At 40.1% G+C, this 261,538-nt stretch overlaps 4 protein-coding genes across 5 annotated transcripts; 3 read left to right on the forward strand and 1 right to left on the reverse strand.

Annotated features, from left to right (window-relative positions):
* Window positions 1–383: 383 nt before the first annotated feature.
* DAGLA (diacylglycerol lipase alpha) lies at window positions 384–48,767 on the forward strand. The gene is made up of 20 exons (XM_063289195.1): window positions 384–504; window positions 10,182–10,320; window positions 13,279–13,490; window positions 15,843–15,944; window positions 16,526–16,664; window positions 21,355–21,442; window positions 23,609–23,743; window positions 25,005–25,082; window positions 27,126–27,250; window positions 28,032–28,188; window positions 28,969–29,052; window positions 29,196–29,273; window positions 32,356–32,436; window positions 33,658–33,800; window positions 38,326–38,394; window positions 39,872–39,944; window positions 41,506–41,702; window positions 42,512–42,641; window positions 43,278–43,459; window positions 43,658–48,767. Exons 2-20 carry the CDS (start codon window positions 10,226–10,228, stop codon window positions 44,580–44,582), a joined length of 3,093 nt encoding a protein of 1,030 aa, XP_063145265.1. The 5' UTR covers window positions 384–504; window positions 10,182–10,225; the 3' UTR covers window positions 44,583–48,767.
* Window positions 48,768–70,666: 21,899 nt separating this feature from the next.
* On the forward strand, window positions 70,667–192,055 carry MYRF (myelin regulatory factor). Its single transcript, XM_063289202.1, has 28 exons — window positions 70,667–70,972; window positions 122,070–122,157; window positions 122,543–122,917; window positions 134,878–134,939; window positions 139,911–140,232; window positions 141,458–141,630; window positions 142,024–142,150; window positions 156,449–156,644; window positions 158,407–158,483; window positions 158,719–158,829; window positions 161,063–161,153; window positions 162,093–162,158; window positions 165,397–165,597; window positions 166,655–166,763; window positions 167,873–167,982; window positions 170,057–170,217; window positions 171,718–171,790; window positions 172,577–172,668; window positions 173,438–173,506; window positions 174,223–174,303; window positions 175,344–175,432; window positions 182,184–182,342; window positions 184,323–184,619; window positions 186,152–186,239; window positions 186,905–186,979; window positions 188,443–188,548; window positions 189,321–189,395; window positions 190,312–192,055. Exons 1-28 carry the CDS (start codon window positions 70,927–70,929, stop codon window positions 190,396–190,398), a joined length of 3,606 nt encoding a protein of 1,201 aa, XP_063145272.1. The 5' UTR covers window positions 70,667–70,926; the 3' UTR covers window positions 190,399–192,055.
* A 6,443-nt stretch (window positions 192,056–198,498) lies between these two features.
* TMEM258 (transmembrane protein 258) lies at window positions 198,499–203,104 on the reverse strand. Of its 2 annotated transcripts, XM_063289197.1 has the most exons (5): window positions 203,023–203,104; window positions 202,192–202,301; window positions 200,511–200,660; window positions 200,279–200,331; window positions 198,499–198,633 (listed from the first exon to the last, which is right to left on the reverse strand). In XM_063289197.1, the coding sequence occupies exons 1-3, from the start codon at window positions 203,023–203,025 to the stop codon at window positions 200,534–200,536; spliced, it is 240 nt and encodes a 79-aa protein (XP_063145267.1). In that variant the 5' UTR covers window positions 203,026–203,104; the 3' UTR covers window positions 198,499–198,633; window positions 200,279–200,331; window positions 200,511–200,533. The 2 variants fall into 2 exon arrangements, with proteins under 2 accessions (XP_063145267.1, XP_063145266.1); XM_063289196.1 differs by lacking the exon at window positions 200,279–200,331 and having other exon boundaries at window positions 203,023–203,101.
* A 153-nt stretch (window positions 203,105–203,257) lies between these two features.
* Window positions 203,258–206,028, forward strand: FEN1 (flap structure-specific endonuclease 1). Its single transcript, XM_063289198.1, has 2 exons — window positions 203,258–203,493; window positions 204,472–206,028. Exon 2 carries the CDS (start codon window positions 204,520–204,522, stop codon window positions 205,666–205,668), a length of 1,149 nt encoding a protein of 382 aa, XP_063145268.1. The 5' UTR covers window positions 203,258–203,493; window positions 204,472–204,519; the 3' UTR covers window positions 205,669–206,028.
* The last annotated feature ends 55,510 nt before the right edge of the window (window positions 206,029–261,538 follow it).

Here is a 261,538-nt window from a genome sequence, read left to right on the forward strand (position 1 = left end):
CCTTATTTTTAGCACAGCTCTAGAGTACCCTAGAGCTTGCTATTTCCTGTAGAAGAGGCAAAATAGCTTCAGTGCTGTTCTTTCTCTATTGGCATTTTTCACAATATGAGTGACAACTCTACATCATCTCATTCTCTTTCCTTTACCCTTTATCCCACAATTCATAAATAGTCTTTTAGCTAAATAAGGATATAGAAAGGACTGGAGAAATGACCTCAGTTTCACATGCCTGGAGAAATCCTGGTTGACTGAATGAGGCATGCATTCTCGAACAAACGGGTGGTAGCGGTGATGATGGTGATAACAGTGATGATGAAGTGTATCAGGAAAAACTCACTGAGCTGTTTTTTTCTTCTCCTTCCTGGGATTTTCAGTGGCTACAGGGTGAATATGCTGATTCCTCCTTCATTCACAAAGTCTACATCCATGGATACAGGCTTTCCCAATAAAGCTTCTTGTGACAGAAGAATGTGCTTCTACTGGATTACATGCTCTACATGCTATGTAAGCATAACTTGATCTCAGTTTTCTCTTTCTTCTGTTTGAAGCTACAGTTCTGCATGGTTTTCTATTCCATAACTTCAGATACAGCTGTTCATAATCTTGTTGGTGCAGATTTATGCTGAAAAATTAGTTACATAACTTACCCTCTTAACCCATTTTTACTGTGTTCATAATTGTTGGACTCCTCATATACAAAACATGAATGATGTGTTCCTTCTAATGACATGCTCCTTTCATTTAGCTGTTACCCTGTCTTTGCAGGTAGGCTTGCTTACTGCCTCATTCAGCAACCATTCAAAGTTTTGACAGTGCTATCCCTCAGTCAAATTATCACCATTACAGTCAGTACACATTGTCCTGTGCCTGACCTGTTGTTTTTCTTTTTTCCCCCCTTGCAGAGCAGAGAGATTGGAAAAGAAGGGATTACAAGAGAGTAAGCAGGCACATAATGGGGAATACACATCAAAAGCAATGCAGTGGTGCTGACAGCCACTAGAGTCCCACGCCAGCAGCCCAGTGTATTCCCCATTGTGTGCCTGCTTACTCTCTTGTAATCCTTTTCTCTCCAATCTCTCCACTCTGGGGGGGGTGGAGAAAAAAAAAGCAAGCAATTTCTGTAGGCAATCTCTCCTGTGTCTGACCTCTTTCTCCCCTACTTTCACAATGAATACAACATTAATGCTGTTCTTGTTAATTATTCCAGCAATGGGGTGAGCATTCCAAAGGGCAGGGGAGTGATGAGGAAGCAAACAAAAGCCGAAGGTGTGAAACTAATTACTCTTGTTAGTTTTGAGCTGGAAAGCACAGTCCCAGTCATGTGATTTCCCACTTAGTGACTGCTTCGTTTAGCAATAGTGTCGCTGGTCCCAATTGTGATCACTAAACAAGAACTACCTGTATAAGCAAATCAAATACTTCTTCATGACTAATGAAGTAATTATGCTTATTCTTGATTTACACAGTAGATGTAGTAGTTTGAGCATAAATAGATTCAGAAGTTAGTTACATAGAGAACACTATTTCTGTAATAGGAAAAGGATATCCTATATTAGGTTTGCTCTCAAAAATGAAGTATTCTTGGCTCTTAATCACCATGTGTTGTCACTGCTGGAAATGGTGCGTGATGCCAAAATGCAAGATAATTGAAAGATTACAACTACTTATTTCTAGTAATTGCAAATAAAAACTAATACCTTATATGCTTATAAAGCAAGGAGCACTAAAAGTCAACATCCTGATTTTTAGCATAATAGGAAGGAAGAAAAAGTTAATAATGCGTGCTGTCTTCCTTGGTGAGAATTGGAGCAATGAAGTTTAAAGAGAGAATAAGAGAAGATCTGGGAGATTTGCCAGCTGAGACTGTTTTGGAAGTTGGGGCATAGTGAGGCTGTACTGGCCTCTTGCTCTTGTGTGAGATATGAAGGTGGGGGGTTGAGCCCAGCCTGCTAGATCTGTTTTGTGTGAGGTCCCCTCTGTGACCTGGATGAGAGTGGGGTGGCGGTAGGAGGAGGAGAGGGGAAGAGATGTATACAGATGGGATGGAGGAACTGCCCCAGCCACAGGTGCTGAATGTGAGACAAAAGCACTAGATGGCTGGGTTGAGGGTACTCTCCCACAGGGAATGAAAGATGTTTGGTAAGACTATGATGGGCCATTAGAGTTGGGGGTGGAAGGGAATATCAGGGGATGGAATTGGGGGAGGGCAGCATTGAAGTGGTGATGATGAGCATGGGGAAATATGGCAGGAGGAGGAGTTCGGCCACTCTCAGGGAAGGTGGCCCTGGTGTTTAACACCAGTATGGTATTCCATTCCCCTGTGCTCGGCCCCAAAGCCTGGTCTCCAGGGTTGCTGCTGCTGCTGCTTAATGCCAGATCAGCCTCCAACAAAGCTCACCTGGATGATCTGATTGTGAACAAGAGGGCCAACTTGGTGCATGTTATTGAAACTTGGTTGGGTGTGGAGGGTCTCTCAGAAATGTGTCCTCTTGGATTTTAAGTGTGGCACCAGTTGCAGTTCCAGGACAGCTGTTATCCAGGAGTTTCTACTAGCCAGACATAGCCAAATGGGAGACCCTCTTTGTGAAATTGGGCTGTAGGGATCAGTTGGGCTTACTGCTTGCTTCCCTCCCTCCCTGCAGGGTAGCAAGGGTTCTGCCTGAGCTCCTTGACTCCATGGCTCAGTTGGCGGTGGACTTACCCAAACTAATGGTGCTGGGGGACTTCAATCTGCCTTCTTTGGGCCCAGAGTGAGATATGGATTGGAAGTTCATGGACACCATGGCAACCATGGACCTGATCCAGCTTAATGATGGCCCAACGTACAGTGGAGGTTGCATATTGGGTCTGGTTTTTGTCTCAGGGCAGTGGCAGAGTTAGCTGGGGTTGGGGGATGTTAACATTAGTCCCTTGCCATGGACAGATTACTCCCTCTTGGCCCTGGAGTTTATAGCCAACCCCCACTGCAGGGAGGTTGGCCCTATTCGATCAGCCTGCCCTAGGTGACTGATGGACCTAGTAGGGGCTCAGAGAAAGCTTTGGGTTTTTCCTTTTTTTTTAATAGTAAATTTTATTAGGTTTCAAAAGAAGAATAAAAGCTACCAAAAAAAACCCCCAAAAAGCTACAAAGCTACAAAGAAAGAAAGAAACTACAAAAGTGTGGAAACACCAAGAGAAAATTTTTTCAAATTTACAAAAAGATGTGGCTTCCGACTTTTAACAGCAAGGATATACAAAGATTTCCATAATCAATCTCTATATTAAACCAAAACAACCACATTGTTTCTACAAGTCATTCCACTTTAGCACATAATAAAAATCACTAAGTGCAGTTACTCCTTCCCCTTATATTACAATAAAGAAAAAGTGTTCATATAAATCTCTTAAACCTCTTTCTCCCCTCCAAAAGATTAAACATAGTTAATTATTCCCTTCCTACCACTATTCTATACAGCTCTGTCTACTATAATAAGAATCAGATTAAAAAGCAGATACGTTGTCTGCTATTATACTTAATAGTACAACAATTTTAATATTCCCAATCTTAATAAAACCAAAAAAACAGACAATTCAAAACAGTAATTCCATATCTTTAAAAGGGAGTAACATCAATCAAACCCTTAAAGCAAACCAGATGAACATTCTTCAATCCTTATCCCACTTCAAAATAAACCAAAGCAGTTATCTACAATGTGCACAGAGCTTTCCTCTTGAAAGAGTCAAACAGCCCAACTCTCCCCCTCAAAGATTCCAGGTTCTTTTCATGGCATTCCACCAGGAGATCGATTTTACTTATGGCTTGCAGATCACTCTCTCCCTTAGATTTCTCCAACTCCATTATCCAGTCTACATCCAGCATCTCAATAAAAATCCCAACTTCAGTCTTAAAAAAACTTTTCTATTGCTCTTAAATTCCTCAGTTTCATCCACCACATCCCCAACCTGATGGCATTTTAGATCTCATATTTTCCACAATGTCCTGGATATCTTGCATAAAAGTTTGATAGAAGTTGGAAGAAATCTGTTTAAAATCCTGGTGAAAGTCAGAAAGAATCTGTTTGAAATCCTCCATGTCTCATGCAGTAGATTATGGCGCCCCCTGGGAGCTTAACTAATGAAAGTCAAAGATATGGAAGCGTTCCAAAGTGTGTTTTCATAAAGTGAGAGTGAAATAGCAGACAGTTCTCAAGGGAAAGTGAGAACAGAAAACTGAAGGTTCAAATCAGCCTATTCAACATGTAGGAAAATGCTAATATCTTCAAATTTAATACAAGAATAATAACAGGAAGACAATTGTTTACTCTCAATCTTTGGAATTTCCTTTGGAAGGAAAATGAAATCCAAAACTTAAAAGAATTTTTTTTTTAAAAAAGTAATCTTAAAAATAATGTTAAGCACCAAGAGAACCAGCTTCTCCTCACTGTAGAAAGCCTCTCTTGGGGTACACACTGTATACTTAAAAAAAAAATACAAATGGGTGATTTAGAAATGGGGTGGCTGGTTTTAGTGTCCCTTTAAGGCTACAGCGCCACTTGGAAAGTGATGAAGTCCTTGCTCCCAGCTGGCTCTTACCAGTCGAACACGAAATGCTGTTTGCAATCTTCTGGCTGCAGACAGCCTTCCAGGGGACAGATGGGATGATTCCAGGTATTCTCCTTGATCTGGAGAACGTTTCTGGGCTTCAGGAAAACCTGCCTGAGCCCAAAAAAAGTTACCGTGTTGTCAGCTCCACCCGCTGAATCAGCAGGCACAGCCATTCAGTCTGCCATTCCCAGCTTTGGGTTTTTCCTGAGGCTCTGGTGCACAGTTCAGCTGAGGCCTTAGTCATGACTTCGAATGAGCACACGATGAGGGCTTTGGATCGATTTGTGCCTATGCAGACTCTCTGCGATCATGGATCCTGTAGAGCACCCTGGTTCACAGGGGAGTTCCAGGACATGAAGCAACACAAGAGATGCCTAGAGCGTCACTGGAGAAAGACAAAGGACAAAGCCAACTAGGCACAGGTAAGACCCTTATTAGGACTTACCTTGTGGCGGTAAGAGCAGCAAAGCATGCTCACCTCTCTGCTCTTATGCATCCACAGATAGCCAGCCAGCAGTCCTGTTTCAGGTGACTGGGGCCCTCCTGGATAAGGAGGGACTGGGTGAGCCCTTGCAGGGTTGCTGTGACTATTCTAGGCATCTGTCAGATAAAGTTGGTCGACTTTGTTTGGAGTTAGATTTTGGCTTGGCGGAAATTACTGAAGTACATCTTAACTCAGTTATCTGGAAGGAGGGAATATGAACTCCTTATGGACATTTTGGGTAATAAAATGATTTTGTGACTTATGGTTTTGATGATTAGAAAGAATAGGTTTTAGAAAGAAGGGAATTATAATGTAATGTTAGAGAGAGAGGTTTGATTAGAATTATATATTTAACTGCTGAGAGGAAGATCAGAAGCCATTTCTTTCTATTTCTTTTCATGTTTTCTGTTTTTATTTTCTCTTCCTTTTTTCTATCTCCTTTTTTCTTTGTCTCTTTTTTCCTTTCTTTTCTTTTTTTCCTTTCACATTTACTGTATCTTTTTCCTTGAATGTACTTCTTATTATATACTGTATGTAAAATCTTTTAATAAAAACTATTTTTTTAAAAAGGGAGGGAATATGACTGAATATAAATGGTTGAGATACTCCATGTACAACTAAAATAAAAAAGTGTATCATTTATTGTTACTGTAAAAAAGAAAAATTGATATTTTACTCAGAAGAGGGTTAGCTTAAGTTCTCAGACACTGTATATTCGGTGAATGAAAGGCTTTATGAAATCAAGAGGGATATATGCATTATGTTTGGGAAGCAGCAGCTTGACCTGAGTAGATAAAATGAAGCAAGTTAGTTAAAAAGTACCTTCCCAACAATAGCCTACATTTTTTTAGGTAAGCACACCTCATAGCTGAAATGGGACAATATTTTACCTACTAGTTCATTGACAAATTGTATTCTGTACAAGGGTAAATAAAATGCTATGTGAAATCATTGGATTTATGGATTAGATTCAGGCTCCATGAGGGTCCAAAATGCAATTAATTTAGTCTGGGACTTGTGGCTTGTTAAATAGATACAAGTAGTCCTCATTTAGTGACTGCCTCAGACAGCAACCAGTTGCAGTTACGACAGTGATGAAAAAGTAACTTTGCAATCAAATGCCTGCATTTACAACCTTAGCACAATCTCACTCTCAGTCATGTGTTCACCATTACAGTCAATTAGTACATGTTGTCCTATACCTGACCTTTTTTTCCCCCTCCTTGCAGAGCAAGGTAAACAAGCTATCTCTTCCTGAGCTGGTTTTCTCTGCAGCATGTCCTTAAAAAGTGTTAACTGCAAGGTATCAAGCTCTGTTCTGTGACCTTAATTAGTTGATTAGAACCCTTCTCCAACTGCAGCTGCTGCCTGTAACTGACAAGACCCTAATTAATTTCACACTAAAGGCTTTTTTGCCTCCTAAGCGGCTCACCCCAATGCACTAGGCAAACAGCCAGTGCATCCCTTTCAATATATATTCCCCATTGTGTGCCTACTTACTCTCTTGTAATCCCTTCCTCTCCAATGAATGTAAATACAAATTCTCTTCTTGCTAATTATGCCAGTTGAGCATTCCAGAGGGAGAGGGAGAGGGAGGGGGAGGGGAGGAAAAGTGCTATAAAATGTTTACCCAGGCTTCCTCGTGAGTTGAGTTCTGGAAACCTCCTCTGCCATTTGGGCTCACCCAGCTGTTTGGAGTCATATTCTTCTGATGCTGTAAAGCAAAGGAAAGTTGAAGTAAAATCATTAGCTCAGTCGCGGTCATATGATTTTTCACTTAGCAATCGCTTCCCTTAGTGTTGCCAGTCCCAATTGCGGTCACTAAATGAGGACTACCTGTATCATGCTGAGTGGTGAAGGCACTGATAATTTTTGAAATGAGTAACATAAGAATGGAGTGGTTTTATTAATTAAGGGTTTTCTGATAAATATTTATTTCCTTTATTTTCTTGTAGGTAACCTTTGTATAGAGAGCATGTTTGGCATAGTGGTTATGGCATCAGGCTAGAAACCTGGAGACTGTGAGTTCTAGTCCCGCCTTATGCACGAAGCCAGCTGGGTGACCTTGGGCCAGTCCTTCTTTCTGAACCCTAGGAAGCAGGCGATGGCAAACCACTTCTGAAAATCTTGCCAAGAAAACTGCAGGGCTAGTTCAGGCAGTCGCCAGGAGTCAACACTGACTCAAAGGAACCAATCCCGCCCCCCTGCCCACACTTTGTATTAGAGTTCAGATCTGTTTGGTACAGTTTGGAAACTATCAAGGCTTTGTATTAGATATGGATAAACTGTCTCCCCGGTCCACATTGCCAAAGCAGACTTAAGAAGGTTAGACAAGTAGATTTCTTATAGAGAATCAGGAAGCAATGTATGCAAGAACTTCTCCATTTAACACACCCAGGAATCCTGCCCTTTATATATGTTAGTCCCACAGTTTGAAACCTGGGTTTCTTCCTGCCTTTTTGAGTCAACATCCATATGGGTACTTAGTTCCAGTGTTGAAAGTTTCTACTATCCATCCCTTATTTACAAAATATCTTTTCCTGGAATATGAACCAGAAATACCCACTTCACCAGCTTCAACCCTTACAGAAACAAATCCCAGTAAAGATCTAAAACAGGAAAGTAATGAGTCTATTTTTATGAAGAATGTTCAGATTGAAAAAGAAGAGAGCAGCAATCAAACCGTGTACATTCTTCGCAATGCATCTTTAGCTGCACTGTATTCAATAATAGCATTTTGAGATTCTGATGCAACTTCACATTTAGAGCTCATTGTGGAAGATTACAGATCTAGTGAGAGTACTTAAAATGGAATTTGAATTTAGTATAAAACAATATCTCTTTTGATAATATTAGTATACGTCGCCAACGACCAGAAGAGTATACTGTGAAACTAGTCCTAGTTGTAATGCATAATAGAAATTAGATGATTTAGGTTTTTGTTCTTTGCTTAAGAGAACAATGCTTGTTTAATATTTGAAAAAACAATGGAGGCAAATGGGGATTAGGGCTAAGATGCATCGATGCAGTACTGTCGGTGCTGCTGGGTAGCTTCATGCTTAGGCTGCTGGAAAGTTAAAGTGCAGGAAAAAGCAATAGATCAGTTAAAAATTCCCAATAACTTTGTGCCTGGTTGAGACTTACTGTAGATCATTAACTGTTACCAGATTTTCAGCAATAGCTGCAAAAATTTATCAGTACTTGTGCAGTTAGTTTATATTCCTCCAGCAGCTGTACAAGTAGTGAATAAGGAATGACCAAATATCACAGTTGCCATTTGTTTAAGGACATTGAAAATAGGCCCACTAGACACTGAAACTGAATAGACATCTTTGCTAGTTGTGTTTAGACTGTGTATAGAACAGTGTGCTATATCAGTTCAAGTACTTCACTAATGGATATAAAGACATATCTTGAGGATGGGCTTCTGACTGTGTGTCAGCACACTGTATGTACCTGCTATTTGGTGGGATGTGGGCAACAATATGTTGGCTTGCAAGGTAGTCTCTACATTATGTGTTAATGCAATAAATCATCCATAATAAAATAAACTCAAATTAAATAGTAAGAAAAAGGAAAACAAGATGCTAGAGGATTTATCTTTTCACTCACTCTGCATGTAGCAACTGATCCCTAGGGGAATCATGGCCTTTCAGAGGAATAGTGACACAAGCAAACCTCAAAGTAGAGATACAGATGTGGCCTTTGCTGCACAATCCTGCAGAGTGCTCTAGGCTGAAGATGTTAACCCCAGTGGCTACTTTCTGTAGGCTCTATTTTTCTGGTGATAAGTTTAACTTACCATGAAATATCCTTCTTGTCTGAACAGAAGCATCACCTGAAGTAGCACATGTGTAATCCAAATTAAATCCCTTTATGTTTTACTATATGGATTTATTTTATTGGTTTACAAGAAACAAAAATATAGTCTATACAGCTGAAGTCAAGTCCTATGACTAAAGGGGACTTTCTATAGAGTCAGAAGTACAGTTCTGCTTGGCCCTGCCTTCTTACTTGAAGAGGAGTTGATCTCTTTGTTTCAGACTGATCATCGGGTAATCAGAAAAATGCTTCATGGTAAGATCAGCTACTGATCCTCCAAAGTTTTATGGACTAATGGAAATGACATGATCAAGCTGCAAACAATTTTAGGTTTATGCAGTTATATATTGTACAAAATAGAAGTTGTGGCACTTTTTGCACATCTCTTTATGTTAAAGACTGCATGAGTGTGCATGTGATTACTGTAGATATGAATCCACCATGTTATGACCTGAGGTCTAATATAATTTTGATATTTTATTAGGTCAAACCAATCAAATAACAGTGTGTGGTGGTGTGTGTGTTTCTGTCTTTCCTTGTGTCTATAAATTGTGATAATGATGTGAGTTATTTTTTTTAAAAAAGAAGAAAAACAAAACTTGAAATTTATATGAGAAACAAACCAAATTGTTAACAGTCCTCTTCCTTTCTTTTTTACAGAAATCCAAGCCCCAAAACAAAACAAAACCTAATTCAAACATTGACAACACATTTCAAACTTTCAAAATAAGTGGATATAACCAACAAAAATAGATGCATTTTTATAAGCAGCAATCAGTCAAGCCATGTTAACACCCAATGGATTCTACTCAAAATGTGCCAGTAGTAAGACAAGCCCAAATCATATCAGTTAAGTAACCAGCTTCTGCTGATCTCCAAAAGCAAGGAGATGCACCCAACATCTACTAAACATTCTCTGAGGAGTCAAATATGTAAAAAACACATTTTCTGTAATGTTAGCATCATTTTAAAATAAAAAGAAACCAGTTTTACATTTTTGGTGTAAGCTTCTACTGATTTACATGAATAGACCACTGAATCAGGTTATTCCGGAAGTAACATAAACAGTATTAATTTAATCTAAATCCTTTAACTTCTCATAAAAATGGGTTATGAGTTCAAGGGTTGCAAATGATTCTTTGAAGACTTTCAACAAACAGAATTTTAGAAGCAATGTGTCTAGAATGTATGTATGTATGTATGTATGTATGTAAGAAATTTATAGTGACAATGTTGATATTGTCATACCTGGAAGCAATTTATGTTCCTGCTGTTTGTGCTTCTATTATAGAAAGTTAATATTGTGCCTGGTGACCCTTTTCAGACCCACTAGCCATGCCAGGCATTGTAGTGTTCCGTCGTCGCTGGTCTGTGGGAAGTGATGATCTTGTTTTGCCAGCCATTTTTCTCTTTCTCCTTCATACAACTTGGTAAGTGAAAATATACGTGAGAAGTCTTCAATGTTTTAGGTAATGAGCCATTGATATTTGTTTTGCAATTTTCATTTCCAGGTATTAATATTACTTTATAATTTAAAATATCCTGTTAGAGTTCATATATACAAAGCAATGTGAAAGTAGATCTATTCATGTAGATGAATCCAGGTTCAAATCTTCCTTTTTAAATTTTTTGTTCCACTAACGTGGCTCTGTAATGCCTTTAGGGAAGTTGTTGGAGTATACAGTTTATCCTTAAATCAGCTAAAAAGGATTGAAAAGCAACATAATAAACATTAAAGAGAGAGGGAGCCACAATAATGATACCCATAGTTGTAGTAGTTGATAATTAATATGATATAAATCCATTGAAATCATACTGTCAGTGTCAAAAAAAAAAAAAGAATTGGTTTGAGTAGCTTCTGTGTAGGTACTGCCACTGAGAAAGCCCACCAATATGCAGTTCTTCCGTATTAACCCATTAATATTTTTGTAATTAAAGTGAGTCATACTGATTCCTAAGGGAAAAAAATCCAATATCTACAATGAGGTGTTATCTTTATTAGAAACAAATATATATAAAACCATAAACACATTTTTGAAATCTCCAGATCTTTTTATTATACAAAATGTTACAAGGAGGCAGTAAAAGTGAGAAAGTATTGAAGATGAAGAAAAATGGTTGAGTTGATATTAAAATCACAAAATTAGACAGACTGACTGACTGACTGACTCCCTCCCTTCTCACTCAGAGAAGAGTGACAAGAGTTAACAAAGAGTGGGAAAAGTGGGGCAGACTTAAATGGATTGGGCTCTATTAGGTATCATTATCTTCAGGTTACATCAACTAACTAGATGGCTGAACTGTGGACCAGTTGAAATTATCTTGAAAAACAGTCTCCTGTTTTTAATATTTAGTGTGGTTGCATAAATACATAAACTTGCTTTAATAAAAGGCAGTCATAAATCCCTTCCTGGATTCCAGGAGCAGAAATTTACTAACTTCTTTTAGTTGTGTATGGCTGAGCGATAAAAAAACTGGAATTGATTATGACAATTATATTTGGTTAGACTATCATAAATGCCTTGCCTTGCTTGCTAGCTGTAGTATTAATTTTTGTCATATTCCTAATAATCAATTTGGTTATAACCCAGGTGATTCAACTGAAAATTGCTGTGTTCATTAATATTCGCTTTATTCAGTCATCATCCCTTTTTTGTAGTAATTCTCTCATAGGCCAGTGGGCTTTGTAGTAATGAAACAGTATATTTGTATGTGTATATATACAATATGCCTTCAAGTCAGACTCAACTCCTGGCAACAGATGCATTTTTGGCAACTTTTTTGGAAGTGGTTTGCCATTGCTTTCTCCCTAGGGCTGAGAGAGAATGACTTGCCCAACATCACCCAGCTGGTTTTGTGGGAAAGGCAGGACTAGAACTCACAGTATCCTGGTTTCTAGCCTGGTCCTTTAACCACTACACCAAACTAACTTTCTGTTGCTGTTTTAGCCTATTTCAAAACCAGTATATTGTGAGAATTCCTTACAACAAAGATTGGCAAGATGGGAATCTACTGACAGATCTTTCAGTGATTTGCAGTAAGTCAGTAATAATTACTGAAGCTTTTGCTCAAAACTACAAATATCAATATATTTCAGTGAAATTGAAATTAAATAAAACAGTGTTTTCAGGATGCAAGAGTTTTTTATGTGAAAGGATGGTGGCCTCTGCTCAATTCTGACACCTAAAATTAATATCTGACCTCAGAATGCTTTTGCTGTGATACTGAGTTTCCTGTTGTTAGATTTCAAAGCTCTAGTACAAATTAGTACTTGCTAGGCCAATGTCTGTTCCCCCAACTCTGCTGTTCATGGATAATTCATTCATTCATTGTTGCTGGTGATTGTATTTGTGTGTCATCTTCATATTGTTGGGCATGTTTGTTTGTTTGTTTGTTCGGTTATTTTTCAAATTTCTATTACTGCCCATCTCTCCCAAAAGGAGAGATGGGCAGTAATATTCATGTTCCTCATGAGCAAACAAATTTATGAAATTTGGGAGGCTATGATATTTAAGATGCATTGGCTTTTATTGCATAGGCATGCTCTTGTATTTTGTATATATGTTATGTTGGCAAGCATGGTAAATACCATGCTAGGATAGAAACATTATAATTTGCATGTGGGATTCAAAAACTGTGTGCCTGATACATTTTCTCCTGCCCTCTGCTGACTACTGAAGTATGTGCAGGTTTTTACTGTTCCCATTTCCAGACCTCCTGACATAATGTTGAAGCAGATAGATCTGTCAAGGGGATTGAAGCAGCCTTCCTTTTTTTCCCCTCTGTATTGCAGAAGAACACAGAGTGTGTTCTGGGACCCCATCCAGAAATCAGCATGTGGGCGGAAAACAACTTCATTAGCTAACCACCAGCATTTTACTATTAGAGCAGTACCAGAAATGTATAGCATCCATAAACAAATGATATTAATGAAACACAGCTTTGCTGTTAACTCAACTGATATTTTCTGTTATCTGAGAACCCCACATCCACCTGTACATAAAATCACTGTGATATTCCATTCAGGGCTAACCCAGGAAACCTTGTCATACTTACTGCATGAGTCATATCAAAATAACTTCTCTGTGAATAAAATATTACACATGCTGCAATATCTTAGAGATAGTAAGTTTGTTATGGGATAAGCTTTTATTGTCAGCAGTTAATTTCATAAAGCTGCAAGCAGTTTTGATTATTTATATAGTACTATTTCCAGAAATTAAAAAAGAGGTACTTCTTTTCTCAGCCTACGTAAAAACAAAACAAACCATAACAATTTAAAAAAACTAATAAACATTAGGCTTCTGGTTCCTTATACGGCTGAAAGTACTTAGCCATGTATATACTGTCTCAAGGTTTGTGAAGAGAATGTGGCTTATGTACGGCAGGTTCATCATCCTTTCTGTGGTGCTCTTCGGACTGGCCTACAATCCCAATGAGACTTGCTCTCTCAATCTGGTGGACCATGGCAGAGGCTACCTGGGCATTTTGCTCAGCTGCATGATCGCCGAGGTTGCAATCATCTGGCTCAGCATGCGTGGCAGCATCTTGTACACAGAACCCCGGGATTCCATGCAATACGTGCTGTACGTCAGACTGGGTAAGAGGCAGTGGCCAAGGGATTTTATTAATGCTTGATCTTGATGCAGCTGTCTGTCATGCTCTCAGAAGACTCTCCATTCATCACATTAACAAACACAGACCTATCCAAGGACATTTTCAGTAGTGGTTAAATATAATTTGCAAGTGTAGTCACTGTTTTACTACTTTTGCAGATGTGGGAAAAGAAACTCTTATTTTCCCAAATGCCTCTATAAAATCTGCATCAATTTTTCTTGTGTGAATGACCATTTGTGATTTTTTTACTGTTAATTTTTTTAAATCTGTGCCATGTTCTCAGCTTCATTAATAAAATACATATACTTTGTTTAATGCCTGGACAGCAGTGCATGTATTTTGTTTCTTATATTCAGAAAAGGTACAGATGTTAGTATGACACGTAAATAAGTAAATATAGTTTAGTAAATATAGTTTACCATTCTGTGAAGATAAACACATACCATAATTATCTTTCTCAGGCTTACCATTATTTCCTTTGTTCACTTGCCATGATCTTTCATGTTTAAAAAATCTGATGCCCACTTAGCCCACCCAAAAGTTTCTGTATTCCTCTCCTCACACCCCATGTGTTCCTAACAATTATGGCTGATCGTGGATTGATTGATTGAGCCATCCATCCATCCTCTCTCCATGGGAAAATATGCTGTAGAGATACTTAAAGGCCTCATTTCCATTCATATTTGAAAGGATCTGGTTTGCAGAGGGCACAAACATCATACAATATCCATTTCTTACTCCTCCCTCCCCATGAAATCTGCATTTTCTCTTCCTCAGTACTTTTTGTACTGGTTTTCCACGTATAGCACAGAAATATATTAAGCTCTCCTGTACTCTGATTAGATGCATACGAGACTGATTTTTCTTAAAGCAAATGCTACCAAAGAATTTGGTGGGAAAAGCAGTTTATAAAGGAAGGGGATGACAAGTCAAAATATTGCTACTTATTGCTATTCAGTGAATGACTTCTTTCATGTGTATTTTTCATCAGAAAGAGATGATTATTCCTTTTCTGAACATTAAATACAGGATGTTATTGAGAAAAAAGTCTGCCCTTTTTTCTGCTTTGATATACATGAATCTCCCTAAAGAAGTCTGAGAACTGAGCAGATGAGGGAAACAGAAACAAAATTTTAACCCTTTAAAATCAGTGGCCAGTAAACAAGAATGAGAGGAAAATCTGAAATACTGAAATAAGATTTTGGATTATCCTTTAACTGATCATTCAGTTAATGCCTTAAATGTAAAGTATCCATCCATCTTACTATTTCAAGTACTGAACTATATTTTATATGCTTATGTATGGGGCATTTGTTTCCATTACCGTTCTAAAATGCGTTTTTAAATTATTTATTGCATTTATATCCTGCCCTTTCTCTGAAAAGTCAAGATGAAGTTTCCTCTCATTTTTTCCCCTCATCAACACTCTCATGAGATGTACTAGATTACAACTGGATGACTCAGTCACCAGTGAGTGGGAGCTCAAATCTGTGTCTCCCGTGTACAAGACCGACACCTTAATCACTACATAATCTTACATTACGCTAGCATTCCCAAATGAATGCCTCAAAAAAAGTCCAAGCAGATTTATCAAAATGGCACAGGATGGACACCTTGTTGATAGTTACGCGCTTTAAGATAGATACATAATTTGGGGGAAAGACAGTATTCTCTCAAGAAATCACTAGCAGCACTTTTATTACAATGGGGAAAAAAGCCTTTTTGAACTGGCTGGGCATGAATTATTTCTGCAGAACGTTATTTCTGCGACTTTCCACTCTTATGTTATATGGCCTGATCTAGCAACTGTAGCTTCATAACTATACAAAAATAGAAATATGGCAGGAGATCTGGAAATGAGAACTCCTTTGTGGAAGATACAGCTTCTGTGTTAGATTATGTCATTGCTAGAGGAAACTCTGCCATCCCTCAACAAAACAAAATGTTGATAGCAGGGTATTACTGAGAGGTGAATGCGCATAGAGTCTCGTTTTCCACCTTCCTGAAAGAATACGGGAGTGTGTGTGTGTGTGTTTGTATGTGTGTGCGCATGTAGATATATGTAGATATATGTGTACTATATAGGGATAGGAGATAAGAGATTTTTAGATGCTTTCCTTATTCATTTTTATAGCTAAGGTTCCTCAATATCATTCTTTAATATTTTTATCCTAGAGAAGTATGTTGCATGTGCAACTGGGCGAGAAATGTTTTAGAGTGACACATTAGAATGGATATTTTTCTCATTGCCTGAGAACTGCTGCTAAGAAATATGGTGAAATCAGTTGCTGTTATTATAATTATAATGTTGAATACTCTGTTCTTACTGTTGCAGCAATTTTGGTGATTGAATTTGTCTATGCTATTGTGGGCATTGTTTGGTTAACCCAGTACTACAGTTCCTGCAATGATGTTACTGCCAAGAGTGTCACTTTGGGTATGTATTTAAACGTTTCAGCCTGAAATCACTTATTCCCACTATAGTGCTTTGAGATTTAACCTGTTCACAGGCATGAACAAACACAGTTTTTGAGGTCATGCTGTTTCACTGTTGAAATTTAGTTTTAAGTTTGCTAAAAACTTTCATATACATTTATTCATAGGCATAAACAATAATAATATGATGACTAGAAAGGAAATCATTCTTGATGCCTAGCTGGGTTGTGCTAAAATCTGCTCTATATACATTTATGTCACGATCCTGGGTACGAGCAGAGATGTAGACTGAACAAAGTGGTAATGCATATGTAACTATTTCGAGTCACTGTTATTATCCATAGTATTTTTGCTCATTAATGCTTGCTTGATATCCCTCATTAAATACATTTTATGGTGCAACAAAATCTCTAAGAAGGTCAGAGGTGGTACACAAAAACTGTCTTCACTTTGTCAAAGAAGGTCAAACAGAGGGTGTTACTCAATTGAAAAAAGAAGACATAAACACTAAGCAAAGAGTGCAACTTTTGTATGTGCCGTTTACAGCCTGGGCCTTTGCATCTTTCCATTCTGTGTCACTAGGAATGGTCGTCTGCAACTGGGTAGTCATTTTGAGCGTCTGCATCACTGTCCTATGCGTCTTTGACCCAACAGGACGGACCTTTGTTAAATTGCGAGCCACAAAGAGGAGACAGCGTAATCTGAGGACATATAACCTGAGGTAAGAAAATTGTAAAATAGATTTTTGTATTCATTGTGTATCATGCATTTGTTTCTAACTCACTTTAATTACTGGGTTGTAATCTGGTCAGCCTGTATGTAGAGGTTGGTCCAGGGTCTTTATAAAATAGATTTCCAATTTAGATAAAGGCAACGTCTTGTTTTCAGTGTGTTGTTGTTTATTCGTTCAGTTGCTTCCGACTCTTCGTGACTTCATGGACCAGCCCACGCCAGAGCTTCCTGTCGGTCGTCAACACCCCCAGGTCCCCCAGGGACGAGTCCGTCACCTCTAGAATATCATCTATCCATCTTGCCCTTGGTCAGCCCCTCTTCCTTTTGCCTTCCACTCTCCCTAGCATCAGGATCTTCTCCAGGCTGTCCTGTCTTCTCATTATGTGGCCAAAGTATTTCAGTTTTGCCTTTAATATCATTCCCCCAAGTGAGCAGTCCAGCTTTATTTCCTGGAGTATGGACTGGTTTGATCTTCTTGCGGTCCAAGGCACTCTCAGAATTTTCCTCCAACACCACAGTTCCAAAGCATCTATCTTCCTTCTCTCAGCCTTCCTTATGGTCCAGCTCTTGCAGCCATATGTTACTACGGGGAACACCATCGCTTTAACTATGTGGACCTTTGTTGTCAGTGTGATGTCTCTGCTCTTAACTATTTTATCGAGATTTATCATTGCTCTTCTCCCAAGAATTAAGCGTCTTCTGATTTCCTGACTGCAGTCAGCACCTGCAGTAATCTTCGCACCTAGAAATACAAAGTCTTTCACTGCTTCTACGTTTTCTCCCTCTATTTGCCAGTTATCAATCAAGCTGGTTGCCATAATCTTGTTTTTTTTTGAGGTTTAGGTGCAAGCCAGCTTTTGCACTTTCTTCTTTCACCTTCATCATAAGGCTCCTCAGTTCCTCTTCGCTTTCAGCCGTCAAAGTGGTATCATCTGCATATCTGAGATTGTTAATGTTTCTTCCAGCGATTTTAACTCCAGCCTTGGATTCCTCAAGCCCAGAATGTCGCATGATGTGTTCTGCGTACAAGTTGAATAGGTAGGGTGAGAGTATACAGCCCTGCCGTACTCCTTTCCCAATCTTAAACCAGTCCGTTGTTCCGTGGTCTGTTCTTACTGTTGCTACTTGGTTGTTATACAGATTCTTCAGGAGGCATACAAGATGACTCGGTATCCCCATACTGCTAAGAACTTGCCACAATTTGTTATGGTCCACACAGTCAAAGAATAGTCAATAAAACAGAAATAGATGTTTTTCTGAAACTCCCTGGCTTTTTCCATTATCCATCGGATATTGGCAATTTGGTCCCTAGTTCCTCTGCCTTTTCTAAACCCAGCTTGTACATCTGGCAATTCTCGCTCCATGAATTGCTGAAGTCTACCTTGCAGGATCTTGAGCATTACCTTACTGGCATGTGAAATGAGTGCCACTGTTCGATAGTTTGAACATCCTTTAGTGTTTCCCTTTTTTGGCATGGGGATATAAGTTGATTTTTTCCAATCTGATGGCCATTCTTGTGTTTTCCAAATTTGTTGGCATATAGCATGCATTACCTTGACAGCATCATCTTGCAAGATTTTGGACAGTTCAGCTGGAATGCCTTCGTCTCCTGCTGCCTTGTTATTAGCAATGCTTCTTAAGGCCCATTCAACCTCACTCTTCAGGATGTCTGGCTCTAGCTCACTGACCACACCATCAAAGCTATCCCCGATATTGTTATCCTTCCTATACAGGTCTTCTGTATATTCTTGCCACCTTTTCTTGATCTCTTCTTCTTCTGTTAGGTCCTTGCCATCTTTGTTTTTGATCATACCCATTTTGGCCTGGAATTTGCCTCCAATGTTTCTAATTTTCTGGAAGAGGTCTCTAGTCCTTCCTATTCTATTGTCTTCTTCCACTTCCGCGCATTGCTTGTTTAAAAATAATTCCTTATCTCTTCTGGCTAACCTCTGGAATTTTGCATTTAATTGGGTATATCTCCCCCTATCACTGTTGCCTTTTGCTTTCCTTCTTTCTTGGGCTACTTCTAGTGTCTCAGCAGACAGCCATTTTGCCTTCTTGGTTTTCTCTTTCTTTGGGATGTATTTTGTTGTCGCCTCCTGAACAATGTTGCGAACTTCTGTCCATAGTTCTTCCGGGACCCTATCTACTAAGTCCAGTCCCTTAAATCGATTCTTCACCTCCACTGCATATTCCTTAGGAATATTAGTGAGCTCATATCTAGCTGACCTGTGGGTCTTCCCTAATCTTTTTAGTCTGATCCTAAATTGTTCAAGAAGAAGTTCGTGATCTGAACTACAGTCAGCTCCAGGTCTTGTTTTTAACAACTGTATAGATGTCCTCCACCTTTGGCTGCAAAGGTTGTAGTCAATCTGATTTCGGTGTTGTCCATCTGGTGAAGTCCACGTATAAAGCCGTCTCTTAGGTTGTTGGAAGAGAGTGTTTGTTATGCAGAGTGCGTTGTCTTGGCAAAATTCTATCAGCCTATGTCCTGCTTCGTTTTGTTCTCCCAGGCCATGCTTACCTGTAATTCCAGGTGTCATTTGACTGCCCACCTTAGCATTCCAGTCTCCTGTGATGAAAATAACATCTCTTTTAGGCATGTTGTCCAGTAGGTGCTGCAGATCCTCATAGAACTGCTCTACTTCAGCTTCTTCAGCATCTGTGGTTGGGGCGTATATTTGGATCACTGTGATGCTAGATGGCTTGCCCTGAATTCAAATTGAGATCATTCTGTCGTTTTTTGGATTGTATCCAAGCACTGCTTTCGCCACTTTACTATTAATTATGAAGGCTACTCCATTTCTTCTGTGGTCCTCTTGTCCACAGTAGTAGATCTGGTGGTCATTTGATGTGAAGTGGCCCATTCCGGTCCATTTCAGTTCACTGACGCCCAAAATGTCTATCTTTAATCTTGACATCTCACCAATAACCACATCCAATTTGCCCTGGCTCATAGGTCTTACATTCCAGGTTCCAGTGGTGTGTTGATCCTTAGAACATTGGATTCGCCGTTCACCACCAGCACCGTCGGCCTCTAGCTGTCCTTTCGGCTTTGAGCTAGCTGCGTCATCACGTCTGGGGCTAGTTGAACTCATCCTCTGTTCCTCCCCAGTAGCATTTTGACCATCTTCCGACCTGGGGGTCTCATCTTCCGATGGTATACCGACATATCTCTGGTTGTACTGATCCATTGAGTTTTCACGGCAAGAATACTGGGGTGGGTTGCCATTACCTTCCCCAGGGATCGCATTTAGTCTGACCTCTCTGTCATGACCTTCCCGTCTTGGGTGGCCCTTCACGGTTTAGCTCATGGCATCATTGAGGTGCTCCAGCACCGCAACAAGGTAACAATCCTTTGCTGAAGGTTTTCAGTGTAGATGAGCACAAATGAATGTATATAATATGGCAGCAAATAATGCACAGTTTACATGTTGAGGAAGCTTTTTTTTGAATTGTGAATAATACAGGCCTTGTAATTTCCAGGTGTATATATATTTTTTTTTAAAAAAATATTTTACAACATTTATATTCTGCTTTCCTCTACAGCTGAAGGTCATATTGATTTTCCTTCTCACAATAATACTGTCATGTACGTTAGACTAAAAGGTACTGATTTAGCCAAGATCATCCAAATATAAATGGATGATCACCTCAGGCCACAAAAAAAAAATGTGTATTTGGTTTGTAATAACTGAATGAGCCATGAGTATTTGACAGCAAAATGGTATTTTCAGCTGTGCAATTTTCTTTTTTTTTTTAATTAAAAATAGATATGCTAAGCTTTTATTTTATACAGTCATATGGTTCCGAACCTAAGAAGAGTGCCGAAAAATACTGAGTAATTAAGTGGCAGAACCTCCCATTTGAAAAATATTCATAATGTAGTAGCCTTGGATGCAGAGTAAGGGCTTAGTCCATCTGTTAGTAAATGCTAATAGACACTGATCGTATTTCAAGTAAGAACTAGATGTTTTGAGAAATCCATGAAGACAGAAAAGCCTCACTTCTATCTAAACTACAACTTGAAGAGAGGAACATACAAAAGAGAAGAGGTTTCCTTTATCTCTTAAACATAGAGACTCATTTAACCAACGATGAGCTGGGTGAGAAACATGAAGACAGCATATGAAGACCCTCCTCTCATCTGGATAATGCCTAACATCATCTTTCTAGAGCTACTTAGGTATCTCTGTAACATGACTGTATTCCAGCAGGTGGCAGCACCTAACCTATCTTGGCTGAACTTGAAAAAGCTAAGCAGAGTTGGCTCATCTACTATATGGATGGGAGACCACTGGGAAATCCCAGGGCTGTAAACTAGACTGGGAAGTCAAACAAAAAAATCCTTGGAAGAAGACAATGGGAAACTACTTCTGTTTTGTTGCAAAAAGAGCATCATGTTCATTGCCTGGAGCTGAACTGTACTTGAAGGAGACTTTACCTTCTAAAGTCACTGTAGATTGTAATGAAGAGTTCTGAATCTGCCACTGTTCAGAAAATTGTGTGGAAACATTAAGACATATGAGTTTCAGAAACTCTTCACAATTTCATTTCATATTATTTCAGTTTCCATGTATTCCTGACGTTAATGTGGCTTCTAGGTTTTTGCTGGTTTCTACTGTCATTTTGATCAGATGATGTGCATTTGACTATTTGTAATTTTTTTTTCCCTTAAGGCATCGCTTGGAAGAAGGGCAGGCTAGCAGCTGGACTCGCCGTCTCAAAGTTTTCCTCTGCTGCACACGAACAAAAGATTCACAATCAGTAAGCAGCAACTATCTTTTCATAAAACAGCAAATATAATTCAGGACTCCGATAGTATTATAATATGAGAACTATCAAGATCAATAGCAAATCTGAAATTCTTATATACAATATGTTCGGCCAGTTCTTCTGGAGATGGTAAAGTCATAAATTTTCTAATTTCATGCTTAGCAGATTGGGAGCAGTCCCTGGTATCCAGTCAATTTACCCCTTCAACAAGTTCATGTGGCTAATGAGAGGAAATATGGTACAAGTATCCTGTTGGGATATGCATGCTGACCCAGGTGTGCTCTGTTATAAGGAAAGGAAAGCGTTTCATATTGTAGTTGGTGCAAATTAAACTTACAGCTAAGCTGTTCGTGCTTGCTTAGTTGCAAAAAAGGAAGTCATTTTTAATGTAAGAAAATTACTAAAGCTTGCAACAGGGCCTAAATCTATTGAGTTGACTAATTTTAAAATGTATAGTAACATTTCATTATCTTTTATTACCAGACAATGTGATTAAAATGGAGTAACCAACTTCTTAGATTATTTTCAGTCATGAAAGTTTTGAAAGGATTTCCACATTTCACAATGTTAGGCAAAAGTAAAAGTATTAACAACATTTCTCAGAACCATCTAATCTTAGCCTATTCAGGGCTGTCAGGCATCATATTTAATATGTAGTATTTGATACATAATACTGAATTGTGCAGATTTGTTCACCCATAATGTGTTTGCTGAAGAAGATACTGCTTTGTAAATGTGAAGCTACCTGATCTACCACAGAAATCTTTTCTGTCTGAATTCCAGAGGCGAGAGACAAGAGAGATGTCTGTTTCTATTAAACCTTGCCTGTAAGCTTTCCAAGGGTTAGGGCGAGGGTTAGGGTCATTAGGTTGGTTGTTGCTGGAGGGAGAATCCTAGCCTAGATTTTTTTTTCTGCAAGTGTGATATAGTAGATAATGTGTTGGATAGGAAATGAGAGGCCTAATTCAAATACCTGCTCTGCTATTTTGCTTAATGACTGCCCTTCAACAAGTCATGTCACTGGCCTGATTCTGTCATGAGTCAGGATGGCGAGCAGGGGGCTCCCATCCAGACTGTCAAGCGCATGCATAGCACTGAGGAATTAGGCGGCCATTCAAAGAGACACAGATTGGGCCCGCCTTAACCTTGGGGTTTATATGTCTGGGTTTTCCCACGCTTCTTCAGTTTGTTAGGATTCCTGTTAAATACTAGCAATAAATATTAGAGACCAGTTCCTTGTCTCAGTGTGTTTCCTGGCTGTTAGGACAGATTCATGTACATAACATTAGGACAGAAGTCTAAGTGGTTTATTGAACAAGCCACAGTGGCACGATTCACACAATGTTTTCATAATGAGAGGGTTGTAACATCATGCTAAGCCAAAACCAAGCAAACCACGTTATACGTTTTATCTATCTGGCCATAGTATTTCATATTAGTTCACCTTATTGGCTTGTCTGCCACATTATATGGATTCAGCCACTGTTTCTCTGACTTCCTTGCCACACGGTGTGAGGAAAAATTGAAATACCCTTATGTATATTATTCTGAACTTCTTAGAGGAAAAGTTTAATACAAATAAGAATCAGTACTTTGTGGTGGATTCTGGCACAGCTGCTGGTTCCCAGGGCGGGGGGGGGCGGGGACCCATTGCAGACTGATAAGCAGCTTCAAAGCCCAGACTCTGCTGCTGGGAAGGTTAAGAGGTTCAAGGTAGCTCCGCCCTAGAGCCCTTCTGGGGTATTTTCTCAGGTTGGTTGAGTAACCTTTAGTCCAGCAAGATTCTGTCTATAGGGTGAGAACAATAAAAAAAAGCTAGAGTTGAAGTAACGGCTCAGTGTGGTTCTTGGCCTGATTTGCTGACATACTTTCAGCAAAGTGCTGTTTCCGGATAGAATCAGAATCCAAAAGTGGCTGTATTTATACATATTACCAAGGCAGGATTACTGTTTCTTCAGTAAGCCTAGTGGCCTGATTCACATATAAACTAAGTTATAAAGGATTGATTTACATACCGTATTAAATAAAAAACAAGCAAACTGCATCGTGCTTTAGTATGATGCCTTAAGCAATCCAACAAGCTAAAGACTATTTCTAGCTCTTCTCTCTTGCTTGTTGCAGATTAATTTTTCACCTTTTCCTCTTTGGATTTTTCAGGATGCTTACTCTGAAATTGCATATCTCTTTGCTGAATTTTTCCGAGATCTTGACATAGTCCCATCTGATATCATAGCAGGCCTCGTTCTACTACGTCAACGACAGAGGGCAAAACGCAATGCAGTATTGGATGAAGTGAGTATGAGGAATTCTCTTAGTGCATTTTAACAGTAAAAAGTGCACAAAGTATATAAACATTACTTAAAGTCACCTACTGTGATACGTTTCAGTTTTGAAAACTACCTAATCCTTCATCCAAATTCACTTCCCAGCTACTTACAATTTCACTGATTTTTATTGACAAGACTGAATTCATAAATATTTGGCTTCTGAAATGGGGAAAATCATAATTTTTGGAAAAGCATACACAAGTTTGGTCTAGGGGTTAAGGCAACGGGCTAGAAACCAGGAGACCGAGAGCTCTAGTCCTGCCTTAGACCTGAAAGCCGGCTGGGTCCCCTTGGGCCAATCACTCCCTCTCAGCCCAACTCACCTCACAGCGTTGTTGTTGTGGGGAAAAGAGGAGGAAGAAGGAGTATTAGGTGTGTTCACCACCTTGAGTTATTTATAAAAATAATAAAGGTGGGATAGAAAATGTCATATTTTAGTTTGAGAGATAATACACCATAAAGCATCAATTCTCATCTTTTTTTTTAATTAGCCACTTGATAGTTTAATTTGTTCTGAGTACTAATTCTAGGAGATTCATTGAGTGAATTTCTAGGACCAACTGAGCTGTGGCAAATACTGTAGTCTGGATAATGAAAAGATTGTGATTGTTATAAGATATTGCTGCAAATATGGTATTAAGTATTCTTTTCCTCTTTCTGTGTCTGGCCATCCACAAGACTGAACATAGCTTAATGTTGGCCAAGCGTCTCAACTCTGCAATATAGGTCACGACTAAAGCTGTGTAAAAATAGTGTGACTATGACAAGAGAGGCAAAATAGCAGTTGTCATAGGGAAGTTCAATGACAATTAGTGGTCATGAGTTACATAACAATATTATGTTAGTTTCAGTAAAATGAAAGAATCTTTTAAAAATTTCAAGACTGATAATTATTTTAATTAAGCCTAAACTTTTGTGGATTTGAGTCTACTTTATCAGATTATCTCATGTGTATTCTAGTGCATAAAAATCAAGCCATAAATGTATTGTCTATAAGATATTACAAAACTGACAGTTTTACAAATTTCTAGGCTTCAGCTTGAGTAAAAAGAGTAAAAACCTCCAACATTCAGAGAAGACAGAAAAATAAAGAAAATGAAACTGAAGCATATACTGAAAATAATGTAGTTCCCAACTGTATTAATTCAAACAAAGAGGTGTTTACTTTCCTTGAGTACAAGTTGAATGTTTTAATGACAGTTTTTTCTAATCTATATTACTTATAGGCAAACAATGATATTCTGGCTTTCTTGTCGGGAATGCCAGTTACCAGGAACACAAAATATTTGGACCTGAAAAACTCAGTAAGTTATCAGACCATTTATTGCAGAAAATATGCAAACTCAATGGATCAAAGGAATCAGTTGTTCTGTCTTTCCCTTGATAAACTCTTGGGCTGATCTTAGAAGTCAGAGATCTATTAGATCATAACAACACCCATGCAGTCAACTTGCCAAGGCAAACAGCAGATGCTTTTTGACTAGTAAATTACTATCAAAGTGCAGCTATATCAAATTTCTTTTATGTATCAATGAGTTATTGCTGTACTTTAATCGTGTCTTGAAAATTCCTTCAAGTGTTGGCCAGCTCTTTAAAAGAGGAACTGGCAGCATAAATTGCCTGGTATTTAAATTTCCCTCATAATAATATGACTTTCAAGACTGTAGCTCTTGAAACATTGGAATCTTCTAACCTGGAGTAAACACTGCTTTCCTATTTCCTTCAGGTCTCTGATATGGTTCCTATGATTGGTGTAGGACAACTGTTCTCAAACATTGTGGTCTCAGGACCCCTTTATGTTCTTAAAAATGATGGAGGGCCCCAAAGAGCTTTAGTCTAGGTGGGATATATTTATAGATATTTTTTGTATTAGAAATTAAAACTGAGACATTTTAAAATATTTATTGATTTGATTTTGCAGACCACCTGAAGGGGAACCACTCTGAGAACCACTGGTGTAGATAAACCATTTCTGTTAGCAGTTATCTGTACAAATGAGTAGCTGATCAATCACTGAAATCAGTTCTCTGTAGCACTGACTCTATTTGTGTTTATACCTCAGTAATAAAACCTTCTGAGATTTTCTGGGGCTTTTGTAAGTCTTGTACTGTTAAGTAAATAGTACTTCGGAATTAAAGTTGTAAACCTCAAATGTAGACATTTTTATTGCTTTAGTACAGAAAGAAAAGTTACCAAAATGAAGAAAATGAATAAAAGAGAGACAGAATACGTATTTAAAAAACTGCTCAGTTTATAAACATTTATTAAACTTTACCAATCAAAATAATGTGCCTCTTTCCATTATATTAATACTGAGCTAGTTTATGAGCAGCAAGCAAAAAAACATCATCAATCCAGGATTGTAAATCTGTATAGTGCTGTGTTTTATCATAAAAGAACACTGTTTTGGTACACTCTACACTTAATAAATCAGTAATTCTTCATATGCTGATAAATTTAAAAATTTTGGTATGTAATTCCAAATCACTTTTGCATATGTAAACTATATAGCACTCTTCTCAAAACCATATCAGCAAACAAACCCAAAGGGGACAAATGTGGCATGAGTACATGTCATCTACATAAGTCTCCCTTCCATTGTTTTACACTTCCAGCATAATGACGTTGGCAGGCAACTCTTTTTAAAAAGTGTATGAGGTATCCAATAAATATAGGGGAAAAAATCATTGAATTAGTCTCGTCTTAAGATCATGAGATCTTAATATTCTTTAAGACATTTAACCATTCATTTGTTAAAACAGGGTATTCCAACTCTTGATTTACAAATTCTCTTTGTCTCTAAATATGTTGTACATTTGGAATTATGCATGAATTTGTTTAATAATGTTTTAGCAGTAGGGGAAGGATCTTTGCCCAGTCTAGTTTTGACTTCTCTCCACTTTGTCTGCTATTCCTGTTTAGGTTTTATTTCCACTTTTAATTGATGAGAGAGCTTCATTTTGTCAAAATGCAAGAACTTTGTTTAGTTGTTCAAACAAGCCAGAATCAAATTAGGTATTAGGATCTTGGCTTGTTAGTAGACCACAGGTTACAAATCAGTTTTCTTAGTTCAGGTATACAGTAACAAGGATCTCCAGCAGGTTTAAAAATGGAAGTCAGAATTTCTCATCCTCTCAGCAGCTATCCCAGAGAAGGGTGCTAATCTCAGGCTTGTACCATCAAACAGTAGAATTGTGCTGTGTCTGGAGGTGGCTATTTGCGGCTTAATTGAAAGGTCAAACAGGCTGTGAAGACCTAATTAGAAATTACCATTTCTTGATAACTAAGTGAGAAGAAGACACTTCTAATTATGCCATCATGCCGTTACATTTCTTTGTTCCCTTCAGCAAGAGATGATGCGATATAAAGAGGTGTGCTATTACATGCTCTTTGCTTTGGCTGCTTATGGCTGGCCCATGTACCTGATGAGGAAGCCTACCTGTGGACTCTGTCGCTTGGCCAGATCCTGCTCGTAAGTATTGATCCAGACTGTTTTTAATGTCTTTTCCTTTATTGTCCCATCATTTATTTTTTTCTTCCCCTCTCTCCTCATGCATTCTTCCTTTACTGACTCTTTTTTGTGTTTCTTGGATCTACCATGTATATATGTATTAATATAATATAATATAATATAATATAATATAATATAATATAATATAATATAATATAATATAATATAATATAATATAATATAATATAATAATGTATTAACCACTGGCAATTATTGTTTAGATTTTAGTATCAGCTGTATTTCATTTTTAATCTTACTAATTTTACTAGGGATCTTAAGTACTTATCTGAACAGAAAGGAAGGATATATATCAAACAAACAAATAAATAAATATCCATATCATAATACAGACTATATAAAATTCCCAAAAGAGCAGTGCAAAATATTAGCTTAAAGTTTTGTTTTGCTATCTGCAGTTAGGATTCCATGGTCTCATTGTTCCTTTTCTTTTTTATACATACCTGAGGAATCTTGACTTTTAACATGCTAATAGCTGAGATGGGCATATTTCATTCTTTTATTCATGTGGTAACGCTAGAAGTGGTCAGCGGAAGAAGTTGCCACTAAAAGTATCTTCCAGGACAATGAGCAAAGGATGAGAATTTTGGACAGTTGCAGTCTAATAGTTTTAGAGCTTGCTTATGAAACACTGGAGTGGAGCTAACATGTAAAGAATAGGTAGCGTAACTTTTTTTTCCTTTTTGCTTACCAATTTATAGTGATTTATGCTTTGTTTTTAAAGTTGCTGCTGCCTCTGCGCTACTCGGCCCCGTTATGCACCTGGTGTCACCATTGAGGAAGATAATTGCTGTGGCTGCAACGCTATTGCCATTCGGCGCCATTTCCTTGATGAAAACATGACTTCTGTGGACATTGTATACACTTCATGTCATGATGCGGTAAGGGCTGTATGAGAAATAACTTGTGTTGGAGAATCCTGCTAAAGTGCTTCAGAGAAATGTACTAAGGCAGGAATAGGAAAGCAACTTCTAACCCCCTTATGTAAGAATTTATTTCAGACATCTGATAAGGGCTTTTGATTGCTTTTCTGTGTTTACTGTCTTGAAGAGAAGAAATAAGGTGCCAGAAATTGAAAAAAGGGGATGTCAAACAACCTAAGTATTCCCACTGCTTTTGGGTCTGGCCCTACCATTGCTTGCTTCAGCCCTGTATTCCCTCCCCTCTGCCCCAGGCCATCCCCAACAGATATTATCATCGTGAGAATATGCCTTTGACAATAAAGAGACTCCTACCCATGTTGTAAGATAATGGATCTGGTAACATCTTGACTCTCTATCAGATGTGAAGTTATAAATTCCAGAGTGGAATTAGCTCAAAAATGTTGCTCCTCTATCAGGACTTAACTGTTGATTAGGAAAAAAAAATGAACAGCATTTACATAAGACTAAATAGAAAGAGCCAGTTTGGTGTATTGGTTAAAGCACCAGGCTAGAAACTGGGAGACTGTGAGTTCTAGTCCTGCCTTAGGCACAGAGCCAGCTGGGTGACCTTGAGCCAGTCTCTCTTTCTCAGCCCTAGGAAGAAGGCAATGGCAAACCACTTCCAAAATCTTTCCAAGAAAGCTACAGGGAGTTGTCCAAGCAGTCACCAGGAGTCAACACTGACTTAAAGGCTCTTTAAAAAAAATGAAATATTGTAACATACTTTATTACTTTTAGGTTTATGAAACCCCCTTCTATGTGGCTGTAGATCATGAAAAGAAGAAAGTAGTCATCAGCATTCGAGGAACTTTATCTCCAAAGGTAATATTTTTTCCTGTTTACTTCAGTCACTGTGTGCTGTTTCATGCTCTGATCCTAGGAATCTGCCAATATGCAAGTGAATTAATAAGATTTATAACAGTGACTCAGCTTCCTATTTCATAGAGTGTTTTTCTCCCCCAAAGGATGCTTTGACTGATTTGACTGGAGATGCTGAGCGCCTCCCTGTGGAAGGTCACCACGGAACATGGCTCGGACACAAGGTATTTATAGAATGTTTTTTATTATAGTTAGTTAATATATAATATATAATTTCAAATCATTCTTTCAAAATTTCTCTTGAAAGCATATAATTTAAAATTATTTGTAACTCTTGTATGAAAGCCACAACATGAACTGCAGTGTGTTGGCACTGACAGTGGTATAAAAACTCTTGAAGCGACTTCATTCAAATTATTACCCCCCTAAAAAACAACTGGCAGTTAAAGAAATAGGACCTGGTAATAACCCCGCAAAACCGATGGGAGTATGAAATGCAGTTCTGTGACAGAAAAAGATTTTGAAATTCCAAGGAGTGCAGGATATTTTATTATATATTGATATGCCTAATAGTTAGAAATTTCTTTAAATGTATTGCTTTGGATTATGGAAAACAAAAACGTAGGACATATTGTCAAGCAATGTTTCATTGTTTTTGTTTAAATACGTTTTAAAACATGTAGTAAAAGTTCAACTTAGTGAGTTTGTATATTTTTGATAGACAGTACTAACAAATATGGTGAGAACAGATCTAGAATTTCTGAAAACATTTATGACACCAGGGTGCCAGATGTGTCATTGTGCATCTTCTGAAGATGCATCAGCATGCATACTTACCCATTACACCTACATACCCATTACTCTGTTTGCTTTTGGAGTGAGCATTATGCTGAATACAGAAAAAGAGTAAGAAAAACTAAGCCAAAAATTTAAAAGTCTGAGATAAGAAAAGCAAACATATCTACAACTAGTTTACAAATAATAATATGTTTGACAGTATTATGGCACAAGTGCAGGCAAAAAGTAGCTCAGGAACTGCTTTTCTTTCTCTGGATAATTTGTGGTGGATCAGCAAGAACTTTTTACTCCCGATAAAGTTTTTTCCCCATCTTGAATAACAGTGCTGAAAGCCAAGGGAGGGATTCCGGAAGTGGGTTTTGTGTAGAAGGGCTTTGAGTTTCATTAAGTTCTTACATTTTAACAAAAGTCTGCATTCAATTTTTTTTTAAAAAATCTAAGAATCTACAGATGCTAGTAGGATACCAGTACCTATAACAAGGTTCTTTAAAAAATAATACAGATTTTGCAAATCTGCTGACCTCTGCTACACAGTCAGTAAATCTGAAAGGATTATGTATAAACAATTACAAACCACCATTTCAAGTGATGACTGCTGCATGCACTCACACAAATCTTAAATTACTTTTTCCATCTTTGGAATTTGACATTCGTATGCCAGCCAGTGCATTCCTATGTCTTGATAATTGATTCCATCTGGTAAGTGTATTCTGATATAGCTTTCTCCAACCCTTCTCCTTATCCTGTGGAAGGCCTTGCTATCACCACATAAACCCTTTTGAAGGATACAGAAGGGATTTATATTTTTTAAAATAATTTGCTATTTCATATATGCAGTTTACAGAAAATAACATGTATCATCTGAATTGTAACAGCTGTCAGCTCATATTTCAGAGTATAGCCATTCCTTCTGATTCTTACCATTATTAGCACACAGCTTCCAAGTTAACTATCTAACTTCCCAGTTCTAAACACCATTCTTACTAGTAAGTTACACTGAAAGCAAATGACTCAGCATAGTTTGGTTAGCACTCAGAAACTGCAATTAGGACTGAATGCAGTGGTCCATGTGTAGGTCTCCAGGAGCACGTAGCACCAGTGCTGCGGGCTCTGCTTTAGTTGTCAACAGATTTGAGGTGCAGTTAAAAGTGCTGGTTTATACTTACCAAGCCCTATATGGCTTAACCTTATCCAGGGCTGCCTTCCCAGCCAGAATCTATTTGACCAATATATTCATGGCAGGAGATCTATTGGTTGTCTCCCACTTCCATGAAGTAAAAAAGGCTGAGGCCTGGAGTTATTTTTATTTAGCAAACTTATATGCTGCCTATCCTAGGTGGCTTACAACAACATGCCATAAAAACAAGATAAATATAACCCACAACCCTCACAACAAGGTCATATGATCCCATCACAGTTCTACATTTACATTTGCATTTGCTGGGCTCACTTCCATCCTAGCCCAATGCTTGTGTTGGTGTTTTTCTACCACCACCCCAGACTTATGGAACAGCTTCCCCTCATTAGTTGAAGTGGCCCCAGGTAATGGTGGAACTTTTCCAGAGAGAACTTAGGAGTTAATTGGTTCACCATCAGTTATAATTAGGACTGTTATTGGGATTAGGCTTTTTTTTTTTCTGATTATTCAGCTGGTTTAGTGAAAATGGCTATATTTTAATTTAGTTTGTACCGTTACCAGTAAAATTATTGTTAGTATGTTGAATTATCAGAATTCTTACTGTGAATGTTTTGTTGATACATGGTTGTAGATTTCTAATTACTCTAGATTGTTATAAGCTGCCTGGAGTGCCTGACAGACTCAGTTGCATACAAGCATACTGTAATAAACTGTAATAAATAAATAAATAAATAAATGTTGCAGTGCAACACTGTGCCCTGTAGATAGGTGTCAGAGGGGATTAGGATGAGGCAGAGTGCTTCTCCACCTGGGCAGAGGAGGCTGTCTCTAAGTTGCTACTGTTCACCTGTAGAAAGCTCTTTAAGTACAGGTCTACCAATGATATTTTACTCAGTATTTATTTAAAACATTTATATATTGCCTGTCACAATGTGCTTCACCAGTGTACAGGATTGAACAGATTTTATATAGTCAAAAGAATATATAAAAATAATGTCTATTAAAATGTATAAAACATGAAAACAGTGGCCTTGAGTATCAGAATTGGAACTGGCTGGGCTCTGGGTTGGTACTGGAATTATTCCATCAAAGCTTCTCTATTTCCTTTAGAGATCTCCCAGGTTCTTTCCCCATTGATTCAAACTATGGGGAGGTCCAAGAAACCTGATTTTTCTTCCTCTGACCAGCATGAGCTAACTAAGCTTTAGAAGTGGTGCTCAATGTGACATGCCTCTTTGACCCCTTGTTAAGATTGAACTTCCTGTTTTTACTGAAGAAGGAACTGGTCACATTGCCTTGGTCATTTGAATTAATGGGGCAGAGCTCAGCTTTACTAAAACTCACATTTCTTCTTTGTTGTTTCTTTTTAGGGGATGGTGCTGTCTGCTGAGTATATAAAAAAGAAACTGGAGCAGGAGATGGTGTTGTCTCAGGCTTTTGGGCGTGATTTAGTAAGTTTTTGTTTTTCTGTAATATGTTCATAAGGTGGAGTCATACCTCCAGCCATGTTTTGCTATTATATATTGAATACTACGTCCAAATTATTTGTAGTACTGCTAGTATTCAAAAATATCCAGCAGATTTTCCACTGCTCTGAAAAACGATTCCTGAAAGAATTATTTTTTAAAAATAATTTAAAAACCATTAATGATTTTTAAAATATTGCTGCCAGTAATTTCATTAATTAATTAAACACACTTTTTCAAATTAATTAATTGAAACTAGGAAATATAATGGATGATAAAAAAGGTACCTTATTACAAGTTGCTAAAAATAAAGCAAAATGTATTGATAACTTATAAAAACATTGTTACTAATTAAGAACCCTTCACATGTGTCCATCTCCCAAACAGTGTGATTTCTCATTCATGTTACTGTCCTGTTTAGAATATGAGAAAGTGGCCAGTGGCCTGCATGTGCCTCCCAGGCTTTTGTGCAGCCCTGAATATTCCTTTTACATTTGCTACTAAAATTCAATACCAACAGCTGAAAACAGGTTTTTTCCCCTATAAAGCTGAGTGGTAGCTATTGAAAAGAGTTAGGAACATTTTAATTTACTTAATCAATTTAATTTAATCAATCAATTTAAATTAAATTAAATTAAATTGAAGTTCAGAAAAAAATGAAATTGATTCATTTATGTATTTTAAAGATAAAATTATTGGCAATTGTAGCAGATTTATTAGAAAATTACATTATTATATTTGCTAAAACTATGAGGCCTTACTTATGAATGTTTGGTTACTACAGAAAGCAATATATTTGTTTTATTTAGTTTTCTGTTTAATTTCATAAATATCAGTCTGAGTCCCACTTTTTTCCCTTTGTTCTTCCCCACTTTTTCATGTTGAATGCTATCTTCAGCATGCTATAAAAAAGACTGAATGTAAAAATGACAAAAATATACCCTGCTGATCCTTGTCTTAGATTCACCTGTGAATTAGAATTAAAATTAGCATTTCTTTGAATGTTACAGTGCAGTTCATTACTAACAGAATGGCATGTTTAAATAGTATTTTAAGAAAAAAAAATGCATGTTTCATTGCAAATTAAAACATACATTTTAAAATGTGATTTAAGAGAAATAGTTTTAAAAAGAAATAGCAGATTAATCCAGAAATAGATGGAAATGCCTTACTCCTTCAAATATCTAATAGGCTTTTGTTTTGTAGGGCAGAGGAACAAAACATTATGGCCTGATTGTAGTGGGCCATTCCTTAGGAGCAGGCACGGCGGCCATTTTGTCCTTTCTGCTACGTCCACAGTACCCAACTCTAAAATGCTATGCCTATTCTCCACCAGGTGGGCTTCTAAGGTAGGTATTTATATTTAGAAAATAAGAGATTAGGGAGGTCTAAATTCTGAGATCTCATCAAACCTCGGCAACATATTTTCAAGCTCTCATTTGTAGTTTTAAAGATAAATATTTACCTTTTTAACTCCCCTGTAGTAATAGGATTGTTATACTACATGTCAATTACTTCATTAGGTACTATCATGCACTCACTGATCCTGACCTCAGCAACCTATCTCTGGCGATAATCCCCAGGTCTTCCAAAGACATTCTGGCAGTCTCTTTGATTCTGTTCATTCACCTTATCCATTATCTTCCATTTCTATTTGCCACAGCTTTGCCAAGTACAGTTGTTTTTTCTTGTCCATCATGAGCTTGCATCCTAAGCTAGCTAATGTGTCATATGAACCTCTGGTAAATCCATAGATGAGGAGGAAGAGCTTTTGCTGGAGCATGGCCCAGAACAACCAGACAAGGCATGGCCTCCAGATGAAACTGAGATTGGGCCATCAGTCCTCCTGGAAATGGAGTTAATCAGGAAGACCTCCCAGATGCTGCCTGCCCTTCTCCCCCAGATCCTAAGAAATTCCAGCCTCTGAGGATGCAGGAGATAGTGTAAATTCTGCAAAATGTGGGGCCCTATCATAGCAGCTACCCTCTGGAACACCAAACCACGCAACATTAAGTTAGCCCTGACCCTCTTGGCCTTTTTGAAAGCCCGTAAGACCTGGCTCTTTTCCCAGTCATGAGGGTTAGATGAGCCCAGATGGATTGGTTGCTGATTTCCTTTGTTGCCAGAATATGTTTGTCCTTGTCTTTGGTGATTGTTTGGTTCCTACAGTTTTAAATTTTATTAACCACCCAGAATCACATTTGGGAGATGCATACCCATATAAATGGGTTAAACAAACAAACAAAGAAACATTCTTAGGCAGTTAGCAAAACTGCATCTAGAGGAGCTGGCACATACTAAACAATTTAAGTCTATGCCTGGCAGTCTTTTTGGCAATGCCAGGAACTGTAGCTTAAGCTGAAAACAGTCATGATCAGTCCTTGCTGTGATACGTTAATTTTCCAACTACTCACCTTGCTGTCATTTCAGATTCTCTCTTTTCTTTTTGATTCTGAGTTTGTGAACAGTAATCTATGACCAGTAGATAAACCAGAGTATGATCATCACCTTAACTGAGCAGTCAGTCTTTCTTTTTTCTGGGGCCACTGACAGATTCTTTTTGCTGCTCTGGGTATTCATACTAATGATTTCCAGAGCCATCATTCAGAGATGTCCATCTTGCTCTTATTCTTTCATTGCTTGAAGCATTCTGTTTCGATGGCGGTGGGGGGGGGGGGGAGTTTCACCACAATACTGTATCGTTCTTCTTGATCTTGTCTAAGTTTGTCACTGCCTTCCTCCCTAGGAGTAATCTCTTCTTTACTTCTCCATCACACTATCCAACTTTATTTTTGAGCCCAAGAAAATTAAAATTCCATAAGTTTACTAAGAATTATTGATTAGATTACACTTGTGTTCTTAATATTTTTCATTTTCCATTTTTACTTTCAAAATTAGGTCCTTCAGCCATTCATTTTCAACTGCATATCCCAATTATTAGTGTTTCAACCTCCAATTCTGAATACATCTGACATCTCTTCCAGACCTGCCATTTGTATATTTGCTATACAGGTTAAATAGATATGGGAACACAATAGAACTTTCCCTTCCTCCATTCGGAAACACCGTTTCTCCAAACTCGGTGGTTGCAATAGCTTTTTGTTCTTTATAAAGATTCCTCAGAAGAATAATCAGGTGTTCTGACACGCAGGCTACTCTTAGCATGAACTACAAAAAGGCTTTGCTGTAGTCAATGAAGCAAAGGTAAACATCCTTCACCTATTTTCTTACTCTGTCCCTTATCCCTTTTATGTTAGTCATTGAGCTTGTATCTCCCCCTTTTTAAAAACCTTCCTGTTCATTTGGCATTTCTCTTTATTTGTGACACTATTCTTCTCCGTAAGCTCTTAAGCAAAACTTTGCTTGTGTGAGGAATTAGTACAGTGGTTTGGTAATCTGTGCGTTCTCTTGCATCTCCCTTTTTTGGTGTACGTTGGTCTTCTCCAATCTCTAGGCCATGTAGTTTTGTTTCATATTTGTTATCATAGAGGTGTTAGCACTTTAACTGCCTCTTCTGCAGTTTTAAACAGTTTGGCAGATGTTTCATCTATGCCTTGGTACTTTCCTGTTTGTCAGCTAGTCTAATGCCTTTGATAGCTTACTTTTTAATGGAATTGTCTCCTGAATATATATTCTCTCTTCACAGATCTTCTGTCATACTATAATCCTATGTGTAAAGTATTTCTGCATTGACTTTCCATTTTCTTGTAACTTCATATGCCTCTTTTGTGATTTCTGTTCAGTATTCCTACCTTAGCTGTACATTTCTGTATCTTATGACTTCTCCGATCTTATGAAGAACATATTTTTCTTCTTTCTTCTGTTGACATTCTTGACTGAGCCTTTTCTTTTTTTTGCCTGACTTGAATGTGTGCATCAGTCATCATACATCTTTCTTGTCACTTAAGTTTTTCATCCTCCATCTTTTCCTTGCTGTTACGATAGCTTGTTCTAAAAGCCACATGGATCTTTTCCTCTTTGACATTTTGGGAATTTTTTCTGCTTCAGTTTTCACAGTGTCTCTTATCTTTTCCTATACCTCCTCAGCTTTTCTTTCCCATAAAATAAGGATACTGGATCTGTTACATTGATCTTATATTCTGACTGTGTCCTCCATGTTAATCTTAATTGGATTGCAGTTCTCCATCTTGTCTTGCCTATTAGTAATTGTTTTGATTCCAGAGTTGTCCATCCTGTGATGTCTAGGTGTAGAGGCTTGTAATTCTAGGTTTCTCCAACTTGTACATACTAATTACCCATTAGTACTACATCCTTTCTGGATGGTGCATTTAGCAGTTCTTGCAGTTTCATATAGAATTCTTGTATGCCTTCCAACCATTTCATCTGTAGAAAAAGAAACACTTGTGTAACTTTGACATGCATTGAAATCCATTAAGGCATTTATTGGGTGATAGCTGAGCACACACTTGGCAATGCTCTTTTTGAATATCATTACCACTCTATTTCTCTAGGTTAACTCCTGCCCTGAATAGTGTAGCATGTAAATTTCTGATTTGAACTGGCCCATTCCTGTCCATTTCAGTTCACTTACTCCTAAAACATCCAATTTAGTTCTCTTTATTTCTGCTCTGGCAATTTCAGTTTTTTCTAGGCTCATGCTTCTTGCATATTATGTTCTGATTAAATGTATCCTTGTAAAACGAGAAACTTCTCTTTCAATACTTGTACAATGTAGCAATGAGACTTCCTTGCAGCATGAATCTGGCAAAGTCATCACCTCTAGATCTACTTATGAAAGTTGGAGATTCTTCCCCACTATGGGAGGAGTGCTTCCCAGCCTGGGAGTTTTACCATCTGCCAAGTAAACATGTACAATTTTTCAGCCATATCCCTACAGCTTTCTGTAGGGCAGAAGTACAGAAGTGGTTTGTCCTTGTCTTCTTCCAAGTTAGATTTAGGAATTCCTTTTCCTGGGTGGCAGAACCTCACTACCTCTGTTTGGATTATCCTTGGCCTCAGCTCTCCCTTTCATGTTTACCAGCAAGGGTGACCCTCCCTGGAGCTCATGCTCCCATTGGCATGGCTTTCAACTCATGGAAGCTACTGAACCCTCCTGTTATTTTAAGGTAGCAATCCCCTGGGAGGAATATTGCATGAACCTCTCAACAACTGTAAATGTAAATGTAATTGTATTATTATGTTTTATTTACTTGCCCCTTCCCTTTCAGTTTTTTTGTTTAAATGTATGTATTTAAGCTGTGATCAGGGGCTTCTTCTGATGAAATGGCAAACACTTGATCTGCTGGGGTTCATGTTAGCCTCAACAACTTCTAAAAACGGGCTAAGAGAAATGCAGTCTTTTTTTTTGGGGGGGGGTGTAGTGGTTCAAGGCATCAGACTAGAAACCGGGAGACCCTGAGTTCTAGTCCCGCCTTGGGCACGAAGCCAGCTGGGTGACCTTGGGCCAGTCCCTCTCTCAGCCCTAGGAAGGAGGCAAGGGCAAACCACTTCCGAAATTTTGCCAAGAAAACTGCAGGGACTTGTCCAGGCAGTCAACCAAGAATTGGACACAATTGAATGGCAGGAAAAAAAATACAACTTTAAGAACACCAGAGCAAAAATTTTCCTGGTTTTATACAGAGGTTTTGCATTCCTCTGTATAAAACAACCTCTTTATAAACCTATGATGTAGACTTTTGATTCCCAGAAGTAAATTTTATCCATGAAATTAATTCTCCCCAAGTTGCTTTTATCTTGACATAGAAGTTAACACTGTCAATAATACAAACTTGGAACACTGATTTCTTACTTGTGATATTAAAAAAAAAAGATAAAGGTATTGGATTTATTACATATTGGCTATTTTTACATAGTTAAGTATTGGGACCATTTTCTTGTATCCTTTTCTTACAGTGAGGATGCTATGGAGTACTCCAAAGAATTTGTGACTGCAGTTGTGCTAGGCAAAGACCTTGTTCCCAGGCAAGTCAGTTAATTTGGAATTCTTTCTTTTTTCTTCTGTTTTATACCAAGCTATAGATGCCTTGTCTCAGTTCCCAATTAACATCAATTTCATTTTCCCATTTTACAACCCTCATATACTTCTTACTTGACACTTTCTTCCTAGCTACCTATCCATTTCACTGTATCTTTTACTTAGACACATACAGTACTTTAATGTACCACATACTGGTGTATTGGCATATCCCTTCCCTACCTTTCAGCTGCCTGTATTACTGAAACGGGTGGATATTCTTGTTCCACTTGTACAAATATGTACCGACTCCTTAGTTATTTGTGCTGTCATTGACACATTTGTACTTTCTCCCAGGTCACTTCTCCTGAGCCATCTTACACCTGTGAATTATCTCCTGGCTATATCTTCCGTGCCATCTCCCATCTATGCACTTTATCTTGATCTCTGAGTGTTGTCATCTTACTCCTGTCTAGCATCTTTGTATTATGTGAGCTGTGTCATCTTACAGTTGTGTACAGTTTATTGTTTTATGTATATTATCATTCCTTGCTTACCTGAACGTTATGTCACTTCAGATGTGTGTGTGGTTCCTTGCTATTTTTTATAGTCTCCTTGTCATTGGTAGCTAGAGTGCAGTTATGAATCATTGCACAGTATTTTTTAATTCACAGAAGTAAGAACAAATCATTCTCAAGTAGTACAGTATATTAGGAATTTTGACAGTTAAGGAGAATGAGGGGTGGTGAGCAAGCAACTTCACTATAATGGAGATTACAGTGGAGACAAGAGAGAGACTCTGTGTGAAGGGAAAGTTGTGTAGCAAATCCTCCCAGCAGAAAATTAGTGAACAGCACATTGATATTTTGGTTCTTATAAAAAATCCAGGATATTGACAGGAACAAATGGCTTCAGAGAAGAAGATTCGACTGACTTTCGGTAATAATCACATTTATATGTTTCACTTTCCTAATAGAAGCAGAAATATTAATACTTGTCATTTATTTGTGTTACAGATGAATTCTGTGAATGAAAAATACTGAAGCATACTTTCATAATTTTATAGAGAAAAACCTCTCTATATCTGCTAGCATGAACAATGATCTGTTTCATTTTCTTGCTTAGTTCACTTGTGATATGAGCTCTAAAATCTCATTCATGTCCTAGGGCCCATAATTCACCTCTCTATCATGCAGTAACTCTTCCTGCATATATTTGGTTAACTATATGTTTTTGGATTCCTACTGTTAGAATAGTAAGCAAGTGTTATTTGCTTAGCCTTTGAACTCTTGTTTGGTTATAAGTAGTGTATCTAAATATAGCCACCTAATGGATAATGGATGAAGTCCAGTGTATTTGTAAACTTTATCCTTACGTTGTGTCATGGGTAAGTTATATCTGATTCCCTCTCTCTTTGCTTTTCTATTTATGATTCTCATAATAGTTATACCTGCATCATTGCATCTGATACTCTTTATCATTCAGGATTGGCCTCTCACAACTGGAAGGATTTCGCCGGCAGCTTCTTGATGTTTTGCAGAGAAGTAACAAACCAAAGGTAAGAAGTTTTCAAATCTATCTGAAATGGAAGTATTTGCATTAAAACTGCTTTTTTCATCTTTTTTTGTTCAGGACTTCATGTGCCAACTGTAATTGTCTTGATCTGTGATATGTTTTTGATATTGGCCATTAAGAGAATCCCACACTCTGGTTGTGGTACAAGTCCATCTGCAGAATGATAATCCATAAATTGTTTTCATGTTAAATTAAATTCAGTATCAGATTTTTTTTAAAAAAAATACAAAGTTATTTTTGCCATTGGTTTTATTTATTTATTTAATTTATAGGCTGCCCAACATCAGTCTGGGCAGTGTACAATATAAGGATATTTAAAACAATACAACAATTCAAACTCCCATAGCTTTGTCTGCCATTCTTCTAAAGAAGGAATTACATGTAATTTCAAGTAAGAAGTATAAAGTATCCTAGCAGCTGTTATGTGCAAAGTCAACTGTATATACTTTCTAGGAATTTGAGGCTTAGTAATGCTTAATAGAAAAACAGCTGGGAAGAAAAAAAAGTTGATATTTAAAATTTGTTTCATTCTTCGGCAAATCTTCCAGAATTATTGAGTTTGATGACATTGCCACCCAGTATGAAAAAATGATTCAACCTGATTGCATTTCCAGCAGTTTTTTAAAAATATGAATTATCTATTTTGGCAATCAACACTGGAGTAATATACCAATGAAAAACATATTGTATCAGATTTCTCTAAACATTTGCAGTAAATTTGATATTTATCTTCCATTGGTATTCCCATTGTTGCTCTTCTAGTTTTAAAAATGTTGGCATTCTTAACTGGACCTACTCTCACAGTGATACATTATTTAAATATGTGTTACTTGCATAGTACTTCAATTGCACTAATACACCATTGACAGAAGATAGTTTGATGACCTACATAAATGTCAGGTCCTTTAAAGATTAAGGAAGTGAAGAACATACAAACACTTAGCACACTGCTGTGGTACGTACATATGTCTTTATATATTTGTTAGATGTATATCCTGCTTTTTCTCCAGTTCATGAAAGCCTATATAGCACTCTCTTTTCCAGTATTTTCCACAACAACCTGAGGTTACATTGGGCAGAGAGAAAGTGACTGGCCCAAAATTATCTAGTGAGCTTCTGTGATTAAGGGTGGACTTGAACTTGGGTCCCTCCAGTCCTTATCCAACATTTTAACCACCATACCACAGATTCTGTGGAATAAACCTATATATATATATATATAGATGCAGGAATAAAAGAACGTATGAATTAAACCAAAAAATGGGGCTGCAGCTGCAGTATACTGTATTGATGGATTTCTGCTATTCTATTTGCTAACACATTTTAGTTGAATAAAAGCCGCTGTGTATGTGTGTGATGTTAAGTCTAGATGGACAAAACTTTCATTCTGCCAAGCTGAGTTACTTTGGCTTCTGTTTTATATATATATATTATCATTTTAAAGATAAAAACCATGAGAAAAGGTATGACTGCTATTTTTTTTTCATATGCCAACTTTTAATAGTGGTCATCTCACACTCCATTCCTTTTTCTTCCTTGGATAGTGGAGAATCATAGTTGGTGCGACCAAATGCATACCCAAGTCTGAGCTCCCTGAAGAGCCTGAAGGGAACTCAGTAACCAGTAACCGCCTCTGGACCCATCCTAGTGACTTAACTATTGCCCTCTCAGCCAGCACACCTCTCTACCCTCCTGGGCACATCATCCATGTGGTTCACAATCACCCTGTGGAACAGTGCTGGTAAGTGAAGCGGGGAGTAATGATTGGCAAAGTTATCGGCTGCAGGGTGGTGGTGGTTAAGAAAAAAAATTGTCTGTTTTTCAAAAGATCTCTTAGAGCTTTTAATATTGGTGATGCTTACTGATGGTGCTGTATATATTGCCATTGTTACTTCCCAGGGAATTGTGCTTTGATTTTACATGTTCTAAACACACTGCAAAATTAAATAATTATCTCTCCTCCTCCCCCCCAAAAAAAATCAAGCACAAGGGAACAATTTTAAACCTGGATACAGACAGCACACACACAAATCGTTTGCAGGGAATGGTGTCAGTCATTTCAACTGACTAAAACTGAAAAGTTCTTAAACAAAGGCAGTTCACTCTGTATTCACATCTAAGGAGCAGCTCAGCATCCCTGCTTTACTTGCTGAAAGATCAGATACAAAGTTGAATTTCTGAATCAGATATAATTACAGTTCAGCTAAGAACTAAGATATGGACACGTTCCTGACACTTTTTCATTAGTTTTTTAGCTTTGCAGTACAGTTATGCTTTGTGTCTCCTGACAATCATGTGTGTAAGGAAATACATTGTATAATGTTGGTATATAGTTATACAATAAAGTATATTGTTATACAATGAAATAGTTTATTTAGCATCTTGATTCTTGAATTAAAAAGTTATGTAAAGGAAATGCTGTAGCTACAAGGCAGAGGATTTGAATTAATTCTTAGTGTTTACTCTGCTTGTATCACACAGTAGCCTTACAAATTGGTAAAGCAATTAAAAGTGATGGTTAATGACTGCCTCATCTGATATCTTTTATAGTTGCTGTGATCAAGAAGAACCTACATACTTTGCCATTTGGGGAGACAACAAAGCATTTAATGAAGTGATAATTTCCCCAGCAATGCTGCATGAACATTTGCCATATGTGGTAATGGAGGGTCTTAACAAGGTAATAATCAGTCTCTGATTTGGGGGTTGAATGATGGGTGAATTAGAAATGTCATGCTGAGTGTCTTGATGAGAAGGACTAACGTTGATTCTGTGGTTCACAGATATAGAAAGAGAAAGACATTATGTAGCAGAAAGTTTTCAGGCATGTATCTACTTTTATATAAAACCCACACACACAGGCATATATACACACATACTGTATACCCAGTCCTTCTGTTGAGCTCATGTGCTGAGAAATGCTAATGCATCCCTTTTGTAAAACCAGACCAAGATACAGTGGTCTTTGCTTACGTCTACTTACTTACATCTTCCATAATACCGTACTGAAAACTACTTTGGAATTCCACTATTTACTATTATTGGCTAGGGAAAGGGAGAGCTATTGTCATTTGAGCAACAAGCTGAAAGTCTACTGATTATATTGAGCTGTGGTGCTTTTCTAGAGTATAATAGTTTCTTATCCATGTTGCCACTGGTAAGATCTTAATTATAGTACACTTCACATGATCTATTATATTATACTTCAACATGATCTATATCAGTCTTGGCATTTGTTTAACACTACTCAACAATAGAGGATAGATTAGAAATGAAAACACAGCAAAGTTATTATTCACTAATTTACTTTGCATAGGTCCTGGAAAATTACAACAAGGGCAAAACAGCTTTGCTTTCTGCAGCCAAAGTGATGGTGAGTCCTACAGAAGTGGACCTCAACCCGGAATTAATCTTCCTGAACCAACCCCTGCCTAGTAGACCTTCTGTGCAGATTGGAATTGGAGACATAACAGTGGACAGAAGGAACAGCAGTACTAAGTAAGGATATGGCTCTGATTTTCTAGAAGGGCTTACGAGGGCTGCTGGTGATCTTATTCCTTCCTGCTGTCCTGTTGGTGAATATCATATTTTCATAAATAAAGAGTCGTGCCTTCTGTATGCAATTCTGTAGCTTGTTCCAAGAAATTATAGTGTGGCCTTACCTTAGTCTCACATATTTGTATTCTCCTTTTGCAGGAGTAAGGCTCACTCTGAAATCAGTTTGGAAGGGTTTTATGAGACCAAGCTTCTGTCTCCAGTGCAGAAGGATCCTGTGGAGATCCTGCTACTAGATACCAAGGAGCGCCTATCTGTAGAACTTCAGGATCGGCGTGCTCCTCTTGCTACAATGGAGAGCCTATCTGATAATGAATCCATCTATAGCTTTGATTCAAGGCGTTCCTCTGGTTTCCGTAGCATTCGTGGCTCACCCAGCCTCCATGCAGTCATGGAAAAAGATGAAACTCACTGTTTTTATATTGATCCAGCAATTCCTGAGGAGAACCCCTCCCTTAGCTCACGGACAGAACTGCTTGCTGCTGACAGCCTCTCCAAACACTCCCAGGAGACCCAACCTCCTGAGGGCCTGCAAAACAGCGGAGGCACCACTCCTCAGCGGCGATGCAGTGATGAAGGCGCTGGTAGTGATACTGACCATGTTTCCTTTACTCGGGAAGAATTGACCCTTCAAAATGGGAGGCTAAGTGATGCCCCCAGCCCACAAGTGTTGGAGTTTGCAGAGTTTATAGATAGTCTCTTTAACCTGGACAGCAAAAGCAGTTCCTTTCAGGACATTTACTGCATGATGGTATCGGACAGCACCAGTGATTTTGCTGAGATTCCCAAGTCAGTCAGTGACCAGGAGATCTTGCTAAGAGCACAGTACGAACCCAACTTAGTCCCAAAACCCCCCAGGTTATTTGCAGGCTCAACAGATCCTTCCTCAGGCATATCCGTTTCCCCTTCTTTCCCTCTGAGTTCTTCTGGAGAGCTTATGGACCTCACTCCTACAGGCATGAGTAGCCAGGAATGCCTAGCCACTAACAAAATCCGGACTTCCACTCCAACTGGAAATATGACCAGTCCTGCCAAACAAGAAGACCTTGTGATCTCAGCCCTCTAATATAGGAGAGAAGGGCCAGAGTAACTAATCCTATAACAGTGAATCCTAGGGTAGCACTTGGAGGAGCTGGTCTCTGGGCAAGTGAGATTAGGTGAAAATGCATGGGGAAGCATAGTTTCCCTTCCTGGGTGCTACATTAATGGCACTACAAAGGATTTCAGCATGAAGGATGCCACATCTTGGGTCATGTTCTTTAGTTAGGGAGAGAATCACTGCCTAATGCAGCTTGCTGCTTTTTCAGGGTCTCGTTCACTGAAGTTAGATGATTGGTTTCCCTACCTCAGCATATTTCTTTAACAAGAAGGCAGACTCATTACCTTTCCTGCTGAAATTATGAACATACTATCCATGGGCTAGATGATTAGAGTAACTGAAGCTAAAAGGTCTGATAATGTCCAATAGTCATGTCAAAATCAAGGAAATTGTGACATTGGGCTTTATTGCACTAGTGTGTCATGTTTGATCCAAGTACCTGTTTATCGTTGTCATCATGATTTTTTTATGACATGCTCTCCTGTTTTATAGCCATTGACTGTATTCCAAAGGAATGCAGCCTCCCACCTCTAAACCCCAACTGGGTACAGTGAGAATTGGGATGGGGCAGCCTGTGCTCCTCCAGTTAGCTCTGTGTCCAGTGATATCCGCACTTCTTCTAAGAAGAAAAAAAATACATGTACTGGAGAGTTGAAGGGCATTTCCACCTTTCATCCACCCACTGGAGGGGTGAACAGTCCCTTGGGTCTCACATTGTTGCACAGCTCCCAAACCACTATGAAATAGAGACAATCTTGCTCTCCAACATAATTGTCATCTCTGTTTGCATGGATTGATTGGTTTAAACTAGCTTTTGTTTTTCAAGAAGCTTGCCAATGCCCTGCATTATTCCCCAAGCCCTTGAGTATGGAACTATTTTGTTCCCATTTATAATTGCAGTATAATATTGTCTGTCTCTGAGTTCAGGAAAAAGAGGGACTTTTACTGCATATTGAAGTCTTATGTATGTTTACAGATCTACTAAGCATTTGGGAGGTAAATAGGAAATCTCTACTTTTGTGAGGAATAGGTGCTCTCTACCCTTCCCATTTCTCCATCAACATGGGGTCTAAGTCAACCATGGAAAGAGTAGGAAGAATTGCTATTACATATCCTTACTAGAAAGTAAGACTAGAATGTTAGCATTACCCTTCTGTGTATGCATCCTAACACCCGACTGAATATCATGGGCTTATGAATATGAGGTAACTGCATAACAGGAGCTCCTGAAATTGCATCTCAGCTATTAATCCTGCAGTTTGGTGCTCACAATTAAGTTCACAACAACAGGGTGACGCTGTGTAAAATTGCAGGGGTTTTCCAGTGGTGAAATTGGGGATGAAATTGCATTTATGTAGATGTTAAACATACTTGATCTACACTCCTTGTATTGTACTGAAATATATCTGAATATGACATTAATGCCACAGAAAATTCTTACTTCAGGCTATTTCAGTATACAGTCTGTGGGTTCTACAAAGTATACTAGACACATCTCACAGGCCATGAAGTATGTCCTTGGTAAATCCCTTAGGTTTGTAGCTGTAAGCCTCCAAATAGGCTGTTAAAATAAAGGGGTTTTGAGGAGTTTGTCAAGCTCCCATGAATGATTAGTATGCTATGTTATGCTTCGAAGTTGTATGTTGTGAAGAAGATTGAGAAGAGCTGAACACTTTGTGGTAACAGATAATGTAATCCTATGCATGTCTACTTGTAAACAGTCTCAGTGGTTTCAGTGAGACTTTTTCCACAGGTAAGTGTGCTTAGAATCGCAGTCTTAGTTCTAGGAGACTGTCTACATTCAAGTTGTTGCCTTGCATACTTTAACACTGCATTTATTTGAAATAAGTGCAATTTACTTGAAATAAGTCTGCAGGAAACTCAGTGTGACTTCTGTTTGAGAAAATGCATTGAATTGGGCTGCAAATATGTGGTTATCAAATAGTATACTTACATTGCATTAATGTAACTGATTTTACAATATGAAGGATGCTGTTGAAATTGGGGCCTTTTGTTTGTATATGCTGTTCAGTGAGAGAGGGGTTAAGCCTTTTCTTAAAGTGATTATGCATTGGAATTATAAACTTCTGCACTTAAAAAATAATAAGTTAATGATTTAGGGTTGTTCCAGTTTGTTTTATAGCTTTGTTTTTAAATGTTCCTCTTTTTCCAAGAATTCTTGCAACAATCAAGAATTATGTCCATCTTCAAAAAAATAATTCTATGTATCTTATTGGATAACTAGTAAGTGATTTTATAGTGAAAACAAGAATAGTTGTTCGCACTCACTTAGATTACCATAAACACCTGCAACCCTTGGCCTAGGCTAACGAAACGCGGTTCCTCACTAAAGATGTGGTGGGAATAATATTGAGTTATTAAAGGTAAATTTATATTTCCAAACATTCAGGTATTCTTTCTGATGAAAGCACATAATAGATATTTTTAATGAGATTTGGAAAGGAAGAAATATTGGTAAATTTAAGCTGCAGGTACCTATAATGAGTTAGACTCTCCAAATTGGGTGGCTTGAGGATTTGATATAAACCATCCAAATTGGGTGGTTTAAGGATTCCATATAAATCACGTAGTCAGTTAACCTCATAAAAACAATGTTTTGTAAATTGAACTATTTTCAGTGTTTATGTTAGGGCTACAATATCTGGTTTGCAAAATCCAGAGTTGATGTTTCTATCTTTTTGCTAATATGTAATGGTTATCTAATGATAGCCCTAGCTAATACTTAGCACCTAAAGAATTCTTTTAACATCAAAGCACTTTACAAATTAAATGAATCTTCCCAAGCTAGGTCATTAGAACATCAGATGGGGAAAAATAAAGGGTTTGTGCTTGTATGTTCAAGAAGCCTATCTAATGTATTATTAGATGGAAGGTAGCTGTTTCTAATACACACACACACAAACACACACACACATACTGAGGCTACATAATATAGGCTTCTTGCCTAAAAGAATTATTTTAGGTTTAGAAAATAAGGACTGAAAACAATCAGCTGATACAGCTTTGCTTGGAGAAGAGTTTAATTTGGGTTCCTTGTGATAAATCAAGCTATTGCACTACAATGTCGTGTCTGACCTGAACACAATTTAATTGTCATTTCTTGAGGTTGTTACTTTTATTTTGAAGTTGTTTGATAGTATCCTTAGGGTGTTTCTTGCTTTCTTTCTTGTCCTGAGCAGGAAGAATCTATCTTAACTGGGTCCCAGATTATTTGTATAATTTGGGGACTTTTGTTCAAAAAGGAGAAACACAAATTCTGGTGACTCATATTCTTCAACTGATCATGAGTGGCTATAATAAAATGGGGACTGACTGGGAACATTTAGTTGTTGTATCAGTTCACAACATCCCATTTGCCCTATTTATTATATTCTTATTTTTTATTATATTCTCTTAGCACTAGTTGACCTTTTAGTATAAATCTAAGTAATATATAAACATTTCCAGCAATATTAGAATTCATTCAGAAATGACCTACAGCTGACGTATAAATTCAGTGGCTTGTTGAGTTTCATGCCTAAACATGCTACTACCTCTTTCATTCCTAGGAAATGCTGCCATTCACTACATATGTGCTTTGGCTGATTGGTTTTCATAATTTTGTTTTCCTTAGGTCTGAAAAGTGCCACTTTATTCAGTTATCATCTATTATTGTTCCACATCAATGGTTAGTAGATTTTGGATGGAAATTATACCACTTGGATGAATGTTTGAAGCAGTCAGCCAACTGATTTACATTAGCAAGTTGGATTTGTGCACTTTAACAATTAAGTACTGAAAGCAAAAATCCCTCAAATACACTGATGCTACTTTGCCAAAGATGCCCTCGCAAAGAATATCTTTCAGCTGACATTTTAAAATTTAGCACAGCTGGGCAATCTGGATCTTTTGCACTACAATGCACATAGGGTCCAGTCATTATAGCTAATGGATATAGATTTCAGAAATACAAAGCAACTGAAAGGCACCAGACTGTCATTCTCTATGGCTAAAGAATATCTGTGACACATTTTATCAATAGGTCTTTTATTGTGCTTTAGGTATAAATGCATAACAAATAAAAATATTTACAATAAAGTTTTTAATGACTGTGTAGCCATCATGGAATATTATCAGGAACAGGTACAGGAAACATAACTGCATTTTGATGGATTGATTAATTGCACAATTTAAAATATTTGTATTGCTGTTTAGATGAATGGTAGTTGAAGGCTGTTTCCATTTTAACTAAAAGAGGGTATTTTTCAAATATACGCATATCAGCAATGTTATGCTAGTTCTTCTGAACATGTTTGTTCCAGACATAAATCCTATTATTGAAAGATTTGTGCTAAATGTGATGAACGGAAACGTCATCTTCTGGTATTTCATATGGTTTTAAATATACATTGGTCTTTCCATAATTTTGTTCCTTTTCAATAAGCTGCAGTTTGGTGATTCCCATTTCCGATTCTGCCATGCTACCTCTAATTTTTCAAACACATTCATTATAATTATGCTTTATCATCTTTTTGCCCTGTGCTCTTGATGCTAAATACTCATTTTCTTTTCCATCATTTAATCTTAGTGCTGGAGGCATCTTATTGTTTCAAAAACCTGTTTTCTCACTTTCCAAGCTTTCCCACCTTTTAAAACTCAAAACTATCCATGGGAGTGCTTCTGTTGCAAGCCTGTTTTCAAGTATTCAAATTACCATGTTCAGATTACAATTCGTCTTCCAGATAGCACATCCTTCGTTCTTTAGATTGCCATGGGAAATACGATTACACAAGTATGACTGAATAATGCCTTTGATGAGCACATAATTCTTCATGTATTTTGAACACTTCTGGGTCTTTTGTCTTTTATTTCTTTGTGCAATTAATTGCCATTTCTCCTACTATGCAGCTGTAATTTTGAAGCATCGAAGATCAGCTTTAAAAAATATACATGTGAGATATGGCTACATGCTACAGTTCTGCTTCGCCCTACAATTTCAGGAAAACTTATGTATTGTCTCTATTTCAAAGCCAGCATGAAGCATTCAGAAAGACTACTCACTTAAGAGGAAAGTTGGTGGATGGCAGCTAGAATGCTCATCCTTAATATTTGTGTCTGGGGGCGGGGGGGGGGGGTGTTACTGTGTAATGTGTACTGCTAAAGGTAAAACATTTACATAAGTAATCCTACGAAACAATCTTACACTTCCATAGTCCATCCAGCCCAGTATTGCCTGTTCTGGCCATGTTTTTTCAGTGTCTCAAGCAGAGCTTTTGGACTTCTTAAGGATTGAATCGGGGGTTTTATACAGACAAGTTAATGTGTTCTACCATTCATTTATGGCTTTTAACAATAATAACATTAGCAAAATAGGCCTTGATTAAAGATTAATCTAGGAAGCTCTAAATTTAGACTGAAAAATATCCAAATGATTTCACCACAAAACATATAGTTAATGTTCCATAGATTTTAATATATAGTATTTAACTAAATAATACTTTCTATTAGAGCCTCAAACCTGGAGTCTACACAAGCCTAGAAACTTGTGTGACAGAAATCCGCAGGTTTTTTGTATAATCTGTGATGTCCCTTGTTCCCAATTTGTAATTATTTTTTTCTTTAGCACCAAGTACTTTAGGTTTTGGAAGGATTTCTAGGCTAAGTAATTTATTATTGCCAATATGGTAAGTGACATTGAAATATTTAAATCTCTGCCATGAGGAAAGAACTTGCTTGTTTTCCCAAAGTGTACAAAGTAATATATCTTATTGGACATAGTGTATTCAGTCCTGATCAATGTTACCTTTAAAGATTATTTGTGTACTCGGATAATTCAGATTATGTGGTCCAGAAGATACTTGGTTATGAAACCATCAGTCAGTTTGGAAGATGGGCACACCCTTATAGACCTAGGCCCAAATGCTTTCACACCAAAATGGTTGCCAAACTTTAAGGAATTGGGAGGCAGAGTTGGGGGGTGTTGGGGTAGAATTTGTACATTGTTTCAGAGGTTAGAAACTTAGAAAAATAAAAACAAAACTTTATTTGATTTCCTCTCTAGTCAGGAGAAGAGAAAGAGATCATAAGCTCTGAAATACATTTTCCACCCAAGGCAATAATAGGATTCCCCTGAATCAGACCTGGATCCAAGTCTGGACCCTGTTATAAAAATGTAGTGGCTGAAAATTGGAGGCCCAGCTTGCCCAGTCAGAGAGAAACATACAAGCCAGCTATTTCAAACTTTCTGTGTTAATATGTTTATTCCTGGCTTCCTCAACTACGCAATCCCTTTAGCCATAGAGTTTAATTTCTGGGTCTCTTAGCACCCTTTAGTACATATTTTGTAGGACATTCAAGCACATAGTAAGTAATAAGTCCTTGGTTATTATCACAAGATTTTAAAAAACTAATATTGGACAGTGAGTTGTAAATAAAACATGCATCCTGCTAAACCTATTCCAGATTATTTTCTTAACCCAGCTAATATTAAAATAACTTCTAGATCTCCCAGTTCAGTTCAGTTTCTCTCATCTGTGTTTGCTGCAGGTCATCCTGGCATTGCGCTGCAATAATCTAATTTTATTCTTATTTTAACATACTCTTCCCCTTTTTATTGGTTTTTATCATAAATTTGTCATCTATTCTGGGTATTTCACACTATAGAAAAGAATGTAAAGATTTGTAGTATTTCTTTCTCTTTTTTACCTTTAATTTATATAATATTTCATCTTCCCTCTTCTTTTCCCTCCTCTCAATTTTTGGCGGTAAGAAGCTGGATGAAGAGGCCTAGTTCAGTTTCTCAGTCCTTAAATTCTAAGATTGAACTGCATACCTGCAGAGTTTGTTTCTTCCCTTAAATGCTCAACTCTAAAATGATAATCATTTTATAAATGCAAGAAAAAACACAAAATTCCTTCTCAAAAAGCCCTTAGACTTCTGTGTATTAATTATTTTTCCTCTTCATTGGCTATGCAAACTTCTGTGTATTTATTTAAGAATGTTGGTATCTATATCCTTAATAATTCTGTTCTGCTCCTGTATCTTTGTCTCTGGTCATATCACTTTGCCTCTTTTTAAGGCCAAGTAAGGACAGGGAAGATGTGTCTCTTTTACTCAAGAGTGATAGTAAGTCTCTTTCAAGAAAAGTAAGGAGAAAACAGTGGGCAAAGTTTTATAACCAATAATGTCATAAGAATCAAGAATGTTAAGGCCTTTCACCTCAAATTTCTTATTTCAAGCCAGGTTGTCTTCCATTTATTTGCTCAATATTGAAAAATGCACAATTATTTGTAGACTTTTACCTTACTGCTGATTAATTACTGCGGAGTTCCAAGTTGATTTTGTTTATTTATTTAATTGCATTTGTATTCTGCTGTGCTCCAAAGACACCCCCTCAAGTTGCTAACATCAAATGATAAAGCACGTATCTGACAGGAATAGTAACATTCAAACCCGTAGTAGTAGTAGTAGTAGTAGTAGTAATAAATGCAAAAGGCAGCTTTACTTGGAACACCTTACATCATGCAACAGTACCTTTAATATTAAACAACATCTGCCCTATCCCAAGTCCTTGGGAAGAACTCGATAAGTGGACAAAATGCCAAATCCAGTCTAAACATCTGGCTGACTGTGTGCCCAACCATCATAATAGCTCCAAAATAACATTATATAAATAAGTGTTAAAAGCCAATCCCATGCAACACTCTTAATCTCAAACTGTTCTCTTAAAGAGCCAGGTTTTAGCTGCCAATGTGCATTTACATCCCTTCTATCCCTAAAACTTGCATCATTCTGCTGACCCTCCAAAATCTATTGCAACCACAATTATGCTGCCTCTGTCTGTCTTACATTATTTATAATTTATTATGTTTTCCTCATCTATGAATTTCAGCTAAGTCTCTGAAACAAGCTACCCAATAGACCTCCACTTTGTAGGCACAAATCATATGTGAGAGTAACTGAAAATACAATCACAGTGCCTAGGATTTTTTTATTATTTTTTTTAATGGTATTTGGCATTTGTGAAATTAATGTGGGTTGAATTGCTTAGCTGGGACTCCTAAATTTGAACTGCTGAAAACAAGACTACCACTAGATGAGAACAAAGACTTACCCAGTTTCTGTATCTCTTTGCTGCCATCTAGTGATCATCCAGAGTTTTGCAGTCCAATCTGATAGCCTTAACTTGAACTTTGGCTGAAATAAATATATAGAATTGTGAGGGAAGTACTATTCTGCTTTGTATCTGAGATGCTCCAGTTGTTCAGCACAGATAGATAGATAGATAGATAGATAGATAGATAGATAGATAGATAGATAGATGTCTCCTTATCTTAAATCACTGTGAAATACAGTCCTTAAGTTTGTATATTGTTATGCTATTGTAAACCTTATCTCTTATTGGTAAGTAATTTAAATTAATCTATTAATTTATTGTGGCTTACATATTGCTTTCTCTGTGAAAATGCCTTGCCTTTGCAAAATATCTCTGAGGTTTCACAAAGAACTTGGATTAATTGGCGGTTTGATCTAATCAGTTTCACCGTTGTCTGAAATTTATTTCATTATGGGTAAACCCTAAAGAGGCATATTGTAGCAAGAGCAGCACACGATAATATGATGCATCATAGAAACCTGGTTATAGATTTTTTAAACCATTAATTTTATCTACATTTGTCTGTATGAATATGAGAACCACTTCTGCCCCTACTTACCATTGAAGCTTCAGTTCCCATGGATAAATGATAAGAGCTTATGTAGCCTGATAGTACATTACTGGAGACATCTTATATACAGCTGGGTTTTGTAAGTGTAATAAGAAAGTATGGTTGGAATATTCTCTTCTTTCAAATTCACTGCTGAACTGAATGTATATTTTCTTCATTCTGTGGTAACACCATCTCAGTAGGAACCAAATTTCTCGCTCCTGTTTATACCTTTCAGCAAAAAAAAAAAAAAAAGCCACCTTTGGCTCACCACTTTGAAATTGGGAATACGCCTTTGTCAACTGGAATACTTTCCTTGTGATCTTTCTTTGATTTCATATGTAATCTGCTATCTAGTAATACTGAACTGCCATAACCTGAACTTCCAGATATTAAAAGCTTTAGGAACTCTGACAAAATGTATGATAATTCCCTTCACTGTTGAGTTAAAGCTGTCTGTGAAATAGCATGGTAGAGAGCTTTAGGTAGGAACAAAAATGTGCCCTTCGCCCTTTTGTATGCCAAGATCCCAGGATGAATTTCTGACATCTCTGGGTAAAGCTCCTCAGGTGGCAAGGTCTAGAAAAGCCTGTGGTAAAAAAAATTTGGAGCACTGCTGCTCTGAGATTAAGGCACTGATAAATGGCCTGATTCACTTTTATTATTTGTACATGGTATTTTTGTATCATGCATTAATAAATACTCTTCTGATTTACAAGAAAATTAAGCAGTAATATATAAGAAACAGTAATATTTAAAAAGAAGTAAAAAATAAAACGTATAAAACAAGCAATCGATAAAATATTGGTGGTGAAGGTATTTTTTGCTTAATAGAAAAACTTGGGAAAATTAGACAGACATGCAGATAATACACACACGCAGCTGACAAGATAACAGTACAGAAGCTCAGGGAGCATTCCTAGAGAGAGCATTGCACAACCGGAGCATCATCAGAGCTCTCTTCCTTGTAATCACCTGCCTCACTTTGAATGAATGGGTAACTTTATCATGATCTTTGAGCAGCCTTTACAATAAAAGAGAATAGTTTAATTCAACAATTCATTGTCAGGAAAAAGGAAAACAGTAAAACAATTTATGTAATTAAAAGTTTTGCATAATTGTATAGCTTGATAAAAATATTTGGCCACCTGGTGTGTGAGTGTAGAATCAATATCCCTTAAAAAGAAAGAAACATAAAATCTATCAGTATGACCCACAAATTTAGAAATGATTGGGGAGATCAGAGCACATCCTGGGGCATCATAAAAAGGGCACTGTATGAGGACATGGGCAAGAGTTTCTACCTCCCTGAATCCACAAGGGCAAAGTCTCTGTGAACAAGGAGATACACGAAATCTTCCTGCCAGCAGGAAGGGAGGGAGGGCATCAAAGCTGGAAAAGGCCCATCTATATTTGCTTAAGAAGAGATTGTACAGATACCCTGCAGGAGAGGGTTTGCGGCTATCTAGAATTTGGCAATAGAATTCAGGAGCACTGGTAATATCATTTTGGTGATCAGTGTCCCTAATTCTTTCTTTTACTACTGATTTGGCCTTCTCCAGAGTTAGTTGGCCTAAATATTCACGAGAGAAGAACTGCATCATCTGCATAGAGGAGAATTGGGAGATGTCTATCGGCCAATTTAGGTGTATGGATATAAGCTCTCTGAAGAGTTTTAATCAGAGAGTTGATAACAAAAGTTAAAAAGCAGTGGTGCTAAAATGCATCCTTGTTTCATCCCCTTAACAGTCTGTATAAAATCAGAAAGGTCCCCTCCCCGGTTACGTTTTACTCTAAGGCCAGTTTTATTGCCTGCCTCACTTTATTTAATAGGTCTACTCAGATTTAAGATGGAATTTTCTGGGCAGCTACATGTGGAAAAAATGCTCCTTCAGATAACTGGGCCTCAAGCTGTTTAGGACTTAAGATTGTGAAATGGGCTGGGAGCCAAAGTATTGATAAAATATGTTCATGGCCAACTCATAGGTTAATCTGACATTGGCTTCATTCTAGTTCCTTCAAACTTTCTTCAAATATTCATATATCTTCAGAAAGACTTCTATGACAAGCCTCTGAGGTTGTCCATAAAGGTTTATAATAAGAATGGGCAAAGAATAAGCTAGAATATAAATAGACATAACATTACTTTCTTGGATCTTAGTGTCGTACTTGATGGCATTTCCTTCAAGCTCTTGTCAAATGTCATCTCTGATACATTTTGTTCTTATATGTATTTCCTTGCACAAGAGAGGAACCCAGGGAACATGTAATTTCATTGGGGGGGGGGAGCATCAAGATTCATAAGCAGGACAATCATAGGTTATATCCAACTGTTGTTGAGGAAATTGCTGCCTTGTTTTAATGTTGTTTTCTCTTATTTTTTTCCCCCTAGTCCACACTACTTTTTGTGCCTTGAATTGCTGATTTGAGATACTAGGAGATGACTTGTTAAGTGGTTTTGATTAGCTTACCTCTGTATGCTGTCACATTGCTTTTCTTTTGATATGCAGGAGAGTTGCTCTTGCAGACATCTTCATGTTTCATGCCACTATACTTGGTCAAATATCCAAAGTGTCTTCTCCTTTCTCAGGTTTCCTCATCCAACTGAAACAGGCTTTTGCCAATACCTAGGAAATACAATATAAGGGTCAACTTTCATGTTGAGATTGTTGGCCCTTTTGGTTATGGGGCATACCTGAAAGCATATAGAAATGAGTGTGAGCCCGCTCCATTGCAAACTGCATTTGTTGCAGCTTCCAAATTCTAACCCTGAAATTGATTACAGTTTTTATGGAAAAAGCAAAGTATTGGACTTCATGTAAAAGTGGCATCAGGTTTGATACAGTTTCTTTTCGAAATCAACTTGGTATTCTAGATTCTTAGGTTTTTCCTCTTACTTGATGCCTGTGTGTTTCAATTACTTATTAAGCATAAGAAGGCTTGTAAGATTTTAATTTTCCTTGGTGCAAAAGGAGTTCAGTCCATCTTCCATGCCTCAAGAAAAGGTAGTCAACTAGATGCTAGCAAAAGTGATTTTGGATAAAAAAGTAACATGCAGACAACAGAATTCCTTATTTATCAGGACTCATTTAACCTGTATCACATTATGAGTGAAGCACAGATGTTCAGAAACTTGACTTCCTGCTAAAAAGGGTACTATTGGAGAGACATGTCCCAGTCCCAAGCATCAAGCTAGCATTCAGACTCAGACTGATATATAAATACATTGTCAGTCTATGTTTCCCCAGTCTGGGCATATTAGATATACAGTGCTATCATACAAAAGCTGGCATTAATACCACAATTCTATTATTCATATCAGATGTCAGAAGTATTTATTGGCAGACAAGCTTGCAGAAAAATATTTTATCTGAGATCATTGCATAGTATCCAATACTAATTTTCCAATCTAGAAAAGGATCATTTTAAAGTAAGTCACTGATAGTTCTGTCAGCTTTATCGATAGAACTGTTCACCAGCAATCACATGTTGATGAACAGATCTTTTCATCTATGTTTTTCTAGCGCTGGGCATGACAGGAGGGAAGGTGCTTTACTATCCTTCCAGTGAGTTTAAATTTATGGTGGTACATTTGTAATGTTAATTGCCAGACAGCCTCCAGAATCAGATGCAAGGGACAGAAGCCCAGGTAGTGTTCTCTTTACAACTGAATATGTTCATTTCCTGTTGTGTGGGTGAAAGAAATTCATGTGGAATCAGTGTTGTGGAAGACTGTTTTGAGTATGGAATCTTAGGCTCTTGCTTGTATGAGGGGTATTACAAAATGTCTTTCACTATCCTGTAAAATTTCTGTACAAAGAATTACCTTCCTTGCCTTTCTTTCAAAACCAATCATACAGTTTATCTGTGTATGGCAGCCCTGCTTGTACCCTTCATTAATTATTTCTTCTGCTGGGGCATGTTGGAGCCAGGCATTTACCAGTGGACTCCTGCTTCTTGAGCATTTAATCAGATTTGTCTTCCCCTAGGGGGAAAGAGTGTCAAATCTCATCCATGTCTTTGATTCCAAGGCCCTCCAGACCTCAGTCATAGATTCTAGAACTTCTTTGTATACAGTGACTGAAGAGGCAGCAAAACATCCATTTATTGCTACTCTAAGGAGGTCACTTATTTACCTTTTCTAGGAATGCTATCTGTTGGATTCCTGTTCTGATTTGTCCCAGCATGAAGGCTGTAGAGAACTCTGAGCACTCTATCTGTGCCATTCTTATGTGACTCTTTTTTAGCCTATGTATGAAAGTATAAACTAATATTGCTGTAAAGAAAGATACAAATTATTATAACATTATATAAATACATATGTATATAACGATTCTGTATATTGTATACCTCCATATATGAAATTGTGGTTGAGGCATGGCTGAGATATATAATGCTATCCTGCTCCTTGTCTAGGATAAAGGGATTGACCAGCATTATAAGACCCATGGAGCTAAAAAGAAGAATGATTGGGTCTGTGTATTGTACTATTATTAGAGAACAAGAACAAGAGGAATTGCCTGTGGTGTATCGCCCCATCAATCTGTTCGTCCATCACTATCTCTAACAATAGCCAGCTTGGTACCTCTGCATTAGGAAGAATAAAAAGACAACCTAGTTCACTATCATAAAAATCCCAAAAAGCAGAGCAATTATTGAACCTTAAACAGCAATACAATAGCAAATAAAACATAGGCAAACTGTATCAGAAACTTCTAAGAAGAGCCCTGCTACATCAGGGCATGACACAACTGGTCCAATGTTCTGCAGGACATAGTAGCTAACAGAACCTCTATTTATGTAAAGCAGATACAAACATCAGTCCATCTTCTGCATAACTGTAAAGATCCACATAACCTCTAACATTTTAGATATGTGCAGATCAGTGCTGAAGCAGCATTCTTGAACTCTCTTTTATGGCTTCTACAGGGTATTTTACATACCTACTTATGCTCCTGCAGAAACCATGATACCAAGCCTTTATTGTTTATTCTGGTTGCATCTGGGAAAAAAAAAATCTAAATGCAGCTGGTGGTTTTTGAGGTTTACTGGAGCTACTTCCATGGGTGAATTTTAAGTAGAAAAGTTCTATTTTAAGTAGAAAAGCATACAATCATAAAAGAACCATACAAAATTTTAAATATCATTGACTAATGTGGTTCTGTTTCATGATTGCTCAAAGCTTTATAGATTTGCTGCCTTGGTAAATATCTGTGTCCCTGACTATCTGTCCATAGTGCCTTCGAGTCATTCCTGGCAACTGCCTGGGCGAGTCACTGTAATTTTCTTGGCAAGATGCTTTGGAAGTGGTTTGCCATTGCTTCCTTCCTAGGGCTGAGAGAGAGAGAGTGGCCCAAGATCACTCAGCTGGCTTTGTGCCTAAGGTGGGACTAGTCTTCTGGTGTCTAGCCTGGTGCATTAACCGCTACACCGGAGTGGCTGTATGTCCCTGACTAGCTATCTGATACATTGGTTTCAATGGACATAGGAGCACCTTTATTGATACAAATGAGAAAATGTGAAAGAATTGGGAGGATTACAGTCAGATTAAACAGTGGATGATAAGATAATAATTCAACATAACTGTTTATAGTTTGAAGATCAGGGAGGCTGTAAAAGTGAATTTTATGGGTCAGAATGGGCAACACTTTTGCACTTCTGGTTTAAAGAGAAGAAATAATTCACAAAAAAGGCCCTATTGTTTGGTGATGCAAGCTCATCTTTTTAGAAAGCAAAATAAAGGAGGGGAGAGATGTAACAGACCTCCTACCAGAAAGAAATCTCTGAATCCAATCAAGAAACCAGTTATTTGTTCACAAATTTAAATTTCATTTATTTACTGATTTATCTAACTTGCAGACCACCAGTTTCAATTAATTACCTCCTGGCAGTTATCCAGAACACAAGGATAAGGATACTATCTTAACTGTCAGAAAGGAATAAGGGTGAACCTAACCTGGGAATAGGGTCACAGCAATCTGCCTGTCATCACAGAAATGACATCTTATGCAGGCCAGGCAAAAGGTCTGTCCCGACGTCCATGCTCTCGCTTGGCTGATGCCAGGCACTGCGCGCGTCCCTTTGCTGGGCAGGCTTGGAAGACAGTCTCACTGCCCAAAAGTTATTGCCATAGCTAAGGGGAGCTTTCTTGCCTGTCCCAGCCTAGGGCCTTCCGATAGATTGGACTATGCCACTCAGATTAGCCAGCCAGCATCACCACAGGCAGAGTGGGGATTATGGGAGTTGTAGTCAAAACACCTCTAGAAAGCTGCAGTCTGGGGAAGGCTGACATAGAATTAAGCAATGCAGTTACCTAACCTCCCATCTGGTTTGTGTTAACGAGTGCGACCTATTCACGCTGGAGAGAGAATGCAAAAAATGTGAAGAGCAGCAAGTGGAATAAACAAATGGGGATGGCAGTGTATCCTGTCCGAGTGATCACGTTATTTGTTCTGGTAAGTGTCTTTTGCAACTGCGGAAATACTAAGAAGAGGCCTCTAAGCAGTAACGCTCATGCTGAAAATGTTCCTAACATTTCTAATCTTGTCCTTTCCCGAATGCATCAAAAGTAGTGTACATGTTTAAGCAAAACCACTTTAAAATTATAACGGACACTGTTTTAATAAACCCAGAATGTGTAATAAATAACCAACTGTCATCACCAGAGGAAAGAAGCATCATGATTGCACATCCACACTGGAGAAGAAGCAAGTGGCTCTTGCCTACCTCTATTACAGAAATGCTAGGGTAAAGCCCGGAATATTGAGACTGAGTGAACAGTATGATCACATTTTAATAAATCAGTGGATAATGCTACCTTGAAGGTTGTCATTCTAGCATTGCATGTTAAAATGGAACTTCACGACAGTTATGAATCTTTACAACTTCCATATGGAAGAATGGAGGCTGGGAGATGGTAGGGATTCTGTGAATCTGTGGCCTAGCAAGATTTGAACAGTAATCTGACTTGTAACATGCGTTGTCTGCTTTATTTTACTAGTAAAATAAACTAATTTACTAACTGCAGAGGATTTCATAAAAGGGAAGGTGATAAAATCTGCATAGGGGCTTTTGTATAGTATTTCCCTTTAGATCAATATCTTACCTAGGCCAAAGCATCCCCTGCCCCTGTTATCTAGCCATTACTTGCCACATACACAGTTACTTTCATAGAAGTGACAAGGTGTATTACTCTTCATTTTAATTATACACATGCCTGTGTGGCTCTAAGAACCATATTATCATTTATTCTATCTGCAATAAAGCAGATAAGCAAGTTAAACAGCAAGACTACCATACTATTTGACCCATTGTAATGATAGGTGAAGTTCTCTGCCAACAGCAATGTTTTAAAAATTTGGAAGAAAAAGGAAAGGATTTTCCTGGACTATAAAAACTTAATATGATAGATCAACCACACTCTCTTACAGTGAGGGTGGAAGATAGGTCAGGATATATATTCACTTGTTTTGATGAGTGGCCATATAAATGGAATAAATAAAATAAATATTGTCAGATCTCTGGATGACTTGAAGTAAACCAAGATTTCTGACTCCCAACTGTTTAATAGTGGCAGCTGCAAAAAAAAAAAAAGCTGGCTTCGTGAGTCTGGCTTAAGGTTCGGCTTAAGATGCGTGAGCTTACATCTAGTGTTTTGTAAACTATGGTGTTTGGCATGGTGATGTGTAATCCCAAGCAACTGTGATTTATTCAGCAAGATACCCATTTGGTAGATCTTGAGTTCTGATAAAATATTAAGCATGTCCCCAAAGCCTGGACTTTGTCAACTGCAATTTGAGGTTTGAAGTGGGTAAGCCTCAAATTCAGTGGGGCTGATTATGTGGGCATACAATGGAAATTCTCTAGAAGTATTAATGAGTAAAACATGGCAAATAATACTCAAGAAGGCAGCCAAGGCTGTAGACTCTTGGTGATAGAAAAAGTAAGGTCACAGTATGTAAGCTGTAAAGTCATGAGCCTCAGTGGGTGTGGGCCTCAGACCAAGAGGTAAAGTTCCCTTTTTAGTCTGCAATAACAAACACAGATGATTCAGCCTACTGTTTCAAAGGCAACTGGGTACCTCCCTGTTCTTGGATACCCTCAAAAGCAAACCTTTGCACCTATCCCCATGATACAACAGACCAAGATACTTTCTAATGCAACTTAATGGATGAGTTCATGCAGTACATTCAACCACAAACTAAACAAGCTGGGTTCACACTACAAACCAAGCCTCCAAAGAAAAAGAAAAAAGAAACCCAAACCATAAAATTAATCACACTTAGCACGTTACATTCATGTAGCTGCTAGGTCTTCACCAACCTTGTTAAATATGTTGTGTGAACCCAGTCAAAGGATCAGTTCTCCAGCTTAGCATTTGAAGCTAAACTTAACAACAGTTTATAAGACAATAGTCCTCCTGAGAAACATCACAGGAAACTGAGGTGCTCGGGCTAATATTCCTGTAACACATGTGGAAACATCAGTGAAAAAGCAAGATGCACATTTAATAGTTACTGCTATTAAATGCAAGTGCATTCTCCTTTGCTTCTACTTCTTTCTTCTCAGTGAATCATTCTGGTGCAAAACTCTACTGGTTCTATTGAACTCTATGCGAAACAATCGTATTTTGCATTCCCTGCTCCTTTAATAGCAAAACCTAAATACAGTAATTACTTTTGATTTTCAGATACCTCCCATTTTCTACTTTCTGTTACCTTTTCTCTCTCCTCTGCCACCCAGAAATGGTGCATTTTGTGATAAAATGTATTCTTGGCAACAGTACTAAAAATGCATTTCTTTTTATTTTTGTGTTATTAAACCAAAGTCTGACAACAATATAAAATGGTACAAAAAGAAAAGTCTCAAATCCATTTTTCAATATTATACAAATATTAATAAACCATGTCTGAATGAATGGGGAAAATAATTCAGAGAGAGACAGATTAAAATTATTTTTTAAAATAATTACACACACACACACACACACTGTATATGGTATATTAGATGAAACAATTCCAGAAACTGACCAGATTGCTCCAAAGCCCTTTACCTTATCCTTCTGTTGTCCACTTTTTAATTATCGAATATAAGCAGCACATGGCTTCAATTCAGCTGCAGATTCATCTTTTCTGAGTAGTAAAATAGTCCTATCAGCTATTCCCCATGCATGAAAACCCCATAATTCTTGATGTATTCATAAATTTCAAATATGAAGAATGCATGTGTATTGACATCTGTAGTCATGTTGACCATCATGTAACTTGCATGGGTTCAGATAATCCTAGGGAAAAGCCTATTTTGTTCTCATACTGGAGTTTGCCTACATTTACCCTGATGTGCATGCTTAGCAGTGTTTTGAAAACCATTATGGGTAATATTAATCACAGGTAAACTGAAAGAAAAGATAGCAACAATTTCAGTACTTTTTTACACCTAGAAGTTGATACTCATTATGAACTTTCATCCAAATGTTTCCAGGTTTTTTAAAAGTGTTTTAATGTGACATCCGAAACATTCCAAACATCTCTTAATTAATAAGTAGTATGGTTTGTGAAATTGAATGGATCCAAAATCTGGGACAGCTCTCAGAAGATGCACATTTTCTTGAATGTTCACTAACCACTGCTTTTCCAAACAGCATAGTTTTAAAATTCCTACTGCTTTTGATTTTTTTAAAAAATAGACAATCAAAAGCTTTACTTCTCTCATACTTGAATCTTGCTGGGAATACCCCCAGAAGCCTGAATATGAATGTGGGGTTCAGGAGCGATCATTCTTGAGATGATGCCTCAACAAACCTTCAATCCTTCTCTAGCACAATTCCCAAACCTCAGGAAATCCTCTGATTCAAAGCAAGGTAGCAAAGACCCAGAAAAGCCCTTTTTTCATTTTAGCCTAAGAGTTATCTCCAACAAATTTCTCTCTCCCATGGATTCATGATTTATTTGCCCATTCCCATACTGTACGCTATTCCTTCTACCTACTCCAGCCCTTTAAAAGTAGGACTTTCACCTGGAACAGATATCCTTTTAAAGCAGGGAAACAACAATGCAGCAACAGGGCACATATTCCTCCTCCCAGTCACAAAAGCAAGGGGAGGAGGGCTACATTTGATCTAGAGCTGCACAAGCATCTGAGGGGAGGCAAGTGGGAATTCCTATTCATGGCTTGGTGTTTTCCCATCAAGGCCTTGAAGCCTGCTACCAAATTCTTGCCAAAACTTCCGCTAGAAGCAGTTTAATTTAATTTAAAAATGTGTTTCCCATCAATCTAGTCAGCAAACAACATTCTAAAAAACATGCAATAAACATAAAATATAATCATAAATATATGATAAAATAATACATGATAATATATATACATACAATGAAATTGTTGCAATTTGCAACCTATATTACATCCTTGTGGCACTAAGTAATTTTAAATTTTATTGCCCTGCTTCCACCCCACAGGTCCATTCTATGCAGCTTATATACAAAAATGGAGACATGTCTCTCTCTCCCATCTCCCAACATTTTAAAGGCATTGATTCTTGTCTTTCCTCTAGGAGCTGAAAGTAGTATACGTAACATTCTCCCTTCCACTTTTTGCCCCCACTCAATAACATACTTGTAGAGGAGATTGGGCTGGGAGATTACAACTGGCCCAAAGTCGCCCTATAAACTCCTGTGGATGAGGCTGAATCAGTCTCCCCACAACCTTACATGGGCAAAGTTTTAAGCATTAAAAGAAGAGAGGAAACCTACCAGCCAATTCAGCTGTACTGGGGATTAGAAATAACCCACTCTTCCTTGTATCTGTCTGGCTTTGTTTCTGACTAGATGAAAAGGATAATGTCCTAACAGTGAGACACACGCTGAGATGAGGAGTAGTTCTCTAATGTTTATTACTGCTACATAAACAGAATCCTAACAAACTGAACAAGCATGGGAAAAACCCAGACATATAAACCCCAAAGGCTAAGGCGGGCCTGATCTGTGTCTCTTTGAATGGCTGCTTAATTCCTCAGTACTACGCATGCGCTTTACAGCCTGGATGGGAGCCCCCTGCTCGCCATCCTTACTCATGACAGATAATGTTTTAAAAAGTCTTGGTAATAGTTGCTTGTTAGTGCTTTTTGGCTACATCAGTGCAGGGTATGTGAAGGAATGTAGACCTGGCCTTGGGAATGGGGAAGGAATGAGCAAACTTATGGGGTGGCTTTGAGAAAAGATTACTCAGTCCTGAGAAAGAGGAAAGCATGAGAAACTCAAAATAATCCTGCCTTGATTTTGTTTGGTACAAGATGGGCAGAAACTCTGACAGATTCTGTTATTCTACAACTGATGTTATTGTTGAGGAAGGGGGTGATCCTGGTTGCAAATTACATGATTGGCATTCTAATTACAACTATAGCAGTCAATAAAGTCAGCAAGCTGGGAGTCAATGTCTTGAGTAATTTAAAGTTTTAAGCCTACCCACCATATCATATTATCACAAAATGCATCTTTCTTTACCTAATGAATAATTTAGGAAAAGAGATTGTATGAAGGAGTGTGTAGGCTACATCAAAGGACCCTTGAGCAACTTATTGCAATAAACACTTCTAATAACTCAAGTTTCTGCCAGTTTCAAACCCTTACACCCTATGCAATGATGTTGCAGTTATACTCTGTGACCTAGCAGCTTATGAGTCTCAACCTCCACCATATTGTTTTTAATAGTTCCTATGAAGCCATCAAACCCATGCTACTGTTCTCGTTTTCTAATCACAGCCATTCCTCAAATTATGTAAAGCTCATACTAATAAAGACATCCTTTAGCCCTGTTTGCATGTTTATTGAGCCAACAGACAAAAGCCCAGGATCAACAGATACACTTCTGAGCTGTCAGGTTGAAATAATGTCAGAGAATTAGGGCTGGTAACATCTTTGTTTTTTATTAATATAGTTTTCTATCATGTTTTTTCCTGATTAATATCACAAAGAGTGATGTTTGCCCCAATTCACCCTTTAAGGTACATATATAGCAAAGATCCTTGAGTTTTTTTCCTCCATTAGAAATCACAGGCAAATTCCACTCAGAGTTATAGCAGAGGCAAAAGGTTAAGTAGGGTACGTTCTTTATTGCATGTAGAAGATGATCTTGAGTTGGAGAGAAGCTACCACCAATCACCACCTGTCATCTTCAAAAACCCACCCCAAGCAGTACAGATTTCAGTGGAGCACATAATCATCAGAGTTGAGTCAAACTACATAATAACCAAGGTCCATGATTTTTCTTCAGTATTTAAGAGATCACTTGCTTTGCTTATCAGCAGAAAATAACATACAACTTACGTCTTCCCCTTCTAACCTGGTAGGGAAAAAAAGACTTATGGGGAGAGAAGAACCAGACAATAAAGGATCAAACTTTCCCCAACTTAGTGAACTTCGGATCTGTTCCTATTACTACCACTTTTGCTTTTGAGTAAAACACACAAAATCATTCCATTTAATATGAAGTTTGACTCTCAGTTTAAGGAAGCTTCACACATTGTTCACATTATTAAATTATTATTAAAATTTTATATACAGCCCTAAGGCCAGATACATCCAAAAATATAATAACAGCAGTAATACATCCTTCTATATATGTATAAAACAAGGGGAAAAGGTTCTAAAACCAACTGAAATAGAAATGCTAAAATAAATCAAAATAAAATACTATTTTTAGAAATTTTAAACCTAAATAATGGTGTGGCATATCGTACAAATGGTAGCACAGAACTGAGCAACTTGAGAGGATATTTTTGAATCCTTGTCTTAACAAAGTAGCATTAAATAGAAATCACATTCCCTTCCTGGAAATTTCTTCAAAATCAGATATATAAGGATCTGTCTAGAGTCCTTATATAGGGAATAGTATAACAGCATATGGCTTAGAGTTTCTGTTGAGCCATCACCGCATGGACATAACTGAAGGTGCATAGGGGTACCCTTGAAACGTCCAAAAAGGACTGCTGAGGGCAGTGCGTCCAGCCTGCTTAAGGTGAAGGCCTTACAAAATTTCAGAATTGTGATGGATGATAAATAAGAAGCTGGAACAAATCCTTCTGGAAGAAAATGATAAATATTGGGGTGTAGCACCTTACTTAAATTTGTTTGGAGATCTATATCCCAGATTCATTGTTTAAGGGTGGTTCTAGCATTATCAAAACCTAATGAGCACAAACTTTCCATAGAGAAGACCAGCAATTACATTTTATCTAAGGCTTTTTTAAGCCATGATGACTTAAAACGATCTCTAAATACTAATGGGGCTAAACCTATAGGAATTAGAATTAGCTTTAGCCAGAAGGTAAGAAGAAGGAACCATGCTCTGGCATCCAATAAAACTATACCTGCTTCTACCCATAGGATGGTGTTTTTGATACTTTTTGGTACCATCAATATGGCTCTAATGAACTTATTCTGAATGGTTTCAATAATATTGAGCTTTGCAAGGGAACAAATTTGGGAGCCACAGAGAAGGGTTTGAAAGACCTTACAAGCTACAGGGATATAATGAGCTCCTTTTGAATGGTAGGATCTTACAATAGCTGATGAGGTGCTTGTTCATATATTTTATGTATCAGTGGATGGAAGGACATGAGATCTTATCACATTGCCATGAGTCTTCCGCTTTTGTTATTTTTTTTTCCCCTAAGACTCATTGAACCTAACAGTGCAATCCTCTGCAAGTTTTTCTGGCATTAATTCTTATACAGGAGAACACAGGATTGCAGCCAACATATGATGGCACATTTGAAAGAGAGAAAACTAGAGACAATGAAGAAATGATAGCCTTCCCAGTCTGCCATTAGAAATAATTAAAGCTAAACAAAAGAACACACCTTGAGGGATAAGCATGGCTTCTGCAAAAATAAGGTTTGCTTCACTAAATATGAATGATAACATCAACAAGCATGTAAATTGACATGATGCAGTAGATTCTATGGGCAGAGGCATTGCCTTGGCTCAACCTCCCAAGAGAATTGTATCCAAGGAATAAGATGACAGACCTCTTTCTTATGATACTGTAACCTTGAGCTATAACATAAGAATCATTCTTTCCAGATTCAAGGGACTTGAGGATTTGGGTCCAGAGGTTCATAAAAAGAACAGAAAACCGCTACTTCACTCCCCATTTCTTCCTATGGGAAAATGCTTGCTTTCAGGGCTGAAGCTGGCAGAAATGAACAAAAATGTTTTGCTTCCTCCCTGGCTGCCTGAAGGGTGTTTCTATGATGGACAAGGGGAGGGAAAGGGTGAAGGAAAACAATTGTCTTAAGAGAAGGAGTTGGGAAGGGGGGAGAGGTTGGAAAAGGCTGTTGAGCTTTTGCTTTCCAACTCTGAAATAATAGCCCTATTACTCTCTGAAAACCACAGACCCTCCTTTTCTCTTGCTGCCTCCCTGGAGAAGAATTGGTCACTGCACAGCTGTGGAAGAGAATATATATATATATATATATATATATATATATATATATATATATATATATATATATATTTATATAGATAGACACACACACACACACACACACACACACACACACAAGAGAATTTGCTCTTCTGAATTGGTTTGTGGGGCTGGACAAAACCTCATTGTGTACTTTATCTGTCCAGAAGAGAATGGGCCCACAGTCTCATTCTGGCAGGGCTTCTGCCTTTGGTTAACTGTGGTTAGACAACTGTAACTTCATTTAGATGTGGTACTCTGTGTGTGTGTGTGTGTGTGTGTCTGTGTGGATGTGGGTATGGTTCGGGCATTATTATTGATTGTGCACATATCTGGAGAAAAACACAAACATAAATCCTTTCCATGTCCTGTTCAGAAAAAAATAAGAGAAGGTTGGCTGGTTTCAAGAATGGAGGCTAAAAACACAAGCCCACACCAATTCATTTCAGTCTTTTCCAAGGCCATATGTATTTGTCTCAGTTGCATATTGTGGAGAGATCTCTCCCAAAATGGATATCCATAAATGTTGTAATAATATTGGATCAACATCTGTTAATTCAGAAATAAGTCCCAATGAATTCACTAGAAGTTAATTCCTAGTTAGTGTCCTGATTGTTCTGCAGGGACCACTTTGAGATATATATGTAGAAGTAAGTAAGAATTCCGTGAGGTTCTCTGAAACTAAGAGGGGAGAAATTTAGCAATGTACCACATGTCTGGGTTGGTATATCATGTTATGCATGATTGGTTTTAACTATGTTTGCAGTTTTATTTTAGTGCGATGTATGAACCAACTAAGAATGCATCTGTCATATTATTTCTTGTTTCACCCACATGATAACATCTATAACTACAATTGGCTACACTGACTGGAATTTATGGAAGTTGTCGTGCATAAATCAAGTTGGGAGCCTGATCTTTAGCATGTGTTAAAATAAATGTATATATTTATATCCCTCCCAAGTCCTGCTGTGCTGCCTTATTGTGGTGTGTGTTTGTGTGTGTGTGTTCCTGGAAGGGATGAGCAAAGACCATCAGAGTGAATGCCAAGAGTAAACATTCCCAGCAGGGTCACCCAAGGCATAAAGGTCATCCCAGATGCCCAGCTAAAGCAAGCAGACACCTGTATTGGACAGTAGTGATATAGGAAGATGCTGAAGGCAGGTGATCACTTTAGTGACAATGGCAAAGGCATCAATTCATTTATTGATATTAGGGGATAATTTTGCTTTGTTTGTTTTATAGAATGTATAAATAAAGTTTCTGTCCATCCGTCTGTCAACCCTAACCCTAACCCTCATACAGCACCAGAGAAGGTAATGCTGAATCACTCCTTTATTTTATCCAGAAAAGCACGTGGATAGAAAATCACTGTTGGAAGACTTGAAAGACCAGGTTAGAGACAGATCATCCTGGAGAAAATCTGTGTGGTTGATAAGAGTCAACACCAACTTGATGGCACATAATCAATTAATATATTTATACCGTGTCCCTCTGCTCAGAGGTGGAAGTAAATTTAAGTTTGTTTATAGCAATCTCCATTTATATGCATTAAAATTCCTTTGTCTGGGCCAACTTATCCAAAACATACTGTAAACTTATTTTTGAATTAGTCTTTGATGACCAAATACGTTATGTTAGTATTGCCTTTGATTTAAATATAATGTAGTCTTTTTCAGAATATTTTCATATTCTGCATCAATTCAGTTTGTTTAGCTTCTGAATGTTAATAGTGTATATAAAGAAAAAAGACAACCAAACTGGTAGAAAGAACTCCAGAAGCAGATAAAATTCCACATTAGTGGCCATCACTATATGGTGTGGTAGTGAATTCTATGGGTTAATTCTGTGCTGTATGCAGAATGTGCCCTTCTAAATCTCCCATCATTCAAATTCATTAGATATTCTGAAAGAAAGTTTTCTCTTTATCCATTTTCTCCACAGTCTTTCCGGCTCATTTCCTTTTTAAAATCCTGATTAATTGTCTGCTTGCCTATAATAATGTTTCTCAACCTCAGCAACATGCTGGCTGGGGAATTCTGGGAGTTGAAGTCCACACATCTTAAAAGTTGGTTAAGGTTGAGAAACACTGGTCTACGATGATCAATACACTTTTATAAGTTTATTTCTGGGGAAGTGTGAAGCTTACATTGCCATTATGTCCTACTTGGGGCTGTCCAAACGTATCAAGCCTGTCACTATGGGATCAGAACAATGGATTAGATGGGTCTGGTGGATTTGATAAGGTCCCCAAACCTGGTGCCCTCCAGATGCATAGCTACAATCTCCACTGTTCACATCAAACATAATGGTTGTGGGAACTGGAGACAGTGTTGTCAGACTGGCCTGAATTAGGCCATGGTCCACAGTTACACCCAAGAACTCCAACAACCAGTAGGCATCGGATAGAGCACTGGAAACTAGCCAGTGGATCGTCTCTGTTTCCTCAGGACCTTAGCAGTTGTCCTGCTTATTTATATGGAACACACACTGGAAATCTAGGTAGATCAGTATGCTGAACATTAGGGTACTATGGACATTCTTTCTTTTAATCTGCTGCTGCAGGATGGGTAGTGTCAATAATTTGATCTGCTCCACTCCTGTGCAATATTCCTTCAACTCACTATCAGAAAGAGGGGCCAGAACCATTCTACTAAACGAACCCTTGCCAAGGCAGGAACAGCGACCCCGAGGCAGCTAGCCGAGTGGATCATTCGCGTCATGCCTGCTCTGGCCAGCAGAGAGCAGGAGCCGTGGAGGGGGGAGGAGGAGGAGGAGGAGGAAAAGAAGGAGGAGAAGGCGGAGAAAAAGAGGCGAGGGGGGCGTGAGGGGAGAGGCTGGGGCGTCCGCAGAGCCGAAGTGGAGTGCCAAGCGGCGTGCGGGGAGGCTGCCGTGGAGCGCCGGCTGGGGGAGCCTGGGCGCCAATCTCCCCGGGGGAAAGCGCGCTCGCTTCTGCTCGGGCTTCGGAGGCGCGCCCTAACTCGGGTCTCTCGGGGCCAGAGTCCGGGGAGCGTAGTCCGAAGTCCCAGGGCGAAAGGGCTACGGGGCGCGCGCCGCCGGTGTTGCGCGCTCGAGGCGCCCTGGCCGGGGGGATGCCCCTGTGCGGGCTCGGCGACTAGCCCGGCCGCTCGGTGCATGGCCCAGCTATGGAGGTGGTGGACGAAACAGAGGCTCTGCAGCGCTTCTTCGAAGGTAGGCGAGCGCGAAACCCGGGCGCGGTGTGCGGGGCAGGGAGAAGGGCGAAGCAAGCCGGGTTTCTTCTCGCCGTTCGGCGCCCGCAACTCCGCTACTTCTTGAATTGGGGGTTAGCGGAGCGTGAGGACGGCGGCGGCTGCGGCGGCGGCGCCTGGGGAAACACGTGTCGTGTCGTGTCGTGCACGCAGGTGTGTGGTGGGAAAGGTGGAAATTGTTGGGTTCACGTGAAGGAAGCTGCGAGAAGGGGTTTTAGAATGACATTCGTTTCGGACGCCGCGCGTTGAAGCAGCACCAGCACAGCCTCGCTGCTGACTTCCCACGGTGGATCTCAGAAAGGGAGCCCAGACACTACCGCAAACTCCGCCTCGCAAGTGGCTTTTAACGACTCTCTTCCCGCTCCCGCTCCCCCGTTCGCATCCTGAAGTTGCACGCATCAGTTCTTTATTTACTTTCCTCTGCCATTCCAAGCTCACCTTGCGTTACAGTATGGTAATAGTCACGTGTTACAGGCGATCCTGAGCTCGCTTGCTGATCTGGTTAATGCTTGGTTCCGTGTCCAGACTGCAGAAGAAATCGTTGAGGGCCACGGCTGAACTAAGATATGAGTTAGACATGTATAAAAATACTGAAAAAAACCGTTTCCAAAACTCACTGGCAAAGGAAATCAGTAATAAACTACAGAGCTGAGTCAAAAGTGGTTGTGTCAAGGCCATTTGCCTTCCACCATCTTTCTCCAAATTTCTAGAATCCTTCATTATGTCTTTCTGATTACATCTAATTGTTAATATTGGTTAGAGAGCCCATGCTGACTGACATCCTGAATGCACTCAGACAATGCGAAGTTACCTTTTACCTTTTCCTGTAATACATAACCAGTGGCAGAAATCCCTTTTGCAGCAGACTGATCCTATATTCTAAAGTCCCACACTCATTCTCAGGTGAGTCTCAGGTCATTCGTCACATGTCAACGTTATCCAGTCCTTGTTAGGCTTTGAGGAGTCCCCTAATCTTTGGCAAAAGATTATATACTAATGAGGATTCCTTTCCTGTCCGCTGTGTGTCTTATTCAACATGCCAAAGGCCTGTATGCGGTTTTTCCTACATGGTTTCCATTTTGCTACCATGATATCATAATATCCTGTGATGGATATTATCTTTTATTGTAGAACTCTTAATTCTGTGGAACCCTGATACCCAGAAAATTCCAGGGATTTGACCCTTTCTTCACAGCACATTCTACCTGTTGCATTGCGGCAAACCTCTGGTTGCCACAGATCGCAAATGGAGCTTGCAGCCATTCTGACTCTCTGAGGGACACAAAAGAAACACTGTATATCTGCTTCATTCACATTTTATGCAGGTCTGAGGAGTGGACATTTTAAAATGTTAATTATTGGAGCAAAAATAATGAGTCTTGAGCACCTTCAGTACTAATGCCATTCATTATGGCATAAGAATATTAGTTTTTCTGATGTTTTAATTAATTTCTTCATCTTTAAAAAGCCGTACATCTTTAGTTTTCACCTTCTGAAAAATATTGTGTGTACTTACTCTTAAGGAAGCCAAATTATGTGTCACTTGAGTGCTCAATATTTAGATTACCTGACATATGGTAATTTGGTTTTATTTTAGTGTAGCTGCAGGAATCTCCTTAATACTTTTGGGACAGTAAAGTCAGAATAGGGGAGTCTGACTCTTGTACTGTTGTCCTATTGAAAATGCTCCTTCCCTTACCCACAACTTGCTATTAGCCCCTGAGGAGGAACATACTATTTCACTCCTTGAGAAGCTAACAACAGCCTGCAGGATGGTGAACATCATTATGCACTTAATAACAATTTATCTTGAATTAAGACAGAGTGTCCTTGCTGAATCTTTTTTTTAGGTCTTTCTCCCTTTGACTTATTTTTCTTCTGTGATTCAAGATTTACTTTGCTGTAGTTCCTATCTTTACTTATAAACCATTTTTTTCTTTATAGTTCCCAAATTCTTATGTGATTCTGTTTTTCTTTTTTTGTAACATTTAATGCTTCTACGCACCATCTTTTTTTAGTAGCACTTTTGTATTTGTGGGTTTGGGGAAAAAATGTCTTATTTCACTCATCCTGATTCCACTTCAGATATATTGAAAACTTACACTTCAGATCAAGCCACTTTTACTGATCAATAAACTAGCAAGGTGTGTGGGGAAGGCATCCCAAAGTGGCATCCTGTATGAATAATTATTAAGTCATATCCTGCAAACTAAAGTTGTGGACTGGCTGTATGGAAGAGTGACTTGAAGGTCAGCGTAATGCATTGATCAATTCCAGGATTTGATAATATTTTACACTCTTCCTTAATACTTCTTTTCTTGTTAACTTCCTCATGTAGTGATGATGTGGCAAATGGGCTAGACTAAAGCTGTTCATAGAAATGGTAATGAACAGAAAAAGAATTGTTTGCAGACCAAACAAAATACATCTAGTATCTTTCAACTTATGGTCTTTTTATACACATATAACAAGTTAGCATGACTTGAACATAGGTGGCAAACAATTACAACTAAATAAGTAATCTATCTATTAGCTAAGAATATAACATAGTAATTAAAAGAATTGGAAGACACCACTTCAGTCCATCAAATCCAACTCCCCGCTCTCTAAATCAAATCTTTGGAGATCTCTCATTCAAAGCTTAGGTTGCCACAGATTCACGGGGTGGCCGTTCCTGTGCTGGTATTCAACCTAAGTCCTGCCTCCCATCAACAACACACTATTGGTATGCCTTACAAGCACCATCGTTATTCAGTCAGTCAGTCAGTCAGTCAGTCCCTGCCCATCTCCTCCCATCAGGGGACTCTGGGCGGTTAAAATTGCTTAAATGATAGTTTAATATGAACTGTTTTGAGCCTTAAATTTTGATTTATAAATGCAAAGTATTTTTATGTAAGGACGGATCAAACTCAAATGGAAAGAAGTTAAGCAGAAGTCATAGTCTCCATTTTATAGAAAACTTGCATACAGCAGCACTCATGCTTGTGTGGTGCAGAATTGCTTCAAAGTATCCCCGGTCATCACAGATTTAAAGGAAGCATCGTGCTCTCCTCTTCTGCTTTATCTCATTGCTCGAAATGCTTTAACATATAAGGGATGACAAGTTCTCTAACTAATCCCCAAGTAACTTTATTAAAGTGGTGGTTTTATAGCTATTCAGAGCCTCTTGTTGGTTCACAGTAGGGAGTAAAATTCCCAGTTTCCTCACTTCTCAAGTGCATCCTTCCTAATGTCACATCTTCCCCACTTCTGTTTTTAAATGGTTTACTCTAGAGGTGACAATGACTGATTTTGAAGGGAGAAAGCTGGCAGTTTATTCTTAAAGAAGCAGAATTCAAAATGGTGCACTGATGTTGAACATCAGGTATAAGGTTTTTTTTTTTCTTGAAATGCAAAAGTAAATGTTTAATACCACATTTTGGCAGTCTTGTAGCTGTCCCACTGTTCTCAGTGTAAATGTGTACTTGTTTATTTGGAAGTCTAAGTCTTTTCAGTTCCTCAGGGTTTATTCTGAGTATTTGACTGCAGTCTTAGTTTTTGGATTAGTTCTTTTGGCTCACTTGTTACCACATGTATGCTTGATGGAGTCTTTGCAATTATATCTTCTAAGAAAATATCTGAGTTTTGTCCAAAGCTATTAAACTGTATAGTGTGAAAATGAAATAGTTGTTGTTTGTTACTTTTATAACAGGGTTATGAGAAGTAGGATGTATTTAGCTCCTGCAAGTCACTGAGTTGTATTATTTTTCCTTTTCAGTATACAAATTCTAGATAGATTTGATGAACAAGATATATTCTGTTTGGTTCTCATGTATTGTATTTTTCGTTTGAATATTATTCTTTTAGATGAGAGTGGAAGGAAATATTTACTAAAAAGACACATGGTGCAGGAATTGCTGATATGCATTATTACTTCATTTCCTTGTATTCTTCTCTTCCTTGTCTTCGTTTCTTTTTGTGGGATGTTCAGATTGTTTTTAAAATAAACAATAATACTTATACATTATTCTATTTTGGATCATTAGGGTGCCCTTGAGTAAAACCTGATGTTGAAATTAATAATCTGCCACAGATAAATATCTACTGTTTGTAAAACAAAATTGCTTCTATATGTGATATTTAAATTGGGTTTTGGTTTCTTATGCCTGTATTGGAAATATAAAACATACATTGGCTATAACAAGCACTTGATAGGGCTAGCTTCTCATTAGCTTTTGATCTGCTATGTACAAATGTACATGATCAAAGTCCAGATTGAGGTGAATTGTGAAATTATTCTGAATTAATTTGGAAGAAAAATATGCACAAATGACAAATCACAACTAAAATCCGGCTTTAAAATACTCCTGTTGAATGACACAGTTCAGTTATAATGACTTACTGTATATACTCACAGCTAAGCCAAAAATTTTAGGTTCCAAAATGCACCCCCAAAATTTGGTTGCAGACCAGAGCTCAGATTTTTTAAAACCCATCATGGCCTTAAATTTTTGTGGTTTTATAAATTATGATGTAATTGTTTGGAGTTTCCCACCTGTCACTATGGTTAAAAATTCTAAGATGGGCTTATCTGCGATTAGTTATGGTAGTATAAGAATTGCCCTTCAAGATTGGACAATGTGGCGCTTGCCCATCAGATTCTCGTCTTCCCAAACTTATCCAAGTCCAAATGGTGAAAAATTTATCAGTAGGTCCCCTTTATCTACTTTACCCTCTTTTATCTACTATTTGAGTTTACTCAGTCCTAATGTCTTTCCATTTAGAGAGACCATGAGCTGCCTTGCAAATTCATACATTCCTCCCACTCTTCTTTCAATGATCAGACTGACATATTTAAGGCTATTGAGGAAGCACTCTGGGATCTGTTAATTGGTGATTTGCTGTAGATCTCATCATCTTGAGTAATCCTTAGTGAATTTAAGTTTGCGAGGACAGTTTTCAGCTTCAATTAGAATCTGGAATGAATATTTGGTTTACTGAGATTTTTGACCACCTTTTTAAAGAAATTGGGATCACAAACAGGAAAGTAACTACAATCATTTAAGCAAACAAAATTAACTGTGTTTTCTCCAACATGCGGAGCAGACAAAGGTATATAAATATGTCTATCTCCTTAGTAAGATACAGATTGATTTATTCTCTCTCTTCTTCTCCATTCTACCTTGTGAGGCTTTCCCTTGTTGGAAGGATTTAAACAGAGGCTAGATATTATTTTCCTAAAATGGTAGTAATTTTATTCTATATTGTAGATTACTCATCAAGGAGGGGTTAGGCTAGGTAACCTACACAGATCTTCCCAGTTCTGTGATTTTAAGTAGATAAACTACTAATCGACTGTCCAAAGATAGTTATATCCATCCCCTGGCAGTGCAGGTGAATGCAATATTTTCCTTTATTTATTATTTATTTGGCTTTTAAACAATATGGAACAAGTCCTGTTCTCCACATCCTGGCAAGTGAGTCATCCCTCAGTGATTGTAAGCTACTTGAAAAGTTGATTTCCCCCCTACAACTTCTAATTATCTCCAGCATTTATAATGAGGGAATTGCATTGTATGGAATGATGTATTCTTCCATGCTGCAGAAATAACTAATTATGAAAGTTGTTTCCATCATTACCAACAGGGCTCAGTGATGATACTGAAATGAGGAGGACAGAACGTACGCAAAAGAGGTCCCAATCTGTTTGTTGAGAACCTGAGGAAGACAATAAGCTAATGGCTGAAGTAGCTTCTATTTTATCACTTCATGATTTTGGAGAACCTTAGCATTATAGTAGATTCCTGAGCTTTCTCTCAATTCTTGCTTATAAGTTATTTTATAGGTTTCATCTTCATTGCTACTCTGGGTGACAAACTTTCAAGACCAACCATAGGCTGTGTACAGAAAAGAGTCTGGTGATTTCAAACAAATTGCACATTAACATGCTTCTCATTTTTTTTTTTTTTAAGAAAATTTAGTTTCATTATGAATAGTGAATTCCTCATGTTACAATATGCAGAAATAATTTCAGGTATTCAATCAGTTCACAGTAAGTTGTGTTTTTTGTACGACAGATTCTCATCTAAGCAGATCTTCATTCTATGCTATTTAATTTTAAGCATATTTCCTTTATATCCATGTACCCTTTGAAAAGTAGTGATCGACATTTGTGGTATATATTATGGGCAACAAAAGATTTAGATGGAAGTACAAAAAGAGATCTAGTTCTTTGAGAGTTAAATGGAAAAGTCTAATTCTTAGCTGTACAAGTACTGTATGTGGAAGTTTAGAAATGGGATGGGCAACATGCAGCCCACTAAATATTGTTGAACTTCGGTTCTCATAGTAAGAGATAACAGACATTGCTGGTGAACAACATCTGGAAGATAACACTTGCTCAACCATTCTAATTCTGTTATTCTTGATTTAAAGAAATGAATGGACTTTCAAACTTAAAAACTATTTGCAACATGAGGTTTATTATCACTTACGTCTTTCTCCCCCTCCTTCAAAGTGACGATATTCAAAGAGAACGGAGTTCCTGTGTGCTGTTGAAAAGCTACTATCACGAAGTTTGGTAGACAAAATGTGGTAAAGTTTTCAATTAGTTTTCCAGATGCTGCAGCTACTGAATATTTTCAGTACTGAATATGTTCAGCCCTAAAGGCTGCAAGTTCCCTAGACAAGCTCAGCTTCACATCTGGGATCTGCCTCATTTATGAAAGACAAGTGCTCTACCACTTCTACTGTTGTTGCACTACTTTTTAATTTCTTTTTGTTACAGCAGAACTTGAATTTAATATACTCTTGATGTGCTATTCTTACTGAATTGTTGCTAGAAATAATATTTGTAACATTCTCTAAGGACAATGAATAGTGAACACAACATGTCATAAAATTTAGAATAAATAGTTCTGTCCTTTCTGATATAACGGAGGCAAGGATATCACAGTTAAGCCTGCTATACTGTAGCACATTCTCTTCCTCACTCATTGCAAGTGAGCAGTGATTTGTTCCCAGCATGAATGGCAAGACAAGATGAAAATGGGGGATTTGTTGACAGAAATATGGAAGCCAAGAAATTGCGGGATCAGTAAATAGAACAGGCTGACGTGGAGTGGAACAGCTTGTATGGCATGTGTGTTTTGCTTTTTGCTTTTCAAGTATTGAATAAAGAAGGAAAAGGTGGTGGTTTTAGATCCTCTGATCTCTAAATTTCCTATGGGAAACTGTTTGCACTTGCAATGATGTTGAAAGACTGTGCTGCCCATTGCTTCTCCATTGCAGGCTATCTAAAGTTTGGGAAGTACTTGCTGGCCAGTTGCCTAACTTCTCACAGGATAAAAAAAAAAATCAGAAAGAAAGGAATGTTTGCAAAGGTAAAAAAATGGTGTATATTAAAGCTTTCGTGAAGTAGGTAAGAATATGGTTACTTTTCCTCTGTGGTGTTTCGAGAGTGTTTACATAGAGCGTTTTTATTTTATATCAAAGAGAAGTTGGGGAGTATGAGGGGAGTGTCGGGGGAGAAGCGTCTGACCCTTGGCTAGCATTTGCTGGTAACCCTACCTTCCTCTCCATCTAACACTCACATAAGGGAAACAGTTACAACAGATCTTAGCTATTTGGGATCCCTCTCGCTCTCTTCGCTAATTTATGAGATAAGAGGTTGTTAAAGAATGTCTATCGGGAAAGACGTGCAGAGTAGCTTGAAAGGGAGAACGAATGGTGTATGGTGAGTGGGAGGGGTGGCTTGGCAACTCTCTGAAAACTTTAATAGTGATTGGTGGTGGAGGCAGACACTTTACAAAGTGAAAACAAAAGAGACAGTTGACTTTTAAAAATCTGAAGTTTATACAAGAAAAGAGTTTAGGTTAAGGTGGTCTAGCTGAGATGAAATAAACTGCTTCAGTAAAAAGATGCTGAGCCAGATTCCCAGTGGAGAGGCTGGATTCTTCAGTGGCAGGACTGCAGGATGTAAAGCAGATAAAACGCCTGGGTTGACATAAGGGGCTTTCTTGCTCAGGTGCTTTTCCATAACTTCGCTGTAGCTTCGGCCGTGAGGGTCTAGGGATCTGTGATACGGATGTACTTCAGCATGGGTAACTCCTTCTTTTGAGGGAGATGGGCGGTGACAAAGTCTGAAATATAAATAAATAAACAAACAAATAAAAAATGGGTATGTGACCAATGTGTGAAGGAGGACCACAGGCTGTGAGTTTACTGGTAGAGACAAATGAATATTTTAATAATAACAACAACAATGCATCTGGCTGGCTGTGCGATCAACCATAATAAGCCAGCTTACTATCTGGTTTTAGTTTAGCAATCATACCATTTGCTGGGTTTGAGGAATTAATTTCCCTAGTATCTCAGGAGAGCTTTCATTTGATGTTTTGATTATGGTATGCTATCACCCTGTTCCGTTCATGGAATTTTACCCAAGGTTGGGTATGTGTGGGGGAGAGATTGCAGATGCCGTCATCTAACCCACGTTTCCGCACTGCTGTTTTCATCTCTCTCTCTCCCTTTCTTTTTTAATCACAGATAATCTATTGAGATATAATATATCCATTATCCTTGATAGCGCTAGAAGCCCTCCTTTGGAAATACTCTAGGCCTAGAGTTATAAATCCATTTACAGGCTTGAAAGACCATTGGAAACAATAGCTTTATATGTTCATTCTGCTAAAATAATATCATTGGAACCATTCTTATTTGGCTTTGTCATGGAAGCGTCAAATGACAAGCCTCAGTGGGGTGAAGGAAATGGTTCTTGAATCTCATTTCATCCTGATCAAATTTGAAACAAAGATGTACATAGATTCTGCACTGGAGACATCTTTCCCAATTCAGAATTTTGGCTGAGTTTGAAGGCTTATATTCTGGCTGTGATATTGTTTACATTGTTGAAAGGCTATGCATGTATTTTGAGATTTACTTAAGCAAACGGGTTAGAATTTCTTATGCATGTGATTTTCATTTTCCTCCAGGAGATGCCCACTGATTAGGATGTCAGTGTGTATCTTTGAGGGTGAGGCTCTGGGAGGCAGATCTGGTTAAATATAATATGGAGGAAGAATCACACCAAACTAGCAAAGAACCCCACCCAGCTTCTTTGTTTCATAATTGCTTTGAGGAATATATCTGCTTTCTTTAAAGTGATTTTGGGAAAGGGTTTGGCAAGGTGCTAAGGGGGACACTAAGGCAGTGGTTTAGTAACTTTTCAAGTCAGTCATTTGTATCAATCACATGTATCTTAAAATAAGGACCAGAATGATTAACTGCTTGGGAAGTGCATCAACTGCTAATAATAGCTAACTCTGGGATTTGACAAGGAGACAAATTATAACTCTTTGGGGAATGAAGGTGAGGTGTGGGATTTCTGCAGGTAATGCAAAATGCATCTTTTTTAGGGTTCCCAATTCTAAAACAGACTGGATATGGGTGCATTGCCAGTATCTCTGCTTAACAGCTCAGGTGTCTTTAAATGAGTGCTGAAACAACATTGCTTTAGAAGTTTCATTATCTGCCCTCCAATCTCTCGATCTTGCTATATTTTATGGACTGCATCTTGGATTCTGACCCCTCACTACCAGCTGTGACCACACCTTGCATTGCAAACAGCTTTTTGGCTTCTAACTCCCTTGTGAACAATTCTGATCTTTTTGCATCATGGACCAGTGCTCACTATTCTGCAACCTAGGTAGTTAATTTTGATGGTCAATGCTGGAAGGCTGTTAATACATATTGCCTTTCACTCTTGTTGCCTGTGACCACAGTTTACTTATGTCTCATTTCCTCAGGACCTGTCCTTAGTTCAACGAAATCATCTTATTTCTACCATTGGCATTCAGTATTGAACCAGTCACTGGTCACTTGCATAGTTATAATTCGTTGCTTGTTTTGCTTGTCTGACCTGATTTCACTATTGGAAATCTGTCTTATCCATTTCCACTGACACCAGCGGTATGAATCAATGAAGGATCGTTTGTAAGTTTACGTACTACAGAAGATTGTTTGATGTTAAAAAATGGCACAGAGCATCCCATTTCTGTGCAACAGTGTCAGATTCCTTTTGGTTAAATGCTTCTCTCAGTCTCAAGGCCATTAATTCTTCATTTAGGAGGAATGTACTATTTCGGAGCAGATGGTTTCACAGTTCGTTTCTGTGGTACCCTGTTGACAGATCCCATCTTCGTTTGACCTTAGAGAGGAGAAATCCTCACCTTTAGTCTGGCCATACAATTTGTTCCTCATGCACACATTTTTAGGGGTGAGATTACAAGCCACAGCAGCATGTTGGCTGAGCTCTGGGCATTTTTTTTACTTTATTTACTTCCACTGATACTTCTCAGTGGGTTCAAAACTCCTCCTCAGATCTAGCAGCTTAGTATGTGGGGGAAAGGAGAGGGAGAACAATCAGAAAGGGTTGCAGAGGCTGTAACTAGTGTTTATTGAACTTTTACTGAAATGCCCCAAGAAGTTTTGGGGGGGATTTAGGTCTCTACTGTGAGACTTAAGTGGCATATGAAATGGCCTCTTATTTTTAGTCCCGGCTGGTGATTTATCAGTAAGTTAAGGAGCTTCCTGCGAAATCCTTTGTTTAGTATGGGAATTCCGTGGCAGAAGGGTCTCGTGGAGCCTGGTACAGTACAAGCACATGACTGGCTCCTCTCAATAATCCCTTTGCAATCCAAATCCCAGTATGTGCCTAATCAGAGGGGGATGCTGTCGAGAGGTGGCAGTCTCCCTCCCTGACAGTCTTCCTCCTTGCCTCTTGAATAAGAAATAGAAAATCTTAGAGGCAGTGATGACTGCGTGCAGATCAGGCCAGACAAGCAAAACAACCTCAGGTGATGCCTAAACAGGATATCAGTTTGTGGTTGGTGTGACCTTGGAGGTTGCTACCCTCAAGATGCATTGGGTCCGAACAGGTAAGTGGAAGCAGCATGGAGCACTTCTCTGGTGGAGCAGCAAGGCTGATGATGGTCTGGTTATATTTCAGTTCTGGTGACTTGCTGGTGAATTGGTATGTGGGAGAGAGGAGGAGATAGCTGAGTACTTCCCTGCAGCACTTGAGTTCTCAGAAGACTAGAGAAAAGAGCGGTTGTTTTAATAGGAGGTGAGGGAATGGGCCTTCAAAGCCAAAGCTGCAGGGTGGTATATATTCGCAAGTGGTACATGTTTGATTTAGAAGGATTGCAAGCTATTCTTGGTATTGGTTGCATGGAACTATTAATTACAAAAATATACAATTGCCTGGGGAGGGGCCTTGAATACATTCTTGATTCTGAATTAGATCTTTCCCTCTCTGTCTACTCATGACTGTGAGTTTCTGATGATCAGTTCCCTCTAATTTCCTCAGTGTGATTCAGTGGGCAAATCCCAGAAGGTGCTTATTCTTTATTTCTCAAGCTTCCTGCCACAAGGGAATCATTCCTGCATCAATGTTCCCATCCCTACTCAATTCAGAGGAATGCAATATCACACATTGAGTTCACATGGGACACTATCCAAGTCAATTGATCTCAGGGTTGTAATTCATTAATTGTGACTTCTCCCCAGAAACACTTCGTTTTTGTAAACAATGATTGATAATTGTCTACGAATAATGCATTTAATTTTATTTAATTTTTCACATATCCTTTCCTTTATCCACGGCACTTAGCATGGCATACGTGATTCTCTCCCCATCTTCATAGCAATGTAGAAAAGTAGACTGAGATTGCCTAGCAGCATCCAGTGAACTTCACTGAGGAGTGGGGATTTGAACTTAGGTTTACTGAGTCTTGATCTGTTACTCTTAAATGTCCCTAGACCCTAATGCTTTGGTCTTAACTGTGAGAATCTTCTGATAAGGTTTGGAGGAATTCTAGGCCTCTCTAGAATGGCATGTGGATCCTCTAAGGTTAGGTGTCTAAATCATCTCATCACAAACAGAATTTGCTCAAGTAAATGTCCTGCTGCCAAAATATTGGTTAGAAACAAATCATGGCTATGTTTGGCCCTCATGACTAATTTTTGTATCTACTTTTGAGACAAGGTGAATATGACCAATTCATGTGAGCACTGTAGCAGCCAATGGAAAAATGGAACATGGGAGACATAAAATAGAGAGCTCCTAATACAAGATACTGTGGATGCCTCATCTAGCTTAGTGTTGTTTACAGTGACTGACCACTTTCTGGGGTTTTAGATAAGAACCTTTCTTGACCCTCCCTAGATTGTTGTGAGGATAAAATAAGGACTTCTTGAGCTCCTTAAAAATAGGTGGGATATAAATGGAAGCAAGGAGTGCCTGGGATTGAATCCAACTCCTATATGTATGGCACTTACATTACAATATTCTATCTAGCTGTGTCCCTGTTCGTAGAACAGGAAAAAAGGAAAACTTGTGGCTCAGTGGGAGACCATAGGCATTTGCAACACCTGGGACAGCTTGCTGCTGAAATTTGGTGGTAGCGTAATGTGATTTTGAGCAATGTGAATTTTTGCTTAAGTTGGGGATTTCAAGCAATTTTAAGGATGGGGATGGGAGCACACCGCTCCCATTTTTTTCAGGCAAAAAAAATCCCACTCCTACCTTTAAAACCTCTGAAATCTAGCAAAAAAATGAATGGTACCATGCCCATTTCAGTGATGTTACCTTACCATCAGAAGGATTTCTCTAATCTGGTGGCAGGTTGGAAGATTAAGTTGCTGCTTTTGATCCAAAAACGATGCTCATTTGTGTTGCATTATCCAAGAAGCAGCTGCTTGTGTAGTTGTTTTTATTTCTGTTATGCTGTTGCAATGCTCCATAACTCATGGACAAAACTACTAAAACTGTAATGCTGCTGCACACTTGAATCTTTCCTTGACTTGTTCAGTGGATGCAGTCTTAGATTGCTAGGAGCCTAGCTTAACACTTCATTCTCACAGTCCTCTGGACACGAACTGGCCATACAAAGTTATCAGTGCTGAACTTCTGCTTGATGGGCACAGCTGGCCAGCTGAAAAAACAATTCCACTCCCTCCCCTTTTATTATAACAGATACAAATAATTAATCTGGAACTGTGTGTTCCAGTTGGATGACAAATGCTGATTCTTTTGAGGAGCAAGAGTGAAATAACTGATTCACAACTGGTGTGTGTTTGTTTTAATATTGGTGTTCTGTGACCATAAGCACTTGGCTTTTAAATAATTGATGTCAGATATATGTTGGGTATCTGTCCTTTTCATGGCAGTTCCCTTTGTCTCTGACATATTCTGTGTACCAGCAGCTCAGACCAAGGTGGACTATGGAAGATGAGTAACGTGAAAAGTCTCTTTGGGATGTCCTCCTAAGATTTGGATTTTTTAAAAAGCCTACACAGTTTTTATTTGTTCAATGTAAAAACATATAGCAAAACACCAATGATTCCTAAGTTACATTACAAGATCTATTTTTTTTTAATCCATTCACTTGTATCTAATTCTTGGAGACTGCCTGGACCAGTCCCTGCAGTTTTCTTGGCAAGGTTTTTCAGAAGTGGTTTGCCATTGCCTGCTTCCTATGGCTGAGAGAGAGAGTGAGGGGCCCCAGGTCACCCAGCAGGCTTTGTGCCTAAGGCGGGACTAGAACTCACGGTCACCCGGTTTCTAGCCTGATGCCATAACTGCTACACCAAACTGACTCTCACAAGCTATGTAGGGACTGCCTTTTACCATTAAGCTTCTTTATGCCTTCCTGCAGCATTCTTCGTGTGTCTGTGGGTACACGTGGGTACTTTCTGGGGATCCCTGCTTCACTTTGCTGTGAAATTAATAGAAATTGAAGCCTGGCACATGTGAAGAGTCCCAGGTTGAGGAAGGCTATCAGAGATAGCACAATCACCGTAACTGCAGTAGGCTGAAGCATGCATAGATAGACTTGCTCTGGTAGTGTTAGCATCACCAGCCAATTCAGAAGTCAGTTATAAAATAGCGTTTATCTTAAAAAACAAAGCAACAACTAAAACCTAACACTGCTACACTATATAGGAAAGTTGCCCGCAGGGACACATATTGGTCGATCTTGATTAGTAGCAACTTAGAGCATCATGACCTTGGATGGGAAACTTCCCTAGTTCTTTCTGAAGATTTAATTTAATTTATTAGATTTGTTAGGGATACCCACTTGGAACCTTTGCTGTGCAAATCAACTGCCTTGACATGCACACTTGTGACTTCTCCCTGAGCAATCCAGATTAATTGGCTCAAAAAGTTGAATTTCTGTAACTTATTTTAACAGTGTGGATTAAGTATGTTCATATACACAGTCATTTTGCACAAATAAGCTTTTAGTAATCATGCAGCGAATCTGGATCCTTTCATGTCCATTAAAGAAGAGGGCATCCCAGTTTTTCCCTGACTTTCTGTAGTTTAATAAGAACAGAAATGAAAGGCTGCTTTGAGGAACTGTTAAACCAAGCACAGTGTGCAGCCATAATGCTTTCTTTACATTATTTGATACGCTGGAAATGATTGAATCCTGCACAACAGACATTCCTGTATACCTTCATGTATGACTGCATCGCAAGTCTATCTGAGTGCACATTCCTTGGGAAGCTATGTGCAACACTCCTTCGTAGTCGTCCTTTGAGCAATGAGATTGATAATAACAGAAAGACTGTATTTTGGGCTGCTTGTAGATCACCCTGGTAAGGTTTTGTAAAGCATGATAGCTCTAGGTACGGATGAAGAATTACACTCTTAAGATTCCTCTTCCTCAGCAGAGATTCCACAGAGAATATTAAAAGCAGTCATTGTGTTCCCTCCCTTCTGAACAGCATCCATGCTATGAGCAATTATTGACCAGTGTATCCCAACGCCCTAAGCATCACACCCTTCATTCCTCCTTCCCTTTTTAATAAATGTCAGCTTTATTGGAAAGTGTCACTGCTTTTTTTTTTCTTGGTACCTGGAAGGATTCTTGTGAGCCTGTGCTGTTAAAAGCATTCTGGGTAAATTGTTGCTTCCTTACAAAGATGATGTGGATTGGCTGGGTCCTTGCCCTTGGACTTTGTGCTCTCTTTGATAAGAACCCCAATGAGCTAAATGAAGCTGAGGAATTATTAACTTGGTGTGTATGTGCCAGAGAACAGGGGAGAAAGGAGTGGCTCTCCTGAGACAAAAATAGTATCCTAATGTCACACTAATATGCTGTTACTTGTAACTGTATGTGGTGTCATCACCTCTCCCTCCTCTGGTGAAATTTCCCATCTTGTTCTCCAATGCTTTGCCTCCCTTTTCCTCAGCTTTGGGAGAATGTTGTGCGGATCCTGTGACGTGATTGCTGCACGAGATAAGGAGGTGAAAGCCACAGGAGAACTGCAGGTGCTAGGAAAGAAATGTGCTTTTCACCCCTACTCTCCATGTCTTGGGTAGCATTATGCCTGTGGCTGCTTATCACTCATGTGCTGAATTTCTTAGTTGCTTGGGCCCGAACTAGCCAGAGAGCCTTGTTCACATATAACCATAACCAGTCATGGAAGGGTTTTATATGCCACACCAAGCAAAACAAGCAACCTGTGTTGTGAGTTATATATAAGCCAAGCAGTCTTAATCAACTTTCTGCAGTTTTCTTACCATACTGCCATCTAGCTAATGTCAGCTGCCATTGTGTCCCATTCACCTATTTACTTCTCAAAGGACAGGAATCTCACTTAGATCAAGAACACCTTTGTTCTTTTCCTGAAGCATTTTCCTGGTCCTGCTAGTACCTTGTCCTTTGGATGGGGGCAAGCCTGCCTTATACTCTAAACCCACTTTACATAGGAATTTACTGCAGCTTAAACAGGGACAGCTTTAAAGCTGATCTGCTTTCTTTAATTTGCCAAATTAGAAGGGAATCCAGTCCAGATTGGCCTATGGGTTTTTTTGTTTAAATGTCCATGATTCTTAACTGGGAGAACATTCTCCATGTCTGCAGCTACCTGGAATGGGCAGAGGCAGCTGAGGAAAGATAAGCAAAGGCAATGGCGTATATGGGCAGACTAGCTTGGCCCACACATCATAGTTGAATGCAGAGTCGTTAAATCTCTGTGCTCCCGTTCTTTTGTGCTATATATTAACTACGTCAACTTTGTCTTGTCTTTACAGCAGTGAATCCAGGTTTATGCAAATGGAACTGACATGGCATATATGCTAATTCCTAGTTTATATTAATATTAGTATATATTTCTAAACACACACACACACATAAAGATGTAGTGTAAATACGTGTAAGTCAGGTACTGGCTTAGCTTCCTGGGAGCAGTGATCTGCAGTAAAATCCTAGTTATAAACAAGATTGTGGACCATTCATTCCTTTGTACTAATGAATTATCCTAAATTACAGGTGATACGGAGCCTTTATATCAAACACCATCCAGCGTGTTTCCAGAAGAACTAGGAAGTGTGTTTTTATGAGCAAGTGATACCCTGTCTTGTAGAATTGTAACATGAAGCCTCCTCATATTGGCTGCTTATCTCACTGAACTTTGTCTGATACAGAGTCAGTGTCATGGCTTAAAATGGCAGGAGAAAATTCTTCAGTGAGGAACTTGGAGTCTTTGTGTTGGTAGCTCTAAAATACAAGTTCTGAATGAGTGGACACCTTTTGTTTTGCTGCTCTTGAGGTACTATGTATGGCAAGCATTAAAAAAGACATTTGTTTGGTGCCACATACTGTACAGTTTTTAAAAAGCCTAATCAAAACAAATCCAATGATCACATTTGTCGTCATTTTTTCTTCCATTTCCGATGTGGGGAGGGGCCATTACATTGAATATCAGGGCTTATGAAGGTAAATAGATTGATGAGGTAATAGGAAGATCACAGAGGAGGGAGAGGACTGAGTGCTGCTTGTCTGGCTGTCTCCGATCTTCTTAATGCTGATTTAATATTTAGAGCAGCACAAGAGTTGGTCTAGATCAGTGTTTCTCAACCTCGGCAACTTGAAGATGTGTGGACTTCCAGAATTCCCCAGCCAGCATTCTCCCAGATTTCTGGGAGTTGCAGTCCACTCATCTTAAAGTTGCCAAGATTGAAAAATACTGGTCTAAATGGGTTTGGTTCCACTGCACACGATGTGGGATGTTCCTTCTCAAAAAAGGGCAAAGGCTGAGAATACGCCTCCTTCCTGATTTCCAGTGGCAAGTCTCTTACTGGCAGCCTGTTTGGGAACATTGGAGGGGTTCAAAGATAGGTCGCTGTACCAATCAATTTCATAAAGGAATGCATGGTGGAGGGAGAGGAGAACACTGGGTGATACTGAATAGATAATTACATAGTATAGATACTTAGAGTACTTATGGTCCTTTAAACTCATTGCAGTCAACCTCTTAATAAACACAGATATACATAATTATATGCACACTTAGTACATGCGGTTGTGATATGAACTCTTGTAATTTGTGGCAAAGCCCACACAGCTTGTTAAATGTGTTTTACACTTGTTAATACTGTGTATTTCAAAGTGTACAAAGAAATGTAATAATGTAGTGGAGCATGCTCTAATAATAAAATAATAGTTGGAAAGTGCCTGAAGGTCGTCTACAGGAGGATAGATTCCAAACCAGCAAAATCATCTTTGCTTTTCCCGCTTAAGATCCATCAACTGGAGCCAGGTACAAATGATTGTAAAGAATTATGTGTACACAGATTTGGTCTGAGTGCTGAACTGGAAATGAGTTCACAGTCCTTTGAAGCATTTGTTATGGGGAAACTCTTTGTCCAGTGGTTAAAATACTGAGAATCAAAAATCCTTGTTGGTCTATTTCAAATTACCTATCTTTGGCTTGCCTCCCAGTAGCGATCTGAAATGTGGCATCTCTGAATATAACTGCTTAGACTTTTTGTAAGCACCTAATGTCAAAGGGAGCCTGCCCAATTGGTGTGTGCTTCTGTGACACTGCTCTTATCCTGAACATGTTTCTCCTAATGGTTAGTGGAAATTGGATTCCACATTTCCCATCTTTAGAATAATAGCCCTTCAGATATTTGAAACCAACTATATCGTATCTTTTCCTAGGCAACAACTCTTTGGAAATGTTCCCAGATATCCCGAGTCATCTGGAGAAAACAATCCATATAGATTTTGTACAAAACAGATTTAGAATGTAATTCGATGTGCAGAAATAGTAATCTGGCATTTTCTCTGGTAGGTCTGGCATTAGATGATGATGCTATCCATTCAATTGTGTCTGATTCTCTATGATTCTATGGACCAGCGCTCTCCACATCAGAAATCATGGTTATATTCTCAACCACTTTGTAAAAATCAAGGGAATTTAATAATTTAATCATTTCTGTTAACTTTATAATCTATGGGCAAGTAGTCTATGCTGAAAAAATATGTTTGAATAAACTATGAAAATAACACTTTATAAATCAAGTTTAAATAGCATGAATAAAATACGAAGGTTAATCAGACTTTAAAAAATATTAAGTTGTAATAAATTTTAAAGAGCATGTATGAAACGTGAAAAGCTCTTTTCTGCCTCCAAAATACATATTTTGCTGTTGGAATAAATTAAAAACAAAAATAATTCTGATTGGAATCAGTTACAGTTTTTATTATATTTATATTCTGTCTTTTCTTGTGAGCATAAGATAGACCTTCTCTTGTAGTGAAAACTTTAATAAAACTTTTCATAAGAACTTTTGGAAGATCACTTGGTTCCCTTAAGGGTGCATAAGAAATATATAGTACGCACAAATGGACATATGAAATATATTCACAAATGGACACACACTATGCAATATGTATATACACGTGCATACATTCCAGATATATATAAATAAAAAATAAATTTAAAAAACAACTGGGTGAGATTCAGTGTTGCTCATAGTCCCATTTAAATATTTAACAGAAGAATTACAGTATTGACTTCTTTGAGGAATATTGTAATTATTTGAATGGTTTTAATATATATGAAGAAACAGCAGATACTTTGGATAGAAAATAGACTTTTTCTCATAGCTTTAAGGGTAACATTTTTAAAAAGTCTTATCCTATACAATACTAGGATATTGAAAAAGGCTGTGAAGTGTTACTATTTTAATGGGAAACTGTTGATGAAAGTAATAAACTTACAAAAGGAGTTCTAGCCCTGCTTAGGCCTGAAAGCCGGCTGGGTGACTTTGGGCCAGTCCCTCTCTCTCAGCCCAACCCACCTCACAGGGTGGTTGTTGTGGGGAAAACAGGAGGAGGAAGGAGTATTAGGTATATTCCCTGCCTTGAGTTATTTATAAAAATAATACAGGCGGGATAAAAAAATCTTTTTTAAAATGGATTCTTGGAATTCTGTTTTGGAAATAACTTTATTACTCAGGTGACACATTAAATGTCTTTATACAAAATTGGTCCATTGATTAATATAACACACTATTGTCTGCATCATTGGCAGTGTTTCTCCAGATTTCAGCTAGTTCCCTATCTGAAGATGCTAGAGATTAAATTTGGGGCCTTTTTTAAGATATGAGAAAGAAAAGGTGAGAAAATATTTCATGCTTCTTAATTTCTTTAATTAGAGTATGTGTAGATGATAAAATTAAAGGTAACAGGTGAAACTACACTTAAAGATCAATATATAGATGGAAGGTCAACTATGTATCTTAATTAAAAGTGCAGCAAAATTATTGAATAAACATGGAGATATATTTAACTGCTGCAGCAATATTTATGAAAAGAACCAAGCATCTATATAAGCAATGCAGGAAGTGTGATGATAAGCAACTATTATAGGAAGAAACAATTATTTAAATTTGATTGTCTCTTTAAAAAAGGCATTTCTATAATCAGAAGTAACTTGGATTTCCTTTTAGTTTTGAAATATAGAGCTCTCTTTTTGCCTTGTGAAGATGGCTTTGCATGCACTTTGAACAAACCAGCACAGTCTGTGGTGAAGGAGAAATCATAAAATGAAACCCGCTAGATGGTTGTATGACAGTTAATGGAATACACTCTTTGAATGCTTTGCTACCATTCTGTTTTTTACTTGTTTTTATTTTTTTTTAAATTTAAATTGGTGGTTTTAATTTTGTTTATGTATTTTGACTGTTTCATTATGTACGCCGCCCAGAGTCACGATATTTTTATTTTTTATCCCGCCTTTATTATTTTTACAAACAACTCAAGGTGGGGAACATACCTAATACTCCTTCCTCCATATGAGATTCTAGGGTTGGGATAGAACAGCAGGGAAAAGACACAGTGCAAAAACGAAGGGAAGGGAAAGGAAGGAGGAAGAAGGCATTGGGATGATGAGGAAGGGACAGCTGGGCAGGGGCCAGAGATACACTAATAGACTGGTTTAAAAATATATATATATACTCCTCTGTGCACTGTTGTTAACTCTTCCTCAGTTTTGCTCCACTTTCTCTTTTTTCCATCTTTCTTCCCACGGCTTGCAGAAAAACATACGGAAGGAGGAAATTGTATTGAAGCATTGTTATATACTCTTCCTCTTTTGATAAAGGAGATGGGTGTGTATCACGGCAAGTGGATAATCCTCCTATTTCCCCATGGATTGACATGATTAAATGTCTGTTCCAACTTGGAAGCTGCTGCCTGTGGTCTGTGTCCTTAGAAGATGAATGACAATTCCAGAACCATGGACAGCATTCTGTCCTATAAAGAGCTTTCCAAATGTAACTTTTACTGCAGGATCTAGAAAATGACACTTCTTATCTTGGTCTGAATGTTTTCTACCTAACTAGTAACATTTGCCCTAGTTGGTTTAAACAGTTCATCTAGTTTCTACTGAAATTATTATTTTTGCTATTCTTCACACAGGAGGGCTCCGCTTAGATTATGCCTTACAAATTTATCTCAGCCAGCGTGTATGAACCGTAAAAGTCAATCTGTTTTTCAGTGTTATAGTACTTGCCTAATCATACTTTCCACCCTATTGGAAAAAAGAAATGTGAGGTGTATGATTTGATTGTTACTCTGGTATGTGTCCTAGAGAACACACCTAATTCCAGAATAGAGAATAGGAGAAGGACCTTTTCTTTGACTAGGCATCCACATAGACAACAATTTGGTTTAAGCCAGATTCTGGACTGGGAGTGGAAGGAAGGGGCATATATATCCCTATAACTCAAGTATGAACACTTTGAAAATATTCCTCTACCTGTTGCCCTGAAGAATTGTTTGGATAGGTTAAATATACCAACAGTTCACAATGCATCTGCATGGCGGGGGTCTCCATTTCCTCAGTCCTCCCTTTTGCATTCATCTTCCAAGTAGACTATTAGGCAGAATAGAAGATACTCTGTTTGATGGTACAGGTAGCCCTCGACTTATGACCATTCGTTTAGCGACCGTTTGAAGTTATGACGGAGCTGAAAAAAGTGACTTACGACCAGTCCTTGCACTTTCCACTGTCGCAGCATCCCTGTGGTCACATGATCAAAATTTGGGTGCTTGGCAACTGGCATATATTTACAATGGTTGCAGTGTCCCAATGATCGCTATTTGTGACCTTCCCAGCCGGCTTCCGACAAGCAAAATCAATGGGGAACTATGTGATTTGCTTAACAAACATGTGATTCACTTAACAACCATGGTGATTCACTTAACGATTCCTGCAAAAAATGTGAAATTGGGTGCAGTCACGTGATGCCTCACTTAATGACCACACCGCTTAATGGCGAATTTTCTGGTCCCTATTGTGGTCATAAGTTAAGGACTATCTGTATTAAAAGCCACTGAGAGGTCCAGGTGAATCAACCAAGCTGTAGTCCCCTATCTCTCACCTCACAAAGATAATCTAGCTAGCAGGATGACTAAAGCAGTTTCAGTGCCAGAGCTTAAATCCCAGTAATGAGGAAACAATACAGTACTTACTTTGTATTAAGGTAAGAGGAAGGGGCTGGATGGAGAATATGGAAGACATTCAATAGACCTGTTTCACCACTGAACACATTGCATAGTAATGTAATGGTGAGAAGACAGCGTGAATTCTGTCTTCCATGAATAAGTGATACGCTAGTCTGTCTTCAGTAGAGTTAAACTGGTTTGGTTTGCTTGCATGAAGCTTAGCAGCATGTCAAGACTGTACAGCTCTGTCTCCAGGGTTGTTCCTGCTAGTTTTGACAAGCATCCTGGAATGTCCCTCTGTTAATAAGACGCTATTCCACTATCATTTAGATCGTATATCACAGTAGCTAAAAACATGATTGACTAGTTTGTGGCTTAGTGTGTTATATGAACCCACTCAGTTGTATAAATTATAATCTGTCATTTCTGGTCTAACACCAGGTTCTTGCAAATCAGGATAATCAGGAGGCACCAATACAAGTGAATTTGCTGGTTAAAATGGACAAGGTTAGTGTCAGTGAAGATACAGTGCTAAAATCACTCTTAAAGTAGACAAAGAAGGAAGGGGAAAATTGCACCAGGGAGGAATCAGGGGAGGTGTGCATAGTCCTGAATCTAGCTTCTCATTTTGCAGATGATACTTTTCAGGGAGACAATCTAATATCTACAGAAGTCTTCCTAGGAAAATAATTAAATTGTAGGGAATACATTAAATTGTAGGAAGAAGTATGTTACAGGTCAGCATTAGGGATGATTCCACTGCTATTGATTAATACTCCCAAGTGAGCCTGAAAAACAAGGTTATCAGTTTTGCATGTGATATGAAACTGGGAGTAGTTATAAGAAACAGTGAGGATAACCTTGGGTTTTTCTTTTTCTGTTTTTAATGAGATACAGGGTCAGCTAGGATGCTCATGTAGTCTTGTCTGTGCTACCATCTCTGTGAAAAGCCATAAACATTGACCATAAAACGTAATTTTGAGCACTAAATTTCAAGGAAAGAATCTCATGGAACTTAAGTCAGATAGGAATTAAAGGATTAAAGGTTGGTGTAAGTGAGTTAATGAAATACAGGGGTTGTCATATCTGGCAGTAAACATGGCAATAAAATTGTCATCTCCTCAACTGTCCGTATCATTTATCCTTACATCTCATATCACATAGTAGTTAGGACACTCTAATCTTATGTGATGATAGAAGCATCTTCTGTCACAAGAAGACCATATAAGAGCACTGAGTAGGGAGGAGTGGAAGTTTAGAGAAAATTTGTATAACAGAAGCTGGCAATGCCATGTTGTATAGCAGAGATTGACCTATGCTGCACCTGTCCCCACAAATGAACTATTAAAAGAATAACAACTTCTGAGATCTTGGTGGTCTTGGGGGAAATCTCCTTGATTATTTTTGACTATGGGGCCATTGTTTGCAAGTATGTGATGGCATCTGGTGGCTGAAAAGATTGCAGTCCTCAGGATATAGCAAGCTGTATTGACTGCCAGTCTGTTGACACATTTTGTTAGTTGTTTTGGTAGTCTGTTTACCGTTCAAAATTTTATCACGAATTGCTTTAATTACTGGAGTTGGAACTCTGATAACAGAAACACTGGCATATACAGAGAAAAAAAATGACTGGGTAAAACCCTGATGTCTATTTTACTGAAGTCTGAGAGAATTTACAGATCAGAGCAGACAGACTGGCACTCTGGATTTTATGGATATCCTATCAGTCCTAGCAAGAATGAACAGGAAAAAGAATGATGGAAGTTACAGTCCAGAATGTGGGCAGGCCACCAGACCACTTACCTCTGCTATCGATGGCATTGAAATCTGCACTTCTTGGCATGCATTCCACCATTCTAGTCAGCAGCAGTTGAGGCTGAAAAAGGACTACATGATGATGTTCTAGATAGGGTTGGACTCCACTTCTCAGAACTCCCACTCAGTATAGCTAACTTACCCAAAGTCACAGAAGTCTCCTAGATCAGTATTGGACAGCACTGTGTCCTCTTGACTTTCAGTGGGAATCCCCTCTTTATTTATTTATTTATTAATTAAATTTATATACTGCCTCAAAAATATTCAAGGTGGCTTACAGCAAGTGGAAATACACATTATAAAACATGAGGATACAAACAATTTAATCAAAATCAAGACAAAATTAAACTTTGTAGTAGTGAAATCAAAATAAATTCTCTTGATAAAAACTTGATGAAAGGGATGGATTTATTGAGAGTGCTGGGGCTAAACACATTGCTATGGGAAGTGGATTTCATGGGCTCGGTTCCACAAAGGAGAAGGCTCTCTCCTGGGTAAAATAGGGGTTTGAACCCTGGTTTCCTCTATCAAAGTAAAAACTATCCAGTAGATTTCACTACATTCAGTAGTGTCATGCTGCAAAGTGAACTGGATACAATTCTGAGCAATGTGCTATGGTAATCATGGAGAATGTAATTGAATTGATTATTTTAAACATGTTATCTAATGACTCACTCTTGTGTAGTTTCTGTTTTCTCCCATTACAGTATCGTAATTCAGCTCTTTGCTACAAGTACAATCTTTTTTCAGCTATTTCAGAGATGTTTCATGCAAGTGGTCTTGACTGAATCTCTAACCCATTGTCAACTGATACAGATGTTTTAGCAGCCATGACGAATGTTCCAGAGGAGCCATGATATAATGACTGGATTATCCAAAAAGCTTTACAGCTTTTTAATTGAAATCAGCTTGAAGTGGAGGTAAAGGGCTCAGTTGGGGGAGCAGAAGCCTTGTGAGATTATATTGGGCTTAGATGTACTATTTTTGATTGGTGGAAGGGCATCCCCTATATTTGAACTGGATATTTGAATGCCTCCCTCCTGTTGTATATTCTGGACATCTCACAGAGAAATGGCTAAAATATCCTTTCCCCAATTTGCTTTTTATATCAGCAAGCTGTGAGCAATCATACAAACAAACTATGGGGAACCCACCTGTAATGTGAACTAGTAGATGGAGTACCTGGGACTTCTATGGGTCTGTTTAACTTTGTTAACTACATTGGTTACACAAGCAGCCATTCCAGTACTCAACTGGACATCTGATTTAATGAGCAGCTGAACTGCAACATAACTGAAACTATCTGGGAACATCTCTTTTGGTAAGAAGAATCAGCATTTCTTTTTGTTCTGCTGCTGAGATAGGTTGTGTTGCGAGAGAGAGACTGCCAAGCCTGCAAACGAGTTTCCATGATTGCAAATAACCCTGAACTTGGGCCTTCTCTCCTAGTCAACCCTTTAGCTATCACAGTCATCCTGGCTTTTTAAAATTTCATGTGAGTTCTCTACCCTTTCCCCCTTTCAGTTTGGGTTCACACATTCTACTAAAATAAGGTTGGACAGTATGAGACCCCTGCATCTGACCCTCAGATCTCCCTTGTGGTCCCAGAGATGCTCTGATCACAGCTTAGTATTGATGCTACGGTTTCGAGGTAGCATTCAAACTAAAGTTGTAGTATGACGCTTAAAATAGGCTGAACATATTAAATACATATACACCATCCTCCAAAGCTGGGGAAAGAAACAGAAATCATGTTTCTTCTCAAAAGTATGACAAAGCCATTATGGACCTCAGTTTCCTAAAAATGTTTAATCCTTAGACAATGAAAGTTAGCTCATCCTTGTACTAAGATACAGTTCTTTAGCCAGCATGTAATAAATAAACAATTGACTTGGTTCACACAATCCACTCAGTCATAAAGTGCGGTTTATAAACTATAGCATCTAAGTGCTATAGACCAGAATTAGACAAACCACATCATGTCTTAGCAAGATATGTAGATTAGGCCTGTAACTTTGATTCCTTTCTTACATTTCCCTTTAATGCTTGTTTCCCTTATCTGACAAGGAGATGTGTTTGGGTTTGTTCATTTGGTTTTCCCAAGTGAAAGTTTTAGGATCATCTACTTCAGTAAAGTGGAAATGTAAACTTGTGCATTTCTTCCAAGATACATAAAACTGAAGAATGATAGAATAAACAAATGTTAGCCAATTATCCATGTTCTTTTTGAAATTAAGGAGTCTTGTCTGTGACAGATCTTGACTGAGGAAGTGATGGAACTGCGCCGACTGGAATCAACTTGGGATTTTTATGCTAAGAGTCAAATGAAGGAATAATATTAGGAATTTCTTGGCAGTGATCCCTGATGCACGATAGGAATTGATTGTCAAAGCAAGGGAGAGCAAGGGTCATAGGCAGGCATGAGATGATCTTCCTTTCAGTGCAGCCTTTCTTGTCTCTTGTCCTGAGATGGAATACAGGGTTTTGTGATGTTAACAGTGAAGGCTGAAAATAAAATTGATTTATCAATGGGCCAATGTGTGTCTCCAGGCAGGCACCTTCACAATCATCAAATGCTGATGTTTGTATGTGCTATGATTTCCTCCATCTTAGTGCATGAATTGACAAGTAGGCCATTGACAGCTGTGGCAGAGCCCTGGGGAGCGTACAAACGCTCTACTGTGTTGCTGCTCACACCTTCCCCTCCTCCTCTGTCCCAATGTCCACAAGACAATGGCCCCATCCAAGCCAGTGTTCACAGCTGGCATGGGCAGGGGAGAGGCCAGGGAAGGGCGGAGGATGGAAAGGAGGCTGGGGAGCTAGGAGAGGCCAGAAGGATGGTGCTGATGTGAGAAGTACCCAAAGAAGGTGCTCAGACCTGGACAGAAAGCAGCTCTCATGGTGGGGCATTAGGAAGAAAGCTGTAAGGACTAATTTAAACCGTGCACTTATTTGACATTCAAGGCTACAGGGAGATGCAACCAATTGTCACTTAATGAGTGCACGTGTAGGTATCTCCTCTTGGTGATCAGGGAAACGTGCAAACTCGTCTTAAAAATCTAGTCCTGAAAGTTCTTCTAATAGTGGCCTTTCCTGCCAGCGGTAAAAGTAGAGATGCATCTTGTGTTGTTTGTTTTATATGTTTTATTTATTTATTTTACTAGGCTTACAAGGCGCTCCAATCGCCCCAGTCACCCCACACTCTGCGTAACTTACAGACCTCCCAAAATAATAAGGTTCAAATTAAATAACAAAACTATAAACATAATAACATAACAATGTAACCAAATAAACATCCCATGCGTCAGGTCCATAATCCTATCCATATCAGGAGAGATTGGTCAAAGACTTAAATAAATAAGCTGAATTGAATATTTAGGTCTCTGATTTTCTTTGGCTATTACAGATATATGAAATATCATTATAAAGAATTCCACTAATGAGTGACTTCTAGAATTGTGATTTGGAGGCTTCCCTTTGTTTTAAAATGATAAATAATGGAAAGATCTCTTTGAGAAATAATCATGATTGATTGGCTGTCAGTGATTTAGTCTAAATGAGCTTGTAATGAACCATGCAAATTTTTCTTATCCCTTAGCCATTGGTTTCTGGTATTGCTGGGTCATACCTCAGTTTTTTCCAACTTGCTGCCCTCCAGATGTTTCAAACTTCACATACTGGCTGGGGCTGGTAGGAGTTGTAACCCAATACTTTTCCCAGAATGGGGGAGATCACTGTGTTACGTGATGTATGCCCCCTAATATCAGATCAAAATGATTATTTTTCAAAAGTCAGAGTTCGGATTTTTGGATATCAGTGTAGCTATTTTCAAACAAGCACATACATTTATCTTAAGAAACAGTTTGGAGTTCGAAAATAATTGCTCTGGTCTTCTGAATCTGTATTCTAAGGAGGTCCTATCTGTGTATGGTCTAAGTCCCTTGGCATTGGCAGAAGAAATACAGTGAAGCACCTCTGCAGAACAGATGGGATTCTGAAACATTGGCTTGCTCTAGAGCAACCGTTCTCAACCTTTTGACCCTGGAGGAACCCTTGAAATATTTTTCAGGCCTTGGAGAACATATTCAGCCTCAAATATAAGCCAGAAGTTACAAATTACTGTATTTGTTTCATGTGTAGGCCTCTATATATGCATCAGCACTGTTCTTAAACTGAAAATAAAGGATGAAACTTACCGCTTTAATGTGAAGCTGCCTGAATTTGAAGTAATTTTTAAAATAAATCATGATCTCCCAGGGAACCCCTAGGGACCTCTCACAGAACCCTGGTTGAGAAAGTCTGGCCTAGAGGGAAAATGCTACAATCAGTTTGGTCATTCTTGACTTGGTGTCGGAACAAGCATGCTAGAAATAGGAAGAAAAAGTTTAACTTTATGCTGTGCATTTTCAGGACCTCTATCATTTGTTTTGTTTTTAAAAGACACTCTTGCCCAAAGTGCTCCATCTGTAGAGTGGAGGTCCATACAACTGCTGCAAGAGTTAGAAGTGGAGGATGGATGCCAACCAAGGAAATTAAGAGTTGTGTTGTACTTTCTAGGTAAGTTGAAGGGTGCCAAGCCAGAGAGGTGAGGTTTTGTGGAGGCAGGCCTAGCAATTATGTGAATCTTTGTGGAGAAATGTGTGCTCTGTTTGGGAGAACCCTACTCTAAGTAGATTGTGGCATTTACAAAGCTAATGGTTTGGGACGGCTTATTGGGAGCCTAGTAAAGTATAAATTCAGGCTGGATGAGTGAGTTTTTATTGGCTTTGGCTTTTGGGGGGGAAGGATTAGGGTTATGCATATTATATTATAGCTTAGTGACTGCTTTCTATTTTCTAGCCCGCTTGCTCTTTTCTCCACTCTCGTAAGAAATAGTGGCCTGTAGGAGCTTTGCTCTGGGTGGTCTCTGAGGCTTTGGGAGGGGGGTGGGTACCATGTGATGGCAATGATGGTATCCTCTCAAGTTACAGGAGTTACATGTCCTATTGAGAGCGGCTGCTTCATTTTACACTTGGGTAATAAAGAGGATATAATTGATGAGGAATGTTAAACTGCATGTCTGGTTTGAGGCTGACTGGGGGAAGTGCCCAGCCAACACTACTGGACCTTGCCATTTTTTTTTCAGTGTGTTAAAAATGCCTTTGCTCTGACTTAAGCAAGGTTGAATGTGGTTACACTGTGTTCTGTCTCCTTAGAGGTAGAGGTGGAAAAATGCGCTTGGGGTTCAGCCTGTTGTTGCAGGAAACATTTCATTGGAAGGGATTCACGTCCTCTGCAGCGTGTATTGCCTGGTGATACAGGATTGCAACACTGATTCTAGATGACAAAGAAGAAAAGATTGAGCGTAACAGCATGTTTTTCCTAGTCTCTTCTGCACAATCTCTCCCCTCCCTTCTGCACCCGTCCAACCAGGGCAGTGTTTAGTTAGGAATCTTTTTTGTAGATTCTTCAGATGCAGGGCTGGAGAACAGGCCAATCGATAGGCAGAGAAGTATAAACATGAAGGAAAGCAGAAGCTGGGAGAGGAAGAAAGTGAGCCCCAGAGAATGTGCCGATGCTGCAGCCCCGTACACTTCACAGTCTGTTTTGGTATTCACTGAAACCTACTGGCAGCCACCTGCAAAGGACAGTCATTTAGAATTTGCAGGTTCTGGGTTTGGGGGTACCACTAGGACAGAAATAATGCCTATTTCTGTCCTAGTGGCACCCCCAAAGTCCATGTTAAGTCTCACAGTGCATCATGGTCCACCCTTTGAGAGAGTTACAAATAGGGTTCATCTTTCATTAAGGCTGGGGGGACTGGAAGTCACCCAGAGAGCTCTCATCCTTCCCCCTAGCAAGTGCCTCTAACCTTCTACTCAATAGGCAGCATGGTGTGAACATTTCCATGGTGCTATATGTTGTAACAGGCCTCCATTTCTCTGTTAAAGTCTTCACAGAGGTGAGGAAGGACATCCGGACAGCCCACTCCCTGATACAGTCAGCTGTGGAGGTGATCGACAGTGTTTCTTTTGTATGCTCTGATATGGCAAAGTTCTGTGTCCTTCAGGAGCAACATACAGCACCTTCATACTGGAAAATCCTGAGCCAGAGAGGAAACCATGGAAGCAGAGAAAAGTTGAGATTCCACTTAGGGATCCCAGGTGGGGATGGCAGTAGCACAGAAAATACAAGAACAGAGGAACAGCTTGCAACAACTCTCACCCTCCCCAAAAAACAACAGACTAAAGACTGATTTTGTGGATTGACACACATTTAATGGAAAGGGCTAAGTGGGATTTTAGAGGTTCTGTTGCATGGCTGTGCTTAGGTACCTCCTCAGTCTGAGAGGGGGTTGTGTGATTATTGTGATCCCAATAATGTCTCTATGTCAACTGCTCACAAGCAAAATCTTATATGTTAGTGTAGCCCTTGATTTTGCTGTTACCTGGGAAATGATGTATTGTGACATCAGCAAAGGTCTCATGGAAGGGGTCATCGCTCCCTACAATGCTACCATTTTTGCCCACTTCACTAATAATTATAACAGTTTTATACTACACCAACTTCTCACCATTTAGGGCAGTTACATATGGAATATTGGTCTAGTGGTTAAGGCTCCAGGCTAGAAACCAGGAGACTGAGAGTTCTAGTCCCGCCTCAGGCATGAAAGCCATCTGGGTGACCTTGGGCCAGTCACTCCCTCTCAGCCCAACTCACCTCACAGAGTTGCTGTTGTGGGGAAAATAGGAGGAGGGGGGAGTATTAGGTATGTTTGCCGCCTGGAGTTATTTATAAAGATAATAAAGGCAGGATAAAAATTAAATAAATAACTAAACAATACACAGAGGAGTTACAAAAGCAAAATAAATTCACTGTCCACCCAGCAAGCCCTTTGGAATAAGATGGTTTTACTGCTTTGCAAAGGCAAGTAAGGTTTTAGTGGGGTGCTCTCATCTCAGGGAACAAGGTGTTCCATAATGTGCTTGCTGACACCAAAAAGGTGCACCTTTGGGCCTCTATCCCTTTAAACTCATGTGGGGAGGGGAACCAGAGTAACCTATCTCAGGATGGGCCAATTCTGGCCAGGAGAGCCAGTCCTGCAAGTAGATGGTTGCCAACCCCTGCAGGGCTTCAAAGATGAAAATCACTTTCAGTTGGCCCCTGATTGATAACCAGTGCAGTGACCTGAACATAGATGTCACCCTGCTAGACTTACCTCCTCCTGGCAGCAGTCAGGCTGTGCTTATGGGGCTGTGAGATTTTAATTGTATTTTCCACTGACATTGACTAACATAGGGAATCTACTCTGACTGAGCAGCAGGATGGTGAAGAAGCTGGGCTCTCAGCTTTTGCTGTCCAAGTTAATTTCTCCTAAGTTGACAAAAAGCATGGATCGAAGGATTACTTGATTCTTTCTGTAGCCACCTCTCCCCTACTTAGGATCACAGTCACTTGCCTGAGGTTTGTTGCTGGATCAGAAAAAAAAAAGCGGGGGGAGGGGGCTAAAATACTGCTTTTTAAAGGGTAGCTCACCCTGACTCCTCTGTGCAAGGGAAACAGTGTTTTGTGGAGTTGCAGGATGGATCTCTCCTTTTCAAGAAATAACGTTTGTTTTATTGCAAACATCATTCCAAGGCTGAATTTTACTCATTCTGTGTGGTATTTATTTCAGCATTTTACTCTACTTTTAGCCCACAAAAGACTTGCAAAATGGCTTACAGAATTAGTGAAAGACAGTTCTTACCCTCAGGATTACAGTCTAAAAGACATAACACGGGAGAAAAGGGGGGTGGGGGAGGAGGAGGAGGAATTTTACTGATAATCTTCAGTTTCCTCCAAGTCTTGACTAGATATGCTTCTGGGACACCGTGGAAGAGGTGGTAGATGCTGTTCTGTTATTTCTGCTTCTGTTACAAAAAAGATGCTCCAGCATATACACTTAATGGTTGCAATGGCCGATTTATTCAGGATGTAACCCATGCTTCGAACTAAGACTTGAGTTATGTTATTATATATGGTTGCAAGCTAGCTACAGGTAGATGTAGGTGTATATTCTTAATTCAACAGTGTAATGCTTATTTGATTTATAGTCTGATCAAGGATAGAAGAGAACAATCCATTTCTCTTCTGTCTGACCCTAAGCATTCATTATTGTCTTTTTGTGCTTTCTCTGGTTCCTTCTCCCCCCCTCCCCATTTTGTTGAAGCTCATTGGTCTGTTAAAATGGCTGACCTTCTCATCTTTCCCAAGTTCCTGCATCTGGTTCTAATTAAAGTATTCAAGGATGTAGCCCTCTCCCTGCGCTCTCCCCCACCTCATGGCCTAGGAAAGATTATGGCTGATTAGATGTTGGGCAACAGAGCAAAAGCATAAGGGGGAGTTATTTTTATAAATAGAAAAATGATAAACACATCACTCCATCACTCCCTGTAAATTCTATGTTTAGTTTCTCAGTCTTGTCAATGCAAAGTCCTGAAGCACCTTTAGGTTGTGCACAGAGTTATCCACGCTAAAACAGATTATACTTCCACATAAAATGAATCCAGGAATGTATTAAACAAGGGTGCTAGGGGTCAAGTCTGTGTAAGTAAGACACCCAAGTTAATTTTTTATGGGGCAGTGGTGGTGGTGGTAGTTGTTTATTTGAACAACCTAATAACAAATTCCCTTGCCCTGCTGAATTCACATGTCTAGCCTTGTAAGAGCATTTGTGATGTGGAAATAAGTATATAGCCACCCCTGGTTTGAGTCCTCGCAGTATAAGGAGTGTTTAACAATTACCATTGCGCATTAAAAGCAACCTTCTTGTATATTAATTATATTTAATATTCCTCTTGAACAAATATGGTACTGAGTGAATGGAGACAGTCACTATGCTTTATCCAACAGTGCCAAAGGTCCCCGTCTAAATAGTATCTGTTGTCTCACCCCAAGTTTATTTCTTCTCTACTTGTACCCATTTTAAACTAGAGGAGGGATTTTCAGAAATCGGTAAAGCTTTTTGGATCCTTCCTGCTCCATGAAATTTAAGGCAGATTTGTGACCACAGGATAATGTCCTGTATTGAGGTTGTAGCCTTGGGGATAGAAGGAAGACTGAAAGAGGAATAAATTATTTCTCCCTTTTGCTGATAGAAGGCCTCAAGAGGTGGAGATAGGTTGTTTTTGGTGGATTTGCAAAAGGCAAACCATTTGCAAAACAGCAAATACAAAGAAAGGTGGACGTACTGCTGGAAACATCCTTTGGATTCTGTCCAAGTTTAGACATTTAAGTCTGGCAGAGAAAATCAGTCCAAACAGTAGAATTCCTGACATTCTCACATGTACAAAGGATTCAGCTCTTCCCACTCCCTGTTCATTTTGTTGGATTGGTACTTGAGTTAATGTTATTTTCTCACCTTCTCCTTTCAAACAAATATCTCCACCATTTCCTGATACTTTGCACAAATTTGTAGTGGGGGAAATACTATCAGCCTCAAATCCTGATTGTTTTCATTTTAAAGTAATCTCTTAAGTTCAGGATTAACTAAGCTAAAAATAAAAGATATTATCCCTGATTTTGAATTAATGCCTTCTACCAGAGATGCTGAATTGAATAAAGCTTTTCCAGCCAATACAAACCCACATTGTCAATTCTTCAAATGTAGCCATTTCATTTGCCCTTGAACCACACCGGTTTTCTCATAACTTGGACCCTGCTGCTGCAATGGTGATTTCCTACTTTGTTTTTTACGAGGGTGGGGCTGGACTAAAGCCTAGTAAAGCAGACAAGAACAGCATAGAAAGAAAAAAAAACTCACTTGGCCAAAATACAGTGCTTGGTTTCCTGTATTCTCATGCCTCTCTTTACAGCTGCCGGTCACTGTATACACTGCATGACTATGGATTGCCCTGCTGCTCAGCTTTGTGCTTTCTAAATGTTTAGGGATGACAACTCCCAGAACTTTATACAATTTATAGTCCCACCATTTTGATGGCATCAGAGTTTGGGGAGTCTGCTCTTTTGGTAACCTGCCAGAGGAAAGTGGAAACTCTCACCCTACCTGCCTGTCAGAGTTGCTAGAAGGGTGAAATTGCACCAACCTGGTTCCTTGAAATAAGGATGGGATGCAGGTTTAATAAACGGGTGAAATGGTTTGAGAAGAAGTTACAGAGGTAATTGGAAATTACCAATTAGAGAAGTCTAGGGAGTGAAAGGTAGACCTGAGGCTGTTTGTATGTGCCTAATGTAAGTTCCTGTTCAGTATTCATCACATTTTTATCCTGCTTCCCTTCTGCTGAATTCAAGGCAATGCCCATTGAGGTACTAACCAGACACAGACTTTCTTAGCTTTATTTGCTTTGAGGCCTTGCTTTGGTGTGTGTATATCTGTAGGGAGAGAAAGACACTTTGCTATGACAGTCACAGAAATCTCTAAGCAGGGTTGTGAAATGGTAGCTGTTGAACGTTTCACAGGGAATGCGTGCTGAACATTCTCCTGGTTATGTTGTAATCTGGCGACTTTCAGAATAGATTTCCAAGCATAAGGAACAACTTCAAAAGCTGATTGGGTGTTCCTGGATGAAAATAGGAACCAAATCATTCCTTTAATATGTGTATTGGTTTTGCCATTTCTACTCGTGCCTTGCAGTGTGCAGTTTTATGTATTCTCAAGAGCACTCTCATGGTGCACAGAACGTTGATGAAACCCCAGAGGCCTCCTGTGGGATCTACCTAGAAGGAAAACAAACTCTAGAAGTGGGGAACCTGTTCCTCCCCCCCGCCCGGTACTGCTAAATTATAACTCCTAGCAGTTCCAGTCAGCACGCTGAGAGTTAGCAATGCTAGAAGGTGTAGCTTGGCAACTTCTGGACAGCCACAGGTTTCCCAGGCTGGCTTGAGTATTTGTTCTCAAATACTTTTTCATTTGTTCACAGTTTTCTTTTTCTTTTTCTTCTAAAGGCATCATACTTTTAAAAATACCTTAAAATCTATATAAGTGACATGGTTGACCTTTGCTTGGAGGAAAACAGTACCATTGTTCAGAAAGCACTGTGTACACATACACACTCATATACATACACACATGTGTGTGTCTGTGTGTCTGTGTCTGTGTATATACATCTGCACCCTTAAAAGTAGAAAGCAAAACTTCTCACCTCTCTCCCAGGAGCATAAACACATTACACGTGTTACGCTTTTTAGGTTGATAGGTACAAACAAGCATAACAAGCCTGGCTCAAAACCTAGTGGGCAATTCACACAACTGAAAAGGCTGGGGAATAATATTTTCTTCTGTCTTGCTCCAACTAATGATAAAAAACATGGTTGTATTTTGTGCCAGGTACAAATGGCCTTTAATGAGTTTATCAGCATTAGATGATATAGGTTGGGGGCAGGTAACCTTTAGGTGGATGGACATCGTAAATCTTTTTTTTAAATGTGGGAGGCATAGGATTATGGCATGTTGATGATGTCAAAGCATACATTTTCCTTTTTTTTTTTTAATTGAGATTCAGAAAGTTTTTTTTAAAGTCTGGATAGTTGAATTTGGTATACATTAAGCTTAAAAGGAGTCTTATTTTAAAGAATTAAAAAAATAATCAAATAGTGATTTGCAACAAGTCTCACCTGTGTAATCTTGGCAAGGGTTATGGGCTACAAATATTGCACTGACTGCCATTCTACCTTTCTTTTCTCAGAAATAAAACAGGCCTCGAATGGCTGGATACAAAACAGACAATTCTCATCATTTCTATTATCTGTTTGAATCTTTCTGGCAAGCTGGATGAGAGAAATAAAATTGAAAGTGCTCTTGATAGGTTAAAGTTATTGGTTAAAAAAACAGAATAAAGCTTAATATAACATATGCAAGGTTATCCATGTAAGAAGGAAACAATGTACAAGTGTAGAATGAGGGATATCTGGCTTGATACTTGTAATAAAGATCTTGGGACAGCAGTTGATTGGAAATTGAATATGAGCAGTGTGATGTGACTGCAAAAAGGCAAATGCATTTTTAAATTGCATGAGTTGTTGGGAGTCAGGCGGTATACAAATTTAAATATAATAACAACAGCAACAAAACAACAACATCAGAAATATAAGTCACAAGTCACAAGAAGTTAATAGTTCCACTCTGTTCTGCATTGGCCAGATCTCACTTTAAGTGTTGTGCCAGTTCTGGGCACTATGCTTTAAGAAACATTTAGACTAACTAGGAAAAGGTCCTGTGAAAGGCAGTGTAGATGATCAGGAGAATGGAAACTAAGTTTTATAAAGTGAGTGTGAAGGACCTGAGCAAGCTTTGAGAAGAAAATACTGTGGAGGGATATGATAGTGCTTTTCAAAAACAAATACCTGAAAGGATGTCACTAGGAAAAAGTTCAAGACTTGCTATCTGTCGTTCCAGAATACAGCACAGAATCATGGGATTAAGTTACAGAAAGCTGGATTCTGACTGAATCATAAAGTAAAAAAATCCTGACTGTAAGGCGGAGCAGTTCAGCAGCAGAACCAGTTGTCCATAGGGGTGGTATGGTGCTCCTTCATTGGAAGTATTCAAGCACAGACTGGACCGTCGTCTGTCTGGATGCCTTACATTAAGTTATTGTTTGGATCAGGAGGTTGTGTGCCCAAGTTCATGCTTTCATAAGAAATGTTAATTGAGAAATGGCTTGTTTTAGTGTGCCTGCATGCTTAATCAAGGATCTCTCTCATATTTGACAGTTGTGTATGTTAAAAAAATGTAGAGAGGAAAGAAAAATTGTATTCCGAAGAAAAATACCAGAGAAAATATGCTTAAGTATTTGATGTATGATCCATTCAAATTAGGTCTTTGACATTTCATTGATTTAACAATGTAGTCAGCAAGAAGGCCCAATTTCCTCATCAAACTCATCTTTCTTAGTGATTAATAGTTTTTGATCTCATTCAGGTGTCTTGTATATAAAATAAAAATTCTGTGATCTTTAGGAAGCATGTTAGCAGCACTAGTAGTGCCACTAGCAGTGTATATATACTTGATGGGATTGCTGAAAAATGACCCCCAAAAATAGCCTCTCCATCTTCACAGCCTGTCACCCTTGAGTGGTGTAAATATGTTGCTTCTGTCCCCTAAATAAAATACAGTCTTGGCTTTAAACCTAGATTTAACAATTCTGATAATAGCTGTGTTGGATGAGGTACCAAAGCACAGTTGAACAGCATAGGAATGAGCCTGGACAAGCTTTGGATTTGTGCAGCCGCTCTCTTTTCTTTTTCTTTAGCATTTTCAGTGGTGAGATTTTTATTCCTGTTTTAAGTGTTCCTAGTTACTTATTTTATTGGAACTGAGAATTATGCTTAGCATGGCAAACACTAATGAGTAATAATAGTGAATAATAAACCATACTTTTAAGTGGTTTGTTATGCTTCTTTAAATGGTTAAATGACGATTAACCATTGTTTTATTTTTAATATAACATGCATGTGGTTTCACATGCTACAGTCTTCAGACTTCCATATAGCATATTGGAACAAGAGAGCAATGAACTTTGAGACGTGCACACAAAACACTTAACAGTACTTCAGTTTGATTATATAACAGGGCTACATATGATACTTTGTTATAAATCTTGGCTTCATCCATTAAATGTCGAGGAATTGAAAACAAAAAAGTAGTGAAAACTACATATTCAGTTTGCATTTCTGAAAGTAACAAGGTATATTATTTCATTATCTTTAGTTGTATTTTAAGAGAAGATTAAATTTAATTCACTTTTGTGTAAAATCTACAAATGGCAAGATTGAGAATTGGATTGCAGTTGTAAAAGGGAGTAAACATGGCTAATATTACACAGAAGCTCTTTGGATTATACATTGGTTTGGCTAACTGAGAAACACATAATTGCTGATGTTTAGTTGGTTGGGAAGTGAACTCTTCTTGAAGGGAATATGTTCACCATGGCCCCAAAGAAGCACTTGTTCCTTCAGCTGAATTGCTGGCTCTCTCTGATTATTTTAGACTTAGTGCATCTTGTTTCCATCTTGCACCAATGTTCAAAGTGGTGGGCTGGTTCAAAGTGTGTGCTTTTAACCAGAGTTTAGGAAGAGACTAGTAAAGGGCAGGTTGAACTCTGCAGTAGATAATGAAGGGCTCAGACAGGAGTAATACTTGGACTTTTGACTGAAGAAAGATGAGCACAGACTGAAATCAACATCATCATCATCATCGCCAGTACCACCACCTGGCTTATTAGAACTAGGAATAACATAGCAGCTTTTGGAAGAAATGGTATTTTTTCTGAAGGCTCCTGCTTCCCTCTAATCTCTAGCTGGAAAGGGATGGGGGCAAAGGGGCATTGCTTAATGTTGTTAAGAGCTCGTGACTCCAAAAAGAGTGGTGTTAGCTTGTAATTAATCACCTAAGCTGGCTTTTGGTAACAAGTCTTTATTGAGCAGAAGTTTTGAGCAACAAGATGCTCTTAAGAGCTTGCACTGAGTGGCAGACATTCCAGAGATGCTTTATGCTCTAGAGAGACAGAAAGACATATGAAGGAGTTTATGAAAAAGCAAATGAAGAACAGATTTGGAAAAGAAATCCCCAGTTTTTGAGGTAGTTCACAAGAGAGAAGAGAAGATTGGACCCATTGTTTTTGCTTGCATTAGGCTTTAAGAGTTGTGCATTAAACAAGCCAGACTGGGGAAACACAGAACATGTTGTGGCACAGGAGCTAACATGTCACCCATGCTAGTAGGGTGGGTGGCTAATTCAAGTTCCTCTAGCCTAAAGCTGGGAAAAACCCTTCAGAGACTTCGTTTATTTTTAAGCAAGAAAATAAAAGAAAAGCTCTTCCCTTATCAAAACACCAGTAACTGCTTATAGGACTTGGCACTCTAAAAAAAGAATTGCTTATCAGTCTTCTAGTTCCTAAGCTATCCAGCTGAAATGCCTCCTGCTTCTGGTTGCTTATCTCACCTATGCTTGGGCTCCTTTTGAGATTCTCCATGAAGGTGACCTTCAAGGCAAGATGGCCAGCAGATTGGAACTGACCTACCTCTCAAGCTAAAAGTAATACCACCATGGAACAGCCACAGTGTGATTGACATGAAAAGCTTGAAGGAAACAGCATCTGATAACTTAGATTTTGTCAGATCCACACATGACTCTTTGGCTAGGAAAGGCAATATGCCATTCTTTCTGGACATGTGAGTTATAATCCTACCACACACATACCACACAGAAATAGATTTTTTTTTCTCACTTGAATTCTTCATTTGCTTTCGATTCATATCATTACAGATTTAACTTATTTACTAAATTTAGCCAATTTCTTGTTTTCAACGTAAGTGTTAGAAAACAGAGATCTATGACTGTTGCAAAAGGATTTGTACAGAATGGATGTCAAATACTCAATGCTATTACTATTAAAAGAATAAAAGGAATACTGCCTTGCTGAATTTAGCTAAATTCTTATTTTTCAATACCCATTTCTCTTTTGAGATTTATTTCCAAATGGTGTATCTGGCGACATCCATACTGGAAGTGAAAACTGACAACAGTATTTATTAGACATTGAATTAACACATGGGCCAAATAAGCAATTTCTTAGCTGAACTCTTTTGCTTTATCTTCCTGGGAAAATCCTGCTCGTCAATGTTGGAAAAAAGATGGAGTACAAAAGAAGAGTTCTGGTCTGAACTTTATTTAAGGGTTTTCTTAAATCTTAGTGGGATCAGATGAGTATTAATGGTGATACTTGCAAATCAGAATGGCATGGCTGAAGAGTAGAGTTGGAAATAGGATAAATAAGGCTGATTCACACAGCACAGACTAGTTTTTTTTTGAAAAAAATGTTTGTTGAAGAAGCTATTGTGGTACCAATCAAAGCAAATATTTGTAGCTCAGGGTTGAACTGTGGAGTCCTTGGTGCTCTCTGAGCCTTGTTGTTTTCTTGCAGACATTTCATTGCCAGACTAGGCAACATCTTCAGTGCAAAGAGGTAGTGGGCCTTGCTCTCAGTTTATATACCGTGGCTTGCCCTGCTTGTGTTGGTGGGGGTGTTGTTCTCTCCTTGGGAGTTCTTTGATTGGGCTGTTGTTTGCTGCTTGGCTGATTGCCTGAGTTAATAGTTCCTTGATTCGGGAGTATTGTGCTGTTTGATGGTTCATCTGGTGTTAGTCCTAGTGTTGCTTTTTGCATATCTGGGTGTTGATTGCTGGCAAGGGAGTCTCCTGGTCTTTTGGCTTTTCTATTGTCTCTTTTGAATGGTATGTAAATGTTGTTTACCTCTATGTGTCTGTTGATGGCTGCTTGGTCTGAGTGCCAGGCTTCCAGGAATTCTCTGGCGTTTTTGGATTTGGCTTGGTTTAGGATGCTCACGGTTTCCCAGTTGAAACTATGGTTGAGTCTGTCCATGTGTTGTGAGATCTCATCGTGTCTTCTGACTGCTAGCTGGTGTTCATGGATGCGCTCTACTAGTCTTCTGCCTGTCTGTCCTACATAGTGGCTGTTACAGTCTTTGCATTGTATGTTGTAAATAACTCCTGTTTTTTCTTCTTGGGCTATTGGGTCTTTTGGGTTGCTTAATATGTTTTGAAGAGTTTTAGTTGGTTTATGTGCTACGGTGATGCCATGTGGTTGTAACAGTCTGTTGGTGGTTTCTGAGATGTTTCTGATGTATGGCAGTGTTATCCTTTTCATAGTTTCCATTGGTTGGGTTGTAGTGGGTTGGGTGGTGAGGCACTTTTTGATAAAGTTGAGCGGGTATCCATTTTGTTGGAAGATGCTGTACAGATGATCTGTTTCCTTTTTCTGGTGTTCTGGGTTGCTGCAGTGTGTAAGTGCTCGTCTGAATAATGTTCTCACACAGCTTCTCTTGTGGGAGGTTGGATTGTTACTTTGGTAATGGAGCACTTGGTTGGTGTGGGTAGCTTTCCTGTAGACTTGTGTTTCTAACTTACCATCATTTCCTCTACTGATGAGGATGTCCAGGAATGGTATGAGTTGTTGTTTTCTTCCTCCCTTGTGAATTTTATTCCATTAAAGATGTTATTGATGGTTTTGTGGGTTTCTTCCAGTTGTTTCTTTTGTATTATGACAAAAGTGTCATCTACATACCGGGTCCATACTTTGGGTTGTATGTGTGGGAGTGCTATCCTTTCCAGATGCTATTGTGGCCAGTTTACAGATAATGCTAAACAATAATTGGGTGGAATTACACATTACAACTTCGCCAAAAAGATCTATTGGCACCATTATGGAAGGATTAGTTTAGTTCTTATAAAGGAAAACAGGTCTCTAAAATGTATTGATATTTATTTATTTATTATTCAAATTTCTGTCACTGCCCATCTCCCCACAAAAAGGTTTACAATAAATCTTTCCTTTTAAAAGCATCAACATATAAAATTACAAAGTAAACAACCAAAATACTAAAATACTAAATATAAATACATTCGATAGGGAGGACTCTACACCACCAGCCACCCCCAGGAAGAGCTATTGTCCTTCCCACCCCAAGTGAGGTGGCAGAACCAGGTCTTCACACCCTTCCAGAAGGTCGTGAGCAAAGGGGCCTGCCTCACCTCCCAGGACAGAATGTTCCAAAGGATGGGCGCCACTGCAGAGAAGGCCCACCTCCTGGACCCCGCCAAGTGGAACTCCCTTGCCAATGGGATCCGTAGCATGCCCTCTCTGCATGACTGGATGGGACAGGCCGATGTTATGGGGATGAGACAGTCCCTCAGGTAACCTGGCCCCGTGCCATGTAGGGTTTTAAAGGTGATAACCAACACCTTGAATTGGACCCGGAAGCAAACTGGCACCCAGTGCAGCTCGCGCAGCAGTGTTGTCACATGTGCCGATCTTGGGGCACCAGTAACTGCTGCGCGGCTGCATTCTGGACCAGCTGAAGCTTCCGGATTAGCCCCATGTAGAGCGCGTTGCAATAGTCTATGTGGGAGATGACGAGGGCATGAGTGACTGTCTGGAGGGCCTCTCGGTCCAGGAAAGGGTGTAACTGGTGCACAGCACGAAGTTGTGCAAAGGCCCTCCTGGCCATGACTGCCACCTGCTCTTCAAGCAGTAGTTGTGAGTCCAGGAGGACCCCCAAGTTCTGCACTGGTTCTGAATGGGGCAGTGCAACCCCATCCAGAACTAAAGATGACAACTTCCCAGATACCGAGGAGCCATCAATCCACAGCCAGTCCATCTTACCAGGTTCATCTGAAGCCTGTTGTTCCCCATCCAGGCCCTGACAGCCCCCAGGCACTGAGAAAGGGCAGCCATCGCATCACTAACTTCACCCGAGATGGAAATATATAAAGGAGCATCATCAGCATATTGATGATACTTCATCCTGTGGTGACGGATGATCTCACCCAGTGGTTTCATGTGGATGTTAGATAGGAGAGAGGAGAGAACCGAGCCCTGTGGTACCCCACACAGAAGAGGTCGAGGGTCAGATCTCTCATCTCCTATCACCACCGATTGGGACCGGCCCTGGGGGAAGGAGGTGAACCAGCGCAAAATGATTGAAAGAGGGGAAGCAACACATTGCACTTAGACTCTTGAAAATACAGTTGTTAAACAATTTGATGGGTGACTTAAAAATTGTTTTTAAAATTCTAGTATTTTTAATAGTGTCTAAACATATAAACTCAAGGGATCGATGGGTATATATTTTCAGTTTACATAAACAAAAATCAGCATATGCAGGAAATATCCAAGGAGGTAAACATCATTTGTGCTCCAAGAATCTGTGTTATGAAAAGATGTTGAACATTTTGTTATAACAAGGTGTTGATACGGGATTTTTTCCTTCTTGAGATGGTCACTATTCTTATTGAGCTGTTTTGGCAATTTAAAAATGCTTATTTGTTATTTTAGGTTATGTTTTAATACTTTTTTACTTCTGGACTCTTCAAGGCAAATTTAAGTCTCTTGTATTTTGGTCCATACTTGCCTGCTGAGTTCGTTCTTAGGATATTTGATTGGAAAGGTTCAGAAAAATGTTGCTGCAAGAACTATGTGTCACAGAATATGTGAAATAGGACAGTTAGGTAGGAAGCATAGGCAATATTTGGGGGAGTTAAAATTAATAGATAAGAGCCACATTTCAAACATTAGAGGTGGTGGTCAATTCTTCCATCTAACTAAGATTTTTTTTAAAAATAGTATTTTAAAATATAAATTAAAGACAAGAAGACCTAGGCAAGATAGAATGCAAGAATTAAAAAAGAAGATAGGCATAGTTAGGAAATGGATGTAGAAATGGAGGAAGTGTTTTCTGCATTTCTACATCCAAGAGCGCCAAGTTTTAAACCTCAAGGAGAGTTCTCATTCTTGAAGCACCAGTACGGGCAGAGGTAGGAGTGTGGATTAAGCCATTGCTTCCCTATTATAATAAGCAGGGAGTAAGGTGATTTTGCCTTAATGAGTTCTTCACAGAGTAGCAAATAAAGAGCTGGGGGCTTTCTCATTAAATCATATCCCAGCCCTGTCTTTCCCTACTTTGTGTGACCAAAAAAAAAAAAAAAAAAGATTCCCGCCTTTTCCTCTCCCTCCCTAAACGCACTCATGGATCCTTCTGACAAAATTCCTCACTGGATTTATTTCTGCTGATTTGTTTGCCTAGCAATGAAAAGGATTTTCATAGGATACAGTTCTAGGTTGAAGCCACCTCTTTTTATTTTATTCCCCTTGGTTATTTATTTCTTGGAGGGGGTATGGGTGTGGAGGACTAATTTTGAACCAGAATGCTTCTTGTGGAGTGAATAAGGTAGAGTCTGGGGAGAGAAACATTATGTGTATACTTATCTGGTGAGCAAATGGCATACCATTTTAATCTGTTGAGATGAGCCATTCAGGAAAATGTCTTTATTTTATTTGAACTCTGAGTAGAGGTTTCCCTCCCTTCTCCCTAACAATATGCTTAGCACCCAGGAGTTAGATAAAGCAAGCATTTTCTATCAAGAAACTCAATCCATGTTTGCTGTACAAGAACAAGAAGAGAATTTTGGGAGAGGATGGAAAAGAAACCAGATATTTCTTGAGGCAGCAGGAGGTAGTCTTTTAGTCCTTTTTTAAAATAATAGTTTATGAAATGTGGTGGTGGTCAAGAACTACAAGAGGTATGGCAGTGATACAGGGACATTGCCAGATAGGATGGATATTGAAAGTTGTATTCTACTTTTCTGATTTGAAGTTGGAATGATGGCCCTAAGTAGAAGAGATGGCTTAAAGCAGTGTTTCTTAAACCTTTGGGTCTCAGGACCCCTTCTCACTTTTAAAAATTATGGAGGACCCCAAAAGAGCTTTTGTTTGTATGGGTTATATTTATTGATATTTACCATGTTAAAAATTAAAATTGAAGCATTTGTAGAATATTTATTTACTGAATCATGCAAAAATAACAATATTAAACCCAAAAAAATATTAACATATATAAAATATTTTTCATGGGAAAAACCCTTATATTTTTAACAAATAATAAATAATAATGAGAAGAGTCATATTGTTTAAAATTTTTACAAATATCTTCAATATCTGGCAAATAATTTTGATGTTGTAGATCCCTGAGAGGGTCTTGGGGGTCCCCAGGGGTCCTCGGACCACACTTCAAGAAACACTGGCTTAAAGCCACAGGAGTCTTAATACATGATTTTTTATTTCATCTTCTTATTTTATCCTCCCTTCTCTTTCCCCAATTCTGATATTGTAGGGGCAATACAGAAAATGGTGTTTCTGTTTCAGGCAGTCCTCGACTTATGACCACAATTGGGACCAGAATTCAGTCACTAAGTGACATGGTCATTAAATGAGTTGTGCCTGATTTTATGATCTTTTTTGCCATGGCTGTTAAGTGAATCAAGCAGTTGTTAATTGAATCACAGGGTTCCCCATTGTTTTTGTTGTCAGGAGCTGGTTGGGAGGGTTGCGAATGGTGATCACATTACCCCAGGACGTTGCAACTGTCATAAATACATGCTGGTTGCCAAGCACCCAACTTTTGATCATGTGACCTCAGGGACATTGTGACCGTCGTAATTTTGAGGACAGGCCATAAGTCACTTTTTTCAGCACCGTTGTAACTTCAAACAGTCATTAAATGACTGGTCGTAAGTCAAGGACAACCTGTATTGGGTTGCCAAATCTTGGAGGGAGGAGGGTGTTGATTGGTACAGAAGGGATGCAGGTCACATGAAGCCTGCAAGCCAGCCTGCTTTTTATGTATGAGAAGGTAGGCAACTTTCTTTAGAGCCATGGCACGGGCATAAGAATTAGCAGAACCAGTCATAGATTTTGGTTATCTCAGGGTAATAGACTGGAATTAATGATTTCTCCTAAGAAAATGTAGTGGTTCCTGTTAAGATTATCAGTTGATAGAATATTGTTTTGAGCTCAGTATGGCAAATACATCATCATAATAATTTGTAGGTTTTTGTAGAAACAAGCCAGATGATTCAGAGTGTCAAGAATTGTGGCACATCATTGTCAATTCTTGGTCCATTTTTTCCTCTTGTACATATGGGCATCGTAACGTTTCACATGCCATGGTGCTGATGTGCCTTTCTGTTTGGGAGGGAGCTGCTGTGAAACCTTGTACCAAGCTCTGTATCTGTGTTCATTACAATGTAATGTGTTTGGGTTACGTTCTCCGTTCAAGGACTTTTCCCGCAGACCATCAGAAACCGTTAGGAGCACCTGGGATTGTGAACTTGGGAAGATTCTACGGGGGGGGGGATTTCATTTGCACCGAGGGTTTTTAGTTTGCATTTGGCGTGCTTTTATCATTCTCAGCTTTCTCTGTGATCCTGCATACTATTCTTTAATAAATCAGATATCTTTGAATTCCTGCTCATGAGTCTGATAGTGTTTTAGAATAGGCAACCATTACATAAAGCTGAGCATCACCAAAGTTGTACCGTTAGCTCCTACCAAGATCAGTCTCTTGTGAGGGAAAATAGTTAACGATGGCCTAGTCCAAGCTCATGACCGGGAGACTTGAGGAGACAGCTAGCTTGATGCACGAGTTGACGGTCAAGAGTGGAGAACTGAGCCTCACCCCAGAACCTTCAGATTTCCAGGCGGAATCGAGTTCCAGTCCTGAGGTGGAGGAATCTGACGATGGGGGAGAACCAGAGCAACCAGCACCCAGCGAATCACCTGCAGAGTTGATCACCTGGGATGAAGTGGGAGAACCCCAGCCAGTGACGTCCCAGGTGTCCTGGAAGTATCAGTTCCCGCTGACCCCAGACGTAGAATCTGCCATGGTATCAACAGAGAGACAGCCTAACACATGAGGGAGGGAGGAACCTCAAACCCCTGAAAGGCTAAGAGTGATGGAGGCCAAAATAGAATCGATGGAGTACATGCTAAGAAACCTGTCGCTGTCATTGGTGGTGCAGGGGAGGCGCGGAGAAGATCCCAGCTTCACGCAACCATCCCCCATCCTCCCACCTGGGCCACCGGCGGAGTGGGGCTGGAGACAGCTCCGGGATGAACCTCCACCCCACAGGGCTCGATCACCAGTGTCCCCCCCCCCCCGAAGAGGGAAAGCTACTGTAACCTGGGGCCCGACCACTCAAGCAGCTGCTGATTCCTCTCCAACTGGAGTGGGGGTGAGAGACTTTTCTGTCAAGTTTGATGGGAATCCAACCAAGTTACCTTTCTTTCTAACTAATGCTAAAAGTTACATGAGGCAGTTTGGAGCATACTTCCGAAGAGGCTAAGGTAACTGCCATTGCCACCAAGTTGAAGGGTCGAGTGGCTGACTGGTGTGTTCAATTAAGTGAGGCTGACTCCCCTGCACTTGATTATTTCGAGGAATTCATGTGGGTGTTAAAGCTGCATTTTGAGGATCCTCTGGCCAAGGCAAGAGCTAAGGAGGCGCTGAAGGATCTTAACCAGGGCCAAATGCCTGTAGCTGATTATGCCCTAGAGTTTAAGGCTCTAGCTGGGAAAATCCCCAACTGGTCTCAGTCAACCTTAATAGAACGGTTCAAAGAGGGACTCAACCGGGACATCCTACAGTGGGCGTTGTGTAGAGACGACCCAGAGTCATTGTACGAATGGATCTGTCTGGCAGGCAAGGCTGAGCACGCTCAGCATACCTTCATGCAAGTTAGAAGATCTGAAAGACCACCCGCCACCATGAGGGCACCCCAAAGTGCTGCGACTGCTCCCCGGCCAAGCTATAGAGCCTGGGATGAGGAGAGAGATCGGCACTACACGAGGGGTTAGTGTCTCCGATGCGGAAAGGAAGGGCATCGAGCAGCTGATTGCCCAAAAGCCAAGGCTGGAGATCGAGCGGGCAAGCCGCCGGCCAAATCGCCCCCCCCCCTCGTGGCGGATGACAGCAGCCAAGGGCGCAGCCGACGCTGAGGAAGTATTCTACTCCTCGGGAGAGGCTGAAGACGACTCTAAGGAGCCGGCAGGAAATGCCAGCCACCTGCCATGAAGAGTGCCTGTGGGCAGGTGGAGGAGGATGGGCGTGAGGATGCTATGGTGAGTGCTGACTGTCCCACTTTAGCAGTAAAAGTGAAATTGGGCTCCCACACAAAAACTACAGACGTCTGGAATTTGGTTGACTCTGGGTGTTCCAGGTGTTTAATTCACCCTGATCTGGTTGCTGCTTTGGACCTGCCTAGCTTCCCCCTCCAGCAGCCTTTGATCTTCACACAGTTGGATGGTTCAGCGGTGGGGGGAGGGCCGGCAACCCATTTCACTGGAACTGTTGCAATGCAAATGGGCAGCCACCGTGAGACTTTAAAATTCATTGTAGCACCAGTTGGCAATCCCTTGGTAATTCTGGGGATCCCCTGGTTGACCTATCGAAGCCCATGTATAAACTGGGAACACAGAACTGTGACTTTTAAACATGGGTTTTACCAAGCTCCTACAGCGGAGAGAGCTGCATGTGTGGGGGTTGGAAGGGCTGTGATTGCCACACCGCACCCTAGCTTAGCACATTTAGAAGGCTTGCCTGATTGATACCAAGACTTTGCAGACGTATTTGGGGAAATGGAAGCAGATCAGCTACCCCCCCACCAGCAAACTGACAGTGCAATAGAGTTGGTTCCCAATGCTCAATTGCCCAAGCCAAAAATTTATCCAATGACTCAGAAGGAGCTTGAGGCATTACGGGACTTTATTGACAAAAATCTGTCAAGGGGGTTTATTGAACCTGCAAATTCCCCAGTTGGGGCCCCTGCGCTATTCTGGGAAAAGAAAGATGGCACGCTTCAACTCTGTATGGACTATCGAGGGTTAAATTCCATCTCAATTCTCAACAAGTACCCTCTTCCACTCATGAAGGACATGTTAGCTCATTTGTCTAAGGGCAAGATTTTCTCCAAGCTCGATCTTCGCGAAGCCTATTTCCGCATCTGCATACGAACTGGGGATGAGTGGAAAACTGCTTTTAATTGCCCACTGGGTTCAAAGTCCTCCCTTTTGGGTTGGCAGGGGCGCCCGGAGTCTTCATGCAATTGATTAATGAAGTATTACATGATCATTTGTTTAAAGGGGTCCTGGTTTATTTAGATGATCTTATTTACACTGAAACTGAGGAGGAACACGAACGCCTCCTCAGACAGGTGATACGCAAGCTTAGAAATGCCAAACTCTATGCCAAACTTTCCAAATGTGAATTCCACAAGACCCAACTTGACTATCTGGGCTATCGAGTGTCTGACAAGGGCATTGAAATGGACCCTGCAAAAATTCAGGTGATTTTAAGCCGGGAACGTCCCCGCACCCGGAGGCAATTGCAAAGTTTCCTTGGGTTCAGTAATTACTATCGCCAATTTATCCAGGGGTTCGCTGAGATTGCCTTGCTCCTCACTGATTTACTCCATACTTGGGAGTTTGGGGGAGACACGCAAGGTAAAACATCCTGGAGCAGTGCTGAATTGGACGCCTGAATGCCAGGCAGCATTCGAAAAACTGAAATCCCTTTTCACTGCTGAGCCTATTCTACAGCACCCCGATCCTGAATGCCCTTAGGTGGTCCAAGTTGATGCTTCTGACTCCTCAGCTGGGGCTATTTTGTTACAGAGAGATTCTAAAAATCACTTAAAACCCTGCGCTTGTCTGTCCAGGAAATTTTCTGAAATTGAACACTGGTGGCATGTTTGGGAAAAGGAGGCGTTTGCTGTAAAAGCTGCTTTGGAAGCCTGGTGTCACCTCCTTGAAGGCGCTAAATGCCCTTTCGAGGTTTGGACCAATCACAGGAATTTGGAAGCCCTCCGCATCCCCCGGCGTCTCAGTCCTAAACAAATTCGCTGGGCTCAGTTTTTCAGTCGTTTCAACTTCCAGTTAAAATTTATCTCAGGAAAGAAAAACTTTCTGGTCGATGCTTTGTCGCGTTTACCTCAGGATTTTGACCAGGGGGCAGATGTGGTTGGGACTGTTCTCACTGAACCACAACTGAGTTTAGTTGCTGTCACTTGGAGCCAGACCCGAACGTGGGGAACCCCGCCCCCAGCCCAGTCTGGGAAGCCGAAAGTGCAAGTTCCTTGTCAGTTACAGAAGGACTTTCTCCAGGCGCTGAAATCTGACACTTGGTTGCTAGCTAATAAAGACACTGTTTCTTTTGAAAATGGTCTGGCATGGGTGGAACACCACCTTTATGTGCCTGAAACTTTAAGAGCTGAGATTTTACAGTGTTCCCATGATGATAAACTTGCTGGACACTTTGGTTTTGTCAAAACATTGCATTTGGTTCGTCTTCAATTCTGGTGGCCTACCTTGAGACGTGATGTAAAAGGCTATGTTGCTTCCTGTCCTGTTTGTGCCATGTCAAAACGTAAGGGGGGGAAACCACAGGGGCTTCTACAGCCAGTGGCCAGCCCGTCCCCTCCCTGGGACGAGATTTCTATGGATTTTATTGTGGATCTTCCTCCCAGTCAGAAGAAAACTGTCATTTGGGTTGTAAAAGATTTTTTTTCCAAACAAGCACATTTCATTCCATGTGCATCCATCCCGTCAGCCCCGCAATTGGCGCACCTATTTCTCATCCACATCTACCTCCTCTACGGTAGCCCCTCCCATTTGGTCAGTGACCGCGGGACACAGTTTACTTCCCAGTTTTGGAAATCATTTTTAAAATTGATTGGCACCAAACAAGCGCTATCCATGTCTTCCCATCCTGAGACTGACAGTTCTACTGAGATTTTAAACTCCACTCTTGGAACAGTTTCTTTGAGCATACATTAACTACCATCAGGACGATTGGGTGGAGTTACTACCTTTTGCTGAAGTGGCTTACAACAATGCTGTCCATCAAAGTACTGGGCAAACCCCTTTTCGTGTGGTTTCTGGTCACGACTTTGTTCCCATCCCTGAACTGCCACAACCCCCTTCCCAAACATGTTCTGCATTGGACTGGGCTGTTAAGCTGTCTGATTCCTGGCCGGTGATTCAACAAGCTTTGGCTGATGCCCAGGCTGCTTACAAGTTTCAAGCTGATAAGCATCGTTCCTTGCAACACGACTTCAGGATTGGGGATCAGGTGTATCTATCTACCAAATTTATCAAGTCACCACAACCCTCTAAAAAACTTGCTCCCAAGTTCATTGGTCCTTTCCCTGTTGTTTGTCTTATCAATCCAGTTACTGTTAAATTGGACCTGCCTCACAATTTGAAACGCTTGCACCCTGTTTTCCATTGCAGCTTGCTCAAGCCTGTCCACCACTCCTCCCGCTGGCATCCTCAACCTCCTCCTCCTGTTCCGATCATGATTGACGGCCAACAGCACTTTGAGGTCAAGGAGGTTGTTGATTCTCGCAAGCTTTGAGGCACCCTCCAGTATCTAGTCTATGGAAACACTTTCCTCATCCTGAATGGGTGTCTGCCCGCCATGTTAATGCTCCTGATTGAGTTCGCTGTTTCCACCTTGCTTACCCTTTGAAGCCTGTATTCTTTATTTGGGAGGGGGGCAGTATGTCATGTTCACTGTTTCATTGTACAGTATGCATCGTAACATTTCACATGCCATGGCGCTGACGCGCCTTTCTGTTTGGGAGGGAGCTGCTGTGAAACCTTGTACCAAGCTCTGTATCTGTGTTCCTTACAATGTAATGTGTTTGGGTTATGTTCTCTGTTCAAGGACTTTTCCCGCAGACCATCAGAAACCATTAGGAGCACCTGGGATTGTGAACTTGGGAAGATTCTACGGTGGGGGGGAGGGATTTCATTTGCATCCAGGGTTTTTAGTTTGCATTTGGCGTGCTTTTATCTTTCTCAGCTTTCTCTGTGATCCTGCATACTATTCTTTAATAAATCAGATATCTTTGAATTCCTGCTCATGAGTCTGATAGTGTTTTAGAGAAGGCAACCATTACACTGGGTTAGATTCCATTTCCCATTTCAAATATCCATTTTTAAGTCAATTCTGTTATTTAAATCAGAATTTTTGTTCTGCGGAATTATCAGAGTTCTGCCTGTCCTTACGGAAGAATGACATCTTGTCTGATTTTTTGTTATTTTTTTTGTGTTTTCTTCAGGTCATGATATTAATGGAGCACTTGAACCATCAAACATTGACACCAGCATCCTGGAAGAATACATTGGTAAAGAGGACTCACAAGATATGTAAGTATCTTTTTTTTTTTCACTTGTATTCTTAATACTCAGTGATGCTGTTTGATGGTTGTGTGTGAGGTTATGGTGATGTGAGCTGTCATTTTCTTCATCTTCTGCCTCCATTCTTTTCAATACTTCCACATATTTTTCTGAAGATGGAATATGGCATGTTTTGCTTTTGGCTTTCCTTTATGTTTGAACCTACCCACTGGGGTTTAGTTTGTTGTGCTGATCAGGCCAATATTCTTGATCAACAAAGTATGGTTAAAAATCCTGGGTTGGCATTATGGCTGAATCCAACTATGTATATTTCTAGAAGTGGATACAGTCTATATGGTATATCAGGATTGCAAGATGCATAAATTACACAAGTTGTCCAACTTTTCTCCTTCAGCTCTGATTTAGATTCCATCTCTGACATCCCAGTGTCAGCTGGTTATCCTCATACTCAGCCTTCCAGCTCTGCCCCTGTCAGTGCATCTGTCTCCTGTGTTGGTCATGCAATTACTCCTGTACCCAGTGGTAACTTCCATCATGGTCCCCCAAGCACTCAGGTCCCAGTCCGTCATGGTCTCCATCCTGGTCCTCCAAGTGGTCAAGTTCCAATACGGCATGGTCCCCCCTTGCCAAGTCCATGTGGCTCCAGTTACAGTGCTCATCTCAACTGCAATAACAACAATGGCATGGTAGTACCTAAAGGGTACCTCGGTGGCCACTGCCTGTCCAACATTGCCCCTCCAATCAAATCAGAAGCCTCCTACACATCTGGGTAAGTAAGGGATTGTGGTTATGCAGAGATAAGTTTTCAGAGCCTTAAAGTGATAGGTTATATTTGAATAATTCTGCCAATTCTCTTATCAGGCAATGCCATCTTAGACTTAAAACGTAACAGTTTTCATCAGATTCTGTTACATTTTATTTTTTTGTTATTATTAGATGCTTTGAATACCTACGTAACTGCATATAATGTAGTTTTTAAAATAGAGTTAGGGTTCAGGTAGAAATGTGAAATATGTATGTTGAATAGCAACAGTAGTCCCACAGGAAGCTGCTTTTCTGGTGGAAAAATGGTAGCTGCTAACTACTGGAGGAATTGGCTTTAAGTCAACAGTAGAGCATTTAATTCGCATTCAGAAGTTCCATTGGTTTGCTCTCTGGTACCTGGTAAGTGGGCTAGGAAAATTCCCCCTGGAGTCCTGGAGGGTTGCTGTGAGTTAGCATCAACAGTCTTGGATTAGAATAGATGAACAACTGGTCAACAGCTAATTAGTCGAACATATACTAACCCCAGTGTATGTTCTAAAAGAAGCAGGCCTTGAGTAGTTTAAAGGAGAACAAAGGGATCTGAAATAACAAGCACAAATGCAAAAATGAAAAATGTAAATCCATATCTAAGCTCCTGAAAGTTCCACAGAATTATTCTGCTTATATTTGTATCATTGAGTTGATTTTAGTTGGACTACTGGAACTTGGTCAGCTTGGAATATACAGAATGTGGTTTTTAGGCCCTTTTAGAGGATGCAGGAGGATGGGATGGGGAGACTGAAAAAAATATGCATGACTCTGTCTTATGGAATTGTACTAGATCATCGGTGGGTATACACTATAAATCCTTTTGACTCATATGTGGAATCCAAATCAAATTTCATTTTCCTTATAACAGAGATGAGATATGGTGTTTCAGTGGGAAAGGGAATATTAAAAGATTTAAAGGAAATATACATTTCCTGACTTCTGCAAAAGAAAGTTGGGAAAATTAAAGGAATTCAGCTCTAATAAAGGGAACACTGAGTATTCATTGCTACACTATTGCAGTTTGGTAGGGATGTGTGAAAATGATGCTAAAGTAGAAAACCAAAAAGATAATATTGTGGTAGGTAGGAAATAAATAGCTGTAATATGATAAAGGAATTTGCCAGAAAAAGATTGCAAAACAAAACTGACCAGCAATTCAGATTTATTGCAGAAACCATTAAACTTACAAAGTCAGCTACATAGTGGCTTAGCAATGCTTCCTAGCTGTTGACAGAAGGATCCCACAGCACATTTGTGGATATTCTAATCTGCTAAAGAAGGGTGAGTCACAGAATGTTAACCATGCAGTGGGTGAGATTGGAGCAGAAGATTAGTTAGGCTTGCGCTGACTACTGCACAAAAGTTGAAAACTGGAAGATGGGCTTGAGAAAGTAGATGGATCTGCACTTCACTTGCTAACCTGAAATAATGCCATGTTTTTGGTGTATGTCCAACAGGTGTATGGACATATGGTGTATATCTTAAACAAAATACACCATAAGACCTTTCTTATCTTAGACTGACAGGACAAGATCATGGTTCTGTATTTATTCTTCCCCCATCAAACAAGAGGAAATATATTTATCACCTATAGGGAATGCCCCTTATTCCATTGTATCCCCTTAATTCACACCCGGGATTGCCAGTGTGGCACCTGCCGGCACTGTGACATCCACAACACCACTAGATGGCACCCACATACACCAAAACTAAAAAAATTAGAAGGCTGAAATCTCATGAGATTTTGACCATTTCTAATTTTTAATTGTTCAGAGATAATTAACCAGCAAAAAGATACAGTTCTTTTCAGAAACATAAATATTGACAGACAAATCAAGATGTTTTGTCTTGATTTTCAAAATACGCACGTTCAGATAAGATTAGTAACTTTTCAAATCAGGAAATCATGGATCATCCATCTGGTCCATGAAGGTCATGCAGAGAGACATGAAATAAAGGGAACAGCAAAGATCTGGGGTACCCGGTAAGACACCCACCTGCCACGTTGTCTGTCTTGACTAATTACATTTCAAAATATTATTTAATGTTTTAAAAATGAGAAGCTGGCATATGGCTACCAAGCAAAAGCCAGTCTTCAGCATCATCTTTCTTTCCATGAATACCTCTAGACCTCACATAACCCCATACACAGTGGCAGCCCTGAATAGCTGCTGGCAACTATTGCCCTAGGCAAACTGTGCAATTGCTGTCCCCATCCACAAACTTCAAGGGCAGTTTTGATTTCTTTTTCTTGAACTTTGGTGCCCTATTTAACTTGGTATCCAAGATGAATGCTGTGTTTGCCTATACAGACCTTAAGGATCTTTTAAAAGTAAAAAATGATGGATGGTTGTAGGTTGGTGCTTTGCTTGAAAGTATACCCACCTGTAGAAAACAATAACAACAACAACAAAGTAGGCAGGGTAGTAGGGAGTACCTTATTGGAGGCCAGTAACTTTCTGATAAATCAGCACTTAGAAATTGACTATGTCTTCCATGGCAGCCATTCTGTGAATTAATAAGTTCTCCCATTTTGCAAGAGTTCCCAGAATTCCCAATATGCTCAGCAGCCCAAAATGCTTGAGGACATAGGTACTTCAGGGTGAGCAGAATCACAAAACAGATGCAACTCTGATGGCTGAGGAGCAGAGGGATCTGGTTCAGTAGCTTCATTAGAAGCATAACGCATCTGGACTATTTGAAAAGCAAGGGAAGATATGAAGCCTGTTTCTTCTAGATTTCCAAGCTTTGATTGGACTCTCTGCTAATTCATAGAGTTAAGTGACCTTCTGACTCCAGTGAAAACATTTGAACTAGGATCAAGCTTATTTTAATAATGAAAATTTTAAGCCTGATCCTTGGAGGAACCGGGATGAAGTTTTGGCTGCAATTAGCTATTAAAGAACGTGTCTTGCAGGATCTCTTTTTGCAAGGATTGTGGCATCTTCCTTGCTGTATCTAATTGTTGCCAAAAAGAAGGTATGTCACTGTTAGGAGGAAGATTGCCTTTGCTTGGGGTCCTGGGGACAGAACAAATTTCCCCTGTGCTGCCTGTCTGTCATCATTTTTTAATTTGTACCTAAAGCCTCACTTTCTTGTCTTCTATCTCAAATTAAGATGTACTTCAGTTTTCATGTTAATTGTTTCACTGTCCTCACCAAGCTTTCTAATTATTTTGTCAGACCAAACTTAAATATTTTCTGTCTTAAATCATTCTGCTATAACACATATTCTTCTCTACTTTCATTTTCATCTTCAGGTTTTCTCAATTTGTTCAGAATACCTTATCTGTTTTTGTTTCTGGTGTTTCTCCTTTCTTTGAGTTTCTACCATTAGTTTACTTCTCACATTATGCAATCTTTTTATCTTTATTCATTTAATGTTATTATTTCATTTCTGTGTCTATTAAAATAAACTATTAACTTCTCTTTTTTTCCACATAAATATCCAAGATGCATATCAAACCCATGCATAACGTCAAAAACTGAAAAGAAAAAAAAATCAAAGGCAGAGTTATTTGGCATCTGTTTGAAAGGTCATCATAAGTATCCAGTTATAATGGCTCAAAATCTATCATGTATAGTTCCTTGTAAATTTCTGTTTCTCAGAAATAAGGGATCCACATCTTACAGCAAGAGTCTTTCCAGAACTTTTCCTGGGATGCAGGAGCAACCAAGGAAGAAGAATAGCTATTGGTACATTGGATAATCTTCAGCAAAGGATCGTTACCTTGTCGTGGTGCTGGAGCTTGAGCACCTCAGTGATGCCATGAGCTAAACCGTGAAGGGCCACCCAAGATGGGAAGGTCATGACAGAGAGGTCAGACTAAACGCAATCCGTGGGGAAGGTAATGGCAACCCACCCCAGTATTCTTGCCGTGAAAACTAAATGGATCAGTACAACCAGAGATATGTCGGTATACCATCGGAAGATGAGACCCCCAGGTTGGAAGATGGTCAAAATGCTACTGGGGAGGAACAGAGGATGAGCTCAACTAGCCCCAGACGTGATGACGCAGCTAGCTCAAAGCCAAAAGGATGGCTATTCCTTACCTGGAATGTAAGATCTATGAGCCAGGGCAAATTGGATGTGGTTATTGGTGAGATGTCAAGATTAAAGATAGACATTCTGGGCGTCAGTGAACTGAAATGGACCGGAATGGGCCACTTCACATCAAATGACCACCAGATCTACTACTGTGGACAAGAGGACCACAGAAGAAATGGAGTAGCCTTCATGATTAATAGTAAAGTGGCTAAAGCAGTGCTTGGATACAATCCAAAAAACGACAGAATGATCTCAATTCGAATTCAGGGCAAGCCATCTAACATCACACTGATCCAAATATATGCCCCAACCACAAATGCTGAAGAAGCTGAAGTAGAGCAATTCTATGAGGATCTGCAGCACCTACTGGACAACACGCTTAAAAGAGATGTTATTTTCATCACAGGAGACTGGAATGCTAAGGTGGGCAGTCAAATGACACCTCGAATTACAGGTAAGTATGGCCTGGGAGAACAAAACGAAGCAGGACATAGGCTGATAGAATTTTGCCAAGACAACTCACTCTGCATAACAAACACTCTCTTCCAACAACCTAAGAGACGGCTTTATACATGGACTTCACCAGATGGACAACACCGAAATCAGATTGACTACATCCTTTGCAGCCAAAGGTGGTGGACATCTGTACAGTCGGTAAAAACAAGACCTGGAGCTGACTGTAGTTTGGATCACGAACTTCTTATTGCACAATTTAGGATCAGACTAAAGAGGTTAGGGAAGACCCACAAATCAGCTAGATATGAGCTCACTAATATTCCTAAGGAATATGCAGTGGAGGTGAAGAATAGATTTAAGGGACTGGACTTAGTAGATAGGGTCCCGGAAGAACTATGGACAGAAGTTCACAACATTGTCAAGGAGGCGGCAACAAAATACATCCCAAAGAAAGAGAAAACCAAGAAGGCAAAATGGCTGTCTGCTGAGACACTAGAAGTAGCCCAAGAAAGAAGGAAAGCAAAAGGCAACAGTGCTAGGGGGAGATATGCCCAATTAAATGCAAAATTCTAGAGGTTAGCCAGAAGAGATAAGGAGTTATTTTTAAACAAGCAATGCGCAGAAGTGGAAGAAGACAATAGAATAGGAAGGACAAGAGACCTCTTCCAGAAAATTAGAAACACCAGAGGCAAATTCCAGGCCAAAATGGGTATGATCAAAAACAAAGATGGCAAGGACCTAACAGAAGAAGAAGAGATCAAGAAAAGGTGGCAAGAATACACGGAAGACCTGTATAGGAAGGATAACAATATCGGGGATAGCTTTGACGGTGTGGTCAGTGAGCTAGAGCTAGACATCCTGAAGAGTGAGGTTGAATGAGCCTTAAGAAGCATTGCTAATAACAAGGCAGCAGGAGATGACGGCATCCCAGCTGAACTGTTCAAAATCTTGCAAGATGATGCTGTCAAGGTAATGCATGCTATATGCCAGCAAATTTGGAAAACACACAAATGGTCATCCGATTGGAAAAAATCAACTTATATCCCCATACCAAAAAAGGGAAACACTAAAGAATGTTCAAACTATCAAACAGTGGCACTCATTTCACATGCCAGTAAGGTAATGCTCAAGATCCTGCAAGGTAGACTTCAGCAATTCATGGAGCGAGAATTGCTAGATGTACAAGCTGGGTTTAGAAAAGGCAGAGGAACTAGAGACCAAATTGCCAATATCCGCTGGATAATGGAAAAAGCCAGGGAGTTTCAGAAAAACATCTATTTCTGTTTTATTGACTATTCTAAAGCCTTTGACTGTGTGGACCATAACAAATTGTGGCAAGTTCTTAGTGGTATGGGGATACCAAGTCATTCTGTTTGCCTCCTGAAGAATCTGTATAACGACCAAGTAGCAACAGTAAGAACAGACCACGGAACAACGGACTGGTTTAAGATTGGGAAAGGAGTATGGTAGGGCTGTATACTCTCACCCTACCTATTCAACTTGTACGCAGAACACATCATGCGACATGCTGGGCTTGAGGAATCCAAGGCTGGACTTAAAATCACTGGAAGAAACATTAACAATCTCAGATATGCAGATGATACCACTTTGATGGCTGAAAGCGAAGAGGAACTGAGGAGCCTTATGATGAAGGTGAAAGAAGAAAGTGCAAAAGCTGGCTTGCAGCTAAACCTCAAAAAGACCAAGATTATGGCCACCAGCTTGATTGATAACTGGCAAATAGAGGGAGAAAATGTAGAAGCAGCGAAAGACTTTGTATTTCTAGGTGCAAAGATTACTGCAGATGCTGACTGCAGTCAGGAAATCAGAAGACGCTTAATCCTTGGGAGAAGAGCAATGACAAATCTCGATAAAATAGTTAAGAGCAGAGACATCACACTGACAACAAAGGTCCGCATAGTTAAAGCAATGGTGTTCCCCGTAGTAACATATGGCTGCGAGAGCTGGACCATAAGGAAGGCTGAGCGAAGGAAGATCGATGCTTTTGAACTGTGGTGTTGGAGGAAAATTCTGAGAGTGCCTTGGACTGCAAGAAGATCAAACCAGTCCATACTCCAGGAAATCAAGCCAGACTGCTCACTTGAGGGAACGATATTAAAGGCCAAACTGAAATACTTTGGCCACATAATGAGAAGACAGGACAGCCTGGAGAAGATGCTGATGCTGGGGAGAGTGGAGGGCAAAAGGAAGAGGGGCCGACCAAGGGCAAGATGGATGGATGATATTCTAGAGGTGACGGACTCGTCCCTGGGGGAGCTGGGGGTGTTGATGACTGACAGGAAGCTCTGGCATGGGCTGGTCCATGAAGTCACAAAGAGTCGGAAGCGACTAAACAAATAAACAACAACAACATTGGATAAAGAAGCTCCATTTTTCAAAAAAGTTTCTGATTTGCTCAGTGTTTTCAAATTAGGTATTGATTTTTCTGTTCATACAATGGTCCACATACATTTTATCCAAGCACAGATAGAGTGGTCTTCTGCTAACTTCCCATATTTTCTGCTCACCATACATACTTCTAACAAAAATAGTCTGATAAAGCCTTTACTTACTAACGTTTCAGCAGGACCTTGGAATACAAACAGCAGTAGCAGTACATTATTGTATATGATAAATTATTGAATTATTTCTGATATGGTGTGAATAACTTGGGACTAGAAAGTTCTCTTTATCAAAATACAGCCACATTTGAATATAAATCCTTTCTATTTGTAGCTTCTACTTTTTGCATCTTGATGCTGGTTATTAATAGGTCTTTGTTTTTCTTAGTGTTTATATGAAAATGTGCTTCTCACATTCCTTTCCCCTTATATCTAGTCTATTGCCAAAACCCCCGAAAGCCAATTTTTGATTTTGGTCTCAACTTTAGTTTGCGTCTTAGATCCCTTTCCTGTTGTATGCTGCAAATTTGTCAGCATTTAGGATTTTGTTCCTCCTCAGTCGACTCAAACTATTGCATAATATCTTCCCTTAACTCACTATCTTTCTGAACTTTGTTGTCACATTTCCACTATGCATTAAAGTTTCGGAACTGAGTTCCGCTTCTTTTTACATGATCATAAATCTCATCCTTATTTTGCAGAAGTTCTATCGTCCTGTAGATTAGAATCGAAGGGATTAAGACAGACTTTTGTCTCATTTTCTGCACTGTGTCAACTCATTTACTCTCACTCCAGACATTGTCCCCTTTCTCCAATCCCAGCAGCACACCTTCTGAAATGTTGTTCCTTTCCCTATCATTATCCTTCTCAGTCTGTGTTCTGCTTCTTCCATTCTCTAATACCTTCCTCCAAACTCTCATCTTTCTAGAGTTCCCAGTCTTAATTGTTTTGTAGCTTCTCTTAGTGTTTAGTCTTTTCCTCTAAACTTCTTCGCCACTCGTTCATGAAAACTAGTGTTTTCTCTTCCCTATTTCTCTCGTAATCACAGGAAGTAAAGACTGTGGACATCTGTGTAAATTGTTAGGTCTAACTGACTTTAAATGTTTAAATGAATTGTGGCTAAGGACTTGACTGTTCCATGTATTTTAATAACCTGAACGCAATTGTGAAAAATCTATGAACTGTTTCTGAATAGATAGAGTACAGTGAGGGGTAGAAGGGACTGAAACTGTATTCTGTAGTTTTATGAGAGAACTTTAGATTCTGAAAGATGACCTATAATATTTTAAGAAAACGCATTCTGGTGTAGAAGAAAACAAATACAAAAGTCACACAGTAGCACAACCAGAGTTATCAACTGATGATTAGAAATTGTACTGTTTTAAGTCAATTAGCTAGTGAGCTGCTCTTCAGACAATTATCCTGATTATCCCACACAAGTGGGAAATTCAGGGTTGTCCTGAACTGACTTCCCATTAACTCATTTTCTACTTGGGTTTACTACATTTTCTTCTGTGCTGTTTCACTTTCAACTGGCTTACTTCTGTTTACTTGACTTTGCCATTCAGTATTGATAGCAGTTGTTATCAGCTACTGGAAGGTATGTATAGAATCAGACTTTTAGGCTGCTACTGACCTCACTGACCTGTTAGAAACTTGCAAGGCTGCCTTATGAAAGGAATAGATTTGCTTTGAAATCCACCAAGATCTAGCTCTTAATTTTGAGCTCAAAATTCATTTTGAATTTTGCTTTAAAAATGATAATTATTGAAAATATTCTGCAGCTTGAACTAAAGCCAAAAGAACCTAAATAATTTCCTACGCTGTTTACTAGTCTGCAAAGTTCTGTGCAGACTGATGAGGTAATACAAATAAATTAGTAAAACTGCACTGAAAGATACTTAGCAGTTTAAGAGAAATTATAAACTTTGGCCTCTTGCTTGAGCCTAATAGATTTCTCTGTTTTATATCAGTTTTGGTCTTGTGTATAGAGTTATGTATTGTGATATTTAATATACAAATAGAAAAATAGAATAAATATGCAAAATTAAAAGAAAAGGGGAAAAAGGCACAAATGAAAATGAACCAGAAAGAGAAAAATACATGCTGAAATAAATATACAGTAAATATAAATATAAATAAAACAAAAACAGTTTAAACCTAGACCACACAGAGTAATATTGATTGGACTTTACAAAATGTCAATAGAAGGCCACTTCACAGGTAGAAAGTAAATACATGACTTCCATTCAGATTTTTAAATCAAATTTAATAGTTTTTCACCTGGGGAAAAATAATCTGTTTATTCGTGGTAAATCAGAATTCTTCATACTTCAGTAAGTTATAAATTTCAAAATATAATTTAACAGCACATTCAAATCTTTATCCCGTACTTCTTTTTCCACACACCATTAGCAACCTTACGAATATTAGAACAAAATGCTACTACTATAGAACAAGCCTGAAATGTATGAATCGGTGTCCACTCAGAAACACTACACTTCTGACACAGAGAAATTGAAATCTAACTCATACTATACATCTACCGGTGTATCCTGTAAATACAAAAAAGAATCCTTTCTTGTATTAATTCTACCTTAAGCTCAAAGTATACTAACTTAACATTCTTTAAAACTCTAGCCAGTTGGTTTGCTAAAACAGGACTTTCCCCCCACCCCCCAAGTTACTTGCAGGTTCCAAATCTATCCTAATATTATTTTCTGTTCTATATAAAAATGACCTATAGAGTTGGGAGTCTATAAATCCTTTTCCACAATATTAATATTTAAGAGTTTGGAATGCTTCAGGAGCAAATTATATATAGTAGTTAGAAGATAAATATTACCGTTCAAAGGTTTTAGGCAATCCATATATTTTTTCAACACATCAGATGTTTTAAAAGAATAATTAACAATGAAGTGATTGAAAGCATTTATGACATTTGGCCCATGAATTTCAGAAGAAGGATTGTCCAGCAATTTTCAGCCTTTAATATGTAATATGAATGTCTCATGAGAGTGAAGTGTTGACTTTTAACCAAAACAGGAATCAAGTCCCTGCCAAGACAGTAAGAGGGTCATATAATAACTTTCCTATTGTACCCATAATGGTTTTGAGATAAATCAAATTAAACGAAATTAATTAAATTTAATTAATTAAATTCCACCAAGAAATATAGGCCCAAATATACAACTAATGCTATAGCTGAAATTAGGAAAGTTGACATCTCTATCTTCATGTGAAAGTCATAATTTAGATAAAATGTAGCGTTTTATCATTCTCATTCCATAAACATTTTCTCAATATCTTATTAATCTGTTTAAAATACTTAGCAGTGATTGACATAAAAATCCCACTATCTATCAGTGTCGGAACAACATTTTTAAAATTATATTTATTCTTTCCTAAAAGCTGATGTAGATTTTTAATCACTTATTTATAGCAACATTAATCTGAGATAGACAATTAGGAATATTAACCTCTGTCAGTGAAGAAATCTTTCTACAAATAATTATTCCAAATCATTAGATAACACTAATAATAGTGTTGTACTATATCCATAAATTTTGGTGAAGAATCTTAATAATTATCAGTAAGACATAGAATAGAAATCGCATATGACAACAATTTACTCTGGCTGTTTTGATCCTCAGAGTATCCTTAAATTGTCTGATATAAAAGACTAAAGATTCCAGTGTTAAATTAAATAAAAGAGGAGAAAATGGACAACCTGGATATCCCAATGGTGAAGAAGTAATTCTAGCTGTGATAACCCTAAACAACAGGTTGGACTACCACATTTTAATGCAATCAACAAAATTGAAAGGAAAACTATATTTGAGAAAAACATGCTTCAAAATTTTAAACTGCACAATATCAAAGGCTTTTCCCACTTCCAATGAAATAATCACAACCACATCCAATTTATCTGATTGTGTATCAAATATATCAACTAATAACCTAATATTATTCATGATCGGACACCATTTTATAAAACCAAATTGTTTAGGATGAACTACAGAAGCTAATATAGTTTGAAATTCTTAGGGCAAAATTGCTGTCAAAATTTTACCATCTACTATATGTTAAAAAATTTGAGTGATAATTTGTATATTCTACAAGCTCTATATCTACTTTCAGACTTACAGGTTAAAAGAAAGAGCTTTATACAAAAAGGCATCATTGTAAACCTTCAGCAGCATAGGAGTGAGAAAGTCAGTAAAATCCTTATACTGGTCTATAGAAAAACCACCAGGACTAGAAGCTTTACCTAATTTCACTGACTTAAGAGATAATGGGGCAGCTCAATAAGTTGCTTGATCCTGAGTAATCTTTGAAAGATTATTTGGTTTAAGAAATGCATTAATTCATATTCTTTGTCATCCTTGAGTTAGTTTTGTTAACTTCGATGAAAATGTTTTCTATATAACCTCAGGGTTACTTGATGAAACTACAGTTTGACCCTTATGGTAGGCTTGCAGAATTTGTTGTCAGTGGGCCCTTCTCTGTATTTGTGGTGAAGCTGATGATCTTTTTCTTGAGCAACAGATTCTGTCTGGCTTCTTTCAGCCAAGGAAGACCCGCTGAGCAAAGTAGGGGAGGTCTTATTAGCAGATAAACAAAACAGCCATGATATGACATGAGGGAATACCTGCTAAAAGCTCCCCAGAGGTTTTCACTGGGGAAGGGCTGTAGTGGTCTGGGGCATTAAGAGAGGAACATTTCCTGCTACTCTTGGGCAGGAACAGCAATTGGCAATTAGCACTTTGGTGGAAGGGAATTGTTACTGGATGGCCTGTTTATATGGAGATAAGATTGAGTTCAGGTTCAGAAGCCTTTGTGTTCAAGAACTTTGCGAACAAACGCATGACAAATTCATAATTAATTTCTGCTAACCAGGGGGGTTGTAGATAATAGGGCTATATACTCTCTCAGCCCATCTACCTAGGATTTGAAATCTATTTTGCCTTATCACTCCTGCTAGACATTTGTTTGACCTTTTCCTCTCTTTTTCTCAATTGCTCTTCAGCACTTTACCCGACTCTCCCCCAGACTCCGGATCAGAAGCATACTCCCCCCAGCAGGTGAATGGTAAGTGCTAAGATTAGAGCCCAAGCACAGCCTTCTCCCCCTTTGGTTGGCAAAAGTGGTTGGCTCTGAAATCTTTATCAGAAAAGGGAAAAACAGACTGCCGCAATACGTGAAGAGATTATCAGTTAGTAAATATTCCTAGACTTTTGCCTATTGTTTTCCCGCTACCCTTTTAGAAAGGGGGTGGGTGGGCAGGACCAAGAACACAAGACTGTGTAGGGAGGGAAAGGTGTACTTCTGCCTTCCCAGAGAGGAAAATGGATAAGGGTGACCTGCCCAGTGAGGACACAGAGCAGAAGGTTTAAGCTTCATTTTGTGGGTGAATGTGCTGTTAGACTCCTGCAGGTTTATACAAAGACAAGTCTGTGCTGGAAATGAAGAACAAACCAGAGATATTGTCATGAGCTTGCTTTTAGGTGGTGAGTATACTTTGTGACTCCTGCCCTCTCTGTGTATGCTGTATTTGATATCCAGGGACTCTCTTCCAGTTCTTGTGACAGGCACAGAAAGCGTAGATACATCACAGGGGGTGGGTCTCCCTCTCCCCCCCCTCCCCACGCCCCTTCACCGGATGGTGTCGGTTCTGTTCTGCCCGTGCTTTATGTATGCGAAAGGGGAGAATCATGTCTCCCCAGCTACTTTTGTTGTCTCTTTCTGAGTTATGAGAAAGCCAAATTAGCAGCAGAGGCGAAAGAATTGAGGGGATGGTCCTGTCTGTGGCAATCTTCAGAGGTTTCCCCATGGCCCCTTCCTTTAAAACTTAAGCTGTGTTCATTGTGGAAGCAGCTCCTTCTCCTTTCTCTGTGAAAAAGGTCAAGAGTTCTTTTTATCTCACTACAAAAATCCCTGGAATTCCTCCTGGCCCTTCTTTAAATATAGCCAAGAGGCCAGATTATTTGCCACAGAGTGAACTGCTTTCTTTCACCATTAAAACAACAGCACCCACCTCATCAGCCTGTGGGGGAATAATTGGAACTTCAGGTTTTTTGGTAATGCACAAACTCCAGGAAAGTCTGGAGTATGTATAAAGAGTTGCATCTATGATAATTTCTAGAATTCTTCCCTTATTTTGAGGGAGGAGTTCAAATGCCAGATAACCTTGAGACATGAAAGATGAGATGGCGTTTACCATGTTGCCTTAATATTCATTCTGCAGTAGCAGGTATTCAATTCAATTTCCAAACAATAAACACTGGGATTTGATGTTGCCCCAATAGTGCCTACTTAGTATATTACAAAGCCTAAAATTGAAATTGTGGTAGGATTATATTGTAATCCAGAGTATAGTTCTGTGACCACACCCTAATTTGAAGTAGTAACAGATTAGTTAGTTTTTGCTAATTGTTTCGTTTTGTCTCTTCTGAAACAGCTGCCAACCAGTATCATTAGTAAATGTTCTGGTGGTGGCTATGTGTTTGTGTGTGTGTGGAGTGGGGGTTATGGGGGTGGGATTTCACCATCCTTTGTCATTTGATGTCATCTCTAAACTTCTTCACCCTTTACTCTAACTTTAGTTCATTAATAAACTTTTTAATTTGCACCCAACTTCAGTATAAGCTTTTGTGATAGTTTTTTTTAAAGAAAGGAAAGTGGGGAGTGCTAGATGTGCTAGATATGTAGTGCTTGATCTTTTATTATAATACTTTGTGTTAGCCTCCTCTGTGTTGTGTTAGCCCTTCCCCCCACCTTAATTTCATAATCATTTTTGTTTCCTCTGTTAATGCATCCCCCTACAGAAGAATCTGATTAATTGCTATGAGCATTAACTATTTCACTCCAGTAACATTAGAAGGTTAGGATGGGCAATTAGTCTGAATTTGTTTGAATGGAATATTCATTTTCCCAATTCTCTTTGTTGTTTGTTTTTTGTGGGTGGATTTTTTGAGAGGGACTTTTCGATGTTGGGAAGCTGAAGTCAGTGAATAATGGCAGCAAGAAACAAAGGCAAGGGCATACCCAGAGGATATGTCCTATTGTTTTGCACTAATTATTTTACTATTTAATGCAAATAACAGCTGATCTCAGTGATAAAAATGTATTCATCACAGTTGGGATGAACTTAAAGCTGGGATGAACTCACACTACTTCCCTCTCATTTGAGCTAAAGTACATAATGGAGTAGTTTACGCACCCAACTTATTTTCACAGCACTGCTAGATAGAAATTTGGTTCAAGGACACTATTTCATATATGTTTGTTTTGTTTTAGCCTGCCTTACAAAATTGGTTTAATAAAATGTACATGAACTCTACTTCATTCCTGTACACACACACACATGGGATAAACACATGCACATGCCCGTATAAAGAGACATTTATAAAAATACTTCAATATTATTTTAACATTTAAGCAGTTTCTTAACTTTTGACCATATTTAATTATTGCTCCTAAAATGGAAATTGCATAGTTAAAGGTGCTGTTTGATTGCAGGGTGGAGATGGAAGAAGGGCTGAACTGCTGGTCTTTCTGAGCCATAATAATAGTTGCTTCTGTTACTGATTTTGCTGGCCTGAATAGTGTTACAGTGATCAAAATTAATTTTTTCTCTTTTGAATCCATGTGCTGTCTACCTACCATCACACCCTGTACTAGCTGGGGGTGATGGACAGTGTGCTCATTTGGGGGACACCAGATTGGAGAAGGCTGCACCAGTAAGCTTAGGGAAAAAACAGTATCTCTAAGCACTTTCGTCTCATTTTACATCCTGAGTTTTCTATAATTCAAACCACATTAATCCTGGCTTCGAATGAACCTCTAAGAGCTAGAAAATAGAGCTAGTAAGAGTGTTAGCCCTACACTCTGACAGAGCAAAGCCCTCTGTATACATTTCCAACTTTAAATCAGGCTTCAAAGTTAAGTAAACTTTAGATCTGTTGTACTAAGGAGGGATGTGAACTTGAGTCAAGGGCTTTGGTGAATGTTCTACAGACAAGTGTCCAAGTCATAGCCTTCTAGATGAGATAGACTGCGACTCCCACCTTTCTTGGCCATTAGCTCTGGTAGCTGTGGATGATGGGAGACACCCTATTATGCCAAGCATCCCCTTAACTATGCTGGGAAAGTTTGGTGTACAGTCTGGTCCCAGTAAGGTAATTAACTTTACGAATGTCACATGTTACAGGCCACTCCTAAAAATTATATGAAAGAGGATTTGCTGTACTTTTGCTTTTAGCTGACCAAATGGTATGCAATGAATATTTACCATTGGAAATGATAATTTGCGCAAATGAATAAAATGGTTCCTGTATGGAGAACTTTGAAATTAAACCTTGAACAGGATCCATCAAGCTCATTGTACAAACATGTTTATTATTTCAAACATATAAAATCCAAGAGGTTGGCTATAAATTAGTTTCTATTCCAAGTTAGTCTAGTAAGTTTACTTTCTCTTTGTATGGATTCTAGTGTATTTTTTAGCGAACATTTCATGCTTTTTCAGCTGAGATTCAATATTTTCTTCAGAGACAATGGACCTTTCTCCTTTACTAAGTTATAATACTATCCACCCATGTTTGAGCTGACAGAGAACTATCAGCATTAAATTTGCTGTCCCCATTTACAGTCCCCATCCTGTCTCAGTTATTAATCACTGCCAGTAACTTAATTTTCCTTCAGTAGATAATGTCAGAATAAGGTGGAAAAGATTACTTTAACATCAATACAGTTAAAGATGACTTCAACTTACCTCATTCATGGGTTTGGGATGAGAAGAAGGCAGCATCATGTGGACATGGTAGAAAAATGTTCCTGGGGCAGAAATGAAAAGAAGGAAATCGTATGATACGTGGAGCTTTGAATGGGGAGAATGAACAGCAAAAGTGGAGTGGGAATGGATTTACTTCCAATAATAAACGGGAATCAGAATGGTGAATAACTAGAAAGAAGCAGGTAGTTAAAATGTATTTCTGGAGAGGGTATTGCTAGGAGATCAAAATAAAAAATGTAGTTTGCTCTTTGTTTTATATTAATGCAGTTTGTTTATTTCTATAAACAAAGTCAAAACATAAAAACATAAAAAATAGGCAAATGTCATGATTTCCAATTATATACAAACATAACTAGCTCTAGCTTTTCCTCTCATGCTGAAGGATAGTATATCAGACCAGTCATATAACAAATTTAGCATTCAGCATTCTCAAATTCCTTACTTTGTTCCAGAATGAATTTACCTGCTGGCTGATAGTGTTTTTGCTGGAACTGAACTTGCTAAGTTCCTTATTTCTTCTTTATTCTAGACTACACATTTTGTAATTTAAATATATTTAAGTGCTTTAATTGTTAATAAATTTTGTATACTACATACACACACATTCACACAGACAGACATGCATGTATGCACATATTCATACTAGATATTTCCTACAATTCTAGCTCATTTGCTAGAAAACTAGAAAGGGGAAATAGATTTATTTCTCATTAAGTAGTGTAGTTGAATATTCATCACTTATTTTACTAATTGTGTGCATGCACATATCTATCTCAGGGAGCAACCCACAGTCTTTGGGCCATATGCAGCCCTTAAACCTGTTTTTTGTGGCTGTGGGATTCCTCAAGATCACACTGCTGAATGTCAGTGACAAGCTGTCAGGTTTACAGTTTTGTACTAAATTTCAGCAGGAAATAACAGCTTCAGTGAGCATCTGTTAAATTTAGTGCCTCTATTAATGTTTTTTAAAACACGGGAAAGGTCTGAAATCTGGCCTTTGCCCTTTACAAACATTGCTGCATTATCACCATGCAACTCCAACTGTTGGTGAAATAGCTGATAATCTACTTGTTGTTTTAATGAAGTTGAAACTATAAGGAAAGGGTCTGGAATGTCTCTATTATTGAACTGCTTTTCTGTATTTATTATTATATGCTGTTCTGATTGAGAGCAAAGACGGAATGATTGATCATAGGTTAGGACTACTGAAAATGGGGAACCTACACTTTTCACTCAAATTAATCTATCTGTCTGGTTCTTTTTAGATCCTCACCTTCTTCGAACTATGACTCCTGAGAATATGTGTCAAGTTACTCCCCCTTCACGGTTAGAGCATCCCCCACCCCCTCCACCTCCTCCACCCCCACCCCCTCCCCCACCCCACCTCCAGGGGCTGCCACCACCACCTCCTCATTCACACCAGCAGCAGCACAGCCATCACTATCCCAGCATGCAGCGGGACATGTACACGAAGTCTGAGCCTCTGATGCCACAGTTCACTATAGGACAGGGCATGTCACCCGGCGATCTCCATCATGCTCAGCAGTCACAGATGCTTCATCATCTACTTCAACAGCATGGAGCAGAGTAAGTTCTTCGGGAACAAGAATGGAAAGATAGCAGAGGAATGCATTTATGGCTGGAAGCTTTTTGCCTCTTTAAGTTTGTTTCATTTCCTAAAATAATGGACAGCCTTAAGAAATAATGAAGCCCCTCTTCCCAAACTAGCAGGGCAGGCTACTCTGTTTAAACAGGGAGCAAACCCCACACTTTCTGGCACTGATGATGTTACCTAGTTGGGTAATGAAACATCTGCAAACAAACAACCAAGCTCAGAGAGCAGCAAGAACTCCATAGTTCAACCCTGAACTACATATACTCTCTTCTGTTGGAACCTATTTTTATTTTTACCTCCATTCACTCTGCTGACAACTATTTGCCTAGCTTTTATTTTCATCAAGATTGCTCTGCATTTTTTGCCTCTTTTATTCTTAAGCATCCCTTGCTCTCTCTGACTACATTCCATCTTATTCACATTCTACAATATCTTTCTCTCATCCTCATTTTTGCATCCTCATCCTTTAGCTTAAGTTTTCTTATCTACAGTCTCTTTCACTTCATTATTCCACCAACCATCACTTTTCATTAGTGTAACTCTATGTAATTATCTTCATTCTAATCCAAATAGCTTCCAACTTTTATTTCTTTTTTCTACTTCCCGTTCCTTATTTTGGGAGATTAATCTGTGTTTTAATACTTTTTCATATGACTTATACATGTTCTTTCTGTAGACATTCTATCTTCATTCTTGTTTTCTTCACAATTTTTTATTTTTCTCCATGGTCGTCTTTTCCACAGGATACATTTTTGGCACTACTAAATAAAGAACTGGCCCACAAAACTGCAATCAAGTCCAGTTTTATCCCAAGCATGGTTACACTATTTTATGCAAACCAAGATCTCTAAACTAGAAACCTCTTGAAAGCGAGCATGCTGTTGCCTGCATCCCACCAACTAGGAGCTACACCCAGTATATTGGCGCATAGCATACTGAATGACATTCATTCTTTGCTTTATTATATGACTGTGTCAGACTGTTATTACGAAGCACATAGGTCAGGGTGTGACTTATTTCTGGCCCTGCCTATCAATTGAAGGCTAGTACTCTAGTTTAGACTTTCCTACTGAAACGTAACTTTATTTATGTCTGGGGTGTACAAGAATGGTGTGTATGTATATGTATGTCCATGGGCTAAATTTGAATAAATATTCCCTTCATATGCCTGTTGTAATTTATGACTGATTTCCACAGCCTTCCAGTGCACCCTGCCAAGAAGAGGAAACACTCAGAGTCACCCTCAAACACTCTCAATGCCCAGATGTTCAATGGAATGATAAAACAGGAGCCAGGTACAGGATCTGTGCCTCTCAACTCTGACAGAGTCCAAACACCTCCCTGGCATCAGCAGGGGGCGCTCTCCCCAGGTATGTACTGTAATTCTTTGTATTCCTTTCTAGTATTACCAGCACCCTGATACTATTTATGCTCCAAAGAGGTAGAGTTCTATTGAGTGGGACATGGAGAACAAGGGATAGAGTTTAGGTTGAAGCTCACTGAATGGCAGTGCATTTTCAGGAGAGCATCTTTGTCTGACCACATTGAGTGAGAGTGGGAAGTGAGAAAGGTCCCATCAGTTGTAAAAAATTAAAAAAAGGAAGAAAACTGTTTGAGTATTCCTTGATTATACTAGGCAAAGAAAATAAAAAATTATGGGGTTTGTTGCATAGTGAGTGAAGAATAGAAAAGTGGGATAAAAATAAATAGTTTGCATCAGGTTTGTAGGCATATGTCAGTTCAAAAATTTTCTACTGCTGTAGGACTGATTCAGGACAATGACAGCTTGAATAGCTCCTCCTACTTGGATCCCAACTACCAGTCTATAAAATGGCAGCCACATCAGCAGAACAAGTGGTCAACTCTGTATGACGCTAACTACAAAGAGCTGTGAGTAATTACAACCATATGACTGTAGACTCCTCTGTCTAACGGTTTCAGCAGGTTTCCTTTTTGTCCACTCAAGAATGGACATTTCATACCTCACAATTTAATAGGGACCCTGTGAAGTTCAATTTTATTGTTTTTCATTTTCCTATCTTTAAATTAGTTATGTCTCATTTCAACATCAGCTTGTGAATTAGTTTTTTTTAAAATTTGCCAAAAATTTCTAACATGTTTTTAGATAGATTTCTTTGTAATATGTGCATTTTTGTACACCCTTTCAATTATGTATTTTTGCAGTTATTTCCCTGTTAAAAATGCATTGTAGGTATTTGTATATGCATATAATATTTTAGTATCTCTTCCTATGTACTCATATATTGAATCATGAGTTTGAGCATCAACTTTATTTATTTATTTATCAAATTTGTCACTGCCCATCTCCTTCCACCAGAGGGACTCTAGGTGGTTTACAACAATAATCAATAAAACAATAAATAAACAATAAAATTACAATATCTAAAAATACAGTTACAGGTAAACAATAATTATAGATAAAAATAGAGTCCAAATGGCAGATGATAAATCAGTCCATGTATGCGACGAGCATTCTAGGGTACTAGCCATCCCCAAACATGATGACTCCCCTCCCCGCCCCAAGCCAGGTGGCAGAGCCAGGTCTTCAAATTCCTCCAGAAGGCCAGGAGCAATGGGGCTAACCTCACCTCCAGGGATAGCGTGTTCCACAGGGCGGGAGCTACTGCAGAGTAGGCCCGCCGCCTGGACCCCGCCAGATGGAATTCTTTTACTGACGGAGTTCGCAGCATACCCTCTCTGCATGATCAGGTGGGACAGGTTGACGTAACAGGGAAGAGGCAGTTCCTCAGGCAGCCTGGCCCCATGCCATGTAGGGCTTTAAAGGTGATAACCAACACCTTGAATTGGACCTGGAAGCAAACTGGTATCCAGTGCAGCTCACGTAGCAAAGGTGTTACATGTGCCCTTCTAGGGGCACCAAAGACCACCCGCATGGCTGCATTCTGGACCAGCTGTAGCTTCCGGATACTCTTCAAGGGTAGCGCCATGTAGAGCACATTGCAATAGTCTATATGGGAGATGACCAGGGCATGAGTGACTGTTCGAAGGGCCTCTCAGTCCAGGAAAGAGTGTAACCGGCGCACAATACGAAGTTGCGCAAAGGCCCTCCTGGCCACGACTGCCACCTGCTCTTTGAGCAGGAGTCGTGAGTCCAAGAGGACCCCCAAGTTACACACTGGGTCTGTCTGGGGCAGTGCACCCCATCTGGAGCCAAAGATGACAAAGTCTCAGATACAGAAGAGCCATCAACCCACAGCCACTCCATCTTACCAGGGTTCAGCCGAAGCCTGTTGTTCCCCATCCAGACCCCCACAGCCCCCGGGCACCTGGAGAGGGTAGTCATGGCATCACTTACTTCACCCGGGATGGAGATATACAATTGAGTATATCTTAATTTGACATTCCGTCTTTGTGAACAAATACAAATAAATAATGTCAATAAATTACGTGTCCACTATCATTGGGGAGCCTGCAGTCTAAATCTTGGAGCACTGGGTGGAAGTCTTTAAAAAGAGGAGAGGTAAGAGCAACAAGGGGTGAACTGTAACTACTTTTGTTGTTACTTATGCTCATCAACCTAGCTCATCCAAAGTAAATTTTAGATTGCATTTCTAATGTGCTTTTTTAAAAAGGGTTTCAAGAAAGAGGAACGTATTCATTCTTCTGTGGCCCACAGTCAGCAACTTTTCTATCAGTTTAGAAAGAGCAAAAAGTTACCATGAAAAATCAATTGGTCAAAAAAATCCAATACAGAACTAATAAGGTTAAAGAGTGGAAACACTGAAGAGAGAAAACATTTAGGAAATGGCAATGGGAACTGGCTTCTGCAAGGAATGGCGCAAGATAAAGGTGGTGAGATGTGGAAGTGTCACAGGTGAAAAGCCAAAAGGGGAGAAAAAAAGGAAGAGGGGAATTTAGATCTAGTGTGCAATGTAAGCCACCTTGAGGTCTGGGTGTAAAAATATTGAAATAGCTGTTGAAAGGTGAGGAAAAGGGACAATAAGGGTGCTATGCTTATCCAAAGGAACAGAAAGGAATTAGGTGCATAATTTACAGGGCAATAGGAGAGCCAATGACTGAGAGCAATTTAGGTGACTTGGATGGACAGGAGAAAGGTAAAGGAGCCACATAAGGTGAGAACAAGGGGCTGAGGAAAACCAGCTTTCAGGGCAGAGTTTACAGCTTACAGGGAGAGAAAGACAAATGTTCCAGGGAAAAAATGCTGCACGTCCTCCCCACATTCCAGAAAGGTGATAGAGAACTGGCAGCCAGCCAGATGGATTCTGGGAATGACCTTTTAAAAAAAACCTTCTCCTTGATTTCTAGACAGCTTGTATCTCCTGTTTGTCTCCATCTGATGAGAAGGGAACCCTGGCTTTCTGTGATACCAAATAAAATGAGATTATTATCTGCCTTCATGAGAGCAATCTGGAGAGAAAGGGTTGATGAGTTACATGAAAGCCAGCTGTGGCATCAGAGGGAGGCTGCCCTTGAAGGGCTTAGGATACCCAAACAAAGCACCTCTCCAGGACTGCCTTCCCAAGGTCTTGCAGAAGGCAATTTATCAGAGTTCCTTCAAGGTATAGAATGGGAGTAGAGTAAGATATTGATGTATTGCATTGGCCAAAGGGCATATTAATGCAAAAGATTTTACTAACCCTTCCTCTGTATAATTAAAAAGCAATTCTACCAGAACAGATACTTTAAAAAAAATGTATGTGATGATAAAAATGAATTAAAATTCAGTGCCTAATACTTTAAAATTAAAATACTATATAAAAGTGGTACATTTTAAATAATCTAAATAATCTATTCTTGGGATCCTTTTTTTCCTTAATGTTTTAGCATATCATACTTCAATGTTGAGCCTTCTCGGCTCCAAATAATCAGGTATTGAAAGTTCTAGGGTGTCTGGCTGTTTCTTTAATGCCGCAGAAATGGGGGATATCTTTGGGGTCACTGCAGGTAGCAGTTAGCCTGCCTCTGACATTGACAGGCAGTATTTTCTTCTAATTTAGGATATGACATCTGATACAGTAGTGCTACAGGGTGGAGAAAAGAGGGAAGGTAACATCATGAGGGCATAATGCAGTTTCATTTCTACTCTTAAGTTAGAAGTGAATTTTGCCAGGCTGCTAAGAACAGCCCAACCACTGTGGCAGTGAGGTGTTTTTTTTCCCCCAGCAAAAGAAAGGAAAAAAAAGTCCATCCATTTTGTCTTTCAGAAAAAGCCCACCTTTTACCAAAAATATCAGAGAATTTGCTTGCCCATCCCTTAAAATATGCCAGAATTTTCCTTTTTCATGAATAGTTCCATGAATGTGAAGTTACAGGTGGGGTTGGGGTAGAGATATTTATTGCAGCCTTATAAGGATTTTCTCTTTGTGCCTCCCCCACATTTACATGATACCTGCACAAATTTCTTTGAGGAAAAGCAAGCTGATTAGCAATCTAAATCCACTGCTAATATATTATTCTGACAAGAAAATTACTTCTGAGACCAGTTTTTCTTCATATCTGATTATTTTTTTCTGTTCACCTGATAACACCTTCTTACGAAGATGATATACTACCTTTGGAGTTTAAAAAGTAACAGTACATCCAGTAACAACATACCAAAGAAAATATAACTATTTTGTAGCAGGCAGGTGAAAAACTTATCCATAAATTGAAACAATTGGTATTTCATTAGCATATCAAATCATTTAAGAGAATTTAGTGCTTCAGTCTAGTTTAAAGATTAGTTTAAAGTTTAGTTAGTATTTCAAAGATATACTAGGAGATGGTTTGAGTATTTCAAATTTATTAAAAGAGGGGTCATAGAATATATGGTTTCCATGCCAAAGATCCCAGATGTCATCCCTATTCCCAATTGTAATGATCTACAGCTTCAGAAATGGGAAAAAACTTTGCCTAAGAAGAGCAACTCATTGGATGCCTTTGACTCCTTCAGGCTGTAGTGTAGTCACAGAACCTCATTCTCACTTCTTACTGAAAACTGGAAGTGTTTGCTTTATCACTAATGAGGTCATTCAGAACCATTCACCTTAAATATAAAGAACCATATGAATATATATGCCCTGTCTGCTAAGGTCTTCATATATTTCTTTTGGGCATTGTGGAACTATCTAGCTGGTCACCCTGTAGCGATGTTGAGGGTCCACAAGATAGAAGTCTGGAGGTCCCAAACCTCCTCTCCTAGAAGCTGTCTGGGTCTTCACATCCTGGTCCTGTCTCCTGCTTTGGGGTAATGACTTGGTAATTCTTGTGGCCTCTATCTATCTTCCAGGGGGCATTTCATCTGTCATCTCATAGCCTTGGGGGAAAGGCGCTCATACCTTGTGCTGCCTGTCACTTAAAAAGTCAAAAATGAAACAACAACAACAACAAACAAACAAATCTGAATAATTACAATAGCACTACTTCCTGGCTATGTAGCATAGAAGCTTGGTAACTAAAGGATTCAGCCGTTTCTTCCCCCTTTTTGGATATAAATCAATCTCCCAGGGAATAAACAAAATCAAAACCTTATTTTTTTTTTAAAAAAAATCCCCTTTTGATTTTAAGTATTAAAATGTAGACATTCAGTGTGGAAGGAGATCATTACAAAGCTGCTCAGATTGTGGTAATAAAGTAGCTTGCACCGTAGTTCCAGCCACAAGATGGTGGTGGTCTCTTTCAAATGGAAAGCCCTCAGCCCAACATCTCTGAAGAGATTGGAGAGAGTACAAAATACTACAGATCACAAAAAGATTCTGAAGAAAAGATTGTGTTTTCATGAACATAGCCTGACCTTGAAGGCTGGGAGTAAACACCCAATTCCACAACTTGTACAGAGAGTGATAAAGAAATTGAGACTTGGCACAACACAGAAATCAAAAACTAAGCACAAATTCCTGGCTATCCCTATTTACCTCTTTCTATAGAAATAGAAGGCTTTGTGAAAGAGGTGATCCTCTGATTCAATGGCCTGGATTACTTCAGCTTTTTGGACCTTCCCAGGATTAAGCAGAGGCTGCTACAGATTATGATCAAAGGAATACTGTTACAGTGATGTTGCTTGCTTGGAAGGGCCATAAGTAGTCAGGGGAAGTGTGGGAACACTTCGATTTTTGCCCAGCCGCTCTGGATTTGAGAGAGATTTGCTCGACAGTCAGTCTTGAGATTTCCAGATCCACTTAGCAGCACTTCCTGATTTACAGCCTGAAAGCTGCATTGCCCGTATTGTTACAGATGAGGAGGAAAATGAAACCATCCAGTTTGATTGGCAGAATACATATACATATACAGCAGTGGGTTCCTTGCAATAAACTTAGAAGCAGAAGCATTAGCTCTTTTCTTCCTGATGGTTGCTCTTGAATGTTTAATGACAGCATTGGACTTTCTTATGCTTGATTTTAGAAAGTAAAGTGTGAAAGAACTTTTTAAGTGCTTCACAGGATGCTAAGCTTAAAAAACAAAACAAAAAAAATAAAAGACTGCCAGGGTTTGTGTTTCTCTCTTTAATCTCTGAAGCTTACTTTTACCTTAATGGCAAAAGGTAAAGTGTATTTGCTAAGTAATATGCTGTTGGTAAGTGCAACCCTGCTGTTAAGTGAATCCTGTGGCCACAGATTCTGAACTACTACCATATAGCATTAGGAAGTAGAAATGGGATACTGTGCAGAATAAAGCATTAGTTTTTATAAGAATGTGCATTTAAGCCAATAACAAATGGCAAGAGACATTTGTCTAGCCCTTTATGCAAACAATAGATAGAAAATTGAAGTACTTTTATTTTGTTTTTGTCCCCTGACTGGTAAACAATGAGGGTAGAAAGGTGGATTTTCTTAGGTAGCAGTACAAGAAGTAATTTATAGATGTATTTAGAAATTGTTTTGTTAGCTACAGAGAAACTGTGCCAATTTATAAGGAAAATTGCCACAGAAGACATTCTGGTTAGGAAGGTAGGCAAGAATTATATTCTCTCTCTGGAACGTTCTTGTATTTTCACAAAATAGCAGTGGGAAGCTCCTGAGATACAACAAAGTCATTTAAAGTCCTTTTAATTTCTCTCATTTGGATCAATTCTAGTGGTGATGGTGCCTTTATAGATGAGACACTTTTTAATCACACTTTATTATAAATCAATACAAGAGCATGTGAAGATTGATAACCCATGGTGCTTTGATCAAATGACAGTTTACTTTATTGGACAGGGGAAAGACAAAAATGTCAATGAGATGTGCTCCTCAAAACTAGACTTAGGGATCTGTTGAACTAACCAAAATACAACAGAAACATTCCTGCTCTGAGATAAATAGTGTAAGATATTTATCTCAGATAAGTAATTTACTGTTACTTTTGAGAAAAAGTAACTGTAAATTACTTATTACAGTTACTTTTGAGAAAAATTACCAGAATTTCTTTGTTGGCAAAAATAGGTTTCTTGACATCAGCTCATGATTTTACAGAGCTGATACTAATACTGAGGAAAATGTTAATACTGAAAGAGGACATTTATATTCATAATATCAGAACTAGATAATACTTTGTATTGGATTGAGCATTTTGTTATGATACAATAAGCAATTGTAATAGGTGGAAAACATGACACTAACTCTTTTTTTTCTTCTATTTTCGCTCCCAAGCCTTTAATCTCACCCAATGTCTATTCTAAAATGTCATGGAGATGCCAGTCTTTTGCATTGCATTTAGTTCATCTAGTGAGTAATGAATGATAGGTAGTAAGGGAAAAGCTAAAAATGATATGTACCTCAGAGGAAGAAAAGGCCATCCAAAATAATGTAGCCGCAGCTTAATGTTTAATGTTGGTGTTTTGTTTGACCCTTAGGATAGGTTAGTGAGGAGTTATGTGAAATCAGACATGAAGCATTGGTTGCACTGGAATAGGAACAGACTTCTAATGGCTAGCAACATGGCAAAGTAAATATACACAGACTTGCTATATTTGAAATTTTACCATGGATGCTTTAAATTGTCTTATTGTATTCTATGAAAGTTGCCAAGACTCTTTTTGATTGCAGCAGGATAGAAATGTGTTTAATAAGTAAATAAATAACATTTACTATTCTAATGTATATCCATTTGTCTGTAATACATCATCTCTGGAATTGTTACCCACTAGACTTTGCAACGTTCTACTTAGCACAGTATGTGGTATAATGTTGTTTTGTGTTTCTCACTGCCAATAACCAATGTGGTAAAGAATACATCACCCACTGAATTCAGCTAGACATTAGGCAAGTGGGGAAGAAACCTAGAGTAGAGGTGAATAACATCCATTCCTTAGCCGAATACTAGCATCCTGGCTATTTTCAATCAGTGGTCAACTTACTTGAGAAGTGGAACTGTATGGGTGGAAGCAGCTCAGAGAACTGCACAAAGTGATTGTGCAGCGGATGACTAAAAGAAATATCTTGGTTAACTTTCAGCATATCCATTTCCCAGGAATGTTTCATGGACAGATTCCAGGTGTAGGTGGAGTGAGTTTGGCAGCAGAGTAATGCAGGGGCTTCATTTTGATAGTCAGTAGTTTGACCAATCTATTCCTCAATAAAAAAAACAGACTGTACTTCTATAATCAATAATACATTCTGTTGGAAAATCCCATCCCCTATTTATTGTATATTGGATTCCTATCCTAATTTTCTACCCTAGAAGAGTGCTAATTATTATTTTAGTGTTTATTATATGTACACCCTCCTTTTCTTTAGAAGCAGTGACTTACGTGAGGATCTCACTTTGTTTTATCCTCACAACAGCTAGTTTCTGGGGTAGGTTGGGCATAGAATGAATGGCTTGCCCAGAGTTACCCACTCATGGTTCAGTGAGGTGGACTTGAACCTCCCCATTCTTACAAACACTGCAGCATCCTGAAACTTCAGGTTACATTTGAAGAGAATGTATTTGTAGAAATTACAATGCTACCTGGACATTTTCTTTACCAGAGATTCAGGGGAGTAATGCTGAATCTCTGACTCTCCTAATTTCTTCAATCTCTGAATCTTCCTAATATCTTCAAAAGGCAGAAACATTGCTCATATTTGGGGGGATCACTAGTCTGCTGTCTTACTGTGGCTGATGCCTGTGCTTTGATATGGTCAGTTGACTAATCAATAAAGTATACTGTTCTACTAGTCTGTGGTCCTTATTTCTTGCTCAGTTTTGATGCTCCTCTACTTCTCTCACTTTTTCATCTTTCCTGCATTGCTCAGACTCATTTTTTGTTTATTCTTGAATTGCTCTGCATTATGTCCCAATCTGTGTTTAAACAGCTCATACATGTTTTGTAAAAAGAAACAGAGCTTCTTGAGGATAATAAATAAAAGTTCAGGCAGACCATCAGCTAGTTCATTTAGTACTCTAGGATGAAATTATTTTGATCCTGGAGATTTAAACTTCAAACAAATATTACTGGACCATGTTTTTGTCCGTCTCATATGTCAGTCCTGCCCATTCATTTTGATTTTTAACATCTGCTTTTTTAAAGTGTAAGGTACATACATATTTCACTACCCTCAGACTTAATTTCTCTTAAAACCAGAACTCCAACATTATATGGTCATTTCCCCCAAAAAATCTTGCTTCTTCCCTATTTGTTAGTATTATATTGGGAATAGCTGGCTCTCTATGCACACCTTCTGATAGAAAAAAATCAAGTCAGGCATTAAGTAAATTTTGTCTCCCCAAAGATGTTGAGGTAAGTAAAGTCCTCATCACTACTATTCCGTGCTTCTTTGAAAAACCTACTGTTTGCTTTTGGAAAACATCATCTGCATCTTCTCCTTGATTGGGCAGGCAATAGTAAAACCCAACAAGAGTACTGTTTTTACTTGTTCTTCCACCTCTTGTAGCCCAGATGCTTTCTACAGTACCACCAAGTTCATTCACTTGCATTTTTGAGCATATGATACTTTTAGCGTACAATATACCTACTTCTCCTTTTTACTGCCTCTGCTGTTCAACAAATTGTATGCTTCAGTTTCAGTATTTCAGTAATGGAATTCATTGCAGCAGACATTGTTAAATCATATTTGTCTTCCTATATTAAGAGTTCAAACTCCTCTTGTTTATTTCCCATACTCTTATATGCTGTTGTATAGAAATGTAGGCTATGACTGAAAGTTAAATCAAAGCATCTTGAAAACAATGTAGTAATTACCAGAAGTCAGAATGGTTTTGTTAAAGTTAGTCTGGCAGGACTTGTTCTTACCTCATTTTTTCTTAAATCTGGTAATTTCTGTAATAGATTGGAAATGTTGTAGGCATAATATATCTTAATTTCAGCAAACCATTTATACTCCATGACATTTTTAGCAAGTTAGTTATGGGCTGGATGACCAATGGCTTGCTGGATAAAAAGAAAGTGTGCTCATCCATAGTTCCTCATGAAATTGAAGACTTGGTTCTGCCACCTCGCTTGGGGTGGGAAGGGAAGTAATAACACTTGGAGATGGTTAGCGCCTTAAATGGCCCCTTTAGATACGCTTGAATGATATTCCAACTGCTACCATTGTCTGGATTTTATATTGTATTTATGTTTATATAATATTTGTATTTATATTTATTAGAGTATTTTAATGTTTTTATCTTTGTTGTAAACCACCTAGAGTCCCCCTCTTTGGGGGGAGATGGGCGGTGGCTAAATTTAATAAATAAATAAATAAACCTAGAGGATGGTATTGAATGGGATGGCAGGAAGGATTAGAAATTTTGGAACAGGGTCAGAAAAGGGTGACAAAGATGGTCATGGGACTAGAAAGTGAGTTCTGTAAAGAGAGATTGAAGGAATTGGGTATGATTATCCTTGAGAAAAGACAATTGAGGCAGGACATGATAATACTCTTCAAATAATGAAAGATATCACAAAGAAAAAATTGAGTTGTGTATGTAGAACATGGGCAAATGGATTCAAGTTACAGGAGGGCAGTTTCTGATTGTTAAAAAAGGCTTACAACAACAAGGGCAGCTTGACAGTGGAACCAAATACACAGAAAAGTGGTAGGGGGTTCCCTTTCACTAGATATGTTCAAATAGAGGCTGAACAGCCATCAGCTGGCCAGCAAGACTCAGTGGCCTAAGTGGTCTCTTCTGATTCTATAGTTCCTTATTTGAAAGATTGCAGTCCTTGATTCATGTGAAGGAAGTTGAATAGTTTTTATAGCATCAGTGTAGTGGTTCAAAAATTGCATAGCTTAATAATAGACATCACCATTCTCTGTATCCAGTTAACTTTGTGTGCTGTCGTGAAAGTCCCATGGTTAGAAAATATACTGCTAGGTTTCACTGTTTTATGGGCTGGTGTCCATTAAATATTACTTACATATTTAGAGTCTTTAACTGTCTAGTCCTCACAAATATACTGAATCTTCTAATGGTTTATTACAACATGGTGACTAGAATATGGCAGCTTTTCAGAGAGACAATCATTTTGACATAGATTCTGATACCTCCTACGGCTTTCCTTCCCTGATAGTTTACAATCTGAAGTAAAGCAGATACTGTAGTAATATGTTCCATCTATAATTAGGCTACATAGATATGCACACACACACACACACACACACACACACACACACATTCATTTCTTTAGACTGGAGAAAAAATGGTATTTACAATAGACCCCGCTTGTCCAGGCTTGTTAGTCATTATTTTCTCCTGGCTGCACAGGCACTGCAAGATATGCTCTGGCAATCTGGAGAGGCAAATATTGCAGCTGTGGAAGTATCACTGGTGTTTCCCTGTTCTTGGTTCAATTCTGCAGCGGTGACATCCAGAAGTAGCGACCTAATTTTTATGATTTATGCCCATTGTATCTTAGTAAATATTACCAGAATCTGTATATGATTCCAGTGCTTTATACATGGACATAATATTAAATTTCTCTTGGCTTGAGTAAATTTCATTTAGAAGTTCTTAGAATCATTTAACTGTTGATTCTTTGTAGTTGGAGGAATGCTATTCTTTGGAAGTTTTCTTGTGTTTTTGTTAGGAAATCTCACTAGTAGCCTGTTAGCTGAAAGATGGAAATAGTCATTTCAGTATTGTGCCAGTTTGTTCCTTTGTCCCTCATACTCTCAAATTTAACTGATGTCACCCTGAATCTTATTCATTTACATCTTAGCACTGGACACTAATCAAGTGATCATCAAAACCTTTGGTATGTATGTATGTATGTATATATGTATTGTTTAACTTGTATACCACCCAACTCCCAACGACTCTGGGTGGCTTATAATCAAACAAAGAAATTACGATAAAACCAACAAAATATAAAAGATGGCAAGTGCAACAGACTGGATGGAATGAAGAAAGGGGTCTCCCTCTGCATTGCCAAAGGCCTGGGTGAAGAGACAGGTTGGCTCTTCTAAACAATAGCAGAGTGGGAGCTATCTGGATCTCATTCCAGAGGGCAGGTGCTGCTACAGAGAAGGTATGCTTCTGGGTCCCAATAAATGACATTGTTTAATCAAAGGAACCCAGAGTGCACCAACCCTGCAAGATTGAATCAGCCAGGCAGATGTTATGGGAGACAAGCAGTCCTTCAAGTAACCAGGCCCTATGCCATATTATGTTGTTATGTGTTGTGTGTTATGTTAATGACTCCTTTATAAAAGGCACATCATCATGGTCCCTGCTTGTCGGGGTCCCTGCTTTCATACAGTTGCTAGCATGAAGAGTTTTCCTCTGCAGACATCTACGCTTGACATGTGAATGTGTGTCCTGTGAAGGCTGATGTCATTTGCGTGGTGGCAAAGGAAAAGACTTACCAAGCCTGATTTGGTGTGGAATATGCCTCTTGTGAATGACTGAATAGGGCTGTTTCAGTAACTATTTATCTGTGCTGGAATTGCCCTGATGACACATTGAATTTTCTTTGTCCTGTTTACAGCCTTTCTTGGGTGGATATGGATGTGGGTTGAGAGTAGATTACAAGGTAGGAGGTTACTATAAGGGAGTCCAAAAATGTGTATAACTATAGGGGTTTGGACCTAAAAAACAGTTTGTATTCTTCTGGGTGGGAGCTTTCCTCTCTCTCCTGGAAGACCAAACGAGTCCTTCCTTCCTTGTTTTAGAGGGGCATTGAGTAGTAATCAGCTTGAATGAACCGTGTAAAGAACTTACTTGAACGGGGACTCCTGCTTGCTTTGATTCTCTCTTCTCCTGTAGCTGCTTCTTTCTCTCAAGTTTTATTGATGAACTTAGTATTTTTACAGAAGTCATAGTTGGGGCTGAAGATTTTGTGCAGTGGTTTAAGATTAAGGAGGAAAAGGTCCATGTCTGATTTTAGGTGATAGAGGGGGAAAATTTGGTTGTCCAATACTGTAGAATGCCAAGATCTGTAGGAAGGAAGGAAGGAATAGCAAAATGAATCACCAGAAATGTGAAGAAGGGGGAGAGGGGGAGAGAAATTCCTCTCATACTTTCTGGCTAAGGTAGCTCGTTCGGTGGCCACCATCTGCTTTTTGTTCAGGGCACATCTCTGGCAGCTCGAGGTCCCTCTGTTACTAAGAGGAAGACGGACATGGCTCTTTACAGACTCTGCCAGGTTACCACCCCACGGGTGCTGACAGCACACAGAGTTTATCCAGTTGCCATCGGCATGACTGAGGAGGATCCTCAACATGTTCAGGGCCAGACTTCAGGAAATGAAGGCAAAACACGGAGCTGCTGTTATGCCCCCACACAGAACCCTGCTCTGGTTCTAGGAACCCTGCCTTGCCTTCTGTCCTACCCACCGCTCTGACTCAGCACCCACTCCCTGTCGCTGTTTTCCATTTTCCTTCTTGTTTTCTTTCCTGATGAAGTCCTTGGTTTAAACCTTCCTTTCTGCATCTTTCAGAGGCTTTCTCACATGTTCACCTCCAGCAGGATATTTAGGCATGCATAAAGGGTCCAGGGCTGATCACACTGGCTCTCATGCATGCCCACTCCCTCAGTCTTTGATCTCACAGTGAATCGAAGGCGTTAAGGAGGTGTAGATTAAACTTCCCCAGCTGCTGTGACCTTGCTTCTCCACTTTAAAAAAATATTCTTAACTGGTGCTTTTTATCTTGAATATTTAAAGGTTAAATGTATTAATAATGGAGGAAAAGGGTTGAAAGTTGTGAGAAAAAACTGGAGGTAGCTCTAATTTAATTGTGTCTGTTTTTGTCTGGAACTGGCATTACCATTTGCCTTAATACAACTTTCCTTGAGGTGGTACCCCCACATCTCTCAGGACCATAACTCCCAAAATTCACAATCTTCATTGCACTCTCAATTTCTCTGGAGGGTGCTGTGAGATTCTCGATCTTATGATCTAAGTCCAGTAACTCACAACGTAAGCCATGAGGGATATGTGTAGTTATTTATTAGATCTGTATCTTACTCCATTAAAGCCACAAATGGGTTCTACTTCCTCCCACCTCACTCTTTAAGCCTCCTGCCTTCTCTTTCTGTCCCTTCCCTTCCTCTCAGCATCCTTGATGGTTTTTCTCTGCGCTGACAGTTCATTTGTTAATGGCTTCTCCTGCCTCCTGTTTCAAGTGGGTTCGTTGCTAGTTGTTTTCTTGCGGGCTTGCATTTCCTTCTAGCCCCCTGTCCCTCCTTTGTCTCTCATCCTTCCTTCATTCTCAACAATGTGTAAGGTTGGAGCACCCAGTCACGATTAGCCTTTGCTTCTGGGTTTTCCATCCTTACAGGTGCTTAGAGTTCTTCAGGAAGGATGCTTTAAGATTGCTTTCAGATGAGATAAGGAAGTGCTGCCTTTCTGTAGTTAGCAACTTTTTTTAATGCTTTTCCTAAGGTAGAGGTGGTAGGTAAGTTTGTTGTGGCCAGGCCAGTGCAACAGTGGGTGGCAAATTGGGGACTACAACTGTTTATAGCTGTGGTTACAACTGTGTTCTCCAGAATGTTAGAATTCTGCAAGAACTTGATGGGATTCTGTGAGAGATTAAGGGTGAAGAAGTTGTTCACTTGAATGCAGCCAATTTTCTATCACTAGAACTTTGACTTTTAATCAAGAGTTGGGGGGACTTTTTTTTTTTAAGTAACACGTTCTGCTGCCTGAAAACATTTGAAAACCTCTGGTATAGGCCATATGTGATTGTGGAAACAAGTCTGCCTATAAACAAATGTTGGATGTATCCACGTCTTATCAGTGGCACCATTTGTTCTTTTGCTCAACATGTGGTCTCTTGTCTTCTTTTCCCTTGGTTACAGACCTATGCCAACATACCGAGTGGATGCAGATAAAGGCTTCAATTTCTCTGTGGGGGATGATGCTTTCGTGTGCCAGAAAAAGAACCACTTCCAAGTCACTGTGTACATTGGTATGATTGGAGATCCCAAATATGTCAAGACTCCTGAGGGTTTGAAGCCACTTGAATGCTTCTATCTGAAACTGCATGGGGTGAAGGCAAGTCTAAGAATGGCAAACTGCATCATTTAAAAGAATAGGGGGCAGCCACATGGGAAAGTTTTAGGAACTGTGTAATTGTGTCTCTCATATGTGTTAAAAAAGTAAGAATCTACTGAGGAGCTTATTTACAGTTACATGTAATTCTGAGCAAAAATGGGTAGAATGATATAACATATGGAATTGCAAATGTGTGTCTGAGCTTGTCTTCATGTGGCACGTTTGACTAGCTGAGTTCTAAGAGCTTGTAGCCTAAGTGGTTGATATTGTCTATCTTTAAAACATTTGCTCTTCAATTAAAATTAATTCATACTCATAAAACAGGCTATCATTAAACTAAAACTATCACAATCAAGTAACCATTAAAATAGAAAAGATATCTAGTGTATATAGTGGTGCTTAAAAGTTTGTGAACACTTTTGAATGTTCATGAGTATTTCTGCATAAATATGACCTAAAACATTATTTGTTCTGCATGTAAGTCCTAAAAATAGATAAGGAGAACCCAATTCAATAAACAAATTATATTTGTTCATTTATTTATTGAGGACATGATTCAGTTAAATATTTGTGTGTGTCAATACTAATATGGCTTTGAAGCCTGCTAGATGGCTGTTTTGATTGACACATGACTTGCACTTGCCTGCTTATTACATTTTCCGATTTTATATTTTAGTTTTAATTGGGCTTTAATTTGGGCTTTAAAGGGGTTATTGTTTATGATTGACCTTTGTATTTTGTTTCTTGATTGTGTTGTTTGGTTGTTTAATTATGTGAACTACCCAGAGTCACAAATGTGAAATGGGTGGCTATACAGATTGATTGATTGAATGAATGAATGAATGAATGTTACATTATGGACCCAACCACCTCTCTCTCTTGGGTGGTCTTCACCATCCAAGGGATATGTGAATCTAGTAAACAAGTAATCAGGTTAGCAGAATCTTTGCATCTTTTGAATATCCAAATAAAGTAGACAGCTACTAATAACTTCTGCCTTTTTAAAAATTTCCATTAATGTACAGTCTTTATGAGTTTAGAATAAGATTTTAAAAAATGACTAGAAAGCATACAAGAATTACAGCCCTAGCATTTTTCTTCTACTTGTGGTATAAAATTGATTCTGTGTAGTATTAGACACCACCTATATATCAATTTATAAACATTCAAAGGGGAGCATGGAATATGTTTTTATGTTTTAGATCTTTTGTGGGGATGCCCTTGATCAGATCATGTTTCTAATGTATGATAAAGAATTACATTAAGGTATTAACCTGCAGTATTCATATGCATTTTGCTCCTATTTCTTTGAGGTTAATTATTAGAATCCATAGCATCAACATTTGTGCAATACTTAGCAAACTGCAACTGAAGAATAGTTTAATAACTATATGTCTCTCTTATAAATATTGACAGATGGTCTGAATTAGACAGCAAATTCTTTAATAATTTCTCTGTGATTATACTTATTGAAGGAATTCTGATCTAACCTACTACATATACACATCAGAAGACACATAATTTACATCTAGGAAGGATATATATGTGTATCTGTGTGAGTTTATTTGTTTATATGTTCCTTGTCTCCTTCCTCTCCTATAAGTAGGATAATTGCCAGTCTCAAGTATATATAATTATTTTGCTACAGTGATTTAAAATGAAGAGGTGCCCCTTTAAGAATGTATACATTTAAGAATAGAGCGTAGGGCAGAACAAAGTTCCCATGATCATCTTTAAAGTGGATCTGGATCTTTCTTTTCAGCTGGAAGCATTAAACCAGTCAATCAACATAGAACAGTCTCAATCAGACCGCAGCAAAAGGCCCTTTAATCCTGTCATGTGAGTACTGCCCAGGGCTTTAGGGAGGTCAGGCACTGGGGTCAGAACAATAGGCTGCATATTTACTTCTATGCTTAGTCCTCATCTTTTTCTTGAACTTTCTCTTTAAATGCTGGTTCCCTTCATGTCATGAAGCCTCAGGAGCCCCGATTTTTATAAAATTTGCTTGCCCTGCTCCAACGGATTAATTGACAGATGCAGATCCTTGGTTTCTCTAATGTCCTCCCTCTTTCAGGGTCAATTTGCCTCCAGAGCAAGTCACAAAGGTCACGGTGGGGCGGTTGCACTTCAGTGAGACCACGGCCAATAACATGAGGAAGAAGGGGAAACCTAATCCTGATCAAAGGTGAGCTTCTACTTGGTGACTTTTATTTAAGATCTTCCAGTGCTATTCTTCAACATGAATGTTCTCAGGATAGCAATCAAATACATAGAAACTTATATGGAATTTAAAAGAACTTGTGGTTAAGGATTCCAACAAGGGAGACCCAAATTCAAGGTCTACCTCCAGCCATAGAATCACACTGAGTAACTGGGACAGTCATTCTCTTGCAGCCCAACCTGCCTCACAAGCTTCCTTTTTGTAGTGATAAAATGAAGAGAAATCCCCATGTAAGTGGCTGTAAATGAGGATAGCCCACTATTCATTCCTCAAGTACCTGTCTTCATGCCTCCACCTGTATCTCAGTATCTTCCTGCAGCTGTCAGCCTGGGGATGGCTTAAGGTGCTACAGTCTGGAAGTGTTTTCCTAATGTCCCATCTCAAAAAGCTGTACCCAGGCAAAGTAGGATGTGGTGAAGTGCACTGGGGAGGCAGCCCAAGTTTACCTGCTTTTGCCAATCTTGTGGCTCCAATTGATTCTGCTGGCTTCCTTTGAGATTGCCTCTTCAGTCCTCTCTTGCTTGCAAGGAGATCAGAACTCTGTCTTCTGCAGCCACTTTTCTTTTTTAAATGAGTTGGTTGACCAGTCAATGCAAAGCCCTTTGCATTGACTGGTCAACCAACACATTTAAAAAGGTAATTTCAGTACAGTAATTTCAGTACTGTAATTGAAAGGACTTGCTTTTGTATTTCTGTACAGTAGTCTCTTTGCAGGGAATTCCCTTTCCCATGCTGCTGCTTCCAGGGGTGCTCTGACTCCTTCCTTCCTGTCTTCATATTCTCTACCCTGAGATTTACAGATTTACAGTTTACAGATCCCACACTGATCCCCAGAGCTAAGCCTTTCTCAGACTCCAGTTCTTCAGTAGGACTTATCTCATGGCTGCATCTCAGTGGCACAAATCCAGACTAGCCCTAGATGGCAGCCAAGAGATACAAAATGATGTTAACTCTTTGCTGCCACCTAATGATCAATAGGTTGAATGGTCCACCTGCTGATCCAAAGTTTCAAGGCATAATAATAGTAAAAATGTTCAGTTGGTAGACAGTGCGTTGGGAAAGAAAAAAAATGGTAGTGCATAGAGAAAGGAGAGCTTTGTGAGTACCAATTGGAGGAGGCTGAAGTTTCAGCCAAGTTTCACCCCCAGTCATGGCCCTTGGACTGTTTTGCACTAAAGCTGTGTAGACAACAGTGCAACACAGATGGAACAAATCCATCTTTTCCACATACTTTTCCAAGTGTGTGATAAAGACATTATATTGTAGGGGTACCAAGATTTAGGGTGGAATGATTTCCTGCCAGCTATGGGATGAGATGGGAGAGGAGCATGGCAAAGCAACTGCGTGGATGTGGCCTTAGAAAAGACATGCTTCCCACACTGCTGGAACACCCCAAACTGTTCATAGCTGTTCATCTGAAATAACACTACACTTTCCTGTGAGAAATGAGCAGGGTTTAACTTGCCAGATCCAGGGAGCTTTATTTTCACTGCCAATGCTACACAAAGCAGTATATCTGTATTGCCCTCTTGTTTCTCAGCCACAGATTTCGGATTGCTCTGCCTTCAAGACAAAGGAAGAACCCTGAACTGTAAAATGCATGATTGGAATTTAATTTTTCAGATTTGCTTTTGTAAAATTGTAACTTAAAATAATAACTTGAAAAGCAGATAGGCTTAGAAAAAGTTGGTTTTGAGTTCTCTAATATTTTGATGTGACCAATTTACAGTATGTCCTGTTTTTACACTTCCTGTCTGGAAAACAGTGGTTTTCACTTGTGCTGGGCTAGGTTTGTCTCTGATGCCTATTCAGGAAAGGTGACAAAGAATGATGAACTCTGCAAAGCTGTCCAGTTCAGATCATTTTAAATGAACTGCTGGAGTTTTGCACTTACATTGTAAATGTATTTTGCAGCTCTACAGGGTAGTCTGCCACCATCCCTGGCCGGTTTTCAGAACCATTATCATACACTGAATTAATTGGTTCTCAGTAAGTTGTGAATGCAATTTAGTTCTAGGTTGAGTTGTTCAAATCTCTGACAATGTTTTTTTCATTTTTTTTATTTTTGCATTCAGGAATGGAATACATTTGAAAAAGTGTCTGCCATGTTTTTAGAAAATCTCATATTTCACATATACTATATGTCCAGCTGTGGATTGGGGAAAGTCTGTGTTTATCTGGTCCTATCTTGTTTCAGATACTTCATGTTGGTTGTGGCTTTGCAAGCTCACTCTCAGAATCAGAACTACACTCTGGCTGCTCATATCTCAGAGCGCATCATTGTTAGAGTAAGTCTATTCCCTTCCCTTCCCTTCCCTTCCCTTCCCTTCCCTTCCCTTCCTTTGCAAATATCCTTCCCTGATCGTGAACATTCACAGTTTTATACTTTACTTGACTGGAGTTCCTTTGACGTTCTTAACCCCAGGACCAGTCTGCCCTTTGTTCCTTGCTTTTCTTTTCTCGTTCATGGTCCCCTCTACCCTAATTTTGGTTAGCTTTCTGAACTCTGATTCTTTCTTCTGCACAAAGAAGGCCTTTGGCAAGTACTTAGACTAAGAGAGTTCCAGTGCATTCAAGGCTTATAGGTTACAAGTAAATATACGTGCAAGGAAAGGAGGTTTAATCTTGGAGGGTACCTAGAAATATTGAATAATAGACAGTACACGCGATGTCCATGTGTAGAAGTTAATCATGTAATTGTATCAATGATAACTGATACCGCCAGTTAGATTGCATTTCAGCAAACTTCCCTGTTCCGTGACACAAGCCACAAGGCAAGTCTTGTGGATCAGATATTCATCAGTTTTGTTGAAGTTAAACCAGCCCCCAAAATTGCACTTTTGCAGACATATGCCTTAAAGTTCTCAGAAAGGAAATGCTGAGTACAGGTGAGGGGGACTTGTAGACGTATTATGACTAATTTCACCTAAGGACACACTTTATGAAAGTGGGGATATTTCTGCCCTTTGGGCTTTGGACATAACATACCAGTTGTGAAAGTGATGCCCCCAAATAGGGCCAACTAATTAGACTTCTTAGCAAGCATCCAGGTGGAATGTTTATTCACTTTAGATTGAATAACCTTGGGAAAAGGCATGTGAAGAAGTCAGTTGTGGCTCTTTCACTGTCAGGGTTAGTTAGCTAATAAGGAGGACACTAAGCTGTGACTTTGTAGTTGGCTGTCTCCGCCCTGCTGCCTTTTTAAGTGCTGTGTCCATTTCCTCTAGCAAAGGGCCGGTTCGGGGGTAAAACACAAACAGAGGGCAGACGGGGACCCCGGAGTCTGCAGACAAGTAAGTAAATGCTGACTTATGCAGTCTCCGGGGTGGTGGGGGTGGGGGACCTTTGTTGTAGATTAATGGGTAAAGCAGATAAAAAAAGAATTATATCCACGGTGAAGCTTAGCTGCTTCCAGTTTGATCAATGAGGGTAAGGATCTGTCTGCATTAGCACAAATATGTGGTTTGGTTGTAGATTAAAAGCACAGGCGAATTGTACATACTGCAACACCAGTAAGATTGTGCAATGCATGCAACTGTATCAGAAGCAATGTTGTACCATGTTGCTTCCCTGGAAAGAGATGTATTTGCTGCATGGTGCATTTTTAGTAATTTGCCTGTATGATAATAGTAGTTAGGTAATGTCATTAATTTACAGTTCCATGTTAGTTTATTTTTTAATCTAATTTTTATTGGTACATGACAGACAAAATATAATAAACAAAAAGCAATAATAATATATCAGAAAAATATACATAATAATTAAAAGGAACTAAAACTGAAGATTAAAAAATCTATATAATGTTAATACAAAACTAGCTCAATCCTTTAATATATAATTACATATGGAAATGTACTACTCCATCTTCTCATTTTTATAGTATAAAATCTTGATGTTAAAGAGAGGATTCAAAAGATGTGTTCCTTAATTGATTTTTAAAATGTCTTTATATTGTGATATGTTTTCATAAAGAAGACAGAAAAAAAGACATCACCTTGCCTAAGAGAGCTTAGAATCTAAACACCATAGGACAGTCTGGAGATGCAAGTACATGTGGGATAGATGTGAGCAATTATAGGTGGATTTATTTTTGTTTACATTGTCAGCAGAGATACTTTGCTGCCTGAAGTGGAGGCTAAATGGTGCCCATTCTCAGACCCAGCTATAGTCATTACTCCTCCCCTGCCCATTCTCAAATGTTGCACCATTCAAGCACCATTCTGGGTCTTTATGTATGATACTCTTATGATGCCATCTGAAGCAAGTTACTTCTGCTCACATTGCAGATGAAGAGTGAGAAAAAGGAGCATGCCAAAGGCCACCAAGTGACTTTTTGGCACAGATGCCATCTGAAATAAAGTCCTTTGAAATGTAGACATCCTGTGAGCCAAATCTCACTATTTAATAGTACATTTAGGTTGTAAGAGTACAAGAAATGAAGAAGCTTCTTTTTCTGTTGGAGTCCCAGCACTAGTAAACTTGGATGACTGAAGCAGTCTTTTCCCAGTTTTTCCTGAAACAGTAAAAACATGACCTTTGGAAATTATTTGTTATGTGTGTTTTAAACAACTGCTCAGTGCTTTGTTCCATTTCATTTCAATTGCTGCACTGCTTTCAATTTGTATGGTATATTTTACGGTTGTTTTCGTTACTGCTTCAATTGTTTAAAACACTATAGATTTTGAGTTTGGTCAGCGGTTATATAGAAATGCTTCATGTGAATAAAATCAGTAAGGAATAATGGTAGACTCAGTTTATAAGAGCAATAAATTATTCAGAGTTGTAGAAATTGGAAATAACGGTACAAGTTTCTTCCAGCCAACAAACAGCAGATAAAAAGGTGGGTAACAGGCCTGATATTGTGATCTACCAATTTTTCTGTATGGTACTCTTATAAAAGAGAGTACTTTGCACAAGATCACATATATACATTACCTTTAAAAAGGCTCTTTTTGGTGTACTTAATGTATCTATTAATCTTGTAACCAGAATTGTTGCATACTAAGTAAATATGCATAGAACAAAATATTTTGCTCATCAAGGAAAGAAGTTTAAACCTCTGTGAAACACTGAAGTCTTTACTATTTGAAATCCCACTGAAATGTCTCAGGCATCCCTGTTTAATGTTCAACTCTGCATGAAAACATAGCATTTAAGGCATATACTCTAAATGCCTACTGCTAGGGATATGTAGAACAAAATTATAATTCTATAAGTAGTTGGATAGAATCTTTATTTTCTGTTGCTTTGCTTACCATATTGCTCTCTTTAGTAAACTCTGAGTAGTATTTCAACTACTCTTTCAGTTAGTACAGGGGACAATAATGTCATGAATTTGAAGAGAGCATACAAGGGAAGAAGGACGGGTTGGCGATAGTTTGAATCTAAGGCTCAACTTTGGAATCTGTTTTTGATGGAGAGGTACATATTTGGATGGGGAAATAGTGACAAAAAGAATGCAAACATTCTTTTAGTGAGGGGATAATATCTGTCTGTGAAGCAAGGGGAAATAGCACAGGTGAGAAGAAATGAGAAAGAAGATGCTCCTGTGCTACCTGCTGGACTGATATATATGCAGAAAACTTTTCCTGCCACTGAAGGGACACAATCTGCTCCCACACATTTGGGAGTGTGGCTTGGAGCTTCCAGATCTCTCCAGGGCAAAGCAGGCTTGAGTCCTGGGCCACCTTTTGTCTTTAAACATGGTTTCTTCCTTTTCCTCCTGTCTTTCTCAACTGTCTTTACCTAGAGGAGTTCATCACCCTCGGTCACCATAAATCTCCTATAGGCCCTTCCCTCACAATTCTGCAAGAATTTATTTTGAACTGGGGATGCTTCGTACTTAATAGAACACTTTGTCCCCACTGAGTGTAAGAAAGGCCTATGTGCAACATAACCTTTCTGTTAATGAGCTGGGAAGGAACGTTTATCTTGCTGATTCTGTAAACACACGCTGACTCAAGCTCCTTGTGCTGAGCTGGCAAACTAGATCAGACAGCCCTCCCCAGTTATAAACAGCCTACTGTTAGACTAAAGGAACAGCTACGTACATTATAAAGTAGGTTTTGACTAAGGTTTTGTATCTCCGTCTCTTAACATGGACAAAGAATTATGTGTTCTTATCCATGCTGATAATCGTAAATGCTGCAAAATGAGAAATTCCCATAATGCTCTGTATGACATTGTGTGACCTACCTTTCACCTTAACACATGAGTGCGCATAATGTGTAGCTGCCTTCTATCACAGCGGTCCATAAAGCATATCATGTGATATACTTGCAGAAGCTCTGGGCCAAAAAGCATCTTGTGGCAGGCTGCTGGCCACTGTTTCTTTCTTGCTTAACCTTCCTATCAGTGGATGGGCTACTGGCACAAATGAATATTTTTCCATTTCTTCTGGAAAAGGGCACTGTCTTATCCCATAGTGTGTCCTGCTGTAAAGCCACTGGATTTTCCTTCTCTGTTCTTCTCTTACCATTTTCTACTGTTGACGGTTAATGCCCGGCTCATCTGTGGATCTCTTTTTTGCAGGCGTCTAACCCAGGTCAATTTGAGAGTGACAGTGATGTACTTTGGCAGCGCTCTCAGCTCCCTGACACTGTCTTTCACCATGGCCGAGTTGGCATCAACACGGACCGACCTGATGAAGCCTTGGTTGTCCATGGCAATGTAAAAGTTATGGGATCCCTTATGCATCCATCAGATATCCGAGTAAAAGATGATATCCAAGAGGTAAGTGTTCACCCCCACAAGCTATTCAGTAGGGCATCTGCTTTGAAAATCCACAGAAGACCTTTCGGTTTAGATTTCTGGACTGAAACTTCCATGAGCACTGAGTAAGCCACCCTCACTGCAAGCCAAAAAGAGAACACTATAGCAATAGGATAACCTCTGCCTGATGCTTGAAATTAGGGGTGATCTAGTCTCAGCACTGAACACAGTGTTCAGGAGGCGAACATTCAGAGGAGGCTGCTCTGTTTGGCTACTTCCTGTGTTCTGTCTCACAGCGTGCTTCACTGTTTTTTCCCATGTGTTCCCCTCGCATCAGGCTACATGTAACTATGGTTGTAGCTCAAGGTTTAGTTATAGCACATGGGGCCTCCTATGTCTTTAATTATGTATCTTCTGTCTTTGCAAAATGCAGTTGCAAACTTTTGATTTTAATAGTTTGTGTTCTATATGGAAGGAAGGTTTCAGAGTTTCTAGGCTGTCACTAGGTGCTTTGACACAAATCTCTGGCTGTAACTTGGCCTGGATTCATCGGTAAAGGCTACAAAATCCCAGTTTGTTTTTTCACTTGAAAGTACATGATGCTGATTCCTGAATACTAGATAAAAACATTTAATCCTTTTTGACTAAGTGAGTTTAGACACTTAGTCTAAACTTAGTGCTTTTTATAGTGCTTTTTGCTGATTTTTATACAATGCACAGTAGTTTATTCTGTAAAAGTTGGCATAGGTACTAATCATTACAGTCAGTTATAATGCTGGACAGGCTTTGTTTCGGGTGGCAGGAAATAATAATAATCTTAGTTTTTAGAAAACTGAAGTGTTCTTCTTTACCTGAAAGGCTAAATTCTGCTACTCCCACAACTAAAATCCATAATATAGAGAACACCTAAATACTGAGCTGAAATCAGCATGTGACTCCCCACCATATGTTCCTGAGATTCAAACTTCCAGTTGACCTTTTTCTGTTTCTGTCAGATACGTTTGGACATAACTGTCTAGTGGCTGAGTATTGAGGACTACAGAATGCATTTATGGATTTCTTTTTCCTTTAATTTTAGGTAGACACCACAGAACAACTGAAGAGAATCTCCCGTATGCGGCTGGTGCAGTATAATTACAAGCCGGAATTTGCTGCCACTGTTGGCTTGGAGAACACATCTGAGACAGGTACAAGTCATTTTTCTGATCTGAGGCTTCTTTTATGCTAGCAAGTATGTCTAAAAACTATTGATTACAGTTATTCCATGGACCCACATATCCGTGGCTGTCCCATCTTTGGCTTCTCTTTGATGATGTTTGTGTATTGTTCTTGGCAATAATTTTATACCTACATGTGACATATTTTATCTGAAGATTGTTTCTGCACTCCTGTTTAGAGAGTATGGTTAATTTTAATACCTTGGTATTTGAAAATCTACATTATTGAAAGACAGAGGAAAATCATTTATCAAACATCATTCATCATAATATGAAAACCCAGGCCTGATAATCTTTCTTTACTCAGTAGAAGCTGAATCACCTTAAATGTCAGATATAATTGCTATACTTACACTATTGTTTTTCATAGCAAATAGCTAAAATGCAGAGTGCATTGTTGTGCCTTTGGTGGAACATAGATGTTGGAATACCTTGTAAGCGGGTGTTGCAAGATAGGGTGTGTGATCACCTAATGGTGAATTCATATTTGTTCCCTTTATTTCCTCCTCCCCACCATGGGCCGTATGCTACATTCCAGTTACTTCGTGAATAAAACTCAATTTTCTTCGAGGAAGGCTCAACTGATGACTTTAAAGATATATTGGTGCATATGTGGGATGTGTTTTTTACTTCCTAGTCAAGTGTGCAGTGTTTCCTGGAGGAATCCCATCCAAGTACTAAACAATCCTGCTTAGCTCCCACTGCCAGACAAAGTCAGCCAGGGGCTGCCACCTGCCGAGAGGTTTTCTGTGGCATTTTTCATAATGGAAGTGTATGCATCAAGCCACTTACTTTAAACAGATGCCCTCCAGTAGCAATCCAAGCTATTGTTTAGACTCATCTCTCAGCCGAGGGGGGGAAAAGCTGTTTGGTTTGATGCAAGAGTTCCTGATGCCAACATGGCTCTAGCACACCAATACTGTCTTTCTGTTCTGATGAGCTCCTCATAAGAACAGTTTATAAAATAATACATCTCTTTGAATTATGCCTTTAATTGAGACTCTTCCTAGCAAATATTTTCTGTAATACCATTTATCGGGCCCAAAGCTGTTATGTTTTATGCTGATCCTTCTGCACAGGTGTTATTGCTCAAGAGGTGAAGGAAATTCTTCCAGAAGCGGTGAAAGATTCTGGGGAAATGGTCTTTACCAGTGGGAAAACTATTGAGAACTTCCTTGTGGTAAACAAGGTGAGTAGAACTCTTGGAAATAAACTAGCAACAGACTGGAATTAATATTCTGAAGAAAACTAAATCCATGCAAAGTCTGGAAAAATATATCTTTTTTCCCATTTTTTTTAAAAAAAGTTGCATCTTAGATATTTTGTTTAGCAGTGTTTTTTTTAGGCAGTGCCAGTTATTACACTCACCAGCTTGAATTGATGTCGAAGGAGATAAAAACAAAATAGGAAGGCTATTGACAAGAATAATCAACCAGAGGGGATTTGGTGGAGGGTAATAAGAGAGGCAGTCAGTCTATATTTCTCAAAAAGCCTTCAGAAGAGAAGAAAGGATAGATCTTAGTTCTTGTTGTGTCTTGTACATTTAGCTTGACCTCAGGTAAAACTGCTTGTCTTTTATATGGACCAAGAAGAATCTAATCAAAGTGAATATCTTGCCCTATCCTGCAGGGCAGATTATAGAATAAAATAAGCCCACAAATTTCCTTACCTACTGAATGCTTATTTTATTAAAATAAATTTTATGCACATTTTCAAGTATAATGTATTATAAAAGGGTTATTTTGTGAAAATTTTGTGAAAATGTATTTTGGTGGTGTTTTTTTAAAATAAAATGAGATACTAATGCAGAGATGGAATAGATTTGTGAATTTACAGATAGAAGACTGATGTAGACCAGAAAGAGACCAATCCATCTCAATAAATGTACATAAAAAGGATGTTGTAAACTGCGCTCTAGCGTTACGGTCACCTGGAAAATACAGTTTCCCATTTTGTATGTACTCCTACCTTCAGTCTTGAAGATAGCTATCCAAGTTTTGGTATCTCCTGCCTTCAGTCTTAAAGCTAGATATCCAATTTTTGCTGATGGTCAAGAGTGCATTTACGTGGGTAAAATGCATATGCTAGTGCATCCATTTCTGGAGATACCAGGCATGACCACAATGGCAAATTCCTTGCTTTAATAATAGCATCTTGTTTTTGACCAATGACAAAGCCAAGAAGGTGGCATCTTATTGGCAGCTTAAGGTTTGATCTGGGTACGAAAGAAGAAGAAGAATAGCAACAGCTCAATTGGTCTTAGAGCTGGCATGTGCTCTTAAGTGGAGCCTTTAAAAGTGTTTGGAAATTTTAGCTGGTCCAGAATATTGTATTGAATATTATTGAGAGGGCCACTTACTGTACAAGGAGTCTAATTACATCCCTTAAAGCCATTCATACTGTTCTCTGCAAGCAATGCAAGTCTGCCCAGGCTTTAAAATCTACAGAAGATGCTCTCTCAGTTCCACTGTGATCAAATGTATGCCTGGTGGAATATGGAAAAGGGCCTCTCTGTGTCTTTGGAACTCCTTGCTTAACAGGAGCCAGGCTGGTTTCGTCTTTGCCTGTCAGCAGAAAGTTAACACAGACTTTTTAAAAAATTTACATAGGTATTTGGCAGGTAAGCTTGTGCCAACTGAGGTGGATTTTAATTTGGTTGGATGCTGATTGTGTATTGAGGTATTTAATTCGTGTTTAAACAGTTTCTTTTCATTAATATTAACTGCCTTAAATACCATTTTGAGTGGGATGTAGACTCATTAAACTATACATGAGATTTATAGGTACTGTCAGGAAGCAATCTTTCTCCAGAAGGGAGAGGAATGGTAGTAAGCAATGAATTAATGGTACTGTAGATATGTAAAAATATCTGCACAGATTGTTTGAGTTTCATCTTCAAAACATGCAAATATGAAAAACTCAGAAGATCAAAGGAGTGGAGGAAAGAGTTTGAGGTTGAGTCTCTTTCTTCAAGGATGGGCTTTTGTATGTCACTGTTACATAAGTTGCAAAGTCATAAAGTCTCTGTATCCACATTTTTCTCTACAAGTTTTGCATAGTGAAAAGATTTCTGCAAAAAGTCCACAATGAGGAAAGTATTTGTCCAGTCACTTGCCTGACATGTTAAGTTTATTTTTTAAAAAATTATTTGTGAAAACAAACCATCCTCACCCTTTGAAAATAAAAGACCAAGCACAAGGTAAGAATTTGAGCTCATCAGAATGGCTTACTATAAAAACCAACTTTGGTTTTGCTCATTGCAGGAGCGTATTTTTATGGAAAACGTTGGGGCTGTGAAGGAGCTCTGCAAACTGACTGACAACCTGGAGAACCGGATTGATGAACTAGAGCGGTGGAGTCATAAACTGGCCAAGCTCAAAAGGTTGGACAGTATGAAGTCAACTGTAAGCTCTGGAGCATTCAGGTAATACAAATACCTGAATTTCAGACATAACTCCTATTCAGCTTTGGGTCATAATATGGAGCAGCCAGTTGAAGGAAAGGGACTGTTGACAGATTTAACTCTCTATCACAACAATTAAACCTCTGTCATGTAGGCTGCAGTCCTATGACTTAGGAGTAAGCTACATTCAGCCCAGTGGGACTTGGAAATACATTAAGGTTTGCACTGATAGAAAAGCACATAGAGTTTTGGAATAGGTTCAGGTATTTTCCCAAGCTGAAAATCTGGTTCCTTTTCCAAGGAAGCAGGAAAGCACATTTTTGCTCTTTCTACCATAATTAAGACCAATATCATGATATTTCTCTAGTCCTTAATGAGATGGGGAAAAATATTGCACTATTCAAGCCTCTGGACCAGGGTTTCTCAACTGGGGTTCTGTGGAACCCAGGGTTCCACGAGAGGTCACTCAGGGTTCCCTGGGAGATCACAATTCATTTAAAAATTTAGTTCAAATTTGGGCAACTTCACATTAAAGATGTCAGTTTCATACTTTATTTTTAGTTTAAGAACACTGTTAATGCATGTATACAGGCCTACACATGAAACGAATATAATAATTTTGTAACTTCTGGCCTATATTGAGCCTGAATGTGCAGGGGTTCCCCAAGGCCTGAAAAATATTTCAAGGGCTTCTCCAGGGTCAGAAGGCTGAGAAAGGCTGCTTTGGACTATATGAGTGCCTGCATCAAGCACTGCTGGTTAGAGCAGGGGCATGAAGAAGAGAATGCATCTCTTCACTTCTCTACAGAATGGGATCTATAGGGTTTCTGAACTCTCCCAAGATAAACATGGATGTAAATCTGTACCTTTGAGCCCATGCTTAAAAAGGCCTGAGAATAGTATGTTTTCAAAGAAGAATGGTAAAATCAAACAGATAGTGCAATAAGTGGGAAGAAAAAGTTTCACACTATTTAGAATTATTTTGGAGCCATACCGCTACCCATTTCTGCATTCTACAACAGAACGGTTCCTTAATTGAAATGATGAAATATGTACCAATGAAGGAAGAAATATTTGGCTAAACTGAAATTCATATTCTTGCCTATTTTCCCCTCACATCTCCTCTGTTTTTTTAAAATTATGTAAAACTTTTTCTTTGTGCAAGAAAACGTACAGTTCTCATTTCATCCAATGACTTAGCACTGGTTTTTGCATTGATTCTATATTTCACCCCTAACGTTTTGCTGCACTCAATACAATCTGTCAAGTGATTCTTCTAAACTTTGCTTCTGTTTTGGATAAATACAGACCTCCTCTAATTTGTCAGAGCCCCATTTTTTGCAGTACATATTTCTGTGTGTCTCTGAGCATGTATTTTGTTAGTTTACATGTATGTATGTGGAATATACATACATGCTGCTTTGTTGAAAAACTGTTGGAAGTGAAAGAATGAGAGGGCAGAAGTTAATAAAAGAAAAAAAATGCTCATTTGGATGCATTCTAACTTTCTTTTTTATGCAGCCAAGCTGGGAGTCAGTTCAGCCGTGCAGAAAGCATTCCGCATAAAAAGAGGTCCCCCAAAGTGGCAGGCAAGGTAACCCTCTACAAAGATGTGTAACGTGTCTTGATTTTCTGTATTAAACGTAATATTGTTGGAATATTCTGGTCTTTGGTAGGAGATGCAGGAGCTGATTCTCTGATTCTCCTACTGTACAAATCGTGTGGTACTTGAAGATATGGAAGCAAAAGATTTGTTTGAGCTCTGAACAATGTCATGTCTGTTGAGCATGCTTATGACACTGTGGAGCAAATGCCAGCCTGTTCTGGAAATGTTGATACGCTAATCCTCTGTCATTTATAAATAATATAAATTCACATTGTAAATTACCTTCATCAGCTATGAATATAAATTCATAGCTGATGTGGCTAAGAACTGATACATTTCTTGATCTGAAATTCTTTCTAGAGCTAGTGCTCAAATTCCTGTTCCACCCAACAGCTTTCTGTTTTAGTGATTTGTCACTTCTGCTTTAAAATCACCCAGAGTCCCCCATGAGGTGGAGATGGGCGGTGAATAAATTTATAAACAAACAAACAAACAAAATACTATAAACAAACAAACAAACAAAATACTTGCCTTTCTTCCATGTTGCTCTGCCAATCCTTAGTCAATGCAACATTTTTAATTAATTAATTAAGTCTCCTTTGTGCATCTTTGCTTTTCCTTGGGGAGATTTAGGTAACTGTTCCAGAGATTCTGTAGAAAGTAGAATTTGCTATTACCAAGGTGACAAAGCAACAGTAGCAAGATAGGGATCAAAACTAAATTTGTTAAGCAGATATCTGACATGGTTTTTCCCTTTGTCTGTATCTTGTGCAGACTCCTACACAAGGAGTCACAGACCAAGCTTGCATCAGCCAACGTTTTCTGCAAGGTACCATTATTGCTTTGGTGGTCATCATGGCATTCAGGTGAGTGACTGCACATTTGGGCAACTTCACACTCCTTGGATTAGTGCAGCATCCAGAATTATAAATGTGTGAGAAGGCCTGTTGGCTGGCGAGTAGATAAAGAGACTTATTTTATTTTCATCAGTTTATTTCATCTGAAAACAAGCTGCCTTGTTCAGTGTAATGCTTTTGTCAGTGAGAATTAGACTGAAATGTGTAAAACTAAGTAAAATCTCCATTCTAAATCCCATGTAGCAAAATATCCATTTTTAATGATGAAATAAGAACATAGCAAGCTAGCAGTGGTTGATAGAGCTACACTGATTGCCAATTCTTCAGAGTTACAGTCTTGAGCAAAACTTTGATTAGCACTTCAGAGTAAGGAGCTGGAAGAACACAACTCATTCAAACCTTTAAAAAAAGCAGTGTTTTCAGGATAAGGCAGTAATGTTTTCCAAAACTGAGTAAGTGTCAGCAACAGGTTGAGCTAAGAAAAGATGGAAAGCAAATGGGACCATCCTGAATTGGGCCATGGGATTCCAGTTTTTCTTGGGGAAATGTAGGACTTTTCTTTACAGTAACTGCAGTTATAGCCAGTGGATGCTTTATGGATACTGAAAAGGAGAACAGGAATAAACCTGTGGAGTAGAAGTCCCTTTCAATCCAAGTCACTTATATTTATGAATATAAGTGACAAGCAAATACAGCCTGTTAGCATAGGGCTCCTATTCCATCTGAAACACAGAAACTCTGTTTTTAGAAACTTTATTTGGTATTTTCTCTTTCCCAGTGTGGTGTCCATGTCTACACTCTATGTGCTGAGCTACCGCAATGAGGAAGACCTTGTGGATATTGAAGGGTATGTCCCCTCTCTCTGGTCATATGCTTTGAAAAGTAATTGGGCTCCTGTTTGAGCCTCTGCCCTCTTCTGCATATTTTATCTGAAATGAGGGAGTCTTCAGGAATCTTTGTTGCAGGTGTTTGGGGCCAGCCTTACCATTCTGAGATGACAAAAGAATAATCAAGACAGTAAAGGGTACTGAGCATAGGCATCAGCAGCTGAGTGCCAGCATCCCACTTGTTACCTTGCCCTGCCAGCCTATGACTTTGAATGTTTTCAACTGAGATTGTGCATATGTTTAGGATATTTCTTTTCATGACTACCTCCTCTTAGAATTTGCTGCAATTTATACATTCTATAACAGATGTACATAGTGAACCAGTGAACACAATGAAATGTGTACAGGCACACTGCTGTACATACAATCATATTTAGGATCTGTTCTAAATAGTCATCAATCAGTTTCTAGAACCTGCACTATTTTATATAATTGTCCATATGTCCTAGCTATATACCAGTTTGAAATGATGTATTTTGAATAATTCACAGTGAAAAGTTAATTACTAAATTGACTTTTCTCTTTCCCTTCCCTTTGCTTGCATCTTTTTTGCTCCATTTATTTATCTCCCCCAATCCCTCCCTGTCCACACATCCCATCAAATGCTGTTTGTTACAATTTCTCTTGCCTGGTTGTCCCATTCCTCCTTTCCTCCTCTGTTTTCTGTGCCTTGTAGCTCTTTTGCTGTGCCTACTACTTGCCTTCTGGCTCTTTTTCAGCACAGAGGTCCTGGCGTCCCAGTTGCTCTCTGTCCATGGTATGGTCCTACTTTTTCAATATGCTGCAATACATTTGTCCCATTCTTTCAAATTTGCAGCCTTGTATTTTTATGCATTCTCCCCTCTTTTTATATCTATCTGCATTTTAGTATTCCTTGTCCTCAACAAAGGCTGACAGGGAAAGAGCTTTTGTAGGGCTTAAATTGGTATACTAAACCCAAGCTTAAATGATGTATTAAAATCATGACTAGTTTGAATGTACAAAATATAACATGAAAAATAGGAAGATTGAAAGTGCAGTTCTTAAGTGCAAGAAATCATCAATATTTTAATAAAATTTATTTCACTAAATAGGTTTGGGTTGCAGTCAGTCTGAAAACAGGATGCTATAAAGCTCTCACTGCAAACTCATAGGCTGAAGGTATAGTCAACCAAGCAACATTTAATGGAATGTAACGGATCTAGCCCTGTACTAGGAAAAGAAACAGCTCTCAGATTCGTGGGAACATTTCTTTGCTTGCAGAATGCAATGTGCAGTTATATGCTTATGCTGAATATGCTGAATAATATAAACAGGTTATATCAGGTAGAAAACACGAACAGCTAGCAGACCAGGGAGAATCATGGCTTGGTTGGAACCAGGGCCATTTATCAAATTCTGAATTATGCTTGCAGTGTCATCCTAAGAATTTTCTGTTTTCCAGTGGAGAGGGGTGGGTTTGGAATTGATTTAAAGCAATGATTAGTCCCCCTTTGGGAGAGATGGGCGGTGATAGAAATTTGAAATATAAATGAATGAATGAATGAATGAATGAATGAATGAATGATTAGCTCATTCACCCTTTGTTACTTTGTCAGAGTATTCTCATATGCTTGTTCTGTATTCATTAAGGACAGTCATTCTGCTTTCCATCCTGTTTTTCTGCCCCTTTTTATTTTTGGAATATGTTCTAAATCTTCAGATTTCAAATTCGACCTCATGCGTAGTCTCTACCTAATTCCATCTCTTTCCTTTGCTATACATGACTGTTTCTGTTTTACATCAAAATTTCATGCCTGCATTTTTTTTCCATTTTAGGTCCAGTCAGATCATAGATAAAGATCAGATGACATTTTCCACTGCTGCATCATCAAATATCCCTGATGATGCTTCCCCTTCAGAGCATGGTAGGTACCAGTTGTTCCCATCCCCGGGTGTACTTTAGCCAACTATGGACAGCTTCAAACCATCACTTCCATTCCCAATCCCTCAAAAAAAAAAAGTTGAATACAATCTGTTTTTTTTTTTTTGGCTAACCTTGAAAAATTGAGAACAAGCACTAAATTATGTAATATAATCACTGCCTTGTCCTAATCTGCAAACAAAAATCCCTTCCTACCCATGTCACACAAAAAGGAGATAAATTAAATGCCTTGCATTGTTTCTCCTCATCTAGGTCCTTGTTTCATATTTCAGCAGATCCTATGAGGGGAAGTTCTAAAGGCAACAAGCCACCATTTTCCTTGAAAAACTTGCTAGTGTAATTGAAGTTTGGGAGCCAGAAGATAGGGTAGGGCAAGTGCTCCTGCAAATACAGGTAGTCCTTCCTTAACAACCACAATTGGGACCAGCAACTCTGTCACTAAGCAATGTGGTTGTCAAGAAAAACATCACATGACCGTGCCGGACTTACAATGTCACTCCCACCATGGTTGTTAAGCTAATCACCTGCAGTTGTTAAGTGAGACATCACATGACCACAACTTTTGATTTTACTGCTGGCTTTTCCATTGACTTTGCTTGTTGGTAGCTAGCTGTGAAGTATGCAAATGGTGACCACATGGCTGCGGGACTCTGTGATGGTTGTAAGTGCAAGAACTGGTTGCAAGTAACTATAGTTACTTTTTTATCCCCTTCATAATTTTGAATAGTCGTTAAACAGGACAGTAGTTAATCAAGGACTAACTATAGAATGATAGACTACCCACAACCCACAGAGTTTCAAAGAAAAGACTAGTTTTACTGCGACTTCAAATATAACACAGCTTAGCTAGAAATAAATTGGCTCAGCCGTGAACACAGACAACAGTGTAAGATAACATGGTGTGAGACTGATTCTAGATGAGCTACATGTTTGAGTCCTCTTGTGCAAATATGTTGTATCACTGGACTGCTCACCTGGAGATTCAAGGGTGAGAAATATAATTGATTTCCCTTAGGATTCATACAAGAAAATACTACTGGTAAAGATGCTGTCAGCACCTGCTCATTCAAGCATTCACACACACAGTCAAGAAACTGTCTTGCATTGGGGCGGTGGGGTTTTGGTTGGTTTAGTTGCTCCTTTTATGGTGTCCAGTCATTCTGCTGCTCTGTGTGTGTCCTTCCCACACATTAACCCACTCAGGATCAGGAAAATGTTTCCATTGAACCAAATACTGTAAAGTTTTGCGAAAGAACCAAGAGTCCAGAATGTCTTTAACTTCGAAATGTTGGTGGCCGTCGACCATGATGGGTGGAGGGGTCAATGTAGGCGTATGCCACTTAGAGCATTCCGGTGCAGGTTAAGCAAGCTGCAATGAAAAACAGGGTGAAGTCTTTTTAGGGTGGGGGGTAATTGCAATTGAACAGTCACAGAGTTAATAATCTTAGTAATGGGAAACGGTCCAACAAACTGGGGAGCAAGCTTCTTCGAAGGTTGTTGGGAGCGTAAGAATTTGGTGGAAAGGTAAACAAGCTCTCCCACCTTGAAATTCCATTCAGGGTGTCTGTGACGGTCAGCAAACTTCTTTTGAGTTTCATGACTGTGATCAAGTGCCTGGCGGATGACAGGCCAATTGGTGGAGATCTGTGCAGCCCAGTCTGCCACAGAAGAATCAGGCAAGGGCTGCAGCTGGAGCTCAGGGATAGGAACAAAGTCCTGACCATAGACAATGCGGAAAGGAGAAAAGCCAGTGCTGTGATGAACAGCATTATTGTATGCAACCTCAGCAAAAGGGAGAAGGTCCACCCAATCGCCTTGTTGAAAACTAATGTAACAGTGGAGGAATTGCTCTAGAGTAGATTGAGCTCGTTCAGTCGCCCCGTCAGTGGCCGGATGGTGAGATGAGCTGATGGTTGGACCCCAATCAATTTTAAAAATGAGCGCCAAAATTTAGAAGTAAATTGGATGCCCCTGTCAGAAATTACACGTGTGGGACACTCATGTATTTTGTAGATGTGCGTGAGAAATAGTTTGGCTAATTGCTGAGCTGTTGGAATTTTAGCGCAGGGTATAAAATGAGCTTGCTTAGAAAATAAGTCAATGACAGTCCAAATTACAGTTTTATTCTTACTCTCAGGTAAATCCACAATGAAATCCATGGCTATCTCCTTCCAGGGAGCCCGTGGGGAGGCTACCGGTTGGAGCAGTCCTTGCGGTTCCCCCCCCCCTCTTCCTCTTTGCTTGGGCACAGACGTGGCATGATGTGATGTATGATTGCACGTCAGCCCGAAGGGAGGGCCACCAAAATTGTCGTCTGACCAAGTGCAAGGTTTTGGTAAAGGCAAAATGACCAGCAGATTTACTATCATGGGAGTGCTGCAAAACAGTTTTGCGAAGAGACTCCGGAATGTAGATTCTGCTGTTAGAGTACCAGACATTGTCAATTTCAGTTAATTGAGCCTTGTTACCTTGTAGCCAGGGATCAGTAGGCAGCACCTGAAGCAGTTCCTCTTTTAAGTCAGCCTGAGCTTTCACTTTCCCGGCTGCTGCTTGTTTGCGCGTTACGCATGCCATTCCAAGCTGCTGCTTTGAGAAAATAGTGTCTACAACTTGTGTTTGTGCTGTATGATATTGAGGGAGGTGAGAAAGTGCATCAGCCAAAAAGTTCTTTTTACCAGGAAGGAAATTAAGGGTAAAATTGAAACAGTTAAAAAACTGAGCCCAGCGAATTTGTTTCCCATTCAATTTTCTGGGAGTTTGCAAGGTTTGGAGGTTTTTATGATCAGTCCAAACCTCAAAAGGAGAAAGTGCACCCTCCAAGAGATGCCTCCAGTGTGTAAGAGCAGTTTTGACAGCAAAAGCCTCTTTCTCCCAAATGGGCCAATTACGCTCAGTGTCAGAAAACTTGCGTGAAAGATAAGCACAGGGACAAGGAAAACTTGTGTCATCTTTTTGCAGGAGCACAGCTCCAAGAGCCGAATCAGAAGCATCAGCTTGCACAATGAAAGGTTGAGTTGGGTCAGGGTGGGCGAGAATAGGTTCACGGGTGAAAAGTTTCAAATTGTCAAAAGCCACCTGACAGGCAGAAGTCCATGTAAGTTTGGCTCCAGGAGAGGTAACTTTGCAGGTTTCCCCCCTCCCCCTGGTTTTTAATAAGTCAGTGAGAGGTAAAGCAATTTGAGCAAATTGGGGGATAAAATTTCGATAGTAGTTGGCGAAACCGAGAAAACTTTGAAGCTGGTGGTAGGTGTGTGGGGGTTCTCAACCCATAATGTCCTGGACCTTTGCAAGATCCATTTCGACACCTTTTGAGGATATATGGTAGCCCAAATAGTCCAGTTGTGATTTATGGAACTCACATTTAGAAAGTTTGGCATAAAGTTTAGCATTCCTCAGTTTGGACAAAACCTTTTTCACAAGTTTAACATAGTCCTTGAGATTGTCAGAATAAATCAAAATGTTGTCCAGGTAAACCAGAACTCCCTTGTACAAATGGTCATGAAGGACTTCATTGACATACTGCATAAAGATACCAGGAGCCCCTACCAACCCAAAGGGGAGAACTTTATATTGATAGGAACCAAGAGGGCAGTTAAACGCTGTTTTCCATTCATCTCCTTCCCGAATGCGAATTCGAAAATAGGCTTTCCTGAGGTCAAGTTTGGTAAACACTTTCCCTTTGGAGAGGTGCGAAAGCATGTCCTTCATTAGGGGGAGGGGATATTGATTTGTAATTGAGATGGCATTTATTCCTCAGTAGTCTGTACAAAGTCTTAATGAGCCATCTTTTTTCACCCGGAAAAGTACAGGGGCAGCCAAAGGTGAATTGGCAGGCTCAATGAACCCACGCTCTAAGTTTTTGTCAATGAATTCTCTTAGGACATTTTTTTCAGTCTCTGACATGGCATACATTTTGGGCTTTGGTAGTTTAGCCTTTGGGTCTATTTCAATGGCACAGTCAGTTTTTCTATGCGGAGGCAAGAGATCGCACTCTTTCTCTTCGAACACATCAGTAAAGTCTGCATATTCAGATGGAATGCCAGATTGTGGCAAGACTTCAGGTGAAAGGGAGCGGTTAAGAAGGGTTCCAGCTACCTCCCCCCCCCCCCAGTTGGGGTACAGAAAAAAATTTACCAACTGCATTGTTAAACAATAAAGCACCTGAGTCCCAATCGATCTGTGGCTTTCTGCTTTTAAGCCACGGGAGCCCCAGTATGATGGAGTAGTTGGCAATAGGGGCTACAATGAACTGCAAGGTTTCCTTATGCCCCCCAGCTGCATGGCTAATGTCTCAGTCCTGAATTCCACGGGGCCCCCATGGGCAACAGACCCATCCATTTGTGTGAAAATAATAGGATTTTTTAGTCTCTTGGTTTTAAGACTCAGAGTGTCGAGGGCAGGGTGTATTAAACATTTGGTGCACCCTGAGTCTACCATTGCAGTCAAAATGGCTTTGTTTCTGGTTTGTAAGTTTTTTAACTCTACTTTCACCCTTAAGGTGGGACGATCATCACCCACCAAAGGGTCTTCTTTGTCATCAGTGTCAGAAGTGGGTGCGCTGCAGCCTGGAGTCCCCACTGCCCACGGGCGCGATTTAGAACAGGTGAAACTTGTTTCCCACCAGCTCCAAGACTTCTTGGTCAGAGTCTTCTCCAGAGTCTGGTTGAGGTTCCCATTTGGGGTCTTTTCGATCCAGGGCACTTGCAGCTGCTGCCTTGCATCGGGGCAGTGGGGTTTTGGTTGGTTTAGTTGCTCCTTTTATGGTGTCCCGGCATTCTGCTGCTCTGTGTGTATCCTTCCCACACTTGAAACAGGCGCCTTTCTTTCCGATCTTGTCTTTCCGATCATCCCTCTCCCGGAAAGGTCTTTGCTGGGCAAAAGGAAATTGACTTGGCGCTACTGTATTTTTTTCCCATCGCTTGAGCCCAAAGCTGCCTGTGGAGCTGGTACTGGGTGTTCTCAACCTCACCTGCAAGGCAGATCCAATCTTTCAAAGTGGGGGGGGGGGATCTCCTTGGCAGAGTGCCCATCTAAGGATTTCTGGCTGCAAGCCCCCCTTAAAGTAGTCTATCTTAGTGGTTTCAGACCAGTCCATAACTTTTCCAGCAAGGGCTTTGAACTCCATGGCATACTCTGCCACGGTCTGACCCCCTTGCCTAAGCTGTTGGATTCCGGTTTTTGCTCTCATCTTATCCAGTGGGTCCTCGAATTGGTCCCTCAGGGCTTTCATGAACTGCCGCAGGTTACCCAGTTCTGGGGCACTCGCATCGTGCAACTGCACAAACCACTCAGCAGCCGGCCCTCTGAGCCTGCACCCACTTGGCTAACTTTCTTGTACTCCGTGGGGAACGATGAGCCATACTCTCTCATGTATATGGAAACGGTGGTCAGGAAAAATGCCAACTGCCTTGGGTCGCCATCAAACTTGACTTGGATGTCCTTTGGGGCTGTGCCCTGGGTTGCCCCACCAGCTAGCGCTCTTCCTCCATCTCCTTGGCTTTCTTGGTGGCGTCTGTTCCGCCTGTGTCTCATGGGCGATTTGAAATCTCTGGTTGGGGTTAGGGTACGTCGTCTCCCTCGCCCGATTGGTGACTCTGCTCTCGACAGCTGAGTCGCAATTTCTGCCAACGGGTATGGTCTCCAGAGTTCTCGATACCTGCTGTAAGACCACTTCCATGGCAGACATTCTAGCTTCCAGATTGAGGATGTCTTGGGACGTTTCATTAGGATCTGGAATGGTTCCTTGAGACCCCAGGCTTCGCACTATTATTTGTGCATCCACAGGTGGGGGAGGTCTTGCCTCAACTTCCCTGGCACCAACCTGAGTAGGTGCCACCTGTGGTTCTTCAATAATAACGCTCGGTGTCCGGGCTTCTGTCACAAAATTTAAGGAGTGGAGGGCGCTTTCCAACTCCATCTGGTTGAGCCGGGTTTCCACCTTGCACTCGCTGTCTCCACTCCCCGAACTCTCCTCTGTCTCAATTTTCTCTTCTGCCACTTTAGCATACAGCACGGTTCTCTCCGAGGATGGCAGAGGCGATGGCTGCTTTGCCCAGGACTTCCTGTGCTTAGGCATGGTTCGTTAACTCTCAGCTGATTGCTATCTCAGGAAGAGTTTCCGACTTATGGATTCGCAGCTTAATGTCAGCACCTGCTCATTCAAGCATTCACACACACAGTCAAGAAACTGGAGTTCTCTGAACTGGTTTATTGAAGCGTAATGAATAGTACAGAAGGCAAGCTGCAAATAAAGACTTCCCGCCAAAACCCTACTTTAAACTACATTCCCTTAGCTAGTTCCCTTTCCCACGAAACGTGTCACTCCCCCTCCCAATCAGATGGCATTTCTACCATATCTCCATCTCCCGTCCTTGATGTGCTTATAGCCAAAATAATCCCTTACATTCCACCTTCGCAAACCCCCTCCCACCTCCTTCCCATCCTGCAACCTGTGAGAATGACACAATGGGAGATGTCCTGATAAGGGTTTCTGTGAAACCTTTGATCAGGGAATCTGACAGATGCACTAACATAAAGCTCTGTTTAAAAATGGGCTCTGCTGTTCGCCGGAAGATTGGTTTTCTGCTGTGGTCAAAGTCAATCCATGTGACTGCTTGAGAGAAAAGATAAATTCAAAGATAATGTTGTGAATTAGGCATTTAGTGCCAGAAGCTAATTGGTGCTGTTTTGGATTTGATGCAATTGATCTTGATTGTGTTGTTCTTTTCCTACAGCTGCAACCCATGTGCCTGACTTGTCCTCTGCCTTGCCTGCCTATAACATAGTAGTCTGTTTCAACCCACCTTGTTTTTCTACCTGCTGCTCTTCTGTTCCCAACAATGTATCTTCTCTTGGAACTTCTGGGACCACTACAATTGCCACCAACCGGATAGGTAAAGCCATTTGGTCCTATCTAGTTATTTATTTAAGAATTTATAGTCATAGACCCGAAAGTAGGAAATGACATTAAAATGAAAAATATCTAAGATAAAAGCCCACTCGCAGCACAAGCTAAGCATGCCTGTGTATACTCAGAACCAGAGATTTCTGACTGCCATTGCTACGGCACAGAATTTGGCCACAGTCTGGGTCATTTAATAGGAAGCACACAATTGCTTGCAGGGATTGGTGTGGAAATATGTTGATATGTTGATCGGTGTGTGATTAGAGGAGAGATTAACTCCATCCTCCAAGGATGATAGGTAGGACATTTCAAAAGTACACATGCAAGTGTCAAAATTTCAGACTCTGAATATATGTTTAACCACTCTGGATAGGAGATATTATTGCATCTCTTGGTCAATACCATTAAAGGCAGAGCATCTAAGCCAGTGTTTCCCAACCTTGGCAACTTTGAGAGGTGTGGACTTCAACACCCAGAACTCCCCAGCCAGCCATGAAACAGTGATGTAAGCACTGTTTTTCCTCCCCAAGATGATGCTGTAGTTTCAGCAGTTCATGTTCATCTAGTCTGTCCTGAATGCACAGAAGTAGAGCCTGTTTTTGGGGGGGATTTGGATTACCATATGTCTTGTAGGTTCAGTTCATTTTCTGTGTGAATGTTTTTCTGAACCATTTGGTTACACTGTTTTCCCAAATGGGTAGTTATCTGCTATACTGTTGTGTTAAATGGCGCATTATCTACTACCAAACAGACAATTCTCTGCTATCACACCACAGCTACTTCCATAACTTCCTTAGTTAAATGAGCATGCCTAACAATTGTGCAAGGATGTGGGTGCATAATAGTAACTTTTCCACTAGTTGTTTGACACATTTGGTTATTAGAAGGATGTTTGTATACCTGACAGTCTGGGACTAAACTATCTACATTCAGAGCAAAAAATTTTTTAGATAAATATTGTAGCTACTTGTACAAAAAGACAGATGTCTTAATTGGATACAGCAGAAAAGGAGGAATTAGGGTACCTTAAAGGCTGTCAACTGTTTTAAGCAACAACATTTAATGCCAAGAGCTTTTTTCATCAGGTAAATTAGCATAAAGTGGACTTCCATCCTTTTTCTATGAACATTTTTCTACTTTCCTCACCTAGCAGAAGGAAGGAGAAAAAATCTGAGTGATGAAGCCATATTAGCATCATTATTTACATCAAATTGAACCAGTTTCAAAGCATCACTTTTGGGGGGTCTTAATAATTTTGTTTTAATCACGATTTTCTGGATTCCTTGGGCATTCAGGTTGTCAATATCTCAAGAGCATTCCATTAGGAAGGTTTATCTTGCTTCCCTACTTATACCTGATTGTTACATTCTTTTTGGATTTTTTAGATTTCTCTTCCAGAATAGAATGGACAGGAATATTTAAATATTGTAGGATGGCTTGTATGATTTTGGTATTCTTAAGGAAAGGGGTAAATTCAGTGCAGGTGGATAATTTAACTGATAATTCTTGCTTTCCCATCAGTTGCCTAGTGCAAACCAGTTCTTACAGATGCCATTTTCTGCAAAGATGTTTTTATATGGAATTATATTTGCTTTAGAAACTCCAGCTGAATAAAATCTGAATAAAACTTCAGAATGCATGGAGACTCTCATAAGGGAATTTTCATCTACATTAAAAATTAAGGTTTCTCCCTGTAGAAAATTAATATGTGAAGAAAATAATGGTTTTAGGCTAGCTTTTTCTCTGACTTGCTAATTTAGTATATAAAGGGATTTGATTTTTTGGTTTGGTATGAAGAATTCAACCATGTGTGTCTACAGCATTAGAAGCTAGTCACAGGTTTATCACCTCTGAGAATTAGGCTGCCCTAGACCTCACCCCTTAGGCTCTTTGTTACCTGTCCATTTGATATCTGGTCCCTTCTCAAATTAGCTTTGTTAATTTTTATGTTGTTGCTCTGCCCTCACAGACCAAAGCTTCGTGTCACTCCTACCAATGACAAACATCAAAGCCAAATCGAGGGGGGTCACTGGCAAGACAACTTCCCACGCAAAGTGGCCAAAGATGGCTGACCGATCACGGGGCTTTGGCAGTCCCAATGCCAGCCCCTCCTCCCTCTTCACCAATATCCAGGGCAAGTCCAAATATGTTGCCAACCTCCAACTCACACACAACAGTTTCCCTCCTGATCAGACAGCACGGCAGCGACGGAGCATTGGCCAACCAGATGCTAAGGAGCCTGGCATCGCAAGCACCAAGCATGATGGTAAACCTATTTCCCATTCTCCCTGATTACCTGGGAGTAGAGATGATTCCCACCATCTCTGCTAACCCCACTGGATCTAGCAGGGAGGGCATGTTAAACAGTGTCTTCTTGTTGGACCCAGGAATTGTGCTTTCTCTGTGGCTGCCTTCTGGAACATCATCCCTCCAGAATTTCAGATGGCCCCAACCCTGTTAGCCTTTCATAAGGCATTAAAGATCTGGCTTTTCCCCAGGCATTTGGGCCAGGAGATTGGGCAAACTCTGCCAGTTAGTGCTGCTTTCTTATAAGTTGGCATTATTATTTGTGATCTTGGATGTTATGGTTGGGTGGTTAACCATCGTTTTTAACCTTGTATACGGTCCAGAGATGAGATGGGCAGACATATAAATTAAATAAATAAACAGGCATTGTTTACCTGAAGAAGGAAAAAGTTTCTTGCCCCAAGGACAACATGCAGTAATAGATGGTTCAGAGCCCTCATACTAGTCCAGTGTGTGGCCAGGAGCAGCAGCAGCCCAATTACCCCTTGTGTCTTGCATGTGTGCAGGAACCTGCATGTGCATCACCCACCACTTTCAAGCAGAAACATACAACCTTCAATTATTCCTTCACCCCTGTGAACACACACTGTTCCCACATGCAAACCACCTCGTCTTCCCTACTGCAGTCTGGCCCTCCCCAGTTGACTAATCATTGGGCTGTGGTCATGCAGGAGAGAGCCAGTCTGGTGTAGTGGTTAAGGCACCAGGCTACAAACCGGGAAACAGTGAATTCTAGTCCTGCCTTGGGCACGAAGCCAGCTGGGTGACCTTGGGCCAGTCACTCTCTCTTGACCCTAGGAAGGAAGCAATGGCAAACCACTTCCAAAAGTCTTGCCAAGAAAACTGCAGGGACCATTCCAGGCAGTCATCAAGAATCAAGACTAACTTGAAGGCACTGCCGATGGGCATGCAGGAAAGATTTCGGTTCAGATGGCTGGTTCATTTGCTCTTGAGCTGCAGATTCTTCACATATGTTTTAACTGTGTGCAGGCATCTCCTTAATTATTCCTTCTTTATTCTCCTCCAGAACTTCCCCATTACTGCCAGCCATTACATTTGCTAGCATAGTTTCCTTTCTCAAACTGTGCTGACTGGGAATATGGGAATGGTCATCCTAAGACATCTGGAGGCTACAGGATGGGGAAAGCTGTTGATGTAATCATATCCAACCTGCTAGAGAGCACCTGTTATTTTTCCACTTGTGACAGATCTTCCCTGGCTATACTGCGGGGTCATCATCTTGTTCCTTTTGTGTCCTATGCTGCAAGTAAAGCTCTGTGAGGTGATGGCATGCAGACATCCTTAGCAGACATGGTTTGTGAATCCCATTCCAAATTGTCTGATTTCCTTTCAACTTGGTTGTAGACAGAAATACATATGGTTAGAAGTAGATCACAATCTTAAACCCCTCTCTTCAGGATGATTGGCATTTGTAGGAACTTCCTATGCAGAGTAACATCCTGCTCCACCTTGATCATTTCTGTCCTGTAGGAACAGCTCCTGTGCTCCAGTCTGTGTCACTTTTGGAGACAAATGTGGTCATCTTACCCCAGGTCTGTGCTACAGGGGATGATTGCAGGTAAGTGAGAGCATAGGAGCCATAAGCTTTGATAGACGGGAGGTTCTTTTTTTTTTGTAATATATTTTATTAGAATTTGTCAGTGTAGTAAAATATACAAAATAAACAAGAACAAAGATAGAGAATAAGAAATAGAGAAAGAAGAGAATTTTTTTAAACAGAAAAAAAATACATTTATGGCTTCTGTCCTTTTTTCTGTCAAGTAATTGTCATCTTAAACTTTTCCCAACCTCTTGTCCATTTTTAATCTCCAAATCCAGAAATTATCAATACATTTTTTTTTCTTCTTCCAACAGAAAGTCCATATAAGGTTTCCAGGCTTTCAAAAAAGTATTGTTTTTTCTCTGACCAAACGGGTCAGCTTTGCCATTTCTGAAAGTTCAGTTAATTTTATACTCCAGTCTTCCACTGTAGGCATTTCATTGCTTTTCCAGGTTTTTGCATAGCTCAGACTGCGGGTTCTTAGAGGTCAGATTCCTAGGAAGAAAACTGTGTTATTCAGATAACTAAATATACCAATTTAGGATTTTTTCATGCACCTTGGTTGCCATGTTATCAGTGGTGAACAATGGAACTGTATTTGAGGGAATACATACGAAGCACAGCAGGAAAGTCTGAAGATGAGCAAGAGTTCGTGGTGTAGCCTTTTCTGTTTATGCCTGCAGGACAGGGAATATCACTTACCGCATTCCCATCAGCAAGTTTACGTCAGTGAACACAAATCTTACCTTGGAAATGAAGTAAGTAAGAACTTTTGGGAAAGGAGGGGCTCTGGCAAGGAATACTGTCTAAAACCACCCAGAGTCCCCCATGAGGCGGAGGTGGGCAGTGAATGAATGAATGAATGAATAAATAAATAAATAAATGTAAATTAAATAAATAAATTTATTTATGTGCTGTTGTAAAGGATAAGCCATTTATAGGGAACCAGACTGGGAAAGGAGAATCCCAAAATGGCATAAATACTAGAGAGCAATGTGATATTTGCTATCGTTTCACAAACTGAGAATCCTATTCTCAATATTATTCATCTGAGAATAGTATTGAGTCATGAGGGAGATGGTGGAGGGGCTTGTGGTGAGGCTGTGACACTCCTGCTCATTCCTTTGCGGTGGTGCTCGTCTTTATATTTCTGTGCCACTTCTCATCCCATAATCACAGAGCAGTTTCTTGCAATAGCCCTAAAATGGCCACAGTCAAAAATTAAAATCTGTCAGTGATACCTCGGGAGGATGCCATGTATTTCATACCCTGACATGCTGAAGATAAGAAGCTAAGCATGAGCCAGGAGGAAGTCTGTGTGTGTTGTCGCTCCGTGGCAGAGCAAATGGTTTCTGTGTGAAAAAAAATCAGGTTTGGTCTCTCACCTCTCCAGTTTGGCCTCAACAAAACCTGCTTCTGAAACATGAGAAAACTGCTGTCAGCACAGAGTGGATAGGCCACTGGGAGCTATTCAGCAGCATCCGGAGCACCACATGTTGCCTAATCTGATGATGGGCCAGGTGATGCTACTTCAGTGCAAGGCACCTCCCTGTGCTCTTAAAAGACCATTTTGCTCCTTTGTGTGCCCCACTCAAGAGAATTCTCCACTGTGATATTTGTCTGTACTTTTTGACCTGGAAAACCAGAGCAGTTTGGGTCAGGGGGTCTCATACTATTGCTTGTTTGTTTGTTTTTAACACGTCCTCTCAAGATGTTTCCTAGAAAGTCAAGGGGAAATTAGAGACATGGCTTGTCAGCTACCACTTTCGGGGTTTGGATTTGTTCAAAATAACTTCACAAAACATAGCTCCATTATTCCTGGAAGCCTAAAATACATTGCCTTCTGCTGTAGCACAAATCAAAGACTTTCCATCTTCTCTTCCTGCCTGCAACTAACAGCACCCCTGAAAAGACTCTGGAGAGAAATTTCAAAGGGTGAGGGAGGAAGAAGAGGGGGGAACGCACCCCAACATTAGGGTGCATTCCTTCCATTTCAAAGTTCAAGTCTGGTGTGATGGTATACAATTAGGAGTCCTGTATCTTTGGTGGGTGAATATGCAAAGTGAGAAAGAATATTTCACAGCAAGGTGAGAACATGAATTCATAGGCCATAAGTGGCATTTATACTATTACAAGTGCCAAGAGAAAGCAGTGTTGAAAATGACCAACTCATCTTTGTTGCTTTAAACTAGATGCTTTCTGTTTCTTTCCTTCCTCTTAGTGCCTCCTCAGCTGTATCTGGCTATCTTTGTAATCTCATATCCAAGAGCCCTTGTCTGCACACTGAAGATGACCTGGACAGCTTGTCTAATGCAACAGATATTCAGGTATGTTTTTTTAAAGGTATCTCACAGAATAGGTGCATACCTGCTCGATAACATATTTGCATCCAAGCTTTTGTTCACAATAGAAAATCAGGTTCAGACGTTCAATTTGTTGTGTAGTTAGATCTCAGTTTTAAGACGGAACAGATACTGTTGCCTTTATTTCTTAAAGATTGCTCTTTAGTAACCTGCTCTTTAAAAATCTGACTGGAAAACTGATTCTTCTCATCTCCTTTCTTTTGCCCTTTTCTCCCCTTGTCCCTTTCAGAATAGAAATGTAACAGCTTAGACGCGGGCTAAAATAATATACTGTATATACTTGCATATGAGCCCTCTGTGAATAAGCCAACCCTCAAAATTTTCGTATGTTTTAATTTTCACAATTGATTTATCTGTGGGTAATCCACGGATTATCCATTTTTCATGGTATTTTGGTTAAAAATTTGAGGGTTAGTTTATCCGCAGATGGGCTTATCCGCAAGCATATACAGGATATACAGGTACTTTTAAAAAGTATTGCTATATACTTGCAGATAAGCCAAACTCAATTTTGGGGGTGTATTTTGACACCTAAAATTCTTGGCTTATTTGTGAGTATACAGTATATGGTACCTTGCTGCCTGCCGCTCTCTAACATCAGTTTCTTGCTAGAAAGCGGGAGCAGGGAACAAAGGAAGTTCACTTCACCTTGACAGCCTGGGAAATGGGGCAGTATTAAACAGCAGCAGCAGCAGCTTCCTTTCATCCCAGGTATCGACTGTTCTTTTTTCCCTAGGGAGTGACATGCCGTTGGTCTGTGGTTATGATGCCATTCCAGGAATTTACCTACCACTTCCGATTAGCTAGGCCTGTGAGTATCAATACCTGCCACGTCCTCTCTAGCATAGATTTGTATGGCATATTAGTTCTTGGAGAGAAGAATTACAACACAGACAATGAAGTTGCCCTTTGGTAATGAATCTCCCTCTGGCATCACATTAATTTGGGCACTGGGTGAATGGAGAGCTGAAAGCTCCAAAGTCAAATAAGGTGGATGAGTGTATGGATGATATCCACATGAGGAAATGTGTACAAGGATCGTGTGAGTACCCCATATTTATAGCCCCTCCTAGTGAACCCCGGATAGATAAGAAGTGGCTTGGTGTCCATTGGAAGGAGAATCTCTAGGTTTCACAGGGATGCTTATTTCCTTTTAGCCTCAATCTTCAGTAGAGAGAAATATGTACGTCTGTGGAGTTAATCGAGAGATTTTAAGAACACTGTCAAATTTCCGACCAAAGTACTGGGATTGCTGTTTTTGCTCTAATGTAACTTCCTGTGTGTGGGAGCAAATAGAGGGGAGATTTGAACTTTTAGGGAGCAGATTTGAAAGAAGAGTCTGGAGTTCGTTGGGGAAGTCTGATTCAGGGACACAAGATATCAGTATAAAGGCTTCTGTGCCTTGACAACAAATAGAAAATTTCCCTTTCATCACAAAATCAGAGAGCAGTTTCAGTGATCTAAGGGGACCCATTCAGAGTATGAGCTCATTTAGAGTCAAATTTGAACTCATTTGCATTTTTCCCAAAGAGATAATACTTTTGAGCTAATGATCCTACCAACTGTTTGTGGTCTGCTGCCCCAAAGACAAATTGCTTCCCCAAAGACAAATTGCTTCCCATAATTGCTTTGCAAACCCTTGGGATCCCCTCAAGAAGATCTGAGTTCCTCTCATTAAAAAAAATATCATTTCTCTCAAACTTTGTTTTTTCATTTTCTCCTCCCAGGGCCAAGCTAACTGCAGCACCCCTGCGGAGCAGATGGGCTCTCTTTTTAATGACTACTATTTCCAGTTCTACTGGCTCTGTGAGTGAGTCTCAGGAGCACCAGTACCCTTTGACAGAAGCAGAAATGGGCCCAAAGACTCCTGCGACTGAATGTGCTCTTCAGAGAACGCCTGGCCCTGACGAGTTGCTTCTGATCTGCAAGCCCTTCCCTTTGGGTCTGAGTAACTTGGGTTCCTTCCTAGCAGAGGGATATTAACCTTAGAATGCCATACTTTGGGGAGGAGTGCTGCCACAAGCAAAACATGGAAATAGGGAGGCATTTGTTTTTGTGATTTGCTCTAGGATACTAGAATTCCTCTGTCTTGTGAATACACTGGATTTTAAAATTTTAGACTTGACCATGCTCGTGTTCAGTCTATTTGGACACCTCAGAACTGAAGGACATGGCTTGGCTGGAAACAAATCTCGGTGCCCAGAGAGTTAATGAAGCAGCTTTCTAGGGCAAATTTCTTACCAACCATGTTGGAAGTCCTATTCTAAAATGGAAACACTGGATCTGTCTGAAAAGGAATTCTATCTGGATGTGTTGCAAGTCATACACTGGAATTTTCAGCTTTCTAGCTGGTAGTCAGATGCTTCTCTTTAAAGCTATGCTTGGCAGAAATCCTGGTGACACTGGAATTCAGGGCTGTTTTCAGTAGCAATAACCAATGGAAAAGCTATGGGGTTTACCGCTCACTTCTTCCTGCGTCTAGTTTACTATAGATTTGTATTCTGCAGACAACGAACCTCATGGACCCTGCAAAAGCCACTCTGCGAGTCTTACTCTGCAGGCCACGTTTGCACCCAAAGTGCCTTCTTTTCAGGACTGGATGAAGATGCTTCTCAAGAAGTTAGCTCTCTTCTATCAAAATATACTTGAGAAATTAACCTCTGGGCTCTGCAACTGGACTCCACAATGCTGGTATCATAATAGCATTGATGAAACCTTTTAAATCCCATTATCTGCATCTGCCAAAAATCCATTTGTCCCAAAGAGAATATGGAAGAACTCATAGTATTAACCCTTGTGCCAGAAGCTGAAGAAAGGAGGCCCCAAGAAGGAATGTACCTTCTAAATGCTAAAAATATCCACACTGATTTTTTTTTTTATCCCTAAGGGGTCTCTGTGAGGCAACAAACAAAACACTTTCCTTCACTCCTGGCTTTGACTCTCCTTCATATTTCAGGTTATTTACTGTTACAGGGTTTTAATTTGCTAAACCGCTTTTTTTTCACCAAAAAAAGAGAAGCAGCAGCAGCCAACATTCAAGTCAATTGCTGACTGGCTTTGTGTCTCATAGGAAACCAAAGTTGAGCCCACACTGAGTGCCATTCTGAGCCAAGATGTTGAATTAGGGGCCGGGATAAGTCAGACGTATGAGCACAACTGTCAACGTATCAGTCTTTTGCCGTCAATTCAAAGACAAAAGGGTTAGTTGGTTCAGGCCCTGGCTCTTTCTAAAATAGTTAAATTTTATGTAGGAGCAAGAACAGTTGCGTGGAGAACAAGGAAGTGACCTGATGAGGAAGTTAAGCTGCTGGTTCAGCTCTCTCAACCAGAATTAAATTGCTGTATGAAGAATATATGAAAAGAAGCATTCCTGCCTTTGGCATATTCCAGCAACCCAGCACTGCCAGCTTTTAAATTGGATTACTGTAGTAAAAGTTACTAAGGTAGCCCCTTGGCTGTTGGTGGTTTTTTGTTTTTTTTTAAAGAAGTACTGGTGTGTTTGTGAAAAACAGAAGTAGTGTGGCTGCATTCCTTGGTGGAACTGCCACATGATTAATTTACCTATTACCAGGTAGGCAAGTTCTTAGGCCATTACCAGTGTTGCGTATCCCTCATTGTATATCTCTGCTGAAATTCACACTTCCCAGACAAACCTGATAGTTAAGAATAGTTTTATGAGGACACTACTAATAGATGTACAGTATTCATATATATGCTAACCTCTTCTCACAAAGTAATGTACAGGTCTCACTGTTCTTCAAAGCTATAGCTCCCAGTATTCTTTAAAGCGACTGGTACTTACGAGTGGGATATAAAATTAATGCCTTATTAATCACCGTCATCTTTCTTTAGGATGCTGCCTATTGTCTACCCAAAAGTAGCTCCTAAAGAAAAATAGCAGCGGGCTGGAACTGGGGGTGTTCTTATCCACTGGCAGCAGTGAGGATACACTTGATCACACAGGGAGGAGAAGATAGAGAGGGTTTAGTCTGGTCCACCTCAAACACCACAAACTTGTAAAGAATGGCATAGCTGTGATTGCTAGTACTCGCCACCAGCAGGCACTGTTGCACAAGAAAGAATAACACGATCAGTTTTTGGTATATAGTGATAAGGGATCTAAGTTGCAAGCAGGTGTGAAGCTGATCTTTAATACATACTATTTGGGCACTTAATTTTAGATAACATAACTCAAACTGGAATTGTAATTTATTGATGTCACTACTATGGATTTTAAACATTGAAGATAATACATACTTTAGGTAAGGCTCTCTGGTCAAAAAAATCAGTTTAAGCTGCAGTCCTGTGCTCACCACTTACTGATGAGTAACAGAATGAAATGAATTTGACCTCAGCAAACCTCTATAAGGATGCACTGCTAAGCACTGCTTATTGAAAGATTGCACTGATTTGTGTTTCAGTGCAGAATTGAATCAGCCATAGTGACAAGAGCTTCAGTTACTATGAAGACAGTTGTAGCCTGTACTTCTCCAGGCCATCCTTGATAGCACCAGCTTCTCTCTTCATCCACTGTTCTGTTTTCCTCTTTCCTTTTTTATCTCCTCCTCCTCAGCTGCTTTAGTTTGGACATAATTGGGACAGAGTCAAAGTAAAGGAGAATAGAGGATTAATATTGAACATTTTAAAATGATTTTGGAGTCTTGGTGGATTTTTCCCCCTATATATGCACACTGTGCACTCAGAATAACAAGAAGAGAAAAAGGAAATCATAGGCCAGAGAAAATCTTTCTTTTATAGCTATTCTAGGGACACTGTCCATTTAATCATGTAAGCATTTATCAGGGAGCCATAGGAGATGAAAGGAAATGCTTAAAAAGCAGTAAGGAAGTTTTGTTCATCTGCCATTGATGGTTTTATTGCAGTGAATTTCCTTAGCCTTAATCTCCCCCAAGAGCAACCTGCAAAGCAATTGGAACCTAGGCTTGCCGTATCAAAGCAAAATACTGTGAGGTGCCTGTTGGCTTTTTTTAATGCCATGATAAAGCAATATAGCGTGGGGGCATCACTTTACTATTTCATGGACAATGCCATCCATGTAATTCCACCAATTTTTCTGGCACTGTTCTTGTTAATTCATGGCTTTGTCAGCTCTTATTCATTTGCATTCAGCCTTTGCTAGAATTTGCTGCTTGTTTATCATTGATGAACATAATTGGTAGCAATTCAGATCTGCTTTAAAGCGTATTTTGCCTTTCTAAAGACACAGCCATGCAAGTATCCAGCATCCCTCCAGCTTCCTATTTTCCAGCAATGAAATGCAAACCAAGAGGCACCTTTACCTCCTTCCCAGAACCCTGCATACTGGCTACCTATGGTTCTGCTCCAGACGGATGGGGCCCACAGCAGCATCACTCCTGATCATGCTTCTGAAGGCAGTATAAGAATTGCTATCATTCTAGGGGCTCCCATCATCCTGGAGCTTTTTTCATGCCAGGGTTAAGCTCTTGCCTACAGCTTCCCACATAGTGGGGTCTTCCAATGTTACCCCAGCCGGATGGGAAGAAGTCCTGCAATGGTGCCCATCCAACTAAAGTAATGCAAGTAGTAACTCAGAGATGGAAGTCTCTGTTGTTCCTTTTGATTGCATCGTAGCCCTAGTATGGCTCTTCTTAGCAGCAAGGTGCCAAAATACTCTCTTACTACAAGCAGTAAGAAATCTTTAAACTTGTAGTTAAGAACTGTTCATTTAAAAACAATCTGGTGAGGACATTCACATTTTCCTGACTATCCCTTGGCCTACTCCTCAGTACAGATATAAATAGCTAACCCACCAGTGTTTGTTACCTATCCTGATCAGGGCGAGGCAGCAAAGACAAAATGACATCAGAAATAAATTAACCAATCACTTTTTCTTCTCCCAGTTGATGCAATGGAATTGGAGAGAAGGCATCTGTGTTTATATGTAAGTATGCATGTATATGTGTGTGTGTATACATACACAAGCACACATATACATATATCAAATATTTTTATTCGCAAATTCACATCAAAGTTGTCTCTGGTATGCGTAATCTTTTATAACAGTACTGCTCTTTATATTACAGGTTTTATTGTTTTAAAATGCTACAGCACTGCATCTATAGTATCTCTTTTGTCTCAGAGTGCTTCATAGTATCAAGTGTGGGAGAGAGAAAATTAGCCAAAAAAATCATAGCAAGTTAATAACCATCAATGCCTTGAGTTATTAGCATAACCACATAAATTGGACCTTTAAGCTATAGAATCCTCACTCTTCTTGTCTCAGAACATTCCTTCCCATTTGCACCGTTTACAGACTTCTCAAAATAAAATAGTGGTTAACAGCTGTATTTGTTCCTCTGTTTGATGGTGACAAGAGATGGGGCTTCCTGCTTGGTGGATACTTCTCCTTCCTCAGAGCTGAAGTACCAACTCTGCCTCTTTAGACCTTTGGAGGAACAAGGAGGAAAACAAGGGGGGATGTGAAGCCAGCTTTCAAAGTTTGGCTACTCTGAAGGTTAGGAATGATTTCTCAAAGAAAAATCCATAAACTTTTTGTATTTTTATTGTTGTTAAAGCTTAAAGCCTGTATATAAAAGTTTTATGCCTTCACTGTGAGCCTTAAGGAATATAAAGCACTAATTTGTTTTGTTTAAAAGTTGCTATCACAGCTTTAATCATTGTATATTGTCCACAATTTCAGAGTCGTATCCTTAGTGAGTACTCTATTAATGTTTTATTATTATTATTATTATTTTACTTTTACAGGAGAATAAGCGAGGTTGCTTTTTGTTCTACCACCTGCTTTTTCGATTTGTATTTATATTTTGTTTCTGTTTTGGAGTTCTGGTGCTCAGGATTCCTCTACTTCTGTTTTGCTTATCTAGAGACTGATTCTTAAGAAATGTACCTATATAAATAAATACCCAAGTATACTACTTTGTATTCAAGATTGGCTCATCACTTATTCCTCCACTTCAGTGAACTGAATTGTCACAGACAGCACAATGAGTGAAAGTTGCAGACCAAGCAACCAGCAGCTTGGTTTGGATCGTGCACGTACAGTGATGTGTCACAGCAAGTATTTTAATTGAGAGGATATTCTTATGGGTGAAAGGGATGATAATCTCTTAATGTGCCTATCCACAGTTTTTATATGCACTTTTATTAAAAATGAGAAACTTTAATCTTGTCAAATTAATCAGGAGGCTCTCATATTTAATTTGCTTACAACTTTTGGTTTTGTTGGGACTTTCATTGGACACCTTACTGATTTCAGTGAGGTATGTCACCAGAGATTATGTGGCCTTTACTGGAAGCAATGGAATTCCCACATAAGTGTCAGCTAGAAATTTTTTTAACATCCACCTTCAGATTAGAGTCAAGAAGAACTGTATATACTGTACCCTCCTCTAAAAAAGCAGCTTTGTTTTTAGTTACCTAAGATACTTGAAAAGTTTAACATGCTATTTTAAATAAACAAAAACAGCAGCACGCTTAACAGTTGATGAACTAACTGGAAATTGCAGAGCCAAATATACCTGAAGAAGATACTGAAATCTATTATGGAAGTACTTCCCATCCGTGTTTTTTTGTTAATGCAGCTATTTTGTAGTTTATCAGGGAGGGTTAACATAGAATCAATAAACAACATTCATCAGGTCTTTGGCTATTTACTTCTGGATACCTTTCTGTGGGTCTGTGGTGTTTAATACTGTACTATGTTTAATCTTACATTTTGGGGATGTGGAGTACCATCAAGAATACTCTTTTGTATTTTAAAATAAGCCCAATGCTTAAACATTTGGAACTGAATGCAAAAGAAAAATATATTTCTTCATCTCTCCATCCATTAAACCAGTCAGCAATTAAATATATTTTAATCTTCATATGCTCAAAGGAATTTTGCTATGACTCTCCCCTATGTTAACTAGTCACTGCATGAATCGAATCATCTCACGTTTTACTCAGGTTTGCTGCAGTTTCTCTTGTATCCTTATCTACTACAGTAACAAAGCATAAAGCCGTGTAGGAATCAGGCTGTTAATTTTATATGGCAAGAATATGCAGCTTCCATCAGCCCATGGATTTTGGAGGCGTTACTCTTGAAAACGGGTGGAACCAAGCCTCTATAGCAGCCTTTCTCAACCTTTTGACCCTGGAGAAACCCTTGAAATATTTTTTAGGCCTCAGGGAACCCCTGCACATTCAGGCTCAAATATAGGCCTGAAGTCACAAAATGGTTATATTCATTTCATGGGGAGGCCTGTATATATGCATTAATAGTGTTCTTAAACTAAAAATAAAAAATGAAACCTCTTTAATGTGAAGTTGCCCGAATTTGAAATAATTTTTAAAATAAATCGTGATCTCCCAGGGAACCCCTACTGACCACTCATGGAACCCTGATTGAGAAACCCTGCCCTATAGAGAAAGGTTTCAAGAGGTGAAATAAGCATCATAAGGAACTGCAAACCCCGCATCCCCAATCTTTTAAAAATGTCAGTTTGGGGGGCCCAATGATCTGGGGGGCTCTGAGGAGCATTAGAGATACTGGTAGGCCACTTATGGTGCCTTTTTACCCATTGTAGGGTTCTGACTTTTCAGCTTAAAGTTTTGAAGAGTTTATCTCTGCACTTATATGGCAATCACTGAATGGTACTTGCACGTAGTATGGAACACACTTCTGGCCCCTGGAAGATGGGCATAACCAGAAAGGGTTAACTGTACTCCTAGTTCTTAGTGCCTCTTTAAAGAAGCTGCATTATTTACTGGGTTTGGGTGACAACCATGTGATCCCAGGAAAAACTTTCCTGGGTTCAAAAGGCACCAAGTGCAACAAGGTGCTCTGGAAGTAGTGTATGCTGCCTGCACCTTGGCCTCAAACATATTATGGAATTTTGTATTATATTTTTATCCCACTTTTTAAATACACATTTGGTCAATTCAAGGTCGTGAACATGCCTACTATTCCTGTTTTCTCCACAAGAGCCACCCTGTGAAGTGGGTTGGGCTGAGAATGACTGGCCCAAATTCACCCAGCTGGCTTTCATGTCTAAGGGAGGCCTAGAACTCTGGTTTCTAGGCCAGTCCCTTAACCACTACATGAATGACTTGATTCATTTAAATGAGCTCAAAGTGTGAAACTTCCTATTCTCTGTCTTTTCAAATTAAGGCGCAGAAAAATTGATTTATTTAGCAGTAACATAAGATAGTCATGACATACAGAGATAAGATCAATGTTATCTGTGGTCTTCACTACTGAAGTAATGCATGTGACCATCAAAAGATCAGGTTCAAAAATTTCTTAGGTGAACCATTGTCTCCATGCTGTTCCCAAAATGATAATTCTTTGTCTATTGCAGCAAAAATAAGTCTGGCAGCACCTTAAGAACCAAGAAATTTGTTGAAGTAGCTCACTTAATCAGACACAGAAACACCATTAGAGCAGTGAAGCCCTCTGGAATATGTGGGGTCATGCAGCACCATCTGCAACTGGTTAAAGCAGCAGCATCTTTTCCTGAGATTATGTGCAGGAAAATATGTAGCTACTTCAAAGGAGCTGAAGACAGAGACTACGTATGCACTCCTGAATGTTTTGAAGTTCATTGTAATATTTATCTCCCTAAAGCAGGATGCATACAAACATCACCCTAAATGTTACATGTTTATTCCATTATCTAAAAATATACAGTGAATAAGAGAGCCTCAACAAACAGTGAGATGGTCATTTCAGTTTCTCATACTTAGCATTTTGTACTGAAGTCTGATTTCAACAGCACACCTTTGACTACACTCCACTTCTAGAAAGCTGCATCTTTTTCTCCTGGAGAGAGTATATACAAACCAAAAGCCAAGTATGGTTGACAAGCCAGTGGAAAATCAATGGATCCACATGGATAGCAGAAAACAATACCTCAGAGTATAGCATAACATTCAGCTTATCACAGATTCAGCTTTATTGGTCTGACATTAGAATTCTCACATCTTAAAATTTATAGTCCAGAACCGTGATAAGCCACACTGTTCAATAAAAAAGTAAAAAGGAGGTGCAGAAAGCCTTCTGGAATCTGAAATGGAGAAAAACAAAAACAAATGGATCATACTATTTCTTTAAAATGTACAGTCCCTTACAGCTTTTTATATCACTATCCAAAGCAAGACAAATAACATGGGATCAAAAGCTCAGAAGTCAGGTAGTACATTAATACCCCAGATATCAATATGTGGTGTTTCTATTGTGAATGGTTGACCTTTTAACATACTTCTCATTCCTCCTTTTTTAAAAATTAGATCTATCCAGCCTATATGACTCAACAGCTCAGGACATGCAAATTGTGCATGGACACATGAATTCTTGGCTTAGAAGAGTATACTATTTGCATAAATAACAGTAATAAAGCTGCTGTCATAAAGTTGGAATGGGCCACTAAGTTCCTGAGCAACCCTCTTCTGTGCAGGAATCCAAGTTAAAGCATCCAAAACAGATGGCTACCTAGCTTCCACTTTAAACACTTTCAATGAACCCACTACCTCAGCATAACTGGTAGCAGTGTACAGTAATTGTGACTGCAAATAAACAAGCTTGTCTTGTCAGAATCTAAACAAGCACATGCCATTTGTAGGAAACTAAACCACAAGTTTAGCAATTTACAGGCCAAGGGAATTTCAACTCCAGCAACCCAGAGCATGGTCACATGGAAAGGGGGACACAACAAAACTTATGCTGGATTGTTGGGTCAGATGCTGTGAGAAAAAACTAAGCAACACGGTTTCCTTCTTCCTCTCAACAATCCAGCCTGATTATTTGTTTCCTATTCCCATCAGGCATGGGAAACAGCAATTAGTTGAAACTTGCTGATGGAAAATGTGAAGGCTCAATTCTAGAAACCAATAGCTGCAAATCATTGGCCACATCTGATCTGATTAGGAAACTACCAACCATGTATACAATCATGTTTAAATATAACATGTAGTGCCACCTATGGCAGGTGAGGTCACAACTCCCACCTGAGGAAGCTTCTGTATTTAATCACATGCCTGACTGGCAACAGCTAATCTGCAGAGAAGTCTACACACAGAAATAACAGTTACCACAAAAATGTAACCAATGGTTTGATACTACAGGGTAGTAAATTTAGTTGAGATATTTGGAGGAAGTTCCTGATGGTAAGAGCTGTCTTAGGAAGAGGTATACTATATTCCCCTTCACTGAGAGTCCTAATAGCCATCTTCCAAATGGTTCAGCAGATCTTGCACTGAGCTGCCTTCTAACTCTGATTCTATAAAATATCAGTCCTTTTCAGCGAAGTGAATTCTTTTGTAATGTGCTAGTTTCTTTGGCAAAAGGTTTAGCATTATTAAAACTTGTTTTTGTATAATTAATAACATATTTGTAGAAGTGGATATTTCTAAGGAGCTGTATGTTGTTTTCTAATGGCTGCCCCTAAGAGTATACATACCAGCTCTTATGTTAAAAGTTTGTTAACAACATTCATTGCTTTTGTTTTATTTTAAAATGTAAACCAGTTGGAAAGAATGTATGTTATTAGCTTGTTTTTGTATACTTTCAAGCTTTCTTACAAAGTTAATTTGAAATTTAATATTCACATTCTAACAGTGCAAGCTTACACCCATCTATTAAAAATTAAGCCTTTTTGAATACTCATGAGACCATGGCTAGATAAAAAGTACAGGGCTATACTTGGGACTTACTTTTGAATGCTGCAAGTTTTTTAATTTGTCCCTGTATTTCAGTTCATCTTAGTCTGCAGGAACACATTTAGCATTATTTACACTGCATCTCTAAATACTTCTTTTAAAGTTTCTTTGAGTTTGTTCTATACATTTATTAATCATATCTAATTAACAGAAGGCATTCTGGACATTTTCCAGTTCAAAATAGTCCAGAAATTCCCAACATACAGTAGGATCTAACATGTCTTACCTGAAATAACTCCTAGCTTACTGTCACACATAGATTCCAACCCACAGCAATAAGAAGAGTACTCCAAAGCCCATGAAGAGTGATGCTACTAGAGAGATGAGCAGTTCTTTGTAAATGTCCCGGGTATACTTGGTAGATGTCACTTCATAACTGAGATAGTAATTAAAGATGTAACCAGACAGATTTATAGAAATCTTGGTAATGCATATTGGAAAAACACACTTTTATCCTATATATAATAGAATTACAATTGACTGTACAGATCACCTACCTTTAATCTAGCTAATAACATAGAAATTAAGCAGACAAACCTTCTTGCCAGAGATAGAGAGATTGACTAAATACTTTGTTCAGACTTAAGTTAAACAGAATGGAATGACTTGAAGGAATAGGTTAGCAACTGTCCTCAGCATCAATTATTATTACTGCTATTAAATTTTGTAACCAAAAGTTAAATGCTACTGCTGCTAGAAATCTTGACATACCTATCCTGTCTCTCATGTATATGCATTTGATAAAATTCCAAGTTTATCAAAATTTCACAGATTTTCATCATTCAAGTTTAAATGTATGTTAAATTTCTTAGTTAAGATTTTTTTGACTTCTGAAAACTGCTTTCCAACCCTTGAGAAACAGTCACATTTCTAATGGCAATGCTTGTAATACAATTTTAAACTGAGCATGGGGCACAAATCCTGAATGTAATGTTTATTGTTTCTAACTATTTGACTGTCTTCAAGTTTTGACAATTGAGTATCTCCATTCCTGACATAAAAGCAGGTTATGATGCCCCAGATATTTATGTTCAGCAAAAGAAGTAATAAGCATAAAATTTCTGCTGCTTAAAAGAACAGGAAAATATGTGACCTCCATTTGTGAGATCCTCATATTGGTAATTCAGGTGCTTTCTGGCAAACCTGAAAGTTCTATGAATTTCATTTTTATCTAAGTACTTTTCTGATGATGGAATCATGGTCACCAACTTTAGCCAAGATGAGACAGCCCTCTGAACCCTGGTGTATAGTTAAGAGTTGTGACTTCCTGAGTGATTTTATGCTGTATCTTGGAGTTATTTTGCAGGATACAGTCTTTCATGAAAATTATCTCAAACCTTTTTCATTCCAGGACTATGTCTCTGTCAGTTGATGGAAATCCAGTATTAGGAATTTATTTTGAGTGGATCATGACATGCCTCTAAAATCTACGATGGAAGTTCATCACAATGACAGAAGCCAAAGTATGTGAGAATTATACAGGGAAAAGCTGCCTGAATCAGCCCTCACTGTTTAATAAAGTATTTAAACAACAGACCTTAATTATCCCTTTAACTGAATTGACTGAACTAGGGAACCGATTCCTTTTCCACACTGGTATATCACATGTTGGATAATTTTGCTGATGAAATATATAAAAGAAGCAATAAACTTAAGTGATTTGTTGATTCCCTTTATATATTATTACAACCAACAGGAAGATCTCATAATACTCAGCAGCACAGTATACAAAATGAACAGTACAATCCTGATACCCTTGCAAAGATTTTTTACTGTATTTGTCCAGAACAAAAATCTAGGCTAAGTATTAAGATTCCTACAGTAAGCAGTAAGATTAAATAAAGGATTGCCAACCACCTCATGTATTCACAAGTAACCAAAATATATATCTGCAATACTAAGGATACACAAAGAACCAAGCTGTGAAGAACATGCCAATGGCCAGAAGCACCACAGTGAGATGTGGAAACACAGCCGGATTCACTGGACTAGTGTATCTGCTCATTGTCTCAAGCTCCTGAAATGAAGGGGGTGGGGGAGGGAAGAGAAAGAATATAAGACTGTGAAGATTTAGGTACTCTTTCTTAATATATTTCTCAGTAACACAAGAGAACTGCAGTGGGAGGCAGTTCTCACTATTTCCCACTCCCCCCACCCCCATGGATGCTGAGAAGGATGGATGCAACAGTGAGAGCTAGTTTGGTGTAGTGGTGAAGGAGCTGGCCTAGAAACCAGGGGACTGTGAGTCTTAGGCCTCCTTTAGGCATGAAAGCCGGCTGGGTGATTTTGGGCCAGTCACTCTCTCTCAGTCCAACCCACCTCACAGGGTTGTTGTTGTGGGGAAAATAGAGGTGAGAATCACCTTGAGCTATATATAAAAAAGGCGGGATATAATAATAATTACAACAGTCCATTGCCTGTTGATGCCACTACGACCTTTCCTCGCCCTGAGGCCTGCAAACGCTCGTGGCCTCCCTACACCCCCAACCCTCCCGCTACAAACAAGGCGGTGTCAGGTCCACGGGCAGTCCAGCTTGTGTTTGTGGAAGGCGGAAGGAAAACTTTTTCTGTCTTTTGCTAAGAAAGCCACCGGCCACCAGCATCCAACTATCGGGGACCGCTGAAAAGCTTTCCCGTGGTTACAAGCCCGCCGGAACTGGGCCTGCCAATCACCAACGGCGGCAGCCGGAAAAAGCCGTCGTGCAAAGCCAGCCGCCGATCCCCTCCCCAACACTTACCATGGCTGCGCTGGCGAATCCCCTGACGGAAGGACACGTCCGTTCCTTCCTGCCATCCTCGCTCCGCCCTTCCGCCTCCGGAGCGCCGTTCGTCATCGCCCTCCCCGGCCTGCTGGGAGTTGTGCTTGCTGGGAGTTGTAGTCTGCTTGGCCCTCTTGCAGGAGAGCCGCAAAGCCGTCGCGAGAACTACATCTCCCAGAAACGCACAGCGCGGTCCCTTGTCTTGCAGCCCTGAGCGCGGGATTTAGAAGGCGCGAAGAGAGAAGGGGTGGGAGGTCAGGCTGGTGAGGGGGACGCGCTTTGGTTCTCGCGCGGCGGACAGAAGGGCGTGTAAGTCAAAGGCGGTGGGGGCCCTGCTGGTGCACTCAGAGGGAGAGGAAAGGCTCGGGGACGAGCGTGGGGCGAAGCTGCTCTGGCGGAGCCGGCTGTGCAAAAAAACGAAAAAAGGAGGGCTCGCTACCAGGTGGCGTGGTGGGTGTTACCGTTTTTATTATTGTTATCATTCCAGTTGGGTTTTCTAATTGTGAACCCATCAAGCGTGGCGCGGGATGCTGGAATTGCAGAATTGAATGATGGAAGGGTCGTTCATCAGCAAGGGGTCAAAGGCTTAACGCTGGGTGGGTGGCTGAGTACTTTGGATCCACACGGAAAGGCATTGACTGCAAGCCTGAATCCACCTGGGTAGCTCTCCGCCTGCTTCCTTGTGCGGCGGGGCTTTGTGAATTTCCCAGAGAGGCTGACTGGCCCTGGAAGAATTGGCCTTCAGACGAGCGCGTCTTGCCAACGATGAAGAGAATCTAGGTTCTGTTTCCCAGTGTGATACCCCATGCTAGTAGAAAAGTGAGGTCTCCTCCGTTTTCTTCGGATTCTACAGCCTTTGAGTTGAGGCTGACTATGAATACTCGTCAGTAATTTTTCATGCCTCAAGATGGTCTTATCCTTTTAAGAGGTCCCCTTACAACCTTTATTGGAAATAAATTATCTTAAATATCTCTATGCTACCTGTAACCATTTACTTGGCATTAGCTGACTGCAATTAAAGGTTTCATAATGCACCCCATTACAAATACTTAAACTTTTCTTGGGGGTAAAATTATTATTAATATGCCACCTGACTCCCAACAACTCTGGGTGGTTACAGATAAAAGCATTAAAAACAAGAAAAAATACAGTGATAGACAAAATGTAGAGGGAAGATGGGAAGGGTGACCAAAAAAAGAAAAGGATGGGAACAAAAAGAAACAAACCCACAGAGTCCATAGGGGGAATGTAACTTCTTTCTAAAGCTGCTTGATGTGTTACTTAAGATAATTAATTAATTGACTATGTGATATTGATAAAAGATTGACTAATCAGTACACTGAGAAAAGAATATATCTTGCTCCACTGCTACAGCACTAGACTTGCTTGTTGTCATTTTAAACCTTAATCTATTACTTTACTTTCTAGGTTTCTCCTCTGTTGCATCATCTCAAATTCATAGATCAGCCAGTCAAGATGGGAATCCATGGTTTGGCCAAGCTGATCGCAGATATGGCCCCTAGTGCCATTCGAGAAAATGACATCAAGAGTTACTTTGGCCGGAAAGTGGCCATTGATGCCTCTATGAGTATTTACCAGTTCCTAATTGCTGTACGACAGGGAGCTGACATGCTGCAGAATGAAGAAGGCGAGACTACAAGCCACCTTATGGGTATGTTCTACCGCACTATCCGAATGGTGGAAAATGGCATCAAGCCGGTCTACGTCTTCGATGGCAAACCCCCTCAGCTGAAAACTGGTGAATTGGCTAAGCGTACCGAGCGCCGAACTGAAGCAGAAAAGCAGCTGCAAGAGGCCAAAGAGATGGGTGAGGAGGAAAACATAGAAAAGTTCAGCAAGAGACTAGTAAAAGTGACAAAACAGCACAATGATGAGTGTAAGAAACTGCTGGCCTTGATGGGCATCCCGTATGTAGATGCCCCTGGTGAAGCTGAAGCTAGCTGTGCTGCGCTGGTGAAAGGAAACAAGGTCTATGCAGCTGCTACTGAGGATATGGATTGCTTGACCTTTGGCAGCCCTGTGCTAATGCGACATCTTACTGCAAGTGAGGCAAAGAAACTGCCCATTCAGGAATTTCATCTGAACCGTATTCTCCAGGATTTGAGCTTGACCCAGAAAGAATTTGTGGACTTGTGTATATTACTAGGTTGTGATTACTGTGAAAGCATCCGTGGAATTGGGCCCAAGCGTGCTGTGGAGCTTATCAGGCAGCACAAAAACATAGAGAAGATTATTCAGCAGCTAGATGCTAAGAAGTATCCCCTGCCCGAGAATTGGCTGCACAAGGAGGCCCAGAAACTCTTCTTGGAGCCTGAAGTTGTAAACCCAGAAGAAGTGGAGCTGAAGTGGAATGACCCCAATGAGGAAGGACTCGTTAGCTTCTTGTGTGGGGAGAAGCAGTTCAATGAAGAAAGAATCCGTAACGGGATCAAGAGACTGAACAAGAGCCGGCAGGGTAGCACTCAGGGCCGACTGGATGATTTCTTCAAAGTGACTGGTTCTATTACCTCAGCCAAGCGCAAGGAGCCAGAACCTAAGGGATCAGCCAAGAAAAAGGCCAAGAGCAGTGGTACAGCAACATCAAAGATTAAGAAAGGAAAATAAAGCTCTAGAACAGTGCTAATTCTTCTGCACTCCACTTTGGCTTGACAACATATATTAAACAGCAAATCCGGGTTCTTTCTGTAGCATAGAATTGCCTTATAATACTCAAAAAATGAAACAATTGTTGGTAGCCCTTTAACACGCACAAAACCGCTGCATTCAGAAGACGTTTGGAACCTGCTAATCAGTAGTCCCCAAATACTCTTGTTGAGGGACCTATAGCTTATTTCTCCTGTTGCCTTGAGTACTGTGAAAGCTCAGTCATGCCATGTATGGTGTTTAATCTGTCATTGCTAACCATACTGTGATGAAATGGCTTAATTTTGAATGGCAGATTTCAATAAATGGCGACTTGCTAAATGTGCATAGATACTAAAATGAATTTTATGAGGTTGCAATACAGTGTTAGTAGAAATATCTCTGGTGCTCAGAGATGAGTCTTTACAGCTGCTGTTCAATAATCTGTTCACTTCAATACTTGTCAGATGAGATCACTGCAGAGGTGATTTATTTAGCTTCTCATCCTGCCTTGGTTTTGCAGCCTATCTTTGGCCAAAAAAGGCTGTTGTCTACAATGGCAGGAATTCTTTCAAAAGTGGACAGTATCTGAGGATTTAAAAATAATAGAAATTAAAAAGTGGCAGTAGTGATAACTTGGCAGTGGGTAAAAAAACTTCAAAAGGAAGTCAGAACCTTAAGAGTTTCATGTGTATTTTACAGTACAGTAGAAATTTTCATGCTGGTCTTAGCATTTGACTTATAATGTTTAAACCTGCATGATGGAAAAGAGGAAATATGTTTTAGAAAAACATTAGGAAGCCATTTGATTTCTTTCAAAAGTATGCAATCTCCTTTTTCATTACTGCATCTTGTTTTATATCATGCTTAAACAAAACAAGTTTTAATGGTTCTGTTACTTGAACCGTTTTTTTAAAACATTCATGGGAAATTTCTGCTTATGGTTCAAGAACAAAGTGTGAATTTCCATTTCTCTGAATTGAAAAGAGGCAGTGGGTGGAGTTCAGGTAAGAATCAGGAATAAGGGTTTCAGGATTAGATATTGGTTAAAACAAATTAGGATTTATTGTACAACGTCAAGACAAGGTTTTAAATTGAAGCTTGCCACTAAAATAATTGTGTGGATTATGTTCAGGCATTAAAACCACAGTGAGGCAAACAAATTCTGTATTAATAGGACAGTGCATGAAATGGAAAATGTATTGTTTCAAATCTAAGACAAACCACATATTCTAGAAGTTCTGACAAACCATTTTGGGTTCACTGTGATTCAGCATAAACACAATCTGGGCTCCTGATTGTTCTGGGTTTCAGAGAAAGCAAGATCTGGAAAGGTCCCAGAATTATTTTATGGAGTGAAGAGGGCAAAGTATGCCACTCTTTCTCCTCTCAGCAGTTCCCGGTATGTTGTATCCCACCAACTTGCAGGCCAGTGCTGATGTCCCAATATTCACAACCATATTCTTTTAAAAGCAAAAGTATACAGACATCTATTCACCTTTAAAATGCTTATATATTGCAAGGCTTCAATAAAACACCTGTAAGTAATATATTATTGGAGTTACAAATTCTATAACCTTGAAAAGTAGAATCAAGGATTCATTTAACTGACATAAATATATTATAAATATATACATTAGCATGATATATATATGTATGTGTATATCTATCATCTATCTCCAGGAAAGTAGTATGCTATGTTCTTGGTAGGTCTTTATTGCAGCTGCCATTCAACAGAAAACCAAGATTATGCTCTAGCATTCATGGGCAGCCTCCCCGCAAAATGGCTAGATTAGTTGGGTATTACTAGTATCCTGATACTTTGATATGTCAACATAACTAGGTTACAAAAGGTATTGCTTTATGTTAGTAGTTACACTTGGTAAAATATTTGTTCATAATTGCATTATTTGGAAATCAATATTCAAGCATCCATGAATACCAATGAAGAAAAACAGCACAAATCCTTTTTTGGTTTCAGAGACTGAACTCCCACCTCAAAACTGTAGAATGTCGATGATTTTTCCTGTTGTATAAATAGCTGTATAACACAATAATGTAGAAGAAATAGCCCGTTAAGCTGTATATGATATTGTCAGAGTATTTTGTTCTAGAGTCAAAGGCAAGATGAGTGATGGAAGTTCAATGGAATTTAAGAAATGTCTTAAAGCTCAGTCTAGTTTGAGGTGTATCTTTGTGATGGTAATAAACACTCTCTGTACAGTCAGCAGTTTATTTATACAAATAGGTATCCAACCAGATTTCTCCAGAATCCTTCAAGGTCCTGCAGTGATCAGAAGAAAAGGAGAGTTAATTAAAGATTATGCTTAACTAATGAACTATGAACTTCTCTGAACTATGAAGCCAGAAGACAGTGACCTACTTATTCCTTAATAATACCAAATTTCTCCATGGGTACATATGGTAAAATATCTACAAAAGCTGTCAGCAGTGGCTTGCATCTGTATTCAATACCATGTTTGGCACAAAGAGACTTCACCAAGGGGGTTGCCTTCCCTAAGTTGTGTTGTGGCATTCTGGGGAAAAGAGTGCTACTGAAAAGAAAAAAATCCAAGTTGTCCATCAAGCATGGCTTTTTGTAGATAGGGCATCCAATGTAGAAATGTTTGCCCCCAAACTGAGAGTTCATAAGGTGCTTCATGCACAAATCATGAAGCTCTGTCTTGCTCTGAAATAAATCATTGCATAAAGGAAATTGTAAGACGTGTAGCCAACATTTCTTTGAAGTCTTACTGGTGTTCAGTTTGGAGGTACTAGTGCCCAGTGAACCAATCATTAAACAACGATTGGTCCATGTTACAAGTAGTCTGGAACTGAAATGAAAATTAGGTGTTTAACCATAGAAATAACTTGCTTAAACGTCTAGGTTGGCAACTAGAAAATAGTGGCAGGTCCTTCTTAACACACACTACGTTTTTCATTCACATGACCACATAGTATTCATACTCTTTAAATAGTAATTTTATTAAAGATTATAATTACAACAGTAAAAACGAATACAAACTAAAAAAAGCAAAAAAGTAGAAGGTGCAGAAGAGAAAGGGAAAAAAAAATTAATATAGAAAAAAATATATATAAAGAAGTGACTTCCCACCTTCATCACAAGTAAAAACAACTTTAATAACTTATCCCCTCTTAAAATACAACAAATTATCTCTTCTTCCCATATCCCATCTTTTATCTTTAAACAAATCCATAAAGATCATCATTTCAGTCCTGGTGTCAGCAAAAGTCCATTAAGGGTTACCAGAAATAACAACATATCTATTTTAACCTTGATCAAATAAACCAACTTAATATTTTCATTTATTTATTTATTTGTTTATCAAATTTGTCACCACCCATCTCCTCCGACCGGAGGAACTCTGGGCGGTTTACAATATAAAACAATAAATATATAATAAAATTCCAGTATAAAATACACTATAAAACAATTTCACAAAAGTACCATAGTTTACAACATAATAACCCAGCACTCCCCCCAAAAAATCTTAAAAATAAACCACTGCTTCAAAACAAGTTGAAGTTCATTTTAAATAGTAGAAAAGCTAAGCAACAGACAGTCTGTTTCTGGACTAATAGTAGTTACTCCATAAATGCCTGGGTGGACATAGACATCTTTTAAGTATTTTTCTAGTTCATTTTAATAGGCAAGTTGGATGGAAATAAAGGCAGTGACCTTTTCATATTCCTTCCTTTTATTTCTAACAATCTTAATCTATAGTCCATGCAAATAATGTCTTAGAACTTAATTTATTTTCATTTTTTCTTTGTCCCTTTTCACAAGATCCTTCAAAGCTTTAACAAGCCTCTTTTGTAAATGCAATATAGAAAAATTATCCAGGTCACTCTCTTGATTTATGGTTTGTATATCTCTTTTAATTATTAAGACATCAGCCGCTTTCTTTTGTATGTCCACTGTAGCACCTTTATCCATGTCATTCTTGTAGCCTGTCATTTGTAAATCCACTTTCAACTCAGTCTTGATCTTGTCAGGTAAAACTTGTTCCTCTTCCATAACATCCTTTAGACACAGTCTCTCCACAGGGGCAGATGTCTTTGTTGACACTATTAAAATTAATTTCTGAGTTCATTTTTCAAAAATATCCTTCAATATGTCCAATGTTAGAATATTTTGCTTCGTTTTATAATTGTAAGTCGAGTGTAAGTGCTCTTCTTCTTTACCTGTAATTGTCTGTTCCCTCTAGTGTCCAATTTTTAAAATCTTATTATTTTTTCCAACTTCTGGAGGAAGAAATGGCGAACTGAAGATGACTCCACAAATAACAGAGCTGACAACCACGGCAGAATGAAGAACCAGCAAGCAGACCAGCTCTTCAATAATTCCTCTCCAGACAAGGAGAGGACTTGAGAACACTCACAAGTGCTCCAGACAGCTGCTCCTCATGAGGAGACTGCAAGACAGTGGCCTCCAGTGGGCTTAGAGCTCTGGGAGATGAGGGAATAGCCATCTTGCTCAAACCACAGTTGGCGCCTTTGAAAGGACACTAAGTTTGCTTGCTTGCTTTTCTAATCACCTTCAGAAATTGCTTGTTAACTGCTTTTCAGCTATTAGAAACCTTTGGATTGATAAGTTTGACAGCACTGGGTGAGTTTCCTTCGATCCTTAGTGAAAGAAAATTTTAACTACAATTTTAAGAACTTAAAACATTTTTTTGAATAAACAGCAAAAGGGTGATTAAAATGTTGACTTTAGAAAGTTACAAATGGACTAAGGGTCCAGATAAATTTGAAATAAGACTTTGGAATTAATTAAAGAATTAATTCTTCCCATGGGAAAATGTTTTTGTTTTGAATTTTTAAAAAATTGTTCCTACTCCACTACTTACTGCCCTAGGCCAGTCTTTAGCTTAGTTTCTTCAGAAGGAGGAGCTACTGACTGTAAGTGTCAACTGTTACAGAATGTATAAATTGGTGGGAAGAAGCACAATACTAGGTTGTGTGGAACTTTAGTAATTTTCCTGCAGCAAGTTGAACAGCCCCTTAGAAGTAAAAACTGTTTTGCCTTTTTTTTTGGAAACTTAATTTTATCTAGGCAGAGGTAGGTAGAAGTCTTGCTATGGTTCAGATAGATGGCTCATCCTCCTGGATTGAGCATTACTCTGAGAAGGCAGAACGAGGTAAGAATGCAACTCTTTTGAATGCAAGTATTTAATGAAGTGATCAAGTAATAGTATGTGGAAAGACTGGATTATTGCTACTAGAACATAAGATCTATAATGTTCATTTGAAAACTGGCAGAATGCTGGAAAGCGTTTAGCCAAAGAGATCAGAAAAATCACACACCAGGCATTTCTATAAAAATAAATGTATTTACAGAAAGCACAAAAACATCTTACAAGCTGTGCATTCACATGCACTCAGAGAGCAGCAGAGGAGGCTGTGTAGAAAGAAGGAAACTGAAACTAAAACAAGTCCAGGCAAGGTTCCTCCCCCAGGCAATGCAGCTTTTAACACCCAAATTGAGGACAATTATGTTCAACCTCTTTACCCTGCCAATACTTAAGGAAGTACTCAATTACCATGGTAACATTAATTTCTGTAGCAGAAAATATGCCAACGAAAACAACCACCCACACTTGTGTGGTCCTGTTTTTGCAAAAGTGTCCCAGACATTTGGCAATTTTCAGTACAAAGAAAAAAAGAAAGAAGAGAAAAGAGCTTTCATAGGATAGAAACAGTCAATTACATGAAGTGAGGTTCTATATTACAATGTTTTCTTTTTCATCTAAAGCTTTATTTATTCTCGAATGTATTCCCCAAGGCAGGAATTGCAGGTTTTAGAAAAAGATGGTTCAGTGAGCAATAAATCCTTATTTAATTACAAAAAGCTGGGCAGACAAGTTCAAAGGAAGGGAAGAATGGGAAGAAGAGATCCATGGCTGAACCACCATTTATTAAGCTTGGCAAGCTAATGCTGCCTGGATGGAAATGGTTGGGGGATTGGTCATGGCTAAGACTGATTGGAACAAGTCAGTCACTTACTTGCTCAAATGCCATTGCTTGCTTTGAGAGATTCATGGCTAACTGTAACTTAAATCAGAGCTTATGTGATGTATAATAACTGAACAACAGACAGAATAGCAGGAAACTATTTCTACTAAGGATCCCTAAATGAATGGATCAATCAGATAAAATGGGACATCTGCCAGGCCAAATTCTATGGAAGATGAAGAGTTTGTCATAAAGAAACATTTGTAATTTAAACTCAGTACATAGATTAATTCCCTGTTGTTTACCCCAGCGATCCCCTGATAACCTTAGGGCCCACAGGTCAAAGTACAGACCTTTATTAAAAGATTCAGTAATCAAACTACACCAACAGAATATAATGCTCATAATGTGATCCTGACAGTCTCAACTTTCATTTGTTAAAAGGCACCTTCCAGCCCTTAAGACTGGAAATGGGCTTAGAAATCAGTGAGGGATGGCTGTTACCTTAAAAGCCAAGGTTAACTAAACAGGATTTCCATCTCTCTCTCTCTCTCTCTCTCTCTCTCTCTCACACACACACACACACACACACACACACACACACACACAGAGTACATATTGGGAACAAAACAGCACAGCCTGGTTCCATTTGGGCACAGAGCACCCAAGACTGTCCTATTCATGGAACTGATTTTGCATAGAATCAGACTGGAGCCCTAAATGGTGACTGGAAGGTAGAAGACTAATGGCAAGACATGGCCTCTTCAACCTGGTGCACTTCACAAGTGATAGTCTTCAACTCCCATAATCCCTAATTTTGAGATTATGAGATTTTAATTTTAGCACATTCAGAGGAAACTAAGTTGTGAGAAATGAAGTATATCTTAATTATTGACACTTTTTAAAAAGCATGAAGAACACAGAATAGCAGCATCTGCAGCGGGGAAGGGTCAAAATCTGCAAGACGGTGGACCCAGAGCCACACTTGAAGTCCCATTTCTTTTGTACATGTGGCAATGTTGTATGTGATGGAGTTTTTAAAGGTTAATAAAAGAACTCCAAGCAGCAAACAGCAATCTTGCAGAGTAGAAGCGTGAACCAAAAAAAAGAACTTGCACAATAAGCTTAATTACGTTCAGAAATAAATTCAGTCTTCACATGGTAGTTAGATGAAGAAAAATAGAGATAGCTTACTTTTATTCAGTAGATCTGGATACAGGTAGATTCATAGTAGAAAGCAGTTAATCATCACTGGTTCTTTGTAGACACTTTCTATGTAGAATAGAAAGTCTGCATGCAAGTGAGATGGAAGGATGAGAGCTACATTCTGCAGCAACTCCTGCTTGCAGGCCTGCCAGAAGGGTAACTGGAGATTGTTAATCCCCAAGCCCAAGAAGAAGGAGGAAGTGGAAATCAGGTGACCCACGTGACACCCGACAAGCACAATAGAGATACATCTACTAGAGAGACCCCCTTATGCTTATGAGACAATGCTGAGTTGACCCCTGATAATTCCAACACCCCTTCTCAAGTTAGCATGTCTCAGAGTCCACAAGGGTCAACTTCTTCTGCAGTTCCTAGTAACTGCTCCTCTGCAACAGCTTCGTGAGAATGTCTGCAGTCATGTTCCTTGTGGGACAATAGTCTAGTCTGACTATTCCTTGCTCTTGCATGTCCTTTACTACATGATACTTAACATCAATGTGTTTAGTTCTCCCATTAATCTTTTCTGAGAGTCTAATACAACTTTGGTTGTCTTCATAGACCTGAATAGGGGTAGATTCCTCTATTCCCATGTCTTCAAGCAGTAGCTTGAGCCATGAAACCTCTTTGCGTGCTGACACATACTCCGCCTCTGTGGAGGAATGTGCAACTGTGGCTTGTTTATGGCTTCCCTAGCTTACTGCTCCACCCCCATAGAAAAATACATACCCACTAGTGGATTTACGGTCAGTAATGTCTTCTGCCCAATCTGCATCTGTATACCCCATTAGTTTAGGATTGTCAGTGGCTGGTAGCTTTAGTTTTAGGTGTATAGTGCCCTTTAGGTACCTTCCCACCCACTTAACACCAGTCCAGTCTCTCTGTGTGGTGTGCTAGTTTTTCTGCATAGAACATTTACTGCAGCTGCTATGTCTGGCCTAGTGGTAGTGGCTAGATACAATAGCTTACCTATGGCACTTTTATAGCCATTGTTCTCAGGTAAAAGTTCACTAGGTTCCTGTTGCTTGTGGAAACCATTGGTGTTGGCATAGGATTGGCATTTTGCAGTCCTAAGCTCTCCAACAGTTCTAGGATCTTTTGCTTCTGGCTTAGAAGAAAGCTTCCATCTTCTTCTCTTTCAATCTGTATCTCCAAGTAGTAGCTGGCATTGCCCAGATGCTTGACTTCTACTTCTTTGTTCATGTTGGACACAATTTCATCAAAGTCTCTTTTGCTATTATGGCAAATCAACAAATCATCCACATAACAAAGAATGTACACCTCTCTGCCATTTCTGCGTCTTGTGTAGAGACAGGGATCAGCTTTGCCTTGAACAAAACCTTGCTTAAGAAGTACTTGGTTCAACTTCTTATTCCATGCTCTTGCTGCTCGCTTCAGGCCATAAATCCCCTTCTGAAGTTTGCAAATGAGTTGCTGTGTCTTGGGATTGGCGAAGCCTGGAAGTTGCAGCATGTACAGTTCTTCCTCTATCACTCCATGTAGAAATGCAGTCTTTACATCCAGGTGTTCAACACTCATGTTCCTGGAAGCTGCTAGACTCAGGAGCATTCTGATTGTGGTATGTTTTACAACAGGAGCAAAACATTCATCATAATCAAGTCCATATTTTTGTGAATAGCCTTTTGCAACTAGTCTAGCTTTGTACCTTTGTACTTCTCCATTTTCATCTTGTTTGGCTTTGAAAACCCACTTGCATCCTATGGCTTTCTTGCCTGTTGGTAGTTTTGTCAAAGTCCATGTTTTGTTCTTGTGTAGAGCCTCTAGCTCTTCTTGTGCTGCTCTCTTCTACTTGCTTGCCTCATCTGGTAGCATTTGCTGCACTTTGACTCATGATGCAGGTTCCTTTCGTAATGACGACCTTGCGAGATAGGTGAGTCTCTCAGCTTGAACTCCTTTGTTGGGTTGTGATGAGTGTCTTGGAGAAGGTTCAGGAGTGGCGCTTGGTGGTTCAACCCCTTCTGCATCCTCAGCTTCATCATCTGACTCTGGTGGAGTTTCTGCCTGGGCTTGTCCTAACAGTCAGGAATCACACTGAGACGAGGAATAGGTCTCTAGTGTTTATTACTGCTACATAAGACAGAATCCTAACAAACTGAAGAAGCGTGGGAAAACCCAGACAGATAAACCCCAAAAGTTAAGGTGGGTCTGATCTGTGTCTCTTTGAATGGCTGCTTAATTCCTCAGTACTATGCATGCGTTTTCCCCCCTGGATAGAGGCCCCCTCCTGCTCGCCATCAGTACTCATGACAGGGCTTCTATCTCTGTCTGGGTCGGTGTGGTGGTTGTGTCTTCAAATGTTGGGCTAAATGCCTCAAGCTGGTAACTGCTGCTGTTGGTTTCTGCGCAGTCATCATCAGCATGACTGTGGTGGCCTCTGCCTTGTTCATTGAAGTACAGCACTCTGCATGTGCTTACTTTTCCTGTCTTCGGGTTCAGGATTCTGTATCCCTTGCTTCCTGGAGCATACCTGATCATGATGCCTTCTTCAGCTCTGGGGTCTAGTTTTGATCTCTTCTCCTTTGGTATGTGTGCATAAGCCTTGGATCCAAATACTCTCAGATGCTTCACGCTTGGTTTGCATTCATGCCATAGCTCAAAAGGTGTTACCTTGTTGGCTTTGGTTGGCAGTCTATTCTGTAAGTATGTAACTGTTAAAACAGCATCTGCCCAGTATTTGTCAGGCAGATCTGCTTCTAAAAGCATACATCTTACCATGCCCATTAGTAAGCGATTTTTCCTTTCTGCAATTCCATTTTGTCCAGGTGTGTATGGAGTGGTTAGTCTGTGTTCCATACCTAGTTGTTTTAGGTATGTTTGCATGGTTTGTGAAATAAACTCACCTCCACAGTCTTTGGAGGGCTTGAGGGGTTCTGTTGAACTTGTTGGTCACCATGGCTATATACGCTTTCAGCACGTCTGCTGTTTGGGATTTCTCCTTCATTAGGTAGGTCACACAGTATCTGGAAAAATCATCTATAAAGCATAAAACATATTTATTTCTGGCCGCTGATGCTTGAAGAGGTCCACACAAATCAGTGTGGATAAGTTCGAGTGGCTTGGTTGCCTGCATTTCCCTTTGTTTGGGTATGGCTGGTCTTGTTGCCTTTCCTTTGATGCATATCACACATTTTGATTGGCATTTATCATGGTTGCTTATTTCAAAATCTCTTACCATGCCTTCAGTTTTCATTCTAAAGATTGTGTTAAAATCACGGTACACAAAACATCTGTGACAGGTGGTGGGGCTGTTGTCCTCCTTTTGCTGCTGACAGGCGAGGCTGACATCTTGTGGCAGTTGTTCGCAGTGCACCTGGTTGACTCCATCCTTTTGAAAACCTGTAACATAAATCTTTTCTCCACTGGTGACTTTACATTGTCCATTAGCATTAAAAATCACACCAAAGCCTTTGTTATTCAATGTTGAGACACTTAGTAAATTAACTTCTAAGTCTGGCACATAGAAAACATCTTCTGCTATGATATCTCTGTATTCACTTCCATTGATGCATCGCAACGTCACACTTCCTTTTCCTTGAATCAAAGTTGAATTGCCATCTGCTAATGTTATGCTTCCTTCTGTGGTTTCATTTAGCTCACAAAAGTCACTTTTATTCCCACATAGATGCCTGCTGGCCCCTGAATTGATTACTCATCGTCTAGGACATTTATTGGTATCAGCTTTATAAACAGTATATAAAGCCTTTTCACTTTTAAAAGATTTTTCCTTGGATTTATCTTTGAAAAAATCCTTCTCGTCCTTATTGCTGCAGAACCTTGAAATATGTCCTGGCTTCTTACATGAATTACAGATAATGGCTCGTTTTTCTTTCCTTTTGTTTTTCTGATGTGTCACTGATTGCTCTGGCTCACATTTACTCTTCATTGCTTGGTAACCAATGTCTCTGCCAGGCTTTCTATTGTTATGCAAACTTTGTCTCCGAGCTTCTGATCTGATCATTCCAAAAATTTGAGAAAGATTTTTCACTTCTAAATTCAGACCAGCAACAAATGGAAAAAAAATTTATTTGGTAAAGTACTCAGCACAAAAGTCATCTTAAGTTTTTCATTCATGAGAATCTGGACTGTGCTCAGCTGATCAAAGATTGCCTGTAGCCTGATCAGGTGGTCATTTACATTTCCATTGTCTTCCAAATTGCATGCATGCAGTTCTTGTAACAAAGAGATCACTTTCTGATCATCAGCTTCTGAGTACAGGGTGCATACATTCTTAATCATTTCCTTAGCAGTAGAAATATTTTTAATCTCTGCTAATCTGTCATCTGGAAAAGACCTAGCAATAAGAATTTTAGCTCTCTTATCCTTTTTCTTCCACTGGTTTTTGGCTTCTTCCCCATCCTCTGGTTTAGGTTCAGATAAATCTAGAGCATCTAAACAATCTTCAAAATCTAGCTGCATCGTCAATCTGAATAGCCATGCTGAGTAATTATCCTCAGTCAGTCTTGGTATGGGGGAAACTCCCTCCTCTTTCTCCACTGAGAAGAAATTTTTTTTTCTGAACTTTGTCTTTTAAATGTGCAAGCAGCTTTCCTTTTGGCTGTGAGGCCAAAGCCTTTTCAAAAATCAGTTCTTGGTCAGTATACTGGACTCTGCTGGGCTGCACTGGTCTGTATTGGTCTGTACTGGGACCACAACCCTTGATGGAGTTTTTAAAGGTTAATAAAAGAACTCCAAGCAGCAAACAGCAATCTTGCAGAGTAGAAGCGTAAACCAAAAAAAGGAACTTGCACAATAAGCTTAATTACATTCAGAAATAAATTCAGTCTTCACATGGTAGTTAGATGAAGAAAAATAGAGATAGCTTACTTTTATTCAGTAGATCTGGATACAGGTAGTGTAATGATTGCCTAAACCCAAATACTCAGTCTCACAAGCTCGGGCTTAAAGATAACTGATTTATTAAAGGAATAGTATGCAAATACAGAGAAAGCTGAGAATGAGCAAAAGCGCGCCAAATACAAACTTAAAAGCCTTGCTTGTAAGCAGGTCCCGCCCCGTCGCTCGTCAGGACGCTCCCCCTCCCAGGTGCTGAAAGCCGTTAGACGCGCCTGGGAAAGTAACCTTGAACAGGAGCGCAAACCCAAACATGCATTCCAAGCCCTCAAAACAATGGAGGGCGAAAGAATGAAAAAACTCTGGGTGAAGGAACACGGAACAGAGAATGACATGTGAAACGTTACAATGTTAACCAGACATTAGAATGAGAACATGACATATTGCCCCCCCAAAAGAAATTAGGGAGCTGGTTTGTCAGGATAGGCAGAGTGAAAGTGGGCTACGAGACGAGGAGAATGCACGTCTGGAGCAGCAACCCATTCAGGATGAGGGAAATGTTTCCAGCGGACGAGGTATTGTAAAGCGGAGCGCTGGCGTCTGGAGTCGAGGATAGATGCCACCTCGAAGTGTTGCTGGTTGTCAATCATGAGGGGAGGTGGAGGAATGGGTTGTGGATGCCAACGGTCTGACGACAGGCAGGGTTTGAGTAAGCTACAATGGAAAACAGGATGTAAACGTTTAAGATTGTGAGGCAAATCCAGTTTAAACGTAACAGGGTTCAGTTGAGCAACAATTGGAAAAGGACCGACAAATTTAGGACCAAGTTTTTTAGAGGGTTGAGGGGACTTGATAAACTTAGTTGATAAGTAAACTTTATCCCCGACCGCAAAGGATGGTTCTGGGGAACGCTTCGCATCAGCATGTCGTTTATAGGTAGCTTGGGCATGGCTGAGAGCAAGGAGAATATTAGACCATGAGTCTTTGAGAGAGTCTGCCCAGCCAGCGAGGGTGGCTGGTAGCGGTTGAGGATGAGGAAGTTCAGGAATCGGAACAAATTCACGTCCAAAAACTGTTTTAAAGGGAACTTGACCGGTGGTTTGATGAATGGAATTGTTGTAGGCGACCTCAGCAAATGGGAGTAAATCGACCCAGTTGTCTTGTTGGTAGTTAACAAAAGCCCTGAGGTATTGTTCCAATGTAGAATTAACCGCCTCTGTAGATCCGTCCGTTTCTGGATGCCAGGCTGTAGACAGCGACTGTTTCGTACCCAAAAGTTTCAAAAATGCCCGCCAAAATTGTGACGTAAATTGTGTGCCCCTGTCACTCACCAAACGGGCGGGGATACCGTGGAGGCGGTACACGTGGATGAGGAAGAGGCGTGCCAGCTGTTGTGCGGTGGGGATAGAAGCGCATGGGATAAAGTGAGCTTGTTTGGAGAAAAAGTCTTTAACGACCCAAATGACGGTTTTTCGTTGACTAGGGGGTAGATCAACGATAAAGTCCATGGAGATATCCTGCCAAGGGACAGATGGAGTGGCGACGGGTTGAAGAAGACCTTGGGGCTTGCCTGGTTTGCGCTTTATCGCCGCACATACAGGGCACGCAGTGACATACTCCTTTAAGTCTTTGAGTAAAGTTGGCCACCAAAATTGGCGGCGAACGAGGTGCAGAGTTTTTACGTAGCCAAAATGTCCAGCTAGCTTGTCATCGTGGCAGCGCTGGAGTATGGTTTTTCGCATTGCTTCGGGTACATAGAGACGATCGTTGCGCCAGGCAAGATCATTGGTGAAAGTTAAAATGTGTTTATTGGTTTGCAACCAAGTATCTGTTTTAAGGTGGGAAAGTAACTGTTGTTGCAAATCGGAGGGAATTGACAAGGACGGCGGGCGGCTAGAAGGCGGAGCGGCTGGAGGCGGAGTTGATTGCGCTCTGGTTTGGCTGCGAGTCACAGCTGCCAAACTTAATTGTTTGTCGGTCCAGACGGTGCCCTGGACCGTTGGCCCTGGGCCAGCATCTTGGGGTCTGCGCGAAAGTGCATCAGCTAAAAAATTTTTCTTGCCGGGTATAAATTTAAGAGTGAAGTCAAATCGGCTGAAAAACTCAGCCCAGCGCAGCTGTTTGGGACTGAGTTTCCGACTGGTGCTTAAGGCTTCCAGGTTTTTATGGTCAGTCCAGACTTCAAAAGGGTTTGAAGTGCCTTCCAATAGGTGTCGCCATGTCTCTAAAGCTGTTTTTACAGCAAAAGCCTCTTTTTCCCAAACATGCCATCTTCTCTCTGTTTCCGTAAATTTGCGAGAGAGGTAGGCACAGGGTTTTAAAGCGCCAGATTGGTCAGATTGTAAGAGAATTGCTCCTATGGAAAAATCAGAAGCATCGACTTGTACAACGAAGGGTTTAGAGGGGTTCGGATGCTGTAATATTGGTTCTGTGGTAAAGATTTGTTTGAGCGCTTCGAACGCTTGCTGACAGGCTGGAGTCCATGTAAGGAGCGCGCCTGTGTTCTTTGAACGTCGCGTATCCCCCTGTCCTTTAAGTTTCAACAGTTCAGTAAGGGGGAGGGCGATTTCTGCAAAATTTTGGGCGAATGCCCTATAGAAATTAGAGAATCCAAGGAAACTTTGTAATTGTCTCCTGGTACGGGGAGGCTCCCATGCCACAATAGCTTCTACTTTTGCAGGGTCCATTTCAATGCCCTGAGCTGAAATTCGGTACCCTAGGTAATCAATTTGCGACTGGTGAAAAGCACATTTGGACAGTTTTGCATACAACTCTGCTTTTTTCAATTTAGCCAGGACCTGACGCACCAAGTGGATATGTTCTGACATGGTTTCAGTATAAATCAATACATCATCCAAATATACCAGTACCCCCTTAAATAGGTGGTCATGCAAGACCTCATTGATCAGTTGCATAAAAACTCCAGGTGCCCCGGACAAACCGAATGGTAAGACTTTATATTGGAAAGCCCCAAGAGGACAGTTGAACGCTGTTTTCCACTCATCCCCTTCCCTTATGCGAATGCGAAAGTAGGCTTCTCTCAAATCCAGTTTTGAAAAAATTTTGCCTCTGGCCAGATGTGATAACATATCTTTGATCAGGGGCAAAGGATATTTATTTAATATTGAGACCGCATTGAGCCCGCGGAAATCGGTACAAAGCCTTAATGACCCATCCTTTTTTGGCCTGAATAGGACAGGAGCTCCTACCGGGGAATTTGCCGGCTCAATGAAACCCCTCGCCAGATTTTTGTCAATGAACTCCCTTAGCGTGGTAAGCTCTTTGGGAGACATGGGGTATATTTTTGGGTGAGGCAATTTTACATTTGGTAAAAACTCAATGGCACAGTCCGTTTTTCGGTGGGGTGGCAAGCGATCCGCTTCCTTTTCCCCAAATACTTCAGCAAAATCTTGGTATTGATTGGGTAGTCCCTCAAGAGGTTGTAGCGTTTGCACAGTGGTATACGCTAGCCCTCCACCCTCCATGTCCTCCAGTAGGTCCTTTTCGGGTACTTTGTAAAATCCATCTGCAAACGTAACAGTTCTATGCAGCCAGTTGATAAAAGGGTTTTGTTGCACAAACCAAGGCATCCCCAAGATTACCAGAGGACCCCCCACTGGAGCTACCACAAATGGCAGCTTTTCCTGATGTGAGCCCATCTGCAAGGCGACCAGTCCCGTGGAAAGGTTGACTGCTTTCCCTCCCGCCATAGTTCCATCCAATTGGGTGAAAATCATGGGTCTTGACAAAGGGAACGTGGCCAGTTCCAGAGCCGCTACGACATCAGGGTGCATTAGGGAACGGGAGCAACCCGAGTCTAGCATGGCCCACATTTCCACCGTTTTGGTTTTTGAGCTCAGTTTAACTTTAACAGTCAGTGTGGGGAAGTTTCCACTCACCGAATCATGGTTACGCCCGGTTTCTTCCACCTGCCCTAGGGCGCCCTTCAGGGCAGGTGGTAGGCATTTCCCGCCGGCTGGTCGAATTCCAATTCTTCCTCCTCTTCTCCGAAAGGAAGGTCTGGGGGGTCCAGTTCCGCAAGGGCTGCCTTCAGTTTTCGCGGTGGAGCAGGAGCAGGTGTCTTTACCGTGGGTTTCGTCTGTCGTTCCTCTGGACGGCGTCTTGGGCACGACGTGGCTCGATGTCCTTCTTTCCCACATCTGAGGCACTGGCCCTTGGAGAACCGTTGCTCCCTTTCTTCTTCCCAGGTTTTTGGTTTGGGGCGGCTGGCAAGTCCAGATGTGCGCGCTCCTCTAGCGAGACGTGTTTGTCTAAGCTCTTTGGTATGGGCATAGGTTCGTAGGGCATTTTCGGCGCTGCCCGCCAACTGAATCCACCCATATAGCGTTTTCGGATCATCTCTGCCCAGAGCCCATCGAAGGATTTCGGGTTCAAGCCCCTGCTTGAACAATTCGATGATTGTTGGCTCAGACCAGTCTTCCACTTTTCCTGCCAAAGCTTTAAACTCCAACGCATATTTGGCAACTGAGAGGGACCCTTGGTAGAGTTTCCGCAGGTCATTTTTGGCCGTTTCTTGAGCCAGGGGGTCTTCGAAATGCTCTTTAAGTGCCCACAAAAATTCATCGAAGTCCTCTAACTCAGTTGCCTCAGCTTGGCATAGTTGCACATACCAATCCGCTGCCTTTCCTCTCAGTTTGTTGGCAATGAAATTGACCTTGCCATGTTCAGACCGAAAGTTTCGACCCCAATCTTCTATATAGTGCTTGGCATTAGTAATAAAGAAGGAGAGCGTTGTGGGATCCCCATCGAACTTCACTCCAAAGGGTGGGAAGGTTCTTGCCGGCTCAGCTGGCTGTGGCGGTGCCGCGAATGTCAGCGTGCGCCGAGCCCCCATGGGTGGTCGATCCCTAGGAGGTCTTGCCTCTCTCTCCCCTCCTTGACGGGCTGATCGAGTCTTGCTTCTCCCCCGGGTCGACATGGTACTATGCCTGGGGTACTGTGACGGCTCTTCCTCCCAATCCTCCAGGTTGGGCTCTGCCTCTCTGGGTAGATCCTCTTTGGGTAGATCCTTGAGGATCGTCACTATTAACTCCATTTTATCTTCTAATGCCCTCATTCGGGCCGGAGTGACTGGCTCCTCCGAGGGTTGGTTAGTTACCACCACCCTCGGTGACAAGGGGACTTCGTGCTCCCAGGTCAATTGTGGAGACCCCCTCCCCTGTGTTCTTTCCATAACGGTTCTATGATCACTCCTAAGACTCTCCTGCATGGATATCAGCAGCTCGTCCAATTGGATATCTCGCAACTCCCGATGTGCTGCTCTTTGCGCTCTTGAAGTTAGCACTGGCCGGCTTTTGGCCGCCTCCCGCTCTTCTTCGCTTCCCTCACTTGCGCGAAGTTGAGGTTCTGTCATCGCTAGCGTTCCCTCTTATCCAATGATTGGATGGGGCTAGCGGAAAATGGATAAAATGATTCTCAGCTTTATGTAATGATTGCCTAAACCCAAATACTCAGTCTCACAAGCTCGGGCTTAAAGATAACTGATTTATTAAAGGAATAGTATGCAAATACAGAGAAAGCTGAGAATGAGCAAAAGCGCGCCAAATACAAACTTAAAAGCCTTGCTTGTAAGCAGGTCCCGCCCCGTCGCTCGTCAGGACGCTCCCCCTCCCAGGTGCTGAAAGCCGTTAGACGCGCCTGGGAAAGTAACCTTGAACAGGAGCGCAAACCCAAACATGCATTCCAAGCCCTCAAAACAATGGAGGGCGAAAGAATGAAAAAACTCCGGGTGAAGGAACACGGAACAGAGAATGACATGTGAAACGTTACAATGTTAACCAGACATTAGAATGAGAACATGACAGGTAGATTCACAGTAGAAAGCAGTTAATCATCACTGATTCTTTGTAGACATTTTCTATGTAGAATAGAAAGTCTGCATGCAAGTGAGATGGAAGGATGAGAGCTACATTCTGCAGCAACTCCTGCTTGCAGGCCTGCCAGAAGGGTAACTGGAGATTGTTAATCCCCAAGCCCAAGAAGAAGGAGGAAGTGGAAATCAGGTGACCCACGTGACACCCGACAAGCACAATAGAGATACATCTACTAGAGAGACCCCCTTATGCTTATGAGACAATGCTGAGTTGACCCCTGATAATTCCAACAGCGTGCCCATACAAAAAGGGTGGGCTTCAATCGCATTATCCTAGATTTTGATGCTTGCCTCCCCCTGACACTAATGACATGGAAGCTATTTGTGGATTTTCACTCAGGAAAATATACCCCAATAATCTGGAGAGGCAAGGGCTTCAGAGGTTTCCTCAGAGGTTGGAGAGCATCAGAGGTCATATTCCCTCTAAGGATAACACTCTCTCCTCACTAAGGAAGAGATTCATTTATTGCCTGGTCCTTGGGACACCATGCATGGGAAGAACCCTGGGCAAACAGCCTTGCTTACTGAAAACATCACCCACTTTCAACCCAATTCTCTCTAAAAGATAAGCTTGTTTTCATTTTTCACTGTTCTGATCAATGATGGCTGAAAATCTTTAGCTCAGTAATCCCATCAGGTTGAAAAGAAATGAAAATGGAAAACACAGAAATGTCTACTGATATTTCAACTAGCAATTCGATTTGGCATGTATGACCTGTGGTCAAACCAGAATATTTGCTCCTTAAAAACCCTAATCAGTCTTTCCAGGCAAAATCAAGACTCACCCTTTGTTCTTACAGCAGAGCATCAAAGAAGGCAATCGGCCTAGGTGAGCAGGGAGAGGGGTTGGAAATTCTGTCTGCTTTATCAGCAATACTTACCATGCAGACTTTTTTCTTGAACGCCACATAGTAGGTGTGGAAGTGGAAGAAGAAAGGGAACAGCATTGGTGACATAGCTGATGGAAGCTTTAGAAGGAACAGGGACACCTTTTCCTATAGCATCAAAACGCCACACATGTAAAATCTGGTATTTAGCGGAGGCCAGTGGTCCTTACAGTGATCACATTTTCTTGGAAAAAAAATAAAGGACCAACCTGAAAAAGGGGCAAATCTGAAAGAGGTTCATAAGGATAATTTTTTTTAATTGTTTATGTTTGTAACTTTGCTTTACAAAGGAAAATTCAAGAGCAAAACCGAGAAAAAATGTACAAAAATGCATAATCTAATAAAAATATTTAATATCAAACAGCATATGTAAATTTATTTTAAAAAGGCAATTCAATTTCCATATTTTTTGCATGAATGTGAAAGAGTGTGCATTAAGTCGTACCATTTGTACGGTAAAAGTTAAATGACCAAAATAAAGTACAAAAGTGAGTTTTTGAAAAATAAATAAATTTAAAGGGCAGCTTTCTGAAATAAAGGACTGTCCTTTATAATAAAAAAAGCCCAGTTTCAATCCGCAATACCTTCAATCCCGGTATGGCTGAAAACCTCTGGAGAACTGCTGCCAGTCAGTCTGAAAAATACTGGACTAGATGGATCACTGGTCTGTCTCAGCGGGTCCTAAATTTCTAGTAGTTTAGTTAATGTTGCTGTTTCAGTTCTCCTTCCACATGGTTCATGGCATAATTGTGGCCTACAGTATATGGGGCTTTTAAAGGGGAGAGCTGCCAAGAGCTCTTGACAAAAAATCCATTGCATATCAGAGCAGCCATGAACGAACTTGGGGACGTGGAAGAACTTTCTGTGCAGAAAAAACTCTCTGAACTAAGTCAGTTTGGTCTAGTGGTTAAGGCTCCAGGGTAGAAACCAGGAGACTGAGAGTTCTAGTCCCACCTTAGGCATGAAAGCTGGCTGGGTGACCTTGGGCCAGTCACTGCCTCTCAGCCCAACTCACCTCACAGGGTTGTTGTTGTGGGGAAAATACTGTAGGAGGAGGAAGGAGTATTAGGTAAGTTCCTCACCTTGAGTTATTTATAAAAATAATAAAGGTGGGATAAAAAACCTTTTTTAAAAATTCCATTAGGAATTACCTTGAAGTATGTGGACCCACTGGATCTTAGAACTTCCAAGAACCTGATGAGACTCGCTGATGGAGAAGTGTTCATTTTCCCATAAGAATGGGCATGCAAGTGCTGTTTCTCTGCTGAAACCACCATGATAGGTTTTTTGAACATCTAGTTCTGTATGGATAAGATAGTGTGCTAGATGGTGTTCCCTTCTCCCAACATTCTGAGCTATCCTGTCATGAGCACCGTTGAGCTGAAGGCATCAGCACAACGGCACACATGACAATACCTAGGAAGCAGAGGAAGGGACTTAAGATAAGCAAAGCACGCACAACAACAGACACAGACCCCGAGGAGAAGGGAACGACCCCGGCCGGATGAACCAGCCATCAGAACACAAAGGAGGAAGGAAGAAAGACAAAGACAGGGCGGATCACGAGGCACACCTGAAGCTGTCAGCAGAACGCAACGGATATCGCCCAGCTGACAGCAATCACCGGCCGGAGAAAGAAACCGATCATGGGCGAAGCCCGGGGCACCAGCAGGGGCCCCGCGACCCCTCACCTACCGGCAAGGAAGCATGCAGGACTTGGGGGGATGACCCAACCCAAAGTGGGGGGGGGCACTGACCGGTGCGGGCTATTTAAACCCCGCACCGGCGCGCTCCCTTCACTCTCAGCTTTTTCTAGCTATGCACTATGCTGAAATAAACCTGAACCTGCTCTTCCTTGAATCAGTGTCTGTGTTTTACTCAGTAGTAGGCAGCGCATGACATATCCATAGTGGATATCGTAATTCTCTTTCAGATAAAGCACATTGCCTTAGGATCTATGAGCCAACTCCTGTTGTGAAGGCATTAAGAAATGTCTAATGTCCACACCCATTGCTGGCCAGAAAGGTGAAAATCAAGAGAAGTGGATAATTAAATATATGCAAAATAAAGCAACTCCACCCACCAAAGTACAGGAGGAGCATCTTTACTATCTCTCAAAGGCCTTTGGAAATGTTGAGGTTTTGTTAGTTACCCTTTTAGGTTAATCCAGCTGCATAAATTATGTTATACTTTGAGGATATATGGAAATGTTGTTATGATCTAAAACAAGTAGGAGAGCAAAACCATAGGAGTTTGTATCATATTCTGCACTCGCATGCAATGTTGCAACACTAATACAAATGAATGGCATTTGCATTGTGGCATCCCAATGTATGTTCTGTCATTATAGCTTTATTGGGGTTAGGAATCAACACTAGAACAGACAGTGATTCCTAAGCTCTTATGCAACTGAGTTCTGACTATACCAGCCACCTAAGATAAAAGAACTGTGGTGAATCAGAAGTAGATAACTAAAACAGCCTCAAGTTTGCTTGAACTGTGTTATTTGATTTAGTAATCATGAAGTATATTGTGTTTGGATAAAAATAAAGCTGATCCTCATACTAAGTCTGCCCTTCTCTTTTAATAAAACCATGATAATCTGTCTGCTTAGGACATGGGTTGGACATTTTCATACATGGTGATGGGCAAAAAAAAGGTATCAGTTATAAGACCATCCCCATTGTTCTGAATGGGGGATTGACAGAAAATTGTACCCTCAGGACTGTCCATTGCTTCCTATTTTTTTCAGGCATGCCTTAAATCTACATTAGAGCATATCCAACTTAAAACTAAGCCTGCATCTATGGTTAACATGACTACAATGAAGTTTTCATTCTCATATTGGGGTCAAGATACTAACTTCCACAAAGAGGCTTTCCCTCAAACTAAACAAGAAAGGGTAAATATTAATGTCTGGGTCCTTGGTAAAGCAGTTAGGCTTAGCATGATGTTGAGAGTGCCAAAGATTCCACCAGTTGGATGAGGCACCCTGTTGGAAGAAAAGCTCATGAAGTCAACTCATGTTGAAGCTCAAAATAATTCAGAGCTCATCTATACTATTGAGTTATATTACTTTTAAGCCATTCTCTATGCTACCTATGGGCAGAAAAGTGGGCTATAAGTTGAGATGACAATCATGAACTCTCCCCTTTTCCAGGAAGTCCTGAGAATTCTCCTCCTGTATCAGGAAACCAGGAATCTGTAACAGAATCCTCAGCTCAAGAGCTTTTTATGTGTTGAGGTGTTTGTAGCTTTGGAATTCCATCTGGACTGAGGGGAAGAAAAGCTCTCCCTCATGCTTCAGAAGCCATGATAGCTAAACTGATTCTGTAACTTCTGAGGAAGTGGACAGGATTCTCCAATCCATTAGCTCAGCCACCTGCTTGTTAGAGCCAGGTCCCTGCTGGATGGTTAAAACCACCTGGGAGGTGACCTGTGGTTGGGTACATGCAGTGGTGTCAGCATCTATGAGTGAAGGGGTGGTTCCATTAGTCTTGAAGGAGGCTATGGTGCACCCTCTCCTCAAGAAGCCATCGTTAGATCCAACAGTCCTGAACAATTACTGTCTAGACACTAACCTTCCCTTTTTAGGGAAGGTGGTGGAGAGTGGTCAGCTGCAGCTCCAGAGAACCCTGGAAGAAGTGAAATATTTGAACCCATTTCTGTCAGGTTTCAGGCCAGGCTTAGTATGGAGGTGGCATTGGTTGCGCTTGTTGATAACTTATGGTGGAGTCACAATGGAGGTGGGGCATCTTGTGTTCCTTGATATCTCAGTGGCTTTCAATACCATCAACCATGGTATGCTTTTGGACCAGCTTCAGGAGTTCTGGTGGGAGGCACTGTTTCATGGTGATTTTCCTTCTTTCTCTGTGGTCAGTTTCAATCAGTATTGACAGGTAGGGAGAGATCTTACCCATGATCTTTCATTTGCAGGGTGTTGCAAGGCTTGACACTTTCTCCCCCTGTATTTAACATCTACAAGAAGCTTCTGGGTGAGGTCATCCACCAGTTTGGGTTAGGCATCACCAATATGCAGATGATACCCAGTTGTATATCTCAACCCCTGGCTGACTGAGCAATGCAGTGGAAGTCCTGATCCAATGCCTGGAAGCTGTGTGGGTCTGGATGGGGAGGAACATACTCAGGCTCAACCCTGGCAAGAATGAGTGGTTATGTCTCTTTGGGGGCCCCCAATCTGGAGATGCTCTATGATTAACTCTCAATGGGGTGGTACTTCCCCTTTTGAAACTTGTGTGCAATCTGGGGATCCTCTTGGACTCTCAGACCCTACTCAAAGAGCAAGTGGAAGCTGGGGTCAAGAGCACCTTTGCACAGGTTGTCTGCCAGTTGCACCCTTTCCTGGATTAGGAGGCCCTTCAGACATTCATTTATGCTCTAGTCACCTCATGCCATCTGGAAGGATCCAAGATGGCAACTATGGTGAAGACGCTGACCACGGCATTCTAGGAGGGAGGATTTGGGTCTCTATGAGCCCCATAAGCCCTGCTCTCTAGCTGTTTCTGCTGCTTTTGGCTACTTTGGGCTCCCATGTCAGCTGGGGAGCTGAGGAGAGACATGGAGGGCTTTCTGACTTTAAAATCGGGTCGGCATCGGCAGACAGGAGATCCCCTACCACCACCAAAGGGAGCGGCAGAGCGTTTGGTCAGTGGAGGACTCTGGCAGTGGCAGTAACATACCTGGGGTGGACTTGGGCAGACCTTCCGTGGACCCGGCAGATCCTGGCAAACCCCTGTAACCCCTGGCAGGCACCCCCTGGCGGATACCCTCCGGTAGGTGAGCTCCTGAAATCCCCAGCAGATACCCCCCCTGGCAGGCACCCCTGGAAGATTGGGTGGCCTCAGCAGCTTCAGCGAGGTGGTGGAAGATGGTGGGCCTTGCAGACGGAGCTGGAGGCTGGAAGCTGGAGACTGGAGCTGTATTGGTGCAGAGCTTGTGCTGGTGGGGTGAAGCCTGGGTGGTTTCCGAGGGGACAGTGGACTGGCAGAGTGTGCCAAGCTTTGGGGGGATGACGGACTCTGGAGAAGCCCCTGTAGGCCTTGGTGAGGGGCAGCAGCTTTAGTGGCTGCTGTACCTCTTGTTTGAGATGGAGGGCCTGGGTGGAAGATCGGCCTTGATGGCAAGCTGAATTACAAGGAACTGTTGGAGGAGGCGGAGGACTGTCCATTCCCATCCTATTAGGTGGCAGAGGGTTAGGGGCCCTTGGTGCGAGTGTGGTACTCCCCCCCGTAGGTGAGAGACATGGGAGGGAGTTAGGTTTGGCTGATGGTATGCAAGACTACCAACCCCTGAGTGAGAGACAGGTGGTGGCAGGGCTGCAACTAGGGTTTGTGTCACCCGGGGCAAACATGGATTCCGCGCCAATTTTGGCGCCCCCCAGTGCTCATTTTGGTGCCCCACCAGCGCGGCGCCCGGGGCACATGCCCCAGTTGCCCCCCCCCCCCAGTTGCGGCCCTGGATGGTGGTTAGGAGTGGCTGGAATGCCTCACCTCTACTAGTGAGAGAAGTTGAGAGTGGGGCACAGTAAGGGCATGGACAGTTGTTGGGACCCAACAGTACCGAGAGTGAGAGCTGGTGTGCTGGAGGGCCCTTCCATTGCCCAAGGGGGATAGTGTGCGAAAGGAAGGATGTGTGGGGAAAGGGTCCCTTGATTAAACCCAGAATTTCCGGGGGCTGTGGGGTGGGCTATCCAATCGAGGTGGTGATGGGCCAGGGATGTTACGACAGGACTCGGAGGGCAGGCCACCATCAGGGAAGATGCCCCTGGTACTTATTACCAGTGGCGTGTTCCAGCCCTCCGTGGTCATACCCAGGACCTGGACAGCAGATGCTTGAGGGCCCCAGTCTTCGGCTGCTGCTTCTTAATGCCAGGTCAGTGAACAACAAAGCCCCCCTCATATGTGACTTGATCAAAGAGGAGGGGCCAGACCTGGCATGTATCACCGAGACCTGGCTGGGCTCAGAAGGGGGAGTAGCCCTTTCTGAGATGTGCCCAGCTGGGTTCCAGGTGTGGCACCAGCCACGACACTGGGGCAGGGGAGGCGGGGTGGCAGTTGTCATCAGAGAATCTTTAGTGGCCTTCAGGGGTGCTGCTCTGCAAGTGGCCAGTTGTGAAACCCTGTTTTTCAAGCTGAGCTCCCGAGAACAGTTGGGGGTGTTGCTATTGTACCAGCCTCCTTGCTGCATAGCAACCTCCCTGCCTAGGCTGCTGGAGGCTGTCTCTGGGTTGGCGGTGGAGTTTCTCAGACTTATGATCCTGGGGGACTTCAATCTGCTGTCCCTGGGACGTGCCTCGGAGGTGGCCCGGGAGATCATGGCTACCATGGCAGCCATGGGCCTGTCCCAGATTATTCAGGACCTGACTCAAGACAGTGGTCTCACCCCAGACTTGTCTTGTCTGAGCAGTGGCAATATGATCTGAGGGGAGAGTTAGATCTATCCCCGTTGTCATGGTCAGACCACGCCCTGGTAACCCTGAGATTCTATTGTGCTGCCCCACTCCGCAGGGAGGCAGGACCCATTCGATTGGTCCCTCCCAGCGACTGATGGACCCAGTAGGGTTTCAGAGGGAGCTGGGGGTTATTCCTGAGGATCTGTTGCATGGTCCAGCGGAGGACCTGGTCGTGGCCTGGAATAGGGCCGTGGCCGTGGCCTTGGACAGGATCGTGCCTGTGTGACCTCTCTTGCCTCATCCGTCACTCCCTGTGGTTCAGTAGCAGAGGACATGCTGGAGGAGGCCATCTGAAGACCTCAGGGAATGGGTAGGAACCTGTACCCATAAATATATTCTGGCATCGTATGTGAGTATTCAGGATACCATTGCAGGAATACTGCCTGAAACTGGATAATATGAACATATTATGCCATGAATATGAGAAAGAAACCAGATCAGGTGGAGTCTTAGAGTGGCAATCAGTGAGGCCCTCTGTCTTTGTCCTGCTAAGTGTGCCTTCAGTGGTGATGGGACAGAAAAAAGTACTTTAGTATTTTCCCCTGATTCAGATCTTCCTTCCAGTTATCAGGATAGATTTATATTTTTGTTAGGTTCAAAACTAGGCTGATCAGGCACCAGTTCTCCATTCAGCAGCAAGTTCAAAATCTTCACAAATGACTGGTTGACATGGAATGCTTCAAAGGCATCCTACAAGTTTAAGGGGAAAAGGAGGGGAGTGATACTCTAAGGAATACTAGGTGAATGTGACTGATCCCCACCCAGATTTAGTTACTTCTAACCCCATTGTTTTCCTTAGAAAGTCAAAAAAGTGAGTGTCTTCCAGGGCTTTGCTGTAGAAATGTGTTCGGCTGTCCAGAAAAAACAAAAATATAAGCTGGAGCATAAGGAGAATTATGGATTGTTACATGAATGAATCAACAGAAGCCTCAGTTTCATGTATTTGAAACATTTCTAACATTTCCATGTGAGAGAAGAGATTAAAAGCTTCCTTTTAAGTTTCCTTTCCCAGTTGGTAACAAAGGGTAAATAAATTACAATACATTATGCTGACCTGTTAATGAATTGAGTTTCAATGTTCCACCATGTCTTAGAACAGAAGCTTAACTCTCCTCTCCAACACTCTAAAGGTAGGGAGGCTCACAAGCCTGAAGTTCATGTTAGCTCATTCAGACAGTAACAGACCATATTGTTAATGTTTCCTACTACAGATTAAGGTTACTATGGTAACTAATCATTTTGGCCAGGTGAAGAGGTTGAATTCAACTGTCCCCTTTTCTAATGTTAATTTTTGCACCTGGGGGAAAGAACTTGCCTGGACTTGTTTTAGTTTCTGTTTCCCTTCTGTGTAGGCATGTAGAGTTGTGTTAAGCAGCTCTCAATGAGTGCCTATAATGAATGCAGAAGCCTTTAAAGATGTTTTGCTTTCTGTAAATAAAATTATTTTTATAGAAATGCCTGGTGTGTGATTTTTCTGATCTCTCCTGGGCCAAAGGCTTTCCTAGCAAGCTGCCAACATGGTAGCAGAGGATGGTGTGTGACTTTTCTGATCTCTCCTGGGCCAAAGGCTTTCCTAGCAATCTGCCAACACATATATTCCCAATTGTCTACAGGTAGTTCTCTTTAGCAATGACAACTGGGACTGGCAACTTGGTTGTTAAGTGAAATGGTTGCTAAGTGAAACATCATAATTTTACAATTTTACTTCAGCTTTCCTTTGCTTTACAGACCTGGGAAGGTCATAAATGTGAGGATTGGTTACAAAGCTACTTTTTCCTCCCTGTTGTAACTGTGAGCAGTGATTTTTACTGCTGTAACCAACCAGGAGAGAGGGATGCGGTGGCGCTGCGGGTTAAACCGCTGAGCTTGCCGATCGGAAGGTTGGTGGTTTGAATCCATGTGACGGGGCGAGCTCCCGTTGCTAGTCCCAGCTCCTGCCAACCTAGCAGTTCGAAAACATGCAAATGTGAGTAGATTAATAGGTACCGCTTCGGCGGGCAGGTAACGGCGTTCCGTTTAGTCATGCCGGCCACATGACCACGGAAGTGTCTACGGACAAATGCCGGCTCTTCGGCTTTGAGACGGAGATGAGCACCTCCCCCCCTAGAGTCGGACATGACTGGACTTCATGTCAAGGGAAACCTTTACCTTTACCTTTAACCAACCAGGAAAAGGAAGCAACTGAAATTTCCTTTCCTGGCTAGGAACAAAGAGCAAATAAATTGCTGAATGATTTTTTACTCTACCTTTTGTTGCATAAGCCACTATTGGTTGGCTTCACAGAAACCAAACAAAGCATAGTATGACTTAATGCAATATGTGAACCAACCAGTGATTATTTGCTGATCTGCACTGCATACTAATGAAGCTAGACTCCCAGTTTATCAGTGTAGAAAATTATATTTGCAATCTCAACTTCTCCAACAATTTAGGAAGACAGTTGCCTTCCAGTTAACTGGTAAGCAGAAAACTTGATTTGCTTCTTCTCTCTCATTAATGACTGTTTCTGAATAAATTATGGCTTCTCTCAGGAAAAGACACAAGAGAAAAAAATCCTGTACCTTCTTCAGCAAGTAAAAGTAATCAGCCAGTAACAAAAGGTGTATCAGTGAGTTCTTTGATTGAAATTCTGGAGGAACTTCAATAAGTATCAGCCATTCAAGGTACGCCAGGTCAAAACCATCCACAGTACATACTATTCCACTTCATTTTAATTTCTGATCCATCAGAGATTTCAGAAAGAGAGCATGTGTGTAATTTGGATCTGCTTGTTGTTTTACATATGCTTTCTCAATATTTAAGTCTAGCCCAAATATAATTATGTAGTGCCCAGGTTCCTTAGATTACAACGTGCTGGAGTTAACAGAGCTAACTGCCTGGACTTGTAAGAAAAGGATTACTCAACCTGAGAGCATAGATAAGCAGTATGCCGGTAGACAGCCATGGAAATTACCTTAGGGAAGAAATCCAGAAGTCATTAGGATGGCATCAGGTATAGAAGAAATATGTTAACTAGCTTTTTCAGAGAAATTCTACTCTTCCAAATTATAAGGATTTTTTTTTTTACTTAAAAGATGGGTAGATCAAATACAAACCTGTGATAATTCAAAATCTACTAGGATACTGGGGAAACTAATGGAGATGTTAAATTTCTAATAATAGAGAGATAGAGAACACAATACATACTCAATATGGACAGAAGGGGGGAAATACAGCAAACAACAGCTAAACAAGATATTGACTGCCATTCGGAACTGCTAAAGTTAACTCTCGAAAGGAATTATCAGATACTGCATTTAACCTGTACCTGTTTCCACCTCTGAAGTACTATGAATTAATCTGAATAAGCCATTTAGATAGCAGAAACATGTCTGAAAATATTTTAACCCCTGATTAAAATGGTAAATATTCAAGTTGAGTTCGATTCCTGGTGATGACTATCTTGTGACACATTCTTGACAACCATACAGAAGTGATTTTCCATTGCCTTGTTCTGAAATGCTTTTTCAACTTCCCAGTCTACTTTACAGTCCTGGGGCTTCCTGGGGACCTCCCATCCTATCCATAACCAGGTACAATCCTATGTAGAGTTCTTCTGAGATCAACTAAGCTTAAGTAGGAGCTGCCACCAATGTAGAAATTTTAGGTTTCCACTTCCTCTCCACACCTCTGCTGCTCAGTCCAACTTTTTATTTTAGGGCACCATTACCCACTGTACTTAATTTGTATGCGATGCAGGCACTGTTTGCACCAGACGTGTAACTGGGGTTGTGGGGAGAAGGATTAGAGAAGGAGGAGAAACTAGTGGGCTGATGGCAAGCTGCTGTGCCCCCTCCAGTGGCAAGTAGTCAGCAGTGCTCCAGCTGAGGAGTGGAGAGGGCGGAGGAGCAGTGGTCAGAGGTGGAAAAGGCAAGCCAGGCCAAGCATACTGAATACTGAGCCTTAATGTATGGATAGACCCTAGAATGAGAAATCAAGTAAAATTGGATAGAGAATACAATAGAATAACACAGGGTAAAAGTAAGAATAACTCCTGGGGACAAGAAAAAGAATATTGTACAGAAATCTTTATTCATTAGTATCTAGAGTCCCTCTGGTGGGAGGAGATGGGCAGTAACAAATTTGATAGATAAATAAATAAATAAATAAATAAATAAACAAATCATCTACCTAGCTATCATCCATCTATCGGACTTTCAAAGGGACTTGTTTATCCTCTTGTCTGGGTCTAATGCCATCTCTTCCACAGAATCTGCAATGTTCCCCCAACCCAAAACAAGTAAAAGAGCCCTCCCCTCCTCTCACATGCAGGAGAAGTGCCTCTTCCTCCAAACTGATGCTTCCCACGGTGCATGTGTGCCCCGTCGCCAAGGTAGGAAAAGATGCCTCGTGATTTGGTACCCACACATATGTCAAAGCTTATAGAATTAATCTTCAGTAGGATAGCAGTTTGCTTTTATCTACTGGACTCAGATCACTGGACACCAGTGCTCTTATAGAGTTCAGACAGAGAGGTGCTGTATCTAGAGCCAGACCTGTTTGTTATTTCTCAAATTTCTTCTAAAAAATGGCTTTCTACAACAGGCTAGAACTTGGGTTGGAGCTTTGTATCCTCCAATACACCCCCCATTGTCTCCCTGTAACATTAATTTAAGATGGTCATGATAATCAAACAGGAATGCCATATCTCCCTAGTAGGTAGGATAGCAGGAGAGAGAATTTCATACTTTCCAAGATAACCTGATTCTCATAACTTCCAACTAACAAGGAAGCAGTATGCTGACTCCAACATGGCCAAGGGAGGCACATTTCCAGTAGGCAATATATCATAAGATATATTCTATGGTATAATATTAAAACTGGAAAATTAAAATAATTCTCTGATGATTGAAGCTCTCTGATTGAAAATGAGAGGGAGAATTTTCTTAGACTAACTTTTGAAACAGTGCATTCAATTTATGAACTACCCACTTTTTCAGATACTACCCCTAATGTGCAACAATAAATTGAGGTTCTTGGCCCCAAAAAGGTAGTCTCCTCTTCTTAGATCCTGAAGCTTGGCCTTCTTGCTGATGGTCCAAAGATAATGTGATTTACCATCTAGCATATTCAACTCAAATTTACAGGGAGGAACAGGGGGAACAAGTCATTGCTTAAGTCTTTGGTGCTATTGGTCACAGCAGAAATATATGAATGTAATGTCTGCTAGTTGTATTGGTTATAAATACAAAATATTTGCAGGGATTAGTTTATAAATCTAGAATACTCTGATTACACAGTAATACACAGTGGAGCACACAGATGTTTTCTACCCTCTTCTGTGGCTGTAGAAATTACAGACACAATGTGAATAACACTTTTTGATACCATTTTTGATATCCTTGTAAAAATGATAAAGCCGCATGCAAGGACTATGGTAAGGTTAAACTCTCTTAAAGTTCAGTTAGGAAAAATTAATATGAAATTCTACAGTCCATGCTACATATTTTGGAACAAAACAGTAACTCTTCTTTTCTCAGTAAGGACATTCCTTTGTCCAGAAAGATCTGGGGCACTCCCATGAAGAATTCCCTTGGCAGCTCAGAGCTGCTATCCATTGAAAGAGCTGCTGACGAATTACTCTTCTGCGGTGCAATGGGGGCAACCATTGAAAGAGCACTTTTTCAGGGATGATGCTCATTGATAGCACTCCCCCTTTAGACATGTTTGCCTGGTGGGTACCTTGGCATATTTGTGCTACAGATAAATACTCTGCTTCAGGATTCAACAGGGCCATAACTGAGTGTTTTTGTTGCCCAATCCTCTTTTTGATCACCACCCTATTTGGGAATGCCTGTCCCCTTGTGCAATTAGAGTCGGTCCTGTCTTCTGCATCCATGTAGCTCACCAGTTTTGGGTTGCTGTTGGCTGATAGCCTAAGTGTGCAGTGGTCTTAAGATCCCTGCCCACCCTCTTGACCCCACTCCAGTCCCCTTTCATTAGTACACTCACTTTCCTACACAGGATCCTGACTGCTGTAGCAATATCTGGCCTTGCCCCTTGGCTATGTATAAGTGTTTTCCAACTGCAGCCCTATATTTGTCAGTCTCAAACGAGGGCTCATTATTTGCATACTTCTTTAAGAAGTCAGTATGCATACTGCCCCATCCGTTTCAGTCAGTCTTAGGCACTGAAAAAGATCCTTTTTCTTCTCTCTTTGGCTGAGAAGGTATCTTCCGTGTTTTTCTCAGTCTGAATGCCTAAGTAGTAGGAGATGCTTCCCAAATTTTTCACTTCTATTTATTTGTTGAGGTTCTTAGCAATCTCGTGGCTATTTGCCTTATCTTGATAGCAAATGATTAAGTTATCCACATAAGTGAGAATTTATGTCCATCTGTGTTTTTAAGTCTAGAATAGAGTCAGCTTTACGTTGTGTGAAGCCTTGTTTGACAAACCTCTGGTTTAGCTTTTCATTCCAGGCTGTAGCTGCTTGTTTCAGGCCTTAGAGCTCTTCTGAAATTTGTACATCAGATTTTGCTTTTCTGGTTTCTTGAAATTGTGTGGCTGCAGCCAGGCCCGTAACTAGGGTCTGTGTCACTGGGGGCAAACATGGATTCCGTGCCCATTTTGGCGCCCCCTCCAGTGCGGTGCCCAGGGCACATGCCCCGCTTGCCCCCCCTAGTTGCAGCCCTGGCTGCAGCATGTAAACTTCTTCCTTGCTTTCTCCAGGCAGGAATGAAATTGGTACATCAAGTGTAATGAGTTTCCAAATGCTGTTCTTGTGGAGTATTTAATCTGTTCTGTAACCTTTCTCCATTTGACTGATTCAGACAAATATCCCTTTTCATATCCTTCTGTATGTGGGGGCCATTCCAACCGATCCCTCTTGGCAATGCAAGAAAGCCTTCATGGTACTTCAGTTTCCCCTTCTGGGTCTGATAGCTACAGTGCCTCAATTTCCCATTCTGGCTCTGATTTCCAATCAAATTCTGGACACGCAAGGAAGAGATTCTTTGAAGCTCATGGTTAACAGGTTGCTGTTCATTTGGACATGGGGAACAAGATTTGATCCCTCAGGGTTATTCTCTTTTCCCCTTCCAACAAAAGAAGGAATGCTGCTTACTTTAATAGTTTGCTGGTTGGGTCTAGAATTTTGTACCTCTTGCAGTATTTGAGTATCCAATCATCATTCCCTTCTTACTTCTGCAATTCTTCTGACAAGTTTGGCATTCTTCTGACAAGTATGTGTATGCTTTAAAACCAACTCTTTTCATGTGTCAGAGGCAAGGCTTCCTTTCATGCCATAGCTCACAGGGCACTGAAGTCCATTTTGCAGATAGTTTGCTGAGTCAAATACTCCTCCCCAGTAAATCAGGATTTCTCTCAACCAAATTGCTCACTAAAGCCACATATTCTTTGAATTTTTCCAGTACTTACTCTTTTCACTGAGCAAATGGCAAAAGGCAAATCTGGACAATCATCCGTAAAAGTGAACAGGGTGTTTTTTTTCTGCTTGGTGCAATTACTGGCATTGGCCCATACTGTAGATGTCACAACACTAGCAGCGGCTTAGTTTCTTTTTCTTTCCTTCTATAATATGTCCCTGTAAATAATAGGGATATTTAAGGTGATTTATACATGACTGTAATTATAGCCCTTTTGCCAAATCTCCTAAGCCACAAGCAGTCTCCAAGCTGTATATTTATGCCCATCCTTTTAGGCCATAAATATAAAAAATTTCTGTAGCAAGATTTCTTCATTGCTCTGGATTTATCACCTGCACAATCCAGTTCAAATAGTCAATTTTCTTGAAGGGTGCCTTTTATAAGCAATTCTCCATTTTCAGTCACTTCACCATATTTCCTTTAAATGTTATCACTCCTGTGTGATGTCATTTATTACAAGCCGACTTCACGCCAAATCTGGGACATACTTAAAGGCATCCTTACATGTTAAACTGAACCCTTTCCCTTGATTTAATGCATGAGAATCTTATAGAACTTCTTCTTCCAGACAGGAGTTTTTGTCTCTTTGCTAAATAAATTGCTGATTTGTATCCAGCCTTTAGTTCAATAAATCTCACCCTTTTTGATAAGATTGAGTCACCTTGTGGTCAAAAAAATAAGGCTTTTGTGACTTTGTCTGATCTTTTGTGTTGCACTTGATCTGCTTGCATTCTCTCTGCCCTTCTTTTGCTGTGCTACAATGAGTGTAGAATGCAGCAACATCCTACTCTTCTTGTTTCCTCTTTCTACCAAGCCATTGCAGATAAAGCACTGTCTTTCCCTTTGCAAGTTGTTTCTGGAATGAAATTGAATTTTTCTCTCAGAGAAATCTAAGTTTTATAGGTGACTAGTCAACCCTGTGACCTGCTGGGTCATCCTTTGAGAGACAGGTAGTTCAGACTGATGTGACCAGAATGAACATTAAATTTTAAGCTGACCATATTTTTTTTTTACCCCAGTGCTGGACAGACCCACAATCATCTAAGAAGAGTGTATATCATAAATAGAAAAATAACTGTAGTGGCAAACAAACTTCAATAATGAGTCAATATTTACTTACCTAGACAAATAAACAGAATGACCACAGGCAGACAAAAAAGCAGTGGGAGCAGGAGCGACTTCTGATTTCCTGCCAGTTTCCCCATTGACTTGCTTGAGGGAAGCTGGCTGGCAGTGCTTGAAATCATGTTCCCGTGACCACAGGGATGCTGCAACGGCCACAACTTTGCAAATAAAACTGGTCTGAAAATCAGGGGAATTTCAGTTCCACAGGAGTAATGGGTCCCCAATTTTTTACGCATTCTTTAAGTTAGCAGATTTTAGGTACCTCGATTCAAAAATTGTTGTGGTATAATGTACCGTTTGGGCTAAAAAGAACTAATATGTTTTTCTAAAATTATTTTTATTATATATTGCACTGTACCAATTTATTTTATTTATTTCAACTGAGGATCATTTCAAAGTGTTTTAAATGAGGAACAGAAGTGTTTCAGATAAACTAAGTAAAAGACTACTGTCAGTTAAATACTTTGTTTTCCCCTGATAACAGCAAATGTAAAGCTAATTTCTAAAGTTATGAAGCAAGAGTTGTTGGAGTCAGGGAGCACCAAATGGAATAAAATAATAAATAAATAATTCAATTCAAATCATACATATGTCTTTATGTCTTATTAAAATAAACTTTGCATCTCTGTGTCAGAGAACTACATTGCAAAAGAGCTGTGTGAGAAAAGTAAGAATATAACAATTGCACAACATTGAAAATATTTAAATAGGTGATACAGGCTCTTAATATTATGCATTTCTGCATCTTTCCTTAATTGCACTTAATTGTACCACAGCACAAACATGCCCAGGCAGCAGCTTTATTCTGCCCTCTGCAAGTGCATTATCTCCACTCTTTCCGACTTCAAAGGGCAAAGATGATTTCACAGTGTAGACCGCCCCTGCAATTTATTGTTCGTTTTTTCTTAAACTGATTGTGTGCCAACTTACTGCTCTGCATTGTTCAGCTGTATTAAAAAAGGGAAGATCCAAATTCTTTAGAGCAATCCTTGGTTCAAGTCATGGGCCCTCAAAGCAAGACTTGTAGGTCAATTTAAAGCCATATTTGATTCAAGCTATGTTTCCAAGCAAACCTTTTTAGACAGAAGTACAGTAGTCTGATTCAATCTTCATTTGATATAGGTTTGTTGGACACATTTTGTCTTCCAGTAGATCTGATCCCTTGTTCAGAGTATGAGTTGGGTTCAAACTTCATTTAATCCCTACGTCAACAGGCTTTTTGTGTTTCTTTCCCATGTTCTGAAAGCAGCTGAAAAGATGCTCCAGACCTCTGTGATCCCAAATGATTGGCTGTGTTGGAGAACTGAGTGCATTTATTTCTGGCTGAGCTTCCACTGCAGTAAAACTAGGTTTTTTTCCTTTTAATAAAGCTCTGTGAAGTTTGGGGGTGGACTGTTTCCCCATTGCCAGAATGTTTTCCTTTTCATGACTGCAGTCTCCTGGGTTTTAGGACTTTCAAGAAAAAAGGTAGCTTGATGCATTTTCAGCTCCTTGTTGTACAACTGCTAGGATTTTTAATTGTTTTTTATGTTTTGCATTCCACATTAAATGAAATATGAAGTGAACGCATAGAAGGGGAGGGTGGTGAATTCATTTATTTTACTTCCCTTTTGCATGGAGCATGGTGAGGAAATTTTTGCTTTTACAGAATCTATTGCAGCAATGTATGCCAGATGTTGTTCAATAAAATAGATCACTATCAAATCATATTTCACATATTCTTGTGACTAATAGATGACAAGTGGCTTCATATCAGTTGCTACATGCTATTTTAACTGCCATTACATGAAAACTGCTGCACTAATTTCATTCAGTGGATTTGTCGAAAGCTGGTGTTGGCAACATGGTTGACTAGAATATTTATTGGAATGTATTGTCATGTTCCCGTTCCGATGTTTATGGTTCCTCGTAACGTTTCACATGTCATATCTGCAGTTGGGTGCCTGCCTGGCCACGCTGGTAAATTTCCTTTGTGCTGACTTGTGATCTTCTGGAATGTATGTTTGGGTTATCTCTGCTGTTCAAGGTTACTTTCTCAGGCCGATTCTAACGGTTGCTAGCGTCTGGGGTGGGTGGTTGCTATGCTAGCCTGAGGGGAGGGTTTGCAATGGGAGCAAGGCTTTTTAAGTTTGTAATTGGCGCGCTTTTGCTCATTCTCAGCTTTCTTCGTACTTTGCATACTATTCATTCAATAAATTAGTTTTCTCTAGTAACTACTGATGAGACTCCTCTTATTGGAATAGGCAATCATTACATAAAGCTGAGAATTCTTTAATATCAGTCCGCTAGCATCCATCCAGTTTCCTGTGAGGAGTTTAATTAGCGATGACTGAAACTGCCCCAACCTCAACCACCGGCTCGGGGGAAAGTCAGCTCTCCAGAGGTGGGGAACAAGAGCCCATGGGACCGCGGAGAGAGGGGACTCTCACGCCAGGGTCGGATGACCTCTCCGAGGCAACGGATTCCAGTTGCGATACGGAGAAGGCAGTGAAGTCAGTGGTAGTCAAGAAGACGGAGGGACCCTTGTATGGGTCGCCACCAGCCCCAGCCAAGCCGGTGTATTCCTCGCTGTTTCCGACCGTGCAGATCACCAAAAGGACGAGAGCAGTGACACCAACGGAGATGGAGACGGAGAAATCCCAGCAGCTGGAGGCGAGGATGAAATCCATAGAGGATTTGTTGGCAAAGTTAACCTTTACCAGGGACACTCAGAAAAAGAAAAAGACGGGAGGTAAAGAAGGTAGTGACTCTCCTGACACCTCCGCATCCTCAACCCCCCCTCCCCAGTAGACAAACAGGGAAAGCCACGGAAATATTGGGGGGGCCCCCGCCGAGCAAGCCTCCAAAGAAAGCCTCCTTACCTTCCCCAAGTAGGGAGCAGAAGGAGAGAGGACGGAGCCAGGAGGGGGGGAGACGTGTGAAAGTTCGACTGGCAGAGGCTCAAGAAATAGTGCCAGAGGTGCAGGAGGAAGAGCCACCACAGCCACGAAAGGCTAAGCAAACAAAAAAGAGACACGATAGCCCAACCCGGGTCCGATATCGAGACTTTAATGTGAAGTTTAATGGGGATCCTACAAAGCTGTCATTTTTTTTGACTAATGCACACAGCTATATGGAAGAGTTTGGGAGCGTGTTTCGTTCTGAGCGGGCTAAGATTAATGCTGTCGCGACCCAACTAGAGGAGAGGGCAGCAGACTGGTTCGTGCGACTGGTTGACATGGACGCTTTGGAGTTGGATTGCTTTGATGATTTCATGTGGGCAATGAAAATGCATTTTGGTGATCCTCTAGCTGAGGAAAAAGCAAAGGTAGCCCTAAGGGAGTTGGTTCAAGGCTCCAGATCAGTGTCGGATTATGCGCTGGAGTTTCAAGCACTCTCTGGCAAAGTAGAGGATTGGTCTGCCACCACCCTTGTAGAGATGTTCAAAGATGGACTAAGACCAGATATACTACGATGGGCAGTTGTACGGGGCGACCCAGCAACGCTGTATGAGTGGATACAATTGGCTGCGAAGGTTGAGCAAGCCCAAGCTAAGTATACTCAAACTAAAAGAGGTCCCAAACAACAAGCAATGGGGAAACCTACAAGGCCAGCAGCTACTGCCAGCAAACCAGTGAGACGGTCGTGGCAAGAAGAAAAAGAAAGCCGTTTTGCCAAAGTATTGTGCCTGCGGTGTGGAAAGGAGGGGCACCTGGCAGCTGCATGTCCCCGCAGGAAACCAGAGGAACGGAGAGACAGATCGGGGGGGAAATCACCAGTGGCACCGAGGAAGCTGAAAGCGACAGTAGCAGAGCTAGTGGAGGTTGTGGACTTGTTTTATGGTGGGCAAGACGAAAAAGAAGCCTCCCAACCGGCGGAAAACTCCAGCCACCTGCTCTAAAAAGCGCCAAGGAGCAGGTGGAAGAAGAGGGGCGCAATCATGTCTCGGTGAGTGGAAATTTCCCAACGTTGACCGTGAGACTTAAGCTCGGTTCCCGTACAAAAACTGTGGAACTATGGGCTATGATTGATTTGGGATGCTCACGTTCCTTAATGCATCCTGATGTAGTAGCTGCTTTGGAGTTACCCACCTTCCCGTTGAAACGTCCCATGATTTTCACCCAATTGGATGGATCTATATCGGGGGGAAAACCAGTCACCCAGTCTACAGCGTTAGTGGCTTTGCAACTGGGTAGCCACTGGGAAAAGTTGCCCTTTGTGGTGGCACCGGTGGGTGGTCCCTTGGTCATTCTGGGGATGCCTTGGTTTGTTCAACAGAACCCTAGTATAAACTGGGTACACCGAACTGTTACTTTTGCAGATGGGTTCTATAAAGCCCCTCCTGGGGATGATGATGAGGAGGATAGCAACGTGGGGAGGGCAGCAGTGTCAATGCTGCATACCCTCGCTGTACCGTTGGAAGGGCTACCGGACCAATACCAGGACTTTGCCGATGTGTTTGGGGAGAAGGAGGCGGATCGGCTGCCGCCTCATCAGAAAACTGACTGTGCCATTGAAATTCTTCCCAATGCAAAGTTGCCCAGACCAAAGGTATATGCAATGACCCCAAAGGAATTGGCTACTCTTCTTGAATTCATAGACAAAAACTTACAACGGGGCTTCATAGAACCAGCCAATTCACCAGTGGGTGCTCCAGTACTCTTTAGATCAAAGAAAGACAGAACTTTAAGACTCTGCACGGATTTCCGTGGGTTAAACGCAGTCTCCCTATTAAACAAATCGCCCCTCCCGGTCATCAAGGAAATGTTAGCCCACTTGGCGGGGGGGAGAATCTTCTCTAAATTGGACTTAAGGGAGGCGTATTATCGCATTCGCATTCGGGAGGGGGATGAATGGAAAACAGCTTTTAATTGTGCATTTGGGGCTTTTCAGTATAAAGTGTTACCGTTTGGATTGGCTGGGGCACCTGGGGTTTTTATGCAATTGATAAATGAGGTCTTGCACGACCACTTATTCAATGGGGTTTTGGTCTATTTAGTGTTAATATATTCAAAAACCATGAAAGAACATGTGCAATTGGTTAGGCAGGTGCTAACCAAATTGAGAAATGCTGAATTATATGCCAAGCTATCCAAATGTGCATTTCATAAAACACAAATTGATTATTTGGGGTATAGGATTTCAGATAAAGGCATTGAAATGGATCCTGCCAAAATTGAGGCTATTTTGGTATGGGAACCCCCACGCACACGCAAACAACTACAATCTTTTCTCGGATTTGCGAATTTCTATCGTCCATTTTTACAAAATTTTGCTGAGATTGCCTTACCCCTGACTGAATTACTCAAAACAAAGGGTGTAGGAGACACCCGCAAATCAAAGAATCCAGGGACACGCCTAAAATGGACGCCTGCTTGTCAACAGGCGTTTGACCAACTCAAGCGACTGTTTATCTCTGAACCAATCTTGCAACACCCTGATCCTGACAGACCATTTGTGGTGCAAGTCGATGCCTCAGACTTTTCTATTGGTGCCCTCTTATTGCAAGCCGATGAGCAAGGACAATTAAAGCCTTGTGCTTATCTGTCACATAAATTCTCTGAGACAGAGAGACGCTGGCATGTTTGAGAGAAGGAGGCTTTTGCGGTTAAAGCCGCTTTGGAGAATTGGAGGCATCTATTGGAGGGGGCGGCACACCCTTTTGAAGTGTGGACTGATCATAAAAACTTGGAGTCCCTTACTGCCTCTCGCAAGCTCAGCCCTAAGCAAGTGCGATGGGCTCAGTACTTTAGTCGCTTTGATTTTAAACTCAGATTCATTCCGGGAAAGAAAAACTTTTTAGCTGACGCACTGTCGCGGCAACCCCAAGATTCGGGAACAGCTCCAGATGTGGTGGGCACCCTCTGGACGGATTCCCAAATGGCACTAGCAGTCAGATGCGAGCGCAGCAACCTGACACTTCTGCCGGTCCTAGCGCAATACATGTATCCGTTCCTGCAGATTTGCAACAAAAGCTTCTGGCAGAGTTGAAATTGGATACTTGGTTGCAAAACAACCAGAGCGAGGTCACTTTGAAGCAAGGTTTGGCATGGAAAGATGATCACCTCTATGTGCCTGTAACCTTGCGCAAAACCGTGCTATTCAGGTCTCATGACGATAAAACAGCTGGGCATTTTGGCTTTACAAAAACTATTCATCTAGTACGCCGACAGTTCTGGTGGCCAACCCTGCGGCGAGATGTAAAAGCCTATGTCAAGTCTTGCCCTGTCTGTGCTACTGCAAAACGAAAAGGGGGGAAACCTCAGGGCTTTGTGCAGCCAGTGGCCAATCCCTCCCACCCCTGGGAGGAAATCTCTATGGACTTTATTGTGGATCTACCTCCTAGCCAGAGAAAGACTGCCATTTGGGTTGTTAAGGATTTTTTCTCGAAGCAAGCTCATTTCGTCCCTTGTGCATCTCTACCATCTGCACAACAGCTGGCACGCCTCTTTCTAGTTCACGTGTACAGATTACACGGTAGCCCCGCCCGCTTGGTGACCGACAGAGGAACACAATTTACTTCACGCTTTTGGCGGGAATTTATGAAGCTATTGGGCACTAAACAGGCGTTATCCACGGCTTCCCATCCTCAGACAGATGGAAATACTGAGGCTGTCAATGCCACGTTGGAGCAATATTTACGTGCTTTTGTTAATTATCAACAAGACAACTGGGTAGACCTCCTGCCGTTTGCTGAAGTTGCTTACAATAATGCTGTGCATCAAAGTACTGGGGCGGTGCCCTTCCGTACTGTGTTCGGGCATGACTTTGTCCCTATTCCTGAATTGCCTCCACCGTCTACCTCACCCACCTCCCCGACAGATTGGGCCTCACAATTGGCAGATTCCTGGCCAAAAATACAGCAAGCTTTAGCCGATGCTCAAGCCACTTATCAACGACATGCCAACGAAAAAAGGGCACCACAACCTGTTTTTCAAATAGGGGATAGAGTATACCTTTCCACCAAATACATCAAATCCCCTCAACCATCCAAAAAACTGGCGCCCAAGTTCATAGGTCCATTTCCTATTGTTGCTCAGATTAATCCTGTTACCTTTAAGTTGGACTTACCTCACAATCTCAAGCGCTTACACCCTGTTTTTCATTGCAGTTTGCTTAAACCATTCGTGGAGTCTACCTATTGGCATCCTGAGCTGGCTGCACCTCCCCCCATAATGATTGATGGTCAACAACATTTTGAAGTCAAGGAAATATTAGACTCTAGACGTTTCCATTCCACTCTGCAATATCTGATTCGATGGAAGCATTTCCCTCATCCGGAGTGGGTCGCTGCACGGCATGTGCACTCTCCCCACTTGGTTGTTCAGTTTCACGCTGCTTACCCTGATAAACCCGCGCCTTAACAATTGAGTTTTTTCTTTGTGGGGGGGCAGTATGTCATGTTCCCGTTCCGATGTTTATGGTTCCTCGTAATGTTTCACATGTCATATCTGCAGTTGCATGCCTGCCTGGCCATGCTGGTAAATTTCCTTTGTGCTGACTTGTGATCTTCTGGAATGTATGTTTGGGTTATCTCTGCTGTTCAAGGTTACTTTCTCAGGCCGATTCTAACGGTTGCTAGCATCTGGGGTGGGTGGTTGCTATGCTAGCCTGAGGGGAGGGTTTGCAATGGGAGCAAGGCTTTTTAAGTTTGTAATTGGCGCGCTTTTGCTCATTCTCAGCTTTCTTCGTACTTTGCATACTATTCATTCAATAAATTAGTTTTCTCTAGTAACTACTGATGAGACTCCTCTTATTGGAATAGGCAATCATTACATGTATGTGTACATAAGACTATTAATTGTAATTATAGATGTAAAATTCTGGAAATTCTGAAGCAATGGAGCAGATATATTAAACATGTCTTTGAAAAATTTAAATAAATGCAGTATCTGCAGTATATACAATGCTTAAACTTTAACACCCTACACATAAAATTACAATTTGTTATTTTATAAAATATTACATATAACCTGACAGCCAGTCAGGTCTAACGGTTAAGGCATCAGGCTAGAAACCGGGAGGCTGTGAATTCTGGTCCCATCTTAGGCATGAAAGTTGGCTGGGTGACTTTGGCAAGAGAGTGGCAAGTCACTCTCTCTCAGCCCTAGGAAGAAGGCAATGGCAAACCACTTCTGAAAAACCTTGCCAAGAAAACTGCAGAGACATGTCGAGGCAATCGCTGAGAATCAGACATGATTGAATAGATAAAAATAAAATAGCCTGGTTTTCTTATAAATGCATGTTTGATGTGTAATATTGGAAAGTATAGTTTATTGAAACAATATGTATAATTTTTTTCAGTGAATTTGAAATGTTTTATATTTTGTTACAAATGGAACATCTCTTCATTCTGCCTCTTCATCTGAAAGCTAATGTTCAGGAAAAAAAATGGGGGGGGGGGACTAAAAGGGAAGGGAAGGCACCAGTGCTCAAAGTACACATTTTGCTAAATGAAATGTGTAATCAGCCTCATTTTATGCATTTGAAGTACCACTGCTACCAAAAGTTTCTACCTCTTTTGATACACACAAACACACACACACACTATGTCATAGCCAGGGAAGCCTTGTAGTTATAAGTTTATTTATATTTATCAATTTGTAGTCCATTTATTAAATGAACTAAAATATATTGTAAAAACTTGAAGAAAGAGAAGTGCTTCAGAATAGGGAAGAAATGAGACAAAGATATTGTCAGTTTGATACAACAAATATGTTAATGGAATGACAGTATTGACATAGATGACAGCTGGAATCAGATATGGAGATTGAAGCACTAAGAGTTTGAGATATGTAGGTGGTGGTACTACTACTACTACTGTTGCTAATAATAATAATTTTTACTTACAGCTAAAAGACCCAAATAGCAAAGTACAAATATAATTAGAAGTTTGATATAGGATAAAACAGTTTAACAGATAAAATAAATTGATAGATACGACATAAAACATTTAAAAATTCAAAATTATTAATTTATTTGAAAATACCTTATTTTTATAGCCATAGTTCAAAATGTGGCTGTCACCACTATCTTTGACAGGTGGTCCTACTTTATTAACTAAAATTATAGAAAGCTTTAAAAGTGTCATTAGAAAAGCAATTGGGGCCAATGGTAAATTTTAAGAAGATAAGGTAATGCCAGCCAGCATGCTTAGTAAATATACAATTTACTATGAAACAGTAAAAGTGGTAGGCAGTTCTGTTTTCTTAGGCTCAAGAATAATGAAAGATGGACAGGAGTTTAATCCAATGGAAGAAACAGTTACAAACTTAATCAAGATCACAATCTCTGGATTTTACCAGTACGTACTGGACATGTAGAAACATGATAGTATTTCCTTTGCATTTATGAATTTGGTTCAGCTAGTGTGAATTTGGACTTTTAGTCAATTCTGCATTTAATGAAATTTTCATATCTAATTCAGAGAAAAGAAATGTATGAGGGGATAAAAAAAGAGAACATAATATAGTCTATACCATTTGGTAGAATGATGTGGGATTGTATGTGATATTCTGGGCTACAAATTGATAAATATAAATAAACTTATAACTAAAAGGCTTCCCTGGCTATGACATCAATTTAATTTTGAAGATAATACCTACATACCTACTTCTTGACAGGAAAACTTACTAATTTTTAAAAGTGTATTATAATCAACATTTTATTTCTCATTAAGTCCCATAACTCTGCAAACATTGCTTTTAATACCAGCTCTGTGGATGCAGCTTTTAATTTAAGTGTGGGCAGATGCAATAATATGATTCTCTGAGCTGCCAAATGTACAGAAATTCAGTGTGGGCTTCCCTGGCAAATCTCACTGATAATCACAAACAGCTACTGTTGATTGATGGTTTGTGATTCAGGTTGCTAAGCAAACCAAAACACCTTTCCTGCTTTATTACAGATACAGTGGCATTCTGGGGCATGTAGCATTTTCCACAGAGTATTGTTATGTTGGTATATTATGAAATAAGGGTTGGAATCAGAATAGGAGGTCAAAAAAAGAATATCTAGATTAATTTAATCCACAAGGTTAACATATATAAGTGATGGCAAATTGAAGGTGATAGTGAGTTTGGTTTTTATGGGCTCAGAAATAGATAAAACATAGTGTGCTGGAAAAGTAAAGAGATTAATCCTTGGAGGAAAGCAGTCACAAACTCAGGCAAGATCATGAATGAAAGGACATTTAAAGGACAAAAATGATCCACATGGTTAAAGCAATGGACTTTTGGGGGTAACATATGCAGGGAAGTTGGACACTAAGAACGAGAAAAAGAAGATAGATGCTTTTAAATTATGAGATGTACTGTAATGTGGAATACATGAAGAACCAATCAATCCTGGGTCAAATAAATCAAACAATCCTGGTTCCAGCCTTGGGTAATGAAATATAGGAATTAAGTCAGGAAAACAAATACAGAAAATGAGCTACAGTTAGCAAGTGAGGCAAAATCCAGCTTGAAGTAAGTAAATAAGTAATGATTTTTTTGAAACTTTACAAAAGTGATATAACTTACCTAGAAAGGCTGAATGGCAATACATACAGTTAAAACATTTACTGTCTGCACTATGCGGCCTTGATACCCAGGGCCGCAACTAGGGTCTGTGTCACCCAGGACAAACATGGATTCCATGCCCATTTTGGTGCCCCCCCAGCGCTCATATTGGTGCCCCCCCCAGCACAGCTCCAGGGGCACATGCCCCACTTGCCCCCCCCAGTTGCCCCCCAGTTGATACCCTTGCAGCCTGAGAAACACCAGAGATGACATTGTTGGAAGTTAAACCAAATATCTATTATTACCAAAATTTTAAAAAGTTTTCAGAAATAAATGTAGACAATATCCAAGCATTCTGGAATAGTGAATTGGAGTATCCTATACTACCCATCAATGGTTCAAAGTTTTAAAGAATTGTAGGCATGTTTCTTATGATCTAAAAACCTGGCCAGTTCGGCCAAAAAAAAAAAAAAATCTCTTTAGAGCCTATTGGATCCCTCAGAGAATGTTTAAAAGGCTGGCTCTCATTTTTTTATGTGGGAGAAGTAATAATCTTGAAGGAACTTTGGTACATATGTTTTTACACTTTTACACTTGTAATTCCCTATTGGTTAGATATCATTGCTATTCTGAATCAGGTCCTTCAAAGGCAGTGAAGGGTTAAAGATGTCAATAGTTCTTTAAAAGATATCCCCCCAATCTATAATCTTTCAACTATGAAAAAATTATGGTCTAGGTTCAATTCAGTGTTTAAAAACTGAATCACTACTTGGAAAAAATTGAAAAAGTCATGTCATCTTGGTAATTCGACATCTATCTTTCTGTCTATAAATGGGTTTCTATATATATACTTATTTAGAAAAAGGGATGTTAGGAGTTCAGATATTTTGCTTTGTTATTGTCATGAGTACTGATGGTGAGCAGGAGGGGGCCCCTATCCAGGGGGGAAAACGCATGCGTAGTACTGAGGAGTTGAGCAGCCATTCAAAGAGACACAGATCAGACCCGCCTTGACTTTTGGGGTTTATCTGTCTGGGTTTTTCCCACGCTTCTTCAGTTTGTTAGGGTTTTCCGTCTAATGTAGCAGTAATAAAACACTAGAGACCTATTCCTTGTCTCAGCGTGGTTCCTGACTGTTAGGTCAGTTATCTTGACTTTTTGGTTTAGTGTAGGATTTTTCCCCACCTTCTTGGGGGAGGTTATTTTTTGTTGTTATGATTTTAGGTTGTTTAAAGTTTTACTTTTTATTTTATTTTTCTTCACTTTATTTTCGTACTGTATATATAATAGATTAGTATCTATTCTAAATTGTATTATTATAAAATGGTAATATATTATTACAATCCTACTTAGTTTTTATATAATGATATGGACAAATCCAATGTGGACAGATGGCCAGGCCTCTTGCTTTTCTGGACCCTGAGGTAATTGGATTTCTCTTAAGTCTGGGTCCGCCAGTGGATCTGTTGGCCTGGAGAGTCAAGGAACCAGGCTAAATTTAGTATACTAAAGCTTTATTCTTTTAGCACAAGAAAATGGCGTTCCACAAATAATGGAAAACTCCAGCCCAATGTACATGAAGCTTTCACAGGGTTAAACCTCAAATAAATAATGTGGCCAACACCATGGCAACATGCAGTGGATAACCATGGAAATTACCAGGTATTTACAGCCTATTATACTGGTGGTTTTTAAAGAGAGATCTGTTCCTGGCAGAGGTTACCTTGTGGCTAACAAACCCTTATTCCACTATACGTGACATTTAAGCTACTCTGATCCTTTATGGTTGCCCTAGTTTCATACTTCAGAAGCAGGTATTTTATAACAGTTAGCTGTATAGTTTAACTACATCCTTGCACTATCACAGCCAGCTGGGATTTGGAAAAGTCCAAGCTGGAAGATGTTGCTTGGGGTGCACGGACAAACACTAAGAAGAACAGGAGGGCACCACTCTGGAAGGCCGAGACAAACAGCAGCCTCAGGAGGAGACTAGTGATCAGGCACCTGGGGCTGATGGAGCCAGGATCATGCAGGCCAGCTGGCAGCATCAAGTGGTGGATCCAGGACTTTCCCCCAGCCCTAAAGCCAAATAGCAGAAAGGTGTTTGTGTAATGGAGAAAATAAAACTAGCAAACAAAGTGGAGGTTGCACCCTTTTCCTGTGTGTCTTTTAGATATGACCAGAGTCAAACCCAGTTCCTCTCTTTGCCTAATCCCATCAGACCCAAATCGACCTTCCCTGCCCCAGACAAAGCCCCCCTGTAATCCCATCTAAACCAATAAATAGAAGCCTCCTCACTAGCTCACAACACAGCCAAGGGCAGCCCTTACAAGGGAATTGCAACCTAGAGAAACCCCAACCTTCCTTCTTCTATCAGCTGATGACCTCAACCTTCCATCTCCTTTAACAAGGGGCTTCCCCAGCACTGCTGCCCTCCTGAAGGACCTGTTTTACCTAACAATAGAACTTACCCCAGCTACACTGACAAGGACCTCAAACTGGCCAGCCAATCAGGGTTAAGTTTTACGTGTTGCACTGTCTAGTAATTATTAGGGCAAGGATTTCTATGACATGTCATATTTTTTCTGGAACCTTTATTTGAATTTATAAGTAAGTTAAAACATGTTTTAGAGTAATCTGGTGAGAATTAGATGCTTTTTATTTTGCCTGAAAAATCATATTTTGACTTTTTAAAGGTGTTATGTCCTTTCTGCTTAAGTTTGTAACAAACGTCATATTTTGGTCATATTTTGGTCATTGGCAACCCTCCTGATAAGCCAGCAAGTTTGAGCCAGCAAAGAAAGTGAGAATTTGCCTGGTTTTTTTCTTTTTCTTATTCGCTCCCCAGCTCAGGGAGGGGTGTGTGTGTGTGTGTGTGTGTGAGAGAGAGAGAGAGAGAGAGAGGTGTGGGAAGAAAGGCTTCTCCCCTGACCAGGCCTGAAAAAAAAAGTGAGAATTCGCCTGTTTTGTTTTCTTTTTCTCATTTGCTCCCCAACTCATGTGTGTGTGTGTTCGAGGTGGTAGAGTCATGTGAGAGCTGCAATCTGATTTCAACATGCCTAAAAGTAGATGTTCAGCAAGTGTGAAATTACAGCGTCTTGTTCAAGAATTTGGGGAGCAGATTTTCAGTAGCAATGGTGATATTTTGTTTTGTAAATTATGTGAAGTTAAGGTATCTGCCCAAAAGTGTTTTAATATTCAACAACATTGTGACACTGTGAAACCCAAGAGTTGTTTAGCAAGATTTACTTTCACTAAGAACAGGCAATGTCTCCTTTTCAAGAGAGCTTCTTCTTCAACTAAAGGTTCATCAAATACCCAGTCAGAATTTTGTAAGGATCTCTGTATGATGATGGTTACTTCAAATATTCCCTTAAGGAAATTAGGTAGTGGTAGCCTCAGGCATTTTTTGGAGAAGTACACCAGTCACTCAATTCCAAATGAATCAACTGTAAGGAAAAATTACATCTCTGCCTGCTATGAAGATGTGTTAGCAAAGATAAGATCTGCTGTTGACAACAATAAGATATGGGTTTCAATAGATGAAACAAGTAATGTGAATGGAAGATATGTAGCTAATGTTATTACTGGCACTCTGAAATGTGACAAGCCTGGTAAAGTATTTCTTCTAACGTGTGAAACTCTACAAAAAGTAAACAATTCCATATTGCCATGGTCTTCGACGATTCTATGAAACTGCTCTGGCCAGATGGTGTAAAAGGGGGAAATATCCTTCTCTTTCTAACAGATGTCACTCCATACATGACTAAAGCAGCCAAGGGACTTAAACTTCTTTATCCAAAAATGATCCATATCACATACCTTGCACATGGTTTACACAGAGTGGCTAAAGAGATTTGAAGCAACTATCCTGATGTAGATAATTTCAAATGGGAAAAGAATGTTCATTAAAGCTCCACTTTCAGTACAAAAGTTCAAAGAAATTGCTCCTACTTTGGCTCTCCCTCCCCAACCTGTTGTGATACGTTGGGGGACTTGGCTGGATGCAGCTATGTATTATTTCACAAATTATGCTTCCTTGCAGCAGATAGTTAAAGAATTTGACTGTTGTGAATCTTCCTCCATCAAGATTGTGCAAGATTCCTTTTCTGAAACCTTGGCTGGAAAATTAGCATATATAGGATTTAACTTCAGTGGATTATCAAGAGCAATCACCCTGTCATGAGTACTGATGGTGAGCAGGAGGGGGCCCCTATCCAGGGGGGAAAACGCATGTGTAGTTTAGATAATTTGAGCTGTTATTCAAAGAAACCCAGAACAGACCCGACTTGACTTTTGGGGTTTATTTGTCTGGGTTTTCCCACGCTTCTTCAGTTTGGTAGGATTTTCTGTCTACAATAGCAGTAATAAAACACTAGAGACCTATTCCTCATCCCAGCGTGGTTCTTGCTTAGTCACGACACACCCACCTTGAAACTGTAGGAATGGAACTCAGTGATGCACTGAACATTGTAAAACAAACTGAGAGTGATTTAAAGCAAGCAAAGGGGAAAGTGGCTGAAAAAATTAGTGATAAACTGCAAAGAGTGCTGCAATCTAATCTGGGTTATTCAACATTTTGCCAAATTAATAACATGCTAAATGGACTCGAAGCAAAATTTGAAGACTTCGAGCCAGAATTTTCTCCAGAAGAGTTTGCTTTTTTCAAATTTGTTCCTATAACCTCTTGTGATGTTGGAGTTTCTCCAGATACAAGAACATACTGGTGGACAACAGAAGCAGTTTTGAGTTTGATAACCTCACGATGCAGGTGGTCATCCAATGCAATTCTGCTGTTAATGAAAACTAATCCAGGGATGACCATTTTACTCTCAAAATGTTCATTTGATTCCTGCAGTATTAGCACTTCTGCACTGGAAGTGAAGAAGAATAAACCTTTTAATGTGTGTGTGTGTGTGTGTGTGTGTGTGTAAGCACAGATTTTTAAAAATTGGGTGCTAATTTCATAGAAATTGTAAAGCCATATTTTTGGTTTAATTGGTCATATTTTTGGTTTAATTGGTCATATTTAAACGGTTTTAAGGACATAAATGCTTGCATATTTCTAACATTTTAGGTCATAGAAATCTTCACCCTAGTAATTATTAATGGGTTTTCTTTCTTGACCAGGACTGTATGACAAGGCTTTAAGGATTTGTCTATAAGTGAAGAGAGTTTTCTTTTCTTTTTTAAAGAAAAGGGTAAGTTGGATTATAAAATGGATTTTTTTTAAGGTTAAAATTTGCATACTAACTCTGGTAGCTTTTAATAGATTTTTGCTAATTAGGATTAAATGATTTCCTTTATTTTGACTATCAAGAAGGGATGTGATATAGGAAGAAGAGTTTTTTTTCTTTATTTCTTACTAGAGAAGGTGTTAACTTATTGAAATTGTTTATAATTGTCTGGAGGAGACGGGGTCATCTTTCATATATTTTCTTTTTTCTGTCTTTTTTCTATATTTCTTTGCATTCTTTTTTTCTTTTCTTTTCTTTTTATATTTTCTTAGTTTGTATTAGTTTTTTATTTTTGTATATATAAACTTTAATAAAATTATTATAAAAAAAACTGGCCAACCAATCTGTGATGGAATGTGTTTCTGAGGGAGAAGGTGATGTTATGAGATCACAGGCAAGGAAGGAGGGGGCGCCTTCTAGGGGGAAAAATGCACTCACAGTGTGGAAGACCTTGGGCGCCCAGCCAAGAAGGTCAGGCGGGACCCGCCTTAGAGTTTCTGGAGTTTTTCCCTCAGAACGTGCTAGTTTTACTCAGTTTGGCAAGATTCTGTTTGTATGGTAGAAACAAAGACTAGAGCTTCATTCCTGGCTCAGTGTAGTTTCTTCGCCTAAACCCTGACACAATCAGATCCCCAGGATTTCCCTCCTTGTAGCCCTCAATTTCTATAACAATCTTTGCTTTCCCATTGTTCAGGGTCCCTCTTTCATGTAAAGCAATAAACATGGTTCTTCTCCTCAGTGTTGTATTCCTTCTTCAGACCGAATCCATGACAGTTTGGCACAGCTTCTCCCCCATCAAGGGTGTGCCCTTGATTGCCTACACGAGTGGCATTGACGAACTATTGCTGCTAGCAATCCTGTTAGAAAGAACCAGCTGGTTTACTGGAACTGTGCATTTGTCTCTGGACCCTATTGTCTGTGGAAACCCTGCTCCTTTGAACCCAGACTGGCTGGTCATCCATGTTTGGACTCTTGGACTTCTGGGCCATGACCTGACTACACCTCTGCTTCTCCCTTGGATTCTCTGGCTGTGTGGAGCTCTGTGCATGCAAGCCACCTAGGGATTGGCACTTGGTTGCTCTGGGGCATGTGCTTGCACACACGCTCTGCCTGCCTTGGCTTGCAGCTGTTCAAACCCAAAGCAAAGTCTTGTAACTAAACTCCTTGCTGTGGGTGCACACCTACCTTGGAACAGGACGGCACCTGCAAATGCCTTCTGGCTTACTCCCTTCAAATGCATGTGCTAATCTCAGCTGCAAATAATGGGGTCTGTGTCATAAGAATTAGATCCTTTACCCCTTATGTCCATCCATCCTTTACAAAAACATAATAAACTTTTCAAAAAGAAATGTTAATTACAATGCTTTTGATCTTTAACTAGAATATTTTTTAAAAAATCTTGATACCATATTATCAGAAATACATTGACAGATGAGAACAGGATCAGATGAGAAATGCAAGGATGATTCAGGGACTATGAGAACAGGCTGAGGGAAATTGGGATATTCAACGTAAAGAAGACCGAGGTCAGGTATATAAAAAGACGCTATAAGAAATGTGGCAGGGAACTATTTTTCATTGCCACTGAAATTAGGACCAGAAATAATGGGCATACATTGCAGCTCTCTAGATTTCATTTAAATAAGGAAAACCTTTCTGAGGCTAAGATCTGTAGAAAGGTAGAGCATGGAGGTTGTGCATTCTCTGTCTCTGGAAGTTTCTTTTTTAAGAGAAGGCTGAGCAGCCACCTCTTGAGGATAGTTTAATTGGATTTCCTGCACATTTCAGAGGATTAAATGATTCTTGTGGTTCTTCCATAAGCCTATGAGGAAAGATTAGGGTGCATTTTTTAAAAAAAGAATACAGAGCACAGAGCCTGTTCTCTGCCACATTATTTTCAAATCAGCCATCTCTTCTAGGACAGAAAATGAATTTTATTTAGTCCATTGACCCAAATGATATCCCTTAAAAAAAAAAAGTAAATTTCTAGATTGCCTGTGCCAAATATTGCTGAAGTTGAAAGACAATGCTGGATTTTGTAAATTCAACTTGCAGATTTAGCATGTGCTTCTGGGGGGAGGGGGGAGGAGATTACCTGGCATGTGCTACCTGCCAAAACCCCCAAACACCTGAGAACTTCAGCAAAAGATCATCCCTGCCTGGCTGTTTGCATTTACATCTGAAATACTCAGCAGCACAGAAGAGAGAGCAATTAGGAGTCGTAACACACACCCTTGCTCAGCAAAACATCTCTTTTTTATTGGCAGAAGAATTGCTGGAAACAAGCCATACTAACTACAAGTGTAAAAGGTTCTTGGCAGCAAAAGGCAAGGCATGAAAGCCGGCTGGGTGCACTTGGCCCAGTCCCTCTCTCTCAGACCAACCCACCCCACAGGGTTGCTGTTGTGGGGAAAAGAGGAGGAGGAAGGACTATTGGTAAGTTTGCTGCCTTGAGTTATTTATAAAAATAATAAAGGCTGGATATAAAATAAGTAAAAGGCACAGTGGAGTACAGCAGCAGTTTACAAGACCATGAACAGAGTGCATACATACAGTATACCAAAGCTCACCATAGCAACTAGCAAATGTCAATTGTTGGTACAACTCCAAGCAACATAAAGGGTAACAAGTCATAAAACCACAGAGCCATCATTACTGGAACAGGAAAAAAAAACATAGATCATCAAACTGTGTTTCTGCAAGAGGAAGAAACTTTGCACTAGCAGAGTATTGCCATGACTATATCCCTTTACATTTGAGTGTTCTTAAAAAAAACGTACGCACCTTGTTCTATCAACTTCCAGAGAAATCTGTAGGCTACGGATTTCTGGAAACAAAATGTTCAAAAATAAAGTTATGCTATGGATAATCAGTTGGGTGGGAAAAATCACACAGACTTGGCAATTATGAAGAATAGTAAAAAAAAAAAAAAAAAGATTTGGAATTAGAAAGCTGGGCTGAAAGTGAGCCTAAAGAGATGTCCACATCCTTTTTGGCCAGGTTGGCACATTTGAAATTTTGAAAGCACGCTGTGAGTGCTTTTGCCAAATGCCTTATGATAAGCCACTGCCTGGGGATATAACCCATTACAAAGCATGAATTTACCAGAATGTTTTTTTCCGTCCCTCCCTCATACCCCTACTTACCTCTGTTCTTTTTCTGGGCTGTGGGTGGGGTACACTTACAAAGCACTGAAATGCACCCACTCCTCATGCTGATTAATTCCATTTTGGACCAGAGGCATTCTTGGAAAGGAAGATGATGTTGGACACTGGCATTTTGCTTCAAAGCATGCCAGCTTCTTAGTTTTTTTTTTTAATTAAGAACTTTATTCAATTTCAACATATATAGTTACAATACAATATAAAAAGTATAGAAAAGCAAGAAAAGATAGCTAAAGAACAAAGAAGAAACTATAAAAGAGAAGAAACAAAAGATGGTTTCTGTCATGAGCACCGTTGCGCTGATTGTGTCAGCGCAATGGCACACATAACAATACAAGGAAACAGGGCCGAGGGATTAAAAAGATATGCAACTAACTCACAAAGAAAGGCAACAGACACCAGCAACAAGGTAACGACTCCAGCTGGAAAAAGCCAATCAAAAAGATACATTGTTGCAAAGGGTAAAACTGACAACGCCTGAGCACGAGGCACGCATACTCTGCTTGAATAAACCAGAACCTGATTTCGCCAGAATTAGCGTCTGTGTATTATTCGGCAGCAGGCAGCGCCTGACAGAAAGCTGAGAGTCACAAAACCTAACCTCGCCAAGCCCCACCGAATGGCAACGCTCCACGGGAGGAACCAGATGGCGAGAAGCAGAACCGGGGACAGCAATGGAGCCGGCAACCCGCACACGAGACGGAGAGCCAGTGGCAGAGGCGACCCGACAACGGCCGGGGGCGACGTACCCCACAGGAGCCACGGACACCCTCTCGGCCCGCACCGCTCCCAAGCCCCAGGCCCCGCAAGAGACGGAGGCGACCTCACAACGGCGGGAGACAATGCACTCCACAGGAGCCACGGGCACCCTCCCGGCCCACACCGCACCCCAGTTCTGGTCCTGGAGCTTCAGTCCAGCCGCAGGAATCACAGCGGAGGACGAGGTCGTGGACCAACCACTCCGTGACTGGGCAGATGGGGTAGGATACCGGACGGAGCCACCCTTCCCCAATTGGGAGCTCACCTACCCTGAGACGCCGACCGGCCCATTCCCAACGGCAATGCGGCCATCTGACAGGGACACGCAAGCCAGGCTCACAACCATAGAAGCCCAGCTATGCGACCTAGGAGCCATGCTACAGTTCCTGATGACCAACGGGCCCTACAAGATGGAGGCAACACAGGTACTCACCCCAAACCAAACCCTGAGCGGGAGAAGGCAAGCCCGCATGCCAATCACAGGGGCAGGCGCCCCCATGCCAGCGGGGGTCATGCAGCAAGGCCCATGGGGGGGGGGGTGACCCACAGCACGCAAGGTTCCCAAAGGACTTTTCAGTCACCTTCGATGGGAACCCCACAAAGTTGTCCTTCTTCGTAACCAACGCCAGAGAATACATGGCCTTCCACGGACATCACTTCGATTCCGAAGCCGAAAAAATCTTGGTGGTAGCCATCAAACTTCAAGACAGGGCTGCGGACTGGTACATCCAGTTGTACGAATCCGAGTCCCCAGCCCTAACAAACTTCCGCACTTTCCTCGCCAACCTGAAACACTACTTTGAAGACCCATTGGCGAAGGAAAGGGTGAAGTGCGCACTGCAAGCTTTGAAACAGGGCAAAAGAATGGTAGCAGACTATGCCCTGGAATTCAAAGCCCTCGCGGGGAAAATCACCGAATGGTCAGGGGCTACCCTGATTGACAGTTCAAGAGGGGCCTCAACCGAGAGGTGCTCCAATGGGCACTCTACCGGGACGACCCCGCCTCGCTACAAGGATGGATTTGCCTGGCCGGCAAAGCGGAACATGCACACCGCACGTTCCTGATGACAACCGGAGATGACAGAACACCACACAGCCCAAGAGGACCACCTACGCAACCAGGACCAACCGGGCACGCGGACCAACAGCGCAGGTTCACCCACGGACCGTGCACTAAGTGCGGGAAAATGGGGCACAGAGCGGCAGATTGCTACACAAACAGAGCACCGGATCACGCACCCAGACCCGCACTGAAAATGACGCAAAAACAAGCACCCCCCCCTGGCAACTGACAGGAGCACTAGCTGCCCCAGACGACGACGCGGACGCCTACCTCGCCGGGGACGACAGCAACGCCCTGGAGCAGCCGGCGGGAAACGCTCCCCGCCTGCTCTAAGCCGCGCCGCGGGGCAGGTGGTGCAGAAGGGGCACAACAACCGTAGGCAGAGCGACGACAGCTCCATCTTAACAGGAAAAATCAGACTCACCTACGGCCCCAGAGCCACTGTGGCCGAGGCGTTAGTGGACTCTGGGTGTTCCAGAAACCTGATTCATCCCAACATCGTCACGAAGCTCAATCTGCCTTGCCTCCCCCTCCCCAAACTGCTGGCATTCCACCAACTGGACGGCTCAACAGCGGGGGGGAAACCAGCCACGCAACAGACCGAGACAGTCACCCTAACAATGGGCACCCACAAAGAACAAATAACCTTTGTGGTGACCCAAATAGGGAGACCCATCATAGTGCTGGGCATACCGTGGCTAGCAAGCAACAACCTGCGCATCAACTGGAGGAAACGTACCATCCAATTCAATGATGGCACATACCAAGCTCCAGCACCGGACAAGATACATACTCCGACAGTGGGGAGGGCTGAGGCGGTCGCCCAAGACAACAACCCAAACCCAGAAGGACTACCAGACCAATATGCAGACTTTGCAGACGTCTTCGGAGAGGAGGAGGCGGACCAACTACCCCCCCACCGCAAGACGGACTGCTCTATTGAACTACTCCCAGACGTCCCCTTACCCAAACCAAAGATCTACCCCATGACCCAGAAGGAGCTAGCAACCCTCTGGGAGTTCCTTGACAAAAACCTGGCCAGGGGTTTCATAGAGCCAGCGAGCCCGCCCGTAGGAGCACCCGTCCTTTTCCGAGAGAAAAAGGACGGCACCTTACGGCTCTGTACCGACTATCGGGGACTCAACGCTGCATCCGTCTCCAATAAATCACCCCTGCCCCTCGTAAAGGACATGCTCACCCACCTGTCAACGGGGCGAGTGTTCTCCAAACTCGACCTCCACGAGGCATACTATAGAATCCGAATCAAGGAGGGGGACAAGTGGAAAACAGCATTCAACTGTCCCCTGGGCTCCTTTCAATACAAGGTACTGCCATTCGGGTTAGCGGGGGCCCCAG

Source organism: Candoia aspera, chromosome 1, assembly GCF_035149785.1.
Source record: "Candoia aspera isolate rCanAsp1 chromosome 1, rCanAsp1.hap2, whole genome shotgun sequence".
Classification (NCBI taxonomy): domain Eukaryota; kingdom Metazoa; phylum Chordata; class Lepidosauria; order Squamata; family Boidae; genus Candoia; species Candoia aspera.

Coding starts and splice junctions, on each gene's coding strand:
- DAGLA (XM_063289195.1), top strand. CDS start 10,226: ATGCCAGGCATTGTAGTGTTCCGTCGTCGCTGGTCTGTGGGAAGTGAT. Junction 39,945..41,505: donor AGAGAAGTAACAAACCAAAG/GTAAGAAGTTTT, acceptor TTCCTTGGATAG/TGGAGAATCATAGTTGGTGC. Junction 41,703..42,511: donor CACCCTGTGGAACAGTGCTG/GTAAGTGAAGCG, acceptor TATCTTTTATAG/TTGCTGTGATCAAGAAGAAC.
- MYRF (XM_063289202.1), top strand. CDS start 70,927: ATGGAGGTGGTGGACGAAACAGAGGCTCTGCAGCGCTTCTTCGAAG. Junction 141,631..142,023: donor GCAGGGGGCGCTCTCCCCAG/GTATGTACTGTA, acceptor CTACTGCTGTAG/GACTGATTCAGGACAATGAC. Junction 166,764..167,872: donor GGAGAACACATCTGAGACAG/GTACAAGTCATT, acceptor CCTTCTGCACAG/GTGTTATTGCTCAAGAGGTG.
- TMEM258 (XM_063289197.1), bottom strand. Junction 200,661..202,191: donor TTCACAGCTTGGTTCTTTGT/GTATCCTTAGTA, acceptor TTACTATCTCAG/TTATGAAGTGACATCTACCA.
- FEN1 (XM_063289198.1), top strand. CDS start 204,520: ATGGGAATCCATGGTTTGGCCAAGCTGATCGCAGATATGGCCCCTAGT.